This window comes from Typha latifolia, chromosome 2, assembly GCF_019914945.1.
Source record: "Typha latifolia isolate L0001 chromosome 2, TyphaL0001v2, whole genome shotgun sequence".
Classification (NCBI taxonomy): domain Eukaryota; kingdom Viridiplantae; phylum Streptophyta; class Magnoliopsida; order Poales; family Typhaceae; genus Typha; species Typha latifolia.
The window spans coordinates 14,685,904-14,893,924 of NC_133087.1; the positions used below are offsets into that span (position 1 = coordinate 14,685,904).

Below are 208,021 nucleotides of genomic sequence, written 5' to 3' on the forward strand. Positions count from 1 at the left end.
TCGTTTACTTAGGAACAAAGTCAATAAATATTTATTTTTTTCTGTTAATTTTAAAATACAAATTTTATTTTAGAAATAAATACTTTAATGTTTATTTGTATTCTGAAATAAGAGAGTAATAATTATCTTTAATTTAATACAAAGTGAATGGAAAGATGAAAAAATATTTTTTTATAAAATTACTATAAATACAATTTAATTCGTTATAAAGTAAGTTGATGGAATATATATTAAGGATAAATTAGTAATTGTATTAGTATGTGATATAAGATATAATTTTAATAAATAGTATTTGTATTCTATAATAATAGCTATTATTCTGAAATAAATATACATTATATTCTAGAATTAAAAAAAAAACTAAATTGATCAGCAAACTAACTAATTAATGAATGCAGCATAGTCTTGATTTCCCATATAACCAACAACTGATCAACGCCGCTTCTTGATCGACGCTAACGTCTCCATCCCAATATCGACGCCGACTCCTCCAACCCACCGCCTGGTATTCTTTTTTTATTTTTATTTTTTAATGATATTAATTTAAAAAAGACTCCACGTAATATAGTCCTGCGTGGGACCCATACAAGCGCCCAGAAGTTGATTATTATGATAGCATATTAAGTGAGTCGTTTTCGCAAAATCGAAGTCCCGTTGATCCAAGGAGCAAGGTCGAAGGTCGAAGGTCGAAGGGTGTACATTTTTGCAAATTTCGTACCGTTCGTATATATTTTGTCGTTGTTGTGAATGAGTCGGTTGACTTTCTGCGAAGGCGAGGCGGAGTCGGGCTGGCCACGGACGGATCACGAGAGCGCCACCCATCGTACGAGCAGATCAACAGCAGCAACCCAAGATCTCCGCTAATCTTAAAGCACATAAGATATTGTGGGGCCCATCCGCCATCGGCCCACGTGGACTTGAGCCCCACGATTGGATATCAACATTAAACCCCCCACCCTCAACCCCAACCAAAATTAAATAACTAATTCCGGCTTTTTAAGTTAAAGAGACAGAGGAGGGGGAAGTGGAGGAGGAGGAGAACGGAGACGTAGGGGAAACTAAAGAAGACTCTCCTCTCCTCTCCGGTTATCTTCCTCGTCGAGACGAAACCCTAAACCTAGTCTCTTGATCATCTTTCTAGTATCCCCGTGTCCGTGGATTGCTCGGATGGGGCTTGAGTGCTTGACTCCTCCGGGTGATACGGTTCGTGCTTCGGCGGTCGGCTGCTGATTTGGAGCCGACCGAGATGGAGGTTAGTGAGATTAGAAAGGACGAACCCGGTCCGGGTTCGCCGTGGAGGCCGTGCGGGACGAAGGCTTTTCGTCCTTACGTCGATACCGGCGACATGCGTGTCGTCGTAAAGAGGCCTGTACGTCTTCTTATCTCGTTGCTTTTAATTTGATGGTGTTAATACTTGGGAAAAGGTACTGCCTTTTGTCATGGTCTCGATCGTTATCCTTTGATTGTAATTGTAGTTAGTTAGTAATTTAATCATACAGAGCAAGTAATAGTCGCATAGACTTCTAGCAGAATGTTAGCTTTCCTATTGACTTTCTGATCGGAGAAAAGCCTATTTCGTATTGTTTATTTGTTTTTTTCAAGTGATCTGTTTGTACTATGATGATTTGTATTGATTAAGGAAAGTAAATGATCACCCGACCATAGATACCTTCTAATGTGTAAAAGCTCAAAATATAAACGCATCAATAAATCTGCACGCCCAAGTCTACTGCAGTAGTGAAAGAAACTTGAAGACTGAAATCTGTTTAACACTCTTGTAGGATGCTGTTTGATTCAGGAACAGCCAACATCATATTTTGAGATTCATCCTCTTCGCTTTTGCTTGCTTCATAGCTCGATCTGATCGAAATTGTTATTATGTCACTTCTCGCAACCCACATGAACCCTAAAGCATCATGATCTTACTTTATATTAATTCCATTGTTATCCAACCTTTATATTAATTATGTACTGTCTAACAATATTACTTTTGTACTTTTTTTTAACATTTTCATAAGTAATCGTATCATGTCACATTATATTGAAAGTTATTCTTGAACAAACAGAGATGATTTCGTCCCTCCATCCAGCTTTCTTCGGGGTCTTAAGTCACAAGAGATAGAAGGATATTTTCCACCCCTTGACTCCCGCTGAATTTCTGACTAGAAGTTCGGTTGAAAAATTAATTTAAACTTGTCCATATTTCCTAGTTGTTACTTGTTGATACTGAAGATTTATATAAAAGCACTATTAATAACAGTATTCTTATATACTAAGTTGTAATGAAATTCCCAGAATTTTCTCACACTGAAAGAGCTCAGTAAATAAGTAGTTCATTAAACTGCTGTTATAGCAAATGCAGGATAATTATTTTTCCTTTGGATCCTTTTACATTAGTAAAAGCCAATAAGTAAGAACAATGTTTTAGATTCCTTGTATTCGTCACCTTGAAGAATCTTACTTTCTGCTGTTGATCATTTAAAATCTGATCATATTTAAGGCATAAGCTATAAGTGAAAAAAGCCAAAAAGGTCCACTCTCTGCAGAAAATCAAGACCAACCACTTTTGCAAAGGAAGCTTAAGTTTTGACATGTTACAGATGAGATTCTAATATTTTGTTTCTACAAATGGTGGTGGATCTCAATGTAATCAATGCATAGTTGGAGCCAAGATCCATAGTCGAAGTTCTTTTGTGTCCATCTTTTAAAAATATTATCCTGTCTTAGTTTGCTTACACAATTCCTTCTTTTTTGTTCTAAGAAGGTGAAATAAAATGAACTTTCAAGTTTCATGCTTCATTAGTTCTATGTACTGCTAAATTTTTTAATGTTTAATACTTACTGATGACCTATATCTTCAAAATTTCTTTTCTAGATTTTCTTATACTATAGGACTGTAGGAAGTAGGAACTACTTGAAAGTTGGAAGAGTATCAATTCCTCTTCCAGGAGAACATGTGAGAACTGAGAAGTGATTAACGTTATGGCCTACACGTAATATATGAAGGTTGCATGCAGAGATCTGTTGAACATAATTACGCAGCCATGATACCTGTCTTTAGAGTATATGCATGCATTCAAGTTGATTGCAATCACTTATACTTGCATAAAAAAACCTGAAATGTTCTTGTCCTTGTAGTATATTGTTAAGAATGAGGATGTAAAACTGAATGCCATTTTCAATCATGCAGCTGGTGGCAAGATTGACTAACGATATTGTTCAAACTTTGCAAATTTGCAATCCCAATTTTAAATATTCAGAGGCATTCAATAAGCGCTACCTTACCAATCCATCTGTTGGAATGCTGAATGATGGCTATGATAATGGAAATTCAGATCTCATTTTACATGTGAACTTCGTCTTGGTCAATTTGAAAACAAAACGAAGGTTTGATTTTGTAGCTTAATGTTAATCACTTAATGTTGTGTTTTACAGCATCCTCTTTTCTCTTTCTCAATTGCTGCTTAATTATATTTTTTCTTCTGATTTCTGTGTGCTAAATTTCATCATTAGGGCTGTTTCTTTCTGTCAGATCTGTTTGTCAAAAGGTATAGGGTGGAAAAGAAAACTGTTTACCAAACTTTGAGTGTGGTTGCATATTTAGTTTCCAAGATTAGGGCCATCCATCCCTTCGATTCATGGTTCAAAATTTCTGCTAAAACCCAAGCCATTTTGGCCAACAGAGATTTTGTCTCAGTGGAGACTGCTAGGTCCATGCCTTAAGCTGGAGAGGGACCTAATTTGTTCTCAAGCTTGCTGGTGTCAACTGATTTCAGGCTGTTAATCACATGTTCACAGAATGACTATAAGTGGCTTGAAACTGCTAGATGATTAAATCCTAGGAAACTGCAAGGTTGAGCTCCTTTAATTGCTTTCTTCTTATGGTCCTAATCCATAATCTCCACGATTATTATCTTTGAAGATTTGTGGCAACTCTACTACCGTTCTGCTGTAGGACAAGCTTTGGTGCTGTCATGAGGGGCCAAGGGTCTGTTCTTGTGTCAGCACCTCTTTTGCTGGATCCTCGTCCGTGATAGTTGACATTGCTCACTTGATGGTAGCAGAACTGTCGCTGTTGTAGACAGCATATTCATTCCATGGCTGCCTCTTTTCCTTGAAGGAAAATACTTTTTTTTTTCTTTAAGAGAAGACAAGAATGGAAAGGAGGATGTACTTAGTGTTTGGAAGAGAATGATTAGGTTATATGTGTTTTCTTTTCCTGATTTTTTTCTATCTTGTATGGCTGATGTTTGGAGCTTTTGTAGGCTCTTTTGGACGTCAAGATAGGTAGATACTGATTAGACTTTAGAGTTCGTAACTTGGTTTACAAATTACAACTCAAAGACTCAATAAGTGCTCTATGGCTTAAATTCTACCAAGTAAAACTCAGTTCTCTATAGAGAAGGCTTTTAAGGTGTTCTCTTAGGAAACAAGTTGGAATTACAGCTAGAAAGAATTATGGCTTAGTTAGGAAGTGAATGGAGGGTACAGGGAACAAATAAGTGCTCCAATTGGAAGTAGGATGAGGATGCCTCCCATAAATCAAATTCTAGAATATTTTTAGTGTAATATGGGCAACCCATATCTGAGAAAGTTCAATTTAAGTTATCTTTATGAAAGAGGAAGATATCCATGCCTACATTGCTGTCCTAAGAAACCTAATTCATTTTCCTAGGCAACATATATAGAACTCTCTGACATATCAATGATAAGGAATTGGTGAATTGAGTCAATCAACATTGCATTAGAGTAGAGGTCCTAAGTTTCACTAGGCTTATCTGTCATTTAAAATAAAAAATCTCTATTCATTTTAAGTTAAATCCACTTGTTAGGTCCATTAAAAGTTTCAAACCGAGAAGTAAGGGGAATGCTAGAACATAAAATATAAAAATTATTGTTATCTAACAATTTAAGCTTTTAGAGCAGTTGGTGTATTAACACATTTAATATGAGGTAGCAAATATTTGAGAATTTTTGGTTAACCTTTCATTGCGGATGGAGGAGCAAATCATTTTTTTCTTCTAAAATTGGTGAAGGCTGTTATTAATTATTACACTGAATATAACTGTTTTTGTGCATTTCCACTTCTTTGCGTTGTTTACTAAAATTTGACAAATTTCACTTTTTGTCACACCAATGAGCGCAGCGACAGTTATATGACAACCTGTCTCTCTTTTACTGCTCCTAGTGAATTTCTATGGGAAAGTTCGTTTGGTCAGAATTCCATTTGATACCAAACCCTATTTGCTTCAATTTTTTTTGTCTCCTTGCCACCTTAAGCCTTCTAATTGCATCTCCCCATTTTAACTCAACCACCTTTTACATGGGCATTTTGTGGTTTCATTTATCTGAGACTGCAAATTATTGGACCATTTGTGTGCTTGAACAGGTTCTGCTAATGTTCAGGTTTTTGTTTGTCGGATTAAAAGGCAACCTAAAATTTAATTTGGTGCTAAATTTCAGAGAAGGAGAGTTATGTAAAAAAACCAATTTGAACATGTATCGCTTGAATAAGAGATCTTTGAAGTGGAAAATGAGCTAAGGTTGATTATGGAGAAGAAACTTGAGCTTGGTTTGTGTTCTAGCATATCGTACACAATAAACAAAGCTTGGACATTTTAATATGCTGCTAAAACTATTTTTTACAGAGTAAATGTTTTCTTCTTGCTCCTTAAGAAGATTACAGCATTAAGATATACTCTAGTTCACTTAGATCAAACTGACAAGGAGTACATTTATTTGGTTTTCAAGTAAGAGTAGATTAATCACGCTTTCCATCGATAGTGTTGTAGTCTTTTCTAAATTCTAGTGCTGCTATAAACATATAATTTTATTATTTTATTACATTTTTTAAGCTTAGTGAATTATTTATTTGGAAGAATATCACCTTTGTTTAATTTGCAATGCCTAGTTATACTGTCAAGGATATGCTGGGCCAAGGTTCATTTGGACAAGTTGCAAAGTGCTGGGATGCAGAAACCAACAATTATGTTGCTGTCAAAATCATCAAGAACCAGCCAGCTTATTATGGTCAGGCACTGGTTGAGGTCGAAATTTTGAAAATGGTAAAAATTTCTGGCATTTTAATGTATGCATGTCTAACATATGTGCAGAAATTGACTTTGCTATTTTGGGTGTACATGCAGCTGAATCAAAAGATTGATCCTGATGATCAACATCACATTGTCCGTATTCTCGACCATTTTGTATGCCATCATCATTTATGCATAACCTTTGAGTTGCTTAGCTTTAATCTGTAAGCTGCCATGCTATGTTTTTTTTCTTATTCTTTCATGCATTCATGTACTACATGATCCGATTGATGTGTAAAAAATTCTTTTGGAGGTTTGAGCTAATTAAAATGAATGGCTTGAAAGGGTTGTCACTGAGCTTAGTCCAAAACTTCTCAAAGCAGGTGTGATATTCCTCCTGAATCCTGATATTGTTGAGTATTTGATGTGATGTCCATTTCATTTGCTAATACGTGACCTTGCTTTGTTCTCGTGTTTACAGATATTGCATGCATTAATTGTAATGAAAGATGCTGGTATCATACACTGTGATCTAAAGCCAGAAAATATACTTATATCTGCTAGGTGAATTGCTTATTGTTGAAAAATGGCATGTTTATGTATGTCGTACTCTTTTTCCACTCTTCTTTACTTCGATCATGGTGTATCAAACATTGCAGTGTGAAGCTACCAAAAATAAAAGTTATTGATTTTGGATCAGCATGCATGGAGCGTCAAACAATTTACACGTACATTCAGGTGTACAAGTTTTTCTTTTCCTGAGTTCAGTGGCTTGCATATATTTAAAGTACTAATGCATTATGACCCACTACATAAATCCTGTCTGTATTTATTGATTGGTCATTTTCATTTAATACTTGCTACCTTTTTTTTTCTTTTTTAAACCCAGAGCCGTCATTACAGGTCTCCTGAAGTTCTTCTTGGTCATCCGTATCCTTGCTTGCACCTAAGCTGCAACTATCTTAAGATTTTCTCATATATCTTCCATCTGCATTTGTGTTTTTCTTGACAGCATTCTACCAATGATTTTCTAGCTGATTTCACCATTACCACTCAATTTTTATTTTTCCTTTTGAATTTTATCTTGATGATAGATAATATGGAAGAATTAGAGCAAACGAGAAAAATTACACTCCAAGTCTTCAACTTCATTTTCATTGTCATGAATACCAGTCCCTAATCTTTCCGCAAGTATGGAAATTTTGTTGTCTTCTTTGTGCTTAACCTCCATCAGATATACGACTTCTATTGACATGTGGTCCTTTGGATGTATTGTTGCGGAGTTGTTCTTGGGATTACCTTTATTTCCTGGAGCCTCAGAATATGATCTCCTTAAGCGGATGATAGAGATACTCGGGTATGTCTCTTTCTGCAGCTTCCTCCCCTATCTGAATAGCTACCACTAAATAGGAAGTAGATGAACAGCTATCCATATCTTAAAGATTCTAATGCTGATGAATATGTCTGTGAAACAAGAGACTTTTCTATATAGCAGCTGAACTTCGGGAAAAATAACAACACAGTTTGGCAACATCATATTTGTGCTTATTTTACTTGTAGTTCATCCCCAATCTTTTCTCCCCCCAAAAAAAATCGAAGTTGTGGTTGGCAGAGCAGGGAGGAGAAATCCACCTACTTATCTATGCCATAGGAAAGCAATTACCAAGAAATGTTACAAGAAGTTACTTAGAGTTTACAGATTACTATATGAGTAATATATGAGGAGTTTTTAATTACTTTTATCTTAGTTATTTGTCTAGTTGACTCTAGAAAAGCCATTTACTCTATTTGTTTGTATAGATATTATGAAATCACTTTGCTCCAACTACTCTTTCATATCTCTTTTGATAACTGCAGTCACATTTACAAGTGTACACATTCTGCTTTTCATATGTATGATATTTTTCAGTAGGCAACCACCTGATTATCTGCTTGGAAATGCAAAAAAAACAAGCAAGTTCTTTAAACATGTTGGAAATATTTATGGCTCTAAGGATGGTGAGAACTGCATGGATGTGAGTAGTGCTTACCAACTTTTAACTGGAGAAGAGTACAAAGCAGTGAGTCTTGGAACTTTTCCCCTGAATATATTTATCATTTTTCCTTGGATGCTTATTTTCTCTTTTGGATGTGTCAAATTCAGAGAAGATCAAAAAAACCAACAATAGGGAAGCGTTACTTTAGCTCCGTGAAGCTTGAAGATATCATTTCCCAATATCCTAGCAGAAGAAGTTTGCCTAAAAATGAGGTTTTCAAAGGTTAGCTCAACCATCTTCTTTGGTTTGAAAGATAATGTGTTGTAATATTGCACACAAGATGCATTGTAAAATTCGTAACATTATCATATCGTAAGTCATAAATAGCTTACGTCTCGATCATGATGCAGAAAGGTTGACCCGCAGGGCTTTGGTTGATTTCCTGAGAGGCCTTCTTGAGTTTGATCCCGGGAAACGCTGGTCCCCCTTGCAGGTATTTTTTCCGTTGAACTGTTTCTAGTGTTATTGTCAATAAAGGCATTCATTGGTGTGACAGTAGAGAGTTGCCTCCAGTGTCCTAGTGCCATGTGTTCGAATCATAAAAGCAACCTCTCTGGTGACAGGGGTAAGGCTACCTACAGATTGCCCACCCTAGAATCCATTGATGGGAGCTTTGCTTTCAATCGAAGTGTCAATGTGATACAGATTTATATGTATAATATTGTGAGAAAGCATTTTATGAATCTTTCAGGCTTCACGTCATCCATTTATCACTGGCGAACAATTTACAGGTCCTTATAAGCCTGGTCCGGAGACACCAAGAATTGTAAGTATGATCTTTCAGTCTGAAGTCTGAAACCATTCATGGAGAAAATCTGGTCTCTTTTTCTCTTGTGTTAGTATGCAACTGAATTTTATGAAATCTGTCATTGCAAGTTTGCATTTAGAAGCATGATTTGGTTTCTTCAGAAAAGGCAGACAGATGACATACTTTGTATTTTTATGTTTAAGCTTATCTATGTAGCTTTCTTAATCTCATATATATAATGATACACCGATGAGCTGGTTCTGTAGCAACCTCATGATGTGCCTCCATTAGGTTGTACTTTGTCTGAAGACAAATTCAATCAGTTGGGTGCCACTGACAATTTTTGTGCAGCCTTTATTTTATCCAGTTTCGTCTGATCACAGTCCAGGAGGAAGTCACTGTCTAGCGGTTGATCTTTCTCCTCAGGTTGGTTTGCAACTGGTTTCATCTAGTTAGTGATGTCATTGGAATTAAATTGCTTATTAGATCTAACTGATAGAGTTCATAAGTTATTAGTCATTCAGCATAATTTTCTAAGTGCAAATTGTCTCGATCTTTTTTTTTTCTTTACCTTTTCTATTGGACATGTTTCCTGGATCTAACGATTTTTTTTGTCATCTTTCTAGGCTGGATGTTTGAACAAAAGTCTACCACATAATAGTCCTCTTTTTTCAAAGGTGCCGTCTTCTTATGACAGTAGTTTTGGCAGCCTGGAAAGCTTTGGTAGCTACAATGACAATACTGGTCTGGGAAGCAGCTATGGGAGCTTTGGCAATATAAATTCTGTGCTGCCGTATTATTCTCCACTAGGTCCATGCAGATTCAATTTGCATACACAAGTTGGAGGATCTTTCACTGGATCTTTTCCAGATACTAGACAGAGGCAACAACTGTTTCATAGAAATGCATTAGACTTGAGCCCTGGATCTTTGATGCCCAATTTTCTTGGAGCTAATCCCCACCAATTTACTCTACCAAGTGCCCAGATGCAGATCTCAACTGCTTCTCCAGCAAGAGGCGGTGTATATGGTTCACAGGGAAAAGCAAGTGCAGTAGGCAAAAATAGAAAAAAGAAAACTAGTAGTCACCCAATTATGTCTATGCAACCTCATGAAAATGCATCTCAGGATGGGCCGGCGCATTATGGTAATGGCATCTGCAGTAGTCACCCTGACGCTCAACTTCGAGGTCTTGTTGGTTCTCATAGCTCACTTTCTGCGTCCGGTCACTCCAACTGGAGGGGAAATTTAGGTGATGTGAAGGGGTTATATTCATATGCCTCTTCAATTAGTGATTTTCTCCCAGCATCCTATGCACATGAAGTGGTCTCCTCACAAACATCAGATGCATTGTCTGATAGATCTGAATGCATTTCAATACCTGACCTGGCAGATTGGGACCCCAACTATAGGTAAATATGGCAGCTATAACTCATTCTAGATGACATATAATGCACATGTAATATGACTTGGCTGATTATCTTTAAAAAGCATTGAAGGCCTGCCCTTTCCACTTGGAGATTAAGGGAAGAGGAACTTAATTTTTGTAAGAACAATTTAGTAGATCTCTATTTATCCCCAACAGTTGGTGACATAAATTAAAGAACTGTATTGGTCAATGTACAAATTCAGAAAGCCAGATTAGAGACTGAAATATCTGACTTAATACTTGTTTCCGCAATTTGTCCAGATCAATTGTTTATCTTTAGAAGGGTTACAATAGCTGAAAGTTTTTTTTTTATGTTACTCTTATGAATTAGAAAGCCTTTTATTATACTTTGTAACCTCCTTCAATGTTATTATGTTGAGGAGAATATATACTCCTCGGTTGTCTTGCATGGGTCATCATAATCTTCAGTAAACTAAGTTTTTTTATTTTCTCACCAATGACTGATTGCCAAGGTTGGTTATTGCTATGATTGGATTTTTGTCATCTCTTCGAAAGTTTCTCTATTTGGAATATTGCAATCAATATCCAAGGTATAACATCTTAATGAGATTTTCTCTTTGTAGTGACGAGACTCTTTTGCAAAAAGATAATTCAGAAGACTGCTTCCTATCCTCCGAGTTTAGTGGTGGCATTCACCTAAACAACACAATGGATGCTGCAATTCCGACAAACAGAGCTGGCAGACTTCAGAATAACAGACATATTTGTACAACCTTGAATTATGTATCATCAAATCCAAGGTATGACCAATTTCACTTGACGCCAGCTTTTCATGCAATGTGCACACTTCTCAATGATAAGTTCCTCTTGGCAACTGAATGATGTTTAACTGTTAACACATTGATTATTTCTCTTTCCATAGTGACCTAGACTTCCAAGTATTGCTGTGTGTACTTATCTTTTCTGTTGGTGCTGATTCAGAATATCTAACCATAGATTCACTTAGTACTGAATATGAATGTATGTTTTTGCTTAAATTATTTTGACTTGAGTATGAAAAGTTCCATATTGGCCATTGCTGCTTAATCCTTATAATAAGAGGCTGTTTTCCGCTTCATTATCAATATGGGTTTTTGGCCTCATCTGGTTCTTATGTCAGCTGGATTTCATTGTGCTTCGAATGTTGAAATCATTGATGTGATTGACTGGAGGCATACCTCAGAAGTTAAAGAAAAGATAATACTGCAAACTTTGATTGGACTCACTATGAAGATTAAGTGATTTTAACTTTTTTATATGGCAAAGTTTTTGTCTTGCTTTCTTTTCTTTCTTGCTTGGCATTTGAATGCTTCAAGTACACAATTCTCTTTGATAAACATGTATACTGAGCTTTTGCTGCAGGCTGCATACAGTGAATGACTAAGTCCGTTTATAGGATCACTACATGCTATTTCCTTTTTACCGCCACTAGTAAGTTTCTCAGTTTTTCCTCCTTACAAATCTTAGAAGGGCTCATCTACATGTAGTCGCATTTATCACTACTGATTTCACTACCTCTTGGATGAACCTTGTAATACAGTATCTACATGAATGCATACATTTATGTTTCTTATATCAAATTTGCGTACAAGCATCGATTATCTATTAATATCATAACTTAGTTCTATGAATTTGAGATTCTGAATGTTAGAAATATTCAACATAATAATGTAAACTGTAAATCTATTTGATATGCAACAAAACCTTAAAGATGAGCCTCAGAATAATTTCTATACAGTCTCTTCTGAAAATCATAGTGCACAGAGAAATGAACCTGCTGCACTAATTAGCGTCTCATTTATCTATTTTGTTAAGCTATTCACTGTATTTTGGCAGAAGAAATTTGGACTGATATATTAAAAATTATTTGCTCTTTAACTTTGCTAGTTCACCTTTTTGTTTGATTACAGAACAGAGCAGATGTTTCAAGCTTCTTCACATGGTGAGAGTAGCCTCTCCACCGATCATCATATGCATGCTGGTTATGGCAATTCACATTGTTTTCAGCAAACCTTTGAGAACAACCTTTCATCTCATGATACTCATGCTGGTTACAGCCATTCATATTATTCCCAGAAAAACTTTTCAAACCAATTTGGACGGCCATTTATTCAGTCGTTCAATCATATGAATTTAAATCTTATACATAGTGAGATGAGTAACCAAAATGGGGACATATATTATGCAAATGACAGAATCACAGATGTACATTCTTCTGCCACAATGCTGGGCAACAAGATGCCTTCAGGTAATTGACTTAATCATGTTTTTAAAGCTTTGTTGGACTATTATTTCTGGCTTTTCCTGATTGATTTTTGTGATGGTGCTTTTATCTTCTCCACATCAAGACTCGTACTTTATACTTTGTACTATTTTTCTGAAAGCTGTCAGAAGATGTTAACAGTTGCCAAACTTGAGCAGTTTTATCTTCACCTATTCCATTTTCCTCAAGTTGCTATAGCTAAATTTTCAACTTGACATGAGACAGAATTCATGTGAATCATTGAAGAATTGAAATTGATTTGCTTTATAAAAGAAAGATGTTTGGTTCATGAGTATTCGTCAATATCTTTGATAAATAAATTCATTTAATTTCACAAAGGAATGACTGACAAATTTTGAGCCTTCTGTCATTGCTTAAATCACATGATGCTTGGTGATCTATTAATGATATTGATCATCACTAAGATAAATTATCATTGAATTTAGTGCATTCACATCACTTACCCATACCAAATGTTCAAGTATCCTTGAATGTCTCTGTTGGCAATCTCCAAAAAAGTTTACATATGTATACTTCATATCTATGAGTAAAGGTGGTCCCTTTATGAGGCAATTGTACACATAGTGAAGATGTACTTTGTACCATAGACCGCAACACAGATGGAGTGGAGAAAACCACCCTAACCATGCTAATTCATCCTCTTGTTAGTCAGAAAGGAGCTGATAATTACCAATGTTATTTATATTCAAAAGGAATGATGGCAATTCCTTAATTATACTTGGACACAACTAAACAAAATTGTGAACTATCTCACTTTTGGATTCAGGAAATGCTTACCTTCAGTTATGGTTATTCAAAATAGTGAGATTTGCGTTTCACTATATTACTTATATTTCAGGTCAAAAGGCAACACATTCGGCTGCAACTTCTCTGCCGCCATCATCCCACTGTCGTAGGATTTGATAACATAGAAAGGCTAGCCATCAGGAATACGAGATTTATTTCTGCTGCAGAATTAGTGTTTGCAATTTCCAGTTGCCTTACATTTTCTGCTTCTGACAATGCTGCTCTTGGATTTTATGCAGTCCTCTGGGTAATAGTAAGATATCCCGCTCAACTAATATTACTATCATTATTGCACGCTGTACTTTTGCATTTATCTTTCAACTCCTCGTTCCCAACAGGGTTGGGGGGCCTCTATGTAGTCATGCCTTGAGGAATTCTAACATCCTTTCCTACATTTTCCAGGAATGTTATACAAACTTCTTTTGAAACTCTATTTGGTTACTAAATCCGTCGCCTTGTTCTGTTATCTGTTACTGATACAGACATTAAGGTAATGGCTTACTTAAGATACCATTCATTCTTCTTCTTTTGTAAGGTGAAAACCTTCTAGCAGCCAATTGTACAGGTTACATCGCCGTCAAATGCCCTTTGAAGATTGTCGGATTCTTCTTCTTGTTGCCGCTGGAATATGCCGATGCTCTCTGGTTGTCTGAACTATGATCTTGGTGGTGGTCTAGGTTAATTGATTGGAATTGGGACGAGATAATAGGCTAGAGCAATTTGAAAGCTACACAATTGATGTGCTACAGTTGTTTTGACCTAATAAAGAGTTACTACTTGCATTCTTATTAGTCGAAAGCATAACTTAGCAATATTTGTTATTAGAATTGGAAGGGGGGTGCGCCAGGCCCGTGCAGTAGTGCAACGCATGGGCGACGCTCGAGGGCCCCGCCAGCAAGCTGACGTGGAGTGAGCCCTCCCCCAAAAGAAATTAATTTAATATCGTGGTGGGCCGATGGCCCACGTATCAGATATTAAACTGATAAGAACAGATACTACACTTGATCTTAGCCAAAAGGCCGAGAAAGGTATGCTTTTCCAAGGTCCCGAAGCTCTCACTTTAAAGCCGCATCTCCTTCCCGCGTCTCTCCAATCTCTCGATGTGGGACTAAATTGTTCTCAGGCTAAAATAGTTATTACGAGGCCATTAATCTCAATGCAATGATCTACAATTATTGTTCCGACTCAACATCTGAAAGAAGACAGCGTGGAAGTTATGCAATCGTGATCCGGCCTTGAACGTGGTTTTATGTTTATGTGTGTATATATATATTGAAGACAACGCCATTTAAGTTAAGGAGACTAGTGGTATAAAAAAAAAAAAATAAGAAGGTAAAGTAATTTTCATAAAAGTATAGAAAGTAAAATATATTTAAAACTTGTATATAAATTTGATTTATTTATGCACCACGGAATTTAAATTTTTAATCAGCACTTCTAAGCCAAATGTTTCCAATAGCTAGTCACTTTTATCACCATTACGCCCTATTTAGGCAGAAAGGATAGAAGAGAAATATTTTCTTAAGTTTCGATAGAAAATTTAGGAGAAAATGATTCCAATAGCTAATTCTCCCCCTTTCTTTTCTTTTCTTCCATTCTATTCTCTCCATCGATTCAGTAAATGCTTTACATTGGGAAAGTGAATAGTGCTGATTCTTAGCTTCCCAAGCTTTTGGTTTCTTTCTTTAATAGACAAAGTAAGAGTCAAGGAGATCAAATTTCACAACTCAAATCACATCGAAGAGGTTTTCGTGAATACATCCATTAGATTTGAAGTTCGAATAATAATCATGAAAATTTTGAAACCCTTTACGCCTGCAAACCAACATCTCATAACCGGCCACATTTCCTGTCAGCATAGCGTGACTGGAAGCTTTCTGAGCGCCGCAAAGGAGAAGATCTGCAACTTCTGTGAAGCTTGAGGCAGAAAATGGCCATTGAACGCAGGTGTTATCAATATGCAAATCAGATAAACATGCAGGAGGATGCTGGTAACCATGCGAAATATCAGCTTCAGCTTTGTTTCCTTGTGCTTGATGCATCCAGCCTGCATATATCCCCACGACAAAGTGGGCAAATTCTGCAAAGAATGTGAATCGTACTAAATCAGCAACTGCAGTATATGAAAGCATATTGGTGTGAAATATACTACGATGATTAAACTTAACTAAATATCTAGGTTAAGTTATATATACTAAGATGATTATGAAAATACCTTCAGTCAAATTATACTGACCAAACCTATACTAACACAAATAAACCCAACTAAACTAAACCTAACATATACTAGAAATTTTTAGTTATTTTAGAAATAAAATATTTCTAATTAATAAAATATTCTCATGATGTTATTTCAAATCTAACCCAAGGTATTTTCTATCTATATTCAGTAAATCATAGAATTCGATTTATAAATAATGAAAATATAAAGGGTAAACCACAGTTACGTTAAAAAGCAAGGTGTTATATACAAATTTCCCTAATTATTCGAAAAAAACAGAGATTATTGGAAGCTGAATGTTAGAAGCCTAACATGTTCAGTACTTTGGTAAGCTAGATATTAAGCACAAATAATAAAAGTCTGATTGTGTAAAAAGACGAACAAGAAAATTCAGGCCAAAAAATTGGTAGAATAAACAACAAGAAACCGCAAGCAAATAATTTCTAGTCAACATGACAACTGAAACAACTAGCTACCCTTATGTTTATAACTCTTGGCACACTAAAAAAACTTAAGCATAAATAAAGAGCTAAATATGGTTCAAATATGTAGAGTCAAATGAAACATATCAAGATGTTACAGTTAGGGGAAGAATAACTGAGCTATATGCATGGCACAGAGCTATGTAAAATGTGAAAATAAAAATAAAAAGTGTATATCATAAAATGCTGCAGAATGATTAATAGATCGAATTTAGAAAGATACCTGCGAATTTCTTTCAACCATTTATCTACACAAGTTTGATGAAATTCATGATTGCAGGGAAGTATTCGCATGCAATCTCCTTCTTCATAATCAATGAGGCATATATAGCATCTGCTAAAGCAAATTGGGAAGGAAAATTATTATTAGGTTTCTTGTAGGAGTAAGCATTTGCAATGGATAAATATAATCAATGACAAAATTGTGTTCCTCAAAAGATATCAACATTATGAACAGATGAGAGTACAAGACAACAACAAAAAGTTCAGCAAAAAGTAAAGGATCTGAAAAGTTAGCATATGTTGATACATGCACACCATTTATATTTTGAGGTATTATATACGTCACAAACACATCCTCAAGATGCACAAACCAATATCGGCATGTGTGCTCTTCATGCATGTGTGTCGTATATTTAAAATTATATACCTCCTTCAAGGCAAAAGTGGGAAATACTTACTGAGCAGCCCCCTCGGTTTGGTCATTTGGTGGCTTTGTATATGTCTTCACAGGCAAACACTCTACAACCTCCTTCGGTGCTGGATCAGATCCAATAGAGGAAAAGGATGGCCGTGAAGATAAAACTACAGATTGTTGGTGGATTTCATCCAACACCTATAATTCCATGTATATAAGTTCAGCATCGAACAACAAGAAAATATAGCAAAAAGAAAAAAAAAAAAAAAGAATACAAGAAAAGAAGAATATGTTGGAGAGAGTCTATGTATACCTCAAATAGTGCTTCTGCTAACATAACAATTCTTGATATGCTAGCCCTCGTGCTTGTATCATCATCAGATCTGCCAGCTCGGTTACGTGTTCTGCATGTGCAGCGACCTGATCGATGTTGACCAGACAATATGCATGATCTGTCATGACCTGATAAATTCTCAAATCTGCTTCCTAATCTTTGAAGAGCACGGACCTGTTAAAAGAAGTTATAGTTAATGGACGCCATGAGCACGTCGAAAAAGCAAAGCCAATTTACATGCCTGAGATCGTATTCTCCTCCTCCTTTCAAAAAAAGCTGATCTATGCTCCAAGAGATCACGAGTTCTGGCCCCTCTCAGCTGCAGAGTTTCTGAGACATGATCATCATTGTTATCCATGGAGCTAGAGGAATTTAGAAGCAATTCGATATTCCTGCTGGAAGAAGTATTTCTTCTTGCACCATCCAAGACTCTTCTGGCATTTGCCTGACCAGAAGGTCCCACAGACCTATCATCTAAAAGTGCAGGAGTAAATAATCCCTCAGAAAATGAAGTCCTTCTGAGTACTCTATCACGAAGTCGTCCAACACTTAATGTTCGGCTAAACCGTACACTACCTTCTAAAGGTTCTTGCGGTCTAAGTGATCTATAAGAATGTCTCATATCAGAGTGTACCCAATTCTGACGACAAAATCGTGTGACTAAAGCCTCGTGAGAGGCAGTAGTTTCCTCACTAACATTCTCTGAATTCCCATTACTGCTTGAAGTATCAAGATCTACATGAGCATTACCATCTCCGTCATTATTTGGGGCAGGAAAGCCAGCTGATAAGAAAGAAAGGACACCTGACGACCCCGATGGAACCGCTCTATCTAACCTACATGGCATATCATCCTGAACAAAAGCTAGTGAGAGTGACCTGCCAGCAGAATCCGTGGATTGGCTAATTGCAGCTGTAGTAGCAGAACTGCTGCTGGCACCAGAGTTATTCCCCTGTGGACAAACACGATCTTCTCTGTTTTGTTCACCATCTGAACAATTCAATGCGAGTATTCTAGCTGAGGCAGTCCTATGCTTTTGACAACCTTCATGGTTCCCTCCAGATTCGCTGTCGACTTCACTGACACTTTCTGACTCTTCTTTCTGAAACCAACAAAAATTGGATAATTGTTATAGATTTGGAAAGACTTGTGAAGCTGATTATGGATTCATCAATTTTTATGCAACTCCTTATAAGCTACCCATTCAATTGGGATTACAATAACTTCTCATTTTACTTAGATTTACCCCCAACTGTATATGTATTAAACGAATCTAATAGAACAATTAGTAAAATATTTCTATGGGGAACAAGTAGGAGTTTCTCTTTGCAGGTTGGATCCAAGGTAACTTATGATCATGAAACCCAACACAAATACAGCATCTATAAGTAGTGTGGCAACAAAAACAAAATTAAAATTTATTACAAATACAGCATTTGATAGGAAAACTAGTGAATCAAACCAAGTCAAGAAACGAAAAAGATTCCAACTTCTCGGAAGTATGACGGCAAAATCTATCATCCAAAACCATTGAGTAGGATAAATTACCAAAACAAAGAAAGAGATAGTAGCCACCTGCTTATCCGTAAGAGTCGGTGGGAATCTGAAGCAAGAAGAGCTAAAAACCCTAGATTTCCACGCTCCCGCCTTCCGTCCTCCACCCGACGACGACGATACTGCTGAGCTCTTGCTACTCCCAGATCCCATCACCTCCAAATCGCAATCCCGACCTAACAATGCCGGTCGATTCCCATACCAAACCCTATGAGAAGAAGAAGAAGAAGAAGAAGAAGAAGAAGACGACGACGGCGACGACAGCGAGAGAGAGCTCGATCCACGAATCCAGGGAAGCCTCTTCGGGTTCTCCCAAGAGATAAAAGAAAAATAATATAGCAAGCAAAGCTGCTCTTCTTTTAGGGCAGCGAGGGGAGAACATGAGAAGGGAGGGGTGGATATATTTGTTTAATGAAGTTCTTTTTGCAAATTAAAACCTACAATTTAACCTTATTACGTACGCCTCCTCGGCTCCTCGTCTTTACATGTTTACTTTTTTTTTTTTTGGATTGTTACAGTGGTCCCATATATAATTTGAATTTAGAAAACTTTACAAATAAAACCCTATATTTTATCTATTTTGATTTACATTCCTTTTTAAAGTTTTTATAATCTGATCCTACTTTTTTTTTTCTAATAATCTTCGTTTAATATACTCGTCCGTTAACTAACAAAAAAAACTATTATGTTATAATATATAAAATAATTTATAAATACTTAACAGTAAAAATATTTTAGTAATTTAATTTATATAAGTCGGTTAAAGTAATATTAAAATATTAAATAAGAATTATAATGGAAAAGAGGGGGTGGAGTTACGAAATAGTAAAGATAGAGTGTGAATCATAAAATAGTTAAAATAGAGTGGGTGTGATTTATAAAATATTTTTAAATTTAATTTAAATTTTTTCCTTTTATTTTTCCACTAATATGAAATTATACAGCGCCAGAATTAACTAAATCTAATAATTTTTAAATTAAAGGAATATCAACCCAGAAATATTCTATTAAAATATCTAAAATATTATATAATAGGCTAGAACATCATGATTAGATCTAGAAATAAGTTTTTAATTTGGTGGGTGAGGCACGGTGGAATAAAGTTTAATTAGAAAGAGTAGGCTAAGATTATAAAATTTAAGGATATTTTAGTAATTTAATTAGTAGGATTATATAAATTATAGACTATATGGTTAGTAGTAGTTAATTAAAATAATAACAGGATGTTATTTGAAAATTATAAGGGAAAAAAGAAGAAGAGGAAGAAGAAGAAGAAGAAGAAAGAGAGGCGTGATTAATTGTGAATAGTGATAGCTATGTGTACGGGGGAGGTGGAGACAGCTCGTTGCAGTTCCAATACGTCTTCTGCCCCGTCTTTTCCGCAAGTTGGGGTTGATCGGATTTAATCGATCCGCTGATTAATGCAGGCATTGGAATTTTGCGCAACAACAATTGATGCTGGCCACGTGTGATAGTTGAAGTGAAATGGCTTGTTTTGTTCTACTGTCGTTGGTACCGGATCTTGGTACTATAATTCCAGCTACTTGGTTGGAATAATTGCTAGGAATAGAATAGGCGAACCAGATCTGTTAATAAATTAGTTTTAATTGGAGATATTTATATTTCATACCGTATAGTATAGTTTGTATATTATACATTTCTTCTCCTTCTCTTTTTACATGTTCTATCGGGTGCTCTGCTAGGGTTTGGCGTCTTGTCCCTCCAAATGAAGGGTTTTCTCCATAAATTTTCTCGGCCGACTTTTCCCTCTCTCACCTCTCGCAAACATGTGTCTAGGTGGAGGGGAGGGAATATTCTTCTCCGGTTACTCTTTTTCTTTCTCTTTCTCGTCTTCTCTTTTTCCTCTTACCATATACCTATTATTTTTTTCCCTCATTTCTTTTTATTTTCATCAAATCTCTTTTTTTTCAAGTCAATTCTCGTCGCCCTTTCATTTTCTCTCAGTCGATTTTCATCCTTTTCTACCCTTTCCATTCCTTTGTCCTTGCCTTTTCCTTTTTTTTTATCTTCCCCTGCCTCTCCTTCTGTATCCATCACCCCATCATCATTGCATCAAGTTGGAGTCTCCTCTTTGATGCCTTCATCTCTCCTAGTCATATGCTCTGTGATAGCTAGCTCTTCATTTCATATTTTTATTGTCTATCTTCGAGGCCACCTCCTCTCTGTTATTCGTTGTCAACTCTAAGGCTTTTACTCCTTCGACCTTGGATTCTGCCACCTTTTTCTCCTTTATCGCTCCTTTCCTCACTACATTCATCGTTACTCGCTCCCCTACTTGTTGCTTGTCAGCTGACCTACCTTTCTTATTCTCCATCTCTGCTTGCCTTCCTCCTTCTGCCTTAAGGCGAAGGTGATGACTATGGAATATTATTGGTGGCCGCCGAGTCACTTTTAGTTTCTTTTATTGTACTTTGTTTTTGGTTATATATATATATATATTATAGTTGCATTGCTTCAAGATTCAATAAAAATCAAAAGGAAGCTAAAGCTAAGATGCATAGAAACCTCGAGGTTGATATTTCTATTTTAACCTTCAAAATAAAATTCTTCAAGATATAAAGAAGATAGAATGCATAGAAACCCTAATCAATAGTTCCATCACGAAGCCTCCCAAAGTCGTGATCTTGATATCTTTAAAGACTTTAAAATAGAGGCTCTAATTATCCAAAAGAGCTGATCTAAGTTTAATATCTCCTCCAATAATATGTTACAATATTCTTCAAAAGTTTGCAAAACAGACTTTGAAAAATTAAATTTGTCATTGTGCATTCAAATCACATACAGCGCAATTGAATGCCTCTCATATAAACTCATTCTAAGTCATTTTCATTTCTTAAGTGATTAAAATCACTCTTAAAACACTTGTACATCGAACATTATCGGACTTCTTTGTTAGAAATTTTAGCGGTAAGAACCACTGCACCAATAGTTCTTTTGCCTTTTATAAACTAACAACGAAAACTAAATTTTTGACTTTAAAATTAATCTCTCATTTTCATATTCTTTATCAATATCTAAATTACTCGAACTTCTTCGCAGAAGGGATAGAGAGAAAAAAATGATATATATATTTTAGTAATTTGATCAATATTAATTAGTTAAAATAACACGGAATGCTAAACGAGAATTATAAAGAAAGAAAATGGATCAAATTACAAAATTATAAAAGACGAGGTGTGAATTATAAAATAGATAAAATATAGGGTATGATTTGTAAAATACCCTAAAGAAATTTTTATTTGCATTTCTATTTTTCTAAAATTACTGCTCGTATGTTATTAAAATTTATTATTTTTGCACGGATATCTTTGTAGTTAATTCTTTACACATTAGAGTTAAAAGCTTAGTAATCTGGCAAACCAAAAAAAAATATATATATATATATATATATATATATAATTTTTTACTCAAGAAATATATGTAAAAAAAAAAAAAGGCTACTCCTTTCTTTTCTATGATAGCTTACTGATGAGATACGTTAACATATTACATACGTTTGAGGAAGAGTTTTATGGGTATTTATACGAAACCTAAATATTTTGAGTGTGTATATGAAAATAAGAGATCTTAGAAGTAGATACATGCAAATAAACTTAAGAGAGGTGCCTTGGATTCGAAGGACTAAACCGAAAATTTCCATCCCCATCCCAGAAAACACAGTAGAAATTAGCTCTCTTGGGGGAAAAAAAAAGAAAAGAAAAAAGAATTCTCTTCCGTGTTCTCATTTCCCTTTCCATTCACAAGGGAAGCGTCACGAAGTGGACAAACTCGAACATATAAGCGCCTAACAAACCACTAGGGTTTGAATCGAGAAGCGAGGGACGAGATGCTCAGCGGCGGAGGGGACGGGCTAGGATTTACGCGTTTGAACCCGTCGGCGCCGGCGGCGGAGATGGTCGGCACGAGCGGCGGAGGTGGTGGTGGCAGGGGGAAGGATGAGAGGGTTCCTCAGTGGAGCTCGCAGGAGACGAGGGATCTCATTGCCATTAGAGGTGAATTGGAGAGGGATTTCACCGTGTCGAAGCGCAACAAGACGCTCTGGGAGTTGGTCGCCTCTCGATTGGCGCAGAGGGGTTATCGCCGCACCCCTGATCAGTGTAAGTGCAAGTGGAAGAACCTCATTAATCGATACAAGGTAGGGTATTGATTTCTTGGGCTATTCTTGGCGCTAGTTTGTTTGCTTAAAGTTGGTTCCTTTCTTATCTTATGACTTGGAATTGACTAGTCTTCTGTTGATCCCATGTTATTTCTACTAAATTTAGGATTTTGGAAAGGTTTTTCATTCTTTTCTAACGAGTATAGGGTATAGATGTTTCCTCTCGTTGTGTCAAAATAAATAGACAGATCAGTTTTTCTCGCATTTAAGTTAACTCAGCATCACTTGATAGTTGACACAGACTGTACTTTTCCTAATTATTCTTCGTTAGTGTCTGTTTCTAAAATAGAGACCGGAGATTGCTTATTTATTTATTTATTAAGTTTGGTGTTAGAATTATTTGAATCTCATTTAGAATAGTAGCTTGAGTTACTCAGGTTAAGTTCTATTGAGTTTCTTTGACAGGGAAGTACCCTTCCTGATCAAATGATTGCTTTTCTTCATCTTATTGGCATGAGTGGGCTGTCGTGGTGTTTCTATCTGATTTTATCGCATCATGGCTAGTAGAAAGGAATTGTAGTGCTAAATAGCTCGATAGATGAACCTTTTGTTATGTCTGAGCATAGTTTGGTCTCATTTTGTGTCTGAAGGAATGACAGAAGTATTTCTTCTTTATGGCGAATTAACAATGTAGAATTCCTGGAAGGAAAAGAAAATTGATATGTTCAAAGAGAGGCCATAAAACTGCTCTCCCATTTACCATCGCCCATCTCTATACAACTCTGTTCCTCTGCAGGGGATCACTGTCACACTCCATCTAATGGAGTGGTCAGTTGCAAAAGTGTGACTTCTGGATTTTTTTTTTATATATGATTTGAAAATAGAGAGTGGAATGTGAGGGAAATTTAGAGCGCAATGATAAAATAGAAAACGGAGGAAAGTACACTCTCCATGGCTTGGGGGAAAAAAGTTCATTTAGGAGAGTCTTATATCCAAGCACAAACTATGTCAAGGCATGCATTCTACTCTTCTTTCTCCTTGATGCTTTTCATACAAAGATGTGCCATCACTTATGAAGTGAAAGAAAATGATTTCACTTTGCTCAGTTGACTTTGTTTCTAGAGGAATAGGGTTTATGGTTACATAGGCTTAATTGGAGGTCATCCCAATGTTGATATAATTAATGCAAGCTCAACATGTACTATAGGGAGAAAGAACCCATATTACCCTGATAGTATAAAATGGCCAACATGCCCTGATAATGTAAGGTGTCTTTTGTGGAACTCACAGATTGAGAAGCTCAGGATGAATTACTGAATTGTCTTACTTGTTTGTCTTCACTATGGTTACTTGATACCTTGATGGTGGATATAAACTGGCCTTTTGGTTCTCAGTTGAAAATTAGTTTCTCTTTTCAAAATGCAGGCTGAATTTTATGCTCTTTTTTCGTAGGTTTTGGAGAAAGACCTGGAGGTTTTGAAATTCATTAAGAACAGTAACTTAAATATTTCATGTCTATGGTTTGCGTTCTCTCATATTTAGCCATGTTGACTAATACGGAACAAAAGGTATTGGTCGTACTTGGTTGCAATGTCAATATTTATCGACTGCTGAGAGTTCAACCAGTTAAGTCTGCCTTGTTGGAATGTTTGGAGATTTGCTTTGATAGCACAGACCTGATACCATGTAGTCATTATTTGCAGATAAATCCATTAATAATCTGGGGCAGTGTAAATTTTTATAGATAGAAGAGTATTAAGTTTGATTTTATTCATTAGTCAGTCATTGTGCAGGACTGGTTTCACATTTCTTTCTCTATATTCTAGATTATCACTCTGCTGGTTAGAAAGCTGAAACAATCATATTTAGATAAAATTTGGTATGTTGAAATGGAAAATGTTCTTAGATCATTTTACTAGTGCACTATAGCTTGATCATGGCATCATTGGTTTTTCCCTACCATGGCTTTTTTTCTATTCACTGAAATGTTGTGTGATTTATCATCCAGTTAAATGACTTGTTTCTTATATCAGAGTGTAATGGATTAGTTTTCTCCCAATTACTTGGCGCGACTCTTCATTCCCCAAGACAAGGGGGTTTGTTTCTTTTAGATTATAAATTTATAACATGCTTGCTTGTGATTCAAATTGTTGCGAGACTTTGATTTTCTCTAAATTGGTCTTGTATGAATTATTGAGTTTATTTGTTTGACCGTGCTTAATTCTTTCTATATTAATCATGTGTGAATTAATTTTGATTGTAAAATCAAATTCTGCTCAGTTAATAACTATCTTAAGTTCAAGGATGTTGTACAATATGATCTTTACCCTACTAACTCATGAAGAAATTTAATAGTTGATTTCTCTTTAGATTCCTCTTACATCTCCAAATTGATAGTTATATAGCAATAATTATGTTGTCAAAGGGTGGAGAAATCTATATCTTGTGCCTGTTGTGTCTTAACAGGGGAAGGAAACATCTGATCCAGAGAATGGCAGACAATGCCCCTTCTTTGAAGAGCTGCATACAATCTTCATAGAACGAGAAAGAAACATGCAACGCGAACTCCTCAAGTCTGAATCCGGAGGCTCTAATGTGACAAAGAAATTGAAAAGGTTTAGTGGGGATAGATCCTCCGAGGAACCATCAGATGACGATGAGGAAGATGAAGACAGCGATGATGATCATCACACAAGAAGTAGAAAGAGGAAAGCTGATAGGGTGCAGCAGCAACAGCGAGCTACTGATAAGTCTGCATCTGCTGCTACAGGCATCCATAGCCTGCTGCAGGACTTTTTACATCAGCAGCAGCAGATGGAGATCCAATGGCAGGAGATGATGGAGAGGAGAACTCAGGAGAGGTTGATGTTTGAGCAGAATTGGAGACAATCCATGGAAAAGCTGGAGAGGGAGCGATTGATGATGGAGCAAGCTTGGTGGGAGAGGGAGGAGCAGAGGAGGATCAGGGAGGAAGTACGAGCTGAGAAAAGGGACACACTCTTGACCACACTGCTGAATAAGCTAATACAGGATGATCAATGACAAGAACTAGATTCAGAGATCACAGAGCTGGAGAGATGAAACTGCTATCCTGGTTTGCTTTCTAAGGACATCTGATTAGTTAGTATCGGTCCTACTCACCTATATTGCTAACATTGTATCTATTGGCCTGACTTAGAAAATATAGAGAATACTGTAACTGTTCTGCTTGAAAATTTTCCCTTTTTATTTATCCATATGGTCTATATCTAGGAAATCCATTGAGATAACTTTACTAGTCCAACATATATGTTGCAGGATATCTATGTTGAACTGTAACTGTAAATCTGTAATATAAAAGTATTAATTCCTTCACTGTTAGCTGGGAAATCAGATTTACTCTAGAAATATATATATATATATATATATATATATACGCACACACCTGTTAGTTTTAAAGTTTTAATGTTGTTATGATTTTGTCAAGTACATGTAAGGACCTTTATGTTTTTGTATTGGTACTTCCATTTACACCTCTAGATTGTGGTAGACCCGTCACTTCGGAGGAGGATGTAGAGGATGCATCTTAGACTTTCAAATTATATTTATGTTATTTTAATGATTCAATGCGTTTTTTTGAGAGAATGGTTCAATGCGTGTTTTTGACAAGGTCATGTTAGAACAACATGTTTCAGTATTCTTTCTGATTTGAAAACTCCCAAGAGGAGTTGATCCTGTTTATTATATCATTCAAGAATGATATTTTATGTATTTTAAGGGCATGTACTGCGTTCCACTTGTAATAGGTGACACATGGGATTTTAGATAAGTCCCATTGAGTTTCCAAGCTGTTTCGCCAATTTACTTTTGAGTTTTGATTATAAATAGAATGGTATGATGAAAGGAATCATATCCACCTTCCATTACCTCCAACCATTACCATTGTTTGACATTCCATTGTTCAATTTTTAAAACTCAGGCATGGCTATTGCCTCCATTCTGACTGTTTTCTTCCTTGTTATTCTTATTCCTGCATCCATAGCACAAGATCAAAACTCCACCACCCTCGATACATACATAGTTCATGTGCACCAAACTCCTGGTACTGCTTCCATCTCCTCCATCGAAGAAAGGACGAGATGGTACGAGTCTTTCTTGCCGGCCAGCATCGCGGGCCTCGGCGAGAAGCGGGTTATCTATTCTTACAGCGAAATCATCAGTGGCTTCGCCGTCAAGTTAACCTCGGCGGAGCTCGCGGAGATGAGCAACAAAGAAGGCTTCACCTATGCCTACCCGAACACCATCTTGACTCTTGCAACCACTCATTCCCCGAGTTTTCTTGGCCTCCAGAATGGTGTTCCTGGATTCTGGGAGGACTCGGAGTATGGCAAAGGGGTGATCATCGGAGTACTCGACACTGGAATTGCTCCAGATCACCCATCTTTCGATGACGCAGGAATGCCTCCTCCTCCAGCTAGATGGAAGGGCTCGTGTGAGTTCAATGAGACTATATGCAACAACAAGCTCATTGGTGCTAGAAGTTTTGTTGAAGGATCGACTGCCATGGTGCAAAGTGCAAAATTGAGTCAATCGGACCTATTTGGCCCATATGACAGTGATGGCCATGGCACGCACACGGCCGGCACGGCGGCCGGAGCATTTGTCGAAAGCGCCGATATCAACGGCCTAGCCAATGGCACGGCTGTCGGAGTCGCACCTTACGCCCACTTGGCCATATACAAGGTATGCGGAGACGCTGGCTGCAGTGTCGCCGATATCTTAGCTGGCATGGACAGCGCTGTCAACGATGGCGTCGACGTGATATCGATGTCCATAGGGGGATCGTCACAGCCCTTTTATAGTGACGGTACGGCCATCGGAGCGATGGGAGCGATCCAAAATGGCGTCTTTGTAAGCTGCTCCGCCGGCAACAACGGGCCGGACATTGGCTCGCTGTCGAACGAGGCGCCGTGGATCCTCACCGTCGGCGCGAGCACGATGGATCGGCTAATCCGGACGACGGTGAAGTTAGGCAGCGACGAAACATTCTTCGGAGAATCTGCGTATCAGCCGAGCACCGGCGGACCTGCCACGCTGCCCCTGGTCTACCCTGGCGGTACTGCCGGTGTTTGTACCAACGGCTCGTTGGACAACTTCGACGTCAAAGATAAAGTCGTCTTATGCGACACCGGCAGTGTGTCGGGGGTAACCAAGGGGATGGTCGTGAAAGCCGCAGGTGGTGCCGGCATTATAATCGCGAACCAAAAGTCAAGCGGCGCGACCACCTCGGCCGAGGCCCACGTTCTCCCGGCGTCGCATGTTAGCTACGAAGATGGGCAAAAGATCAAAGAGTACATCCGGTCGGCGTCAGCACCGACGGCATCGATCCTCTTCGACGGCACGCTCATCGGGACCACTCCGGCCCCGGCCCTCGCCGACTTCTCATCAAGAGGACCTAGCCAGGCAGATGAGAACATCTTGAAGCCGGACATAATCGGCCCAGGAGTGAATGTCTTAGCTGCATGGGCTTCCAAAGTTGGAAACAAGAATTTCAACATGATATCAGGTACTTCTATGTCTACCCCACACCTGAGTGGTATTGTAGCGTTGATCAAGAACAGACACCCAACCTGGTCCCCCGCCGCAATCAAGTCGGCGATGATGACCACCACCTACCTGATCGCGAACGACGGCAATCCGATCGTCGATGAAACTTTACAGACCGCCAACTTCTTCGGCATCGGAGCAGGACATGTCAATCCTTCTAAGGCCAACAACCCAGGGCTAGTCTATGACATCAAGCCTGATGACTACCTTGCTTACCTATGTGGGTTGCAGTACACCGATACGCAGGTGACGACCGTCGCTGGCCGCGCTGTGAATTGTTCCGATCTCGGAGTTATTCTACCCCAAGATCTGAATTATCCATCGTTCATGGTGCTCCTAAATGCTAACAACAACTATTCTCTGGAGGTTAAACGCACTGTAACAAATGTTGGGCCACCTAATTCTACTTACACCGTAGAGATCACAAGTCCTAGCGATGTGGAGGTGGATGTGAAGCCCAAGCAGCTCTTGTTTTCGGAAGCCAACCAGGATGTGGAGTACTCAGTTAGCTTCACAGGCAGCACAAGTAGCAGTGGAACTTATTCACAGGGTTATCTCATTTGGACATTAGAAGGTGGCGAGATAACAGTTTCAAGTCCCATGATGGTGAAGATTGAATGATACTATGATCAAGATTAATGTGCCGAGTTGAATATAATTTGTTGTTTTCTTCAATGGATATACAATAAAGGCAGGAAACTCTTCTTACGTACGTGGAAGAGCTTCAACTGTCAACACACGTGTTTTCTGTTGAATATAAATTTTATCCATATGGTCTTTATCTAGGAAATAGTCCATATATGTTGCAGGATATGTATGTATCAACTATAATTAGAAATGTGTAATATAGAAGTATTAATTCCTTCAATGTTAGCCGGAGAGTGAGATATACTCAAGAAAAATATATACACATGCACACCAGTTAATTTAAATTTTTTATTGCTGTTATGATCAAGTAATAAAAAACTGTAGATGGTAGACAGGCGGACAAAAAATCATATGACAGGTAAATAAAATAAAATAAAATAAAATATTGTTAGAGAAGAAATTAAAATTAATACATACATTTTAATTAATATATTAATGTACTCTTGCTAAAAGTTGTAGGAAGCTATAAAAATTCTCTAATTCATCAACATGTACTATTACTTTGAATTTCTAAATTAATCTACATGATAAAATATGATTCGATATGTTATAGGGGCTTTAGGACTTGAGCAGAATCTAGTTATAGGTGTTAAACCGAAAGTTTTTAATCGTAATTACCTTTATGTTATCAATCTTTACTTCCATTTACACCTCTAGATGGTGGTTGACCAGTCACTTCAAAGGAAGATGAGAGGATGCATCTTAGACATCAAATTATATTTAATGATTTTAATTGTTCAATGCATTTTTTTTGAGAGAGAATGGCTCAATGCAATTTGACTAGGTCATGTTAGAATAACAATTTTTTTTTCTTTTTTTATGATTTGGAAACTCCCGAGAGAAGAGTTGAGCATGTTTATTATATCATTCAAGAATTATATTATATGTAGTTTAAGGGCATACACCATTCCTTCCACTTGTAATAGGTGACACATATGAAATTTTAGTTAAGTCCTATTGTGTTTATAAGCTGTTTCGCGAATTTACTATTTATTATAAATAGAATGATATTATGAAATGAATCATATCTTCTTTGTTGTGCATGCTAGCGACTCCAAAAGGCTAATATCAAATAAGAGCAAATATAATAGTAATAGATTTTGGTAAACAAAATATTAGCAAAGCTAATATCAATACCTCAAGATGATAGATGTAGAGAATTTTTAATCACCCAAGATAATCACAAGCAAGAATATTAAATCTACACAAATCACACATAAGAGAGAATGAGAGATGAGATTTATATGATTCAACAATATGCCTACATTCACAAGCGATGCAAATCTTCAACCACTAGTAGCTTTGCAAAATACAATCTTTCCAAATCTCTATTATATTAAACATGCAAATACAAAGATTTTCAAGCTTGTAATCTCTCGAAAATATAATAGAGAAGTGTTATCTCAAAAGCCTTTTTCTATTGTTGCAAAAACCTCTTTTTTCAATCTTCTTTCTTAACCCTAAAATCCTTGATAAGAAGGTATTTATAGGTGTGACCTACAAAGAGAAAACTTTATGGGGGGACAACTGCTCGAGTACGTTCGAACGCCTTTTTACAATTCGCTGTAAATGCAAATATTTCTAAGGCGCTCAAACGCACTTCAAACACCTCGTAGAATTGAGCCAAAAATAACACTCCTTCCATTACCTTCAAACATTACCATTGTTTGACATTCGATTGTTGAATTTTTAAAGCTTGCTACAGCTTCTGATGATCTCATAGGAGGATTAGAGAAGAAGCATGAGTCGAGAAAAAGGACACACTCTTGACCACTCTGTTGAATAAGCTTCTACGGGATAATCAATGACAAGAAATAGATTCAGAGATCACAGAGCTGGAGATATAAAATTGGTATCCTGGTTTGCTTTCTAAGAACATCTGATTAGTACATACCGGCCCTACTCATCTATATGCTAACATTGTATCTATTGGCCCGACTTAGAAAATCTAGAGAATACTTCAACTGTTCTTCCGCTTGAAATTTTTCCCTTTTTATTTATCCATATGGTTGGTATCTAGAAAATTTATTGGAATAAGTTTCCTAGTCCAACATATATGTTGCAGGATATGTATGTATCAACTGTAACTATAAATCTGTAATATAAAGTTTTAATTCCTTCAATGTTAGCGATGGAGTCAGATTTATTCTAGAAATATATGCACATGCACAACAGTTAGTTTAAATTTGTTTGGTTGTTGTTATGATCAAGGTTTTAGAAAACTGTAGACTTCGGACGGGTGGACTAGAAATCACGCGGTTGGTGCTCATAATTCAAGATGGTTAAGTATAAACAAATAAAATAAAAAATTGTTAGAGAAGAAAATTAAAATTAATACATACATTTTAACTAATATATTACCGTATTCTTGCTAAAAGTTGTGGGAAATTCTCTAATTCATCAACATGTACTATAATTTTGAATTTCTAAATCAATCTACATGATAAATTATGATTCAATATGTTATAGGCGCTTTAGGACTGGAGCAGAATCTAGTTATTATAGGTGTTAAACCGAGAGTTTTTAAAAAACAATGGTTATGATTTTGTCAATACCTGTAATTACCTTTATGTTATCTATTGGTACTTCCATTTACAGCTCTAGATGGTGGTAGACCCGTCACTTCAGAGGAAGATGAAGAGGATGCATCTTAGACACCAAATCGTATTTAATGATTATAATTTTTTTAATGCATTTTTTGAGAGAAGAATGGCTCAGTGCAATTTGACCAGGTCATGTTAGAATATCAAGTTTTTTTTTTTTGTTGTTTTTGTTCTGATTTGAAAACTTCCAAAAGAGGAGTTGACCTTGATTATTATATCATTTTAGAATTATATTATATGTATTTAAGGTCATGCACCGCACTCCATATGTAATAGGGGATAGATATGACATTTTGGATAATTCTTCTTGAGTTTCTAAGCTGTTTCGACAATTTACTATTTGTTATAAATAGAATGGTATGATGAAAGGAATCGTATACTTCTTCCATTACCTCCGATCATTACCATTGTTTGACATCCGATTGTTTATTTCCAAAGCTAGCTACAGTTCCTGCTTATCTCAGGCATGGTTATTTCCTCCATTCTGACTGTTTTCTTCCTTGTTATTCTTATTCCTGCATCTATAGCACAAGATCAAAACTCCACCACCCTCGAGACATACATAGTTCATGTGCACCAAACTCCAGGTACTGCTTCCATCTCCTCCATTGAAGAAAGGACGAGATGGTACGAGTCTTTCTTGCCGGTCAGCATCGCGGGCCTCGGCGAGAATCGGCTTATCTATTCTTACAGCGAAATCATCAGCGGTTTCGCCGTCAAGTTAACCTCGGCGGAGCTCGCGGAGATGAGCAACAAAGAAGGCTTCACCTATGCCTACCCGAACACCATCTTGACTCTTGCAACCACTCATTCCCCGAGTTTTCTTGGCCTCCAGAATGGTGTTCCTGGATTCTGGGAGGACTCCGAGTATGGCAAAGGGGTGATCATCGGAGTACTCGACACTGGAATTGCTCCAGATCACCCATCTTTCGATGACGCAGGAATGCCTCCTCCTCCAGCTAGATGGAAGGGCTCGTGTGAGTTTAATGAGACTATATGCAACAACAAGCTCATTGGTGCTAGAAGTTTTGGTGAAGGATCGACTGCCATGGTGCAAAGTGCAAAATTGAGTCAATCGGACCTATTTGGCCCATATGACAGTGATGGCCATGGCACGCACACGGCCAGCACGGCGGCCGGAGCATTTGTCGAAAGCGCCGACATCAACGGCCTAGCCAATGGAACGGCTGTCGGAGTCGCACCTTACGCCCACTTGGCCATATATAAGGTATGCGGCGAGGCTGGCTGCAGTCTCGCCGATATCTTAGCTGGCATGGACACCGCTGTCAACGACGGCGTCGACGTGTTATCGCTGTCGGTAGGCGGATCATCACTGCCTTTTTACCGCGATGGCTTGGCCATCGGGGCCATGGGAGCGATCCAAAATGGCGTCTTTGTAAGCTGCGCCGCCGGCAACAAGGGGCCGGACTCTGGCTCGCTGTCGAACGAGGCGCCATGGATCCTCACCGTCGGCGCGAGCACGATGGATCGGCTAATCCGGACGACGGTGAAGTTAGGCAACGACGAAACATTTTTCGGAGAATCTGCGTATCAGCCGAGCACCGGCGGACCTGCCATGCTGCCCCTGGTCTATCCTGGCGGTACTGCCCGTGTTTGTTCCAACGGCTCGTTGGACAACTTCGACGTCAAAGATAAAGTCGTCTTATGCGACGCCGGCAGTGTGTCGCGGGTAACCAAGGGGATGGTCGTGAAAGCCGCAGGTGGTGCCGGCATTATAATCGCGAACCAAAAGCCGAGCGGCGCGACCACCTCGGCCGACGTCTACGTTCTTCCGGCGTCGCATGTTAGCTACGAAGATGGGCAAAAGATCAAAGCGTACAGCCAGTCGGCGTTAGAACCGACGACATCCATTCTCTTCGACGGCACCGTCATCGGGATTACTCCGGCCCCGGCCCTCGCCGCCTTCTCATCAAGAGGGCCTAGCCAGGCAGACGAGAGCATCTTGAAGCCGGACATAATCGGCCCAGGAGTGAATGTCTTAGCTGCATGGCCTTCCATAGTTGGAAACAAGAATTTCCACATGATATCAGGTACTTCTATGTCCACCCCGCACCTGAGTGGTATTGCAGCATTGATCAAGAAGACACACCCAACCTGGTCCCCCGCCGCAATCAAGTCGGCGATGATGACCACTGCCTACCTGATCGGAAACGACGGCAATCCGATCGTCGATGAAACGTTACAGCCCGCCAACTTCTTCGGCATCGGAGCAGGACATGTCAATCCTTCTAAGGCCAACAACCCAGGGCTAGTCTATGACATCAAGCCTGATGACTACCTTGCTTACCTATGTGGGTTGCAGTACACCGATAGGCAGGTGACGGCCGTCGCTGGCCGCGCTGTGAATTGTTCCGATCTCGGAGTTATTCTACCCCAAGATCTGAATTATCCATCGTTTATGGTTCTCCTAAATGCTAACAACAACTATTCTCTGGAGGTTAAACGCACTGTAACAAATGTTGGGCCACCTAATTCTACTTACACCGTAGAGATCACAAGTCCTAGCGATGTGGAGATGGATGTGAAGCCCAAGCAGCTCTTGTTTTCGGAAGCCAACCAGGACGTGGAGTACTCAGTTAGCTTCACAGGCAGCACAAGTAGCAGTGGAACTTATTCACAGGGTTATCTCATTTGGACATTAGAAGGTGGCGAGATAACAGTTTCAAGTCCCATGATGGTGAAGATTGAATGATACTATGATCAAGATTAATGTGCCGAGTTGAATATAATTTGTTGTTTTCTTCAATGGATATACAATTAAAGGCAGGAAACTCTTCTTACTTACGTGGAAGAGCTTCAACTGTCAACACTAGTGTTTTGTGTGTGCTATTTAAATTCCCTTCTCCTTTATTGCCATAATTAATCTGTTGGATTTTTTTTTATATACATATATTTTTATTAATTAATCTAAATACAGATTTAGAAAATTGAGTTTAAAACATTGCTAATTAAGGATATTGTTGTTTTGTGATGCGGTCGGGCAACTTAATCTAGGCCTCATTAGATTCAATGGAAGTCTACAATGAGTGAACAAATTTGTTAATTATAAATAATCAGGACCCACATTAGATTATTTTAATTTATCTATCAATTGAAAGCTTCTTGGGAAACATTCTCTCTTTACTTCAGGCTTTTGCTATTTGTTTTGCTACCCACTGCTAGAGAGATTAACCAGTGTGCCGGCTGATAAGCCAATCTGAACAAAGATCAATCTTATTCTTTTGACTGAGACTATTTGATTTCTTCTACTCATCTTGGTGTTTTAGGTAATAAATTGCATATATATATAAAAGATGATAATAGAGAACCATTTATTCGAGCCCAGAACTGTTGGGATCTAATCTTACAAACCTAGGTACAGATTCCAAAGTTATCCCCTCCAAAGAAAGAAAAAAAATAAGTTGAACCACTTATTGATTTCCAGAATTGCAGTCATTTGTGTTACACAACGATTTGAAGAATTTCTTTGGATGCTTCCAACACTCCAGACCCGACCACTTGACAACCGCCCAAAGGAAGAACAAGACGCCGATCCAAATCCCGAAGTCCATCACGAGAAAAGTCCCCGCCTGCGACGTGATGAAGCTGAGCACTAGACTCGAGTAGGAGACGATGAACAACGACTTGATCCGGCGCGAGTTCGCCGGGACGCCGGTGAGCAGGCACAACGTCAGCAGCATCGAGCTGCCGAATCCGATCCAACTGGAAGACATGAAGAGCCAGTACCTCTTCTTATGCTTGTCTCGCATCACGGGGTCCCCTGCCTGGTATCCATTTTGGCTGTCGTCCGCTTGCCAGAACCCTCCTGGGATGTTGGTGCCCAGTTGGTAGAGTAGAGTTGTGATTAGAGTCGCAACTACGAGGAGTATGTTCTTGTCGTTGCCCTCCCACCCGGTGTAACGGCTCCTCTTCGCCGGAGAATCACCGTCGATTTTGATGCTGATCTCCCCGCAGCATTGCTTGGCGCATTCAGACATTTCTTTTTAAGAGCGACGCAAGTATGTTATTTGATAACTTAAACTTTTAACAAAATTAATATCGAATTAAGAAGAAAATTTGAGGCTCACCATTCCTCTTCTTACTCTTCGAAGGACTGTGGAGATATGATGTGGGGCTTATATAAGTTCGTAGAAAGTCTTTCAGGAGAGCATAGAACTTTACTTCAGAGAAGATAATAGAACAATACTTTTTTGTAGGTCCATAACTTGAGCTAGCTTGAGTTCTTCTAATAAAAAGGAAAAAAAGAAAGTTAAAAGCTTGTGATCGGTGCATATGGATATGATTGGGCCATGATTTGTTGTTGAATTGATAAATTAGAAATTATGTTTAACAATAGAAGGAATCTCTATTTGGGTTGAAGGCAAGCAAAGGTAATGATAGATTCGTGGCTTAAACAAGAACCATCAGGTTTACGAGTTATGAACAGCGAATGCTCTAATCTCAATTCTTTCTAATTCAAAAGATTCATAAATGGCTCGAGTTGGTTTCATAACAAGGGAACTTATACATCCAGAAAATAAAATTTCACAAGAGTTGGACCATTCCAATTCATAGGGGAAGATTTTGAATCTTTTCTTTTTTAAAAGAAAAAATTGTACAAAAATAAGAATGCTTTCTATAGACCATAGTAGCGAATCAAGAATGATTCATTCGTTACAAAGACATCGATCGGAATCTAATCATTAACGATTTTTTTAGAAGAAGAAAAAAAAACACACACAAATCTAGAAGAAAACAGAGCACGATGTCCTAAATCTAACTATTTCTGACAAGTAATACAACACAAACGAGTCTTATGGCAGTGTTTGGAACCAACGTAGAGGAAGACGAGAACGCCGACCCAGATCCCGATGTCCATCAGCAACGAAGTCCGAGGCTGCGACGTGACGAACGTCAGCACGAGGCTCGAGTAGGAGACGACGAACGACAGCCGGACCCGGCGCGATTCGACCGGAACTTTGGTAAGCAAGCACAACGTCATCAGCATGGAGCTGCCGAAGCCCGTCCAGCTCCCCGCCATGAAGAGCCAATACCTCTTCCTGTGCTTGTCTCGCATTATCGGGTCCCCGGCGATATGCCCCGCGTTGTCGTCTTGCCAGAATCCGCCAGGGATGTTGGTGCCCAGTTGGTACGACAGCGCCGTGATCAGAGTCGCGATGACGAGAAGGACGTCGTGATCGTTGTCACTCCAACCGCCGTTGGCATTTGCTTGCAGAGCTTCCGGTGATGCCTGTTTCTTCTTCTCCATGTCGTGCTTCTCCGAGTATGACATTTGGCGCAAAAATTTATGCTGCAATTAAGAGATCGATCGATATTGAATTAAGAAGAATGATCTTTGAGCTGTGATAGTCCCTAATTGAAGGCCGAGAAGAAGTACATATACATAGAAGTTACTCAGTGAGGGTCTAGCCGTCTAGATTGAAATTAAGATACACAATGAAGCTTCATGGTAGCACCATCTTTCCCACTTGGAAAACGATAGCCTCGGAAGATTCCAAAACCTTTTCCTTATAAAAAGAAAGATTCGGATTATATATCTATATAGTGTTATCATACTTTTAATCCTTTTGCTAAGCAGTTTGAAGTCTTCGTCAACGGCGTAAAGAGAACTAGATTTGGATTAGTTTGATCAATTAATCATTGTCTTCAAGTTTAGACCTGGTCTTAGCTTGGGCTGGCAAGTTACAGATCACACAACCAAGAGAGTGGGCTGATAATGGTATGATAAGAAATATTTTGGCTGTTGATTTTTTCTTCAAGAATTGGGTTTAATTATGCAACTTAGTATTTAATTCTGGATTCCCCCAACTACATGACCTCCTGATGCATTTACCATCAAAGTTGTATAAATGGTATATAGCTTATAATTTGTAGGGTAATTTACACTTCAGACCTGTGATCATATTACCACTAAAGCACTAGTAGTATTTATGAATAACTTGTATCATAATTTGTCATAGTGTTTAACTATGGATTTCCCAAGTAAAATATCAAAGTTTTCTAAATAGTAATTTTTAGGGAAAGTTACATTTTCACCACCTTAAAAGTTTTAAAAAAAAATAATTAGTGGAAGGAGAAGGCAGAGAAAAGTTTTGCATCATGGTTTAGATTAAAATCGGATAAATTTGTAAGTTTTTTATTAAGTTTGGACTAAAGAAATTAATAATTTTATATTAAAGTATAATAAACGAAAGATTTTAAACATGATCACATGAGGATAATTTAATATTTACCTTTTATATTATTTTTAAGGACAAATTATTATATACCCAAAATTCTATCTTCTGATAACTCTTCAAACCTGTGACCAGTTATTTAAATGCAAACGATTCTTCCTATAGATTAAGAAAAATAAAAGAGTCAAATTATAAATACCTCAGGGACAGGGTGTCAATTATACAACTATTAATATAGGGTGTAATCTAAAAATTCCTCCAATTTAAAGTATGTTCAAGATTCCTTCAAAAAGCTCTCATGATGTCCTTTAGTGACTAAACCCCGTCCAATTAATTAACAGAGGGAAATCAACAATAATTAGATCATTTATTCGTTACAAATTTATTCCAATAAAGCAAGGAAGCGAGAACAAACTAAGAAGAAGAGGAGGAGCTCATGGGTTTAAACTTTAAAGCCAACTAAATTAAGCACACGAAGTACAACATAAGTTATCTCTATGGCAAAGTTTGGTACCAAGATATAGGATGACGAGGACACCGACCCAGATCCCGATGTCCATCAACAGCGAAGTCCGAGGCTGCGACGTGATAAACGTCAGCACGAGGCTGGAGTAGGCGACCACAAAAGGCCACCGGATCCGCCGGGAAGCAACCGGAACTCGAGTAAGCAAGCACAGCGTCATCAACATAGAGCTGCCGAAGCCCGTCCAGCTCGCGGCCATGAAGAGCCAATACCTCCTCCGGTGCTTGTCTCGCATTATCGGGTCACCGGCGAGATGCCCGGCATTGTCGTCTTGCCAGTAACCGCCGGGAATGTTAGTGCCCAGCTGGTACGACAGTGCGGTGATTAGAGTGGCGACGACGAGAAGCACGTCGTGTTTGTTGGCATTCCAACCTGAACGATGAAGGGCGGCGTTTGCTTGGATATGTACCGGTGGTTGTTGAGGTGATGCATCTCCCATCTTGATGTGATGACTGACGGCGGAATTGTCGCTGCAAAGATGATTACAAGATAGATAGATAGATATTGGAAGATTGACTAAGAATAAATTTTAATGGAAGCTAAAGAAAAGGGGAATTGGAGGCTTACCTTACTTGGGATTTCTATGTCAATGCTTTTGGGGGAGTTGGAGGCCTTATGGTGTGTGATTGAAGTTCTAAGGTCTTCGTATCTAAAATTTTGACCTGGTCTTGATAATGGGAAGTCATAGCCTGCAAACATGAGAGTGGGCAAGCATGACAAGAAATATTAGCTGTCCATCATTTTTAAGAATTGGGTTAATTTCATATTCTGATGGTTAAATACATATCAAAATGCAATAAGATGATCAGTTTACATATATTACTTGACCAACAGGTTTAGTAGTCTCAAAACTTAAAGAATTGCATATCTTCTAAATAGATAGGAAGTTGGCTTGTAAATGTGAAGTTTGTCTTGATTTATGTAGCATCTAAGTATTTTTGATTGATTTTCTAAAACATCATTCAATTTTGGTTGATAGATGCATAGAGATAAATTAGAGGTAAGTATTGAATTTATTTTAAACTTTAGTTGATATGAGCTTATAGACTATAAGCTGAACAACATCAACTAGCTTGCAAGGTGGTGCTCTTATAATTTTCTATGTAAATTTTCCTAGCACTCTTGCCACTAAAAGATATAAACCAAAAGCTTCACCTGCTAATCATACTCCTTACTTGTACAGTTCCCTATCCCTCTGATGATGATAAGTTGCAAGAGGTTTTACACTCTCGCCATCTTTTGCCACTGTTGTACTACCATTCTTACGGTACCAAAACGAATTTTCACAAATACCCATCTTGAGGAATTACTAATTTGTCCTTTAGACAATTAGTAAAACTAAGCAATATGCAATATTTATTAGACAATTGTGAGGGCCGTTAAGAAACTACCTGCTAATAGTCTGTGACCAGTTATTTAAAAGCAAAGAAACCAACTTGGCACTATAGTACTATACACAGAAGTACACATGAATAAAAACAGTTTAGTAGAAGAGAAAGGATATTTAAAAATTGAAAATTGAGAGATCAAAAGAGGAATTAACTTTCAACTGTGTAGCAGTCCAGAAAGAAGATAATGGAAGCACTGAAAAGATATTGATATTTACATGTGAACCGAAACTTTTGCAAATCCAGTTCATAATACATTTGAGGGGACAAAAAAATCTGCTTTAGGACATTTATTTGTACATGTGATTTACCATTTTCAGCATGATTGGTCCAAATTTGGCAATCACATCAGCAATGCAGCTCATTTCACCAAAATTTGATTTCCTAAATCACAACCAGCATTGCAAATATACACTAATATTACATGAGAAATTGCATGAGTAATAAGCTTATTATATGATCCTCTCTCTGAGTCTTGAGTCCAAGAAGAGCTGCTTTAAACCAATCATCTTTCCATACTGCAAAGTTAGCCAGCCTACGGCAGAGAAATAAGCAATGAGAAGACAAGCTCGTCTGAACTGTATCAAGAAGATTGTGTTCTGGTACTTCTTTGCATCCCACACTCTGGCAGCAGCACGGAATAAGCCCTGAAGGCTTTTGATTAAGATGACGAAGCACATGGCAGCCAACATACCTGACACAATCCCTGCCACCATATACACCACGCGTCTACAACTTACTCTCTCAAATGGATTGGATCTTTTGAACCTGTTAAACCATAATTAAACATTGTTCGGGAGAATGAGTGACATGATAACTTAAGAGTGGTATGACAGTTAAAGATAGAAGCAAGATAATGAAATATACACCAGTAAGAGAAATGTGGTTTATCTAACAAATAAATAGGTAATTTTCCAGCTCCGCAGCTTCTCAAATTTAATCACTTAAGATGAAATAGGAGCTCAGGCCCACCATACAGATTCAAATTGTGATTTATATCATCAAAATTATTGGTTACCCACAAGTGGACAATTTGCCTGCTCAATAAACTATTATTCAAAGAGAATAAACAAACTTATATAGATAATAGATTAGAATCTTTGATTCAATCAATTCTCGCTATGATGCTTCCTGCCATGTATCACATGCCAAAATATGATTAGACTTATATATGGCTTCCTGCCAACAGGTACTGTTAATGATCAGACTTACTGTGATTAGATTTGAACGGACAAATGAAGACTGAGATACTCACAGAATAAAAATTCTTTTGATCATCTCTGCAGCAGAAGGCTCTTTTGCTTGGCAATTGAAAAGGTCATCTGAATAAATGTCAGCATTGCGACTTCCTAATGCATATCTGCATTTGTAGGTTTCATTGACCTAAGGAGATAAGAATATCAAAACAAAAAGCTTAAATCAGAGGGCACAAAAGATATTAGACCATTAAAAAAGAAAACAAATTGAACAGATCGATAAAATTTTAAGGCATGCAGAGAACACCAAATTCCATATATTTCAATTTAAGAGACTGGATCCTAGGATTTTAAAGGAAGTGTAGGCTGTAGTATACCAGTGAATCTTTTGTACATTAAGTTACAAGGTCAGTAGCTGAGAAGTAACATAAACTATTAAGGGGATATATTTTAAGTAGCATTTCATGAAAAAATTGTACCTTGAACTTCAATCTCATTGTCCATGCAGTGCCAAAATCAGGTCTGCAATCATGAGGTAAGGCCTCTTTTGGAGCCTCTGCAACTGCATGAAACATTTGACCAGAAAAATACTCTTTGTATTCCACCTGCAAAATATATATTGGATCAAATATAAGTGACATGCTATAAGCTAGGCGGACGAGGTCCTGCAAAATATATATAGGATATAATACAAATGACACAGACGAGGTCCTGCAAAACATATATTGGATGAAATATAAGCGACATGCTATAATAGTTAGGGGGGCGAGGTCCCAACAAACCTACCAACCATCAAAAGTAGTTGATGACTTGATTCAAACAACATATGATGACAAATACAGAAACAAAATCATAGTTATAACTGATAAATCCATGTTTACAGCCTAGACACCCTATCAACCATCAAAAGTAGTTGATGACTTGATTCAAGCAACATATGAGGACAAATACAGAGCCAAAATCATAGTTATAAGTTATAACCGATAAATCCATGTTTACAACAAATAATCCCTTACTGAACCCTTTCTGTCATTTGTGCAAACTACATCGTCTACAAACTCCATTTTCCCAATTCCATGCCGTCCATGGAAATGCTAAAAATTTGGTCTGTCCTAGCCCATCACAAATCTGAATCACATTCTCCGCTTGCGGCGACTATTTCCCCCTTTCATGTTGATTACTTCAAAGCATCCAAAACTTTTGTCATTGCATAAGTTTTTTGATATGCTGATCAGACAAGCCGCACTTGGCATACCCATTTCTCATGTTACACTTGATTTTTAGTAAACAAACATTTTTTTCAACACAAACTTTAACTCATCCAAAATTTTTGTCTTTGCAAAAAATTTCTTCCACATAAGTCAGTAACTCAATGAATATATCAGATAAGCACTTCATGGAATTTCAACCAACTAATCTATTGATTGCCAAACTTCATGCTCTCAATAATATTTCTAGACTCCAGATTACTACCTATTTTGCCTTTAGTTCTTTAATCATGAGCATTTTGATCCCATTTAGATTGAAAAAGATAAAAATAAAATGATCAAGAATATTATATCCTCCATGATTGGCAATAAAAGATAAATTTACAGACTCAGATTTAACCTAAAACGCATCAGACTTCTTTCTTTGAAATTTATCTAAGCTTCTACTTGGACAATATTAGCAAGATATGCGTAATATGTTTGAGCTTCTTAAAACTTACCACACTGGTCATTGCTCATACTAGACTTTGACTTAGTTAATACTTAACAAGCTTACATTGCTACAGTGAGTTGCAAGAGACCTCAGCATCAAAGAGATGTAGTACGCCAGCGTGGTAGTCTCAATGTGATATGGCAACAAAAAAAAAGAAAAAGAGAAGATACCAGTACCTGAATTGAATGGGAAAATAAATGGGAAGAATTTTAGGAACAAATGGCACACCTCTGCAATTGTTATCTACAAAATCTTAGTCTCAATTATAGTCCCTCGATCACAAAAGGACAATATGTCAAACATACGCAGTAGGTCCAAAATTATATTCATGAAAATATGCATACCAAAGAGATTCAGATATTTTTCACTTGGTTGTCTTTCCATGAAAATGCATTTATCCAAAATTTTAGGTGGCATTTGCTTGCCGGTTAAGGGAAAATCTAGTTTAATTATTCTCTTTTCTTATTATAATTGTACCTTTCATATGAATTAGAAAAATAGGGTGTTTGATCGTCAACTAGAATAGTGATTACAATAATTATCTTTTATGTGACATAAAAGATTTGAGCTAAAAGTAGAAATAGGAAGTGTGAATTGCTCGTCTTTTGTGAATTGAGTCAAATCCCCTTGTTAGTGGGAATTACTTTTTATTCGACATATAAATTCAAATTATTACTTATTCTAGCTTAAATAGTGGAAATTAACATGTGATACTTCTAGGTATGCAATGCATACTTAGCATGAAAATTACTCTGGGAAGAAAAGCTACTTTAGCCAATCATTCTCTGAAACCAAAATTTTTTGCTCAATATAATCATATTTCCCGCTCAAAAGTAATTCCCACTAGGTAGCAATGCATACTTGATAAAATGCTTATTTGACATGAAAATTACTTTGGGGTGAAAAGTTGCAGCTCAAATTTTCGACTCAATTTTAATCATAATTTTGGAATGAAATAGGTGGGTGATAGGAGAAAGAAGAAAGAATCTTTGACTTGACATATAAAATAACTTTAGTCAAATCAAGAGTAAAAATTTATAGTTGGGCTTATGTGTGGAATAAAATTCAAACTAGCATAAATAATATTTTTAATCTAGAGTAGGGATAATTTGATTTTTGGTTACTAATATATAGTAGTGTTCCTTAATCTAGAATAAGGAATTCATTAACCAGCATTCAAACAAGGCCTTAAAGACTAACCATAATTCAGCCATCAACTTCCCTGGTAAATACAGTTTCAAGTGGGGCAAAAATCTACTCTCTTAAAGACCTCAGAAAATAGAGGCCCTGTCAAACTCATGTTTGTACTGCCAAAATTCAAATTTGGCACTAATTAACATTAGTTTGAAGATTTTAAAGTTCCGTTTACATAATATTCAAGTGAACTACACAAATAAAGCAAGAATATTGGCAAATCCTTAAGCCATTCAATTTATTCAGAGTATTATCGCTTTTGAACTTTCAGAGGTCATTTAACACAATCAAAGGACGATTCATTCCATAGAGCCATTTCAGTTTCTGGACTGAAATGTTTACACATGCAAATTTATTCAATAGCCTCATAAGCAGAAAACTAGAATTTTCTTTACTAATGTAACTTAGTTAATAGTACATATTGAAAGTTCCATCTTGGCAAGAAATGTACAATATAATTATTCACCTGAAAGACTGAAGCCCAATAGTAGTCATCACGACATTGAAATCTTCTGCTCTCCAAAGGGTAGAATACATGCTTAGCTTTATAGTTCAGTAGACCAAGTTCACAAACTTTGGACGACCTAAGATCTACACCTGCAAAATCACCAGCATTAAATCGAAATTCCAACGCGACAGTACTAGGCAAAAAAAAAAAAAAAAAAAAAAGATCCTGGAATTAAAAACTACTTGTCAGCTTATTAACTCTTTGTCAGAGAAAAACAATGACATGATGCTACATCAAAAAAGATAAATAATTGTAAAATTAATCCAAGGTTTAATTGCTTACACGGCCAAAAGAACACAAAGATAGCAAATCAGCAAATCAGCAAGGGGAGAGAAGGGAAGAGAGAAAATGAATAGCAAATCAGCAGCAGTTTACCACTGACATTACTTACATAAGCTTATTCAATCAACTAATTTCAACGATAACAAATAAGAAATAAAAGATTCGAGACATACAGAAATAAAAGAAACGAGAATCGATTACTCACTGCTAGAAACGATTCTACAAGTGGATGACACGGAGACGGCAGTGGAGGCCGAGAGATTGCCGATCGCCAAGGCTAGCAACCCGAACAAGAACGAGAACAAGAAGTAAGCAGCAGCGGAGAAGGCGACACTTAGGCAACAAGGGATCAAGACCCTGGAAGCTCTCCTCTCGCTCTTGCCCTCTGCTCCTCCACCTCCCCGTTCGCCTCCCTTCGAGGCGTCCGAGGGATCCATACGGCAGAGATCCTACCGGGAATCCATGGAGGTAGAGGTGGATCTCCACTCCCACCTCCGATCGATGAACTTTAATTGTAGGTACGATTCAAGATTTGGAGAGTGGAAAGGGGGAAAAGGAGAAGGGATTAGCTTAGACAAGAGAACAGGGAGGAGGATTTTTTTTTCTTTCTATTTTCTTTTTTTTGGAGGTATAAGTAACTGGCGGGATAACGAAGGAATAAATGCTATCTATTACCTGGACGCCTGGACCGACGGAGAAAGTCCCAGTCCCAAGGCCAAGGGTCAAAGGGCAAACGTTAGTTAGGTTGGAATTTTGCATTTGAAATCTTTTACTTTTCCAAACTGATATTTATACATTATATTATAAACTAATTATAAGTTTGATAACGAAGCTAGTCATATGCAATATATTAGATGAGACAATTGGTTAAATCCTTCAATTAACGAACCGTGATAAATTTAAATTACGGCTCATCTATTAAGCTACAAATAGTATCTTCAAAGGGAGAATTATTAATAATAATAATACTATTAAAGCAATTAAAAGTAAAACTTTTGTAAGGAGTTGTAGTAAAATTTAAAGCCTTAAATTGAGCTTAAAGTGACCGAAATTAGGATGGTTATTTCAATGTTTCGCTGAAACTTTGGCTCAGAAAGTAGATGGAGATGAAGGCAAATCCCTGCAATTGAATAAGTTTCATGATTAAGAAACAAACTGATAAGAACATTAAGATCTACCACCAAACGTTATGTTTGTGATCTCCCTAATAACACTGGGACTTCTTCCATCCATCCAGGAAGAACCAAATAGAGCTGCACATTATTAAACACTAACCGGCTACGAAATTGAACTACGCCACCAAAGTCTCAGCAGCACTGCCATTCTCAGTTGCTAAAATATCCGGAAGGTTGGATCTTATAGAAAATCTCAGCCACCTCTTCTTCTCCACATGCTTGAGGCAAGGGTGCAGAATTAGTCCAATGGCCATGGCTGCAAAGCTCACTACCATAACTTTAAGCGAAGACAGCGCGAGAACGACGACGATCAACGCCGTCGGAGGCATGAGCATCAGGAGCAATCCAATTGTGCCCAGAGGAACCTTATACGGCCGCGGCGCGCGCGGGTACTTGATCCTTAGTCTTATGAATGCTATAAACTCTAACAGCATTCCGAAACAGTAGAGGAAATTCTCCGCCGCAACGATCTCTTGGAAGCTCATCCATGACAGGATCACCACGCCGCAAGCCGAGAACAAGATCCCGGCGAGCGGCGTCCCGTGCCGCGATCTCTTGCTGAAGAACTCCGGCAGCATCCCGTGCTCCGCCATGCCGAGAAGTTGGTATGAGTCGCTGCTCATCTCTGCGACGAACATTCCCATGTTGGACAGTGCGGATGCCGCCTGCACCCACACCATCAACCAGACGCCGCCGAGAATTTTGGCAATGTCGGAGAAGTACCCATCAGTCCAGAGCTCCCTCTCAAGCGGAATAGCTCCCGTCCCTGCGAGGAGGGGGTACAAGTATCCCACCACGACCAAGATCACGGCGTAAAAGAGCGCCTTTGGAAGAGTCTTCGTTGGATTCTCGACTTCCCCTGCCAAAGTACTAATCGAATCCCAGTAGTTGAGATTCCAGAAGAGTGTATTCAAGTATAGATTCCAATCAACGCTGCGTAGATCAACTGCAATCCACCTCGCCGGCCGGAGCCTTGGAATCGCGATGAGCCCCATGACGACGAAAGGCAGTATGGAGAAGACCCCGAGGCAAACGGCAAGCCATCCGACAATGGTCAACCCCCTGTAGTTCATGTAAGTCAAAGCCGCCGTCAAGCCCAATACTGCGAAAGTCCTAGGCGCGCCGGCCCCCAACGCCGGTACGCCGGACTTGAGGTAGTCCAAGAAGAGAACCGGGTACAGGGCGTTGTCGATCACGCCACTTAGCCATTTCATCCAACCTTGCTGGAATCCCCAGTAAGGGCCGAGAGCAGAGGAGACCCAGACCACGTAGCCGCCATCCTCGGGGAACATGGTGCCCATCTCGGCCGTGATTAGTGCTTCCGGAATGCTCCAGATGAGAGGGAAGACTACGAATCCGAGGATTGCGAGGAAAGGTCCGGCTGCTTGAACGCTGTCTTCTATGCCAAATGGGCCGCCGGAGACCTCGTAGAAGATGAGGAATATTAACGGTATGATCGAGACCTTGTTGAGGTTTTCCAATCTTGGCGACGCTTCAGGAAGGAGGCCATGGTGGTTTGAATCCCCTTGCTCGCCCATTGGAGTGGGAGATGCCTCGTTGTTGGATTCATTCTGCATGCAAAATTGCATCTTGGGCATGAGATTAGATCAAAGAATACCAGTGGGGGTGGTGGTGGGGGATTCTCATCATTAGATCTCAGGATATTTTCTCTCATCAATCACTCAAGAGGCTGGGAACGAAAGAGAAGGGCGTATCAGTCCTTTTGGTCGGGTGGAGCATAGAAATTTATTGCGTGACACGTTACACTGAAGGTTCCCTGCGATGGCTACACCTGGATTGCCAAATTGGAGGCATGGGAAAATATTGAGCTGCTCCTGCTTTGGCTTGATTTAGACTCCGAATCAAGCACAAGTTATCGAACCATCGTACACGAACGCATTAAATATTTTGTACTAATTATATAGGTCGAGTGTCTTACTACCTCTGTTTAAGCCCACGTCGCTTCTAGATTTTGCTATGAAATGTTGCATTATTGTGTGTCAAGAGTATACATTATAATCCACTCAACAAATAGATGATACTTGTAGACATGGGGAATTTACTCGTTTAACCCTCACTATTTGGAAGACGAAATCCATTTCAATCCAGTTCCTTTCCCATCTTGTTTTGGAGACGAAATCCTAATTAAGATCTCAATTAATACCATGACGAGAGTAGTTGTCACCGGCTTACCTCTTGGCCTATCTTTGAATCCGTCGTGCTTGCCTGACCACCGCGTGATGCAGCTTCGACGGCGGCCACGTTCGCGCCTCCGTCGCGCCCGGCTTCCTCGCGCGAGATACGAGGCGCTGAAGGCGATGATAGCCTTTCGGATAAATCGCTGCTTTCAGGGCAATCCTGGCCGTCCATTGTATTACCAGAGAACTATCTCGTGATAAAATGGATCGGATTACTCTCGTTATCCGAGGCGTTTTATGAAGGCAAGGAGGTAAAGTGACGCTTGTTTCCTTTCCGATAGATACTCCTCCGTTAATTCGGGTATATAAATCTGTAAGCAGTCCCAGTTCAGTCAAAATACGCGCACTGGATCCAAAAGATAACTTAACCCAATACCCGCACTCGTACTGTACGGCTCATTATATGCGGATAGATGGGTCGGATCCGAATACCCGCACTCTCCCCATCTCCATCCGCTCCGCATAACCATTCTGCCCATTTATAATTAGGGTTTTAAAGGTGCATTGCTTCTTCGCCTGCGGCCGGGGAGAAGAAGGGGAAATCCTAGCCGAGCCAGGCCACCCCAGAGAGAGGACGCAAATTTCAGGCAAGATATCTATATGTTCTGGATTCGCCACTCCATGTATTTTAGATCTAGTTTATAGGGATTTCGTGTTACGATCTCTACCTGTGTAATTTGGGACTTGAAGCAGGAGTAGAGGTTGTAGTCCATGAGAGACTTCATAATTTTGAATCTTCTCGAGGTTATTCGTTGGGATTGGGATAAATATGTAGATAGGTTATCTTTTTAATCAAATGTAAGGGCTTTTCAAAGGGTTGCTTTTTATATTTGTGATTTTGGTTTTCTTTTTCTGCGTCTGTGGATGTGGATGTCTCTTAGACAGATGCTTGGTTTTGGGTTTGATATTTGCTTAAGGATTGTAGTGCAGATGATTGTGGAGTATTTTGATAGATAATTTGGACAAATTAAACTTGTTTAGCATTTCGATAGGTGACGCAAATCTTTACATTACTCTAGTGTTATTAGGATTGCCTGATAACAGTATATAAGTCCATTACTGTATGTCCAAATTTCCTGCCATCTTATGCTTACATACTCTTGGTTGATTAAGAGTGTTGTGTACTTAAAGGAAGATGAGCATTTGAACATCAAAGGATGCTGGAACACAAGAGAACATTAGCTGTCTCACTGTCCCTATCCAGGCATCAACTTGGAAGAAAGTCTTGATGATACCACAATTGCTTAGCAGTGTTTTCACATTGTAATTTTTCGTCGGGTTTTGCAAATGGACAAATAATAAAAAAAATGATAATATATATATGATCATAAGACCCTTCATAGGCTGGCCCTAGTTTTCTCCATATTTGGGTCCAATTGGAAGCACTCCGCATCTTTGTATTTGTGGTAGTACCTTAAATTAACAGATAATGACTGAACTGTGAGGTGAGAGATACATAACACTATCTTTATCTTTCAGGAGACTAATGAACTTAGTTCAATTAGATTTAAGCTTAGATGCCAGATTAGGAAGAATGTTTGCAAAAGATATATCATAAATCTTAAATGATTAATTTCATTTTTGTTGTAACTGCAGATAAGAAGTCATGGTTAAACATAACAATGTCGTGCCAAATGGGCACTTCAAGAAGCACTGGCAGAATTATGTCAGGACTTGGTTTAACCAACCAGCTCGGAAGACTAGGCGACGCATTGGTAGGCTGCTTTGACCTTCTATTAAGTTGCTTCTTTTATGCATTGGGCTTTGAACTTGGGACTCTAGGATCTAGATATTACTTTTTGTTGTCCTCTTCTCTTCATTCTCTTAGGATCTAGGATTTTATGGATAATTATATCATTAAGCATTTTACTTTGTTATCTCAGCTAGACAAAAGAAGGCTGTGAAGATTTTTCCACGTCCTACTGCTGGACCTCTTCGTCCAATTGTCCAATGCCAGACCCTCAAGTACAACATGAAATCTAGAGCAGGGAGGGGTTTCACATTAGAGGAGCTTAAGGTAAGTAGGTGATATCTACTTTGATGAATTTTGATTGGACTTAGTAATCAAGAAAAAAACTTAGATGCCAATCATGCTATCATATTTATCAGCTGATTTTCTTGAACTTGGATAAAAGATCATACTCAAATACTTTATGCATTTAAGCAATGTGATTTCGACTGGCATGGACTACGATTGCAATTGAAAGTTAGGAATGCATAGTTGCTTACGACTCAACACTTTGATGTAACTTTTCATTAGGACATTATTAAATATATAAAATTGGTTGTTCAAGCAGCGAGTTCATAGAGTGATATTCTATTCTTTAATGTTCTACATAGTGTGAGTTCTTTGTTCTTCAAATTGGCCTGAGAGTTGCTGGAAGAACTCCTTTAATGATGAAATGCAATGTTTTTGCTTGAATGACTTGTTAGTTGAAGCCAATCATCGTTATTTGTTAAGGCAAGGTTATACACATTCTGAATGGGTTATGAAATCACGCACTATAGTTATGACAATAGCTTTTAATTGCAAAAGCTGAATATACTTTTATTTGGCAGTGTGAGTTTACATTAGTTTGCATTATTTCTTCACGGTTGTTCATATTCTTTGGCTTGCTTGGTCCCTGGGATGATGTGCTCTTTCTTTTTCTTGGCGTATCTCATTTATTGGTTCAAATATGCAGGATGCAGGAATTCCAAAAAAGCTTGCCCCAACCATAGGCATTGCGGTTGACCATCGCCGGAAGAATCGCTCCCTGGAGGGTCTTCAAGCAAATATTCAAAGGCTTAAAACTTACAAGGCCAAATTAGTCATCTTCCCAAGGCATGCACGCAAGTTCAAGGTAAGGGACTTTGATGTTTACTTATATAAGTCAAGAAATTTGTTGATTAAGGTATGTTATCTAAAACTTGCATTTATAAGTCAACTAAAGGTATTACTAACATACTCCTTGTCAGGCTGGTGATTCTGCTCAGGAAGAGCTGGCAACTGCAAGTCAAATACAGGGGCCATACATGCCCATTGTTCGTGAGAAGCCATCCATTGAGCTTGTGAAGGTAACAGAAGAGATGAAATCATTCAAGGCTTATGGCAAGCTTCGTGTTGAGCGAATGAACAAGCGCCAAGTAGGTGCTAGGATGAAAAAGGCTGCTGAGGCGGAGAAGGAAGAGAAGAAATGATTAAACCACACTCAGTGTCACTTATTTCATTCTTCACTGTGCTTTTTGTTAAAATTTGACTTCAATTTTGACTCATGGAGTGCCTGGTTTATCTATGTACTATTGCCGTACAACTGAAAGATTGCAGCAAATCTGCTGATTTGAATTATTACTTTGCTCCTGCTCTCTTGCCTGGAACTAAGATACTTGAACTACTGGGTTTCTTCACTGTTTATTCAAGATTTTCTTCTTCTTTTTTAAGTTATTGTCAACTCTGAACCGTGTGATGGTGAAAGTAAGAACTTGGGTTCCAAGATGTTAATAACTTCAAGGTAAATTGCATGGTCTGCGGTTGGTATTCACTGTGGAAGGCTGAAGAAATAGCATTCACTGTCCCCTAATATAACGCTGTCAATGATATAAATATGTTATTAATTAATTGGAGCAACCTAAATATTATTTGATGGTTCCAAGGCCTCTGCGCTCGGATTTTACAATCTAGAAACAGATATGTGCAACATGAGTATGGCTATAGTGCATCTCTACGTGTGCTGTAGGATATGGCCAGAGAAAAGAGCAAAACAAAATTGTAACAGTTAAGCAATGCACAGGATTTGCAAGTGCAGAACCTGTTGTATTGTTTTATTATGGTGCTAAATTGGCAGCTAAATTAAGTTTCATCGGCACAAGAGCTCGAATTTCATTTCAGCAAAATGAGCATGAATTTTCCTTGCAAACATATTCACAGACAAGAAAACACTTAGAATGCATACAGCAAAGAGAAAATAAAAGAGACGGAGATTTATGTGGTTCGACAATATGCCTACGTCCACGGATTATCTAGCTTTTATAAATAATTAATAGTAGTACAAGCATGAATAAAGGTTCACAAGAAGAGCATTGCTCCAGTCTGTTCATCCTGTAATTCTCACATCTTGTTTTCTATCCCAAGAGTTACGAAATTCTTCCTGATCATGTTTAGTTCTGTCAACCAGCAATCAGTTTGCAAGTTCTTCAGAAAAAAAATGCGAACTCCCAAGTGTAGCACCTGCTGCAACCAAAGTCAACTGTGTTTTGTAACCAGGCTAAATATTGTTAGCCTCAATTTAAAGGCTGTTTTTGGATAATAACCTGTTTGAGATTAGTCAATAAAATGAAATTTGAAATGAATTTGAAATATATATGTAATCTAACCAAGCTAATAGAATAATTCCGACAGATAGAAACAAAATGATAATTGTCTAAAAGCTCTCCATATGTATTCCATAAATGCATACTAATCCCTGGTTACATATAATGTAATATAGCTATATTGATATTCTGTTCTCAAATATGCTACACTATGTCTAGTCCATTTAATGAACAGTTGACAGGCGAGATTCAAAGTCAGTTACAGACCGACAAAGACAGTCTATTTTTTTTTTTTTTTATGAACCAGTTTTGCCACAAATTTGAAGTAGATTTTAGAATTTGCAGACAGAGTTGATTTGCCTGATTAGAGTAGAATGCTATTATGTATATTTACCGTAACAATCGACATAATAGGATCTGCAAGAGAAATGCACATGGAAAAGAATGTCAAAATTTATTCTTCCATTCACAGCTCCAATCGACATAATAGGATCGTACGATTGACTAACCTTGTTTTACTAGAAACCATGCATCTTTCTTCGTCAAGGCATGAACACACAGACACCAGAATAAACAATCCCCATAGATATTCGGATCTTATATCCGCCATGATGTATTCCTCATCTGATGTAGTTGAAGCTGGAAAAAGGCCCACTGTTTGATTTCTTGGCTGCAAGTTTTGCTGCTTCAGGATCTCCAAAGACATTCCAAAATCTCAAAGTTTCATCCCCAGCAGCAGATGCTACTGTGCAACCATCAGGGCTCTGAAATTTTCCAATAAAATGACGCAAATAGGCAACCTTTTCTTTTAAATCTATAATGTGAAAAGACCTTATCCAAAGAGTAATTACATTAACCTGAGCCATGAATAGAACTCTAGAAGTATGGCCACTGAGCTCTGCAATCTTCACCATGGATGGGTACTTCCACAAGGTCAATTGGTTCTGAGTTGATCCGTGAGAGCTAAGTAATTCCCTCTCGTTCTTGTTCCATAGCAGAGAGCACACCTGAGACCCAGTGTCGATAGAACCCAGACAAGCACCAGTGTGGGTGTTCCAGAACTTGATGCACCGGTCGTTGCGACCACCCCCGGATGCGAGCATATTGCTCTGGAATGGGCACCAAGCAAGGGCCTTCACTGCAGCCATGTGGTCCTCAAACCTGTGCAGCCATTGCCTCTGGCCTGGAGCTGTATTGGAAGTTGCCATTGATATGTCCCAGATGTGAAGAAGGTTGTCATTCCCTCCACTGGCCAATTTCTGCCCTGAGTCTGACCATCTCAGCCCACAAACTTCTTGCTGGTGACCTCTGTAGGTTTGAACAACATGAGATCTTTTTCTCACATCATTGTTCACAATCTTGCCGTCCAGTCCACCCGTTGACAGGATGTTGTTGTTCCAAGCAAGTGATCCAACTCTAGATTGATGAACTCCTCTAAGAGTCCTCAGCTGCAAAATTTGAACATAAGATACTTGGTAACCAAAAGACCTCAAATGCGAGAGACTGGATTCAGAGAGCATCAGCAATTGAAATTTAAGCACTAACAATGCGACCGGAGGTCGAGTCCCATAGTTGGATGTCGGAAGAGTTGAGCCCGATGGCGATATGCTGGCCATCGGGAGCCCAGCTGACACTGGTCACAGGACCACTGTCTTCATCAACTGTAAGAAGCTTGGAAGTAGACTCATTTGAAGCATTCCACAAGTAGGCAGTGTTCCAGAGGGCGATCGACAACACGTTGCTGCTTCCCCAGTCGAGAAGATTCAGATAGTAGTCATCGATGAGCTCTGGCACATACAGTGTCTTCTCAGCAGACTGAGAACAAGATAAATAGATGTGAGAAAAGAAGAAGAAGAAATAAATCAAAAATCAAGAAAGCTTTTTAAACCTCTTATTCAGAGAGAAGAAAACCAACCAGATGAATGTATCTTCGCTGCCTCGCCATCCTGGAGCAGACTTCTTGAAGAATGCCTTCGGCCGGCTCAGGCGGCTTGCTCTTGAAGGAGAGAATTCTGGTTCTATTCTCGAGAAGGTACTCATTGAGAAGCTTTCGGTATACCTCGCTCGAAGGGGACGCGGCAGCCGTGTTCTGCTTCTCCTTTCTCGACTCGGTGAGGAGGTAATAGGCCATGTCGAAATCCATGGAGGACCTGTATGGGATGAACCTATCACCCTGCAATTTCCAAACAAGATCGTTCAGGAACCCTATAACATCAATTCATGGCGTTCATAAGGCAACAAGAGACCCCAAATAGGCAAAATCTGAGAAGATTGCTTAGATCAAGAAACCAAAATCTTAGAACAGACTCTGTAACCCAATGTGTGACACGAATCAAGAGGATTGCATATATTATTTAGATCAAGAAACCAACCTTTTAGAACAGTTTAGAAAGAAAAATTATCAGCGGAATTCTTTTGAGGAAAAGGTAAGGCATACGTAGTTCCGGGAAGATGGATTCTTGGGGGAGCTGCGCAGAGAAGGGAGATAAGGCCTCGGACCGACTCCTTTAAAAGGGCTGCGAGATGCGATCCGGTTCTTCTCAGAGGAGATGGTAGAAGCTGCATCCATGGTTAGCAACACGCAAGAAATGGAAAAGAAAACGAGACTAAAGAGACCGAGAATTGGATTAGAAAACCTAAAACAGAACGCGGAAATCCCTGCAGTCGAGAAAGTGTTAGATCGCGAAGCTGTAAGAAATGAAAAGGAACAACGAAGAACACGAAGTCGAGCGTTTTGGGATCGTAGAGGAGCAGATTGAGATCCCCCACAGAGCGAAGCGAGGAAGGAGAAGAAGAGTTGTTTTCTCCTTCTTGAGAGCGCGCTGCGAAAGAACAGAGAGATGGGAGCGTTTAGAACGAGAGACTTTTTTGTTGGTGGGAAGATTAGAATAACCCGCCTTGTGTGTATATATACTATACAGAAAGAGGATTGGGGGGAAATTTTCGTCGCGCCAACGGCTAGTCTTCTTATTGAGGAATAAGACATCATTTTTTTGGGTGCTTTACAAAATTGCCGATTAAAACTCTGATATATCATAATTATCAGAGTTACATTCTTAAAAATTTTATAATTACCACTAAATTTTTTTAACTCTTTTACAATTGCAATTGCAATTACAATTATTTTTAGATAAAATATTCCTAATAAATTATAACTAAAATACCATTCTGTCTTAAAGTTTAGAATGTAAAATACTTATCATAAATTTTTATCTCTCATATAAGAAGATATTTTTTATTGTATTATGATATTTTGATAAAATAACATGTACCTTTTAAACTATTTTAAATAATTTACATAATGGCAAATTAGCTTTTTAATCCTAAGTTTCATTTTAATTATGATTAGTTAGATTTAGCTAACAAAATGATATTTTAAAGAAAGCACAATAATTTTAATGAGTGCTAATTAGGGCTGTCAAAATAAACGAGCGGCTCAAGCTCAGCTAAAGCTCGATAGGCTCGGTATAAAAGGGTTTTTATAAAACCCTATTCCCAAATCCTAATCCCTAGCTCGTGAGCTCGTCCTCCTCCTCCTCCTTTAGCACCGATGCTCGTGAGCTTGTCCTACTCAAGCTGCCTTGGTGCCGGCCACCTCGTCCTCCTTTAGTCATTCGCCAAGCTCCGCCTCCTCCTCCTTTGACACCTGTGCTTGTGAGCTCATCCTCCTCAAGTTGCCGTGGTGTCAGCCACCTCGTCCTCCTTCACCAAGCTCGAGGGAGATTCGATGACGAAGGGCAGCACGGATTGGGCCACGGCGACGAGGATGTGAGAGCTCCTCGATCTGCCCGCCAAGATGGATCCATTTCGGAACCGACTCATTGCCGAGGTGACAATGGCTATAGAGGAGGATGAGGGCGACCGGATCGATGTTCTGAAAGGTGGTGATGCCGTGGTGCCGATCACCTCTTCCTCCTCAAGCTGTCAGCCACCTCTTCCTCCTTAAGCTATCGCGGTGCTCAGCTTGGGCTTGATCCGACTTAACTTGAATGAGGCTTGATAATAGGCTCATTTTAGGCTCGAGTTTGGCTTGGGCTCAACTTGAGTTGAGCTGAGTCGAGCCTGAGCCCAATTCTAAGGCTCGAAATTTATTTCGAGCCGAGTCTGAGCCGGAGCCAGCTCGCTCAGGCTCAGCTCGTTTACACCCTTAGTGCTAATTATGATATTTTAAAAATTTTCAACAACAATTATGTAAAAAATTATATTTTATTTTAAATTAAGAGAGAGTTGATCCTTAGCACCGAAGAGGTCAAAAGGCACAAATCTCTCAAAATGGAATCTATTCCAAACATATATGCCATGGTTTCTTACTTCGACAGGGTGCAAATATCTAAATTTCTAGCACCGAAGAGGTCAAAAGTCACTAATAAAGAGATACAATATTGAGGCAGTGCATCAGTGTACTCAGTAATCCAAAACATAGATCCAGATTCCAGACTCTTTAGCAGAATCTATTGGCCACTTTGTTGGTCTCTCTAATCTATTTCTATAGGTATGGTTAATTTTAATTTCATTAAAACCTGTAGCCATTAATATGCAATCTTCTACGATGTAGAATGAATGAGAGTTGATAAGGGTGTGTCCTAAGTCACTAATCCAAAATAACCTTCTTTACAAACCCACATTTAGCCGCTTCCGATAGAGCCAGGTACATATCTATAGCTCCAGCATGTAGTGCATCGTCCCCCTCAGCAATGCACAGATAAGACCACTGTTAGGAGATCTGAGAACAAAAGTTGATCCTCCCTCTGGATGATTACTAGAAAGAATGAATCATCGCCGTTGATATGTGTCCAGTTAAGAGTTGGTAGCTTCCGCCCGATAAACCGGCCATCCGACATTATCCTTTTTTCTCTTTTTTTTTTTTTCTCTTTAACTTCGATTCACTTGTGAAATAAAAATAATTTTATTTTAAAATAAGCATATTTATTCTAGTATAATAACTAAATAACAACTTAGCTTTTTTGATATATAAGTATCATTCTCTCTCATCTTATTCTATAAAAAATAATAATTTAATATATGAACCAAATTAGATATCACTTAATTATACGTCTGACTCACCCCCAATTAATTTTATATTTATCTAGATTTGAAAGCTATATTCATCGGCCATCTCGCTACCCCAGGAAACTCTTTTTCGGTGTTACCTAGCAAATGATACCTTCTAATGGCTGTCCCGTTGGCTACCAGACATGTTTACGATCTCTCTCGTCATCGTGCTGACTATTTTTCCAAATTGTTTCCCTCCGAGGAGGAGGAGGAGGAGGAGGAGGAGGAGGAGAAGAAAGAGGTGTAGGTTGGACCCTTGAGCTCAACGCAAATTTTTTAGTTAAGGTGGGCCTAGCACCTTGCTTGTCGCTGCCCAACTCCATTGCGGCCAATGGTAATAGAGGCATGAGATAGGGAAGGTGACGATGTGAAGGAGACGACAGCGTCAAAGTTGGTGATGATAGCAATAGGCAGCAGATCAACAACCGCAACGATGACATTAGTGACTACAATGGTGACCAGAGGAATGAGAGAAAAAAGACAACAACAAAGAGAGAAGAGGGGAAGAGAAAGAGAAGGAGAGACAGATGGGAGGAAAGAAGGAGAAGAAAGAGAAGGGATCGAAGGAGGAGAAAGAGAGGAAGAAGAAAGACCTTTCATGCCCCTCTACTGCTCGCAGCCGAAGTGCGGGAAAGAAGCAAGCAGGAGGCTGGCTACTGGCAACACTGAGAGGCTCGGTCATTAGAGGAGAAGGAAAACCCTAGCAAAGCCTGCGCTTTGATAAATTTTGGCTTTGTCTACAATCCTAATTCTAGAACCATCAATTTTAACTCACAAATAGGTGAAAGGAAAGTCATCCCATTTACTAATTAGATTGAGATAATAAATATGAATATGATCAGTTTAATAATCGGATTAAATCCATCCGTTTACTATCATAATCTAATTATATTAAATCTAAACCCGTTTAAAGCCTTTGGATCGAGTCCGGTAAAAAATTACCATCCGTACTGCTGAGGCAAAAAAAGCACTGATTAAACCACTACCATGCATTTGAAAGTTCCTAGCAAATCTGCTGATTCTAATTACTAGTTTGTAATAACTCATTAACTACTATAAAAACTTAACCTATTGAGAATGGTAGATTTTGTAATCCATATTTTATATTCTTAACACTTGTACTTCAACATTGCTAGTATCAGCTGACTGGGAGGTGGTGCATGTGATCGAGAAGCAATGTCCTAATGAAGAAATGTATGTTATTGGCATTCTTTTGTGTCACTCATGTGCTGGTTGGTGGAGGAGGAGCTAGCTTTTGTGGTCTTTATTCACTACTGAGTTTGTTCCAATTCAACAAAACAGGTAAATGAGTTTTGGATCTCTTGAATGTTCAGAGATGTTGCTCACGTTAAGGTTCGGTGGAGTTATTATGTATATCATTCACAGCTCTAGAGGGTGAGATAAATATTTAGTTTGAATAATCGTAGCTTTTGTCAGCACAAGAGCTCAAATTCAGTTTCAGCGAAATGAACATGAATTTTCTTTACGGATATATTCACAGATGACGAGGAACCACTTTGAACGCATGCAACAAAAAAAGAAAATAAAAGAGGCAGAGATTTACGTGGTTCGGCAAAGATGCCTACATCCACGGGGTTATCTAGCATGATTTCACTATAAAAATTTAACAGTACAAGAATGAACCGAGGAAGGTTCACAAGAAGAGCATTCATTGCTCCATTCACAAGTACACTGTCTAATTCTCACATCTTGTGCTCAAAATCTCAAGAGTTACAAGATTCTTCCTGATCATGTTCAGTTCTAGCAAATAGTCTCCAAATTCTTCAGAAAACATGTGAAGTCACGAGTGCAGTGTGCCTTCTTAGATGGACTCTGGCCTCTAAACGTGTAAGAAGACTTAATCTTCTGGTGTACAAAAGCCTGCTATAAGCAAAACCGATTGTGACATGGGAAGTCACAAAGTCAATTGTGTTGGTTTATACCAGGCTAAAGATTGTTAGCCTCAATTTAAAGGTGACTTTTGGATAATAACCTGTTTGAGATTAGACAGTAAAATGAAATTAGAAATGGTTGCAATATATATACATCATATATATATATATACATATAATCCTGCAAAGCTAACAGCATAATTTATATTTTTCAGAGAAAGAAGCAAGAGGTCTAATTGTATAAAAGCCTGTATCATAAACTTAATTATTTGCTGCATGTGTATGTAATAATTCTCCATATGTATGATCTCCATATATCCATATATCTAATAGTTCTTAGGTTATATCTAATGTAATATAGCAATGTATTCTGTTCTTAGTATGCTACAATATGTCCAGTCTAATTAATTAAATGGAGGACACGCAAGATCCAAAATTCAGATTCAATTGCAGACCTACACAGACTATTCTTTTCCTTTCAGATACAATTTTGCCAATAATTCAAAGTACATTTTACCTTTTGCAAACACTTACTGGAACTTTATTAACTGAAAGTAGTATGTTAACGAATACATTTACCTTAACAGATTTATAACAGGTAAGGTAGTAGATCTGCAAAGAGGAATGTGCATGGAAAAGAATGTCAAATTTTATTCTTTTACTCGAAGCTCAAATCAACATAATAAGATCGTACTATTGACTAACCTTGTGTTACTAAAAATCAGGCATCTTTCTTGGTCAAGGCATGAGCACACAGAGACCAGAATAAACTATCCCCAAAGATATCCGGATCTTATCCCCCATGTTTATTCCTTACCTGATGTGCTTGAAGCTGGAAAAAGCTCCAGTGTTTGATGTCTTGGCTGAAGGCTTTGCTGCTTCAGGAGCTCCAAAGACATTCCAAAATCTCAAAGTTTCATCCCCAGCAGCAGATGCTACAGTGCAACCGTCGGGGCTCTGCAAATTTCCAATAAAAAGACACGCATAAGCAATCTTTTCTTTTAAATCTATAATGTGAAAAGACCTTTTTTAAAGAGTAATAATATTAACCTGAGCCATGAATAAAACTCTAGAAGTATGGCCAGTGAGTTCTGCAATCTTCACCATGGATGGGTACTTCCACAAGGTCAATTGGTTCTGAGTTGATCCATGAGAGCTGAGTAATTCCCTTTCATTCTTGCTCCACAGCAGAGAGCACACCTGAGACCCAGTGTTGATAGAACTCAGGCAAGCACCAGTGTGGGTGTTCCAGAATTTGATGCACCGGTCGTTGCCACCACCCCCGGATGCGAGCAAATTGCTCTGGAATGGGCACCAAGCAAGGGCCTTCACTGCAGCCATGTGGTCCTCAAACCTGTGCAGCCATTGCCTCTGCCCTGGAGCTGCATTGGAAGATGACATTGATATGTCCCAGATGTGAAGAAGGTTGTCATTCCCTCCACTAGCCAATTGCTGCCTCGAACCTGACCATTTCAGCCCACAGACTTCTTGTTGATGTCCTCTGTAGGTTTGAACAACATGAGATCTTATTCTGACGTCGTTGTTCACAATCTTGCCGTCCATCCCACCAGTCGTCAGTATGTTGTTGTTCCAAGCAAGGGATCCAACTCTGGACTGATGAACACCTCTCAGAGTCCTCAGCTGCAAAATTTCAACACAAGTGATGAGTAACTTAAAGACCCAAGAAAACATCAGAAATGAAGATCTAGACACCAACCATGCGACCGGAGCTCGAGTCCCACAGTTGGATGTCGGAAGAGTTGAGCCCAAGAGCAATGTGCCGGCCATCGGGAGACCAGCTAACACTGCTTACAGGGCCATTGTCTTCATCAACTGTAACGAGCTCAGAAATAGACCCAGTTGAAGCATCCCACAAGTAGACAGTGTTCCAGAGGGCGATCGACAAGACGTTGCTGCTTCCCCAGTCTAGAAGATTCAGATAGTAGTCATCGACGAGGTCTGGCGCATCCAATGTCCTCTCAGCAGACTGAGAACAAGATAAATAAATAAAAAGAATTAGATCAGACACCAAGAAAGCTTTTTTAGCCTCCTAGTCAGATAGAAGAAGACCAACCTGAGGAATGTATCTTCGCTGCCTCGCCAACTTGTTTTGATACCAAGACGTGCTATCGGAGCAGACTTCTTGAAGAGCTCCTTCGGCCGGCTCAGGCGGCTTGCTCTTGAAAGAGAGAATTCTGGTTCTGTTCTTGAGAAGGTTCTCGGCGAGAAGCTTCTGGTATGCCTCTCTCGAGGGGGACGCAGCTGCCTTGTTCTCCTTCTCCTTTCTCGACTCGGTGAGGAGGTAGTAGGCCATGTCGAAATCCATGGATGACCTGTCTGGGATGAACCTATCACCCTGCAATTTCCCAAAAAGATCGTTCAGAAACCCTAGGAATAACATCAATTCATGGCGACCATAAGGTAATAAAAGACTCCAAATAGGCAAAATCTGAGAAGATTGCTTAGATCAAGAAATCAAAATCTAAGAACAGACTCTATAACGCAATGTGTGACACGAATAAGGAGGATTGCATATATTATTTAGATCAAGAAGCCAGCTTTTTAGGACAATTAAGAAAGAGAAAACCCCAATTGAAGAAAAATTATTAAACGGATTCTTTCGAAGAAAAGATGAGACATACGTAGTTCCGAGAAGATGGATTCCTGGAGGAGGTGCGCAGAGAAGGGAGGTAAGGCCTCAGGCCGACTTCTTGAAAAGGGCTGCGAGATGCGATCCGGTTCTTCTCAGAGGAGATGGTAAAAGCTGCATCCATGGTTAGCAACACGCAAGAAATAGAAAAGAAAACGAGACTAACGAGACCGAGAATTGGATTAGAAAACCTAAAAGAACGCGGAAATCCCTGCAACCGAGAAAGAGTTAGATCGCAAAGCTGTAAGAAATCAAAAGGAACAACGAAGAACACGAAGTCGAGCGTTTTAGGATCGCAGAGAGCAGATTGAGATCTCCCCACAGAGCGAAGCGAGGTGGAGAAAATAGAACTTTTCTCCTCCTCCTTGAGAGCGCGCTGCGAGAGAACAGAGAGAGCTGAGAGCGTTTAGAGCAAGAGAGCTTTTGGTGGGAAGCTTAGAATAGCCCGGCTTGTGTATATATAGAGAGGAATAGGGGCAAATTTCGTCGCGCCAACGGCTAGTCTTCTTATTAAGGAATAAGGCATCATTTGAGTTTTTTACAAAATTGCCACTGAAAACTCTCAATATATCATAATTATCGTTACACTCTTTAAGATATTATAATTACCACTAAAATATTTTGACCCTTTTAACAATTGCAATCTTAATTATTTTTTAACAAAGTATTCCTAACAAATTATAGTTAAAGTTATTAAACACATGTGAATAACTAAAATACTCTTTTTTTTTCTTGAAATTTAAAGTGTAAAATATTTATCATTAATTCTTTTTCTCACATATAAGAAGATATATATTGTATTGTGATATTTGACAAAATAACGTATACCTTTTAAACTAATTTAAATAATTTACACTGGCAAAATAATTTTTTAATCCTAAGTTCTGTTTCAATTATGATTATTTAGATTTAACTAACAAAATGATTCCAAACTCTCTAGCAGAATCAACTGACCTATCGACCACTTTGTCGGCCTCTCTAATCTATCTCTACAGGTATGATTAATTTTAATTTCATCAAAACGTACAAGTCTTTAATCTGCATTCTTCTATGATGTAGAATGAAGAGAGTTGTAAGTCACTATCCACAGTAGCCTTCCTTACAACCCCCATTTAGCTGATAGCTAATTCTCAGCTAATTCTGCTATAGCTCAGCATGCAGTTGATCCTCCCTTTGGATGATTACTAGAAGCATCACTGTTGATTTGTATCCAGTTCGGAGGTGGTAGCTTCCACTGGATAAACAAGCCATTCTACAGGGTCTCTTCTTCTTTTATTTTCCATAGATTTTGTTAATTCTTGAATAAAAGTATAATAAGTATCTTTGATGTGATATAAAATAAAAGAAAACTTTGAAAATATTTTTTTATAAAATTATGATAAATGTTATTTAATTTGATATAAAGTAAATTGATGTGATAGATATCAAGGATAAATTAGTAATTATGCTAGTGCGTAGTAGGGTCATCAAAACAGCAAGCACCTTCTCCGTCTGTTAATTCCACTCTTTTGATTGTAAATCTATGTAAATCTTCTCCTCTCTCATCCCCAGCTACGATGCGATTGGCTGCATCGCACACTTTGAAAGTAACCTTTTTAACGGCTTCTTTCTTTCATATTTGCTTCTTCTACTCTTCGTCAACACTAACACCAATTTCCCCATCCAACCCCCGCAACATCTCATCAACAGTTACATGGAGAAACCGGTGCTCTTGGACCGGTGCAACACTCTCATGGTCCTTTTTGTTAAGTTTTTATTACTTGGCCTTCACCGCCTTATCAATGATCACCCGCAAACCTCCCATCGAGCCGGAGAAGAGTTAAGCTGAGCATAAGCTTTTCTAGCTCGAATCAACTTCGAGCTAAAAAAATCCAATAATCGAGTTGAGCTAAGCCAAGCTGAGTCGACCTCGCCCAAGATTGGCTCCTTTACGCTCCTGTGTGGTATAAAATTTAATTTTAATAAATAATATTTATATTTTAAATACTATTATTCTATTTAATTATTTTAAAATAATAAAAAAATTATTCTTAAAATGAACGAGGAGGTATTATGTAGCAAGCATTTTTTTCGGATTTGCTGCCGAGAGATCATGAAACCAACCCAAATCAACTATTTAAAACCCCTCTAACCCTACTATTTCCTCGCTTGCCATCTTCATTTTTCTTCTCTCTTTTTCTTCTTCCTCCTCATTACGAGTGCTTGACATGGTGGACGTGTTTACATGTCCCCTCAGCTACCAGACATGTTTCCGACCACTGCCATCATCGTGCTGACTATTTATCCAACAAGTATTGTTTCTCTCTGCTAGTAGAAGTTTTTGGCATTCACTCTCGGTTGGGTCTATGGGATTTGTCTTTCCCATCGCCAACCACCCTAGCCGATGAGCCTTGCACCCTTATACATTCCTTTCTTCCTCATGAAATTATGATTGATGTCCTAAGCCAAATTTATCTCTCTTGTTGTTAACAAGCTTCTCTGGCCTTTGCTGTCATCTTCATTTCGAAAAAGAAGAAGAAAGAGGTGCGGCGGGTTGGGTGGTGGGCCTAACTCCTTCCTCGTCACTACCCAATTCTACTGCAGCCGATGGTAACCGAGGCACAAGATAGGGAAGGTGATAATAGGGAGGAGACGACAGCGCTGAAGTCGGCAACGACAACAACAGGCAGCAGATCAACAACCATCAACGACGACAGTGGTGACCAGAAAGGAGAGAAAAAGACAACGAGGAAGAGAGAATAGGGAAAGAGAAAGAGAAGGGGAAACATATGGGAGGAAAGAAGGGCATAGAATGAGATGAAGAAGAAAGGGAGAGGGGATCGAAGGAGGAGAAACAGATGAAGAAGAAAGACATTTCACCAAAGAGGAGGAAAAATCTCCTCTCCTATTCGCAGCTACGAGAAAGGAAGGAGGAGGCTGCTGGCAAACGCTGGGAGGCTCAATCAGTAGAGGAGAGAAAAAAGGAAGAAAAAAAACCCTAGCAAAGCCTATGCTCAGATAAATATTGGCTCGTCTATAATCCTAATTCTATAACCATCATCAATTTTGAGTCACAAATAGGTGAAAGGAAAGTCAACCCATTTACTAATTAGATTGAGATAATAAATAAGAACACGATCAGTTTAATAATAGGATTTTGTATGTTGATCTGTTTACAAACATAATCCGATTATATTAAACACAAACTCATCTAAAGCCTTCGGTTTTAGTTCGTTTAAAAATTACCACCCATACTGCTGAGGCAAAAAAAGAAAAAGAGGAAGAGAAGAAGTGATTAAACCACTGCCATGCACTTGAAAGTTCCTAGCAAATCTGCTGATTCTAATTACTACTTTGTGATAACTCAGTAACTACTATAAAAACTCAACCTGTTGAGAACAGTAGATTTTATATTCTTAACACTTGTATTAAAACATTGCCAGTATCAGCTGACTGGGAGGTGGTGCATTTGTTCGAGAAGCAAGCACTGTCCCAATGAAGAAATCTATGTTATTGGCATTCTTTTGTGTCATTCATGTACTGATTGCGGAGGAGGAGCTAGCTTTTGTGGTCCATTCTCTTGCCTGGATGAAAATACTTTATTTAACTTCTGAGTTTGTTCCAATTCAATAACCTATGTGCAAAACAGGAAATGAGCTTTGAGTCTTTTGAACGTTCAGAGATGTTGCTCAGTTAAGGTTCGGTGGAGTTATATCATGCACAGCCATAGAGGGCGAGATAATATTTAGTTGGAATAACCTTAGTAATCATCAGCACAAGAGCTCAAAATTCAGTTTCAGCAAAATGAACATGAATTTTCTTTACCATATTCACAGATGACAGAGGAACCACTTTGAACACATCCAACAAAAAAGAAAATAAAAGAGACAAGAGATTTACGTGGTTCGGCAAAATGTCTACATCCACGGAGTTATCTAGTATGGTTTCACTATAAAAATTTAACTATACAGGAATGAACCGAAGAAGGTTCGTAAGAAGAGCATTCATTGCTTCATTCACAGGTTCACTCTCTAATTCTCACATCTTGTGCTCAAAATATCAAGAGCTACAAGATTCTTCCTGATCATGTTTAGTTCTAGCAAATAGTCTCCAAGTTCTTCAGAAAACATGCGAAGTCACAAGCGCAGTGTGTCTTCTTAGATGGACTCTGCCCTCTAAACATGTAAAACGACAATCTTCTGGTGTACAAAAGCCTGCTACAAGCAAAACCAATTGTGACATGGGAAGTCACAAAGTCAATTGTGTTGGTTTATACCAGGCTAAAAATTGTTGGCCTCAATTTAAAGGTGACTTTTGAAAAATAACCTGTTTGAGATTAGACAATAAAATGAAATTAGAAATGGATTTGCTATATACATACATATGCATACTATATATATATATAATCCAGCAAAGCTAACAGAATAATTTATATTTTCAGAGAAAGAAATGGAGAACACGCAAGATTCAAAATTCTGCATTTCTTTCTGTTCTTAATATGCTACACTATGTCTAGTCCATTAAATAAATGGAGAACACGCAAGATTCAAAATTCAGATTCAATTGCAGACCCACACAGACTATTCTTTTCCTTTCAGATACAATTTTGCCACTAATTCAAAGTAAATTTTACCTTTTGCAAAAACTTACTGGAACTTTACTAATTGAAAGTAGTATGTTAATGAATACATTTACCTTAACAGATTTTACAACAGGTAACGTAGTAGATCTGCAAGAGGAATGCGCATGGAAAAGAATGTCAAAATTAATTCTTTTATTCAAAGCTCAAATCAACATAATAAGATCGTACTATTGACTGACCTTGTGTTACTAAAAACCAGGCATCTTTCTTGGTCAAGGCATGAGCACACAGAGACCAGAATAAACTATCCCCAAAGATATCCGGATCTTATCCCCCATGCTTTATTCCTTACCTGATGTGGTTGAAGCTGGAAAAAGCTCCAGTGTTTGACGTCTTGGCTCCAAGCTTTGCTGCTTCAGGAGCTCCAAAGACATTCCAAAATCTCAAAGTTTCATCTCCAGCAGCAGATGCTACAGTGCAACCGTCAGGGCTCTGCAAATTTCCAATAAAAAGACACGCATAAGCAATCTTTTCTTTTAAATCTATAATGTGAAAAGACCTTTTTTAAAGAGTAATAATATTAACCTGAGCCATGAATAAAACTCTAGAAGTATGGCCAGTGAGTTCTGCAATCTTCACCATGGATGGGTACTTCCACAAGGTCAATTGGTTCTGAGTTGATCCATGAGAGCTGAGTAATTCCCTTTCATTCTTGCTCCACAGCAGAGAGCACACCTGAGACCCAGTGTTGATAGAACTCAGGCAAGCACCAGTGTGGGTGTTCCAGAATTTGATGCACCGGTCGTTGCCACCACCCCCGGATGCGAGCAAATTGCTCTGGAATGGGCACCAAGCAAGGGCCTTCACTGCAGCCATGTGGTCCTCAAACCTGTGCAGCCATTGCCTCTGCCCTGGAGCTGCATTGGAAGATGACATTGATATGTCCCAGATGTGAAGAAGGTTGTCATTCCCTCCACTAGCCAATTGCTGCCCCGAACCTGACCATTTCAGCCCACAGACTTCTTGTTGATGTCCTCTGTAGGTTTGAACAGCATGAGATCTTATTCTGACGTCGTTGTTCACAATCTTGCCATCCATCCCGCCAGTCGTCAGTATGTTGTTGTTCCAAGCAAGGGATCCAACTCTGGACTGATGAACACCTCTCAGAGTCCTCAGCTGCAAAATTTCAACACAAGTGATGAGTAACTTAAAGACCCAAGAAAGCATCAGAAATGAAGATCTAGACACCAACCATGCGACCAGAGCTCGAGTCCCACAGTTGGATGTCGGAAGAGTTGAGCCCAAGAGCGATGTGCCGGCCATCAGGAGCCCAGCTTACACTGGTCACAGGACCATTGTCTTCATCAACTGTGACGAGTTCAGAAGTAGACCCTGCTGAAGCATCCCACAAGTAGACAGTGTTCCAGAGGGCAATCAACAATACGTTGCTGCTTCCCCAATCGAGAAGATTCAGATAGTAGTCATCCATGAGCTCTGGTGCATCCAATGTCTTTTCAGCAGACTGAGAACAAGACATAAAAAAAGAATTAGATCAGACACCAAGAAAGCGTTTTTAGCCTCTGGTTTAGGTAGAAGAAGACCAACCTGAGGAATGTATCTTTGCTGCCTCGCCAACTTGCTTTGATTTGAAGAAGTGCTACCGGAGCAGACTTCTTGAAGAACTCCTCCGGCCGGTTCAGGCAGCTTGCTCTTGAAAGAGAGAATTCTGGTTCTGTTCTTGAAAAGGTTCTCCGCGAGAAGCTTCCGGTATGCCTCTCTTGAGGGGGACGCAGCTGCCTTGTTCTCCTTCTCCTTTCTCGACTCAGTGAGGAGGTAGTAGGCCATGTCGAAATCCATGGAGGACCTGTCTGGGATGAACCTATCTCCCTGAAATTTTCCAAAAAGATCATTCAAAAACCAGAGGAATAACATCAATTCGTGACAAGAATTAGGCAAAAGAAGACCCAATAGGCAAAATCCGGGAAAATTGCTTAGATCAAGAAACCAATTCTTAGAACAGACCCTACAAACCCAATGTGCATACAGAATTCGTGACACGACTCAAGACACAAGCATTAGGAAAGAAAGAACCCAACAAGGCAAAACCAGAGAGGATTGCTTATACTATTTAGATCAAGAAACCAACTTTTTAGAACATAACTTAATTAGGAAAAGGAAAAACCCAATTGAGGAAAAACCATCAAAATGGATTCTTTTGGAAAAAAAAAGATGAAACGTACGTGGCTCCGAGAAGATGGATTCCCGGAGGAGGTGCGCAGAGAAGGGAGGTAAGGCCTTGGGCCGACGTCTTGAAAAGGGCGGCGAGATGCGATTCGGTTCTTTCCAGAGGAGATGGTCGAAGCTGCAGCCATGGTTAGCAACACACAAGAAATTGAAAAGAAAACGAAACTAACGAAACTAAGAATTGGATTAAAAAACCTAAAAAAGAACTCAGAAATCCTTGCGACCAACTAGAGTTAGATAGCAAAGCTTGTAAGAAATCAAGAGAATCGAGCGTTTTTGTGATCGCAGAGAGCAGCAGATTGAGATCCCCCACAGAGCGAAGCGAGGAAGGAGAAAAAGAGCTCTTCTCTCCTTCTTGATAGCGCGCTGCGAGAGAAGAACGTTTAGAGCGTTTAGAGCGAGAGAGCTTTTGGTGAGAAGCGTAGAATAACCCGCCTTGTATATAGAGGATTGGGGCAAAATTTTGTCACCGTAACGGCTTTTTTTTAATTACGGAGTCATCGGGCGGGAGTTAGTTAAGCGATATTTTTTTCAAAATTTTTACAAATCACACATTATATTTTAACTATTTTATTATTCACACTCTTTCTTTTATAATTTTATAATTCAACCCCTTTTTTTTTCATATAACTTTTATTTAACAACCTATTATAATATACTAAAAAAATTTAAAAACTTTTGTCTCCATTGTCCTTTTCTTCTCTCCTATCTTCTATGTCATCCTTATCACCTCATTATGCACAAGTTGGATGTTTTAATGCCTAAATCGGAGTCTGTCGAGATGTTCGACTCGCTCCATTTTCTCCGGTGAACTTTTGGTTAGAGCAAAGATAGGTAGAAAAGGGGGAAGGGGAAGAAAAGAAGAAGAACATAAAGAGGAAGGGGGAAGATGAGAGAATGTGGAAAAATAGAAGGGGAAGAAAAGAAGGAAAAGAAGAAAAAGAACATAAAGAGGAAGGGTGGTGGTGACGATGGCAATAATGACCGGAGGAGGTGATTAGGGGAAGATGAAGGAAGATGATGAAGAAATAAAGAGGAGGGGAGGGTGGTGATAATATTATAATAATTTAATTAATATTAGTTAGTTAAAATAATGTCACGGTGTTAAAAAATTATAAAAAAAATGAGATGGTCAAATTATAAAATCATAAAAGACAGTGCGAATTAAAAAATAGGTAAAAAAATAAGGTGGGATTTGTAAAATTCTCTATTTCTTAGGAAAGTTTATTTTACACCCTACAGTTTTAGTTAGTTACCTGTGATTTTACAATTGCTCTCTTAATTGCTTAGAAATGTTTGACTTGGTTTCTTTCTTAGTAAATTACAGAGACAATTCAGATTAAGAGTTATTGCGAACAACTAATTGCTCTCTTGAATCTGTCTGTGAATGATACAAATCCGTTATTAGCTCAAAGTTCTCAGCAAATTTGCTGATTCTCTTTTTATTCACTGAGAGCCTGATTCAAATTAAGAATGCTGGAGCTAGCTTTTGTTGTTTTCCTGCTCTCTTACTTGCTTAGAAATGTTATATTTGGTTTCTTCCTTAAAAAAATACAGAGACAATTCAGATGAAGTTATTGCGATCAACTAATTGCTCCCTTGAATCTGTCTGTGAATGATACAAATCCGTCAATAGAGGTGCTCTGGTTTTGGTTGGAATAATTTCAAAAATATTAGATTGTGATTAGCGAGAGGTGAATATACACAACCTGGAACCAGATTTGTGCACAATAGGTGAGTAATTAGTTGGCAGCTTTGTTTAGTCCAATCTGCGGAAAAGCTCAAAATTCAGTTATGCAAGGTGACCACCTTCAAAGGTATGCGATAAAGAGAAAATAATTGAGACAGATTTACGTGGTTCGACAAAGTGCCTACGTCCACGGGGTGTCTAGCATGCTTTCACTATAAGTAATTAATTCTACAAGCCTGAACCAAGGAAGTTCATAAAGAGCATTCATTGCTCCATTCACAAGTTCACTCTAATTCTCACATCTTGTGCTAAAGAAAAAAAAATCTCAATAGTTACAAAAGTTTCTTTTCTGATAATGTTTAGTTCAGCAAACAGTCTCCAAGTTCTTCAGAGTGTAGTGCCTTCTTTGATTGACTCTGGCCTTTAAACATGTAAAAAGCCAGCTGCAACCAAAATCAATTGCTTCATGGGATGTCACAAAACAGTGTTTTGTTACCAGGTAACTTTTGGATAACAATCTATTCGAGATTAGGCAATAAAATGTAATCTAGCAAAGCTAATAGAATAATTTAATATCCCACAGATAGAAGCAAGAGGTCTAAATTGTATAGAAGTCTCTATCATTCTGAATGGCATCTGTATGCAATAATAGTTCTCCATATGTATGATTTTCATACATTCATAATCCCAGGTTGTAACATAATCCTATGTTTGATATTCCGTTCTTTAATAAGCTATATACTATGATGTCTCTAATCCATTAAATGAATGGATGACATGCGAGATTCAAAACTCAGATTCAGTTGCAGGTACACAGGATTTTTTTTTTCTGACACATGTTCAGAGTGAGTTTTATTATTTGCAAACAAAGAGTTGATTTAACTATGAAAATCTATGCAAACACTTCCTGGGATTTTACTTGATGAGAGTAGCATGTTATTTTATACCTTAACAGATTATCACAGATTAAGGCAGGCATCAATGATCTGCACATGGAAAAGAATGTCAAAATGTATTCACTTATCCAAAGCTCAAATCAACATAATAGGATTATACTATTAACTAACCTTGTGCTACTAAAAAATCAGGCATCTTTTCTTCCTCAAGGCATGAACACACCGAGACCAGAATAAGCTATTCCATTATATTCAGGTCTTACCCCCCATGCTTTACTCCTCACCTGATGTGGTTAAAGCTGGAGAAAGCCCCAGTGTTTGATGTCTTGGCTGCAGGCTTTGCTGCTTCAGGAGCTCCAAAGACATTCCAAAATCTCAAAGTTTCATCCCCAGCAGCAGATGCCACTGTGCAACCATCAGGACTCTGCAAATTTCCAGTAACATGACACAAATAAGCAATCTTTTCTTTTAAATCTATATAATGTGAAAAATACCTTATCCAAAGAGCAATAATATTAACCTGAGCCATAAATAGAACTCTAGAAGTATGGCCAGTGAGCTCTGCAATCTTCACCATGGATGGGTACTTCCATAAGGTCAATTGATTCTGAGTGAATCCATGAGAGCTAAGCAGTTCCCTTTCATTCTTGTTCCACAGCAGAGAGCACACCTGAGACCCAGTGTCAACCGAATTCAGACAGGCACCAGTGTGGGTGTTCCAGAACTTGATGCACCGGTCGCCGCCTCCGCCACCGGACGCAAGCAAATTGCTCTGGAATGGACACCAAGCAAGGGCCTTCACTGCAGCCATGTGGTCCTCAAACCTGTGAAGCCATTGGTTCTGACCTGGAACTGCATTGGAAGATGCCATTGATAGGTCCCAGATGTGAAGAAGGTTGTCATTGCCTCCACTAGCCAATTGCTGCCCTGAGCCTGACCATTTCAGTCCACAGACTTCTTGCTGATGGCCTCTGTAGGTTTGAACAACATGTGATCTTATTCTAACATCATTGTTCACAATCTTGCCGTCCATCCCGCCAGTTGACAGGATGTTGTTGTTCCAAGCGAGTGATCCAACTCTGGATTGATGAACTCCTCTAAGAGTCCTCAGCTGCAAAATTTGAACACAAAGTGGTTGGTAATCAAAAGACCTCAAATGCAGGAGACTGGAGTGAGAAAGCATCAGCAATTGAAATTTAAGCACTAACCATGCGACCAGAGGTCGAGTCCCACAGTTGAACGTCGGAAGAGTTGAGCCCGAGCGCGATGTGCCGGCCATCGGGTGCCCAGCTGACACTGGTCACGGGACCATTCTCTTCATCAACTGTGACAAGCTCAGAAGTAGACCCAGTTGAAGCATCCCACAAGTAGACAGTGTTCCCGAGGGCGATCGACAAGATGTTGCTGCTCCCCCAGTCGAGCAGATTCAGATAGTAGTCGTCGACGATCTCAGGCGCATCCAATGTCCTCTCGGCAGACTGAATAAAGGTGAGAAGGGAATTAGATCAAACACCAAGAAGCTCGTTTAGCCTCTGATTCAGATGGAAGAAAACCAACCTGGGGAATGTATCTTCGCTGCCTTGCTGACTTGGTTTGGCAAGAAGAAGTGCTGTTGGAGCAGACTTCTTGAAGAACTCCTTCGGCAGGCGCAGGAGGCTTGCTCTTGAAGGAGAGTATTCTGGTTCTGTTCTTTAGAAGGTTCTCGGCAAGAAGCTTTCGGTATGCCTCTCTCGAGGGGGACCCAGCCGCCGCCGCATTCTCCTTCTCCTTTTTCGACTCGGTGAGGAGGTAGTAGGCCATGTCGAAATCCATGGAGGACCTGTCTGGGATGAATCTATCGCCCTGCAGTTTACCAAAAAGATCCCATAAACCAAATGTGCATACAGAATTTGCGACAAGAATCAAAACAGAATCTGAGCGGATTGCTTATATCTAGATCAAGAAATCAACTTCTTAGAATAGATCCAGTTGAGGAAAAGATTATCCAAAAGATGAGACATACATTGCTCCGGTGAGATGGATTCCTGGAGGAGGTGTGCAGCGACGGGATGTAAGGCCTCGGGCCGACTTCTTGAAGAGGGCGGCGAGATGCGATCCGGTTCTTCTCAGAGGAGATGGTAGAAGCTGCATCCATGGTTAGCAACACGCAAGAAATAGAAGAGAAAGAAAAAATAGACAGACTGACCAAACCACGAATTGGATTAAAAATAAAATCTAAAAGAACACAGGAAAATCCCTGCAACCAAGAAGAGTTAGGCAGCAATAGAAAGCAAATTAAGTATAACAAAGCTGTGAGAAATCAAAAGAATCGAGCGTTTTGTGATCGCAGAGAGCAGATTGTGGGATCCACAGAGCGAAGCGAGGAAGGAGAAAAAGAGCTCTTTTCCCCTTCTTGAGAGCGCCGAGTGAGTCAGAGAGAGAGAGAGAGAGAGAGAGCTTTTGGTGAGAAGCTTGGATAACCGTTTTAAGTATATATAGAAAGGATTGGGGAAAAATTTTGTCACCGCAACGGCTAGTTTTTCAAAGGTGTGAGAATCTAGCCGTTGGAGGGCCGACACTATCTGCAAAACCCTAGCAAGGATCTTTTTATACATAAAACCCAAACAAAGAGAATAGTAACAAAAATCACTTCATGGGGTCAAACGAAAATAACTGATAAAGAAGGGTCTTAAACGCAAGAGGTGTTATATGTAAATTTCTCATGTATCGGGTTGGACTGCAAATTGCAAACCCGTCGGTTCGATTCGGTTCGGTTCGGTTCGGGATTGAGTTAAACCAACTCGGTGGAAAATGGAAATCCATATGAGTACGACTACTTTATCCTTATTCTTAGGGATCGACTAGTTCTTCCATTGCTGAAGAGGATTAAAGCGGCGGCTGCTCCGAATCGAATCTGTGATCAATCGATCCCAAGGTAAAGGAACCAATCTCAGATCTATTTCCTTGATCTCATGTCCTTTGCATGGGATCTCATTATGCGTTCTTTTCCGGGACATTTTTTGTTTTTTTTTTTGCTGCCGGTTAATTAGGGTTTCCTTTCTTACGTCTCTTAGTTGGGGTTTGATCTGACGATCTAGTTTTCTGCTAGAGTTGTGGAAGTTGGATTTGTTCTTCTAGGTGGATGAGGTGAGAGGAGGAGCAACTTATGTCTCCTTGTCGCTGTAATAGAATGAAGTTAAATTAGTTAACTTTCGCTTAGTTTAAGTCTCTTGAATTATGCCTTAGGTTAGCAATTGGAACCTTTCGTACTGAAGAAAATTTGTTGGTTTATTTATTTAATTTTTGCACGAAATGGTAATTCCTAAAAATCTGGATAAGAAAATTGGCAAATAGTATATCAGAGATGATTGTGAGAACGTGGAAAAATAAATTGAGAGGGCAAGTGTGAATTTTTGTTAAGGAAATAAAAGTTTTATTGGTCCAAGTGCAGATAGAGATCAATTAAGTTTGGTGTTTGGTATGATGACTAAAGGGGGTGCATGAGTAGATCAAAAATACGAAAATTAGACTACACATGATATCAAAGGTATGAGAATTAGCCTTGGAGAAACTTTGTATGATTCCAACTGACTGGTAGTTGTAAAAGATAAGTCACAAGGACATGATGGCCATGTGCTTAGAAATCGATACTTTTAATAAAAATTTAAACAAGAAGATATGAGTGTTCTAATAGTGGAACATTTTGATCAAGAGAATTATAGTAGTCAAGATACAAGGGAGGTTCCCGTTCATAATACCTCGCTTTCTTTTTCTTTTTTGTCACTGTTATGATATGCTTAAATTGGAAAATTAGATGCCCTCAGTATGATGTCACAAATAACTACGGGCCAATATCACATAGGTTAAGTGAAGAGAGTTGGACTAATTAGCACAAAGAAAGAAAACACCTACTACAATCTTTGTATTTATTTTTCCTCATGTGTCTGCTATCAAACATGCTAGTGCATTCACATGAGAAATCAATGGTGGGAGCAAACAGTAATGGTTTGTCTTACAAAATTAGATGCGCTTTAGTGCTTTGTAGCTCAACCCACTATTATTTAGGTGGACATTGCGATGGCTTTGAAGTCGACGGTAAAAAAAAAACGTGTTTTTCTTGCTCAATTCTTCATCTTTTCCTTTTTGCAGTTGGCCACAAGATCTCACTGCAGTCAGTTTGAAATTTATGCTATCCTCTGCTCTACAAAGTTCTATCTGCTTTCTTGCTTTCTTATCATCCATATCATTTAGTTTTCTATATAATAATATATTTACCTGTTTTCTTTCTTAAGGAAAAGTGAACTAAGTTAATATGTGAAAATAGAAGTTGTAAGCATAGGTTAATATGATTCTGAGGATAATATTGGCCATACAAGACCCGCAAGGCTGCTCTCCAAGAATATGTGCATGCACTTCTGAGTTCTGATGTGCTTTCATGAAGTAGAATAGGAAAGGAAATATAGGCCACAAGGCCCGCACCATTGTGGTATAATTGGAAATACTACTAAATGCTTCTGATGAGATACACAATTCCTCTTTTTCTTGCTGACATTGCTAAGGCTGACATTTCTTTTCCCTTTTTCTAATGCTTCAAATTCTTTTCATTGTAGTTCAATTATGGCAACCAAATATATCATTGGATCTTTGGCAGGATCGTTTGCAATTGCATACATATGTGATGTATCTATTGCTGACAAGAAGATATTTGGAGGTAAATAGAAAGAAACCCTATCAGAAGCTTCGTTGGTTAGAGTAAATTAGTTATATGCATTTTCTTTTCTGAAAACCAGGCACCACCCCAAAGACTATAGTTGACCAGGAATGGTGGGAAGCAACTGATAAGAAGTTGCAGGCATGGCCTCGTACCGCTGGACCGCCAGTTGTTATGAACCCAATCAGCCGTCAGAATTTCATTATCAAGTCAGCTGAGTCTTAAGGTGAAACCATCTTAGTTTTTATACGATACTTGCATTTCGGTGCTTCACATATCCTGACATTTTCTTCACCCTTGCATGATAATCTGGCAGGATTTCCTTCCTCACCTGGACGTCCAGGTTGCTCTGTTTCGCGATTGAAAATTGCTTTTCTTTTCAAAACTCCCTGTAGTTTCCGGATATGTGAGCAGATTTCCAGCTAAATAATGGCTTGAGTTAGGAAACGTCTCTGGATGTGATTGACTAACTGATAAATTTCCTCTAAAGGATTTGTTGCATCTGCCGGGAAGCATCTCTTGATGTGATTGACTTCTGATTCTTATAAATTTCCTTACAAAGTATTCTTACATGTATATGATGTCTTACATTTTCTTTCTGTTCTGCATCTGGAACATGGCTTTTTAAATTCCGCGTAATTACATTAGGCTGCTCAATTAAAATAAGGATATAATTTTTTATTTTTCACTTTTCAGATTAGATAAAAAGCTTGTGATTGTGCCCACTCTTAGAATCTTAATACTTGATTGGTTTGTTATATTATCATGGCAAGATAAAGCTTCATCTGATTCCAAGCGTAGCTTTCACCAACACGATCACAAGTATATTAAACCTAATTTTTTTCCCTTTTCTTTTTTTGTTTTTTGATCAGAAACCTCATTTAATTCAGAACGACCATTTTATATATGGTTCATTATTGAACTTCACCTGTTTCAGTGTATTTTTTCTAATCCCACTTATAAGGTGCATCATAAACCTTTATTACTGATTGGCTAAAAATGGCTCTTGCACTTATTTCATCTAGCATGAATGTACCACACTTAAGCTTGGAATCCTCTGCTCTCTTCAAATTACTCGGCTTATCCATTTATAAAGTAATGGAAGCAAAGACAGACCAAACTTGAACAAGAGAGAACAAGATGGAGAATGATGAAGAAAACCTATGCACATCTCCAGTCTCGCAGTTTGAGCAGTGCTGCCAACTTTTTGTGATTTTTCTAAGCAGTATGAGAGACCTGAGCTACTTCATTCAAGTGTTATAGTGTTAAATATCTTTACATAGATGCCACAATATTCCGCACACCGATCGACAAAAAAATATATCTTCTCCTTGGGACATTTTCAACCTGCTCATCTGCATTTAACTAACATAGATCAAAATGCATCCTGTACCCAACAGAAGCAAGAAAAACAAGAGCACAAAATGGGGGAAAAAAGATCGGTTCACTTCTATAGAACTCTTTTAACTCCTCACAATATGTTACTACCAAGTTCTACTCTTCGGTCCTTGGCCAATTGTAAGAGCCTACTACTGTGCGACAGCAATGGTATCTAAATCTGTTATTCCAGATTAAATAAAACAGCAGCAATCAGTATTATAATTGTGAGCTTAAAAAAGAAAATATTTGCATCCAAATATTAAAGTACCTAAAGAATCATGATTCAGCTACTAAAGACTTTAACTTCTCGCGGAACCTGGGAACTTCCTCAGCTTTTACAACCATGACTAGTCCCATCTCCCGGTAATTCTTCAGCTGCAGTAAAAGACAATAACCACTCTTGATGCATATCAAAGGCCAAAAGTTAATAGGTTGATAAGAACATGAAAATTATTTTTCGCATTCTTTGGTCATCCAAAACTGTTTCAGAGAAATTCGTTATTGTTAGTTCTCATCACCATAAGAACATATTGAACCTTAGTTAAATAAAAATATGCCTACTAGATTAAAAGAATTTCACGATTGCATTCTGGAACTACAATGCAACTTTCCTTTTACTTTTCTTGAAAGGGAAGGCAGCATAAGAGGGCCTGATTTTCTAATGTTTTTGTGAAGTAGAATCCATTAGCCAAAATTCTCTCTTACCACTGGGTGTGGCCTAGTGACGTCAGTTAATAATGGAAAAATGGAGAGAATCAAAAGGATCTAGACAGGATTTGAGTCAAATAGAGAAAAGGATAATTGATTAATAGGTCTAAAGGTGTCACAAGAGACGTCATTGGCACATTAATTCCTTCTCATGGAATACAAAGTTAGCTGCAGTGACAACTCAAAGCTGCAATGTCTTTCCCGACACTACTGAGTAGGCTTAGAATTGTTAGAAGATATGTAATAAAATCTTGTTCTTATCACTATAAGATTGTCCCAGTAGGAAATCTTAGAACTCCTGAGCATTTAAATTTAAATCTTATAGATAAAACATGTGATTTCATTGATAAGAGAAAAAAAAAACATATGACTGAGACAACCGGTGTTCTAATGATCAAAATAGCATTGAAGATTTGTTGCAAGTTGCAACAAGAACCAACAACATGCTTTTAAGCTGTTTAAAGACCTAGAGTTTCCCGCATTCCGTGCTAACAAGAAAATATACCTGAAGAACATATTAATAAAAGAAAGACACAAGTGTATGCAACTTACTTCAGGGGGAGCCAATTGTTGAGCATGCAAAGGAAATGTAAAAGACCATGTGCTAAGCTGAAATAAGAAAGATTGTATAAACAACTTAATAATAAACAACAATTACATCTTATGGTGAACATTTAATACCTCACGAAGAAGTTCATCTTCGGCTTTCAAATAAATAACCAGTTCGTCCTCACCTCTGCTGTGCTTTGGCTTCCGTTGGTTGAAATTTTTGTTCTACATCATGAAGAAGGTGGCAACCAGATAGGGAGAAAATTGTTATATATCAACCTAGGGATCACTCTTTATACACTTAACCAATATATAAAGTTGGTAACTGGCTCAATCATATGCAAGTATGCAACTTCATTCAAATTACCAACATTGCAACTGTAAAACAAATAACTTTGGAAGGAAAACCCAGTACCTCAAAAATTCTTGTAACCAATAAATACCACTTGAAACGGAAGGAATCCCGAAGCTCTTGCGTGGGCTTTCACAGTCAAAGACAGAAGATAAAGTCACTCTCAATTGCCATGACCGTGAAAAGATAACAAATAGGAAGCAACCTAACATATATATGAGTACACTGCAACCAACCTCATCTTCAGTTGCCCATGAAACCTCATCGAAGAGTGCATCATACAATGGAGGCACTAATTGGTAAGGGCAATTCACAAATCGCTGTGAGACCAACAGACCCACATCGTTGGCTTTCTCTTCCAACAGAAGTTTCAGCTTTTCCTTTGCAGCTTCATCACTACGAACTCCAAGAAGGAACTCCTTGAGCTCCCTAATGCATCTATGCTCCTAAAGATATCAAAGTATAGGTACTAGTAAAGAAAAGGAACAAGATTTTAAAAAAAAAAAGAAGAAGAAGAAGAAAAAGAAGAAGCAAAATTTCAAATTACTTACGCCATATCTTCCCAAATTGAGCGCACTGACGACCCCATAGAGCCCCTCATCCTCATCCCCGTCCCCAGCACCACCATCTCCTTCGTCATCCTCATCATACCCATCCAATTTCACTACAGTGCCCACCGTGGTCTGCTCCAGAATAAGATCCACAAAACCACTGAGGTCCCATATCTTATCATCGAGGTAGCGCTGAAGAAGGAGCTTGACGCCATTGAAATCCTGGGGCTTAGGATCAAAGAATCCGAAATCGGCTTGTACAGTCTCGAGCTTTTATAACAACCCAATACGAATTAGACGTCAAGGAGTCAACTTTACAACAAATATGAAATCAAGAAAGATTCAATCGGAAGACCCATACCTCTTGTTGCTCTTCTTCTTCCTTTTCCTCCTCTTCGTCGCTCGACGATTCGATCCGTTTAATGCGTTTCGGCGTTTTAGCTTTGCTGATTCCATCTTCCTCTACTCGATCAAGAAAGGATCAACTCCATCAGTATGTATTGAGAGGCTGAGAACGTGAGATCGAAGAGGAAGAGAGCAAGGGGTTTAGATTACCTCGGGATTTCGGGGCCGGAGAGGGATCGGGAAGCGCACGTTTGACGGAGGGGGAGGAGTGGGATAGGAGCACACAGCGTGCGAAAGGGGAGAAGGCGAGGAAGGGCTGCGGCAACGAGAGGCGGCGGCGCTTCACCGCGCGCCGTCCCTGAACCATCGCGTGGCGGCGCGGGCGTTAACGGGAAGCGGGGAGGGAAAGGGTTTGGTTGAGTTTAACTTTTATAACTTATAAGAAGCATTTATTTTTTAAAAAAATTACAAGAAAGCAATTAAGTCTCTTTTTTCTTTTAAAGTCTTCGCCGGCAATTTAATTCTCTTTTTATTTTTCTTTTTCTTTTTCTTTTTATTTTATTTTTTATAAAAATGATTAAACACTGAAATTTCAGAGGAGAGGTAGAAATTTTAGTTTAATTAGGACAAAATTATGGAAATCAAAATTAGTCAAAATCAAATTACAAAATTCAAATCCTGTTAGGACTAAGAAATATGAATACTATACAAATTATGAAAATTAAATTCAAGTCGAAAATTAAAAACCAAGTAAGCATCGGAAAATATAAAGCTAAGAAAGATTTTTTTTTTCAATAAAAAATTATGGAAGAATTTTTTTTAATAAGAAATTAGTCTACATCAAATCATTACTCCTATATTAAAATTAGGAGTTGAATAATACCAAGAAAAGTTTAGGAGAGAAACTTACCCAAAAGCTTGCTTCCGCTCTCCTCCCTTTCTCTATGGAATTTCTAAAGGAATTTTCACCAAAATGACACTGTCTAATGAGAGAGGAACTAAGCCCAAATTAGCTTTGCTTATGCCTTCTCCACCACTTGGACTATGACCTAACCCCATATCAATCATCAAGCACATTGAAGGCCTTATTCAAAACTCACCTCCCCTCTCCGACGTTACGCCAGTCATCCTTGAGGAGAGTCTACCTTCTCGCTTGTCTAGCTCCTCGGATAGTTTTATCTATTGAGCGAATGTCTTGTGAAGAGAACTCTATGTTACAAAAATTGATCATACTCGAAGGTTGCAAGGATGCTCTAAAACTCGAAGCTCTCTCCATGCTCGAGGGGCTCAAGAGGCGTAAGGAACTTTTGTCGTGGGGGTGGCAAAGCAAGATATTTTATTTTCAGCGATGCCAAACCGTCGTTAAGGCCATCAATGATCCTTATGATAATATATAGTGGGTTATCGCACTTTTATCAAAAAAATAAATTCCATCCAGAGTATGCAATCATTTTAAAAAATAATCAAACGAATAATGCACCAGCCGGGAATCGAACCCGGGTCTGTACCGTGGCAGGGTACTATTCTACCACTAGACCACTGGTGCTCGTTCAGCGTCATTCATACAGTAATGTTACCGAGCTCGACCTTCTTTGCCTTCAACAATGCTTCCCTCGTTGCTTAGATTTCACTGGAAATGATATCATTCTAGTTGCAAGAGCCTCCTCTTACAATTAGAACACAAGCATTAATATCTCAGAAAAGCCCACACTTCCTTCATCCTTTTACTGTTTGGTTCAAAAGAATTAATCCAGTATGGATTCGGAGAGTTCAAGAAAATAAAAATTGTGAAACAAGTGATGCGTAGCTTTTTGTAAATAGTTCTTTCAACAAATTTTTTATGGTTTGAAGTTAGAGCCAGAGTTTAGGCCTTATTTGCTTTGAGTTTAATAATCCTACTAAATTAGTTCACGGATTTCTATACTGGTTCAGTAAGAAATTTTTTTTTTAATTTTTTTTATATATAATCAAATTTATTATAAAAAAAATAAAGAGTAAAAAATAAGACTAACTAATCAAGTTTTAAACTTAACCTAAAACAAAACAAAGACCTTAAAGCTCCCAGTTTTTGTGAAATATAAAATTTTAATTTCCTTGAGAGAAGTGAGGAAATTTTTGGAGACCAACTAATACGGCTTTAACCAATTAAAGTATAATTACTACTGCAAGCTGGTAAAGATAAAGCAGCTTCCAAAGTTGGAAAAAGAAAAATAAAAATAAAAAAGGGAAAGAGTAGTCTAAGAGGTAAGGGGGTCAAAAGAGGATCAACCGAGACTGGAAATGTCAATTAATTAACTTGGTTATGGATCTTATCATATCGGATCCAACTTTAATTGGACCCGGACTGCTGGACAGGATCCAATGAGACAAACAATCAAGCTGTTGTTTCTCATTCGGATCTAAATCCAACACCTGAGTTGATTCGGGTCAGACGGGTTGAGATATACCCGGAACCCACGTGCTTTAGGATCCGCGCGCATTAAAGAGCTACTCTTTCTTTCGCCCTTACCATTTTACCGAGGCCTTCTAGATAGTTCCGCAACGGAAAGGATCACGATATCGGACGGCGGAGATTGCTCCATGGAACCTTCCCGATAGACTTGCTTCCAAAACCCTCGCCTCTATATTAAAACCTCATCCCTTTCCTGCTCCCCCATTCCTAGCTGAGCTCTCTCACAGATTGGAAGCGAGCCTTATCCGCCGCCAAACCCTAACCCTTTCAGTCCGCCTCCCAGGTACACTTGCCCTCTTCTCCTAGCTCTCGGTCTCGTTTCCCTTCTTCTCTTTCGCACTCTTGCGGTGCTTGGATTTGGTGGTCGTGTTTCGGTTCGGTGTGGATTCTGTTACTTTGCGGTCTACCGCGTTTATCTCGAGGGGAATTGGTTGTGCAATCTGCTGAAGAAATAAGAACGCCCGAGGATTTGGAATTAATGATTGTAATGAGAAATTAGGGCTGAATTATCTTGTTTTATTCTTAAATTTCCTACTTTAAGTTATTTGGTGGTTGTAGTTTGTGGAAGTAGACGAGAATAAATTGCCTTGCAAGTTTGTCAAATGGTCCAGATTTCCTCTTAAGACGATACCTTTTCTTTTCTTTTTTTCCTTTTCTTTATCTTTTTTCGCTTTGCTGTTTTATGCTGGTGCTCAGTGGGAGAGAATTTGATGTGGAGTTTTAGTAATTTGGTAAACGACAAGTTGTGCTCTTGATTAAGATTCAATCCATTGTATAGTTCTTGGCTATCTCAATGTTAGTTTATCATGTGACTTGCAAACTACTACATTGGCATTAAAATATTGCTGGTATGAGCTGCTTAATTCACGTTCTCTCTCGAAGCTCTCATTGTAGTGTCTGACTGAGAATGTTCGCCTTTGCGTACATGGACAGAAAATGGCATCCACATTCAGCACTATGTCAACAATCAGCGCTGTGGCTGCTCCTAGCAAGAAGCTCCCGGGATCTGGGGAGAAGTTCTCCAAGTTCTCTTCCCGCGCATCTATTTCTGCTAGTCCTCTAAGTGGGAGGAGGCAGGACTTGAACCTACAGAAAAGAGGCAGCTCTAAAGTCAGGGCAATGGCTAAGGAGTTATACTTCAACAAGGATGGATCGGCCATTAAAAAATTGCAAGTAAGTGCTTCGAAGTGTCTTGCAATTCTTTTTGCAGATGGACATTCTAAATCTTGGAACTTGGCCCTTAAATTTTGTTTCTGTTACACTAATTTTCTTTTGGCTGTTTCAGACTGGTGTCAACAAGCTTGCAGACCTTGTTGGTGTTACTCTTGGCCCAAAGGGTAGGAATGTCGTTTTGGAAAGCAAGTATGGATCACCAAAAATTGTTAATGATGGTGTTACTGTAGCCAGGGAGGTAATAATTAGGTTTATATAAAGCTTGTTCACTTTTCACATTATATGCTATATCTCAATTCATCGAATAGACGTAGTTGTCTAGTTGTCTACAATGTTCATGTTTTTTATGCTAAAAATTATATAGGTCTCAGATTCTAGCATCATAACACTTAATTTGGTGCTTTATCAATGTTCTGCTTTGATTAGGTTGAACTAGAGGATCCTGTTGAGAACATTGGTGCAAAGCTAGTAAGACAGGCTGCTGCAAAGACCAATGATCTTGCTGGGGATGGTACCACTACTTCAGTTGTTCTTGCTCAGGGGTTGATTGCTGAGGGTGTTAAGGTTTGTGATTTCTTCCTATTCCTGCACACAGTTCTCTCACTGGTTTGTTTGGGTGGCGGCATCTTTCCTATTTGCTGATACTGTGGTATGCGCAGGTGGTTGCCGCAGGGGCCAACCCTGTTCAGATCACTCGGGGTATTGAGAAAACAGCCAAAGCTTTAGTTGCTGAACTGAAGCTGATGTCAAAAGAGGTATATATAGTAGACTTTGAATTGGAACCTTTACAGTCGCAGCATTTTGGTCCTACACTGCCTGCCATTTTCTCTCAATGAATTCCAACAAGTTGGCGTTATATAAATGCTTAGCCTTTTATATTAATCTCCAACTGCTTGCTGACGACATTTGGATGGTCTTATGGTCTCCACTTGTAGTGTATATAACTATATATTAGCTATGATCACTAATCATGCATATGATTTGCAGGTTGAAGATAGTGAGCTAGCCGATGTCGCAGCAGTGAGTGCTGGAAACAACTATGAAATTGGAAACATGATCGCTGAGGCTATGAGTAAGGTGGGTAGGAAGGGAGTGGTGACACTCGAAGAGGGGAAAAGCGCTGAAAATAGCCTTTACGTCGTAGAGGGAATGCAGTTTGATCGTGGTTATATTTCTCCTTACTTTGTAACAGATAGTGAGAAAATGTCAGTTGAATATGAAAACTGCAAGGTTAGTAATTGCTTGCATAGTTTTGCGTTTGGATTCCATATTCATTTTTTATTTATGTCTAAATATATTTTATCTTTGCAGTTGCTTCTTGTGGACAAGAAAATCACAAACGCAAGGGATCTTATCAATGTTTTGGAAGATGCTATTAGAGGAGGATATCCTGTCGTGATAATTGCTGAAGATATTGAACAGGAAGCTCTTGCTACTCTTGTCGTGAATAAACTTAGAGGTGCATTAAAAATTGCTGCACTAAAAGCACCTGGATTTGGGGAGCGCAAAAGCCAATACCTTGATGACATTGCCATCCTGACAGGAGGTTGGATTCCTTATACCATGTTTTAATACTTCTTTCACCGGTTGTTTTCCCTTTTTACCATGTCATGACAGGCTGTTGTATGCAGCTACTGTGATCAGAGAGGAGGTTGGGCTTTCCTTGGATAAAGCAGACAAGGAAGTATTGGGCAATGCTGCTAAAATTGTGCTTACTAAAGATGCTACAACAATAGTAGGTGATGGAACCACTCAGGAAGAAGTGACTAAAAGGGTTGCACAGATTCGTAATCTCATTGAGGTTAGATCTCCTGTGTTTTTCATCTTATTGCTTATGCTTTCTGCTTGTATGACACCTGGAACAGCCTGAATGACGCAAGAATCATTATTCAGGTTGCTGACCAGGAATATGAGAAGGAGAAACTGAATGAGAGGATTGCAAAGCTCTCTGGTGGTGTTGCTGTCATTCAGGTAATATATCGAACCAATATGTCTTTTGTGCTCCATTCTGATGAATTGTGTTTTACAATTTTACTTAACTTCCTGTTGGAATCGGGCAGGTTGGAGCACAGACAGAGACAGAATTGAAGGAGAAGAAATTAAGAGTAGAAGATGCACTCAATGCTACAAAGGTATGCCAAATTTATTTGTTGTGGCTACGTCAAATATTTTTTGCTGTGAATGCTATGTTTTAAGTAATGGTCTCCTTGTTATAAGTAACAATATCCTTTTGCACCTAGACTATGTTTGAAGTATTTAAATGAAGTAAATTTGGTTTTCTATATGCTCAGGCTGCTGTTGAGGAAGGAATTGTTGTTGGTGGTGGTTGTACCCTGTTGAGGCTTGCATCCAAAGTTGATGCCATCAAGGACACTCTCGAAAATGATGAGCAGAAGGTTGAAATTCCTTCCATGAATTTATCAAATTTTTTTTTCTGATGGGCAAGTTCATGCATGTTGTCGAGACATCTAACGTTGACCTGCTTTATCGTAGGTTGGAGCGGAAATTGTAAAGAGGGCTCTGAGCTATCCGTTGAAATTAATTGCCAAAAATGCTGGAGTTAATGGAAGTGTTGTCACTGAGAAGGTACGGACTTCTTAGTTAGTGTACTAAGTTATTCTTTTAATCTTGCTAACAGCTAACTGGGGGAGTATGAGATTCTTGATCCTTTTTTCTTTTCCTTCAGGTGCTCTCCAGTGACAACCCAAAATATGGGTATAATGCTGCAACTGGAAAATACGAGGATCTAATGGCTGCTGGAATTATTGACCCCACTAAGGTCTGTCCATTTTGCAACTCCCATATTTTTTTCTGTTAATTACGTGGCTTTGTTTCTGTTGTTTGGTTCAACAAGATGGTACTGTTAGTGCTCCATAGATTCAATGACTAGTCAAAATGCAATTTTCTTTCCAGGTCTTAGGATTAGGAATTAGATCCGGTCTTGCCCTCTTGTTTTAATATCTTTTGATTAGGTTGTTAGATTTGGTCATGATGTGTTGGATCAATCAGCTATGAACTTTTTTCCTTTCCTGTTGGATTTGAGTAGCTCTATAATGATGCATTATCAAATGGTAGGATCCATCTTACCACTGTCGAGGTACTAAAAAGATTCTTTTATATTGAGCAGGTGGTCAGGTGCTGCTTGGAACATGCGGCGTCTGTTGCCAGAACGTTCCTTACTTCAGATGTTGTAGTTGTCGATATCAAGGAGCCCGAGCCAGTGGCTGCTGGAAATCCGATGGATAACTCAGGTACTACCTTTTTGAAAGTTAAATCACTTTTTAGCATGTCCAAGTTCATTTGTATTTCCATAAGATAAGCGACCTGATATTTCCTTTTCTATTTCAACCAGGATACGGTTACTAATTGATAGCTCCACAAAGGTGTAGCCAGAAAGAAATAAGATGATCCCTCCATAGCCAATGCATATTTTTGTGGTCTCTCTTTGTAAATCTATTATTGATATCATTTTGAACTAGAGTGGTCAGAGGTTAGTGAGGTTAGATTAAGCCTTGTCTGCGGCATGCATGCGATAAGAAGCACCAAGAACATCTGTAGTACAACCTTGTATTCTTTGTAAGACCTAATTTTAGCTTCCGATCCAGGTCTAAATGAATCGAGTCAGCTTACTTGACTTGCTATTGAGCAACAAAAATTTTCATTCTAGGCTGCTGCTTGTCATTTGCTTTGATTCCAAGCCTAGGCTTAGCATTAAATTTTTTTTTTTGCCCACGAGAGTTTCTTGATTCTATTTATCCCGTGGTGGGTGTTTCCGTGTTTGTGTTTGTTTTTGTCTTGATGTATATTATATGCGTACAATTCAAAATTTAAAAAGAAAAAGAAAAAAGAAGAAGAAATTGAACCGTTTAAATCTTGCAGATAACAACTAACGACTTTGATGACATTAAATTTACTAAGTCGGTTCTCCAGCGGCATTTATTCGATATTCCTTGCATTTATTGATCCTGGTGTCCGGTCTGTTGATTATATTTACATGGCGATCCATCCGATGATGACTCCTTTTTCTTTTTATGTAGTTGTACCGGTAACTTTTCCTTTTCTTAGTGTATGGTAAGTGCAAAATTTCCTTTTCTCTGTGTTGAGGAACAGAATAAGAGAAAAGAAAATATATTTTTTTGTTGTTGTACTTTTGGCTGGAGGTAGCTGCTCAGCACTTTAACATGATCCAGCTTATCTTTGTTCTATTCTTTTGTACCTAAAATTACTATTAAAACTTTGACATCTAGCTTACAGCTATGTACACCTTTTCATTTATTACTAATAAATAGTATATAATATCCAGTACATGTCGCCTAATAGACGTTTGTCATATAAAGCCAAAACACCTATCCAACTCATCAACAACTACTACCAATGATAAAAGAGAGCTCTGTTAAAGAACACTATAAGTATGATCAGTTTACAGTTTAGACCTTCTTTTGAACTCTTTATCAATGATAAAATTAGCCCTTTTGGCTCTCCATTGGCTTGTTACATTAATTTAATTGGAACGCAAATCTCAAGCTAAGTCATATGATGCATATATTTCATGAATGATTGGAGATAAGACATGAGCATTATACTGTCTTTTCATGAATGTTTTGTGGTGATTGAAAAGTTTATTCTTTTTTAGCATGATCAAATAGGACTTGAAGACCTTCCATTTCCCTGCAGAGTGATGGCCCTAACAGTTGTTCCTTATTGCCACATAGTTGATGATGGCTGATATTTCACATCAATCAAATGCATAGGCCAAATGAAGGGAGCTTTGAACCCCTTGTTGATCTATGCAAGTGTCTTGGAGAATAATGGAAGTGGAGCAAATCATAGAAGTGCAAGTTATCATGTTACTTTCTTATAGAATGATTGATGAGGAGTTGGCTCTTTAGATGGTTGACATTTTTTATGCATAAAATTTCAAAATATATTCTAAATCAGGCTGTCTGAAACTTGCACTAGGTTGATCATCTATTTTCATGGCAAACATTAGGGCAAAAAGAATATGGATCGTTTAGAACAAAATGCATGCCTAGCTAAGAAACTAATTAGACATTTCAAGAGATAGACTATAGATAGGACGAGAACAACTTTAATCAAGAGGACTCAAAGAATTGGGACAAAGACAAGAAGACAAGTTAACTCAGTTTCCCAAATATAATACCAGTAAACGACCAAATTTGTAATCTGCAAGGATCAACACCTGCTAAAAAATCCAAGCAATCTCCAGAAATGTGCCACATATTGGCTCGTTTCAATTTACCATAGAATAAAAGGTTGTGGTTGTTTCTCAAACTTCCAAATGGAGTACATCATTGGAGAGTACTAGGTAGCATCTTAATAATAATGGTCAGTGAAAAAGGTGTCAGAGCTTCTCACTACATATGTAAAACTTTATTTGTTTAATTACCACACTTCATCTTAGTTAAGTTCATGAATTGAGATTACTAACTTAGCCTCTTGCTCTTTAGGGCTATCGCATGTAAAGATAACATTACTACGTGATCTAGAATCTACATGCATGGAATGCATGGATCTGAACATGTATATATATAAAAGGAAAGGAAAAGAAAAGAGAAACATATAAGAAAGTAAAACCCTGAGTAAATAAAATAACTTCTGACAAAATTTCGCCACTACACGTAGAAAGTAAGTATTTAAAGAGTCGTATGTTGTGGTACAATGCCTGTCCTCAACCTTTAATTTGTGGAACACGATGGAGGGTTGAGTAAAAGACTCAACTCATGTCGGGAAAAACACATAGTGTCCAATCATATTTACCAAAGTGAGAAACAAATGATTCAAATTTGAACTCATGAACACGTTACTCATGTCCTATATATGTGATTTGAAAAGTCACCTAATACTTGCATGTACATTAAGCTCATTTCTTTCAACTAGATGATAATAGAAAGTTCAGGAACAGGAGCAGAAACCCTAACAAGCTTATATCCTCAATGTTCTTCTTCCTTCCTTCCTTCCTTCCTTTGGTCTAGCTTGTAGTCAATATTGATATATATATGTATCTTAACACAAGAAAGACAACCAATTGTTTGATTATCTTTGTTTGAGACTATCAGAAGTAATGTAATGAACTGTTCGTGTGTTCCTCCCTCTTAATTTGAGAGATAGATAGATAGAGAGAGAGAGATATATATATATATATATATATATATATATAGATAGATAGAAAGAAAGAGTTAATAAAGAAGATCTCATCCTATTAGATTATCAACATCATCTCTCAACTTGCTCATGAAGGCTCCTCTCAGTCACATCTAAGACGTGTACTTCCTCCAACTGTAGAAAGCTTCTGTTCCTCAGCTTTCTGTCCCATCCCCCAACAATTCAAGGATGGTGGTCTACCACATGCCTGCTCCCATTTCACCAACACCTCCCTTTCTTCTTTTTTTCTTTTTTTTAAACCTTTTTTGTTTTTCGCGGCTGTTCATGTTAAAACAAGATTTTTGTTTAATTAAGGAAAAAAAAGTTAACAGAAAGAAACCCCTCGACTCCAAAGACTCAAACTTGGTGCAAGGTTTATATAGGTAAGGCTTGAACAAATTAATTGCATATATCTTGTTATATTATCAACCTTTCTTTGCTTCTCCAAACGAGCTCCCTCCCCAATCAAACATGTTGAATGGATCCAAGCCCTTGTCTCCCCTCTCCTCATCCGGCTTTGCTTCCATGAATTCTTTGGAGAAGATGAGGCTCATTGGGTCTGTCTCTAATTCCGTCAAGTCCGCGAAGAAGTCGTCCGGCTGGTTCGACTCCGGGATCATAGGATTGTAGCTCTGATGGAGTACTTGGTTGAGCTCATTGTCTTCAGATGCATCAGCGGACTTCATCTCCCCCACCTCTTCCTTGACGAGAGGAGCGTTTGAGCTTCTCGTCGTCTCCTTTGCTTCTTCCTTAAGACCTTGCGGCGGCTTCTGGTAATGAGGAGAGATTTTTGAAGCTGAGGAGCTACTCTTTGAAGGCTGCGATCTCGTCGATCCAGCAAGAGCGTTTCTTTGAGTCGGCCATGGATGGTTGTGCTCCGATGTGTAGGTGATGACTAACATGTTCGGATCGGTCCGACTGCGCTCCACTTGTTTCCTTGCTGAGCATCCTTTTGAACTACTACATCTGTAATAACCCCTGAATTGCATTCAAAGTTTCAGCTAATTATTAGACAATTATTTTACCAATGCACTCATCCATTCAAAAATGAAATAGCACTAATGTCAGTTGGCAAAGCAAAGATGAGTATATTCTATTACGAAATAAAAATAAAAGAAACCAGAATAGCTTTGCCATATCAGAAACTTGTCAATTGCAATCTTTTTATATTAATGACGCTCTAAAATAACAACAATTTGGAGTGAGTTTAATTATCCTGCATATATAGAATTATGCACAAGAGCTTCGGCATGCCTATATGTAGGTTTGCAAACTGAAGCTCCAATAGGCTTCATGATTGATTATCAAATAAAAATCATCAGGACATGAGATATTTATCTAGGTTATAAATTTGAACATTTCTTGGTGAATTGAGGAACTTCAGTGAAAAAGCAAGTAATCTGCTTTCTTTTTTAACTCCACGAAACTAAAAAAACAATGTTGCTTCAGATCCAATAAAAAAAAAAAAGGTGTATATTAAGTAGGTAGCAGATGAATTCATATCAGTACTTGAGTTGGTCTAATGAGAATAATGCAAACAAGCTAGAGGAGAAGGATCTGGTTCTTTTCTCCAAAAGTTCCTTTTTGCTCTCATACTTCTTTTACACATCAATGAATAAAATTCAAGACGGTAGCAAGAAAAAGAAGAAGAAGAAGAGTAAATTAGTATTATGAGATGACACACTGTAGAGAGAAGAGACTAGGGACTTGTTCTTCTTTTCCCTTCATCAGAGTAGATCTTAGCTCATCCTTTGACTAATTATTAGCTACTCATGCAAATGCTTCTACTAACTAAGAAATAGGTTGGAAGAAGGAAGAGGTTATAGCTATCTCACTTCCCAGCTGAGAATTAAGGGAATCTATGGGTTTATGAGCATGTGATTATTAGAGGAATTAACAATTTTACCTTGGATATGGAGATCCCTTGATTGGTTTCTGGCCATACTTCCTCCATGCCCATAGATCAGATGGAACTACCTCTCCACTTGACCTCCCGCTTGCAACTGCTGGTGCTGGAATGCACACCACCTTCTTTGCCTGGCTTTTCCTATTCATGGCAAGGAGACACCAACTCAAAACTTCCATTTGCCACACTCCCATAAATAGGAAAGAAATGACTCAAGCAAGAAAGAGAGAATATATATAGATATATACGCATATAAAAGCTTTAGCACAATAATGATAATAGAGCTTGAATCTAATTGGTAATTGTTTTGTTTTCGGTAGAGGATATCTGTTAGTTTCTCAGAGCATCTAGGGTTTGCGAACCACTTGACAGAGAATGAAGCCCGCTCTCTATTAATATCGAAATCTTCAGAGCTTTCCATTGTGTGTTCTTCTGTCAGCTCAGACAAGATCACTCCTTTTGCATCATTCCCATCAAAAACCCACTTCCTACAAACCTCCTAATACCTCATAATTTTAAGAGCTCTATGTGGCTCTAACTTCAATTTAGATTGGCTTACAAGTCCTTTCCTATCCTATCCATCTCAACCCACTTGCTAGTTTTTTCTTCTTCTTCTTCTTCTTCTTCTTCTTCTTCTTCTTCTTCTTCTTCTTCTTCTTCTTCTTCTTCTTCTTTCTTAAAAACCTCATCTTGGTGAACCTCAAGGTTACAACCCAAATGATCAAAATAAAAAATAGCTAGAAAGAAGAAGAATAAGAAAATTAAATAAAAATAAGACAAGTAGCTAGCTAAGCTTAGCAACAAGATATAAGCATACGCTAAGTAAAATTGATCCGAACCTTCGCTTGATCCCCGGAGTCCGCGGCGATGAGATCTGCACTCCGACGACTGTATCCACCTCCGAGCCACCGCCGACCTTCAGCATACCTCCGGCCACCATCGGAGGAGGCGTCGGCAGGAGCAGCGAGGGCTTCACGCCAGCTGGCGAGATCTGGAGAACCCTCGAGAAGATATTATTGCTCATCTCCTCACCCACCTGTATCTTCTGAGCTAAAAGCCCTCCACCTCCTTCTCTCCCCTCGCTGGCGCTTACCGCTGCGTCCAACGACTCCATTCCGGACAATTCGTTGAGCAGCGGGTCGCGGAGGTTGGCGAAGGGGTCGCCGAAGTCCCCCGCCGGGCCGACATCGGCTGATGAGGAAGCGGGGAAGATCACCGGCTCCACCGGGAGACGCCAATCGGGTGTCGGGAGGTCGGCCCTCGGCGTAGCGCCGCCGCGGCCCCCGGCGCGGACTATGTCGGCGAGGTCACCTTGGTCATTCTCCATCCTCTGCCAGAAGAAATCACACATGACTAAAATTACTTTTCAGTAGCTCAAATCAACCGGTCTTTATTTTTCCTCCTTTTTCTTTTCTTCTCTTTTATTTTTTCTCTCTATGCTGCTGCTGCTGCTGCTGCTTCCTTTGGGGTTTGTTTGGTGTTGCACCAAAGAGAGAGGAGCAGACCCATGCAACAAAAGCTTTAATTCCTCTGAAGCATCTTTTCTTTCTCCTCTCTTTCACTGGCTAGATGATAGATAAGAGCTGGATCAAGTAAAGGTAGTTTAATCCCTAAGAGGCCAAGTGGGAGAGAGAGAAAGAGAGAGAGAGCGAGATGGGGATAACCTAATTTTTTATATGTAGTTGAGGCTGACTTTTTCATGGCAAAGGCCGACCTGTGCATACGCAACAAAGAGAGAGGCAAGCTAAGAGCAATGGATATAAATTACAAGGAATTCTAGAGAGAGAGAAAGAGAGAGAGAGAGAGAGAGAGAGAGAGAGAAGAGGTTTGGGATTTATTAACAAAGAATTAATTAGATATATAAAAAAAAAGTTTAAACAATGATAGTAGAAAACTATGATAGTTTAGAAAGGCTAAGTGAGTATTGGGAGGACAGGATCCTGTACAGCCCTAGTATGCAGAAACTTACTGCACAGCCAATCATGAGCTGCCAATTACCCCCCCGTTCCTAGGAAATTCCTGCAGGATGCCGAGAGTTTCGTAGGGTTATACTGTTGGTTACCTTCTAGCTCTTGTTCTCTCTCTCTCTCTCACGGGTTCCTTTTGGGAGGAATTCTTTCTTTTATCATATATATGCTTACCTTTTTTCTCTTTTTTTTAAGAACAAGTCCTCCTCATTCTTCTCTTTTCCTTTTTCTTCCTCCTCTTCCTCTTCCTCTTCCTCTTCTTTTCTTTTTCTTTCCTTTTATTTTAGTAGTGATGTGAGATGAAAGGAGGAGAGACGGCATGTAGCCGCATTTCTCGGCTTTAAAAGTTTGGATATTTTGCACTTAATCTGCTTATCCATGTGAAGTATGGTTTCAGCTTTCCTACTGCTCTATTTTCAAAAGCAACTAAAAAAATAGATACTACTTTCGTATAGAGATCTAAGGTTCTTCCACTATTCACAAGTGAAATGTGTACTTTGTCTTGGTGAACAAATAAGAAATGTCAGCATATATAGTAGCAGCATAAAAGCACCAAAAGTAATTATTATCTCATCTGCACTCATTAAGAATTGATAATGAGAAGATAAGGTTGAGAGTACATTAAAACTGCATGTACAGAACACTTATCCAATTAGGGTTTTCTGACGTTGCCAGTTATCACTTAGGTCAATGTGCATTGATCTGATTAAGAGAGACTTCACCATGATAGGCTGTAAATTATTACTTTTGTAGTATAACTGTTAGGTTGGAACTCTCGAGTTTCTTTGCTAGCTAGCTCCTTGATAGGCTTTAAGAAGTTATTACTTTAGCAGTAGAACTCTTGGTTGGAACTTGGAACACTCAAAATCATGATTCTGGATGGTTAAGTGATGCTGGATATCCTAATTTTATGAAATAATCCTTATTTCTGAAACTAATTGTTATAATGCCTGACCATTTCCCCACTGTGATATTATAATAATAATTTATTAATTACGTACACTAATTCCATTCTTCTAATTTAACTATTAATTAATTTCTATGACATCATGGTGTTGGACCAAGGCTTCACAATGGTTATGTAAATTAAAGGAGCTTTGAGATCTACAGATATATCTGCCGTTCTACCCCACAGAAATTAACTATTAATGGAGCTTTGATATTAGAGAAATTAAAGGAGATTTGAACATTAGAGAATATTTTAAAGCTATCAAAGAGAATTTTTGTTCCATCTACGAAACCAACTTGCTCTAACTGGTGATGTATTAAGGATTAAGTTAGAGAGAGGTTGCGTTCTAAGAAAAGTTCCTTTGAATCAAATGACGTATCCTAAACTCTAATTTATTGCCAAAAACTACACTCGGATTAAGAGAACTGTCACAATTAATTAGCATTTAAGATCAATATAAATATGTGGACTTCTCGATAACCAACAATGTGAGATATCGCTGTTTCTTTTGGTATACCAATCTTTTGCTGAATTATTTGAACTGGAGAATTGATTAAGAAGGAAGGATAAAATTACATCGTTTGTGTTTCTCATTTCTTCGAAGGAATTGAAACAAAGAAAACTGTAGAATTTACATAATTCGAATAGTTCCAAGACTAGACTAATTGTATAAGTTTACTTAATTAGATCTCAGTCGATTTTAATTTGCTGGGTTTTTCTTTTAAAAAAAAAATCTTCCAGCATATAATGAATCATCTGTCTAAAACAAAGAAAGTCCTCAATAGTGAGTAAAGTTGACTACAATGTTGCAGTCCTCTTACCTTTTAATTCTGGAGTAGTTATGGAGTTATTTTATGTCCTTAATGCTGGAAAGCCATATGATTCAAGGTTTGACTCAGCTCCGCAAGTCAAATAAGTTATATTCCTTTTCCCTACCACACTTGATTGGGATGTGCTTTTTGGATGTCTATTGTAGAACCTTTAATATTGGATTGGATTAATCGCTTCTTTTCTACACACAATTACTACTTTCAAAGTAGTTGGAGATTCTTCAAAAAGTCGAGTGATTTGAATTTGATATTGGATTTGTGGAAGGTGAGGCATCTTAAAGAATTTACTATCTGACTACTAGTCTGCTGGAGTTGAGCATAGATTAGCGCTAACGACTTGGATTCGTTTAAATTAATGATGATGAAATTTAATGCAGTTATAATTAATAATGAGCATAAGACAAAAGGACATATGAGTAATCTAGCTGTTAGTGTAGTGCTTCTACATGTTATGTGATAAATGCCATTTCTAAAAAATGGGTCCACATGCATGGTAAATTATAAAGGTAGAGAGAATCTCGGGCACTTAAAGAGTCCTTAAAATTAGCCACTTCTTAATTGAGAGCACACTGTGTTTGCTTAAAGACCTTAATTGTTTGCAGTATATTCATGAGGCTAGCTAGGAGTAGTCCTTCCAAACTTGTACTATTCTCATCTTATATAGACCAGTATACCATCCAATATTAGGCTATAGTACAATCTTACAAGGTAATGATATAAAGCAACAAAATATGTATTACAAAAGGACAGTTGCTCATGTGTTCTGAGGTACAAATGCAAATGCCAAGGGTTTTCTTTCAAAAGTAATCTCCCTTTTCTTTGATCTAACACACACACACACACACACACACACACACATATATATATATATATACAGGAAATTAACATGTAGAGTAATAGTAAGCATACACTGTATCATTACACAGTGCATTGGTTTTGTTAGCTAGGATATTGAGACGGAGCTTACACTTTGACTTACTTTTACACTACTGATACAAAAAAATATATATAAAAGATGAGCTGCTTCTTCTTCTTCTTCTTTTTTAACTTTGTGATGAGGTGTAAGAACCATTATTTAATGCAGCTTCCTTTCTTTACTCGTTCTTTCCTTTTCTTTTTTTAGGTAGAATAATTAATGCCTTTGATCTATACGTGTTGTTTTGCGTCTCTCTCTTTTAAATGTAACATGTCATCCTCACAATTGTGAGGTAGTAATAGAGAATTGGGATGAGGGTTTATAGCTAGTTTATAGTTTAGTTTTTAGTATCCAAGGAATTGAAGTTTCCAAGGGCCAATGATGTTGAGACTTAGAGAGAGAGGGAGAGAGAGAGAGAGAGTCACCGACCTCTTTTCTTGGCTGATGTGACTTCTTAAGGATCTTATTGGATCTCTTTAGAATGACAAATGAAGGAGAATGACAAATGAAAGAGAATGACAAATGAGTGATAACAAAACCTACTTCCTTCCTCCAATTTGTCACTCTCTCCTTCTTCTCTCTTTCCTCCTCTCGTCAAACTCACCCACACACCCACACAGTTGATTTCCTATTGATGATATATGTAAACCTACTGTTTTCAAAGGGGATCAAACAAGCTTTGTTTAAATCTCCTAAATTAACAACGGACCCACTTGGCCATGTAGGTACTGCTCACCTTTTAACTTTATTATTCTCTTTAACCAATGTAATGATTTGGACTCGGCCAACTCATGGCATTCAATGTGGGAGAATCACAACTCCTCTTCCACGTTCATGCATGAACTGGGGAAGTAGACAACCAGCTCTCTCACTGGGATTCTCAAGAATAAGAAGCATCCTCTCCATGTGATCCAAAATCATGTACAAATCACCTCCTACTAGTACTAGTGTACTACTACTACTACGACTACTGCTGCCGCTGCTAATGTAATATGAATAGCCCTAGATTAAGATTTCTTTCAGCATGACCACTCTTCTATTAATTATAATTAATCTTGATGTACAGAGTTAAAAGATGGCATCACTGGTTAAGTTAATTAATCCGATCGAGAAGGGGCTGAAGTCATGCTCCATTAACATCCAGTTAGAACAATCTAATTATAAATAAATAAATAACAGAGAATCGCACTGCGATAATCACCTCGATATACATCTTTATTAACTCGAGGAAGTATACGATGCTTTGTGATGTCACGACTCGACGAAAGAGATATCTAAATTTTTTTTAAATAATTTAAATTGGCTGCATGTTATATATGTTGAGAGAATGAAACAGATTCTTGTTAATCCTCAAAGATATATCAAGGAGTGAGGTTAGGGTAGTTTTCTAGGTGAGCTAGCTAAAATTTCAAAGGGGTCGGTTATGTTATCGCTCACTCGAAGGGAGGAAAATTAGAATTATACTCTAATTATAACTTCTATATTTCAAATTAAAGGAGTATCTAATTATCATTAAATTTTTATTTTTATTAAAGTGAGGGTATACATAAAAAGTGTTATGAATTAACTAATAATGCACTGACATCGGATATGACAATGATAATAAATATTTTAAAAAATAAAAACTCTACTTGTAGTCTAGTCTCTGATCTCGGCAAATAAAATTTTATTTCATCACATCAGCTGTCAGTCCATCAGTAACGATAAAAAAGCTTTTATAGAAGAGCAGCGGTCTCTAAAAAATTGCCTCTTTTAGGACATTTACGAATCCGAGCTTTCTTCCCTTTACTCCAGGGAGAGAGAGAGGGAGAGAAGAGGGAGTATAGTACTGTTTAAGAGATTAGATAGCGATAAGCCTCGGAAGGCGTGGCACGTGATCCTCCCACGTGATTGAAAAGGGTGGGGGGGGGAGGGGATAGATAGATAGATAGATAGATAGATAGGGAGGAAGAAGGGCTTTGCTTCCAATTGGGAGCTCGCCGAGCCTTTTGGTCCGCAATCCCCGCGGCCGCGGGAAATGTGGGAAGGAGGTGAGATTCCTTGGAGAACGTAATAACGTACTAAACCTATTGAGACTTGAGAGCAAGCTTTTGGGTTAATAGATTTAATAGATATATATATTATATATATTCTTTTTGAAGAAGAAGAAGAAGAAGGGATTCATTTTGGAAGATGGATTCGGATGCAAAGTTGTTGGATTAGCTTAGTGGCTAATCACGATTGCCTCTAATCGTGTTCTTGGATGCTTGCTTGTCTAGTGCAACTTGTTTGGGAGCTTATGATGAGCCTGAGGTGGTTGGTGGTATTGAGGAATATGTTAATAATTGTTTGTTTGAGAGGCAAAAGTAATTCAATTAGCCCAAAATAATACCAATTAAGTTTCTTTTTACCAAGGCCATAAAGATGATGGGCCAAGGCCCATCACATCTAACAGACGGACAATGGCAAAGAGAAATAGAATCTTGTTTCAATGTCCCATTTCCCATTTGAACAAGATGAGAAAAAAAAAAGAACAAGAAAGAAAGATAAGAACTAGATTCTAAGTCCACCCATATGGGACAAGGCCATGAGAGATTTAACTATCAACAACCATCGATAGTGCTCTTCTTAAGCTAGGCTTGACTCTTTTACATTTGCCGAAAGCAAGGAGAGACTTCCTTGGCTGTACTAGTAGCTACAGTTGAACACAAAGGCAGGTTATTGCTATTCTCCAATGATTTGTACTTTGATGATGCCCACTGCTACCCAAGCATTACATCCTTCAAATGAAGACATTAACACTGAATGGTGTGATGCTTATTCCAGCAATCTACCTTTTCCACAGCCAGGTTGTTCTGATTGACAAACTGAAGTCTGCTAACTGGAACACAGGATGACTGCTTTGATTAAAACTTGAGGTAATCATTTGATTCATGAAATCAGAGTTCCTTCATTGACACAAAGTTGAGAAAACACATAGAACAGTGTGGAGTCTCAGTCACCTGGGCCATGGTTCGCCGGACAACCATTCTTTGCAGCTGCGGCCTACAAACGGGGAGGCCCACGCACCAGGGCCGCATGATCTTGACCGGACGGATATGATAAGATGGATCAAGGGACAAAAGCTTGGGATGATGGGCAAGGAATTGGCACATCTCCGTCTCTTTTCTCCTCAGCTCAGAATCTAGTATGGTGGACTCCCCCACCACTAGAAACCAAAAGCTAAGGCAAGCCATGCAAGTGAGAGGTGCACAGAGAGAGAGAGAGAGAAAGAAAAAAACATGACCATGCACTAACAAACTCCCTTTGAGAAAAAGCCACAGAGCAACAGCAGCATACCCTATTCCAAGTGCTCATTGACCTCACCATCCATGATAGCTTTCCTCCTTCCCTAACTCACTGCTTTCAGAAATGTTCTTAACTAGTGCCTGTCCTTTTCCCATCAAAGTTTTTTTCACATGCATGAATGCCTAATATCACCACCTAAATTTCATTTATTAGGTCCAAAAGAAAGAAGCTGCAGCAAGTTTCAAATGACAGTGGGTTGGAGTTTTGCCAGTCAAAAGTCCTGTGCAAACCTTCTTGAGGCAGAAAGAACAGATTTTGTAAAAGGTCATGAAACTTCATTTACCCCCGTTATATCCTGGTCATTGAACAAGCATAGAGTTAAGCAGTGAAAAAGATCATGTGAAACAACAACAATAAACAAAAAGACACAACAAGCTAAGCTTTACCGATAGTGATAGCTCAACTTGATGCAGAAGTTAATATTGGAGGAGATGATATGATGGTTGTGACCTGATTAGAGATGTGGCTTTAATCATTCAAAGTTTCAAACACTACTTTTTTGAAAGCTACAAACTGAGTTTCCCTGGACAGGCTGATCAGGAGTAGCTGACATTGTGCCTAAAGCAACAAGTTCCATAAAGCAATCAAGTAGATAACTATTGTGGAGTTTGAAGGCTGAATGCCGGCCCACGGAAGAATTTGATCAATGAGCTTTTTGACTAAATTGTCACTCTGTTTCTTGGGTCCGCTGTAGAACGATGTACGATTAATGCCAGCAATAATGACAGCAGCCTGAAATGCCTAAAATAAGATGGAGATAAATGGAACTATTATTAAGATATCAAGGCAAGGCACCTTCAATGAAAAAGAGAAGGGAAACAAGGAAATGGCAAGTTATCAACCTATCATCATCATTACTCATCAATGAACCCAAAATTTGGACATAAGGCATCCTAATACACAAGGCTTCCACCAATGTGCGGCTTAGGGAGGGCATGATGAGCCAAAGTAAGCAAGCATTACTGGCATACAAAGTGATGTATCACATAAGAAATACCACAACTCTATAAGACCACAACAAAGGCAACCTATAGCAGTAGAAGTTTCATCTAATGAAAATAAAGAAATAGCATGTATCTGTTACTGGAAGCACATACAGAGAAGAAGGAAATATTCTACTATTGGTCTAGAAGGATTAAATAATTAATTTTTATTTAACTTATTATAAAGAATGATGTACAAATTAAAATATTCATGCCTGACCAATGTCCAGGCACTCATACTTCATGTTTAAAACGAATCAGATTTGATCTTAGAGCATCAGGAAAATGATGTAACTTGGGCATCAAAAGCAGAGCCTGGCTGGCACCAAATACATATCCAGATCTGTGTCAGCCCAAAATTTTGGCCAGTCTAAGGCATGCCATTCCAAGTTTCAGGCTCCCCAGGTCCATAACAACATTGCCAGACTATAATTTGACATCCTCTAGAATATATACAAGTCATAAAGGAGATATTCTCCTCGAGGCATTTGTTCGTTACATGTTCAGGTGGAATTGCATGTCTCCACAATTACCTCATAGCTACAACCGAACTGTTGGAGCATACAATCAGTCACGCAAATCAAGGTGTAAGGGTGTGATAATCATGTAGACAAGGATGCTTGATATTCGGGAAGATTAGCGGCTTAATAGCAGGGCCATGTATTCCCAAAAGACCAAAGATCTGAGTGAACCAAGTCAAACAGAGTAATACATATGTGCATAAAACATACACATGTATGAGCTTACCGTAATCCAATAGGCTAACAGATCAAATAATAGAATAACAAGAAAAATGTACAGTATGTGGATCTGATTGAGGTATCCGGCGAAAAAGCGCATGCCAAAAAAAAAGTATAGCACCAAAGAACTGTTAAGCAAAAAGATAATGCAAGATTATGCTATGAACGCTGGGGGGTTAACCATGTTTAAATGAAATTGATAGTATTTACTAGAAAAATAGCAACTCGTGGAAGGAAAGGTGAGAAGGATTGAAGTTGTCTGACAACAAAACTACAAAAGGGCATCTTCCATTTCCATATTTGCCGAAGTGAAATCTCCAGCAAAGCAGATAAGCCAGCAGAAGACAGAAGATAAAAAGAAAATCTGCGAATCTGACTCTTTGCTACAATCAAAACAATCAAAACAATTTCAGCGACTAGTTTGCAAGGTTCTGAAACAATTTGGCTAGTTCATTCAACAATGGTTGAAGAATTGCTACTCCAAACTAAAAACAGTTGTCATTCTTTTCCAAATACTTGAAAGTGTCATATTACCAGAAGGTGAGTTAATGATATAACAAAAATGAAACTTGGGAAGCAAGTCTTAAAAAAGAATTTACACATGCATGTCGCAGAGGGAAGATAATGAGTATAGTTAACAACATGTCATGAATACTGGTCCATATCATGAAAGATATTTGTTTAATCATGTAAGATACTAAAATCCATAATTCCAAAAGAGGCAACACATGAGGAAACAGAAATCAGTACTAAAATGAGACAATCCGTTGACAATGTTCAGATAATGCAGGAAAAAAATATGACTACTAATAAAGGATGGTGCAAAATTATTTTGTCATTATTTCTTATATGTCATGATAATGCATTCAATCTAGTTCCTCCCTCCGTTGAAATAATTACCCAACGAGCTTCTTTTCTTGCTTGATAAACATTGCAATTTTCAAAATATTGGCCAAAATCAAAGTTACCTCAGAATATCAAGACCAAACCTTTTAATTTAGACTGACCTTGAACTCTTGAAGGCTTGAACCAACCCAAAGGGAGGGCCCAACACAATAAAGACCAACCAAGTGATTAGATTGAATCTGTCACTAAAACATAGAACAGTTATTGATTCTATCAGCTCCAGATCAAGTAGACCTGGACCTCACCTGATGATTTGTAGTGCTTGCTAAGAGGCTAAGATTTATACTTCATAAGGAACAAATGAATAGAAATAAATTCCAGCATTCCTAGTTTCCTGTGTCCTACAAAATGCTTCACATGGTGGGGATTTGAGATCAAATTTTCATCTCCCTCTTCTTCCTTTTCTCACTTGTCCACCTTTATTTTTCTCATCTTGCTATTTACCTCTTGACCTATAAAAGTGTGCACAACCTTTGATCAATTATTCTTCTTTAACCTCTTTCATCATCTCGTAAACAGTTCATACATCCAAATACATTTAGATACACTAAGCGGCCTTGGTACAACATGTGGTCATCCTTAATTCCTTATGACAGCTGACTAGATTGCAGACCTGCCTGGTCCATTCATAAACCTCAAGAACCTCATTAATGCTGCCTTAGACAGAATAAATCTAGATATCGCTTCTGAATATGCTAACATATCCTACTATAATCACACTTCATCGCATCTACTTTTGTAACAAAAAAACCTACCCAGAGCTGTCACATTGTTTCACTTATTGGCTTCCTTTATTCTCCCGTGTTGCATTCCGACATTAATATGACAGGTAGTAGTCTAAGTTTACAAGCTTATATTTATCTTAAAAGATCTCTGCATTCCTAACTAGTTCCAGGCATACTTGTTATATTGGTTGCACTCGGATTTCCTTATACCATTATGATGGTTCTATCTATTATGTTTTTCCATACAGGTTCTCTAAACATCATAGCCAGGTCGGGAAATGGCAGTCATCATACCTTAAACACAATCGTCTTTTGCAACTTCATAAGATGAAAAAGCCATCAAACCATAAAGAATCGATATTATTCAAGACACGAACTTTATCCCGATAAAGACATCCACCTAAAGTATGTAATTCTACCAAGCAAAGGAACAAAGACTAGATATCTTTTTTTTCGATTCAAATAGGTATCTCTAAACTAAAGAACCAATGCCATAATAATACTAACACTGCAACTAATATTAATAATAATAATAAGCAACTAGTGATCAAGATAGGGCAATGCATCCAATTCACCTGGAAACATATGAAGTAAAGCTGTGAAGAGTCGAATCAGGAGAGGAAGAGGTGGAAGCAGTGGCTAAATCACTGATTATGTTATAATGGAGAGCGTGCTAGGGTTATGGTAGACTGGTGGTGTGGTTAGAGAGAGGAAGGGGGGAATAGAGCGGCCATCGATGAGCGCAAACGGGCGGTATCCGGATCGGATCCGGAGGGTGATAATTTTTTGGGTCTTCGGTCAATTTTTAGAGAGTTTAGAAGTAAATAAGTTAGTTCGGATTCGGATCGGGTTAGAGAAATAGCGGGTTCTATCACCAACCTTTTAAGGAAGAAGGGAAATAATAATAGATCGGGGAGAGCGACGCAGGAAAGGGGCCGCGGAGGAGATCGAGGCGATGGCGTCTGTGGTAAGAGGTGTGCTCAAGTCGATCAAAGAGAAGGGATTAGGAAATTTCATCAAGGAGCTCCGCACTGAGGGCTATCTGTGAGTTCTTAATGGTTTGTTTCTGTGATCTAGATAGAGTTGTTAGTTTCAAGAAAACAAGAACAAATTTTGGGAATAATCATTTGAGTACCGTTTATTTCATTTTCCCTAATCGAAAGATCCAATCTTTTAGACTGTGATTGCTAGTTTTTTTTGCATCTCAATCAAGTTGGAATCTGGCTATGCTGTGTCATGGATTCATTTAGGTTTGTATTGAGATGCGATAATGAAAGTTTATCTTAGTAGATTTTTTTTAATCGACGTATGCCAAGATGGATTCATTTGGGCTGGTCAGAAGTTGAGATTTGAGGAGGTATGGGAATGGGAAGAAGCTTTTGTTTTGTTAAAGTTGCTTGCTTGTATCCTCATTTATTCTCCCAAATCTGCGATATAGTTTTTTTTCGATTGATTGCATCTGTCCATTTTGTAAACCTGAATTGTGGAGGCGATGTGATCAAAGGCTTATCAGTTGGAATAGCTTCCCACTCATTATTGAAGACAATAAAACTTTGAATCTTTTATGATCGAAATGAAAGAGGGGGCATGCCATAGAATGAATGGACCATGCAGTAGCTAAGATTATATGACATCTTTTATTTTCCTTGGGATGCCCTATTCATTTTGGCTCGTGCGTCCTTCCTGGTGATGAATGGGGGAATTTTGAACTCAGGGATACTCAACTTTCCTTGTTGTAAGATTTCGATTGACAGGGAGGAGTTGTGGGTGATTATTGTTGACCTCTTTGTTGCAGGAGTTCTTTGCATTTTGAACTTGGCATTCATTCAAGGGATTTCTTGCATGTTGCCAAGTTAATATTTTACATTGTTTGTAAATATATTCTTTGTTTAATAGTGAATGTCTTGGACAATGTGAATGATCATGATTTTGAGGAAGTCGTAGTATGCATGGTACTTCTAGATAGCCATGAAATCTAGCAATGCCACCTAGGGTATTTTCGTGCAATATAATAGAGATCATAGTTATCAAAACTGGACCAGATTAGGTGGTTGGACCGTAAACCTATGAATACCATCAAATAGGTTCAGTTTTGTTATCGGATCGAAAATGCAATTGACCTAGTAAAAATCGATTAATCTGGTAGTTCAATCAGCGAACCATGCAACTTGGATGAGTTTCTTCTCATTGACGAAGTTGCTAATTTTTTTTTTTCAAAATTACCTAGTTGTCCTTAATATTCAATTATTCTATTATATACCTAAGGATAATTTTGTCCTAAAATTTAAATAGCTATATCTTTCAAAATTAGAAGTGTATTAATCTGATGTACATAAACCTAAATATTTGTTAAAAACTAAATAATGGAAGAAGTACAATTATATTGCTTTTATAGATATTTTTAGAATTATTTATAACTATTATTTAAATATTTAAAAGAATTTTAAATAAAGCATCAATCTAACTAGATGACCCACTGGTTGAACCAGTAATTCAGTGACCTAATCTCTACCTGGGTCAACTTCTGGTCCAGTTTTGATAACTGTGATAGAGATAGTTTTCTGTACTTCATAATGAAGTAAAAAAGTCTTGAGAAACTTCATCTCTAAAAGATTTAGCAAATGGTCTCTTCAAGATTATCCTACTAGGTAAAAATGCTTTTCCATTTTCTCTTTTGCTATTAGTTCAGATTGATCATTTCAAATGGCTTTGCAAGACTGCGGGAAGTGAATATGATTCCCATTGCTTAAAACTTTACAATTATTCTTTATGCGACTCTGATATACGATGTGAAAAAATATAGGCTGACATGCCATGGTATTCAGTTTTTCACAAATACTCAATATATTGGTCATTTTTATCAATATCAATTGTACTGTTTGGTTTAGTAACATTAACAATTGAATTTTGATCCATCATTTGCCCAGCTATCACACAATTAACAGATTTATAATGAGGTAGGTGCTAGAACTCTACAATCTTTGACAAAAAATTATTAACTTCTTGCTTATTCCATTAGCTTCTCTGATGGGAATTAAGTAAGATTGGATCAGATATTCGGTTCGATGCATCGAGTTTATTTATTTGTTAATTAATTCATATATATTTTTTATGTAAGCTCTTAAGACAAGTCTAGTTAAGCCATGTAAATTTTTAAAGTAAGTATAGTTAAGTCATGCAAGTCTTTAAGACAAGTCTAATTAAGTAATGTAAACCTTTAAGATAAATCTAATTAAGTCATGTAAATCTTTAAGTCTAATTAAATCATATAAGCCTTTAAGGCAAATTTTAGGTCGAGTGATAAGTTTCTAAGGCTACTCCTAGTAGGACTTATTATAACCCGATCTCTGTATATATGAGGGTTTGTCTTTTGTTTAATCATCCAAGCATTGAGAAATTATTTTAGTCTTAAGTTTATTTTAGGAGTAAGAACAAGATAATCTAGAAGTAGTACATTAATCTCTTTTCTCTACTACCACCACTTGTCTATTCTCTCTCCACCGTACTCCATCTTCTTTCTCCACCATACTACTGCTATCTTCCCTCCTACAATCAAAATCCACCACCTTTTGCCATCTCCATCAATCATCATTCACTCTAATCGAACCCTAGATTCCCTTGTCGCGGATCGACTCTAATTGGTCCGTAACATTCTCTCAATCTCTATTAGTGCCAAATTGTTGATAGAACTAAAGCTCGGTTGTTTGTATTGCAGTCATTTCTTAGGAACTTATATTACCCTCATAGATACGTATGCATTATTACTACATAAATCCCATTGACAATAAAATTGCTTCTTCTATTATTCTGTAGTACTTTTTACTATTATTTCTAATGCAAGGATAATTTCTTGCAGAAAAGCTCTTTTGGATGGGAATCTAATGTAAGTATCTTGTGCATACTTCTTTATTCTAGTAGAGCATCTTTGAGACAATTATGATCATCTTTCTTTTTTTTTGAAACTATTATGATCTTTATGTGCTAGTTTTAATTGGACTCTTATTCCAAGTTCTCTTATAAGTGTATTTCTTCTTTAAAGTCTGAATCATTTTGTTTGAATTATGTGCTTCCTTAAAAGAAATATATATATATATATATATTTTTTTTTTTTTTTTTTGTGCTAGTTTCTCCAAGTTAGTTGCTCTCACAGAGTTCATTTATTGTTGATGATGATGACATAGGCTTTTGGTTTGAGCTTCCATGTTGGGTCTGGAAAACACAGTCCTCAGGCCCGACTGGGTGTAGAACCCCTGACACAGGCTTGCCCATGCATACTTTGGGCCCAGGTCGAGTTTTGGCCCAAAAAAGCTCGGGCCAGACATGGGCAGGCCACAGTCTTGCAGGCCTTTTGAGCAGGAAAACATTTCCTTTTCTGACTATAATTTTTAGAATGAACCTTCTAGGATACGTACCTCCTTTATTGAAGAGGCCCGCCAGCCTGTGGCTTGCCCAATTTCAAGACTTATAGTTATCCCCAATCTTAAACTTCTCATCTCTTCTCCTTATGACTGGAAGTGTAAATACTCATGAGTGCTACTCCTTTTCTTTAATTCTTTTCTTTTACCTGATCAAAGTTGCAGACTTTATCTCTGTAATTTGTACGTCTTTGCAGGCAAACAAAGATTCATAATATTGGTGCAACCGTTGTTGGAGTTGATAAATTTGGAAACAAATATTATGAGAGGATGCATGACACTCAATATGGTTTGTACAAATTTTGTTGCATTACACACGATTAAAGTTGCAAAGTAAAAATTGAACCTTCGCCCTTTCATTGTAATCTTGTCAGACCATAATTAAGAAATTTTTTTTTCTTAAACCTTTTATCGATATCTGGAATATTAAGTTTTTATTAGTTAGAAAATGATGAGAGAAGATGTCTGATAAATGTGCAGGTAGACACAGGTGGGTGGAGTATGCAGAAAAAGGCCGTTATAATGCATCCCAAATTCCAGCTGAGTGGCACGGATGGCTGCATCATATCACTGACCATACAGGAGATGAAGTAAGCTCCTAAATCTCGCAGATTGACTGTTTCTAAATGAATATATCTCATAAAAAGTGTTAGCTTCTCTCAAGTCTGAAGCATTGCTCAATTTGAATCAAAATTAGTTTCTTGCAGCAAAATTATAATAGAGGGCACAACTTTGTAAAACCTAATATAGAAAGGGCTGCAGATAACTTTTTTGTCATGCTACTCAAAGATAATATATCGTCTACTATTTCTGCTTAAATGGTTTACCAATTGATATGGTCTTCTATTATAGGAAACAAAACTGAGTAGTTTGCAGTGATAGATGATAATTCCGATAGTGATTATCTAATACAGTTCTCTTAATTGGCAGCTCTTGATGTTGAAACCTAAAAGGTATGGAGTGGAGCACAAGGAGAACTTCTCTGGAGAGGGTGATGAGTTAATCTACCATTCAAAAGGCCATGCTCTCAACCCCGGCCAGAGAGATTGGACCAGATACCAGACTTGGCAACCAAAGAAAAACTAAGGCATCCTTTCCATTGCAGCCCACATTCATGACCTACTCCATTGGATATGTGGTTTTCTTCTTAAATTGCAAATAAGTCTGTGGTTATCCTTAGACTGAGTTTGGATTCTTCTTCTCTTTCCCACCATGAATAGAATTGGATGAGATGCCCAAACATCAATGGTTGTAATGAACCCACCCTGTTTGCATTGTAAGCCATGTATTATTGATAGTCTCTCATCCTTCTCTCGTTGGTCTTTCATCCGTGTCACATTATCTAGTTGTGGAATTTCCCCGGCATAACAAATTTATTTTCAGGAAGTATTGGTTGATGCTCATGTTTTCTTTTGTGTCATTTGCTCGAAAAGTCTAAAATATTTTCCATTTTTAAGGAATCTTCACCGAATTCCTGTCGTTCGATATGAAATCCGTAGAGAATAAACAGTTTTGAGTTATTTTCCATTTTGGTTTTTAGTGCAAACGAATCTTTTTCTTTTGGGGATATTTACAAATAACATCAAACATATTTGCGCCTGTTACCATTCACACCTTTTCTTCCCAACATTCAGCACTGATTGTTAAGCACATTATCTTTTTTGTTCTATTAAGGTAGGACTTATCCTTTGTCCAACCTCTGTTAAAAGGTAGGAATTTTCAAAGTTATAAGTGGACCTACACTATTCAGTTGGAGAGAAGAGAAGGGGAAAACCCTCCAATGGACGCTTGCCTCCCTCCGGTGGTCCAATAGACAAAAATTGAAGGGGAAAGCTAAACGACTCTGCAAGGATAGAAGAAGAGGTATCTAACATGAGATCGTTAAGGGATTCTGACACCTCCCTGCATAGAATGCTTGAAAAGGGTCCCCAAATCCTCTTTTCGATGTAAACTTTGTTAAGAATAGTCAACCAGACAAATGTCATGATCTCCGCCGGCAACAATGAACTCTGCAAGTCAGGGGCCGGCCAGTCCGGCAGTAGACATTTTTCAGTACTCGTTTTGTAGTAGTGTGAAAAAAGGGACATTTTTTTTTTGTTGTAGCTTATTTTCAGCGTATACTCTTGTATTTAGATACCTATAGACATATATCTTGAGCGCTTCTTCCATATTATAGAGTTAATTATTTATCAATTTGTTTGATGAAGATCTAACTAATAGAAATGAAAGATATTATCGGCTTATTAGGTAATTATTATTTTTTAAATGTATATAACTTTGTATATTATTTCTTTTAACAATTATATATTTTAATATTTTATCAAATAAAAGATATATATTCTTAATCGAGAGTAATGTGTGTATGTATATATATATATATCAAAATAAGGTTATTTATGTCTTTTACAATTAACTTAATGAAAATTTAATTATATTTTTATCTCTTTGATTAGTTTTTATTATTTACATATATCTCTTATCAGTTTAAGATTGATTTAAATTAAATTTTAACGGATAGAGATAGAGAATTATATTTAAATTGAAGTTTATCTCCAAAGAATAAAAATTAAATTATTTAATATTAAATAATATCTTTTATAATTAGAAATCTTAACAGAAAAAAAAGAACATGTAATAAAAGAATTAGGCATACGTAATTAAATATTTTTTTCTAAGATCTTCTTTTTTTTACCTAATGTGGTTTTATAATCGGTACCGAAAAATTAATACCGGATATAAAAACTAGTTAAATTAAAATTATAATTTTTAAAACGGCATTGAAATATTTGTCATCTTAAAATCTATCGTAGGCTTTATTGAGATTGCTCACAGGTTTTCACATTATGAAACAAATCTAACTCGCCTCTACGTACCAGATAAGGACCAAATAATAAAAACAACAGTAAAACTCACAATCCACAAATAAAATTTAAAATCAAGCTTAAGCAGATGCCAACTCGATTAGATTAGATAATATTTCAATCTATATTTAGATAAGATTGAATTTAGTTATATGTTTGATTCGATTTTATAAAATGTATATAATTATCTAAGATTATATGATTCAGGCTCTCGAACTCGAAATAAACTCGTTCGAGTTCGAAATATGTTGAAATTAAATATAATCAATTCAAGTGCTTTGCTTAGGCTTGAAACTAATTTCAAACCCAAACTTTCGGCTCGATTACACCCGTGGCTACGAGGGAAAGTAGTCAACTTATTTAACCCAAACATGGCATAAAAGTATTAAATTGTGGATTCCAAGAGTATCCACTGCTCAATAGGCAACGCGTGGCGGCCTACCTTTCCTAGTACTCAAAATTAAACGGCTATCTTTGCTCTCAAGTCTCAAACTTGCATGCCTTCCTCTCTCCTCTTGCGCTACTCTTGCGCTCTCCTCTCATCCTCCTCCTCCTCCTCCTTTTCCTCTCTTACAACTTCTTCGAAGCTCCATTAATGGAAGGAGACTTGTCCAATCGTGCAAATGAGATGCGAAGCACGAGTTTTTTTTGCCCCGAGACGGGCATCTATAGCAGCAAGCACGCTCCAAGAGATTTGCCCCAAGACCCATTTCAGGATTTGGTGTCCTTTCTCTTCTCTCAGGAACATCGGGGAATGACGGCTTTGGTCGATTCCCGCACTGGGTCTTCGATTTCATACGCTATGCTTCGCGATACGGTGGAATCCGTGTCCTCTGGGCTTCACCGTATGGGGATTTCTGGCAACCATGTCGTCTCGATTCTGTTACCGAATAGTATCCTCTTCCCTGTGATGTTACTGGGTGTTCTATCGGTTGGGGCAATCGTCACTACCATGAACCCTCTGAGCAGTTCGGATGAGATCAAGAAACATATGGGCGTTTGCAAGATAGATTTAGCCTTTACTTCTCTCGATAATGTTGTAAAAGTCGAGCGATTGGGTGTTCGTAGCGTCGCGGTTCCTGAAATCTTGGATTTTGACATTGAAAAATTTGCAATTTTCCATAAAATCATTTCTAGCAATCCGAGGCATGCGCCTAGGCCGGTGATTCGGCAAACTGACACGGCTGCCGTTCTCTATTCTTCGGGCACTTCCGGGCCCAGCAAGGGCGTTGTGATCACACATGGGAATTTGATTTCTATGGTGGAGCTTTTTGTAAAATTTGAGGCCTCGCAGTATCAGATAGAGAGTTGGAAGAATGTCTATCTCGCGGCTTTGCCGATGTTCCATGTTTATGGGCTCTCGCTGTTTACAATGGGGCTTCTGTCTTTGGGATCAATGGTGGTGGTGATGAGGAGGTTTGATGTGGATGAGGCAGTTAGAGCGATTGATAAGTATAAAGTTACGCATTTCCCCGTCGTGCCGCCGATAATTACAGCACTTTTGAGAGCCAAGGTTGCCAGGGCGTGTGGTGCGAGATCTTTGGTACAGGTTTCGAGCGGGGCGGCTCCTCTGAATGAAAAACTATTAGAGGATTTCTTGCGCGCTTTCCCTCACATTGACTTTATACAGGTTAACAAAGGAAATTTAATCATCCTTGATTGCAACTTTGCTAACCATCATTCTTCTATAGCATCTACTGTTGTATTAATTTTTGTACAGTGAGGTTTGACGATAAGGATTTACTTATTGTGACGTCTGTATGCTACATCTCAGCTTGATTCTATATCCTGTAGAGGAAATTAAACATATTTCTCTGTGGCAAATAGTATTGCATTATATGCGTAGGATTTAGCTTTTCAGATTAAACTATTTACACTACTGAGGGTGTTTCCAAATTTCATAACTACTACTTCAAAGTATGAGTATTGTGATTATGCCTTCACAAAAGCACTTATTGATTGTTTTTATTAATCTGGACTTCCAGTTTAATTATCATGACCTCATTTAAGTACAACACCAATGTATATGTTTCCCTGTAAATGATGATGTATCTCTATGATTGTTCTTTACACAGGGTTATGGCATGACAGAGACTACTGCTGTAGGAACTCGTGGTTTTAACACATCAAATTGTAAAAAGTTTACTTCAGTAGGATTATTAGCTCCAAACATGCAAGCTAAAGTGGTTGATTCAAAAACTGGTTCATGTCTGCCTCCAGGCAGTAGTGGGGAGCTATGGCTACATGGACCAGCCATCATGAAAGGTAGAATTTTGAGTTCGTTACTTCTAACTTATGCTTCTATCGAGTTAAGATAGCAAGGTACTTGGCTGTCTTTAATTCTTATCAAACTATTTGCATATCATGCCAGTCTTAATTCCTTTAAGAAAATGGAAGTGGCATATGACATGCGAACAATTACACTAGACAGTGACAGAAATATGAATCGAACATATATATGACTACATGAGAATGTAATTTGATTCCTAAAAAGAAAACAGAAAAGTTGTCAAGAAATACTTATTTGTGTACATTCCTATGTATCATGTTCCTTTCCTGAATAAGGCCTGCTCATTTTAAAATCATGGACATAGTACATTTAGCTCGTAAAATTCCCAAGTATTGTCATATCGTGGTGTTATTGAAAAGATAAATCCATGGGGTCAAGCTAATAACATACAGTAGTAGTGACCAAATAAGTATTTGGCAACCTTATATTTAGTGGATGGCTTTTCGCTGATGACTCTGCTTTCTAAGCAACATGCAGGATTATTTGAAATGGTTAGGCTTATGACTTATTAGAATAAATAGACAGAATTATCTTATGCTTGGCAAACAAGTTGTTTTGCTTTTGGATAACTAGTACTAGTATAAAGATCTTCCTTCACTATTCTAATTCCTTCAATACTGAAGTATAACAGAATTGAATCTTTATAGGATACCTAAATAATGAGGATGCAACATTATCGACTTTTGTTAATGGTGACTGGCTAAGGACAGGCGATATTGCATATTTTGATCAAGATGGTTACTTGTATATATTGGACCGCCTGAAAGATACAATTAAGTACAAGGGATTTCAGGTACGGTTCTTTTCTCATTACTTATTCAAAGAATAATCAGTGTTGTTGGAATCGAAATACTATCATAGAGATATACGATATAAAAATGTACTTAGAACCTTAGGCCTCGCTTATTTTAGGAATAAAGTAAATTCTACAATAGGTATTCATTTTTGTTATTACCAAAATAAGGTTTTTATTCCAAGAATAATTATTCTCGTGTTCACCTGTATTTTAGAATAAAGGTATAATAATTATTTTTAATGTGATATAAAGTGAAAGAAGAAAATGAAAAAAAAATGTGTTTTATTTTTTATGAAATTACCATGAATACCTTTTAATTTGATATAAAGTAAGTTGATGGGATAGATATCAAGGATAAGTTAGTAGTAATTGAATTAGTGTGTGATATGAGATATAATTTTGATGAATAGTGTTTATATTCTAGAATGATGATATTGTAATGTTTAGCTGTTATTCTGAAAAAAAGAGTTATATTTCTGAAATAAAAAAAGTTATTCCTGAAGTGAACGGGAGCTTAGTGATTATTATAGAGACTAAATTTATGAAAATAATTAATAAATATTTTTTTATCGTTTTGGATGTGTAAGATTGAGCAAATTTGTTGGCTTACTATAAGTCTGTTACAGTAAAGTATGATCCACTTAAATCTGTCAACAAAGATAGCTTCCTACTGAAGGCTAGGAACCAAGGCATACCTCTTCTCTACATTTGGAGATAAAATCAGTTATATTTGTCCTATTTCATCTGGTTAAAGTAAATCCACTAGTGAATTAAATAATTGCAACTTGTCCTGTAGGAGAAATTCAAAGCCCGAGCTTGCCTTCAGCTTACATTTTTCTTTGGAAAGGGGTGAACTAAACAGCTAGAACATGCTTATTTATATGTTTGATCCTCACTGAGTGAATAAACAGATATGATAATTCTAAAAGCTTAAGCTTGAAAAAACGTAACATATTCCTTTTCTCACCACTCCTCATCGATCTTATACTCAAAGTATTCTTCCAAGATTTGAGTGGGGCCTAAACTTGAAAGTTGAAACTACCTCCTGAGCAATGTGGTAAGACTTAAATCTTGTTCTGCCCATCACTGCATTATTGGGAGCGTCGTGAACTTGAATGCTTTCCTTATCGTCAGGAAGAAACTACTTGAATGCTTTCCTTATCGTCAGGATGAAACTCTTTCTTAGTTTTTGGCTTGTTTAAGCTCTCTCTCACCTGCTATTCTAACTTAGCCAATAAACTTTTCTTTTATTGCAAGACAACAGATAATCTCTATTTTGAATCTCCTGGCCCCTGAGTATGATCCTTCAAATTCCTTTAGTAAAGTTGCTCTGTTCCAGCTAATTTTAGGAATTGCAGTTATTGCTGGCTTATTTGGTCAAAAGTAGGCCTGTATTAGATCTCTGTTTATGTTCTTGTTATAATTCATGTGGACTATTGTATTGTATTTTATAACAAGACCTTTGATGCAGATAGCACCAGCAGACTTAGAAGCTGTGTTGATTTCGCATCCTGATATTCTTGATGTGTCGGTGATAAGGTTCAGAAACTCATGAAATGGAGATTCTGCTCTTTATATGAGTTCGTTAGCTTGTATCTCCTTTTCTTTTTCTTTTTCCTTTCTCATCTTATGCTGCTACGTTTATAGTGCTGAAGATGAAGAAGCTGGTGAGATACCGGTTGCTTTTGTGGTTGGAAAGCCTGGAAGTGCAATTTCTTCTGCAGAAGTCATTGATTATGTAGCTAAGAAGGTTAGCTTATTCCTTCAACTTTTATGCAAAATGTTCTAGAAAAGTAAGGTGAATTATAAAATGAAGGACTTTTTAGGGCACATTGGCAAGCATTGTGATGATGTATCACCTTTTGAATGTTAAAGAGTATTGGCTACACAATGAAAGCAATCACATATCTGGGTTGGTTCATGACACAGCATTATTGCTAGGCCTTAAGAACCACTTGTTATTAAACTGAGAGCCTTCTGGCCATTTGATTGTGACAATGTGTTTCCTATTTACTAACTTGGGACACTGTTGAATGTTTCGATTGATCAAACGAAGATTAAAATTCACATTCCTTTATTAGTTATATTAATTGATTAGAATCTTGTCTGATGTACTTGCTGAATGTGTATGTCAGGTGGCTCCATACAAGAAAGTGAGGAAGGTGATGTTTGTGAAATCGATTCCAAGATCGCCCGCTGGAAAAGTTCTCAGAAGGCTGCTCAAGAACAGCCATGGAAATTCCAAAATGTGAAACCCTTGACACCAAACACAGCTTCTCACAGAATTCCAAAAGCTTCAATAAGCCAAAGTCCTCATGTAAGCCTTTGTTTCATCGGCTGATGATTGATATCCCAGATGTAAGCTTATATTCATTATAAGACGCTAGCCCTATTTATCGATCGATCATGTTAAATTGTAATTCAAATCCATCAATTGGAGGAGGAAATATTTTATGCCTTTGACTATGATGTGCTACAATGGAAGGAAACAGCATTTATGAATCTAGAACTAGAATATCCTTGTAGTATCTTGATTGACAAATCTTTGCACATATCTGATGCTTTGCATGCAGACAGACTATAATTTGAATTGACTTTGTAGAGAGCTTGGTAGTTAGTCTAACAAACCTAACTAAAATCTGCTGCCTAATTAATGCTCATACTAATGGCCAGCAAATGGTCCATTCTCACTACTTCTATTTGACTAATCCATTATCTAATTCTGGAGGAGCTTATTCTTGAATTATTATTATTTTAATGTCTTAGAACTTGCTTTTTATTAAAATGCAAGACTTGAATGGACGAATGAAACTAAATTATTTGCCGCCTTAATTAACTTGGTCAACGGACATATATATATATATATATACTATTTTGTCGCTTGCCATCTATATATATATATATATACTCTTTAGAACTCTTATTTTATGCGTGAGTATATTTTACAGTTTACTATTCATTAAGCTGAATAATTTAAATGTAGTAAGACATAAATAATTTTTTTCTATTAAATTTTTTTAACTTAACCTGAAATGTAATTAAAGAGTATTTATGCAATTCTGAGATTAAAGAGTATTTATACAAATATAGATTGGAAAATAATATTTGAATTAATATCTTTATATTCATATTTAAGATATTAAAAGAATATTATAAACAATGAATATTTAACCAAACTAGCTTCTTCACAAACTTGTTTACTAACTTAACATACTCATAAATTTATTACCTAGAGATACCTATTTTGGATATAAAATATTGAACTTTCTAAAGATTTTAGCACTGAGAGTGAGAAGATTTGATTTGATATATTTTTCTAATTTCGGATTATGTAGATAAAAAAAGATGATAATATTATATTACAATTGAATTAAATTAGGGACATATGTGAAGAGGTTTATCATGTTATAATATGATAAAGTTGAGAAATAATATTGAATAAGGATAACTAAGGAAGGAAGGGATAACTATCTTCTTCTTTTTTTTGGGGTAATTTTTTCGTAATATATGTGAGATACGTATTCATGATGTAATTAATCCGTACTGGTATTTGAATCCGTATCTCATTAGGAGCAATAGAGGGCTTGGCGTGGTCTTCAATTGAGATCCACGTAGTGGACCCCACAACTCTCGCGAGGATTAATACTAGAATAAACCCATCCCCATGCTTGAATTTACATAAATACCCTCAAGGGTGGACGTCTTAAATTAATATATTATTACCATCATAATAACTTCTCATATAAATTTGACTGCCAAGTTGACTTCAACTAATATCACAAATTAATCGAAATAATAATAATAATAATAATAATAAAAATTTTAAAAAAGAAAGAAAGAATTGGTCGGCAACTAGCCAACTACTAGCAGTATTAGGTTATTAGCTCATCGCTCAGGGGTATTTTGGTAATTCGATCGCATAGTCCGAGACGAACCCGGAACATAGAGCGATCCTATAAATACCTCGGACCCGGGATCTCCTTCCCCGACAAATCTCTCCTGGGTTTGGGGCAAGCGGCTAAGAATCCTCTCATGGCGCGGATTCTTAGTACGGAGCACGACGACGACGACGCCGCTCCACCGCCGAATCTCGTTGCCGGCGATCAGCCGGTCCGCGTTTACGCCGACGGGATCTACGATCTCTTCCACTTCGGCCACGCTCGGGCGCTCGAGCAGGCCAAGAAATTGTGAGATCTTTGGAATCTTGGATCGTTCTTTCTCTTTAGTTTTCGTTATGATTATGTGTATTTCGATTTCCGCTCACTGTTCGTAGCACGTAGATGTCAAAGGTTGGATTTTCCTGAGAAAGTGATTCTGATGCACAGAGAGTGCGCGGATATTTTCGGAGGGTAGGATAATGCACATGCAAATGTATATGGATACAGGCCTTAGATTTGAAATCTTTTATATGATCGAACTCGTGGGATTGAAGTTGGGTGATGACATTTGAATAAATTTATTTCTGAGTTTCTGGTAACGGAATTAAACGGATGATAGTGTTGATTTTCAAGAAATTGTCTGCCTGGAGAGAGAGAGAGAGTTTCTGACCGATTTACTACTCCTCTTCTGATATTACATTTCTACTATAATTTATAAACTGTTTACTAAACTACTACAGTTTTTGTCATGTAAGCATATATTTGGGACAAGATTCTGCTCTAAGATATATTACTATATAAATCGCTCTCAGAAAATGATTTATATATCGCTTTTCAAAACAGAATTTACCTTGCTAATGTGATGCTTACATGGTAATAATTGTACTAGATTGGAAACTATAGTAAAATTGAATTTTTTTTTAATTGAGACCAGTAGCTCGGTCAAAACCTCTAGAGAGATACAAGGTAGAATATAGTTATATGTTGTTCCTCCTTTTTTTTTAAAGTTTGAACTTTGAACTTGTTCCTTTGAACTGGTAAATTGAACGGTGTTTTAAGTGTATTAGGCCTTCACAAGGTTGAAAGTGTTTTGAGTCTTCCATCTTCTGTTATATAGATTATAGATGCCCTCCCTTCTAGAAGGGAAGTATGCAATTTTGTATCAAGTGCATATCAGTTGACATTTAAAATTTAATTTATAACACTTTATTTTCTTTTAAATCCTGTGAACTAATTACTATCAAGCCGTTGAATAATAGGAAAAGAAGGATAAATATTTATCACATGAAACTATTACTTCCATGTGTGCAATATCAGTTTCTGCCTGACCAAATAATTGATGCTACTTGACAGTTTTTATCTATATTGTAGGCATGCAGGCGTATGCTTATCTTAATGGGTTTATTATCTTCTGTTTTTCAGATTTCCAAACACGTATCTACTTGTTGGCTGTTGCAGTGATGAGGTTACTTATAAGTACAAGGGGAAAACTGTGATGACAGAGTCCGAGCGCTATGAGTCACTCCGTCACTGCAAGTATGCAATGCTCCATATTTCTTGCTGAAGGTTTTATTATATACTTCTGTAGAAAATCACTGATTATTTAGTATATCAAGGGGGTGTTCACTCTGTTCATTTCTTTTTTTTGTCATCAATCTAGTTGCATGGCAATATTTGCTACATCAATTTACTTCTGCTGTGACTTGCTATCTTCATTTTCTGAACATTTCTGTAATGTTAACCTTTAAGCTTTCTGGTTAGTATGGAACTTTTAATTTAATCAGTTGAGGAATTGTGACAAAGTTATCTTACTGTAAGATAGGTAGCAGAACCAGAAAATGGAAGCTACATGTGGAAAAAGTTTTTATTCTCACATTTGGTAGAATTACATGTTGCTCCTTGATTGTTTTCCATTTTCAGTCATTGAGGAGTTGGGTAATGGACTCCTGCCTTTAGTTGATGAAATATATTAACATGTGCTGTGCTGTTATCTTATTTGTTACCTTGAAAGAATTGATTTGCATTATCAGTCATAAATTGTTCTCATGCTTCTTGCTGCAACAACAATAAGACCAGAGCCTTATAACTGTAATAGATTGGTTGCGTAGATCATCTTTCTGGGTTCAGCTTACTTGTCCGTCTTGCTGTATATGATTTTCTATCATTCTATTACATTCAAGCACTGATGTTATTTGTAATTTAGAGCTTTTAACTGAAACAATATTGGTCTAAGTGACAGGATATGCAAGGCTTTCATCTAATAATTTGCCACTTGTTATTTTTCTTGCATCGCAGGTGGGTTGATGAAGTTATTCCTGATGCTCCATGGGTCATCACAAAGGATTTCGTTGACAAGTACAAAATTGACTATGTGGCTCATGATGCACTGCCGTAAGATTAATCCAAACAAACTCAGACTCTTTGAAAGTTTCACCTAGATTTCACCTTGACAATATTTTTTTTTCTTCCGACTCTTCTAGTTTAATTTCAATTCAAAATCTTGGATAGTGTGGACATGAACTAGCCTATAGGGTTAAGTTTGTGATAAAATTATCCTTTATTAGACAATGTCTCAAAGATCACAGTTGCTAAGTGGTAACTGCTCATGTTTGCCATGGTTCTTGTAGTCTATTGACTGATATAATTGTCTTTGTCTGTTTGTGTGCATATATGTGACTGCTTTTAGTGCTGATGTATACATACATTTGCTTGCAATTTCGTCACCGAGATTTATAGTTCAAAACCTGACAAACTCAATTTGCCTTTTGCTGATAATCTATGTTCACAAAAGGTTCATCCTTTTCAGAAATTTATTTCCTTGTCTTCTTCTAGATTAGCTAGGTTTTAGATATATTTTACAGAATAATGCAATTCCCTATGTAATTATATGTAAGAAATTTGAAAAGTTGGTGAATAGTTTTGAATCTCCAGTTTGGTTCTCCTCTGTTGTCATCAACTGATGCATTAGCCAATAAGATCAAGTGGATGATTCATCAGCAACATTTGATTTAAACGGTGGAAACCCTACTGATTTGCGATTATTTGGATTACGTTACTTTGTATCTAGTTTAATCGTTTATAGATAAGCTTGAACTCCTGAAGCAGATCCTTGATTGCATGATAAATTCATTAATATGGTAGCCTTGAATCTTGCTATTATGTCCTGATATAAGTATATAATTACTCACCTTTGTAACCTGTGATGCTTTGTAGTTATGCCGATTCAAGTGGTGCTGGAAATGATGTCTATGAATATGTTAGTTCTCATAGCTTTATGGTCATACAGCTCTTCCTTTCTGTAAAACTGAACTTTATTATTATAATTACAATTCATTTGTTCTTCAGGTTAAGTCCATTGGTAAGTTTAAGGAAACCAAGCGTACAAATGGCATATCTACGTCAGATATTATAATGAGAATTCTGAAGGATTACAATCAGTATATTATGCGGAATTTAGCACGAGGGTATACAAGGAAGGACCTTGGTGTGAGCTATGTGAAGGCACGTTAACTTTCCTCAAGTTTTTGTTTTTATGTACAATTAGGAGATATGATAGCGGTCAACAGATATTATCTCTTGACCCAATAAAATAATGAATTTTGACTGGTATTGTCTTGTTGTGCTACTGTTATCAGGAGAAGCAATTGAGAGTGAATATGAAGATAACTGAACTGCGTGAATCTGTGAAGGCACATCAAGAAAAGGTAGGAAAGAAGTTTTAAATTGATAAGTTTATATAGTTATATGCATCCTTTTCCTCTATTTCCTAATTTATGGCACAAGCAAAAAAAGGAGCTTCTTACAGGAGGAAAAACGGAGAATTAGGCACCGAACTATCTTTGTATGCTTGTACTTTTTTTCTCTAGATGATATTATACTAATGTGGTATGAACTATGAAGAGCTTTGTTCCTTATTTTCTATTTACCTGAATTATATTTGTATCTACTGGGTTCTTCTATCGAATAAACTTACCTCAACATGTATTTCTCTCTTTCTGCAGTTACATACAGTAGCAAAGATAGCCGGGATGCGTCATGAGGAGTGGGTTGAGAATGCAGATCGGTGGGTTGCAGGCTTTCTTGAGAAGTTCGAGGAAAGATGCCATATCATGGTGAGTTGTCAAATTTAAAGTTTACAATTTTTCAAATTTGCGTGTTATTTCTCTTTGATGCAGGCAGCAAAATGCCAAAAAGCCTCTTTTGAGTTAGAAAATATACTACTTCATTGAATCAAGAATTCAAATTCTTTAGTTTTTTTATTATTTTTCATCTTCCAGATATGTCATAATCAGAAGTTGTCTGCTCTAATTACTTATCATATGTTTTACTTGCAGGAAACTGCCATTAAGGACCGAATTAAGGAGACACTCTGGCAGTCTAGCAAACTGATAAGCACCAACTTTGTGCACGAAGTAGCAGTTTCTTGAGGTTACATACTTGATAGATAGTTATAGAACAACTGACAGATGGATGACATAGTGCCGCTCTATCAGCAACATCATTTTGCTTGGATTCATGAGCCTCCACAACATGGAAGCTCATTTAGCTACTGCTCCACGATTGCATTAAAATCAATGCATTGTCTTGAGTAATGTAGCTTTCTCGTGAGTGCAATATGTATCTTTTTAGGATAGAGGATAGTGTATAGAGAGTTTCCCTTTCATTATTTGCTGCTAAATTCTTTTGTAACACTTCTGTTCTTTGAATCTTTCTATGAGGAGCATTTAGTTTCCAATATCATTTGTCCCGAACTAAGATTTTTTGCACTTCTAAATCCCAGTTTAACACGTATACTCCTCGCAACTGATTTTTAAATTGCCTATCTTTTGTATTGCAGTTTTCTTTTCTGTGTGAACTTTGAACACCCCCGATCAGTTTTAATTCATTCTACACACTCCTGTTATTGTTACACAGTCAAATAAGATTTGAATCAGATCAGTTCTTTAAGATTTGATCAGTTTCTACCACTGAATAATATCCCAAGAAATCCATTTTCTGCGCACATAATTAAAGAAGAATTATATACATACCTGTGGGAAATGCAAGTGACGCAAGGATATGTAGTTCATTTAGCTAGCGTGACCCTGTGAGTCTGGTGTATTCTCCATTAACTTGACCAAATCTATATGTTGTATTTGACAATTAAAAGTTACAGATTTTCTAACAATGATTCTTTCCCTTTAATTGATCTTTTTAGACTTTCTCTAGGTTTTTTCGGTGAATATTCTCAGTGGCTCCCTCATTTTCTTTCCTCTTGCGAGTTGCATCAGGAGAATAAAGGGAAACAAACTGCTGTCTTTTGCCATCGTAGATGGCTTTCTTTCAGCCAAAGAACAAAAAAGGAGAAGAAGAAGAAAAGAAAATTAGAACAAATAAAACATTTTTATCAAAGAAATTGGTATAACTACAATTAAGAATTCTCTTTTGAGCAATTCAGTCTATGTATTATGAATCTAAATCAGTATAAGAATTATCATCGCACGACGTACTACCATTATCTATTTGATACTCTCGATAATTCTCAAGTTTCTTTGCAGCATTGGAGATGAACCCCTTGTATCAGCTTATGCCAAGTTGTGAAATTGATGATAACCAACACTATATAAAATTAGAAGAAATATATATTTCATGAGTAAATTACAAGAGGTACAAATCATGGCGCCTCCCATCTAGGAGTAAACATGAGGAGAAGAAAAAATTGAATGTGAACATTGTAAATTCAAATATTCAAACTTTTGCTGCTTCTGCAGGAGCAACTGCCTTCTCTGCAACAATCTGCTCGTAGAGATCTCTTATTTTCAATCCGACGATCGTCTGGAAGAGACCAGTACCATTGTTGCTTCCTGGGAAGTCTCCATGCTTCAGCATTTGTTGTGTCACCTCTCCATAGTATTTCGTCGAGAGGCTGCTTAGATGGCTCTCCACATAGATGAGCTCATCTAGTTTGTCAAAATGTCCATCCATCTCCAACACAGAGACCTGAGAACCAAAAAAGTGAGAGCCAAATGAGATTCCTCAACTTCAAATCTATAATTCATCAATTGGATGGAGAGATTTATTAACATGCCCACTTTTGGTTTCTATTTAGTAATCAAAAAAATTTCTTGAACTTCTATTAGGCCATATTTCTGATTTTATGAGTCTATTTTCGTATCGAGAGTAAGAGGACTCAAGATAATCCCATTTTGGTTGCTGAGTTGATAGGAATAGATGTTAAAACATAGGATGAAAGGAAGATAGCTTTCAGCCTTATATGTATCACCTCATTGGAGAAGTACGAGTCCGGGCCGTAAAAGAATTTGATGCCAGGGTATGAGCATGATAGTTTCCTTCCACAGGGAATCCAACTGATTGTTGATCCTTCGTCGAAAAGGTAAACTGGGTTGAAGTACTTCACCCCTTCTTTCATGATCAGTCGGACCCGCAAAACCTTTCCTTCATTGTCACCAGGGATTAATTCGGTTGGCAAAACTTCAATCACAGCATCAGCATATTTCTTCTGTGGATCTGCCATGCGCATCAACCCCAACAATTAGAGAGATTGATCTTATAGACAAAGGCCAAAGAGGCAAGATTTAGATATAAAAAAGCCAGCATTCTAGCATTATACAAAGTTCTCTTTTGATACAAAAAATCTTATTGTGAATCATGTCCTTTTTATAGATTAGAAACTCAGACAGCAATTCACAATTCCCTATCTGAATAATAAGGACATCTTTAAACACAGAATTTTGTCATTTTCTTGCGAACTTTTTATGTAGTTGATTTTGCGATTTGTTCACATGTTCTATGATAAGCAAGACACAGTGATCGCCCAAAAAATTGTAAAATTAGATTTCCATATGAAACAGTACCAATATAAGCATCAAAGTCAGGTTTCCGGGCTTCAATGCTTGCTTTAATGCTTTCGAGACTATGCCCACGTTCTGCCATATCCCTCTGCAATTGACAAAATAAGATTAGAAATAGAGAAACTTATTCAAACTAGTGAAATTACATAGCTCGACAGAGTCCTGACCTGAATTTTCCATGCGAACTTGACCTCGTTGCTGATGTCCAAGTAGATGCTAAAGTCCAATAGATCCCTCACACGAGAATCATACCTGAAGTGTTCAAAAGAAAATGCTTGTAAAGTTAAAAGCCAATTCGCTTGATCCGCTTAGCAGAATTTGTTAGAACTATCAAAAGTAAATTAACTCAAATCTTTAAGCTTTTAATCACTATTCTGACGTAGTAGCATAATTCACCAGTTCAATTTTATTGACGTGATTAAGTATCTTAGCCAAGTTTCATTAATCACAGCCAACAATGTAGTCACAAATAGGAGTGCCTTCTAAACTTCAGACCGTATCTGAAACTTATATGTAGTTAACTTTCTCAACGATCGCAACTAATATATTGAGGATACACTATGCCTAAATAAATTATCATTTCACAATTATTAAGTCAGCTGATAGGTGCCATATATTGATGAATAAAGCTATCAGATATTTCTTTTAACCAACATAATCACACAAACCAAGCAAATCAAGGATGAAAAAAGAATGCGTAAATAAAAATTTTAGAACTGAACAGGAATCAGCAAAAGCTCACATTGGATGCAATCCTTCAATGACCAAGATCTTGGGTGGCTGGATGAGCTCAGGTGGGTCCAGCAATCCAGTGACATGGTTGTATATGGGCTTCTCCACAGCAATCCCTCTCTTGAGAGCCTTCACTTGCTCATACATGAGATCAAAGTTGTTAGCCCTTGGATCCAAAGCAGTCACCCCCTTCTCCTTCCTCCCAGTCCTATCCAAGGAATGGTAGTCATCCAAGCATATCACTGTGGTGGTATCACTAATCAATGTGTTTGAATCTGGATTCCCTCCCTTTGGTGGCTCTGCTGCTCCTCCAAACACGCTCGTCAACCTCCTCATGAAGGTACTCTTCCCACACCCAGAGTCCGCAGCCAAACCAATCACCACCGTCTTTGCCTCGGCCGAGCAGGAGACCGCAAAGCCGCAACTCCCACCTCTCCTGCTGCTGCCCCTCCTGGTCGTGTAGAAGATGACATGCCTCTGGTGGGATCCCAAGTGGGTCTTTCCTGGATTGGCGATTGAGCAAGGGGAGTGGAGAGAAGGGGTGGTGTAGACTGCACAAATTGCCATCTTTCAAAGACCTCTCTGTGCTATGTTAGGGAAAGGCAAAAAGGCTTGGGAGTTCTTATAAGTGTGTTGAGTTCTGTGATGCCCATTGCTTCTGAGGAAAACTTTGGGAGGGCATGAGATTAAGGATTGGCAAGTAGCAAACCAAGCTGTCCTTTTTACATCATCATCCCCCATCTCATTCTATAGTAAAAGTACATCAAAAAGAGTAAACTTTTTAGTCGTCTTTTTGGCGTTGGTTATTCTTGTGGGCAGAGTCGCAGAGATGTAGGGAAGAATCCATGGCGGTTGCCTCATGAGTTCTAGATATGGTTACTGCCACGTGGCAACAGAACAAAGGCTGGTTTAGGATGAGGGGATGAAGTGTGGGAGCTGGAGATAGGTTGCATGATCCAAGTGTGGGAGAACTAAAAGTTGTGGGCTTCTTCCAACTTCAAGATTATTATAAATTATTATTATTATTATTATTATTATTATTATATTTATTCTCCTTGCTATCCCAGTAGCATCCCTTGTGCTAGGAAGCTGCTGCACAAATATCTCTCTCTTTTGGAAGTTTGACAGGTAGTCTCCAAACAAGTTTTTTGGTCTATAAACTGTGGATTGCAATCTTCATGTAGTTGCTGACTGAAGAAAAGTTGAACGAGGTGTATTAAATATAAACCAGGATGAGATGTACTTGCAATATACCACTATTGTAAGGTAACAAACAAAAAATTAACATTCCTCTCAAACAATGAATGAACTGGACACACTTTGTAGTTTACACTAGGCAAATAAAAAATGTAGTAGCTTTTTTCATAGAAAGATGAGACCCTATGGACTCAAATTATACCTCGAAAATGGGAGAAGGGATTGATTTAAACCTGCCCCATTGTTTATATAAAATGTAGGTAAATCGTAGTTTATCTACACAAGAATACAATCTAATTTGAAGATAGTACGAGTAATTTGATCATTTAATAGCTTGATGTCAATGATAATAAGGTTATTTGGTTATTTATCTCGTTAGTTTTTGATGAAAAATTTAATCGTTACAAAAGAAAGTTGTATGGCAAATTAGAGATTGCAGAAATTTGCAGGAAACATCTCTGAACAGTAGAAATTGCTATTCTGCAGTCAAGCTGAGTCATAAATAGAAGCACTAAGTATCATTGTGAAGCATTGCTAGCTCACCTTACTTACGTAAGACAAATCAAACAAACCAGAGCGCACCTAGAAAAGAGGATCCAGTGATAAGAAAACATATGCTTGAGGCTAACATAAAGCATCTAGCCAACTTTACAATGGAGCCACAACTCAACAAGCTTCAGACTGTGGTCAGTGAAACCAAGGCACAGGCCAATAGCTTTGTCAAACCATTATGTCATCAACTTTAGAAAACCTCCCATGAGGATCTTGTGATTGACTTGTACTCTACTAGTCATACAATAGAATAATAAGATACCTTTGTCTCTTCAAATCAGGTGCTGCATACTGTTAGTTTTTTTTTTCTCGGAGAAAAGATTTTAGGCACAAAATAAGTTGCCTTCCAGTACGCTGTAAACTGAAGCTGTCAATATTTATCCTTTATTCATGAACAGAACGAAATATGTTCTATTAAAACTGTAGTAGAAGGGTATGACCGGCAGCAACCTATTGAGATTATGCTCCGTAGAGTGAAAGACCTATAAAACACCTGCCGTACTATTTTACCTATAGAAAAATATGACAAGTAAAAACTTTTATACATGTCAAATGTATAGGTTTTGACATATAAATATTTACAAGCCATATTGCTTTAATAGCTACCCTTGTTAGAGTAGGATACAATATAATGCAACTCTCAGAATAAGATAACTACTAATGTGCTATACAAAGTAATTTTGCTAAGAGTCTCTCTACATCCTTATGATTTTTTATACAACCTAGTTAAGTGAGTAAAACCATTTAAATAAATAAATATGCAATAGAAAACATATCAAAATTATGCAAATAATCACAATTGAAAATTAAGCTTTAACACACAAATTTAATCTGTCTACCATAATCAAAACCGCATCATATCAAATGCAAACGATATACTTAATATCTCAAAAATATATATCAATTGTAATAACAACTCAGGAAACCATGGTTAGTATCACCTACTGATAGGCTCATTCCATTTTAACTTCGGGATACAAGAGTTTCAATGTATTCGCCCCACTGATTGAGTCACCCCTATTAACCCCTAGAATATCAAGATTCGTCCCATTTATACTCCGTAATACCATAATTTTTAGATTTCTATTTTTATAATCATATGTTAGTATTCATCTACAAACCAACCAATATAAAGTATGATTCCTGTCAAATGACTCAAATGATAGCTTTCAAGCCCATCATCTAGCATATAATTTTATAAAGCCTTCAAATATAGTTTTATAATCTAACATAAGTTTCATCCTAAAAAATGACCAATTGACATTAGACACCAATAGAGATCTATAAGTGTCACCATATTCCACCAGCATAACGGTAATTTTTCCTCCTCAAAACCGAGTAAATATCATTAGAGATCATGTTATTTGGTATAGGGATGTCACGGAATATACTTAGTTACAAGCTTTGTCTTTCAGCACTCAAGTAATCAGGAATTCCATAGATAACCTGAATTTATTTCTATAATCACTAGAGGAATACCTTGTCCTTGCTTGGAAGCAGTGCATTTACTTAATATATTGGAGTTCAAGAGTTATCATGTAAGACCTTCAACCACTTCTCTCAATTAACTTGCACAGAGCTTATGCACATAATATCAAATCTAAGCTGCATTTGTCTACTTCTTGATTTGAACCTAAAGAATTTTCTTTTTATATCAACATCTTTATTCTGACATATATTGTGAGTCAACAGTTCCTTGTACAATATTCTTTTTCCTCTTCATTTCTGTAAGTTCACCTGTTCTGCATCTTCTCTTTCTTGAAAGGAAAAAATGTTGGGTTGCGCTTCTTCATCGCCTTTCAGATGTGCATCACCAATGATGCCAATATTGAAGAATCATGAGAAAATTCAGCTTCTATCATTTCATGGCCTTGCAACACTATATAAGTTTGGAAACATAATCTATGGTGTTTCAATCCAAAAAATTCAGACCCCACAGACAGTATCCAAATATTCTCTTTCCGAACCAAAATATTATATTTCCAAGTATCAAACGTGGCTGCTCATTATATGATTATGCTTGTTGTCGGTGTTGGGCGGGATTTATCCACCTCCATGTGCATCGCAATGTCCTGTAGACATTCATATATCAACTCAGTCTGAGGATGTGAGTCATCTTCAACAAAGAAGTGGTGGATCTTTTTGTCTATTTCAATCCAGCTACAACCCGGATTCTTCTTCAATCCTCTCTCTCGTATCATTGCTCGTACCTTGCGAACATTGTCCCATCTCCCAGCAGAAGCATATAAGTTTGCCAGTATTACATATGTAGAGTGATCATCTGGATCCATTCGAATGAGCAACCTGGCGATTTCCTCTCCCACTTCCAGGTTCTTACACAAACTGCAAGCTGCCAGCAGTGAACCCAATAACCCAGCATCCAGTTTGTTACCAGGTATGTTTCTAAAGATGTTGTAAGCCTCTTGCAATTTTCCTGATCGTCCAAGAAGGTCTATGAGGCAGGAATAATGTTCTATACCAGGTTTAATTCCATATTCAGATGACATTTGGTTGAATAAATAATGCCCTTCGTTAACCAATCCTACATGGCTACAAGCAGAGATTACTGCAAGAAATGTGACACGATCTGGTTTCACACCTGACTGCTGCAATTTGTGGAAAAGCTCCAATGCTTCAGAGGCCTGACCGTGGGAGCCATAAGCCATGATCATGGAAGTCCACGATATAACATCCTTGACTGCTAACCTGTCAAAAATGTCTCTGGCCTCTGCTACCGCACCACATTTAGCATACATGTCAAAAAGCGCACACATGACAATCTCATTAGATTCCAAGCCATTTTCACTTATTTGCTTGTGAATCTCTCTGCCTTGCTCTAGAGCTGTCAACTGAGCACAAGAAGATAAGCTGCAGGTATATGTAATAGCATCTGGCCTCACCCCATGAGTTCTCATATCATGGAAAACATCGAGAGCTCTAGAATAATTGCCCACTGTCACATACCCAGAAATCATCACATTCCATGAAACTACCCTTCCCTTAGGCATTGTCATAAAGACATTTTCCGCATATCTAATGTTCCCACCTTTAAAATAAATATCAATTAGCGAGCTGGAGATAAATATATCAACCTTAATACTGTGTCTTAGTACATATCCATGTATGAATTTTCCATGCTGTAGATCAGATATTCTAGCGCAAGCCACCAACAAGTTGCATATAGTTGTGGAAGTGGCACCGATTCCTTCTGCATTCATCCTCGAGAAAAGCTTCAAAGATGCATCGCTATCACCTTTCAAAGAATACCCACCAATCATTGAGTTCCAAGAAACAACACTCTTTGCTTTGGTCTGTTCAAAGACCTCTCTAGCACTCTCCAAGCACCCACATTTTCCATACATGTCCACAATAGCAGAGCTAACAAATGAATCCAACTCAGACCCAGTTCGGATTAACTCCTCATGTATCCTCTTTCCCATCGCCAAGTCCCCAACCCGAGCACAAGCAGAGAACACAGTTGTGAACGTCACTGAATCCGGCTTAAACCCACAACCTTTCATTGTATTAAACAATTCCAGAACTTTCAAAGCCTGCCCAGTTTGGTAATAACAAGAAATAACAGTGTTCCACGACGGAACATCCTTTTCAGGCATTTCATCAAACACTCTAACCGCAGGATCCAAGCAATCACATTTCGCATACATGGTGACCAAAGCGCTCGAGACAACGACATCCGACACAAACCCAGATTTCACCAGATGGGTATGAATCATCTCCCCTTCCCTGACGCTACCTAACAACCCGCATGCCTTGAGAACACTTGGGTATGTGTAGTCATCCGGTTTGGGGTGGCGGGAGAGCACGAGCTTGCCGAAGAGAAGAAGGGCATCTTGGTACATCTGGTTCTTTGCGTATGCAGCGAGGAGGCCATTCCACAAGGAGATATCAGACGGGTTTGGGAGGGACTCGAAGACGAGGCGAGCGGAGTCGAAGGAGCCGAAGGAGATGTAGAAGTTGATGAGGCATTTGGAGAGGTGGGTGTCGGTGACGAAGCCTAAAGAGATAGACTTGGAGTGGAGAAGCTTCCCTCGAGCTAAGGATTTCGTGGCAATGCAAGCTCTTAGAAGAGCTGCGACCTTTCGAACGTCCATTAGAGTCGATCATATTTCGCCGCCATTGCAGCAACAATAGGCTTTTTTGCATTTAAACCCTTTAAACCTCGTAAATTGCTTAGATTAACTACAAAAATAAACATATATGGTTTTTTTTTCTATTAAATTTTTTTAACTCATATTTATGAAAAAGTATATAATATATACATGTAGAAAAATCTCAAAGGCAACTCATATGATGTTCTAGCATTCACTAACAAAAAGCAAAGAAAGCACCATTAAAATAAATCATCCTAAAAGTAACTAAGCACTATACATATATATATATTTTAAACTTAACTACTTAACCCATTACAATAGTTAGTCAACTTTTAATAGGGATATAAAAAGATTTAATCATCCGCACACAAATACAATATAATTTGATAGTAGTAAGGATAATTTCGTAATTTACTTGATCATTTGTAATGCTAGTTTGGATGAAAATTTTAATAGATGGAATGGTGCTTAGAGTATACGAGTGTTAAGTTTAAATCGGATGTAAAATATAATTTATACTATATAAAATTGTACGTGAGATACTGTGGATTGATCCAAGTTTAGTATCTAATCACAGTTCTTTTCTTGTACACTTTTCTACTTCCAGTTGGTTGGAATTTCCTGTTTGGTGTTTCAAGTCTTGTATCTAAATTTACGCTGGAAGTCGTTTGATCTCCAGCTGGCTTTAAGAAGGAGCCGGCGCTGGGCGGCGCACCCAATGTATCCTAACGCCGATCTCTGAGCCCAACGAGACGAGAGCACGAAATCTAAAGCGGTGGAGGTCGAGCTAGGGTTTCGGTCTCATCTATCTCTTCTCCTTCTCCTTCTCTTCCGTAGATCTGATCGATCGATCTCGATCTCGGAGATGGCGGCTCTCCAGTTTCTGGAATCGCAGCGGGAGTCGCGACCGGAGCTCGCGGATTGGTACAATGCCCTTGGCGATCTCTACCAGAGGAAGCTGTGGCACCAGCTAACCCTTAAGCTCGACCAGTTCGTCGCCCTCGCCGTCGTTCAGGTCTCTTGTCCTTTTCGCCTTTCTTTATTTCGGCTTTTGGCCTAACTTCGATTGGTGAGAGAGATCTTAGTGTAGGGAAGTAAAGATTGTAGCTCTGAATGCTGTCCGTTCATATTTCGTTATAAGTAGGAGAGAATTACTCCATTTAGTCCTTCCTTCCCCGATTCAGGGCGCCATTGGAAACACGATACATAGGAAAGGAAAGGAAAGGAAAGGAAAGGAGGACTTATAGTATGAAACTACTGCTATTTACGAGTTGAAGAACAAATGGAACGTTTGATATATAAATAGATGTAAAAGGAAAATATGGGAGAATTGGGACATGAAATTGAAGTTACTATGGATGTGGGGACATCTCAGTTCTTTGAGCGGTTTATCTAACTCCTTTGGATGTGGCCAGTGGCCTTCGCCTGGTTTTCTTTGTTTATCCATATAAGGATAGTACTTTGTTGTTATAGGTTTTCAGACTAGCTATGTCAATTCAAGTAATATTTCGCTTATTTTGAGGATGTTACAAGTTTAACTTCTTGCTTTTTTATAACATTATGGGGCTATATTTGCTAGAAATTTTATACTGTTTATAGGATTGTTATATCTGGTATCCTGCTACCTGTATCATGGCTTTAGTCTGATATTATACATGAAATAATTTAATCAAAGTTTAGATTGTGCAAAGTTGGTTGTCGGAGGTTCTGATCTAGGAAAGCTTGGAATAAAACAGATCTCTCAGGTTCCTGCCGAAAGTTCTATGAAAATGTTCAAGAAGGATGCGAATTCAGTAAATGAGGTTCCTGGGGTTTGAAGGATATTGGGTCATAAAAGGGAGGTGATAAATATGGAGATGAACTGTCACTGATGTAAGAATGAGGAAGGTACATTGGAAGACAGAAACAAGAGAAGGGATAGAAGCAAGTAAAGGGAAAGGGTAGCTGAAGAGAGGGATTGAATGGAGACGACTTTTTTCAGTTTCTTTTCTAACTTGGAAGGTTTGTTTCAAAATCAACTTTTGTTATAGGAGACTTCCTTCTGAACACCGAGGCAGTCCCATTAGAATGCCTAGACAATCCGCTGCCTAGCATCTAGTACCTCTATATATAATGGGTTGTGATACAAGATGTTGTAATACACTAGAACTATGCGACATGCTTCATAAGTTAATCAGAAACTACCTTAATATTACAAGAGTTTGCAATCAACTTACATGCTGTCGGATTTATTCCTTTGATCTTCTTCAAAAGTTGAATAGGTGTATCCTTTACTTTTTGTGGTAGTTAGTGCACTTCTGGAAATGATCCAATCTAGGATATCAAGTTATTCAAAACTTTTTTAAGCTTTCTGCTATGTTAGATTGAGATAGTTGCAGATTCTTTTAATAGTAGAAGTAATTTGATTCTTTCATTGTAATTTTGCCTCTCTTCCTTGGCTCTTTCTTTCTTTCTTGTTAACTATGTTTCAAATGTGCCTGATCTAACTAATATTCTTTCTTTTCAGGCGGGCGATGCTCTCATACAGCTATATAATAACTTCATCTCTGACTTTGAGACAAAGATCAATCTTCTGAAACTTGCTCATTTCACAGTAGTAGTTTCACGACAATATTCAGAAAAAGATGTTGCAATTAGCTATCTTGAGGGGGTAATTGCGAAGCTGCGTGACACTCAGGATATGCGAATTGAGGAACCTATTCTATATGTGAAGATGCAAATAGCAACACTGAATCTTGAAAAGATAAATCAAAAGGAGTGCAAGAAATTTTTGGATGAGGGAAAAAGTACTTTAGATAGCATGACTGATGTTGATCCTTCTGTTCATGCTAGCTATTACTGGGTATCTTCACAGTATCATAAATCACGTCAAGAATTTGCCGAGTTTTACAAGAGTGCTCTTCTTTATTTGGCATATACAACCGTTGACTCACTTTCAGAATCATTCAAGCTGGTATGGTTGCTATTTGTGCTGCAATTTTATCTTCGAAAAGAAGAAATGGATAATTTTAATGCATTCTTCATTGCAATGTTGATTGCAAACTCTTACTAGTATTTCAGATGTTGTTCATGTCCTGTTGCAAGTTCTGTATTAATTGCTCGGATATTTATACTATTTACTTCTGATGACTTAGCCTGTTTTCCCTTCTTTTTTATAATAATGCTTGATCATTGCTTTTGATTCCTGATTTCACTAATTCCTAGCTGATATTCTCTTGTTCTAGGACTTGGCATTTGACCTTTCCCTTGCGGCTTTGTTGGGTGACAACATTTATAACTTTGGGGAATTATTAGCCCATCCTATTGTAAGTGAAAGTTATCCAGAAAAACTTTCTTTTTTTTTTCCTTTCGATTTAATATGTAGCCTTTTGTGCTTATATTTCTATGGGTACCTTTATCAGTTGACAGGGCTAGCTGACATTTGATTATATCAGGACAAGTACCATGAATCTTGTTACGACACTTCATCTTAGTATTTTTTTATTTCTTCATGGGAAAATAATTAATTTACTACTGTGTTGCCTCATCCACCGTTCTGAGAAAATGTTTACTAGTAGGAAATCCTTTATCACGTCTCTTTCTCATATCTCTTTTTTATTGGACATATTTGTTTATTCCCATGCTGGGCATTTTCTGGAAGTGTCTCCTGCATAGACTGTGAGGGCTTTTATCTAGTTCTATTCTTTACCTACTTTTTCTATGAAGAATATTTGACATGCATTACACTATAGGAGTATCAGGGGGTTTGCTAAACCAAAGTCTGATCTGTGGTGAGGACATTTTGTCATCTTGGAGTTGGCCCAAGTACCAGAGAGCATTTCTGTAGTGTTGTCAAGTGTTTTAAGGAAGCTATAATTTTGACCAAGACTTAGATTAGTCAATTTATAGTTGCAAAATGTTTGATTGACTAAGCATTTGCCCATTCTTTGGCTACATAAATAACCCTATTACAGTATCTCTTGTGCTTTTTCTCTAATGTGGACCTACTGGTTCCTGATGATAGAGGGGGAGTCCTGATGATTTATCACCCTCCCATTCATATTTATATATATATATAGAGTCAAAGATCATCATTTTCTCTGTAAGTCCTAATATATCATTGTCATCCAAGTGTCCAACCATTGTATACAAGTTCTATTGCAGATGTCTTATCTGTTTTTCAGTTTGAGAGTTGCTGCTAGTACTGGTAGGGTGGAATTGGAGCAATTTATATTTACCATTGACTAATTTTATGTGTAGAAGGATCATTTCCTATATAAATGTTCAATCTTTTTATTGGTATCTTGTAGATCAATAGTCTTCTTGGAACCAAGGTGGAGTGGATTTACCATATTCTTCAGGCATTTAACGCTGGTAATCTAGTTCAGTACCAAGAAATATGCCGCCTCCACACTGCTGATTTGAATGCACAGCCTGCATTAGTTCAAAATGAGAGGAAACTACTTGAAAAGATTAACATTCTATGCTTAATGGAAATAATCTTTTGGTAAGAACTCTAAGAAGCATATTTAATTATATAAAATATTTCGTATGTTGGATAAATTATTTGTTTCTTGGACCCTTCTCTAAATGCATCAATATGGGTACTGTTTATTTATTTAGTCTGACATTTAAAATTCTTGTCGCTTTGCAGTCGGCCATCTGAAGATCGGACTATTCCGTTGAGTATTATATCAGAACAAACTAAGCTTTCCATTGAAGATGTGGAGTATCTTCTTATGAAAAGCCTCTCTGTAAGTTTATCATCTTTTCACATTCAATAATTTGCCATTGTTAGAATATTAGAAATATAAAATCAATATTCTCTAATAGCTTGAGCTTTTAGAGTAGTTAGTGAGTGGGTATTAGTGACTTACATGGTTTTAGTTTTCAAATCCTTCTAGGTCTATCTATCCATTTAAAATATAAAATTTCTACTCATTTAAGTCAAACTCATTTCTTGGGCTGATCAAAATGTCTCAATCCAAAAATGAGGTGGAGTGTAGAATATAAAAAAAATATAAAAGTTATTGGTCTTTAACAACTTAAGCTTTTAAAGTAGTCAGCTAGTTGGCGGTAATTATTTCACAATTCCTGTTAGCTTTTGCAATTTATTCCTTGATTCTCAACTTTTTAGGTTTTTTTCTCATTAGCTGACAAAGATTAATGTTTTTCGACATTGAGCATCTTTTTGGAACCCATGATTCATCTTGCAATTACTTTTAGGTCTCTCTTATATTATAGTAGCTATTGGAAGATTGACACTGGTTCATATTTGTTATTTTGTTCTTCAAAGTGCAAGGTTCTTATATTTATTTGTTGTTTATTGTTGGCATTGTTTTTCAAATGTTCAGGATGTCAATTTCATCTCAACATCTGTTATCTAATAGTTTTGTTTATTATCCTGAACCTATGACTATGGTACATCAAGCTAGTCATTCTCTAACCTTTGCCTGTTACTTACATAACAAAATATTTTAAGTTATATCTTAGAAGTTTGTTGTTTCATAATTCCATTTAAGTCCTAAAGATTGAGGCGAACTATCACATAAGGTCGTCATTTGAGAATTTCTGTTGAGGCTACAACCGCATATGTGCTGCTTTTGCCAGACACACATTTCCTTGGAACCGGAACACTTTTTAGTTCAAAAATCTCTTACCCGTTTGATCCAAAACTTGGATCCTTTTCATGTTGGTTCTTTGCATAGACTAAGCAGTAGTTCTAGTGATGGCCTTTATTTTCTTTCTCTTGGCCAATTCAACAATTATAAAGCAACATCCAAGCATTTACATTGCTATATTGATAAGTGAAAATTGTTGAGGCAGTTGAAAAGGTTTGGCAGCAACAACAGACCTGAGGAAATGACAGGAATATTGACTAACCCATACTATTCAAGGTTCAGTGGTAACTTGTTGGCCTATGGTGTGGAAAGAGGATTAGTACTGTGTCTGGAAAAATTATTCCAGCGTATTCTATGTTGAGAAATTCTGTGATAGTTATATTTCCTAATAAGTATTGTACTTCTATAACCATTGTGATTCGTGGACTTTATGCTATTCTTATTGTTGTTACCATGATAATAATTTCAATGCCATCTTCCACAGGTTCATCTTATTGAAGGTATAATTGACCAAGTGGAAGGTACAGTTTACGTGTCATGGGTACAACCTAGGGTACTGGGAATATCACAAATCAAATCCTTGCGCGATCGCCTAGATACTTGGGTTGGGAAAGTGCGTGCAGCACTATTGTCAGTCGAAGCAGAGACACCTGATTTGGTGGCTTCCTAATGTGTTTGCTAGATCCTGTCTACAAACATTCTTGTAACAGTTTCTGCGTATAACAGATCAGAAAAGAAAATCGCTGCAGCGCCCTACTTGGGGTCCATTATGTGCTTAGATGATCACTTCTTAAAGCTGACTGAGGTCTATATTTTTTTTTAAAAATTCTTAGCATGTTGGAACTCATGATACGCATACATACAAGAAACAGAGGACCCCAATGTTTCTTGTGGTCAAGATCATTTATTCAAGAAATTGCTGCCCATTTCTGGCAGTGCTGTTGTTCATCATTGCAGCGCTGCCCTCTTGTTATTCAAGTTCTCAGGCATATGCATATAGTGAGGAAATTGCTGTTGTTTCTCTTTTGTTTGAATTAGGTGCTCCATGAGGATTCGTTCTCATAATATCGTTTTAATAGATTATGCAGCTAGGGTTGAGTAACATTATCAATTTGCTTTTGCTGCTACATGAAGGGTCGCCTAGAAATTTAAATTATTTTTAGTGTGCTGACCCTCAGAACTAAGTTTGAGCCGAAGAGTTCTTCCATGCCAAGGTTCTTAGGTGAAAGCTATGCAGTTCCATCCATCAACAGCTCAAGAGTACTGCATGATATGATCATCTTATTTATTAAATGAGGAAAAAAAATCTTGCATTTGAATCCTATGCAGCTTATCAATCAATAATTGTTCATCCTGATAAAATGAAGAAAAAGAACACACACAAAAAGAAGGTGTTACAGACCTTGTGGTGCATAAATACTTGGTACCGTCAAGAGTACCAGCATGGCTGCACATCATGCATCATACTAGAAGAGAAAGGGCTTCTTCTCACCAATTATGTATTCTATAATCCCTCCTTGCTTTGATGTAGTGTTCCACAAGTGGGCTAATGGGATTTGGCATCTGGCTTAGGCTGGCCTCGAGTAGCAGTGTTCCAGTAAATATTATCCACACAACGTAGGCCCCAAATTTGCTGACCCACCCAAAGGGAATCAGAGATGAGTAACCTCACCATGCCAAGTGTAGACTTCCATCTTTAGAGCTCAAACCACTCCAATAGAGGCTGTAGAGCTATCCTCAGATCTCCCAGTACATCCATGTAAGTATGCTGGGCCCCATGTTATCTCTCTCTCCCTGGCACCTTATCCCTCACTTGCAAGAATTCTAGGCCTATTGTATCCTTTCCTTTTCCTTTTTGCTCCCCTCCCCTAGGTGTTTGTGGATGCAACTCATGGATGGTATTCAAACCACAACACAATTCTTAAGAGCATTATAGGCCACAAGAAAATTGAGACTAGTTCAACTCCACAAATCTGAGAGAGAGAGAGAGAGAGAGACAGACAGACAGGGAGAGCAACTAAATTCATTCCTTACCTCTACCTAGATTTTTGATGTCGAAATGGCAAGTCTTTGCAGTAAACTACTAATGGTGATCGGTGGCAACTCCTCGAATCGCCATTTTGCTGAAAGATGAAGCTTTGTCAAGAGAAACAGATCTTGCCTGTGGAACTGCTTGAAGTGAGAAGGCCACCTGCCAAATACCCTTCATTCAGAATCCAGAAGCTTTGTAAGTGGTATTCGGTGTTCACCATATCAATTCTTCAATTGCCCTTCCTTTTCAGCTTTCTGCCCATTAGATCAGTGCAGTCAACAATCCCATCTCACTAAAAGAGTGACAGTACTGAAACTTTGAGCTCATGCCATGGGTTTCTGTTCCAATTCCTCTTGCATCATTTGTCCACTGACTGCTTTAAAAATGCTTGAAAGCCTTTTCTCGGCAAATGAGCACTTTTAACCATCAAGAGAACTCTTCTGTGTGAAGGTAATGATATAATGGTAAGAGGTTTGGCCTTCCATCCAATCCAGCAATTCATGGCATCACCAAGCAAGCCCATTGAGACCCTTGAAGAGAGACCAAGAGGGCAGCCTTCATGGCTCCCCTCCCTGCATCAAGTCAAATCTATCGAAGAATTCAAGAAGATCCACGCGCAGTACATTAAGCTTGGATTAGACCACAATCCTCGACAAGCCGGAGATCTCCTTCTAGCTTGCGCACTCTCCGACTGGGGCAGCATGGACTATGCCTTAACGATCTTCCTGTCGCTCGATGAGCCCGGGACGTTCGACTTCAACACTTTGATCAGAGGTTATGTCAAGGACTGTGACCCAGAGTCAGCAGTCATCCTATACAAAGAGATGCAGAAGAGCAATGTCACACCAGACAACTTCACATTTCCTTTTGCTCTCAAGGCTTGTGCTCAGCTGTCAGATATCCAAGAAGGAATGCAGATCCACGGGCACGCCACAAAGTTTGGATTTGAATGTGATGTCATAGTCCAGAACAGTCTGATCAACATGTATGGTAAATGCTGGGAGATTGAATTAGCTTGCAAAGTGTTTGAACAAATGGGTTGCAGCAGGACTGTTGCTTCTTGGAGTGCCCTTGTTGCAGCTCACACTAGAATGGGTCTCTGGGACGAGTGTCTGTATCTGTTTGCGAGGATGGTTGCTGAAGGTCTGAGGGCCGATGAGAGCTCAATGGTCAGCGCTCTATCCTCATGTGCGCATTTGGGTGCTTATGATCTTGGCAGAAGAATACATTGTTCACTGCTGCGGAATACTACTAGCCTCAATGTGATCATGCAGACTTCCTTGATAGATATGTATGCAAAATGCGGTTGCCTGGAGAAAGCAGTTGCAATCTTTGACAGGATACCTGAGAAGAGCACCTGGGCATACAGTGCAATGATCTCAGGTCTTGCAATTCATGGGGAAGGCAAAAGGGCTTTGCAAGTTTTCTCAGACATGCTCAATGAAGGCCACAGACCTGACGAAGCCATTTATGTGGGAGTCTTGAGTGCCTGCAGCCATGCTGGGATGCTCAAAGAGGGCCTGCATTACTTTGACAAAATGAGACTTGAACATCAAATAATGCCCACTTCTCAGCATTATGGATGTATGGTAGACCTCATGGGTCGCGCTGGGAAGTTGGAAGAAGCACACAAGCTTATCGGGAGCATGCCAATTGGACCAACCACTGCAGCCTGGCGCAGCCTGCTGAGTGCCTGCAAGGTTCATGGAAACTTGGAGCTTGCAGAAATTGCCAGTAGAAATCTGGTACAGTTAAATGCTCATAACAGTGGTGACTACATAATATTATCAAACATGTATGCAAAAGCTAAAAGATGGGATGATGTAGCAAGAACAAGAACAGAGATAGTAGACAGAGGGCTATCACAGGTTCCAGGGTTCAGCAGGGTGGAGGTGAAGGGCCAGATGCATACATTTGTTTCACAGGACATGTCACACCCGCAGAGTGACAAAATCTATGAGATGCTCTACCAGATGGAATGGCAGCTTAGGTTTGAGGGATATACCCCAGATACATCCCAGGTGTTGCTCGATGTTGATGAGGAAGAGAAGAAGCGCATGCTCAGAGGACACAGCCAGAAGCTGGCTATAGCTTTTGCTCTTCTAAATACAAGCCAAGGGAGTCCAATTAGAATAATCACCAACTTGCGCATGAGTGAAGAATGTCATAGTTACGCCATGTTGATTTCAAGAATTTTCGAACAGAATATTATCGTTCGGGACCGCAACCGCTTCCACTGTTTCAGGCAAGGGTCATGCACTTGTGGAGATCACTGGTGAATGTAACGGTGGTAGAGAAGAAATTTGTAGTGTAAAGAGCATTTTATGTGTATGCATCATTATTTCTACACCTTTTTCTCTGAGTAATGGCCTCACAAGTTGATAGGATAAAACTTTCAAGATGTAATGATAACCTGAAATACAGCAAATGAAATAAAGGTGCAGAGAAGTTGTACAGCAACGAAAGATCAGATTTTTCTTGTACATTCAGCAACCCAAATCTTATTCAGTAACTATATTGCTCTGTATCAGCAGCAAACTCTCAGCAGCGAGGACTTCCGGTCACCAAAAAGAAAAAGAAAAATTGCAGTTAAATTAAAAATAAAAGGCTGGAATCAGATTGGTGCCTTGCTCGAACAAGCTCCAGTGAACAGAAAAGAAATGGAATTATCAAACAGACTTATCCTTTACTCATGAAGATTTTATTATTCAGTGAGAATATCTTTCAAAACAAGCACTTATTCATAAACTTGTGCAAGGGGCATGTGTGTTCATGCAGGTGTCCATCAGTGAGAGAGTGCTGATCGAGATTCTTGAGTAGACTAAATCACCCCCAGATGCTGATATCAGAAAAGAGCAAGGAAACATTTTATGCTCTTTATAATGTCTGCAAACAGGTCACTGATGCAGGAGAAATGATCTGTTACATTGAAGATGCAGGAATTTTTTTTTTATCAGTTTCTACAACCGACTATTAGATTTTTTATCCAAGTTACATACCTCTGGATAATGATGTGAAACCTCGACAAAAATAAAAACCAGACAGGAAAGGGTTCCGTTGAATACATAGTTCACTTTTCTGATAGATGTATCTATTTAGTCTATTTAGACTGTAAGAAGCTTCACAGTATCTTGTAACAATGGAAAGTGTCATGAGAGAGATCTAGTAGCAAAGTTAAAGTAATTTATGACAATAAATTGTCGAATACTTTCTCTATAGCTTCTAGGCCACACATTGCTACTGGATTTAAGATTGGAAATGGAAGAGGTGATCAAACTTTCTGAAAATGATACTTGTCTTCGTTAGCATTTTAACATTATTTTGCCTTCTTCAAACCAAAAGGTGTGAATAGCTTCAACTTAAGCAGAAAGGGTAGAGTTTTGAATTGGGCTCAGTCTCTTATTTCAGTTCAAGCAGGCTTAGCAAATTTAACAAACTGAACTATATATTTCTGCAAAACCAGTAGCCGATTCAGTACATTCATTCAGAATTAGTGACAAAATAAGCATCATGATTTACCTTTATTTCCCAATTCAAATAATCAGAGAAGTTCTAAGGAATTAACAACAAAAAACATTTACTCCTCAAAGGGTATCAAGATCTATACCAACTCTAGTAACAAATTACCTGTCATGAAAGCACAGGTTCTTCTGTGGCCTACTTCAGAACAACATAACCATGAAATTCTTTTTAGAGAATGAATGAAGAAAATGTGAATCTAGATAAAATTGAGTCAAGGAAGTGAGAATGAACCACCAATATCTGAGGAATTTGCTGAGGGTGGCTTGATAGCAACCCAAAGAAGTGATATGGTGATAGCAATGAGCCCTGACCAGACATAAACAATGGTCGGCGTCCTCCCTCTCCTACCCATCAGACCTTTTGCAAATGGATAGAGGTGAGCCAACACCCAGAAGCTAAAAAACACTCCACCAAGCAGCTTGCTCCACTGAGGGATCACACTATAAATCGTGCGGCTAAACCCGACGGCGATGGCAACTAGATTGATCATGATGATGGTGAGCGGTGGTATCATTAGCGACGTCCATTTGACAGCATAAAGGTCTGCGAACTCGTCTTCGACATCATCACCGCCCGATTTCGAGGTGAGTGTGAATGAGATCTCTATGCCTGCAATCACCTTTAATAGACCCTGCAGCACTGCAGCAAGGTGAGCACTTGTGCCACCAATGAGCCAGAATTGTTCATTGCGCCACCACTCCTCCAATTCAATTCCAGACCACTTGACCTCAAGTATGGCCAACATGCAAAGAGTTAACGTGATAATAAGCAGGTACGTGAGAAATGTCACGTTAAGTGTCTTGACTATGAATTGCCCTGAGAAGAGCGAGAGCGCAGGCAGGAAGCAGTACACAATGAGGAACACAGACGTGAATGGATAAATGCCTACATTGAGGTATGCAATCCTTTGCAGGACCTTCATCTTTGAGCTTGCAAGAAAGGCATTGTTCCGAGAAAAGAATATCTCAACGGAGCCCGTCGCCCACCGGAGGACCTGGTGGAGCCGATCAGTGAGGTTGATTGGTGCTGTGCCGCGGAATGCATCACGTTTGGTCACGCAGTAGACCGACTTCCAGCCCCTGTTGTGCATCCGGTATCCAGTGACGACATCCTCAGTGACCGAACCGTAGATCCAACCGACGCGTTGGCCCCATTCGGTCTTTTCTTCGTACCAACATGATATGACACTGATTGCTTCTGCAACTATGGATGCATCAAGTACTTCCCGGGGAATGGTCAGGGCACCCGGCGGCCGCCCGTTCTTGACCGAGGGGTGATCAGCAAGTGGTCGGCCTTGGAACTCCGCCACCGGGATCGAGTCAATAAGAAAGGTTGAATTCCCAAATTTCTTCGGAAATGTTGCAAGGTTCATCTCTTCTTCATCCAAGTCTGCCATGCGAAGAGCCTGAGTCTCCTCGGAGTTGACCGAAGCAGCGGTAGCCCTGCGTTTACGTGGAAGGCAGCAGCTGCAAAACCCAGGATGGTGCTCCTTGGAGCGAGGAGGATCGAAACCGTAGAGAGCTACACGCCGGAAGAGGCAACCAGTACCAACATACACCGGACCTTGCAGGCCATCGAGTGCACGCATGTTGACGTCAAAGAAGACGGTGTTGTGGTTCGCATAACGATCAGAGGGATCGATACCTTCAAATCTTTGGGGGAATTGGACGTAGCAAAGGCGATCGCCGCCGCGATCCATCATGAAGCACATTCCCTCCCTTATGGCTTGGGAGTTGTAGATATAGTGGTCGCAGTCAAGGTTGAGGATGAAGGGGCCGTTTGACATTATTGCTGAAGCTCGGACAAGGGCGTTCATGGCACCGGCCTTCTTGTTATGGTCATAACCAGAGCGCTTCTCACGGGATACGTAAACCAACATTGGCAAACGTATGTCAACATCCTTGAAGTCAATGGGTGTTCTCTCATTGCTGTTCCCACACATAAGAGCGTCACTGGGAGGCTTCAGCATCACCTGAGATAGAAAGCGTACAAAATTTTCCACCATTTGCTTTTGGTTAGTCTCTCATGCATAACTCCGGTGGATAATCTAGAGAAAATGTCATCTAATTCACAGTTCTGGACTATGATATCTTGTTAAGTTTGATTCCAGAATTTTGCGTATGAGTGAGATAAAGGATGAGTTGGCCATGGAGTTCATAATTTAGATATAGAGCAATGTCAAGAGATGACCTGTATGATTCCAGCATGATCACCACGAGAATGATCTGGTGACGGGTTAAACCAAGTGCCAGGCCAGTGAGTGCCATCAGCCATCCAGGTCGCTTTTGGGATCTTGACCGGCTCCGTCGGCCCATCACTGGCCTTCTCTCTCTGTTGATTCATTGCCTGAATCTCCTCGCGAGCATGATACGCGTCGGAACGACGACGGATGGAATCCGGCAGGCCATTAACTCTGACCTTAAATTCATCATACTCACGCTTAATCCGTCTCCGGTCCTTAACAAAATCGGCTTTCACCTTGTTCTTGTAAGGATCTCTTCTCAAATTGAAGTAGCTATCAGGATTTCTTGGCTCAATGTTATGCTTCCTGCAGAATGGCACCCATAACTTCGCAAAGTTAGCTGCTTCAGCCATTGCCTCGAATGTCAAAAGTGCACCCCCATCATCCGAGACATAGCAGGCAAGTTTCTCAACAGGGTAGTCAGTTGCAAGGATCGAAAGAATTGTATTTGCTGTGACAAGCACGGGTTCTTTCTCTGGATCAGCCGTGGAAACAAAAACATCAACGCCGGGGAGATCAGATCTTCCTGTAGGATTGTTAGGTCTGGGTGTTTCAAACTTCTCTTTCAGAACTGCGAGGTCTGTGGCGCGGTTGACAGGGTTGAGTTTCGGGAGCTGGTCCAGAATCCAAGAGAAAGCGAACCAGAGCTCGCAGATTATAGACATCGCCCAGAGCCATACCGCATCTTCGTTCTTGTGCGTGATTCTCCACGTGAGAAACAGGGCTAGGGCGATCATGCGAATGAGCACCAGGAGCCTGATGTGAGGCAAATAAAGTTATATGTTGGAATTAGAATGGATACAAATAGAGAACTTAATGGATGCATGCACGCATGCATACTGCGTACCTATATGGACTTATGACCGCCGCCGGGATCCTCAGTTTCCTCGTCAGCGGCCTCCATGGCTTACTCATCAGCTCCTTGGGATACCCATTGTCTCCGCCGCCATCATCTTCGTCACCGTTCTCATCGGGCCATATGGCATTGCCATACCCATAAGTCCCTTTAGTCTCGAAGAGCCACCGGGTGTGATCAAAATCCCCGGTCTGCGACCGACTCATCGTCGGCTGCTTCATCAAAGACATTCCCGTCTCTGCCTTCCCTGACCGAGACCGCGCCGGCAACGAGAGCGGCCCACCACTGTTCGAATTAGCCACCACCTCCTCCCACTCTGTGGTCTTATACGGCTCCTTGCAACCCGGGCAGGCCCCGCCGCTGCCCTTCACCGCGTCGGCGAAGCAATCGGTGCAAATCTTGAATTCACAGTCACAAGGGAGGATGGGATCTCCACGCTGGTTAAGGACGACCTTCGAGTCGCAGCCTTGGACGGAGCATGTAGGCGCCTTTGATCCGGCATGCTCACCGGAATCGAACACCTATTAGTATTCAAGAAACAAGCAATTAATGATGAGTTCGTGTAGAGGCCCAAATTTATCTATATATATAATCTTAAGATTTTGTAGAAAAGATGGTGAGTTCGCATGCGCCACCTTGTCCATGAGGTGGGAGTGGGTGGCGTTGTTGAAGCCGCCGGTGAAGAGGGAGTTTGAGGAGATGGGCGGGCCGTCCATGGGTTGGTTGTCGGGGGTCATAGGGAGGTGGACTTGGTAGTCCTGGTAGTCAACGCTGCTCACCTCGCTGTCGAGGTCGTCGGGGCGGGAGAAGCTAACGAACCGACCGGAGTCGGTGCGGCGGCCGAAGACCACCGTTGGGCCCGACGGCACCGGGGGAGGCTTCCCACCGCCCATCGATCGATTCGTCTTGAGGATGCCTTTGGACGCCATGGAAGTGTTCGCTTGTTGGTTTCTATAAGATAGTAATATGTGATATATCACTTAAAAATCAAATCTTTCTCCAAAAATTGGTAAAGATGGTGCACCTCAGGGATCAGGGAGAGGAATCGCGAAGTAAGTATTCTTCAATAGAGCATTCTTCTCGAAAATACTGTGGATTTTTGTACGAGATGCGAGAGAGTTATGGAAGAAGAAGAAGAAGCCATCTTCAGATCCTTCATTAGCTCAGAGGAATAGGAAAGAGACGATCGAATGGACTCCTCGTAAGACGCCAAGGAGAGACGAAGCAGAGGGAAGAGGAGGAAAATATATTAATGCCTCGACCTCGATTGCTAAAATTCCATTATACCAACCAAAGTTCTTCGAATAATTCCTAAGAAGGAATTAGGGGGATTAAAAAAAAGGCCACAAACGCATTAGTACTGTCACGATATGAATCGGTCGACGGTTGACCCTTGCAGCGGGAATTAGTCGTGCTCTCAACTCTTTGCACGAAGAAGAGATCGTTGGGATCACGACGAAGGATGACATGCAGAGTGGGGTCCACGACTGGAGTTGCAGTTCTAACATTAGATTGGATGTTTTCACTTTCAAATATTTCGATCTAAAAGTCAACCCAAACATCCATCCTCAAAGCCAAACACATTGTGAACACACACACATAAACATAAAACCACGTTCAAGGCCGGATCACGATTGCATAACTTCCACGCTGTCTTCTTTCAGATGTTGAGTCGGAACAATAATTGTAGATCATTGCATTGAGATTAATGGCCTCGTAATAACTATTTTAGCCTGAGAACAATTTAGTCCCACATCGAGAGATTGGAGAGGCGCGGGAAGGAGATGCGGCTTTAAAGTGAGAGCTTCAGGGCCTTGGAAAAGCATACCTTTCTCGGCCTTTTGGCTAAGATCAAGTGTAGTATCTGTTCTTATCAGTTTAATATCTGATACGTGGGCCATCGGTCCACCACGATATTAAATTAATTTCTTTTGGGGGAGGGCCCACTCCACGTCAGCTTGCTGGCGGGGCCCTCGAGCGTCGCCCATGCGTTGCACTACTACACGGGCCTGGCGCACCCCCCTTCCAATTCTAATAACAAATATTGCTAAGTTATGCTTTCGACTAATAAGAATGCAAGTAGTAACTCTTTATTAGGTCAAAACAACTGTAGCACATCAATTGTGTAGCTTTCAAATTGCTCTAGCCTATTATCTCGTCCCAATTCCAATCAATTAACCTAGACCACCACCAAGATCATAGTTCAGACAACCAGAGAGCATCGGCATATTCCAGCGGCAACAAGAAGAAGAATCCGACAATCTTCAAAGGGCATTTGACGGCGATGTAACCTGTACAATTGGCTGCTAGAAGGTTTTCACCTTACAAAAGAAGAAGAATGAATGGTATCTTAAGTAAGCCATTACCTTAATGTCTGTATCAGTAACAGATAACAGAACAAGGCGACGGATTTAGTAACCAAATAGAGTTTCAAAAGAAGTTTGTATAACATTCCTGGAAAATGTAGGAAAGGATGTTAGAATTCCTCAAGGCATGACTACATAGAGGCCCCCCAACCCTGTTGGGAACGAGGAGTTGAAAGATAAATGCAAAAGTACAGCGTGCAATAATGATAGTAATATTAGTTGAGCGGGATATCTTACTATTACCCAGAGGACTGCATAAAATCCAAGAGCAGCATTGTCAGAAGCAGAAAATGTAAGGCAACTGGAAATTGCAAACACTAATTCTGCAGCAGAAATAAATCTCGTATTCCTGATGGCTAGCCTTTCTATGTTATCAAATCCTACGACAGTGGGATGATGGCGGCAGAGAAGTTGCAGCCGAATGTGTTGCCTTTTGACCTGAAATATAAGTAATATAGTGAAACGCAAATCTCACTATTTTGAATAACCATAACTGAAGGTAAGCATTTCCTGAATCCAAAAGTGAGATAGTTCACAATTTTGTTTAGTTGTGTCCAAGTATAATTAAGGAATTGCCATCATTCCTTTTGAATATAAATAACATTGGTAATTATCAGCTCCTTTCTGACTAACAAGAGGATGAATTAGCATGGTTAGGGCGGTTTTCTCCACTCCATCTGTGTTGCGGTCTATGGTACAAAGAACATCTTCACTATGTGTACAATTGCCTCATAAAGGGACCACCTTTACTCATAGATATGAAGTATACATATGTAAACTTTTTTGGAGATTGCCAACAGAGACATTCAAGGATACTTGAACATTTGGTATGGGTAAGTGATGTGAATGCACTAAATTCAATGATAATTTATCTTAGTGATGATCAATATCATTAATAGATCACCAAGCATCATGTGATTTAAGCAATGACAGAAGGCTCAAAATTTGTCAGTCATTCCTTTGTAAAATTAAATGAATTTATTTATCAAAGATATTGACGAATACTCATGAACCAAACATCTTTCTTTTATAAAGCAAATCAATTTCAATTCTTCAATGATTCACATGAATTCTGTCTCATGTCAAGTTGAAAATTTAGCTATAGCAACTTGAGGAAAATGGAATAGGTGAAGATAAAACTGCTCAAGTTTGGCAACTGTTAACATCTTCTGACAGCTTTCAGAAAAATAGTACAAAGTATAAAGTACGAGTCTTGATGTGGAGAAGATAAAAGCACCATCACAAAAATCAATCAGGAAAAGCCAGAAATAATAGTCCAACAAAGCTTTAAAAACATGATTAAGTCAATTACCTGAAGGCATCTTGTTGCCCAGCATTGTGGCAGAAGAATGTACATCTGTGATTCTGTCATTTGCATAATATATGTCCCCATTTTGGTTACTCATCTCACTATGTATAAGATTTAAATTCATATGATTGAACGACTGAATAAATGGCCGTCCAAATTGGTTTGAAAAGTTTTTCTGGGAATAATATGAATGGCTGTAACCAGCATGAGTATCATGAGATGAAAGGTTGTTCTCAAAGGTTTGCTGAAAACAATGTGAATTGCCATAACCAGCATGCATATGATGATCTGTGGAGAGGCTACTCTCACCATGTGAAGAAGCTTGAAACATCTGCTCTGTTCTGTAATCAAACAAAAAGGTGAACTAGTAAAGTTAAAGAGCAAATAATTTTTAATATATCAGTCCAAATTTCTTCTGCCAAAATACAGTGAATAGCTTAACAAAATAGATAAATGAGACGCTAATTAGTGCAGCAGGTTCATTTCTCTGTGCACTATGATTTTCAGAAGAGACTGTATAGAAATTATTCTGAGGCTCATCTTTAAGGTTTTGTTGCATATCAAATAGATTTACAGTTTACATTATTATGTTGAATATTTCTAACATTCAGAATCTCAAATTCATAGAACTAAGTTATGATATTAATAGATAATCGATGCTTGTACGCAAATTTGATATAAGAAACATAAATGTATGCATTCATGTAGATACTGTATTACAAGGTTCATCCAAGAGGTAGTGAAATCAGTAGTGATAAATGCGACTACATGTAGATGAGCCCTTCTAAGATTTGTAAGGAGGAAAAACTGAGAAACTTACTAGTGGCGGTAAAAAGGAAATAGCATGTAGTGATCCTATAAACGGACTTAGTCATTCACTGTATGCAGCCTGCAGCAAAAAGCTCAGTATACATGTTTATCAAAGAGAATTGTGTACTTGAAGCATTCAAATGCCAAGCAAGAAAGAAAAGAAAGCAAGACAAAAACTTTGCCATATAAAAAAGTTAAAATCACTTAATCTTCATAGTGAGTCCAATCAAAGTTTGCAGTATTATCTTTTCTTTAACTTCTGAGGTATGCCTCCAGTCAATCACATCAATGATTTCAACATTCGAAGCACAATGAAATCCAGCTGACATAAGAACCAGATGAGGCCAAAAACCCATATTGATAACGAAGCGGAAAACAGCCTCTTATTATAAGGATTAAGCAGCAATGGCCAATATGGAACTTTTCATACTCAAGTCAAAATAATTTAAGCAAAAACATACATTCATATTCAGTACTAAGTGAATCTTTGGTTAGATATTCTGAATCAGCACCAACAGAAAAGATAAGTACACACAGCAATACTTGGAAGTCTAGGTCACTATGGAAAGAGAAATAATCAATGTGTTAACAGTTAAACATCATTCAGTTGCCAAGAGGAACTTATCATTGAGAAGTGTGCACATTGCATGAAAAGCTGGCCTCAAGTGAAATTGGTCATACCTTGGATTTGATGATACATAATTCAAGGTTGTACAAATATATCTGTTATTCTGAAGTCTGCCAGCTCTGTTTGTCGGAATTGCAGCATCCGTTGTGTTGTTTAGGCGAATGCCACCACTAAACTCGGAGGATAGGAAGAAGTCTTCTGAATTATCTTTTTGCAAAAGAGTCTCGTCACTACGAAGAGAAAATCTCATTAAGATGTTATACCTTGGATATTGATTGCAATATTCCAAATAGAGAAACTTTCGAAGAGATGACAAAAATCCAATCATAGCAATAAATATATATATACACACACACACACACATATACATAAACCACGTTCAAGGCCGGATCACGATTGCATAACTTCCACGCTGTCTTCTTTCAGATGTTGAGTCGGAACAATAATTGTAGATCATTGCATTGAGATTAATGACCTCATAATAACTATTTTAGCCTGAGAACAATTTAGTCCCACATCGAGAGATTGGAGAGACGCGGGAAGGAGATGCGGCTTTAAAGTGAGAGCTTCGGGACCTTGGAAAAGCATACCTTTCTCGGCCTTTTGGCTAAGATCAAGTGTAGTATCTGTTCTTATCAGTTTAATATCTGATACGTGGGCCATCGGCCCACCACGATATTAAATTAATTTCTTTTGGGGGAGGGTCCACTCCACGTCAGCTTGCTGGCGGGGCCCTCGAGCGTCGCCCATGCGTTGCACTACTGCACGGGCCTGGCGCACCCCCCTTCCAATTCTAATAACAAAAATTTCCGTGCCTTCTAGATTGTGACGTGTTCTGTTCTCTGAAATATGTAATATAAACTCAATACCTCATTAGGTTTATGATTATTAGACTTAATGTCTCGTTTTCTATACTAACAACGAAAGTGAATAGAGATGGCCTTAATTTCTCTCATAGAACCACTAAATTAATTGGTTCCAATCTGATTACCACCAAATCTAGGAAACTATAGTACGAATATAAGGCATAATAACTTGGTAACCAACCATAAAAATAATCTACAGCAACCTCGAGAGACTCACTACCACCACCTTTTTCTACGAGTCAACCAACCCTCCTTGTGAGGCTTTATTCTTTTCCCTTTCTTTTTATTGACTCACATAATTCTAGAACCCGTTCCTTTCACGGCTTATATTTATACTTTAATTTCGGGGTTTTAGATAGTTTGGTTAATGCATAACATTTTTTTTTTACTTGCAAATTAACTCCGCCATTTATAAATATTACTATAACACTATTCTCCCTAGAAAGCTTAAATGTAGTTAACATGCATAATTTTTAATTATGCATATTATTTTATCTCAAATGAGTAGATGTGATAAAGTTACTTTTACTATGGTCGGATGAACTCAATGAGCGAATTTTAGTATCTATCCTTAACAAATTAAAGAATTAGAAGAAATAGCTCATCCAATTCATTAATTTATAGAATACTAATATTTTCCTATCTATGCGAGTCTAAAATTGATCATATAATTTTAAAAAAAATTTATATTAAGTAGAATCATTAACTCAGACAATATTTTTTATGTTAATATTACATATTATGAATTAGTCAGTATTCCTGTATTGTTTGTCGTTGAGACTTATTTTATACTCTTAACAACCCCGAAGGGGTCGTTAACCGACGAGCGGTAGGATCTCAAGGTCCGATGCTTTGAGATTGCGAACGCTCGTTTGGTCCGTCGGATCAGGTCTATGGCAGCGTCGTCGTCGTCGTCTCATTTGCGTTTGCCGCAAGAAACAGAGAGGGGATTTGTTCTCCTCTTCGCCATTCGCCGCCTTGTCTTCTCTCTCGTCTCGTCGACCTCCGAAATCGAGAAAAAAGGTTAAAATAGAGAGAGAGAGAGAGAGATGACCCTTCTAGAAGAGAAGAAGTATTTGATCCCCGCAATACTCAGGTATCTATTTCCTCCTCCGATTTGTTTCATAAGGGATCTGAGATTAGGTTGGCGGATCCGATCGATGGTGGTTTCGATCTGGTTCTTGTGTGTGATTGCGTTTTTCGAGCTCGTTCTTTTGTTCTCGCTGTTGTTTTCCTGTTGATTTGATCCGTGGCATCAATTTTGGGAGGTCTTCATTGGAATTGGGGGTTTTGATTGATATTGAATTGTGATTATCGATCATGGCGGTGGAATGGATTTCCAGGCGGAACTCTTTTGGGATGTTAAACCTGGACAACAAAGTTGTTAAATTTTTCTGGGTTTTGATTTTTTTTTTTAAAGATGTCAATCTTATGATGGTCTTTGTTTTTGTTGTAGAGGATTTTTGCTTATTTAGAAAGGTTAAATTAGTTTCTTGAGTCTATTTGATTTGGATTAGGTGAATGATCATGCGTTTCTCTGTTTAGCGTTCATTGTTCGTAGGATGGAATACTAGCTGCTATTGAATTTATTAATCGCGTGGTAGGTGCTGCTGATGCTGAAACGTTTGCTTCTATTGAAGATAGGAGACTGATTGTACGACCTAGTTGCAGTAGAACACTTGTCAAAGTGTTGGATGGACCACTTACTAAAACGTTACGCTTAGGAATAGACCCACATGGATTAATTGGCCAAAGTGAAAATGATTTATAGATACTATTGTGACAAACGTAAAGCTATGCTTTTAGCTTGAAATGAGTTCCAATATGTGTGTAAAGGCCTAGTTTATTAAAGACTGGACTACCATGTCTCACATCAGTCTCCAAGGTTCAAAGGTCCTGAACTCTCTTAGGTGTTTCGCAATAGATTGAATGGATCTTGTAAGCATGTTGGTTTTTGTGGAGAAACCTTAAATGTGGTCATCGTTGTATTTTGTGAGCTACGGAGGCATGTGGAACTGGCATATAGGCTCGATAGTTGTCGATTAAGAGAACCCCTTGGTTAGAGCAGTGGTTCTGTTTCAACCTATACATCAAAGTTTCAGTACAAACAGTATTTTAAGATTATAGAGAAGTTAGATGTGAGAAAGTTCTCTTGTGGCCCTCTTTTTTGTGTCAGTTGAGGTAATGCTGTCTCTTAACAGGAATTGAGGTTTTCACAGTAATAATAGAAGTGATTGGTGTGTCTATGTTTTTTTTTTCTCCTTTTGAAAAATAGAGAATGATGTTTATTTAGTAATGTTCCTTTATTGAAGTGTTGTGTTCACCTGCATGCTATTCTTATAGACTTTCTTGTTAAATCATTTCACTACATTGTTATATTAAATATTGTGCTTATTGTCTTCAGGGTCAACTTGCTGATTGACGTTCCTGACATGAATCTTTTTTCTGTATTACATCATGATCAGAATTTGTAAATTAAAATTAGTGAAGTTCGTGGATACAGGTCTGTTAACATAATTAGTTAGTGTTAGTATTAACTTCTGTGTATAAAATAAATGGATTTGAGAGATCCCGTGGTGTTAGATAAATTTGGGACAAAGAAAGGGAGTCTTAAGAGAAAGCGAAACTCTGCTGCATATTCCACTGAGGCTGGTCTTTCCTCTGGACTGTGTCAGCATGCTGCAGGTGGAAACCATATCAGGTCTTGTAGCAGGATAGCATGTAGAAATGATGTCAGTCACCGTACTGATAGACATATTATCAAAAGCTACCGCAATTTTATGACAAGTGGTTTGCCACAGCGCGTGCTGTTTTATCAGAATGGTAAGTGGAAAGATTTCCTGGAGTACATTATAAGGTTGGCCCAAGGAGATTTCCAAATAAAGAAGACAATTACTGAAGCAGTATGTCAGAACCAGCAACTATTATTGGACTTTGTGCACATGATCTGCATAGATTTGGAGACAGGTCTGAAGAAGCCACTTGCATGGATTGATGAGCATGGGAAATGCTTCTTTCCAGAATTATATCCAGAAGTTTATGCATCAGATGTATATGAGCCTTCCAGCAAAGGTAAGCATGTTAACATTAGCTTTGAGCCAAATGGAACGCGTGAAAACAATGGCTGCGTCGAGATATCTATAAGTGCATCTGAAAGCTCAAATTTAGGACCTTATGATGAAGTAATTTCTAATGTTAAGAGGTTTAAGAGTGAAAAAGATTCTGCCAGAAACAAGGATGAAGATATTGAAGGTGAAGAAGTTGGAGAAAACGAATGGTGTTTGCCATTTCCTTCTAAGGTTTCACTTGTTGAATCTTCTCAAGGAAACATGACTAGGCAAGTTGATGGTGTAAATGGTGTAAATATGGATTCTTCTGTTTATAATATGTTAATCCAGCATTTGTGCCCACTTGTTGATGGGAAGGATGTTATTGGAATCTATAGAACCCCGTTGATGGATAATTTGGGACAGGTTCGTTTTAACATTTTCCAAAAGCAGATAGAGTTTACTAAAACTCACCGAGGCAATGCAAATGTCCGTTATGCCTGGCTTGCTTCTTCTAGGGATGCTGTGGAGAAGATGATGTCTCACGGTGTCTTGCAAATTAAGAAGCCTTTAGAGAGCCCTATGTATGGTATTGGTACACATCTTGCATCAGCAAGTTGTCTCGATATCTGGTAAGTTTCTTATTTGAACCTGAACTATGGTAGTCATGGTGTATTGTTTAAAATCTTCTATGTTAACCCATGGATTGTGCTCACATGCATGAATTGTATCACTATTGTTGCTTCTTAATGGCACATTAATTTCTTTTTTACTTTTGATCATTTTAAGAGAGAGCTAATGCAAATACTATCTGCAGTGCTAGTTATACCGATGTTGATGAAAATGGCGTCATGCATATGATGTTATGCCGTGTCGTAATGGGAAATGTGGAACTCATTCCTCCCGGTTCTAAACAGTTCCAACCCAGTAATGAAAATTATGACAGTGGTGTAGATGATCTTCAAAAACCAAAGCATTATATCGTATGGGATGTGCAAGTGAACACACACATCTTTCCAGAATATGTTGTGATCATCAAAGTGCCTTCCAAAGCCAAAGGTAGTTTTGTTCCTTTTATTGCTTAATTGATTGCTACAGTTCCTTTTCTGCATATAGAAATCTAGCATTCTCATAATAATATTATGTTTTTCTTTTACATGTCACTGCAGAATGTTTGGCCGAGCATGAGAACACATCTAGTGTCTCTCTGATCACAAATTCTACTTCAACTCATAGTCTATTGGAGGTACCTCCTTAAATTTTATTAAATTAAAATGTTTGATCACAATAATATGCTATCCACAGTTTGAATCCATTCTTTTTACAGACTGGTAAAAGTTTGAATGGTTGATTTAATTGATCTGGAAGTAGCTATACGCCTACACCTGACTATCTTCTTAAAATGATAATGTTTTAGTACTTATGCTTGGTGTCCTCCTGTCACAATTGTCAACCCCTTATGCCATTTCTCCAAGTAACAAATTCAGGATGCAACTCATAAGCATTACATGTCCCGAGAAGGAAAATATACTATAATTCAGAGTATTTAAGAAAAATATTTTATAATTTAGAGTACTGTTAGTTATTACACTCTAATTGTTTTCTACCAGTCTTCAGTTGTTTAAAACAACCTGTAAATTTTTTTTTTATTACCCTATGATTGCTATTTTTTTCTTGCCGCTAATCAGGATATAAATTTTCAGATATCTCCATCTTTAGCAAATCAATCCCAAGCTCCAATGTTTGGTAGAGCTCCAAGAGCCCCCACATCACCTTGGATGCCTTTCTCAATGTTGTTTGCTGCCATTTCAACTAAATTGCCTCCTAAAGATATGGACTTGGTGAATACACGTTATGAAGAATTCAAGGTTCCAAATGTTCTCGAACTGATAATATTTTGTTGTGGTACTTTGATAGCCATGCTAACTTCTGTTTTTTCACCTTTAACCAGAAAAAAAAGATGAGCAGAATTGACCTTGTTAAAAATTTGAGGCAGATAATTGGTGATAAACTTTTGATTTCTACAATAATGAGACTTCAGCACAAGGTACTTCTTTCTTCCAAATTCTGATTGATAGTCAGATAGATGTTATGCATTGTGATGCCATAAACAGGCCCAGTATATTTGGAAGTTAAGCTGGGGGTGGAGGGGAGGGACAACCTTCATGATGGCCCCTCATAGTGGTTCTTTTGATTTTGATTCTCAGTTACAGCTTGGTTGACTAGTTGCATAGTAGCTGGAACACATCTCCTATTCTCCTCCCTTTAGCTGCCAAATTCTTTATAACATCAACTTTCAATTGGATGAGTAGCATATAGTTGATTTTTGTATTTGCCATACTCTAATACAAGTTGAGTAGTGCAAGTGTCTAAGATAAAAGTTGGATTTCACCCTATGCTATCCACAGGTGCAGAGGATCTTTGTTTTGTAAACTAGAAATGCTTACACTCCAACGGCATAAGGATAGCTAATGTATTTGTTGCAAATTTTATCTCCTTGATTCTGTTCTTTAGAATTAAAGTTGTGACTTTCTTAACTTTTTTAATTAGTCTTTCACTTTTTCATTTGATTATTTTTGACTGTCAGTTAGTATTCCTTTTTCTTTTATCAATTATTTGTTTGTACCACTCACTAGTTATGATTGAGTGGTTACATGTGAGGAACATCAGATTTTTCATCTGATAATTGCTTGTGTTACACATGCTGTGGATGTTTTCTCTAGCTGATCTCAGGACCACAACATCCATTATTCCATCAGATAATTCATGGGGGCCAGCTCTGACCACTCATCGCATAGCTTACATATTGACGGATGGAATCCGAATTTGTTGGATACTCTCCTTTCCATACGACGAGAATGATTGTGATAATTTATTTATGCTTCTATTGGAGTTGGAATTCACCAAAAGTAATATTCTGTTGTCATTCTGATTTGATAGGATTACCACCCTTAATAAGATTTAGTATGAGAGTACCTCAGATGATTTAGTTAATTATTAGCTTTCCTGTTTTTTTGAATGCCCATGTATGCTTAGCCTAGAAAGTATGTTGAGGCCTGGTAAAACTGCATTGAACACAACACTATGTTATGCAATCTGTTGCCCGAACATTGCTGTTCACAGCCCCATTCATGTTAGGGTGTGAGACTGCACTGAGCAATTCAAAACTGTTTTTTCTTTGTTTGATTCCACATGTGGTGTTTAAACTTCCTGATTCTTCCAAACAATTTAGTCTAGATCAATTTATTTTCAAAGATGAGCATGTGCTTTTGTCAATCATTTGGCCTGATCTAAGCTTTTATAAGCTCTTGCTAATTCATGACATGCACCTTTATATGTGACTTTATGTCTTGCACTGCCATGTAACATTTGTGTGCCACTATTTTGTCCATTAGTGTTTTTCTCTTATTTTGTAGGATGTCATAATTATAGGTACATCTGAGATGTACTTATATGCTGCTCAGTCTCTGGGCAATTGAGTTGTCATTACTTCTGTTAATCTTGTACTGTGTTCAGACACATTCTCGAGTAGGGCATTTTTGCAATGTGTGCTACTAGAAATTGAAGTTGCAACATCCAAAAATTATCATTTTCATATTTGCAGCTCCCGCCGATGGCAAGACACGAATCGTCAAGATCCTTGCCAAGAATGCAAGCTGAGCCTTGATATGATGAAATGTTTCTTCCAGCAAAGAGTGGCTGACCAACTCGATCATTGCCAGAAGGACTTGAGGTTCAGCTAGTTATCAAACTTAGTATCATTGTCATAGAGCTAGAGTAGGTTTAACATAACACGTATCTGCCAAGTCATGGTAGTGTGTGTACATTTTACTCTTATCAGTAACCCTGTTTGTGTTATGGATATATTTCTTTTTGCCTGCTTAGCAAATGTTTGTAGCAGGAATGTTCATGATGTCAAATAATTGTTCCAATTTACCGCTAGTTCTTTCAATCACTACGCGAATTAAATGGTGTTGCACACGAGACAATGCTCGAGGGATTTGATTTGCAATCATATTTTCCTTTTCCAATTTTGTGATCAATTTTTTTTAAAATGATTTAACGCACAGTAACTTGGTATGAAGTTATGAATGCTGGGTTATATGGTGTGTTTTGGCGTCATTTGTATGATTTGTAACTGAGCTTTATTTCAGTTTCCAATTGACTGATCATTGCGAGGTGATCTGTGGATAGAATTATGAAGGCCTCGCATAGTTAAGGAGATCTGTAAGGTCTGCGCATGAAAAAGAGAATCAAGTGCCTTTTACCACATGAAAAGTATTTATCTCTATGCAAGATGAGCAAGTAGTCCATCTTATGATATGCATGAACAAAAATATCAACCCTCTTTTAATCATGAAAGCTAACCAAGAGTTCAGTATAGTGAATTCAAGGTAATCCTTTTGGAAGAAATTTTTTATGAAGGGGGTCTGGCAGCAGCAGAAGTAGGTCTTCTCTGCAGGAACAAAGGGAGGTAGAAGAAAGCAGGGCAGTCAATCCCGAGCAAAAATCCAGTGCACAATGGCTGGGATTCGAATACAAAATTCTTCCATGCTTCCTTCTCTTCCCGTTGTGCAAGAAAGACATTCTAAACATGCCTTCTGTTATTGTAAACCTGTATGTAACATCTGTTTGCCATGTCATTCCATTATTCCATTCATCTCTCCGTTATATGCATGAACAAGAAAGCATCAAATGTGTTAAACATTTACCTTCAGGAAAACTAACCCTGAGCTGTCCCAGTTTAGATCTTGTCTGAAAAAAAACTGAGAGAGAGAGAGAGAGAGACAGCGAGATGTTGGCTGAACTTGAATTCACAGGAAGATATTGCGGAGCTACTCTCTTACTCGCAGCAATTTGCTGGTTCTGTAATATGATTTCCTGTTTATAACAAGTTGTATTAATATGTGCAGAGAACTCCAGCCAGATGTACATAAGAGCGCAATCGGTTGTCAATTTACACTGCAGGAACGTCCAATAATGCATTCCAATGCACAGCAAACCATGAGTCATCAACAGAATCCACACTTTCATCAATATTCTGGATCACTTCCACTTGATGGATCCCAACCAGGTGGCTTGATGTTGGGCCAATCCCCACGGCAACCTAACCTAATATAAAGACTTTTCTTCCCTGCAAGATATATCAACAGTCACAATCGAGATATTATATCTGAGAAAATACTAGAGAATCTCTAAAAGAAAGAGCTACAAAAATATGTGGCGTGTGGTTTGCTACAATAGAGATAAAAGCTGCTTCATGGCGAGTGCTCCGACAAATTTCAACAAGACACTCACGCTGGCATCCAAAGTGATCGATAGTGTAGATATATATAAGCTGATATTGCATGGACCTCATTCCTTTCGGGGGCTCGTTTATGGTGTCACTTGGTCCATAGGTAATAGAGTTGCATTATATGAAGTGTGCCGAAAGCCAAAATAGTTTAACCAATACTAAATTCAATTGAGAAAACATTTGCAAAGGCAAAGAAGCTACAATCAAATAATATGTTTCTGGTTCTTGAAAAGTGATTTTCTATATATAATCTAGTCTAACTCATGTTAGACATAATAAGGTCTCACAAAGTGCGAGACTAGATAAGGACAGGTCGGTTTAGCATATATCTTTCTGTTCTGCTGCTTTTACATACGTAGGCTGTCTTCTCGAGTACTATCAGTATTCTAACCTTTTGGCAAAGGATACAATTTTGACGCCTAAGCAAGAAATCAGACACTGATCATAGGAGTAAGGATTATACTTAGCTTTCCTGTTATCTAGTCATTACAAAAATCGAGAGCCAACTTTAGAAGCCCTAGAGAGATAATGACAGTTATAGTTTAAATTATGCACAAAATTATCAGAAGTAGAATCATGGGCTTCATATGTTCAGGGTAAGACACCTCTGACAAACCAAGGATTTGTCATTCTTAAATTTAATAAAAAAAAAACCAATAAAATGTCTCATATGTTACCATCTAATAAGTGCCATGATTATGTAAGCAACTAAGCATGCAGCAGAGGTTATGCTGATGATGTACCTGCAAGCTGCTTATCTAACGAGGTTAATTGTTTTAAAGCACTTAGGCATCCTTGAGCAACCTCTCTAGCATGGTCCAACTCCCATTTCCCAAGCTTCACAATGACATCAGCATTTGCATAAGCTAGACTTCCATCTTCTATGTGCCTTCGAGCCTCCTCCTTTGCAGAAGCTTCATCTGTATCATAAAACCAGGATTTCAAGGAAGGGCCAGGAAATGAAATGATGCAAGTATTATAATTGCATATAACCAAGTCCAAATACCCTTGTGCTGTGGTGTTACCATGCTAACGTTGGCATTCATAGTGCCTGTTGAACATCTTAACTATACCTCGTCAAAAAGAACCATCGCAATACAAACTATTAAGGTGCATCACCTACCAGGTTTTATGACTTCATGTAGCTAAAGATTTTCTCTGGTGCTAATGCAGCATGTAGAGCAAAGGATCACAATTGTTTCATTATTCAGCGACAAACAAAACTAGTGTAGTTCAACAAAAGTCAATCTAGAGTGAAACTACAGAATACTGAGAAATATTGAATTTGAATTTCTGGACTCTTCTTTTGACAATTAAAGCATTATCTTGATCAGTCACTATATCAGTGAAATTCCAATTTTAATTTTATATAGTGAAAGTCACTAAATCAGTGAAAGATTTTCATGGGAAGACTATTGATTGCAATCAACTTGAATGGAGTTTGTACAAATAGCACAGTTAGTAATCTCAATATGACATCTTATAGTGAAGCTGATGTAGTCTAGAAGAACCAAAAAAGGAAAAACATATTGCATATTAATTTGATATCTATACGGTAATTCTAGACAGCCACATATCCATATAAACATGTGGGCATATAAATATATGGATAAAAATGTATTTATATGTATATATTTATTGTAAATGCTATTAAGTATTTAAGGATGCCAGTATTGGGAGGTCGATAAATCATGATAACTTCTATGAAGTATGGATGAACTCTCTCATGTCATTTTGCAAATTAACTTTTACACCAAGAACATTACATTGTGATTTCTAGCTTCAGAATTAACTTAACTACACTAGCTAGGTTATGTATAGTCATAAGTTACAAACAAAAATTATATCTCCAGTAAACGACACAAGAAAATGTTGCCATACGTGAATACATACATATGTAAGTTTGAGCATATGGATCAACATAGGTATGTCCACACTGAATGGGTTATCCATCTCCTATAGTACTGTTGCTTCTCCAATTTTATCGTATCCAGATCTGCTCATGTTTGAAACCAAATCACATATGCTTACACTAGGTAAATTCTTGAACAGAGTGAAAATTTTACTCATTGTCAAACAAACTTACATATCAGTCAATATCGTAGGAAATGATTATCTTTCTAATATTGCAATTCAATCTTCAAAAAATAAATGCTCATTTAAGATCGTCATAGTCATGCAAGCATCTAGTTGTCTAAAGCTCATGCTAACACTAGTAATGGCTCATCATATACCGGCATGACATCGCACCCAAATATGAGATGACAGTGATTTTTAGAAGTGAAATATTATACTGGATTGGTTGTTATCAGAACTAGAAGATTGTCTGAAGCTCATGCTAGCACTATCATAATCCAGTAATATCTCGGTATTTCAGCGTTCCCATTCCAATGAATATTGGTTGAGATTGTTTATTCATGAAGTAGAGAATGTTAAGAAAGTAGCCTTGCCTACAGCTTCAGATTGAGACAACCATACAGTGAATCCTGCATACAGATGCTGCCACTTGTCAGATCGGCTTGCAGCTCCATGCTTTCCCCCCAATGTAGCAACAACAGTGCGGACATGACTGTTAAAGGTGAAATTTAACATGATGCCCTACTAACCAGTTGTAACAAACTTCGGAATTGCAGTAAAATCATACAATAACCTGCTAAGACTTTCTAAGACAGCACTTTCGGCTTCAGCAACACTTTCTGCTCCTTCAGAAACCACCCCTGGAAGTTATTACACTTGGTTAATGCACTGCAAAAAGAACAATACGGAGGAACTGAGACTTTTTAGCAGTTGAGGACATGTCTACGACTCAAACTAAGTGAAAACATACATGGAGCCATCACAATTTTTTTACTTAGTGTAAAAATAAAGTGTAAAAAATGGTGAAATCATCAGCGTAACCACATCAGATTGTGCAAAAAGTTAAATGGATGTTGTAACATGTTTGGCTAATTACTCTTAACTCTTAAGATTTTGAGAAAATTCCTCAACAAGAATCCACTTTCCCTGATTGGATTGTTGGTATACTTTAAAACTAAATAAAAAAAGCATCTTGTACAATTGTACTCGAACCAAAACTGGGTCTGTACTCTACTAAGGCAAAATTCACGGACACAGAATAACAGACTGAACAATAAAATTCACATATACATGATTTTTAGTGGCACATCAATCCTTCTATGTTAATTGTTAAAAGCTCATCCTAGTTAAGAAAACTCCTACCAGCATTGTGGTTACGAAGGGCAAGATATATTCAGCCTTAATCCATTCCTAGTGAGGCCGTTATGACGAAGAAATGACACTATGATGCACAACAGCAAGCCTTACTGGCAAAGCGGAAGCAATAGCAAAAGAAAAAAAAGAAAAAAAGAGTCAAATATAATTCAACATGAACAATCATAACAGTTAGGAGTATCTTTCTATTCTCCATTATAGGCAATGCCCAACTTAAATTAGTAAAGTACATATGCACTTCTAAAGACTGAATCAAATGAACAGAAAGCTCTACTTGATGCCTGGATTCTCTGAATATTCTCTTTGGAACCTTTCTATTTATTTGATAAAGTGTTTTTTTTTTTCATGTTTAGATTCTGAAATTTCTCTAGCTAGTACCCTAGTTCATTAGGTCAATTTAATGCTGGCCAACTGACACTCTCAAACATTATACTCTCCGGATGGTGCTGCTACTCAAGGATTCTAGTTTCGGCCTGCAGCAACAGTAGACAGCTACTGCTGCTGCAGGGCGCCTGCAACAGGCAGCTGTCACACACACAGAGAGAGAGAGAGAGAGAGAGAGAGAGAGAGAGAGAGAGAGAGAGAGAGAGAGAGATTAAAAAAAAATAGGGTGAGAGAGAAAAAAATGAAGAGAGAGTGAGGGAGAGGGAAAGATTAAAAAAAAAAAGTGAGAAAGAGAGAGAGAGAGAGAAAGATAGGAAACAAAAAGTATGGGAGAGTGAATATTTCAGACTAACAGTTAGAGGAATATTTCTTATTTTCTTATAATTTTTTCTAAATTTTCAGAAATTTCTCAACATTTTTAATAATATTTAGAATTTTATTTAATTAAAATAGTCCGATCCGATACAGGCGGCCGATACGTATCGTTTTTCTGGACGGCCGATTCCGATACCGAATTTTGCAACCTTGCTGCTACTAACTAACCAACGACTGAAATCTGAAGTACAGATAAATTATCAACCCTAAATGCTTTTAATGAACTACATGGCTTCTCTACTTTGTCCTTTTCTCCACTTCATCCCCTCACCAAACAAAGAGTTCAACTTTACCTATACAAACAATAAAATATAGATTTATACAATAACTTTTAGTCATTTCATTCAATTGATGGCAGAAAAAGAGAACATAATGAAAATAAAGGTCAACTAGCAAAAAATTCATACATGTATCAATGGGCTTTTCAGCATAGCTTTCCAGCAATTCACTTGTACAAAGTGGAACATATCTGCAACGTCATAGATAAAAAGGTAAATTCGAGGATAATTGCTTACTGAACATACCTTATTTTCAATTTTATCTCAGTTTTAGATAAAAAAAGAAACAATTCAATAGATTGGATGCACTTATAGAGATATAGACAACCAAGAATCATCAATCATGCATGTGAAAGATAGAAAATGATCCTGCGTAAACCTTTTTTTTTTTTGAGTGAACATCTTTCAGTTACTACTTAATTCTGGCAAATCAAAAGAACATAATGGCTGCTATTCAACTTCGGACTCAAGCATTTCTCCACAGTATCAATTAAGTGCTCAAAATTTTGTGGCAATCATCTTTATTAAAAAAAAAATTGCTCTTTCTAGAGCTACAAATAAAATAAGATCTAGTTTCATATTGTTTCATGGCATTCCTATCATTTGATTAAACAATTCGGCAATTAATACTCAAAGAATGAAAGGCTAGGCTGAGCTAAAGATTTTCATGTTAATCTTGACGAGTTTAAACAAATGCAACGGTAAACCTAACAAGGAAAGTAACTTCCAATGTTTTGAAAGGCACCTTGTATCCAAGATATGCGGACGGTCATCCTATAGCGCCAAGGTGATATGCAGGCTCTTATGAAGCATGGTTATAGATACGAGAATATAGTGATATGGATACGGAAATATGATAAATTATTTTTAAAAAAAAGAATATGGATACAACAATAAATAATTTAATATAAAAAAAATTAATTTATTGCTAGCCAATATAACATATGGTAAAAAAAATCCATATCAATCTCCAAAAATTCATAGAAAAATCTAAGTTCCATCATTAGATAATACTTGCACTAAATAAGTTCCATCATTAGAAAAAAGTCAAAAACCCAAGTTTCTCCTATTGGCAATTGCGGATTGACATCAATTCTAAGTTCTAACATGGACAAAGAAATTTCAAATGTAAAGCTAATATAAAATAGTACTATTCACGAGCTCCAATTGATTCAACTATGAATAGACTTGTAAAATTAAACATCAAAACACAATATTAAGATAGTGAAGAGTATCGAAGCAAAATATTATAAATAGAGCTTCCTTTCCACTACATTTTAGGTAACTTTTAATGGGCTAGTCAAGTGGTTAGTGGTCGAGACTTATTTTTGTTGCAAACCCGACCCACTAAATCCCAAATAACTTCAAAATATATCCTGTCATATTGGAGTCGTATCTAATTGTATCCCACCGTATCGGAGCCATAGCAAACAAATTAAATTAAATTTTTTTAAATCTAGATATTTCTTCAATCATATCCAATACATATCAGGTCGTATCAATATCCGATACATATGTATATCGTTACAGAGAGGTAAAACAAGTATCCGTGCTTTAGAGGCAAGCGCTTATGCGGTCTAGTTTTTTAATATATAAAATTATAATTATTATATATATAATACATACTAATATAGATTATATAGCATTTCATTAGTCGACAACATCAAACGATATGGAGGATAATCAAGTAAGCAACTAATTGGTAAATAGTGATACTAATCACTAATTAGTAAACGATGATCACTAATCACTAACCAGTAAACAGTGAATCATGCAATTCTATATGAAGAAAGCGTAGGCTCCTCCCTCTTGCTTCTTTGCAGACTGACTTTCTTGACATAGCTGCATAAGATGGAAAGATCCAAACTTTCCTTTTCTTTGTGGGAATGGCTACTCAATAGGGGTGATTAATCTGGCTATCCATCAGATGTTAAACTGTGTCTCCATAAGGAAAGAGAAAACTAGCATAGCTCAATTGAAGCTCTGTATTCCACAAAATCTTGGAGGCAATAAATTTCTGATATGTTATACATTACTTCATGAATTGCATGGATATATGCATCGGATTAGTTTGTGTACTAGCTATAGAATTAAGAAAGGAAGGGCGATAATTGCAACCAAGCTAATATGAATTGCTAAGAAGTTCTAGGAACATCACAATAAATGCAATAAAAAGTGCATACCCAATGCCAGCAGCAAGTTCTTCAGCAACTGACTGATTAATCTCTGTGGAATAGCCAATAATATAAATTGAGGTTCCCTTCAATAACTGAAGGATTCCTGATGTAAGGGACTCCCAAGATTCTCCAATATCAGGCCATTTCAAGTCTGTATCATACTTTTTCAGATTAACAACCAGTTGTTCCTCATCAATGTACCTGTTCAAGAATAAGGAGAAAGAAGGGAAATCTGATTTAAGTCTTCATATGTAATATTATGAGCTTATGCATCATACTAAAATGCGTGTTGATATCTTTCTCAAATCCACCCATAGTTACCAGATTGTCTCAGAGGGGTTTATCTTGTCAAATAAACGATTCGTCTCCATTAGAGTTACGAGAGTCCCAGATGCTTTAACTCTGATTAACAGTGAAGTCTCATCTACATCAACAAAAATATCACTGGAACTTTGTACATCCATTGCGCCGATATCTAATCTCAGCTCTGCTTCAGAAACACTATCAGAAAACTGCATGCATTGTCAAATAAGAACTTACTTAAACAGAACGTCAAAATTTAAAAGACAACAAAATATAACAGTTTAAATGCATACGAAGAGAAGTAGACAATGGTACTTGACCACAATAATTTTCCTTCCAATAAAAACGCCCTATAACCCTAATCACACTACCCGCTGCAAGAACTTGATCAAGAAACAAGACGAAGAAGAGCCTTATTTACCTCGTACTTTCTCGTTCCAGCAGGAGCGGCGGAGAGGTGCCCACCGGAAACCGATCCGATCCTCTCCGAGACGCCGCGACCTCCGGGGAGGTGAAGAGACGGAAGAGATGGTCGATTTCTAACCCTAAGGAGAAGAGGAGAGCCGCAAAGATGTGCATCTGGACCAGGGATTCTTAGGGCTTCGGTGGGGCATCGGGGAGAGAAGGAGAGGGCGGAGAGGAGAGCAGCGGCCATTAGAGGAGTGGGAAATGGAAAGGATAAGATAGAAACAAGAAGAAACCTTCTTCTTCCCTCTCTTTTATCGGTTTGTAGTTTTGAGACTGGCATTGGACTCCAATGGTGGCTCAGAAGCCTACTGGTTGGGCCGGGCCCACAGAGGCTCAATAGTTTCAGCCATTACTAGTACGATGGGCCAAGTTAGGCCTCTCCAAGAAGGCCCAAGATATAAATTACACACTTCAAAAAAAAAAAAAACTCGGTCAAAAAACAACGTCAACTCGTCGCCATAAAAAAAGAATAAATTTCCATAAAAACCCCCGCGGTTTTGTAGCACGGTCTCCCAGCCGTCCCTACTGCACTATTCCTGACTAAGGAAACCAGCAGCAGTCCGGTCACATCCAAAAGCAATAATCCCCCCCCCCTCCCCCCCCTCATGTGATCCTCGCCGTACAGTACTCAAAGCCTAATAATAAACAAACCGAGGGGTTCTTTCTGCAAATCGCGGATGGCAAATTTTTGCGGAAAGAACCCTGGAGTAATTCTAGGAAAGGAAGGACGCTCGCCTTGAATGCCGGGCGAAGAGGTCGGGTCGCCATCACGTGCGAAACCCGAGCTTGCCCGTGCTGCCCGGACGATGGGATAGGAGTACGCGCTCGCCCTGCTCCTTCCTGCCCGGGGGCCAGACTCCCAATCATAGTGTAATGGATTGCGCTATCATTTATTTCTCCAGCTTTTATTTCAATTCTATTTTTTCTTATTTTACACCTCGCTTCTTTTTCTTTTTTTTTTTTTTTTTTTGAAGGACTTCTTTAAACTTTTCCATATGGATTTAAAAAAGTGTTGTTATATTATATAAGTCCAATAAATATTAAAGGAAGAATAGCAATACAAAATATGAGTTTAAGAGAGTTAATGTACACAAAGGTACCTAACCATTTTGGTAATCCCCTTTTGGTCCCTTTTTTTTTTTTCTTAACAAACTCCTGCTTTGGCTCCCGCGCGATTCTCGTATATAAGAAACCGACTAAACGAGTGGGAAACGAGATGCGAAACATGTTATTTAATTATAGATTCCAAGTGCTTTAATTTGTGTGGAAGGAGGAGAAGTCCTTCTTTTACAATTAAGACAAAAATATAGACACTAATATGCACACATAAACAAAACAAAAAATTTATCTGCACGGCGAGTTATACATGCAAATATTAATATTAAAAAAGTGCTTATATAAATAATAAAATTTTGAAAGATAATGTGTGTAAAAAAGAAAGAAAAAAAATTGTGAGATGAGAGTCAACTCACGGGTCCAATTACAAATTACACGCAGTGTCCTACTGGAACAGAGCATGACGTCGTCGTCTGCCACCGGAGGAAGCTCTTGGTTCCTGAGTTCCTTCCCCTGTCCTTGGATGTAACAGAGATCACAAATTCCATTCTTTTTAGGACTTCCCCTCTAACCCATGCGCTGCTGCATTCTTATACGGTAAAGCTTCACATATTTATGTCTCTTTTCCTTATAGATTATGCTTTCGTAAACTAGTCCTCGATCGACTAATGCATTGGTTAGACAAGTCTTAGGGACTTCAAGTTGAGATCCTTTGACTTCCAAGTTGTTAGTCAGGTAAAGATAAGCACTTTTGTTTAGGGATATAAAGCAAACCATGCATCCACTTGCAAGAGTAAGAAGAAACCCTATTGCTTTCTCCTTCTTTTTTTTTTTTTCTTTTTTCTTTTCTTTCGCTTTATCAACATCTTGAAATCAATAAGCTATCTCATGTAAATGCAACATTATAGCTTTCTCTCTCTTGCCTTTGATCATAAGCCTTTACTTGCCTTTGGCACTCATATCATTTCTCCTTGCTTTCTGCCACAATTCTTGCCTCTCTCTCTCTCTCTCTCCTTTGCTTTTTATGGATTCTCTATATGGACATCTGATCATATATATATATATATATATATATATACGACTCAATGCGGCCTTCCTAGAGTGAATTCAAGATTAGGCTTCGTCTGCGAGGCCAAGTTCGACATAGTTTCGAAGTTTTTTGGGTGCATGTCCTGATTCAGAAATAATGCTGGCATGTTACTAATCCATCAACGACCCCAGATCATGATGAGCAAATGGGTTGAAGTGGAGATATATACCTCAAAAGAGATTATGCTCCTTGGAGTGGAGTCCCTAGTTTTGTCTGGCAACCACCTTCCTCTGCTGCAAGAACCATCATGAGGAGAATATTTTCTTTCATTAGTGGAAGTCCATGCAAAAAGAAAGAGCACAAGGGAAAAGAAGAAAGCACGCATCTTTAGTTCGCCATAACCATGCATGATCATGCAAATTGCAATGCATCTTTAACTGAAGTAAAGTTGAACTCCCATGTGATTGCACTATAAGACTTAGAAAAGAAGCTGCAAGGGAGGTTCAAAGGCCCATCTTTTTCTTGCTATATATCCTTGGCTGAATCTAATGTTGGGAGTTGTCCCTTTCTCAGGTAGACTATGAGTCTTCTCTTTGAGAGGAAGATAGATAGGCTTTCTAGTTTAAGAGGCAAATAATTTTCTATTGAGGAAAATAAGCATTTTGCATTTCAGACATGCTTAATCTTCGTAATGTCATCCACAAAGTCTTGATCAGTATTTCTGTTCTATCTCAAGAAATAGAGCAATCAAAAGATAATAGTGTATATTTTAGTCTGATAGGCATGCGAAATTTCAGTCTGATAGACAAAAATGGGAATTACTTTGAACTCTCGTAACCTAAAAGTTTAAGTTATTAGGCAGCAGAATAACAGTATTTAAGCATATTGGATGAATAATACACATTCAATTAAATACTTCATTGTTCGATAATAACTCGACAAATTTGAAAGAGCTTAGGAGTAAAAGAACTCATCCATTAGAAGTATTGTACCTCAAATTAAAATCGTCTCAGTTCCTTTCTTTTTCAAAATGTTAGAACATAACTCTTATGCTTCTTTTAAATAGAGAGACTTACTTGGTAATTATGATCCACAAAATATTAGGTCTCTATCATAGGAAAACTGAAAATTGTAGATATCCAAAAAAAAATGAGATGCGGCGCTCTTTAATGTAACTACATACATGGAGCAAATTTAAATGTTCCTACAAAATGATCTTGAAATTCTTGAGATCCCCAACATCAGAAAATTAAGTTAATATATGCTACAAACTTGAAGATTGAAAATAAACTCAAATGATCGAATAGCATGAACTCACCTTGGTGAATATCTCCTCAGACAATCCAAATCCGTGCTGTCATTTCCAACAAATCTTTGATGTTGAATTGACTGTTCTGATCCATTTGTGTTGTGAATGTCATTTATATTGTCATCAGAAATCTCTATGGGCTCACATTGTCCTACGAAAAAGAAATTATACATCACCACCGTTATAATCAGTAAAAGAGATCAAATTATTCAAAAAGGAAATTAATATTTACATATTACCAGAAGAGGTTGCTGGTTTATCTGTGGTTTTGATTGTCCGATACATCTACAAGAAAAAAAAAACACACCATAAATCACTAAATGCAATTCACTTAGATTTTTGATAAATGAAATCAGATAATTTCCAATAGAGCAATTGGCAGATTAACTAAATGCATATGAGTAGATTTTTTATGGAGTTCTCTAAGAACCTATAGGTCTACATAGGTGCTCATTTCTTGGTGCATTTCTCCTGGCATGTATATATAGTGATATCAGCTACTTACATAAAGCCCAAGAAGAAGAACTATTGAGACATGATATCTTTGTTTCTTTAATATGGACACTATACTGTAGGTCATGACCTCAGTATTTTTCCTTTCTTCTTTGCTTTTGTTGGTATGCTTTCTGATCCTCAAGTAAAAAAAGCTGCTACCTACTTGCTGAGCTTACAGATAAGGCTTCAGGCCACACACACACACACACACAGAGAGAGAGAGAGAGAGTATATAACTTCACGATCCATAATAGTGCAGCCAAAGGAATTAATTAATTGAAAAAAGGAAAAAAAACCAAGTAAAGCAGATCATTTTAGCTCCAGAAAAGCTAGTGACCCTAAATCATGATGATCCAAAAATTTTAACCAAGTTTGAGATCGAAATGTAGAGTGTGTATAACTTCATCCAAAAGACCATGAGAAGAAAAGTGATCATGAAAGGCAAGTCAAGGAGATCAAAGGATAGCTTCCTCACCTGTAAGTGAGACTTGACATGAGCCAAGGTGAGATCTTTCACATCCATGAGCTCAAGAACTGACTTAGGTGTGGCCCCTATTATATATGATCAAAAAGCACAAGAACTAATTAATCAGCTAATTATATTCAAACCTGACAATTTTTTATGCCAAACGAGCAAGTGTGCATACTCTCATGGCCTCCTAGCAACTCCACGGCATGTACGAAGCGGCTGTGGAGCGTCGTCGTCCACCGCATTCTCGGCGCCCTCATACCACGCTTGCCGGGCGACCGCGACAAAAACTTGGGCAGATGACCTTGTGTTGCAAATGGTGATGTGGTTGTGGTAGGTGAGTCACAAGAATATTGTTGTTGCTGGAGATGGAGATGTGAGTTTGGGATGAAAGGAAGTGAGGGAGAGGTTGGGTAAACTGGGATTCCTCTTATAGGCTTCATGAATCTACTAAAGCTTTGGTGATATCCTTCGTGTAGGAAAGGATGGTGGTGAGGGTGGTGGAAGTTGTTGGTTTGGTTGGAGACTAGGGCACTTGGGTGTGCTAAGGAGAGCTCGAAGCCACTGATATCGGCGTGCGACGCCGACATGGGAGTACTAGTATTGTCGTCGTCGTTGTTGTTGTTATTGTCTAAGGCTTTCCTCCAAAAACCTAAATCAATGGGCTCATCAGTGGAGTTCCAGCTCAATGATGGCTTGCTGCTTGGTGGACTGATTTGGAGAGAGAGATCAGGCTGTGCTGGGAAAAGCTCCATTAACTCGCCTTTCTTCTTCTTCTTCTTCTTCTTCTTCTTCTTCTTCTTCTTCTTCTTCTTCTATTACAGCTACTGGTTGTTGGTGTTATTATTACTTATAATGATCCTTTTATGTGAAGAAGTGTGGAGCTTTGTGGTTAGAGGAAGAGATGCGTGTTGCTTTGGTACGTATGGGGAATAGCAAGTAAATTGGAAGGTAGGGTAGGAGAAGAGTGGTAAAATGGCTTAATGTTGTGTGTGTTGTAGAGAGAGAGAGAGAGAGAGAGAGAGAGAGAGAGAGAGAGGAAACAAATGTGTGAGGTTTTTCCTTTTTACTACTACTTATCCATAGGATGAGTTCACTTTTGGAAGACAAGAAGAAAAGGGAATTTCTTTAGTGAGGTCCTAAAATTGAGTGTTTGTCTCCAGCTTATTACCACCACCCCTTCTGAATTTTTGAAGCTTTTGCTTTGTGATGCATTTGATTTCATGAGACCTTTATTCCGCATGAGGACTCCATCTTGTCTCTTTGTAAAAACCCTAGTGTCCACTTCAAGGGTTTTTAGCCTTACTTTTACTGCCCTTTTGCTCTTCCCTACATGCTACATCTGTATCAGAACAATCAGGGAAGCCAAATCTGAACATATTTAACATTCATGAACAATCCTGATCATCTTTTACTCCATTTGAGACCTAACAATCGTTTTTGCACTTTTAAACTCCTCTTAATTATCATGTCATCTTCAGATGGTCATATGATGTGTCACTTCTTTGAAAAGTGCATTCTTTTCTTCTTTTCTTTTAATCTTTTCTCCAATAGGCAATCTCTTTGATGATGAATGGACAACCTAGTCAATTCCCGTTTCATGTGCATATTACTCAAGATGTATGAATTCTATAGTGATCTGACTATAATTCGATTAACATTCGATCCGCAGAAACACTTTGCCTCGAATTTAATATAATTTGATGAAATTAGGCATAAATTACCAAAGAGTTGAGATTTAAGTCACCATCTAATTGTATCCAATGTGCACAAATTTTACACTTTCTTTTTCTTTAAATGAAAGAAAAAAAAAAGTTGTGTTGATCTGCCACCACCATAATATTATTTCCTTCATGTAGATTGTGGAATACATGCTTCTCCTGTTTTGTTCAGCATGAAATCTTCTATTGCAAGCAAAGCCTTGCTCATCATCTAGAGACACCCTATAATTATCAGGGTTGTTGAAGAATTGTCCAATACTTGGTAGCATCATCAACCATAACTTTCACTCTGATCAAACTAATTAAACCAAGGGTCAGAACTACTCTACCAACTATTATGTATATATAAATGTGATCCAAGTGTACTTAAAGATAAGTTCGCATCATTCATAGGTGGTCCTAATCACCTATCCAACACTAACAATAACATTGAACTAAAACCAAGTCTAATGGGAAAAAAAATATATACATATAGCAATTAGAAGTTTCTAACAATCCAAAATATTGCAATAGAAATGGACATGGCTGTCTGTTTCAGAGCCACATGTGATGTGGGAGATATAAGTAGGCCAATTTGTGATGCCTTTTTTTTTTACCTAGAATGTTAACTTACATGCATGGATGCAGGGATAGCAACAGGACCAAAGCCATGAGGTACAAGACAGCATAATGCTCAAAGAGAGAGAGAGAGAGAGAGGACCAGAGCTTTAAATGCATGCCATTAGTTTGGTGTTGGAGATGGTTCTTTGATGCCAATGCATGCAGCTTGGCATCATACATATTTAGCCTTCATGGGCCCAGACCCCACTGAGTGCGATCAGCTCATGGGATTCCTTTCAATGACCTAAAAATCTACCTCATCTAAAACAATAGTTTCTATTCTCCTTGTCTTTTAGATCTCTAGCTTCCCTGTACTCCATGCATATGTCACAAATGATATATTCATGATGTTTACTTGACTTGATTCACAGAAGACCCTATGAATTGCCAGCAAATATAGTACACCTTTTAGTATACAACTTTTATATATCATTTGCAGATTTACTATAACTGAGTTGCCTATTAGATTTACTCATGCTAACCTTGTGTGGTAGTTGTGAATAGCTCTCATTAAGTCTTCTAAGACAAAATGGAATTATTTGCAAACATTGTCTAAAATGATACAGTGTGATTGCTTAATGACTACCTGCTGAATTAATTGATAAGCATCAAACACAACATCTTGTCATCAGAAAGGCTTAATCTTGAAAGAGAAAAAAGAATGAACACTGGTGCAGATCTAGAGGCCTTTCGACCTTGTGGCTTTAAATGCATTGTCTGTTTTCCACACCTATCTATCAGAGTGTAGTCACATCTAGTAGATGAATTTTATAACCATTCATGGCCAGACACAGCAATGCTACAATTCACACTGATCACAGAAATTGGAAATGAATCATCTCATGACAAAATATAGACAAACCATATGAGAAGTCCATTTTTGTTCACCATTTTTGGTGTCTTAGGCCTCACCATAGATGGACTCATCCTAATTCTATGTTTATGCTTACTTTTGCTAGGAGACCTCACTCTACTTTTCTCTCTCTCTCTCTCTCTCTCTCTCTCTCTCTCTCTCTCTCCCCCTCTCTCCCTCCTGGCCTCAAAGATCTTTAGAGAAGGAGAAATTGAACACTAGATATCCCTGTACTTCCATAAGGATCAGAGCAGTGGACCACAAATCTTCAACAGACACCAAAATCCCAGCTACTTAGGTCAGAGCACATTAAAGATTGAAGACAGAAGAAATCTGCAAGTAGATCAAACACTACTAAACTTCTTTTTTCTTATTATTAGTTACACTTAAGACTCCACAAGTAATTGCACTTTTTTTATAGACTCCTTATTCTTTTTTCCCCTGACACTTTAAACCCCTCAGCTTTCTATTATCTCTCACCCTCAATCAACTAAGTCGGTAACAGTCATGGGCTACCGCTCCCTTGGTTCGCTTGGATGGACTTCTCCTTTTGGCATACTAATCTACATTAGCCTCGTATTTACCGTTTTGCTTACTCTTAATTTTTTTTCTTTTTTCTTTCATTTTAAGGTAAGAGTAAAATTGTCGCTAAAACACCTTGAATTGGTCAAATAAACAACTAACACTAAAGGTATCGGAGGTTTTATATAAGTTGAAATTACACTGTGCTATGAAAAATAAATAACAAAAAGTATGTCAAAATAGACAATAGTTTAGAAGGTTTAAAGTGTAATTATTTTTTAATTTTTTAAAGGGAAATAAAAGAGAACAAAAAAAAATGTAAGTAAAGACAAGAAGATTGATTCTAGGATATCTAATCTTTCAATAAGAATCCTTAATTTAGTTTAAGCAAAGTAATTTAACCAAAACTAGGAGTGTAAACAAACTGAGCCCGAGACTCAGGTTTAGCTTTGGCTCGAAATTACTTGTAAGCCTTAGGCTTGGCTCAGCTAAAATTGAGCCAAGCTCGAGACGAGTCTAAGCCTGAACCAAGTCATAATTTGAGTTGAACTAAGCCAATTTTCAAGCTGAACTAGTCTGAGTCGGACCGAGCTCGAGCCATAATTTTTTAATTATTCTCACGCTAAGCCGAACCAAGCCTATATTCAAGCCGAGTTGGACCGAGCCCTTTATCTTAAGTCGAGTCATTGGAACTTTGATCCAATGAATATATATATTAATAGATTTTGACTCGAGCCTAAGTTGGAGTCAAGTCAGGCTCTTAAGCTCCACTCGAGATAAATTAAATTTTGAGCCTAAGATATTGTCACTCAGATCGAGCCGAACCAAACCAGAGTCGCTAATTTATTTTGCGGCCCCAAACCAAAACTAAAAGTTTAATTTGGAATTTTGGACTTGGAGAAACATTAGCATAATAAGTATTTAACTTGGATTTATTTATGGGCTGGGCCGAGCTACACCTTGGACAGGCCCAAGCCAAGGCATAATGGGAACTTCCTCGAGACTTGCGCAACTCAACGGCTAGTTTTTCAGTCCACCATCTTCAATGGCTTTGTTACCGTTGGAGAAACTATATTCAAATCTTATATAAACCTCGCCATCAAGCTTTCCCTCAACACCACTATCAATCTTTCTCTCTCTCTCTCTTGCCTTCTTCCTTGTAATCTCTCTCTTGCCTTCTTCCTTTCAACCCAATCTCATTTGGTGAGCGAAAACGCCATTAAATTAGTGTTATATAGGACCTTTTCTTTCTTTCTTTTCCTCCAAGAATCTTAGAGCTAACGCATTGCTTCTTTTAGGTGTCTTTTTGCTTCCAGGAATGGAGACTCCGTCATCCATGAGAAGGCTCACGAGGTCTCAGGCCTCTGCTGCTTCCCGTGAGTAAAAGAACCTGTCTCTTATTTAAATGATAATATATGAATTGGGTTTTCTCTCATCTTCCTCCTTTGATCTAAATCCAGTGAAGAGCAAGCAAGAAGAGACACTCCCAAGATCAAGAAACGCTCTGCTCGACATCACGAACGATTCGCCAATCGTCGGGCTCGCGCTGGCGACGACCGCCGTGGTCGAGAAGACGCCGTCTTCGTCGGCGATCAAGAAGCGTGTCGGGGCGAAGAGGACGCCGGGGTCTGGCGAGGCCTTGCTACGTGGCCAGGTGAAGACATTGTTGCAGAAGGTCGAGGAGGAAGGAGAGATTGCAGATAAGCTCTCATCTGGAGATCTCCCTCCTGCGAGAGCAGTCTTAGGCTCTTCGAGGTCCCCGACGCAGCTTCTCGCTCCGATTCCGGCAAATACGACTGATGCCATGATGGCTAGTCTTGTTGAAGAAGATACTACAAAGATTCCTCTAGAGGTTCCTAAAGCTTTGGATTCTCTTCTTTCTTGTTACTTTTCCAGTTTTTCGAGTTTCTTTTAGAAAGCTGATCATTTTCCTCGCTTCAGGTTGTTTCAGTTTTGAAGCAAGTGGAACATCTCAACCGGGCACTGCTCTTCGACTCGCCTGCAAAATCGCAAGTTTCCATCAGCGACTCGACGATCTCTTCTTCATCTTTAACAAACCAATGGAGCCAAAGCTCCTCCTCTGCTTGGTCCATCCAGGTTAATGCAAGTAGCCCCGAAGACGATGAAGAAGAAGAAACAATGGGAGAATTCGAAGAGGTAGACGATGATGGCGACGAGTCTCTCAACGATTTGTGCGACGAAATGACGAAGATGTCGATGGCAGAATTCAGAGGAAAGCACACAAGGTTCGTCTACAACAGCGACGATGAGATCGAAGGAGAAGAGGAAGTGGGCGAGAATTGTAAGGCAGCGCCGTCGCCGAGTGTGTTGTTTCTTAAAGGGCTGCCGGCGCCGGAGGGGAAGCACCTGCGCTTCCAGGAGGAAGAAGAGGAAAATTGAAAGCAAGAGTTTCGGGATCTTGTAGTGTTGTTATATGGTTGTCATTCCCTGACAACCAACCCCCAACCCCTAGTAGTGTGCTGGTCCGTTTGATTCTTTTCATTTTGCATCCTTAGAATTTTGGTATAAAAGGACAACACAAGATTTTGTTTCTTTTATTTTACAAGATTCACCAAAATAATATTCAACTATCAAGATTTCTCAAATGCTATTTAAATGCACTTATACATTCAGACTATATTGTGTGTACATAGAGCTGGACCAGCAGACCGAGAAACACTAGGAAAATTAGGTGAATGTACAAATCTCCAAGAGGTCGAGGTCCTTGATCAAGCATAAGATCTTCATGTAGAGGGCATCCGCAATAGCTGACCGTTCTATATCATCAGACACAATTTGCAGAAGGAAATTCCCAATACCTACTTCCTCTGCCAAAATCAGAGATTGGAAAACTTTGCATTTCAGATAAAAGGAAAGAAGAAACTGTTGTTGATAAAGAGAACAATGTGATGAAGGAGATAAATACGAGAAACTAGGGTCATTCTAACTAAAGAAAAATTGGACGATTGAAATCCTCCTGTATATAATTGATATATTTTTCTGCTCTCGGAGAAGCTGAAAAAAATCTCAGAGGTCCAAATTACCTGGTGACAACATTAGATATACAGACATTGCCATCCATCAGCCTTTGGGGTCTGAAGAAAGAAGTTCCATATGATATGTAAGATTCTACATGTTCTTGGTGCTGGCCCACCCATTCTCTGATCTTTTCAGCATCTCCTCAGATTCCTTTGTGGTTGACTCAGCCTCCTCTGTATCACCAGATAGAGAAGGACTACTACTACCTGAAAGGAATTGTTCCCAGAAAGAATCATTGATGCCTGGAAGTTTCTGATCATCATCGTATAAAATATTCGTATCAAGGGGAACTGTCTCATCCACTTCCATTGCAATAGGGTTTACATATGCGCATGCTGGCTCACACATTATGAAGCCCTCTCCTTGAGCATTGATTACACTGTCCTCAGGTGCTATATTTTGTAACTCGGAAAACTCTGGCATACTCATATCAGTAGGACCTTCAGCAATGCCCTCAGGAACAGAAGGCAGAATACCTACACCAGGCTGTTCTTTGGATGAACTGTTATTTGCCAAACCAGCAGGTGGATTCCCAGAGGCAGCTGAAGATGAGCAGACCGCGGAGAATCCTGAGCTCACAGTCATGTACGGAGCAGCTGAAAAACCAGAAGGAACCTCTGAAAGGGTAATTCTAGAGTTCCGAATTGAAGAAGTGTCATTGAAAGTTTCAGATGTGGATGCAAAATTCTCTGGTAGAAAACTATCAGAGTTGCTCAAAGGCTCCAATCTAGGAGAAGAATTTACCTTCAGGATCTGACTTAACATTGCTTTGCCTGCTTCTTTAATTAAAGGCTGATATCTAATGATTTGACCATCAGGGAAAGTAATTTCAGAATCCAGAAGATGGCCTTCTTGCTTGGGCAACCTCCTTTTCTTATTCGCTGCAGCTAGTCGTCTGTTGCTGTCATTTTGCTGCACAAATTGGGCGAAGAATCCTGGATTATGCATGCCTTTGGCTAAAAATGACATCATCTGCTGCTGCCGCTGTTCCATTCCTTGAAGGAGCTTACCTAATGTCTGTAACTGATTATCTGAGGTCTGTTGTTGCTGTCTCAGTCTGATCAGCTCATGCATGAGCACATTCTTATCCCATTTGAGCCTCTCAATTTCTTCCTCCAAACCAAACTTCCCCACCTCAACACATACAGCAACTGAAGTACTCGTTTGAGGCTGCGGCATCTGACCAGGCACATGGGAGGGTTTTCGCCTATGGATAGTCCTAAGAAGATCCTTCTTCCCTCTTAAGAATCCTTCATTTGCAAATTCCCATTTATCAGTATCAACTTTCCTAAATCCCTGCTCAAACAACAGAAGCAAAACAAAACAAAATATATCAAAAGAGAGGATTCAACTTTTCTTCTCGGCCAAAAGGAGTACTTGAATTTGGAGGCTTAATGTAAAACACTAAAACCTTTCAAAAGAATAAAAGAACCAATTCCAATTCCAAACAATAAAAATGTTGTGTTTGATGTTCTTCAGGAGAAGATCCCTCATAAATTCATCATCATCCATAAAATTAATTTACTCTGATATTACCCAGGTGAGAGACTACTGTGTCTAATCAATGAATCCACCATAAGACTTTCACCCGAACCCACGCCCGCTTGACCCGTTGGGCTCCATTATTCTTTTAACTTCTTTTTTTTCAAATCAAATTGATGCATATATGGACCAAGATTAAGGAATTTCCATTTCCACTAGAAATTATCTACCAGATTCTAAGAGTGTAAAAAGAATGTCCAATTTTACTCCATCTTCTTCCTCGGGAAAGATAGGAAAACCCAAAAGAGGCTCGAAATTACAAGATCAAGACACCAAACCTAAATCAAACCAACAATTTTCAAGAAACCGAAACACGAAGGAGAAAACAAGAGGGGGCGTGGGAGAAGCGTACGTAGGTATTAAGCTGGCGGACGAAGCTGGAGAAGTTATTGTGCTTGAAGTACTTGGGAAGGAGATCTCTTGCAAACTCGGGCGTGTTCCACACCACGAAGGTGTTGTTCTCGGCCCCCCACGACACGATCGCACTCGTAGCTGGGTCGTCCACCATGTCGTACGTCTTACTCAAGAACGGCGGCGGCAGCGCCCCCCCGTTCTCCGCCAGTCCGCCGCCTCCGCCGGGGGCGTCGCTCTCCATCGCAGTCAGATCGAGATCAGCTCCACCAGGGATCTATCTGGATAGTATCTCTTCTCCTTCCGGAAGAGGGGGGGAAAGAAAGGGTGTTGAGAAAACGAATTCGAGCTGGAAGGATGGAGGCCTGCCAGGGGATCAGGATCCAGGGGAAAGAGAGTGGCCGAGCTAGTCTACTCGGGCTCGACCATTTCCTGTCTTCTTCTTCTTCTTCTTCTTCTTCTTCTTCTTCCGTTTTTCTTTTATTTTTTTCCCTTTTCCTCCAATTCCTGGTTGACTGTGATGTGAGGAATGGATGGGCTTAAAGCACGTACAAGCTGAGACTGCTTTTTGTCAACTGTCCCGGCCCAAGGGAACTCAGATGGTGGTGTGTTGGTGTAACTCAGTAACTGTAAAGAAGAGATTTCCTTTTGATGCTGACCGAAGGCTGAATGAAACATCTTCTTTTTCTTTTTTGTTACGACAAGCATGTTTGTTTTGGCAGCGTTCACTCTTTGTTATCTATACAACAACAAAAAAAAAGGCTGCGTTTACTCAAAGAGAGAGGTGATTTTTGCTGAAAGAAAGGATTAGATATAGAACAGTTTTCTTTCTTCTTCTTCTTTTTTTTTTTTTTTTTTTTTGAGTGACCAAACAAAAATAAAAAATGGTTGGAGAAGTTTCAAAGTAAGATTCTACTATGGATTATGGTCCTTTATGCAATTATATGTTGCTAGTTTCTTTAAGGCGATGTTGTTGCAATAGTTTTGTAATGGGAGATTTAGATTTATAAGGTTATATATGAGTATCCCTAGAATCTCCCGAGAATATCAAAAGTTGGGATAAGTTTGGTCGATTCTTTTATTTCAGTAAGCATTCTTTTAAATAGAAGGGAGAAACACAAAGATAGAAACTTGAAATTATTAGACCCTTCTAAAACTATTATTCCTTAGGTTTAATCTAACTATTATAATTAGAATTTAATTGAGACGATGAATAAACCATTTGAAATTGGCCAAAGATTAATCTACCCTTGTATTCAGAGGGATAAAGACTATTTAACAATAAATTATTTGAACCTGAAATATAGCACAACCATATGTCCAGATGAACCATTGTCCAAGAGACTAAAAGGGTGAACGTTTTTTTTTTTTTTTTTTTGAATAATTTGTCTAAGTTATAAGTTTTAACCTATAACTTATCATTAAGCCTTTCCCAACAAGCTTTGCAATTTGCTCAATTGAGACTATTCGTCTAGGAAATAATAAATTTTAACCATTACAAAAGTACTTCTTTGAGAAGTATTATCAACTTCGGCATCTCAGTCATTTAAAAAGCTTCTTACTAGAGGGGGGGAATGAGCACTCAAGTAGTAAAATGATACTGCACCAATCAATGAAACAGTGAAATTAAGCAGAGAGAAAAAGAAAAGCAGTTACAAGTACCCATATATTTGTGGACTATTTATGCTTACAACTAGGCTTCTTTTACCACAGTTATTCTAGCTTCGCCCTATCACAAGACCCACAAGTTCCATTTTTTAAAGCTCTTCTAACAGTAAACAAAGGTGCAGAGTGTGATTTCTATCAATATCAGTGAATATATAAGAAAATATGCAGCAAACAAGTACATACTATTGGCAAGTGCATTAGAATCATACCTCCCCTTGTTGTCATTCAACTCATTGTAGGTTGCAGGAATTGAATCATTGATGCGCAAAAAAAAAAATAAATAAATAAATAAATAACAAACAAATTTATAGTAAGTATAGATCCAAAAGGCTGAGTTTTGAGTATATTATAAAATACTTTTTACTCTTACTACAATATCAGGTACCAATATTTTGCACACTGGCTACGTAAGATATGGGGTTTCCCTGACAATAATAGATTAAAAGATGCTTTAGCACCAACAAAGAAAACGGAGGAAACATTTCGTACCAGATGTGCCAAATAAAATTTTAAAAATCATGCACTGCCACAGAGAAGAAGGATTAATTTATCAATATTGAACAATTATAGCTTTCTTACTAGCATGATGATCTCTTCTGCTTCTGTTCAATTAATGCTCAAGCTATTTGCTTTCTGATGTCATGTATTTACATGTTTACTGAAACTATACAGATGCACTTTCACAATACCATAAAAGAACCACGTTCATATAACCATCAATTGCACAAAGAAGAAAACCAACCTATTTTCCTTAGTATTCTGGACTACTGCTCTAACTCCACAAGTAGAATTGCATAATGAGATTGTATACTTGAAACTTCTGAGCACACATATATAAAGAGCAAATACTGCATTCTTCTTAGTATCTGGAACCACCAAAAATATTTACGATAGTATGATATGAACTTTCACCAAAATAAGTCCTGAATGATAAGGTCAGCAGCATTAAATTTCATGATAAGTTCACTGTCCCTTCCTCTAACAAACTCTCCAGTACAATAGTAGAATTCTTATTTGAGCTACAATGGCGTTTGCCCATATCATCTTTAATTAAGCACACAACATGCAGATATATTTCAGTATAAGTCTTCAGATTTTAGACCCATGTTCTAGTGGAAAAATAAAGTTTCATTTATTAGAGTAATCATTAGTACATGCTTCCAATCTTGAGAAGGTTTTCAGTCAATATATGTCCAAACTTTTAAAAGGAAGAAAAAGGAGCTTACCTTATGTCTATTGCTTGTTTAGTCATCAATTCGATAAGAAACTGTATTTGTAATAATGGACGACTTGACTTCTCAAGAATATTTTTGGTCCATATAAGTTGAGTCATCATGATGGGGACAAATCTTATCAGCACTTGGATAATGTGTTAGACTGTTGAAGTTTCTTTCTCAGCCACACCAATGTTCCTCTCTCAACCACATCTAAGTTTTTCGCTCAACCATATCAAAGTTGACCTCGCCCATTTGAATCAACATGCAACAAAGATTGTTCTCGAACTTTGCTTAATATAACTCACAGATTCTCATCCAAATTAACCTTCATGGCCTATCTGAAACTTCTGAAACATAAACTTACAGAGTACAATCAAAAATAAAGTATCACCACCTCTGAAGGTCGCTATTCTCAATCCAGAGTTCCTAAAGACAAAGGAGCATATTGTGATGATTAACAAGCATGTGAGTATGTGACGATAACTTTTTCTCCCGATCAAGGTCAATTTCCCCAGATTCCTGAAAAACAAGTTCCTTTCTTCCTTCTACTCTAGCCAAATCCAAGATGTACCCACCCCTGCTTCAAGCACAAACTGAATGGCCCAGCCACTATCCCACTTTTTATCATGTGCTAGCTAGTAGACATGAAATCCCAAAGGACTTGGATCTTCAATGAACACCAACTATGATTACGAGCAGTGAAGAAGGAGACTGAATTTGGTACTCTAATCCACCAATGACATGAATGTTAGACTTTTCACATAATTCAGCATCCAACTTCGTCGATCAAGATGACCATCTAAACAATGAACATAAGTATTTATGCAAATTTCTATCACCCATAGAGCAAAGTATCACACCCACTGAATAAGGGGTACAGTTACAAAGACACAAGGGCAATAAGAGATAAAAATGTTCAAGAACTAAAAATATTAGCAAATGGCAGGATAAGATTGGTAATTTCTTTCTATTTTCTAGTGTTTGTACAAAATCAAATTTAGACTACTGAAGTAATTAAGCATCAAGAACAAGAATCCAGATCAACTAATTCCAAACAAACACAGAAAAAAGCAAGACAGCAATTTGCCAATTTCAACAGAACAGATAATTCTCAGTCGATTCATCCTGCAACCTTGGTGGAAAGAAGAATTAGGAGAAAAGCCTTTCTCCATGCACCAGAAACCTTCCCACAAATTTATATCTATTCCTTGGACAAATTTAAGAAAGATATGTAATGATTGGCACGAAAGAGAAGGAAGGATATACACTGTCCAGAAGTCAGAATATCCTACTTATTCAGATCCCTCTGATCTTTTTGATCAAGCAGAAGACTGCAAACAATGCCATTTGATTCCTCCAAGAACGAGAACGAATTTTGGTTACTAGAAGTCAGAAGATACTTCACGCCACATTCTCCATTGCTTTGTCCTCCTTATTCAAAACCTTCCAGAAAAAATCCGTCAGCACTGCCTCATACGATGGCATCTTGGCATACCCCGGGAAGTAATTGATATCGATCACGAGGTACCGATTCCCGACCCTCACGTCCCTTATCACATCAAAATTGAAGAGGCTAAGCCCCAGTGCTCGCCGCAACCCATGAGCAATATCGGTAAGGAATCCAAGCGGTGGCATTTCGACCTCATCAAGGCACATTTCTTCCGCCGCCATGGCGCAATCCTGGCTAGGGACGTTGGATACCTGCGAGAAGGAGAGCGATCTCTCGGTGGTCGACTCCAGCTTATCCTCCGATACATCCGGCAGCGACCGCCGCTTCACACATTTGACGTGGTCTCCGACGACGTAGACCTTAAAGATGACCCCGCCATGGTTGACGAATTCTTGAAGCACCAGCGGGGGTTTGAGTTTCCGAAGGCCGTCGCGGTGGAAGATCAGCGACATCTTGTGCGATTTCGCGCTGCCGTCGGCGACGAGGGGCTTGGCGATGACGGGGAAGCGGAGAGCGCCACAGACCACCCCGCCGGGGTCGGCGAGGGCGGCGGAATCGTAGATCACAACCTGACTCGGGATCCCGAAGGTGTCGGATCCGTTCTTTTCGGAGATCTTGATCTCGGAGACGACCTGGAGCATGGAGATGCGGTTGTGAAGGCGCTCGATGGCGGCGGGGCGATCGAGGACGGGGATCTCCGGGTGGAGAGAGGAGAACGCTGCGAGCTGAGACGTCCAGTGCTCGCCGCAGAGCTTGTGGAGGACGCAATCGAACGGTCCTTGGTCAATCAACGGGATGGAGGGGTCGATGGGGACGAGATCGATGCCGCGAGATCGAGCCATGGAGAGGAGGGAGGGCTGGATGAAGCTTTGTTGCTTCTTGGGGGCGAGGGCGTAGCCGATCGAGAACTTTCGAGGTGGCTTCTCCTCCTCTGCCGCCATGGCGCATTTGAGGGGAACAAGACGAGCTCTCGGTTTCTTGGATCGGTCTATTAGGGCTTTAAATCAAGAAAGGGAGGAGGAGGAGGAGGAGGAGAGCAAAACAGACGAGAGGGAGAAAGGAGGAGAAGCGACGAGGAGTCTCGCGCTTATACCTTGAACCGAGGGATACCATCACTCGCCGGTTATCATACTTCCGTGCGACAACTTGCATCTACTACAAACTCACCCCTCCCTCCAATATGTGCATAAAATGAGAAGAACACCTTGGATCAAGTTGGGGGGTGAGCAGAAGCAAGGCCGTTTCGGCGCTCCGCTTGCGGCGTCAACACGTGTCGTCTCGTGGAGCTGTGGTGCAGTTCGAGGGGTTCGTTTTTGGGTGGAGATAGTACTGGTGCTATGATGTGTCGCGCTGCACCAAGTGGCAATCCCAAAGCCTCCTCGAGGAGGGGTTTCAATGGATATACATTACTGCTTTTAACCCCCAAAATAAAATAAAATAAAATTTTTTATTTAAATTTTTTATAATTTAATCCCTTCCATCTGAATCAATATCTATATTTTATTTTTACATTTTACTTGTTCAACTTTATTTTCTACTAAATTTAAGCTTTGAGGCACCTCATCTTTTGCTTTTCTATTGAGAATAGTTGAGTGGATTGGTTTACTGAAATCTACATAGGTTTTAGAGTATCTGAGAGAAGTTAACATAACATAGTATTAGAAACTCTCCTCTCTTTTTTTTCCTTTATTCTGAAGGTGAAATATGATATTGTGTGAAAAAAAAAATGAGAAAAAAAAAACTATACTCATCTGAGCAACAACTGTGACAATGGATTGATGGTGCAATCCAAGAAGATGCCAAGAAAATCCAAATGAATATGTCAATATGACTAACTAAAAAAGGTCAAATTGATGAGACACCATTATCACTAGAATGTAGAGAGTAAGTTCCAAACACAATGTGGGGCCTAATAAAAGCAAAGCATCACTAAGTATAGAACTCAGATCAATGAATAACTCTATCCATATGTTTTTATTTTGGGTTATATACAAAATATAATAAAATTATTAAAATACTTAGATTATTTATCTCCGATAAGTTTATCTAATAATTATAAATAAATATTTTAGTAATTTGGATGAAAATTTTAATACTCTTATGTTAGTCTGAAGTATATAAACTAATTTGGCACATAAAATTTTAGATAATAAAGTGATTTTAAATATAAATATAAGAGGGTAAAATATTTTTAGCATTTTTGTTTTTTTAAATATTTAAATATACACTCTCGACTCAAATTGAGATAGAAATATGTTTCATAGTGCTTATCAAATTGGCTCCACTCGAATAGTATTAAACTGAAATAAAACAAGCCAAGCTTAATTAATAACTATATAGCTTAGCTTCCAAATTACTCTTGTACAACTAGAGATCTTTTCTCTTTTATTTTATTTTATTTTATTTTATTTTATTTTATTTTATTTTTTTTGTTTGAAAGGATGGTCTTTTATGCCAAGTATGGTGGTCACTACTTGACTTTCTTTGAAATAATTTGCTATCAAACAAGTTTGATTAATTAAAACTATGATAAGCTTCATATAGGCATAGAAGAGATGCCAAATTCCAATCCACATCTTATCCTTTCTTGCATAGATCCACAAAAGGGGGATCCTTCAATATGCAACTAGAGCAAATGATATAGAAAATTATTTCATCTTATATATATATATATGTGTGTGTGTGTGTGTGTGTCCTTGCCACCAGCCTAAAATATAAGGCCGGAATTAAAAATATCAAATGGTGACATAAAATATTTGGCCCACTTGATTGAGTGTAACACAAACTAAGTCCATAAAAAAATTATAGAGGTCTTCGTTGAGATGGCCTACTTGTAGTTTTTTTTGGAAGAATAATTTTGGGTTGAATATATTTTACTTCTCTACTAAAGATTAAAATTATTTTATCTTTAAATTTTTTTAAAAAAAACTATAAAAGAGTGAGATAAAATAATTTAGAAAATATATTATCTGAAATTGATGAAATATTCTGCTTTATTTATTCTTTCCGATGCATGTTTGATATTTTTTCAGTAAATAAAAAGTTTTATTTGTAAATAATAAAATAAAGCTTTATTTATAATATAGTGAAAATATAAACATAAGCTTTATTTGAGATAAATTACAAAGCACTCATTGCAATGCTCTCATAGTAGTACCGGTGTAAACAAGCCGAGCTTGAGAGAATCCAACTCTGATCGAGTTTAGATTGAAATTAATTTCAAGTCTGGCTCTATAATCAAACTTAAATTTGAAATAATTTTAATTTGAGCTAATTTTAAATTTATTTTAAATTTGAGCCAAGCTCAAGTCAACTCGATTATTTTAATAGCCCTACTAAAATAAACAATGGAGAAAATATCAATTGAGATATATCATAATTTGGGAATCCAACCTGCCCCTTAAAAAGGACATATATGATCATGTGGGAATGTGCAAATATAATTTTATTTTTTGCAACATAGGTTATGATAATTTAAACAAAACCCTAATGGAACCACCACCTTGAATTATTTATGAATGGAAAAATAGATCTAACACATGGGAAATGTTTAGGTGGTCCCTAATTTGGAATGGTGATTTACCATCTATTTTCTCTCCCTTTTTTCATAAAGAGTAGGTAAATTTTTTTGCCAAGGAGGAAAAAATAAATTAGGTATATTGAGGTTGTCATAATTAAGTTGAAAATTATTGTCGAAGGTGACACCTGGCTACTTAAAAGGAGAAATCGGATGTCTCAACTACTATAAAATACTGACTAAGAGATATTACACCGCTAGAAAACACGATAGCTTTCACACTAGAGATATATCTGGATCTCTCTTATTATCGCTATATGAAAAAGAGAGATACAAATATTAGGAGTTAATTTTAACATAATAATTGTTGACAAAATAGAGAATTTTATTACTTTTAAAAATAAAATATTTAAGATATCTAAAATATTCCTCGTTTGATTTTAAAGTTTTAAAATTTTACTCGTAATATTATTTTGCATAGAGTTTAATTAGCTCATCTACATAGTTTAATTTAACAGGGTTCGAATAACTATTTCCAGGATTATATAGATATATATCACAACTATGAGAATAAATAAATTCCACCATCTAATAATAATAATAATAATAATAATAATAAAATAATAATAAAATATTTTTTAGTAGAGAAGACAAATAGGGGCAGTTTGGGAATTTCAGATGTTAGTGTGTGAACAAAGCGACGACACCAAGTCATGCGGTACGTCCCTTATCCCTCCACGTGTCAGATGGGTCCCGCAAAGGTCGTTCTGGTAAACCTTCGGCACCGTATAACAAATTCTTCGCTCATCGTAGAGACAAAGAAATAAGAAAGGAGAGGAGAGAGTTAAAGAGATGGAGCCAAACTGTTCCAATGCGAATATTCTTTTCCTTATAAACCTGGAAGAGAAGGAAGCGGAGAAGAGAGGGAGAAGAGCAAGGATTTAGGTGACAAAATTTTCCATCTTCTCCCTTCTCTTGCTCCCTCGAATCGGGTTTCTTTTGCTCTATCTAAGAACCCTAATTTTGAGGGGGAATAGAGATGGGAAAGTGGAATAAGTTCCCGTTATCGGGGTGGGAGGTGGCTGTGGCGGCTGGAATCGTCGCAAGCTTCGGATTGGGCTTGATGGGGGTGTATCTGTCGATGCCGGCTTCGGATTACAGCTTCCTCAAGCTGCCGCGCACCCTGGAGGAGCTCCAAATCCTGAGGTAACGATTTAGGTTTTTCGTCTTTTGATCTAAAAGTTGCCTCCTTTACGGGAAACTTTTGGCTTGGGTGAAGTTTTGATTTGGGCTTGTGCTTGACTTATGATTTGGTAATGGAACAGTGCCGATTTAATTTCGTAGATGTTCGGAAGTTTGGGATATTTCTATTTACCCGTGGATTTAGGGAAGTTTTGGATATTTAATGGAACAGATCAATGCATACTTTTTTGTTTTCTTGTCGCAAACCTGCTTGATGCATACTGTTTCCTTGAGGTACTTTTTAGAGATCTTGCGGTTTTTGGCTATTCGGGTACTCAAAACTCAGTTTTTTATGCTGGCTAATATTGCTCTGCATCTCGGTCCATGTAATTCGAAATTTGGCATTCTTATGGAGTTATTTGCATAACCTCGTGTATTTGTTCTTATTTGTTGAGGAGAGGGATGGCATGAATAATATCAAAAGAATATGAAGTTATTTCCATGAGCTCATGTATTTGTTCTTATTTTGGCTGTTGTCAAGCTCGTTTCCATGTAGATCTGAGTCAATCTAGATTATATTTTGTGTTTAAGCAATTTGAAGTATATTTATTTGTTCCCTTGTCCTCATGTGTTTTCTTGCTTAGCTTTAAGATCTGGTAGGTTATACTTCTTTTTTTTCTTAATTTTTTTTTCTGGTAGGTTATACTTAGTATGACCTTTTCATTCCATTCATAGGTATGTTTAACTGCTTGAGCAAGTTTTTGACCATTTTTATTATCTTAAAGGAGCATCTGATATTGGATTTATTTCTTGTAATATTATATTATGAATTGGATGTCTTTGGGTCAGATATATGCAATGCAAGTTATCATTACTTTGTTTTCTACACTTCTTCTTTTTTCTGTGGATATCTGTATGAGCATAGCTATAATATTTTTTTATTTTATTTATATACCACAAGCCCAGATGATTTGTTTAGCAAGTCCAATATATATGTATTCACTGGACAGCCCTTTCATCATGACCACATTGCAGTACCTATGAATCAGTTCAGAGCTATGTTTATCTTGGAAAATTTTACTTTCTGCTTGATTTTTATATGCTTCTTTTACAGGGATCATCTTGAGAGCTATACAAGTGATTACACCATTCAAGTTCTGGTGGGTTACTGCACAGTCTACATTTTTATGCAGACTTTTATGATTCCAGGGACCATTTTTATGTCCCTTCTTGCTGGATCCCTATTTGGAGTTTTCCGCGGTGTAGCTCTGGTGGTATTTGCTGCCACGGCTGGTGCATCTTCCTGCTATTTCCTGTCAAATTTGATAGGAAGGCCCTTGGTCTTCTCGTTGTGGCCAGATAAATTGAACTTCTTCCAAGCACAGGTGATCATTACCTGGTATTTGGGTCAACTATATTTTTGAAGTGTTAATTATTATTTCTGTGCGGTGTGGGTATTTTATAAATGGTATACTTTGGAGTTCCTATTCTTCTTCTCAACAAGTTATCTTATTTGCTCAATCTCTTCGCAAATTTTGCTTGTGCCAGAGAACAAAGAGGTTGCTTCTAAACAATTGAAACTTTTGTACAGAAATTTTGCCTTCTAATGTCGATTATCTTTTTAGTAGTTGTAATCCAATTTCTTATTTTAATGTTTGTAATGTCTGATTCTGATATAGGTGCATCATAACATAATTATACAAGTCTTATTTTCATTCTGAGATGTCTTTGCATTGATCTTCTACGTTTTGAAGCTTTATCACATTCTGCTAACAAGGTAAATTACCTTTCCTTTCAGGTGGCCAAAAGAAGAGAGAAGCTGTTGAACTACATGCTTTTCCTGAGGGTCACCCCTACATTGCCTAACACTTTTATAAACGTTGCTTCACCGATAGTTGACGTACCCTACCATATCTTTCTCTTGGCAACTTCGATTGGGCTCATCCCAGCTGCCTATGTGACAGTGAGGGTATCATTATTCTTCTTTTTTCATGCGAATTTGCTGGTCAATTCTGATTGCCCTATAAAATCTATTGATTCAAATACTGAATGCTGTATTTTCTGTTTTATTCTGAATGCAGGCTGGGATTGCTTTGGGAGAGTTGAGATCAGTAGGTGACCTTTATGACTTCCAAGCAATAGTCGCCCTGTTTTTTATTGGGATTGTCTCTATCACACCTACTCTAATAAGCAAGAGTCAGACAGAAGATAATGGATTGAAGATGACACCCGTAAATGGGAGCTGATTGCTGAATTTGTTGGAAGCATTTATTGTACATATTAAGCTTCCTCGTCAACGCAGCATCTTCCACACTGATGCAGCAGTTTCCTCGTATCGCAAGGTAAGCTAGTATCGCAAGGTCAGCGTAGTTGGATTAGCGAGTAACTGGATAATCATTTGGGGGCAGGAATGGTTCCAAACTCGCCTGTAAATTTAATTTGCTATCTGAATTATGTACTCGTAACTTGATTATTCTCACAATATAGGGAAACTAGGAAGAACATTGTAACATGAAATAAATACATTGAATGTTTTTCATTGAATTTGCTCATCAAAGTCAAGAACATATTGTACACTGCCCCACTACAATCCAGTAATTTAGTTGATTCAGGAATTGCTCAGCTTGTTCACTCATGTTTTGATGTTCTTATCATCTTGTGCAAGCCTTCCTGAGAAAAGTAACACTGCCTTAAGAAATAAAAGCAGGCTAATACATAACAATCCAATATTTAGCACTTCGACTTGTGCCCACTTAGTAACCTGAAATGGAGGTGATGTTATTTCGAGACAGCAATATACAGTATAACTTGATCCGAGCCAATTTAGCCAGTTCAAAATTTTTAATTCCATTTGACTCAATCCCTAAACTGCCAACGGGAACAGCCTCTATTCAGAATTTCCAAAAGCGAGTACTATTTTAGTGGAGTCCCAACGAAATGTTACAAAGATGTCATAAGATTTAACCCCTAAAATAATTCCAGCAGCCTATGAAATAAACTCCAGCGAAGGTGATTAGCAAAAAGTCACTGTCTACAGTGAGATACTACCATCAGGCATCTAGTTTTACTGTTTCCTCGGCCTCTTATGCCGATGAGTATTCTCTGGAGTTGCACTGTCCTGCTTGCGTTTCATGGAGAGCTGCTTCGCCTTCCGAGCAGCAACTTTAGGCCTTTTACTGTTTCTAACTTTCTGATTTGGTGTTCGAACATTCTCGCGTTCATGGTTCCCGTTCTTGTTCCCATTATTACTGGACTGTGGGTGCTTGCGTGCCTTTTTCAAGACTCCAGTTTTGCTTGATTTCAGGCCTTGGTAAGATAGAGAAGCTGCCTTCGGCTTGGATTTGTCATTCTCTTTGGATGAACCGTTTCCTGAGGTCAATGCCCTCTTCTTTTCTGGGAAATCCCTGTTTGACCCAGCACTCTTCCTCTTAGTCGGCGTAACAGCATCTGATGGCTTTGCATGGGAGAGCCTCAGAACACGATCTCGAATCATTAGGTCTCGCTTTCTAATGATGGTGTTTGCAGCCTCCTGCAGTGGTAAATGCATAACATGATTAAAATAAATATTTGGGCAAAAAAGAAAGGGAAAGCAACATTCATACGATAAAATGAACTGGAAGTTCACAAGATACATACATACACACTTGTGTACACATGGACACACACACATATATATACTTCTTTTGAGAAATTGGCTGATTAATTACATGACAATCATCCAAAATTAAAAGCTAAACATAAAAAGAAACAAATCAGTTACGATTCTTCATCCGTTAAAAAGGATGTAATGCTTGTGACAAACATTAACTACTCTACAGACAACACAGGGCACAATTATTCAGTGCCTAAAGAACAGCTTGAGGAATAGAGAAAGCAAGCATGGATATTAAGAATGGCAGTCTCGAGAAAAGAAATATGGGACAAGGAGGTGGTTAAGAAGCAGGAATTATTCCAGAGTCTAGCGAGGAGAAGATGAGGACCCTGATTCAGATTTCTAATATATATCTTCACTTTGAATCACAAAATCCTATTTAAGATACACACACACATATATGCATAGAAATATGTATGTATATATAAACATATACATGCATGCACACATATATGTAAACATTGTTGAAAAGGTCCGACTTGCTGGATAGCTCCAGCACTTAAAGGCTAAAGGTTAATGCTAAAGCGCAGTAAAACAACTAGTTTAGTTTACTCCGATCTTTCTATTATCTGCTTGCAATAAAACATTTGTTATAAGTTTCAACTGATTTACATATTTATGAAAAGGCAAGTTCATCAGATGATGCATTACAATTACGTCTCTAAGATGATTGAAAGTTCAAAGATTGCATAATTAAATAATTGAATTATACACAATTTTGATGTCTCAGTCAATTTGAACCTAAAGCACCACATAATAACTAATTGCTACTCCATTTTTACTATGCACAGGTACACACACAGACATTCATAATACAAGTTCTCCAGAACATTTAAACAATGCTAGCATAAATTAGGGTACAATTGTTATAGCACAGCTTCTAACATTATCTTTTTTGTTTAAATAAGGGGTCAATGAACCATACCCTTGTTTTGAACAGAACATAGGCAATACCCTTTCCCAAGCTCATATTGGGATCTCTGACAACTCGTATAGCTTCAACATTAGATTCTGCTCCACTGGCCCCACAAAACAGTTCGTAAAGTTCTTCATCCTGATGTAACAGTAAACACACAAAAATGAAGACAAATAATAAGCAGCAAGGTTAGAAAACAAATTTTTCTTAGAACAACAAACGTCTATTTAACCACTGTACACTACAATCAAAGGGGAATTCACCTTCACATCAAAAGGGAGGTTGCCCACGAAAACAGTCCTCTTTCTATCATAAAGTGGACCTTCTCCTTTTAGTTTTTTCCGAGGAGGGCATGCCATGTCGACACGCATGTGGTGTCCTCCAACCTACAATTATAAGAAAGTTTAAATACAATCAGGCAAAGTAGTCGCCTTACTTGTAAGTTGCAGGCTTGCCGCTCATGGTAAAATTAGAAAAAGACCAACTAACTTGTTACAACAGATTAGATCATCATACCTGTGCCATATTGTGAGACAAAGCAGCATGTGCCGACTGCTCATCCTTAAAAACAATGTAAGCATGAACGCTGCAATGACAAAAGGGAAATAAGGTGCACGTGGAATATAGCTAAGAGAAATGGCATTTCTCATCATTAAAGAGTATCATTAACAACCCAATAGTATCCCATAAAAAGAGAGGCCAATCAATGGACCAGATTATCTACATTTCCTATTGCGGTTAAGGTGGGCATGGGATTATTCTAGAAAAAGGACAAATGCGAAATCTTTCAATTCAGGGACTTGCCATGCACCCTTATTTTGCACTCAAATTCTAATGTGAAATTACTACAGTACCAGTGATTCTGTCTATCAGAATTAAAATAACATATGCTAAAGCTCATCACAACAGTGATCTCAGTTCTCATGTCTTTAACAAAAGTAAAGAAGCTTTAGATACTTCTCCAAAAGCTAATTTTCAGACACACAGACAGAGGAATTACATGGTTACAGTGCAAAGGAGGTCCAATGCCAGGTCACAAAATGCCTAAGATAATCATGTCACTGTAACAAAGAGAACTCGGCATTCAGATAAACACCCATACCCGTCTTTTTTCTCTCCTCTTTTGATTTCAACAACATGATAAGGTAATAAAGTAACCCTACAGAACAAGATTTGGACTCTGTTGTGGCAGTGACAAGATCCGCAAGTTTGCACGACATCATCTGGCTTTTAAAACTTCCAGCCAACAACCACTCACCACTCGGAGATAGGAGGACTCAAGGTTCACATAAGATTCAGACACTATTGCCTCTAAAAAAAAAAACCTCCAATTTTATGGCATATGCAAGTAGGGATGTCTGAAAATTAACACAGTTTTGGGTTCTAAAGTAGTTAATGCTGCAAAGGAATAAAAATCTAACCTCCAACACACAACTGATGCCACAAGTAGTGACAGACCGTATCAAGTTGCATTAATTTATTCCGAACAACTTGCCATGAATATGAATAAGTCTACCAGAAACTTGAAAATCGCATCACATAGAAAGTATAACATAATAATAGGAAAACGAGGTAATGAAATAATAAATATAATTCTAGCTGCCTTCAAGAAATAATGATTTACCTAATCATAACCACACAGGCAAACATGCTTTATGCTTAAAGGAAACAAAGTAACTAGAAAAATAAAAAAACAATCATCCACTAGTCAAAAGAGCGGGAGAAGAATAAATTGATATCTCTAATCAACAACTCGAAGTTGCAGGATAACAAGAAAGAGAGAATTAGATATACACAAATAATGCTAAACTAAGTAACTATGTGATAGCACGGTGGACCAAGAAGGCAAGAACACAATGTTTTCTTATCTAAATATGTTGTTGTCTAATGCATTTGATAAACAACACAATTTCCAAAACCAAATAGATAAAAATTCGGAGCAAAGAAATTTTACCTATCAACAGCATCATTGATTTCTCCCTGGAATATAGCCCCTTTTCTAGGTGTCTTGGTCTGATGAACAAAATCCAGTGTCAGAAAACAACATAATTTAAATTAAAAAAACATATTCCTCCACATTGTAAGAGAACAAAATAGAACAGAGAGATAAAATAAACTCACATTTTTTAGAGGCACCGATCTCACCCTCACCGACTCGATCTCCCCAAAGGTCGCAAACTCTTTTAAGAGCGTCTTATGCTTCGTCTTCAACGGCAAATTCCCGACGAAGACCGTCCTTGCGAGCTTGCTCTCGTCATCATAAGACTCCCCCTTTGACACCACCATCTCCGCAGCCGCATCCGACGCCTTCCTCTTCTGACCAACCCCAACGACAACTCCTCCTCTTTCGTCGTCATTTCCCTCCAAATCCTTCTCCGCCGCCGCGCCATACTTCCTCCTCTCGTACTCCTGTTCTATCTCATCCCTCTTCCTCTTCCTCCTCTTCTTCTTGGGGCTCCCATCGCCATCGTTCTCGAGCTTCTTCCTCTTCTGTGGAATCGAGTCTGGGTCAGGGCTAGGATTAGGGCTTCTTTCCTTCTCCCACCTCCTCTTCCTCTCCTTGGCGGGGACGGCGGCCCCGCCACTGAAAGGGTTCTGCGGTTCTTCCTTGGGAGGGAGCCTTAAACCTAGCTCCGGCGGGACGCCCGGGGGTTCCGGCGAGGGCTTCCGACGGAAGGGGTTGTCGGCGGCGAAAAGGGATTTGACGGCGTTGCAGAGCTCAGGAATCGGGTTCGGGTCCTTCGATTTCTTGCCCATCTCTCTTTGGTTGGGTGGGGGTTGGGGGGGATCGACGCATTTGGTTGCCCTTGGAGACGAGCATTTTAATGCTCTCTTCAAATTGGGCTTGATGGATCAAGGCCCAATGGATCATAATTTCGGCCCCGTTTGGTTCCTCCTCAGGATATTTTGAACACTGCTATGGATTTGTTACCCAAATAACAAAATTATTTCTACCTTATGTTAAAATTATTATTCAAATTATTTCATACACAAGATAAATATAATTTTACTCTTAATTTAATTAATAGTATTTCACATGTCACGTTAAAAATCATCTTTGCTCTCTCGTACCATTCACCCACCTCATTTCACAAACTCAAAGTTTAACCTCAATTTTTAATATATTTTCTATTCTATTTCTTACTCAAATATATATATTATATACTTAAGAAATGACAGCAATTTTAACTTGAATTTATATACTAAATCAAGAATATTTGACTATATTTACGGTTCTTAATTATACTTTTATTTCAATTTTATATTACATCAAAAGAGATAGTTACACCACTGTTCTAATATACCAGCAAAACTCTTTATTTTTCTATTCCCAATAGTGGTACAATTTTAAAAGTTAAAAAAAAAATTTAAAATAGCTATGCTAGGGTTTTTTCTGTCAACTGAAACCCAAATGAATTTAAATTTTAGAAATAATTATACTTAAACTATTGTTTATTTTCACATAAATCTCCTTTGCGAGACATATTGACAATAGTAGTTTTGATTAAGTTGACATATACCTAACAGTTGATTGAGTTGACATATATCTAACAGTTTATTCATATTGAACTACACAAGGTCAACACACAGTGAGTAATGTCTCTTATATTAGTTGTCAGATTATTATTATTATTATTATTTTGTTAAAAATGTGGGGATCATTTTACTTTTGAGAAAAATAACAGAGAAATACTATAAATATTTTTACTCATAATTAAAGAGATTATATGATCGACTCTCACCCTAAATAATTATTATGGAGATTAGTTCATAGTAATTATTTAATAACGCACATGACTTAAAACTTAGACTAGACAATTTACTATATTTGGCTAAACATTGGTGAGGCCTAAGTGTCTTACCTATGTATCTAAAGACAGTTGGCCCTTTGTTCAATATTTATCTGGTATTTAGGCTAATGAACGATAAAAAAAATTTAAAGTGTGATAAAATAAATAAAAGGGGCTATATGAAAATTGGGCAAGTTTTAAGCTATCCTTAGATTGAGCTTCATTTGCATATCGAATCCAAGGTTGATGCTTCCCGTAAAGGGTGAAAATGAGTTGGATTAACTCCGATCTAACCCACTATTTGATTTGATTCGGATCAGATTCAAATAAAAAATTTCTATCCGATTCAAATACAAATTCAAATATATACAGAATTTTTGAAAAAAATTCGAATACAGATTCAGATACAGGTCGAATATAATTTTTGAGGATACAATATCGGATATTCGTTTATCCGCATATATTTTTGAATAATTTACAATTTTTAATTTATTTATTTAAATAATTAATATTGATATTATTACTAATGATGTGTTAGAGATTAATTTTTCTAATTTTATATGTATTTGATATACAAAAAATTTATTTTTGTGAAACTCTTAATATTTTTGTGTTAATTATATCTAAATAAAAAATTATAATTCATTTAAAATTTAATCAATATCTATTTAAGATCTGATACTCTATTCAAAAAATTATCTATATTCGTTTAGTTAGGATATGATTTTAATTTTTACTATCAGTCTAATATTCGTATTCAAATTTATATCTAAAATAAAAATATAAATTCGGATATGGATTGAACACTATCTAATCCGTGTCCGGTCCGTTTTCGCCCTAATCTCAGCAGTCCATGTTGTACCAACCATCGGTTGCACCAACCACACGATAATTACTTTTCCCACAAGCGCTAATCAATCCTCGCAGATCCGGTTTTTATGACATTTGTCCAATCAACAGCAGCCGAGCACCCAACATTTGTAAGTACCTGCAACCACGGTTGCAGAGAATCCTTTATATTCCATAGTAAGAAACACCGAGGACCCGTTCATCTCTCGTCATTGCTTGGTTCCTTTCTTACTCGACCGCTAGCCAATCGGTCCACCTTCTCATCTCCCAATAACCACCCCCAAGAGCTAGGGAGAGAGAGAGGGGGGAGAGAGATCTAGAGAGAGAGAGAGAGGAGGATCTCCGCCAAAACTCTCCCTCTCTCTAGCTTCAAATCCAACAGCCATGGCCTTCGATGCATTCAGCGACAAGAACGCCGTCTTCAGGAAGCTCAAAGCCAAATCCGAGAACAAGGTACCAACTTTTCTCATCTCTATCCTTTTCGCTTTGGAAATCTATTAGGTTTTATCTGGATCTGGTGCCGAAATCGCGGATCCGGAGGTGGATTCCGCAGATCTGGTTGTTTTGGACGGCCGTATTTGACCTGTATTTCCGGATCGTCGTGTTTCGATCCAGATTTGCTTCGATTGCAACGCGAGGAATCCGACATGGGCGTCTGTGACGTACGGGATCTTCCTCTGTATCGATTGCTCCGCCGCGCATCGCAGCCTTGGTGTGCATATTAGCTTTGTCAGGTATGGGAATCCTCGTTATTCTTGCTTGATTTGAGGAAAGAGGCAGCTTGAATTTGTTTATTGGAGTCTGGATCTGATCTCTGTAATAGAATCAAGAAATCACAAAAATGTTTCCATCATCTAAATGTAGAAAAGCGAATCCATCTTTAAGCTAATTTCATGTATTAATTATGTGTCCGCAGCATTAATAGGATTATGGAGGAAGTATATATCTGTTGGTATTCTTGCCGGTTTCACCTACATCTGGCTATAGAAGGTTGTTGACTTGATTACAAACGAATAAAATTATGGGAGTACACCTTTTTCATTTCTTTTATGTATACGTCCTTTGCTGATATAATGATGAGTTATTTGAGAACGTTTAAAGCTCGTCTCATGTGCCCTTGTGGCACAGTTTTGGATATTAAACACAATCTCTTATATAGTGGGTGTAAGGCTGTGTGCAACTTGCTCTCCTTTGATCCGTTTTGACACAAACCTCTTGCAACAGAATGCCTTTTTTGAAGTCGTGAATGACAAAATCAATTTCCAAAGCAAACTGCACAACTTCTGGTGTTTTGCCTATCGATGAAGAATAACTCAGGCCTGTGCTTGAGCTGCCTAAGTGCCTAGACCACCCCGTCCTTTCTTTGGTTTCATCATTATGTAGCTTTGTTGATGGGATGACAAAGACATGCTTTTGTTTCTTATTGAAATGACTTTTTAAACATTCCGATATTTAGCATCGCAAAAAGTTGGATTAAGATGATGAGATTGCTAAGTGGGCTGAGTTTCCTGCTTGAATGTTCATTTATAGCAGATTTAATTCCAGATTCATGATAGCAAGATTCCTTATGGCAAAAGTTGGATTAGTGCTTCCTCCCTTTCGATCTCTATTTGCTTCTTTCAAGTTTTTCTTTTGATGTATGTATTTGCTTCCGTGTTCCTCAGGTCAACCAATTTAGATTCTTGGACTCCAGAACAGCTGAAGATAATGGCTTTTGGTGGCAATAACCGTGCACAAGTTTTCTTTAAACAGCATGGCTGGGTGGATGGTGGAAAAATTGAGGCAAAGTACACATCCAGGGCTGCTGAGTTGTATAGGCAGATACTATCCAAGGAGGTTGCCAAAAGTTCTGCAGGAGATAATGGTCTGCCATCATCACCTGTTGCGGCGTCTCATGCGCCAGATTCAGCCAATGGTTTTTCTGATTTTAAGCTTGCAGATGCACCGAAAGAAAATTTAAATGAGAGGCATGAACCTGAGATTACTCGTTCACCTAGGGCTCCCACTCATCCTACTTTTATCAGCTCTGTTAAGAAGCCCATTGGTGCAAAGAAGACTGGAAGTAAGACAGGGGGACTCGGAGTCCGAAAACTTTCTACAAAGGTCAATTATTTCTTCTCTGTACTGATTATTGGTGAAATGATGTTATATCCACAATGATATAAATGATACTTCCTGTAAGCTTATATATTTTTCTGGTGGTTCGTATCATGGCATTGCATAGTGCCTGATGATTATGTTATTGTCTCTTACTAAGATCTTAAATCTTTATTTACTTTTGAAGCTTCCCTACTTGGTCTTCATTTCCTTGCTCGTTAACAATTACTGTAATCTTTCTTTTCCAAGTACAATGAGAGTGACACGATTTTAGTTTCCTATTGCAGCCAAATGAAAGTCTCTATGACCAGAAGCCCGAAGAACCAGCACCTGCTTTAACATCCTTGGCTAGTTCGGCCAAGACACAGGGCCCAAGCCAATCCTTTCCTTCTCGATTTGAATATGTAGAGAATACACCATCAGCTGAGACTAGCTCTGGAGGAACTCAGGCATTTGGCCATGTTGCACCACCAAAATCTTCGAACTTCTTTCAAGACTTTGGAATGGATGGTGGATTTCAGAAAAAAGCAAGCTCCACTTCATCCAAAGTACAGGTAAAATTTTGTCAGCTCACTGTAATGTAGTTTAACTGAAGAAAGTGGCATTCAAGTTCAGTGTATATTCTGAATCGATTTTTGAAAGATGTACTTTTTCCCTCTAGGTGTGTCCTAGTGCGTAGGAGTTTGATGTGTCCTAGTGCGTAGAAAGTGGCATTCAAGTTCATGCTAGTCGAAAATTGTCACTTTTTTTTTTACCTTCTCAACATTGTATTGTGTTCAAGATGACTCCTTATTGTAAGAAAAAGCATAGAGGAGGATGCTATCATCATCTCCTTTCTTTCATGCTCTCCTTGGTATATGATTGTTCCCTATCATAAAAGACATCCTTATTATCTTGCTTAGAACCATGCCGAGTAGTGAAGGAACCTAATATGCATGCCTAAGAGTGTTACCTGGAGAGCATTTAGAATAATGACAAGTATGCTACTTTGCATATCTATTTAGGCTTGAACAATTATGACTGGCGTTATTGAAAGATTTTAACCATGCTTTGAAGCATAGATGAATCATGGACCAGATTTATGACCAATTCAGTGGGATCTTGGGATTATATATGATACATTGTCACAAAGATATTGACCTATTATTTTTGTGGTACATAGGATGGCTCTTAAAATACATGTGACTTCGCTTAACTTTCATATTGTTCTTCAGATACCGGAAAGTAATGAAGCCAGACAAAAATTCTCAAATGCTAAGTCAATTTCATCATCTCAATTTTTCGGTGATCAGAACAAAGCAGAAAAGGAGGCTCAAGTTTCCCTTCAAAAGTTTACTGTACGTATATTCTGTTGTTAAAATTAGACTACTTCTTGCTTGAACTCAAGATATGTGCCTACTACATCAATTGCATGGTGCAGCTTGTGTAGTCACTTGTCCATGAGAGATCTGTGTCTTATTATTCTCAAATGGTAGAAAGCTGCCACTTTAGTGGAGTTCCATTTGGTGTTTTTTTTTTGGTCTTAAAGTGTTTATATTCATTTGCTGGATAGTGGATTGCAATTTGATCTGTATGGTTAGTTTAATGTTGACTAGGGGTTGCTTAACTGCTCACAACTGATTGCATGCAAACCATAAACTAATATGTGCATGAGGATGCATATTTTGAATAAGCCATTGCAGAATTGGCTGCAACTAGGATCAAAATCTCTTGCATCTTACGAACAAATATGGCTTAGCATCAAATGGGTCTCTCATCACTGTTAGACTGTTAGTGCATCACTTAGTCATATCTCTAGTTGCAGCTCCTTCTCTGTTCATCAGTATTGCTTGGTCATGGCCTCCTCTTTCGCATGCTGTTAAACAGAATGAGATAGCTGTGCTGCAGCTATTTTGTTTAAATGCCTGAGAAAATTCTGTTTTCATCTGCATCAATGTATTCACAGATGCAAGAAACTTGACAGCCCCACATTAGTAATCTTTTAATTCATTACGGTCTTCAAGCACTGAAGCTTTTGTCCAGTGAGGTAGACGATCAGCAGGTTCTACATACTGCATTTTATTAACTATAATTTCTAAGAATGAGATCTAGTCCTACCTTTCATTTTTGTAATTGCAATAGGTATTTATCACTTTGTTGCTCTTCAATAGGGATCAACATCTATTTCCAGTGCTGACCTCTTTGGCCATGATATGATGGATGATTCTCAACTTGACCTGACTGCTGCAGACCTTATCAATCGGATCTCTTTCCAGGTACTTTCTCCGCGGCTGTTCATATATTATTTGCCAATTAGTTGGAGGCATTTTTTTATTCGAAGAGAGAGCTGGCAAGCCAGCTAAAGAGAAACCAGATTACATCTTACGGCTTGACCAGCCAACTGAGATGTCAAAAAACAAAGTATCCTTAAGGTCATGGGGCAAAATGATAATGTCCTTTACTCAGCAAAATGCATTCATTGACCTTTAGTTGACTTCTCTTTGTTTGCATCAGAACTTACTATTTCTCCAGACAGCGAATGTCAATCTTAAGATGATTTTAATTTAGGATAGCATGCATTTAATTTTCTCTTAAAGCAACTGCAAGTTTAAAAGAAAAAAATTATATACATGGCTCATGTCCTACCTTGGTTTTGCAGGCATCACAGGATATATCCTCCCTTAAGAACATAGCTGGAGAAACCGGGAAAAAACTGACATCTTTGGCTTCCAATCTCATTAACGATTTTCAAGATAGAATCCTCTGAGTTCACGAAACGAGATTACTTATACATGTTCAAAGGCCAGACTCTTTTATCATATAAGATTGATGCCCATATGAGGGATTCTGCCTTGTCCACTGTACCAACTTCATTTCATTTTTTTCCCCCATTAGAGAGTACATTGATCTACGGTTCTCAGCTGCAGTGCATGGAGCTACAGAACCATTCAAGAATGCTGTTTATTTTTTTTATTATATATTTGTAAGTCCTTGAGAATTTCGTTTTGCCTAGTGAACTGAGTGGTGAATGAGTTCCTGATATCTATGAGCAAATTAGTCCGTAGTTTTTATCGCTAACGTTTGCAGGTCAATGCCATAGACAAATCTTGAGTTCTTTATATCATCTGGCAAGTACCAGGTACTAATATAATATCCGGAGTTAAATCCAATTTTGAGCCATTAGCGTGTCAGCAAAGTCATTAGCTTCACTTTTGGGCGTTTTCTTAACGCATAAATCGTTTTTTAACAACCAGTATTCTACTTCATGATGATCACAATTTGTGGAACATTTAGTCTTAAAAGGTATAGCATAGCACCAGAAACATATAGAGACTATCATGATCTCCAAATCTCAAATACAACTAGCAGTACCTGCAGTCTGTAGCTAATTAGACCACACACACATAGTACTACAAATTTACTTTATATCGTGAGACATCATGCCTACTTATTAGTAACACACGTATATAACAGGTAGATAGTTCTCAAGGAGCATTGTTCAAATGCCCAACAACCTCATCACCCCCTCCTTTACCACCACTAAGGTGGCCATGGCCGCCGGCGCCGTAACCACCGCCATTTCCAATCCCCTGGCCAACGCCACCGCCGCCGCCGCACCCACCACCACCAAGCCCCCCACCAACCCCAATTCCTCCACCTGTGCCACCACCATAGCCAATGCCATGCTCTCCACCTCCTCCATATCCAGTTCCACCACCAATTCCTCCTCCCGTTCCTCCACCATAGCCAATGCCATGCTCTCCACCTCCTCCATACCCAGTTCCACCACCAATTCCTCCACCACTACCATAGCCACCTGTACCACCACCACCAAAGCCACTGCCAGCACCGCCAAACCCACCACCTCCAAAACCAGGCATGAGACCACCTATACCTTGCCCAGGGCCATATGGGAATTGGCCTTGAGTGAGGTGGGCTCTACTCACACCCAAGAGAAACAAGAGTGCAATACTAACAAGTCTAGTGGTAGTAGAAGTAGTAGTAGCCATGAGTGAATTGTTTGTGCTGAGGACTTGGATAGGAGGAACTATATATAGAGGTAGTGGAGGTTTGCATGTTGCATGGTTTGCTCATGACTTGTTGCTTGTATCATTTTGTAGGATTAATTTGGACTAGCGGTTAAATAGTCAAGAACTACTCCCAGAAAAGTTAACCATTGGTCTATTTTCTTTCTATAAGATGCAAGTTTAGGTGTTTATCTTGTGAAGAACTGGCAATTCCTTAGATGAGTTAAAGTTCTATCTAATTCAAAGTGGAACCATATGTAGAAAAGAAAATTAACGCAGGATAGACGTAGAACTCACGAGAAACTGTGTGGAATAAGAGAATCTAGCTACTGTCGTACTAAATCCAAGGGAAGTGGTTCTAAAGTCTAAAAGAAACTCAACAACTCCCAACAAATTTTTCCTCAATTGAATTGCAGCTATAAGATGATCATAAAGACTCTTACTAGCAGATTGATGAGTTGATTTCTAATTACCAGAGTGCCTTCATTAACATGAGATATATCATGGACAACACAGTGAATGCTTATGAAATGGTATTTGAGGTTAGGAAGTAGAAAAATGAGGCATTATGTTAAAGTTGGATTTTGAGAAGGTATGGCTGAGGTTCTTCACTAGAGAGGGTTCCCACTGAAGTGAGTTGATTGAGTGATGCAGTTAGGGCTGTTAAAATAATCAAACAGGCTTGAGCTTGGCTCGAAAATGAGTTGAACTGAACTTGGTCTTCAAAATAAACTCAGACAAATAATTTCAAACTAAGATTGATCATGAGCCGGTTCAATCAAATAACCTCTCAATAAGGCTCGAAATGATTATATATATATATATATATATATATATAAAATATGAGTAATATTTTTTATACTATACTATAATTCTATTATATTCTAAGATTTACTTAAGTGGATTATTGTGTCCTCAAATCTTATAGAGTTTAGTTCTAAATTTTAATTCTATTCATTTATATTTTTGAATTAGGCCTTACTTTAAGCTTAATTCAAGCCAAATTCAAGTGATTTAGTTAGTATGTTTTGATATTGGTGTACGGATTTGGCTAGTATGTTTGGATCTGTATAGAGTTTGGTTTTCTTGGTTGTGTGCAATTTATTTTGAGCAGTTAGTCTAGTGACCAGAACGATCACTTGAATGAAAACTACTGATGATTTGTTGAGAATATAAATGCAGTGCAAGGGAAAAAGGAATAGTGCCTAAGTATACATGATTATGCATATATTATAACTCTGCAACTGCTAAAACCTTTTATTGAAATGGAAACTTAGCTTTAACTTAGCTTCAGTTATCGTCCATAATGTAAGGATAACAACACTACTCTCAATGTTTGTGCTTTGAATAAAGAAGAGGGAATTGAAGAAAATTACAAGCTGGTAAAAAAACATCAGAAGTGCTCAAATTTGTTGAAACACTTGCACTAGAAGATGCAAGAAAATACTCTCAGCACATTTTGCGTTTAGTACCAATGGCCATACTAGAGGCAAGCATCTTGACAGTCTTCAGAAAGCTCTCTTCTCATATGAAACTAAGCCATGCACCCCTCCCTCAACTTGAGCAGCTCCTGTGCGCACCTGTAACAGAAGACCAGCACAGCTACATTTTTAGCCAACTTTGCTTGTCGCGTTGTATGGTCACAGAATTTTGGTTCAGAACAAGATGCAAATATCATTACACAACCGTGGAAAGATAAAATTTAAGAGATGAGTTTTAAGTCGTACCTCAAATCTTAGCTCCTCTGATCGTAAAAGATTGTGAGCCGACTGCAAAGATGATGCACCAAGATCTTGAAATCCTTGCTTGACAGCTTGCATGGTATAGGGAATGAACTTCAAAACAGAGCCTTTGTCTGCTACTGCTCCAACAACCCCCTGAGCGACTTTCAGCTTGAGAGTGTCGCCCAAATAGCGTGCATCACTTCCCTTCGTCATAGCTTCAAGTGATCCCATACCTCTATATTTTTTGACCCGAAAGCCATTCTGCAAAAGAAAATTGTAAGACTACAGAAGTTCTATCAAAAAACCTCTAAAACTATTTTTGTGGAAGAAATCCTCAACTGAGTATTAGAAATTTCAGAAGGACAGAACACAAAGATGAAGATCTAAAAATACCATTTGCTCTAGAGGACTTCTTCAAGAGTTTTAAAAGATATAATAAGGCCTTAAGAACCACAAACTAGTATTATTTCTACATCAATAATCAACACATAGAAAGCTTCGACATCAATGAACTTGACTAGTCGATATGTGGCAATACGATGTTATACATAAGAAAATATGATAGTTCAGAAACCTAGTTGTTATAAATATAATGCTTTACAGGCCTTACAATTTCCAAAAAAATAATCGTGTCATTGTACATAATGTTAATTAAAACAGCTTTGCATCATTATAGAAGGATACATAGATTTACAGCATAAGGTACTATCAAAGAAAAAAAAAACTCAAAATACACTCGAGTGTATTAAATAGGCGCATTAGGTAAAAATTTCAAAGTAGAATATCTTCCTTCTAGGAAAAAAGAAGGGTCTCAAATAGAATTACCTTATATTCATATGTTCCAGGTGCCTCAAGACTGCCAGCGAGGAAACTGCCCATCATAACGGTAGATGCGCCTAGCACCAAAGCTTTAACAATATGTCCCGAATTTGAAATCCCACCATCTGCAATAACCGGCACACCGTGGTCCTTGGCAAAAGATGCAACTTTGTACACGGCTGTTGCCTATCAGGTCATTGTAGATACAAGTGATTATCAAACATCACAGTCTACCCACTCTAAAGAAAACCAAGAGAAAGATGCAAAAGGCGGTGAGCTAACCAATTGCTTCATAAAGCAGTCATCCCCACTACTTGCATAAAAGGCAGTTTGGAAGAAAGGCCCATTTATATATTAACCAGTAACTGATTTCTAATAAATCTTCACTTTCTACTCAACAAAAGAATCAAAGATTTTAAGACAGAAAAGTTATTCCAAGAACAGTATAAGATAAAATCTAATAGAGTCAGACGACATTACATCACTAAATAATCTATTTTGCATAAGCTAGTACCTTTATTCCATAATTATCGAGTATATTTCATTACAGTACCAAGAAACTAGTTCAAGTGAAATAAAAAAGAGTAATGAATTATATTCTCACCTGTCCTCTACCCACTGCACAAACCTCCTGAGTGGTGCAGATAGAACCTGAGCCCATCCCCACCCTCAATCCATCAATTCCGGCCTTTACCAGATTCTGAGCCTGTGCGATCGTGACAACATTCCCACCAATAATATCCAGCTCCGGATACAAATTCTTCGCATATTTGATCATCTCAATCTGATACGAAGAGTTCCCCTGAGAGCTATCCACCACCACCACATTCGCCCCGGCCTTCACTAAATGCTTTAGCCTCTCCTTATCCTCCTCCCGGGTCCCTATCGCCGCCCCGACTAAGAACTTCCCATCCGCCCCAACTGACGGCTTCCCCAGCTTCGGGTAACTTCTTATCCTCTCCACGTCCTTTGCGGTGATCAAGTCAATCACTTCGCCGTCCTCCTCCGCCACCAGCGGCGCGAATTCCAATCCCTCTCTTTCCAAGAAAGCCGCCGCCTGATCAAAATCAAATCTTGCCGACGCCGCGGACTTGGGGGCGGGGCGCATGTACTCTGCGACCGTGGCGTCCTTCTTCCAATCGGAGGCGGCCACGATGCCGAGCAAGTTAGAGGTTGAGGTGCCGGCCTCGGTGACGAAAGCGTAGCCGTCCTCGCCGAGGACGGAGGATGAGATGACGTCGGAGGGGGAGAGAAAAGGGGTTTGAGAGACGAAGGGAAGGCGGCTGGATTTGACAGCGCGGACGAAGGCAGCTTGGGATGAGGGGGAGGAGTTGGAGTGGACGATAGCGGCGCCGCCAAGGGCGGCCATGGCAGCGGCCATGGAGGCCTCGGAGACGGTGTCCATGGGGGAAGCGACGCAGGGGATAGAGAGGGGGACGCGGCGGGAGAGGAGGGTGGAAAGGTCGACGACGTCGGCGGGGAAGTCGATGAAGCCGGGGAGGAAGATGACATCGTCGTAGGTGTAGGAGACGCCCTGGGAGAAAAGGCGGGAGGCCGAGAAGCCATCGCCACAGAGGTCGAACGATGAGCCGTTCATGGTGGAGATGGAAATGTAGTTAGGGTTTTGATGGAAGGAGGCGGAAGGAGAAGGGGAAGAAGGTTATTCAAGGAAGAAACTAAGAAGATGGAGATCAGATATAAAGAAATAAATTTTGTCGATTTTTTTACTATTTTAAATCTGCTAAACAACATAAGAAACTAAACTTGCAAAGATAATTAATATAATTAGTACTTATCATATAATATTTAAATATTAAAAAAATCAAGAAATTTATATATATATAATTTTTTATAATTTGAATATAACTAATATATTTTAACTAAAAAATAAAGATTAAATATATTTTATCTTAGGTAGTTATGCATT

General features: G+C 38.2%; 36 protein-coding genes, 1 long non-coding RNA gene and 4 other non-coding genes across 60 annotated transcripts; 18 read left to right on the top strand and 23 right to left on the bottom strand.

The window, feature by feature from the left end:
• The first annotated feature begins 996 nt into the window (after positions 1–996).
• On the top strand, positions 997–14,105 carry LOC140781080 (dual specificity protein kinase YAK1 homolog). Of its 7 annotated transcripts, none has more exons than XM_073126874.1 (20): positions 997–1,369; positions 3,191–3,387; positions 5,912–6,065; positions 6,147–6,256; positions 6,346–6,415; positions 6,514–6,596; positions 6,692–6,770; positions 6,922–6,962; positions 7,267–7,389; positions 7,942–8,092; positions 8,176–8,290; positions 8,419–8,501; positions 8,760–8,834; positions 9,168–9,242; positions 9,443–10,227; positions 10,829–11,005; positions 12,155–12,492; positions 13,367–13,567; positions 13,717–13,804; positions 13,865–14,105. In XM_073126874.1, the coding sequence occupies exons 1-18, from the start codon at positions 1,247–1,249 to the stop codon at positions 13,429–13,431; spliced, it is 2,844 nt and encodes a 947-aa protein (XP_072982975.1). In that variant the 5' UTR covers positions 997–1,246; the 3' UTR covers positions 13,432–13,567; positions 13,717–13,804; positions 13,865–14,105. The 7 variants fall into 7 exon arrangements, with proteins under 7 accessions (XP_072982975.1, XP_072982974.1, XP_072982972.1 ...); XM_073126873.1 differs by having other exon boundaries at positions 13,868–14,105; XM_073126871.1 differs by having other exon boundaries at positions 13,880–14,105.
• Positions 14,106–14,147: 42 nt separating this feature from the next.
• On the bottom strand, positions 14,148–14,346 carry LOC140783102 (U2 spliceosomal RNA). Its single transcript, XR_012108055.1, has one exon. It is a non-coding gene; the product is annotated as a U2 spliceosomal RNA (small nuclear RNA).
• A 666-nt stretch (positions 14,347–15,012) lies between these two features.
• Positions 15,013–18,916, bottom strand: LOC140782879 (uncharacterized). Its single transcript, XM_073129726.1, has 6 exons — positions 18,564–18,916; positions 17,230–18,090; positions 16,968–17,162; positions 16,698–16,852; positions 16,241–16,351; positions 15,013–15,394 (listed from the first exon to the last, which is right to left on the bottom strand). Exons 1-6 carry the CDS (start codon positions 18,693–18,695, stop codon positions 15,328–15,330), a joined length of 1,521 nt encoding a protein of 506 aa, XP_072985827.1. The 5' UTR covers positions 18,696–18,916; the 3' UTR covers positions 15,013–15,327.
• Positions 18,917–22,186: 3,270 nt separating this feature from the next.
• LOC140782889 (trihelix transcription factor GT-3b-like) lies at positions 22,187–26,013 on the top strand. Of its 2 annotated transcripts, none has more exons than XM_073129741.1 (2): positions 22,187–22,698; positions 25,126–26,013. In XM_073129741.1, exons 1-2 carry the CDS (start codon positions 22,390–22,392, stop codon positions 25,699–25,701), a joined length of 885 nt encoding a protein of 294 aa, XP_072985842.1. In that variant the 5' UTR covers positions 22,187–22,389; the 3' UTR covers positions 25,702–26,013. The 2 variants fall into 2 exon arrangements, with proteins under 2 accessions (XP_072985842.1, XP_072985843.1); XM_073129742.1 differs by having other exon boundaries at positions 22,187–22,660.
• Positions 26,014–26,594: 581 nt separating this feature from the next.
• Positions 26,595–29,118, top strand: LOC140782288 (subtilisin-like protease). The gene has a single exon (XM_073128777.1). It carries the CDS (start codon positions 26,620–26,622, stop codon positions 28,864–28,866), a length of 2,247 nt encoding a protein of 748 aa, XP_072984878.1. The 5' UTR covers positions 26,595–26,619; the 3' UTR covers positions 28,867–29,118.
• A 2,844-nt stretch (positions 29,119–31,962) lies between these two features.
• On the top strand, positions 31,963–34,283 carry LOC140781956 (subtilisin-like protease). Its single transcript, XM_073128270.1, has one exon. The coding sequence runs from the start codon at positions 31,963–31,965 to the stop codon at positions 34,207–34,209; it is 2,247 nt and encodes a 748-aa protein (XP_072984371.1). The 3' UTR covers positions 34,210–34,283.
• A 519-nt stretch (positions 34,284–34,802) lies between these two features.
• On the bottom strand, positions 34,803–38,914 carry LOC140781957 (uncharacterized). Its single transcript, XM_073128271.1, has 6 exons — positions 38,784–38,914; positions 38,175–38,686; positions 37,787–37,818; positions 36,278–36,807; positions 35,931–36,017; positions 34,803–35,501 (listed from the first exon to the last, which is right to left on the bottom strand). Exons 2-6 carry the CDS (start codon positions 38,653–38,655, stop codon positions 34,928–34,930), a joined length of 1,704 nt encoding a protein of 567 aa, XP_072984372.1. The 5' UTR covers positions 38,656–38,686; positions 38,784–38,914; the 3' UTR covers positions 34,803–34,927.
• Positions 38,915–39,789: 875 nt separating this feature from the next.
• Positions 39,790–45,209, bottom strand: LOC140782669 (uncharacterized). The gene is made up of 5 exons (XM_073129366.1): positions 44,691–45,209; positions 44,162–44,292; positions 41,280–41,405; positions 40,860–40,987; positions 39,790–40,372 (listed from the first exon to the last, which is right to left on the bottom strand). The coding sequence occupies exons 1-5, from the start codon at positions 44,920–44,922 to the stop codon at positions 40,057–40,059; spliced, it is 933 nt and encodes a 310-aa protein (XP_072985467.1). The 5' UTR covers positions 44,923–45,209; the 3' UTR covers positions 39,790–40,056.
• A 397-nt stretch (positions 45,210–45,606) lies between these two features.
• On the bottom strand, positions 45,607–48,030 carry LOC140782668 (probable polyamine transporter At1g31830). Its single transcript, XM_073129365.1, has 2 exons — positions 47,854–48,030; positions 45,607–47,231 (listed from the first exon to the last, which is right to left on the bottom strand). The coding sequence occupies exons 1-2, from the start codon at positions 48,028–48,030 to the stop codon at positions 45,777–45,779; spliced, it is 1,632 nt and encodes a 543-aa protein (XP_072985466.1). The 3' UTR covers positions 45,607–45,776.
• Positions 47,790–51,186, top strand: LOC140782671 (large ribosomal subunit protein eL13z-like). The gene is made up of 6 exons (XM_073129367.1): positions 47,790–48,109; positions 48,348–48,445; positions 49,455–49,573; positions 49,742–49,875; positions 50,543–50,701; positions 50,817–51,186. Exons 3-6 carry the CDS (start codon positions 49,465–49,467, stop codon positions 51,036–51,038), a joined length of 624 nt encoding a protein of 207 aa, XP_072985468.1. The 5' UTR covers positions 47,790–48,109; positions 48,348–48,445; positions 49,455–49,464; the 3' UTR covers positions 51,039–51,186.
• Positions 51,187–51,818: 632 nt separating this feature from the next.
• LOC140782207 (cell division cycle 20.2, cofactor of APC complex-like) lies at positions 51,819–55,022 on the bottom strand. Of its 2 annotated transcripts, XM_073128661.1 has the most exons (7): positions 54,586–55,021; positions 54,064–54,321; positions 53,694–53,963; positions 53,000–53,596; positions 52,658–52,912; positions 52,509–52,565; positions 51,819–52,148 (listed from the first exon to the last, which is right to left on the bottom strand). In XM_073128661.1, the coding sequence occupies exons 1-5, from the start codon at positions 54,715–54,717 to the stop codon at positions 52,769–52,771; spliced, it is 1,401 nt and encodes a 466-aa protein (XP_072984762.1). In that variant the 5' UTR covers positions 54,718–55,021; the 3' UTR covers positions 51,819–52,148; positions 52,509–52,565; positions 52,658–52,768. The 2 variants fall into 2 exon arrangements, with proteins under 2 accessions (XP_072984762.1, XP_072984763.1); XM_073128662.1 differs by lacking the exon at positions 51,819–52,148 and having other exon boundaries at positions 52,432–52,565; positions 53,006–53,596; positions 54,586–55,022.
• A 3,737-nt stretch (positions 55,023–58,759) lies between these two features.
• Positions 58,760–62,157, bottom strand: LOC140782806 (cell division cycle 20.2, cofactor of APC complex-like). The gene is made up of 7 exons (XM_073129587.1): positions 61,735–62,157; positions 61,167–61,448; positions 60,810–61,079; positions 60,143–60,733; positions 59,798–60,049; positions 59,672–59,704; positions 58,760–59,193 (listed from the first exon to the last, which is right to left on the bottom strand). The coding sequence occupies exons 1-5, from the start codon at positions 61,864–61,866 to the stop codon at positions 59,906–59,908; spliced, it is 1,419 nt and encodes a 472-aa protein (XP_072985688.1). The 5' UTR covers positions 61,867–62,157; the 3' UTR covers positions 58,760–59,193; positions 59,672–59,704; positions 59,798–59,905.
• Positions 62,158–65,664: 3,507 nt separating this feature from the next.
• On the bottom strand, positions 65,665–68,899 carry LOC140782805 (cell division cycle 20.2, cofactor of APC complex-like). 3 transcript variants are annotated; one of them, XM_073129586.1, is made up of 7 exons: positions 68,544–68,899; positions 67,909–68,190; positions 67,556–67,825; positions 66,889–67,479; positions 66,543–66,795; positions 66,417–66,450; positions 65,665–65,935 (listed from the first exon to the last, which is right to left on the bottom strand). In XM_073129586.1, the coding sequence occupies exons 1-5, from the start codon at positions 68,673–68,675 to the stop codon at positions 66,652–66,654; spliced, it is 1,419 nt and encodes a 472-aa protein (XP_072985687.1). In that variant the 5' UTR covers positions 68,676–68,899; the 3' UTR covers positions 65,665–65,935; positions 66,417–66,450; positions 66,543–66,651. The 3 variants fall into 3 exon arrangements, with proteins under 3 accessions (XP_072985687.1, XP_072985686.1, XP_072985685.1); XM_073129585.1 differs by having other exon boundaries at positions 65,665–65,938; XM_073129584.1 differs by having other exon boundaries at positions 65,665–66,047.
• A 1,287-nt stretch (positions 68,900–70,186) lies between these two features.
• On the bottom strand, positions 70,187–73,585 carry LOC140780955 (cell division cycle 20.2, cofactor of APC complex-like). 4 transcript variants are annotated; one of them, XR_012107612.1, is made up of 7 exons: positions 73,136–73,585; positions 72,691–72,975; positions 72,342–72,611; positions 71,654–72,244; positions 71,305–71,557; positions 71,185–71,223; positions 70,187–70,316 (listed from the first exon to the last, which is right to left on the bottom strand). XR_012107612.1 is itself a non-coding variant. In XM_073126688.1 (5 exons), the coding sequence occupies exons 1-5, from the start codon at positions 73,265–73,267 to the stop codon at positions 71,414–71,416; spliced, it is 1,422 nt and encodes a 473-aa protein (XP_072982789.1). In that variant the 5' UTR covers positions 73,268–73,585; the 3' UTR covers positions 70,406–71,413. The 4 variants fall into 4 exon arrangements, 1 of the variants encoding a protein (XP_072982789.1); XR_012107611.1 differs by lacking the exon at positions 70,187–70,316 and adding an exon at positions 70,406–70,680; XR_012107610.1 differs by lacking the exon at positions 70,187–70,316 and having other exon boundaries at positions 70,406–71,223.
• A 326-nt stretch (positions 73,586–73,911) lies between these two features.
• On the top strand, positions 73,912–76,399 carry LOC140782688 (uncharacterized). The gene is made up of 4 exons (XM_073129392.1): positions 73,912–74,047; positions 75,723–75,823; positions 75,903–76,049; positions 76,140–76,399. The coding sequence occupies exons 2-3, from the start codon at positions 75,730–75,732 to the stop codon at positions 76,046–76,048; spliced, it is 240 nt and encodes a 79-aa protein (XP_072985493.1). The 5' UTR covers positions 73,912–74,047; positions 75,723–75,729; the 3' UTR covers position 76,049; positions 76,140–76,399.
• A 652-nt stretch (positions 76,400–77,051) lies between these two features.
• LOC140782963 (protein BCCIP homolog) lies at positions 77,052–80,164 on the bottom strand. 2 transcript variants are annotated; one of them, XM_073129879.1, is made up of 9 exons: positions 79,919–80,164; positions 79,725–79,825; positions 79,364–79,633; positions 79,049–79,258; positions 78,876–78,941; positions 78,593–78,685; positions 78,464–78,520; positions 77,472–77,578; positions 77,052–77,381 (listed from the first exon to the last, which is right to left on the bottom strand). In XM_073129879.1, the coding sequence occupies exons 1-8, from the start codon at positions 80,073–80,075 to the stop codon at positions 77,480–77,482; spliced, it is 1,053 nt and encodes a 350-aa protein (XP_072985980.1). In that variant the 5' UTR covers positions 80,076–80,164; the 3' UTR covers positions 77,052–77,381; positions 77,472–77,479. The 2 variants fall into 2 exon arrangements, with proteins under 2 accessions (XP_072985980.1, XP_072985981.1); XM_073129880.1 differs by lacking the exon at positions 78,464–78,520 and having other exon boundaries at positions 79,919–80,113.
• Positions 80,165–81,183: 1,019 nt separating this feature from the next.
• On the bottom strand, positions 81,184–81,254 carry TRNAG-GCC (transfer RNA glycine (anticodon GCC)). Its single transcript has one exon. It is a non-coding gene; the product is annotated as a tRNA-Gly (tRNA).
• A 969-nt stretch (positions 81,255–82,223) lies between these two features.
• On the top strand, positions 82,224–86,988 carry LOC140781756 (ruBisCO large subunit-binding protein subunit beta, chloroplastic). The gene is made up of 15 exons (XM_073127942.1): positions 82,224–82,443; positions 83,094–83,333; positions 83,446–83,571; positions 83,760–83,897; positions 83,993–84,088; positions 84,321–84,563; positions 84,645–84,879; positions 84,965–85,134; positions 85,227–85,304; positions 85,394–85,465; positions 85,625–85,729; positions 85,827–85,919; positions 86,020–86,112; positions 86,461–86,584; positions 86,686–86,988. Exons 2-15 carry the CDS (start codon positions 83,097–83,099, stop codon positions 86,697–86,699), a joined length of 1,824 nt encoding a protein of 607 aa, XP_072984043.1. The 5' UTR covers positions 82,224–82,443; positions 83,094–83,096; the 3' UTR covers positions 86,700–86,988.
• Positions 86,989–89,515: 2,527 nt separating this feature from the next.
• Positions 89,516–93,147, bottom strand: LOC140781028 (probable WRKY transcription factor 14). Of its 2 annotated transcripts, none has more exons than XM_073126791.1 (4): positions 92,241–93,136; positions 91,402–91,542; positions 89,926–90,473; positions 89,516–89,774 (listed from the first exon to the last, which is right to left on the bottom strand). In XM_073126791.1, exons 1-4 carry the CDS (start codon positions 92,750–92,752, stop codon positions 89,599–89,601), a joined length of 1,377 nt encoding a protein of 458 aa, XP_072982892.1. In that variant the 5' UTR covers positions 92,753–93,136; the 3' UTR covers positions 89,516–89,598. The 2 variants fall into 2 exon arrangements, with proteins under 2 accessions (XP_072982892.1, XP_072982893.1); XM_073126792.1 differs by lacking the exon at positions 89,516–89,774 and having other exon boundaries at positions 89,784–90,473; positions 92,241–92,984; positions 93,066–93,147.
• A 5,366-nt stretch (positions 93,148–98,513) lies between these two features.
• On the bottom strand, positions 98,514–103,523 carry LOC140780927 (uncharacterized). Its single transcript, XR_012107602.1, has 3 exons — positions 103,320–103,523; positions 99,777–100,131; positions 98,514–99,685 (listed from the first exon to the last, which is right to left on the bottom strand). It is a non-coding gene; the product is annotated as an uncharacterized lncRNA (long non-coding RNA).
• An 89-nt stretch (positions 103,524–103,612) lies between these two features.
• Positions 103,613–108,556, top strand: LOC140781871 (probable NADH dehydrogenase [ubiquinone] 1 alpha subcomplex subunit 12). Its single transcript, XM_073128146.1, has 5 exons — positions 103,613–103,788; positions 106,601–106,627; positions 107,357–107,448; positions 107,640–107,749; positions 108,090–108,556. Exons 1-5 carry the CDS (start codon positions 103,700–103,702, stop codon positions 108,243–108,245), a joined length of 474 nt encoding a protein of 157 aa, XP_072984247.1. The 5' UTR covers positions 103,613–103,699; the 3' UTR covers positions 108,246–108,556.
• Positions 108,557–110,482: 1,926 nt separating this feature from the next.
• Positions 110,483–115,634, top strand: LOC140781870 (4-coumarate--CoA ligase-like 6). The gene is made up of 6 exons (XM_073128145.1): positions 110,483–111,650; positions 112,096–112,285; positions 112,958–113,103; positions 114,578–114,645; positions 114,754–114,856; positions 115,242–115,634. The coding sequence occupies exons 1-6, from the start codon at positions 110,616–110,618 to the stop codon at positions 115,356–115,358; spliced, it is 1,659 nt and encodes a 552-aa protein (XP_072984246.1). The 5' UTR covers positions 110,483–110,615; the 3' UTR covers positions 115,359–115,634.
• A 1,465-nt stretch (positions 115,635–117,099) lies between these two features.
• LOC140782218 (choline-phosphate cytidylyltransferase 2-like) lies at positions 117,100–121,750 on the top strand. Its single transcript, XM_073128687.1, has 8 exons — positions 117,100–117,293; positions 118,407–118,520; positions 119,280–119,375; positions 120,198–120,240; positions 120,330–120,485; positions 120,620–120,688; positions 120,986–121,096; positions 121,319–121,750. Exons 1-8 carry the CDS (start codon positions 117,139–117,141, stop codon positions 121,409–121,411), a joined length of 837 nt encoding a protein of 278 aa, XP_072984788.1. The 5' UTR covers positions 117,100–117,138; the 3' UTR covers positions 121,412–121,750.
• Positions 121,751–122,583: 833 nt separating this feature from the next.
• LOC140782115 (phosphoribulokinase, chloroplastic-like) lies at positions 122,584–125,263 on the bottom strand. Its single transcript, XM_073128512.1, has 5 exons — positions 124,578–125,263; positions 124,003–124,087; positions 123,839–123,923; positions 123,247–123,491; positions 122,584–122,963 (listed from the first exon to the last, which is right to left on the bottom strand). The coding sequence occupies exons 1-5, from the start codon at positions 125,132–125,134 to the stop codon at positions 122,712–122,714; spliced, it is 1,224 nt and encodes a 407-aa protein (XP_072984613.1). The 5' UTR covers positions 125,135–125,263; the 3' UTR covers positions 122,584–122,711.
• A 2,246-nt stretch (positions 125,264–127,509) lies between these two features.
• On the bottom strand, positions 127,510–130,483 carry LOC140781073 (pentatricopeptide repeat-containing protein At5g27110). The gene has a single exon (XM_073126858.1). The coding sequence runs from the start codon at positions 130,426–130,428 to the stop codon at positions 128,323–128,325; it is 2,106 nt and encodes a 701-aa protein (XP_072982959.1). The 5' UTR covers positions 130,429–130,483; the 3' UTR covers positions 127,510–128,322.
• Positions 130,484–131,051: 568 nt separating this feature from the next.
• Positions 131,052–136,944, top strand: LOC140782064 (26S proteasome non-ATPase regulatory subunit 13 homolog B-like). Its single transcript, XM_073128421.1, has 6 exons — positions 131,052–131,443; positions 132,935–133,381; positions 133,653–133,733; positions 134,718–134,914; positions 135,062–135,161; positions 136,513–136,944. The coding sequence occupies exons 1-6, from the start codon at positions 131,294–131,296 to the stop codon at positions 136,696–136,698; spliced, it is 1,161 nt and encodes a 386-aa protein (XP_072984522.1). The 5' UTR covers positions 131,052–131,293; the 3' UTR covers positions 136,699–136,944.
• A 925-nt stretch (positions 136,945–137,869) lies between these two features.
• LOC140782063 (pentatricopeptide repeat-containing protein At1g31920) lies at positions 137,870–140,525 on the top strand. Its single transcript, XM_073128420.1, has one exon. The coding sequence runs from the start codon at positions 138,522–138,524 to the stop codon at positions 140,337–140,339; it is 1,818 nt and encodes a 605-aa protein (XP_072984521.1). The 5' UTR covers positions 137,870–138,521; the 3' UTR covers positions 140,340–140,525.
• Positions 140,526–141,739: 1,214 nt separating this feature from the next.
• LOC140781958 (cellulose synthase-like protein D1) lies at positions 141,740–145,609 on the bottom strand. Its single transcript, XM_073128273.1, has 4 exons — positions 145,316–145,609; positions 144,672–145,201; positions 143,773–144,580; positions 141,740–143,554 (listed from the first exon to the last, which is right to left on the bottom strand). The coding sequence occupies exons 1-4, from the start codon at positions 145,607–145,609 to the stop codon at positions 141,794–141,796; spliced, it is 3,393 nt and encodes a 1,130-aa protein (XP_072984374.1). The 3' UTR covers positions 141,740–141,793.
• An 895-nt stretch (positions 145,610–146,504) lies between these two features.
• LOC140783103 (U2 spliceosomal RNA) lies at positions 146,505–146,703 on the top strand. Its single transcript, XR_012108056.1, has one exon. It is a non-coding gene; the product is annotated as a U2 spliceosomal RNA (small nuclear RNA).
• Positions 146,704–146,745: 42 nt separating this feature from the next.
• LOC140781959 (uncharacterized) lies at positions 146,746–150,456 on the bottom strand. Its single transcript, XM_073128274.1, has 6 exons — positions 150,269–150,456; positions 149,847–150,023; positions 148,359–148,696; positions 147,284–147,484; positions 147,047–147,134; positions 146,746–146,971 (listed from the first exon to the last, which is right to left on the bottom strand). The coding sequence occupies exons 1-4, from the start codon at positions 150,454–150,456 to the stop codon at positions 147,420–147,422; spliced, it is 768 nt and encodes a 255-aa protein (XP_072984375.1). The 3' UTR covers positions 146,746–146,971; positions 147,047–147,134; positions 147,284–147,419.
• Positions 150,380–150,578, top strand: LOC140783100 (U2 spliceosomal RNA). The gene has a single exon (XR_012108053.1). It is a non-coding gene; the product is annotated as a U2 spliceosomal RNA (small nuclear RNA).
• Positions 150,579–151,481: 903 nt separating this feature from the next.
• On the top strand, positions 151,482–157,687 carry LOC140781321 (inactive poly [ADP-ribose] polymerase RCD1-like). The gene is made up of 7 exons (XM_073127255.1): positions 151,482–151,755; positions 153,064–154,338; positions 154,524–154,765; positions 154,876–154,952; positions 155,410–155,574; positions 155,658–155,753; positions 157,311–157,687. Exons 2-7 carry the CDS (start codon positions 153,215–153,217, stop codon positions 157,371–157,373), a joined length of 1,767 nt encoding a protein of 588 aa, XP_072983356.1. The 5' UTR covers positions 151,482–151,755; positions 153,064–153,214; the 3' UTR covers positions 157,374–157,687.
• A 715-nt stretch (positions 157,688–158,402) lies between these two features.
• On the bottom strand, positions 158,403–166,466 carry LOC140781324 (probable inactive shikimate kinase like 2, chloroplastic). 3 transcript variants are annotated; one of them, XR_012107699.1, is made up of 9 exons: positions 166,172–166,463; positions 165,769–165,959; positions 165,454–165,648; positions 163,400–163,461; positions 161,653–161,719; positions 161,453–161,571; positions 159,746–159,922; positions 158,668–158,840; positions 158,403–158,587 (listed from the first exon to the last, which is right to left on the bottom strand). XR_012107699.1 is itself a non-coding variant. In XM_073127256.1 (8 exons), the coding sequence occupies exons 1-8, from the start codon at positions 166,403–166,405 to the stop codon at positions 158,740–158,742; spliced, it is 1,146 nt and encodes a 381-aa protein (XP_072983357.1). In that variant the 5' UTR covers positions 166,406–166,466; the 3' UTR covers positions 158,403–158,739. The 3 variants fall into 3 exon arrangements, 2 of the variants coding, with proteins under 2 accessions (XP_072983357.1, XP_072983358.1); XM_073127256.1 differs by having other exon boundaries at positions 158,403–158,840; positions 166,172–166,466; XM_073127257.1 differs by having other exon boundaries at positions 158,403–158,840; positions 165,769–165,934; positions 166,172–166,458.
• Positions 166,467–168,059: 1,593 nt separating this feature from the next.
• On the bottom strand, positions 168,060–171,530 carry LOC140781164 (probable transcription factor KAN2). 2 transcript variants are annotated; one of them, XM_073126996.1, is made up of 6 exons: positions 170,756–171,530; positions 170,584–170,660; positions 169,853–169,898; positions 169,623–169,764; positions 168,534–168,597; positions 168,060–168,446 (listed from the first exon to the last, which is right to left on the bottom strand). In XM_073126996.1, the coding sequence occupies exons 1-6, from the start codon at positions 171,330–171,332 to the stop codon at positions 168,357–168,359; spliced, it is 996 nt and encodes a 331-aa protein (XP_072983097.1). In that variant the 5' UTR covers positions 171,333–171,530; the 3' UTR covers positions 168,060–168,356. The 2 variants fall into 2 exon arrangements, with proteins under 2 accessions (XP_072983097.1, XP_072983098.1); XM_073126997.1 differs by having other exon boundaries at positions 168,208–168,446; positions 168,534–168,594; positions 170,756–171,465.
• A 3,814-nt stretch (positions 171,531–175,344) lies between these two features.
• Positions 175,345–176,879, top strand: LOC140782712 (uncharacterized). The gene is made up of 4 exons (XM_073129436.1): positions 175,345–175,476; positions 175,572–175,649; positions 175,734–176,125; positions 176,215–176,879. Exons 2-4 carry the CDS (start codon positions 175,592–175,594, stop codon positions 176,671–176,673), a joined length of 909 nt encoding a protein of 302 aa, XP_072985537.1. The 5' UTR covers positions 175,345–175,476; positions 175,572–175,591; the 3' UTR covers positions 176,674–176,879.
• LOC140782711 (heat stress transcription factor A-1-like) lies at positions 176,852–179,744 on the bottom strand. Of its 2 annotated transcripts, XR_012107931.1 has the most exons (3): positions 179,207–179,718; positions 177,318–178,608; positions 176,852–177,101 (listed from the first exon to the last, which is right to left on the bottom strand). XR_012107931.1 is itself a non-coding variant. In XM_073129435.1 (2 exons), the coding sequence occupies exons 1-2, from the start codon at positions 179,447–179,449 to the stop codon at positions 177,403–177,405; spliced, it is 1,449 nt and encodes a 482-aa protein (XP_072985536.1). In that variant the 5' UTR covers positions 179,450–179,744; the 3' UTR covers positions 176,852–177,402. The 2 variants fall into 2 exon arrangements, 1 of the variants encoding a protein (XP_072985536.1); XM_073129435.1 differs by having other exon boundaries at positions 176,852–178,608; positions 179,207–179,744.
• Positions 179,745–183,020: 3,276 nt separating this feature from the next.
• LOC140781064 (inositol-tetrakisphosphate 1-kinase 5-like) lies at positions 183,021–184,683 on the bottom strand. The gene has a single exon (XM_073126846.1). The coding sequence runs from the start codon at positions 184,479–184,481 to the stop codon at positions 183,492–183,494; it is 990 nt and encodes a 329-aa protein (XP_072982947.1). The 5' UTR covers positions 184,482–184,683; the 3' UTR covers positions 183,021–183,491.
• Positions 184,684–187,859: 3,176 nt separating this feature from the next.
• Positions 187,860–190,783, top strand: LOC140781206 (uncharacterized membrane protein At4g09580). Its single transcript, XM_073127090.1, has 4 exons — positions 187,860–188,263; positions 189,354–189,624; positions 190,038–190,208; positions 190,321–190,783. The coding sequence occupies exons 1-4, from the start codon at positions 188,097–188,099 to the stop codon at positions 190,483–190,485; spliced, it is 774 nt and encodes a 257-aa protein (XP_072983191.1). The 5' UTR covers positions 187,860–188,096; the 3' UTR covers positions 190,486–190,783.
• A 199-nt stretch (positions 190,784–190,982) lies between these two features.
• On the bottom strand, positions 190,983–195,596 carry LOC140781205 (uncharacterized). Its single transcript, XM_073127089.1, has 6 exons — positions 194,929–195,596; positions 194,762–194,820; positions 193,324–193,393; positions 193,071–193,193; positions 192,817–192,945; positions 190,983–191,768 (listed from the first exon to the last, which is right to left on the bottom strand). Exons 1-6 carry the CDS (start codon positions 195,562–195,564, stop codon positions 191,304–191,306), a joined length of 1,482 nt encoding a protein of 493 aa, XP_072983190.1. The 5' UTR covers positions 195,565–195,596; the 3' UTR covers positions 190,983–191,303.
• A 2,048-nt stretch (positions 195,597–197,644) lies between these two features.
• LOC140781325 (probable ADP-ribosylation factor GTPase-activating protein AGD9) lies at positions 197,645–202,563 on the top strand. The gene is made up of 7 exons (XM_073127258.1): positions 197,645–197,900; positions 198,063–198,181; positions 199,112–199,550; positions 199,832–200,098; positions 200,759–200,881; positions 201,695–201,799; positions 202,183–202,563. Exons 1-7 carry the CDS (start codon positions 197,832–197,834, stop codon positions 202,288–202,290), a joined length of 1,230 nt encoding a protein of 409 aa, XP_072983359.1. The 5' UTR covers positions 197,645–197,831; the 3' UTR covers positions 202,291–202,563.
• A 2,218-nt stretch (positions 202,564–204,781) lies between these two features.
• On the bottom strand, positions 204,782–207,807 carry LOC140782583 (inosine-5'-monophosphate dehydrogenase 2-like). The gene is made up of 4 exons (XM_073129220.1): positions 206,699–207,807; positions 206,101–206,280; positions 205,279–205,536; positions 204,782–205,131 (listed from the first exon to the last, which is right to left on the bottom strand). Exons 1-4 carry the CDS (start codon positions 207,689–207,691, stop codon positions 205,060–205,062), a joined length of 1,503 nt encoding a protein of 500 aa, XP_072985321.1. The 5' UTR covers positions 207,692–207,807; the 3' UTR covers positions 204,782–205,059.
• Between the last annotated feature and the right edge of the window lie 214 nt (positions 207,808–208,021).

Bases quoted from the DNA above. Each gene is read 5' to 3' on its own strand.
- LOC140780955 (XM_073126688.1), bottom strand. From the start codon at position 73,267: ATGGATGCAGCTTCTACCATCTCCTCTGAGAAGAACCGGATCGCATCT. The intron at 72,245-72,341 runs GTTAGTGCTTAA...CAAATTTTGCAG, and splicing joins ACTCGACCTCTGGTCGCATG to CTGAGGACTCTTAGAGGAGT. The intron at 71,558-71,653 runs GTTAATATTATT...GGAAATTTGCAG, and splicing joins GAGTTCTATTTATGGCTCAG to AGTCCTGATGGTTGCACAGT.
- LOC140781958 (XM_073128273.1), bottom strand. From the start codon at position 145,609: ATGGCGTCCAAAGGCATCCTCAAGACGAATCGATCGATGGGCGGTGGG. The intron at 145,202-145,315 runs GTGGCGCATGCG...GAATACTAATAG, and splicing joins ACTCCCACCTCATGGACAAG to GTGTTCGATTCCGGTGAGCA. The intron at 144,581-144,671 runs GTACGCAGTATG...GCCTCACATCAG, and splicing joins GCGGTCATAAGTCCATATAG to GCTCCTGGTGCTCATTCGCA.
- LOC140782963 (XM_073129879.1), bottom strand. From the start codon at position 80,075: ATGGTTCAGGGACGGCGCGCGGTGAAGCGCCGCCGCCTCTCGTTGCCG. The intron at 79,259-79,363 runs GTAAGTAATTTG...TGATATCTTTAG, and splicing joins TCAATTTGGGAAGATATGGC to GAGCATAGATGCATTAGGGA. The intron at 78,521-78,592 runs GTATTAAATGTT...TTCTTATTTCAG, and splicing joins AAGATGAACTTCTTCGTGAG to CTTAGCACATGGTCTTTTAC.
- LOC140782806 (XM_073129587.1), bottom strand. From the start codon at position 61,866: ATGGATGCAGCTTTTACCATCTCCTCTGAGAAGAACCGGATCGCATCT. The intron at 61,080-61,166 runs GTTGGTCTTCTT...TCTTGTTCTCAG, and splicing joins AGCGAAGATACATTCCTCAG to TCTGCTGAGAGGACATTGGA. The intron at 60,734-60,809 runs GTTGGTGTCTAG...GAAATTTTGCAG, and splicing joins ACTCGAGCTCCGGTCGCATG to CTGAGGACTCTGAGAGGTGT.
- LOC140782063 (XM_073128420.1), top strand. From the start codon at position 138,522: ATGGTAAGAGGTTTGGCCTTCCATCCAATCCAGCAATTCATGGCATCA.
- LOC140781164 (XM_073126996.1), bottom strand. From the start codon at position 171,332: ATGGAGCTTTTCCCAGCACAGCCTGATCTCTCTCTCCAAATCAGTCCA. The intron at 170,661-170,755 runs GTATGCACACTT...CATATATAATAG, and splicing joins GTTGCTAGGAGGCCATGAGA to GGGCCACACCTAAGTCAGTT. The intron at 169,765-169,852 runs GTAATATGTAAA...TCTTTTTCGTAG, and splicing joins TAAACCAGCAACCTCTTCTG to GACAATGTGAGCCCATAGAG.
- LOC140782115 (XM_073128512.1), bottom strand. From the start codon at position 125,134: ATGGCAATTTGTGCAGTCTACACCACCCCTTCTCTCCACTCCCCTTGC. The intron at 123,492-123,838 runs GTACTGTTTCAT...TGCGCATGGCAG, and splicing joins TGACTTTGATGCTTATATTG to ATCCACAGAAGAAATATGCT. The intron at 122,964-123,246 runs GTGATACATATA...TTTGGTTCTCAG, and splicing joins ACTCGTACTTCTCCAATGAG to GTCTCTGTGTTGGAGATGGA.
- LOC140782668 (XM_073129365.1), bottom strand. From the start codon at position 48,030: ATGGACGGCCAGGATTGCCCTGAAAGCAGCGATTTATCCGAAAGGCTA. The intron at 47,232-47,853 runs GTAAGCCGGTGA...TTTTGCATGCAG, and splicing joins ATTCAAAGATAGGCCAAGAG to AATGAATCCAACAACGAGGC.
- LOC140781325 (XM_073127258.1), top strand. From the start codon at position 197,832: ATGGCCTTCGATGCATTCAGCGACAAGAACGCCGTCTTCAGGAAGCTC. The intron at 198,182-199,111 runs GTATGGGAATCC...CGTGTTCCTCAG, and splicing joins GTGCATATTAGCTTTGTCAG to GTCAACCAATTTAGATTCTT. The intron at 199,551-199,831 runs GTCAATTATTTC...TTCCTATTGCAG, and splicing joins TCCGAAAACTTTCTACAAAG to CCAAATGAAAGTCTCTATGA.
- LOC140782671 (XM_073129367.1), top strand. From the start codon at position 49,465: ATGGTTAAACATAACAATGTCGTGCCAAATGGGCACTTCAAGAAGCAC. The intron at 49,574-49,741 runs GTAGGCTGCTTT...TTGTTATCTCAG, and splicing joins GAAGACTAGGCGACGCATTG to CTAGACAAAAGAAGGCTGTG. The intron at 50,702-50,816 runs GTAAGGGACTTT...ACTCCTTGTCAG, and splicing joins GGCATGCACGCAAGTTCAAG to GCTGGTGATTCTGCTCAGGA.
- LOC140782805 (XM_073129586.1), bottom strand. From the start codon at position 68,675: ATGGCTGCAGCTTCGACCATCTCCTCTGGAAAGAACCGAATCGCATCT. The intron at 67,826-67,908 runs GTTGGTCTTCTT...TCTTGTTCTCAG, and splicing joins AGCAAAGATACATTCCTCAG to TCTGCTGAAAAGACATTGGA. The intron at 66,796-66,888 runs GTTAATATTATT...GGAAATTTGCAG, and splicing joins GAGTTTTATTCATGGCTCAG to AGCCCTGACGGTTGCACTGT.
- LOC140782879 (XM_073129726.1), bottom strand. From the start codon at position 18,695: ATGGGATCTGGGAGTAGCAAGAGCTCAGCAGTATCGTCGTCGTCGGGT. The intron at 17,163-17,229 runs GCATGTAAATTG...TTCTTTTAACAG, and splicing joins GGAGGAGAATACGATCTCAG to GTCCGTGCTCTTCAAAGATT. The intron at 16,352-16,697 runs GTAAGTATTTCC...TTGCTTTAGCAG, and splicing joins CAAACCGAGGGGGCTGCTCA to ATGCTATATATGCCTCATTG.
- LOC140781205 (XM_073127089.1), bottom strand. From the start codon at position 195,564: ATGGGCAAGAAATCGAAGGACCCGAACCCGATTCCTGAGCTCTGCAAC. The intron at 194,821-194,928 runs GTGAGTTTATTT...TTTGTTCATCAG, and splicing joins GATCGGTGCCTCTAAAAAAT to ACCAAGACACCTAGAAAAGG. The intron at 193,394-194,761 runs GTAAAATTTCTT...TTGTCATTGCAG, and splicing joins ATCAATGATGCTGTTGATAG to CGTTCATGCTTACATTGTTT.
- LOC140782218 (XM_073128687.1), top strand. From the start codon at position 117,139: ATGGCGCGGATTCTTAGTACGGAGCACGACGACGACGACGCCGCTCCA. The intron at 120,241-120,329 runs GTTAGTTCTCAT...TTTGTTCTTCAG, and splicing joins GAAATGATGTCTATGAATAT to GTTAAGTCCATTGGTAAGTT. The intron at 120,689-120,985 runs GTAGGAAAGAAG...CTCTTTCTGCAG, and splicing joins TGAAGGCACATCAAGAAAAG to TTACATACAGTAGCAAAGAT.
- LOC140781073 (XM_073126858.1), bottom strand. From the start codon at position 130,428: ATGGACGTTCGAAAGGTCGCAGCTCTTCTAAGAGCTTGCATTGCCACG.
- LOC140781956 (XM_073128270.1), top strand. From the start codon at position 31,963: ATGGTTATTTCCTCCATTCTGACTGTTTTCTTCCTTGTTATTCTTATT.
- LOC140782889 (XM_073129741.1), top strand. From the start codon at position 22,390: ATGCTCAGCGGCGGAGGGGACGGGCTAGGATTTACGCGTTTGAACCCG. The intron at 22,699-25,125 runs GTAGGGTATTGA...GTGTCTTAACAG, and splicing joins ACCTCATTAATCGATACAAG to GGGAAGGAAACATCTGATCC.
- LOC140781870 (XM_073128145.1), top strand. From the start codon at position 110,616: ATGGAAGGAGACTTGTCCAATCGTGCAAATGAGATGCGAAGCACGAGT. The intron at 111,651-112,095 runs GTTAACAAAGGA...TTCTTTACACAG, and splicing joins CTCACATTGACTTTATACAG to GGTTATGGCATGACAGAGAC. The intron at 114,857-115,241 runs GTTAGCTTATTC...TGTGTATGTCAG, and splicing joins TTGATTATGTAGCTAAGAAG to GTGGCTCCATACAAGAAAGT.
- LOC140781080 (XM_073126874.1), top strand. From the start codon at position 1,247: ATGGAGGTTAGTGAGATTAGAAAGGACGAACCCGGTCCGGGTTCGCCG. The intron at 7,390-7,941 runs GTATGTCTCTTT...GATATTTTTCAG, and splicing joins CGGATGATAGAGATACTCGG to TAGGCAACCACCTGATTATC. The intron at 8,291-8,418 runs GTTAGCTCAACC...ATCATGATGCAG, and splicing joins TAAAAATGAGGTTTTCAAAG to AAAGGTTGACCCGCAGGGCT.
- LOC140782583 (XM_073129220.1), bottom strand. From the start codon at position 207,691: ATGAACGGCTCATCGTTCGACCTCTGTGGCGATGGCTTCTCGGCCTCC. The intron at 205,537-206,100 runs GTAATTCTATTT...TTTCTTTTGCAG, and splicing joins CTGGAACATATGAATATAAG to AATGGCTTTCGGGTCAAAAA. The intron at 205,132-205,278 runs GTACGACTTAAA...CTTCTGTTACAG, and splicing joins CAGAGGAGCTAAGATTTGAG to GTGCGCACAGGAGCTGCTCA.
- LOC140781324 (XM_073127256.1), bottom strand. From the start codon at position 166,405: ATGGCCGCTGCTCTCCTCTCCGCCCTCTCCTTCTCTCCCCGATGCCCC. The intron at 163,462-165,453 runs GTATGCACTTTT...ATGACGTTGCAG, and splicing joins GAACTTGCTGCTGGCATTGG to ATATGTTCCACTTTGTACAA. The intron at 159,923-161,452 runs GCAAGGCTACTT...TTTATGATACAG, and splicing joins GTCTCAATCTGAAGCTGTAG to ATGAAGCTTCTGCAAAGGAG.
- LOC140781206 (XM_073127090.1), top strand. From the start codon at position 188,097: ATGGGAAAGTGGAATAAGTTCCCGTTATCGGGGTGGGAGGTGGCTGTG. The intron at 189,625-190,037 runs GTGATCATTACC...CTTTCCTTTCAG, and splicing joins TGAACTTCTTCCAAGCACAG to GTGGCCAAAAGAAGAGAGAA. The intron at 190,209-190,320 runs GTATCATTATTC...TTCTGAATGCAG, and splicing joins CTGCCTATGTGACAGTGAGG to GCTGGGATTGCTTTGGGAGA.
- LOC140781959 (XM_073128274.1), bottom strand. From the start codon at position 150,456: ATGGCCCACGTATCAGATATTAAACTGATAAGAACAGATACTACACTT. The intron at 150,024-150,268 runs GTCATTAATCTC...TTCTCTTCGTAG, and splicing joins GCTAAAATAGTTATTATGAG to TGACGAGACTCTTTTGCAAA. The intron at 147,485-148,358 runs GTAATTGACTTA...CTTATATTTCAG, and splicing joins GGGCAACAAGATGCCTTCAG to GTCAAAAGGCAACACATTCG.
- LOC140781756 (XM_073127942.1), top strand. From the start codon at position 83,097: ATGGCATCCACATTCAGCACTATGTCAACAATCAGCGCTGTGGCTGCT. The intron at 83,898-83,992 runs GTTTGTGATTTC...TGGTATGCGCAG, and splicing joins TGATTGCTGAGGGTGTTAAG to GTGGTTGCCGCAGGGGCCAA. The intron at 85,305-85,393 runs GTAATATATCGA...GGAATCGGGCAG, and splicing joins GTGGTGTTGCTGTCATTCAG to GTTGGAGCACAGACAGAGAC.
- LOC140782688 (XM_073129392.1), top strand. From the start codon at position 75,730: ATGGCAACCAAATATATCATTGGATCTTTGGCAGGATCGTTTGCAATT. The intron at 75,824-75,902 runs GTAAATAGAAAG...TCTGAAAACCAG, and splicing joins TGACAAGAAGATATTTGGAG to GCACCACCCCAAAGACTATA.
- LOC140782669 (XM_073129366.1), bottom strand. From the start codon at position 44,922: ATGGATCCCTCGGACGCCTCGAAGGGAGGCGAACGGGGAGGTGGAGGA. The intron at 40,988-41,279 runs GTACAATTTTTT...TTATCTCCTTAG, and splicing joins CAATGAGATTGAAGTTCAAG to GTCAATGAAACCTACAAATG. The intron at 40,373-40,859 runs GTGAGTATCTCA...ATGGTTTAACAG, and splicing joins ATCAAAAGAATTTTTATTCT to GTTCAAAAGATCCAATCCAT.
- LOC140781028 (XM_073126791.1), bottom strand. From the start codon at position 92,752: ATGTGTGATTTCTTCTGGCAGAGGATGGAGAATGACCAAGGTGACCTC. The intron at 91,543-92,240 runs GTTCGGATCAAT...TGCCATGAATAG, and splicing joins ACTCCGGGGATCAAGCGAAG to GAAAAGCCAGGCAAAGAAGG. The intron at 89,775-89,925 runs GTTGATAATATA...TAACATGAACAG, and splicing joins GTTTGGAGAAGCAAAGAAAG to CCGCGAAAAACAAAAAAGGT.
- LOC140781064 (XM_073126846.1), bottom strand. From the start codon at position 184,481: ATGGCGGCAGAGGAGGAGAAGCCACCTCGAAAGTTCTCGATCGGCTAC.
- LOC140781957 (XM_073128271.1), bottom strand. From the start codon at position 38,655: ATGGGAGATGCATCACCTCAACAACCACCGGTACATATCCAAGCAAAC. The intron at 36,018-36,277 runs GTTAGATTTAGG...TGGATGTATAAG, and splicing joins TGTATTACTTGTCAGAAATA to TTCCCTTGTTATGAAACCAA. The intron at 35,502-35,930 runs GTAAACCTGATG...GCGTCGCTCTTA, and splicing joins GCATTCGCTGTTCATAACTC to AAAAGAAATGTCTGAATGCG.
- LOC140782288 (XM_073128777.1), top strand. From the start codon at position 26,620: ATGGCTATTGCCTCCATTCTGACTGTTTTCTTCCTTGTTATTCTTATT.
- LOC140782207 (XM_073128661.1), bottom strand. From the start codon at position 54,717: ATGGATGCAGCTTCTACCATCTCCTCTGAGAAGAACCGGATCGCATCT. The intron at 54,322-54,585 runs GTATGCCTTACC...TGGAAATTGCAG, and splicing joins ATCCATCTTCCCGGAACTAC to GGTGATAGGTTCATCCCATA. The intron at 53,964-54,063 runs GTTGGTTTTCTT...TCTTGTTCTCAG, and splicing joins AGCGAAGATACATTCATCTG to TCTGCTGAGAAGACACTGTA.
- LOC140782064 (XM_073128421.1), top strand. From the start codon at position 131,294: ATGGCGGCTCTCCAGTTTCTGGAATCGCAGCGGGAGTCGCGACCGGAG. The intron at 133,734-134,717 runs GTAAGTGAAAGT...GGTATCTTGTAG, and splicing joins AATTATTAGCCCATCCTATT to ATCAATAGTCTTCTTGGAAC. The intron at 135,162-136,512 runs GTAAGTTTATCA...CATCTTCCACAG, and splicing joins TTCTTATGAAAAGCCTCTCT to GTTCATCTTATTGAAGGTAT.
- LOC140781321 (XM_073127255.1), top strand. From the start codon at position 153,215: ATGGATTTGAGAGATCCCGTGGTGTTAGATAAATTTGGGACAAAGAAA. The intron at 154,953-155,409 runs GTACCTCCTTAA...ATAAATTTTCAG, and splicing joins CAACTCATAGTCTATTGGAG to ATATCTCCATCTTTAGCAAA. The intron at 155,754-157,310 runs GTACTTCTTTCT...TCATATTTGCAG, and splicing joins TAATGAGACTTCAGCACAAG to CTCCCGCCGATGGCAAGACA.
- LOC140782712 (XM_073129436.1), top strand. From the start codon at position 175,592: ATGGAGACTCCGTCATCCATGAGAAGGCTCACGAGGTCTCAGGCCTCT. The intron at 175,650-175,733 runs GTGAGTAAAAGA...ATCTAAATCCAG, and splicing joins TCAGGCCTCTGCTGCTTCCC to TGAAGAGCAAGCAAGAAGAG. The intron at 176,126-176,214 runs GTTCCTAAAGCT...TCCTCGCTTCAG, and splicing joins CTACAAAGATTCCTCTAGAG to GTTGTTTCAGTTTTGAAGCA.
- LOC140781871 (XM_073128146.1), top strand. From the start codon at position 103,700: ATGGCGTCTGTGGTAAGAGGTGTGCTCAAGTCGATCAAAGAGAAGGGA. The intron at 106,628-107,356 runs GTAAGTATCTTG...ACGTCTTTGCAG, and splicing joins CTTTTGGATGGGAATCTAAT to GCAAACAAAGATTCATAATA. The intron at 107,750-108,089 runs GTAAGCTCCTAA...CTTAATTGGCAG, and splicing joins CTGACCATACAGGAGATGAA to CTCTTGATGTTGAAACCTAA.
- LOC140782711 (XM_073129435.1), bottom strand. From the start codon at position 179,449: ATGGAGAGCGACGCCCCCGGCGGAGGCGGCGGACTGGCGGAGAACGGG. The intron at 178,609-179,206 runs GTACGCTTCTCC...TTGTTTGAGCAG, and splicing joins TCCGCCAGCTTAATACCTAC to GGATTTAGGAAAGTTGATAC.